At 43.2% G+C, this 261,043-nt stretch overlaps 13 protein-coding genes, 1 long non-coding RNA gene and 2 pseudogenes across 33 annotated transcripts; 13 read left to right on the top strand and 3 right to left on the bottom strand.

The window, feature by feature from the left end:
* The first annotated feature begins 1,543 nt into the window (after positions 1 to 1,543).
* LOC101388711 (protocadherin beta-15-like) lies at positions 1,544 to 11,770 on the top strand. Its single transcript, XM_087429665.1, has one exon. It carries the CDS (start codon positions 1,841 to 1,843, stop codon positions 4,229 to 4,231), a length of 2,391 nt encoding a protein of 796 aa, XP_087285791.1. The 5' UTR covers positions 1,544 to 1,840; the 3' UTR covers positions 4,232 to 11,770.
* A 31,651-nt stretch (positions 11,771 to 43,421) lies between these two features.
* LOC101387504 (mitochondrial ornithine transporter 2) lies at positions 43,422 to 47,698 on the bottom strand. The gene has a single exon (XM_004420065.3). It carries the CDS (start codon positions 47,604 to 47,606, stop codon positions 46,701 to 46,703), a length of 906 nt encoding a protein of 301 aa, XP_004420122.1. The 5' UTR covers positions 47,607 to 47,698; the 3' UTR covers positions 43,422 to 46,700.
* Positions 47,699 to 58,406: 10,708 nt separating this feature from the next.
* TAF7 (TATA-box binding protein associated factor 7) lies at positions 58,407 to 60,639 on the bottom strand. Of its 2 annotated transcripts, none has more exons than XM_087429663.1 (2): positions 60,459 to 60,639; positions 58,407 to 60,335 (listed from the first exon to the last, which is right to left on the bottom strand). In XM_087429663.1, the coding sequence occupies exon 2, from the start codon at positions 59,993 to 59,995 to the stop codon at positions 58,946 to 58,948; it is 1,050 nt and encodes a 349-aa protein (XP_087285789.1). In that variant the 5' UTR covers positions 59,996 to 60,335; positions 60,459 to 60,639; the 3' UTR covers positions 58,407 to 58,945. The 2 variants fall into 2 exon arrangements, with proteins under 2 accessions (XP_087285789.1, XP_087285790.1); XM_087429664.1 differs by having other exon boundaries at positions 58,407 to 60,082.
* Positions 60,640 to 60,770: 131 nt separating this feature from the next.
* Positions 60,771 to 66,855, top strand: LOC147917243 (uncharacterized). The gene is made up of 3 exons (XR_015551941.1): positions 60,771 to 61,100; positions 64,228 to 64,316; positions 66,589 to 66,855. It is a non-coding gene; the product is annotated as an uncharacterized LOC147917243 (long non-coding RNA).
* Positions 66,856 to 67,359: 504 nt separating this feature from the next.
* LOC106803515 (protocadherin gamma-A1-like) lies at positions 67,360 to 75,338 on the top strand. The gene is given in 2 exon segments (XM_014795168.2): positions 67,360 to 72,421; positions 72,423 to 75,338. Coding segments are annotated over 2 exon segments (2,454 nt in total). The 5' UTR covers positions 67,360 to 71,254; the 3' UTR covers positions 73,710 to 75,338.
* A 176-nt stretch (positions 75,339 to 75,514) lies between these two features.
* Positions 75,515 to 77,706, top strand: LOC147917242 (RRP15-like protein pseudogene; annotated as a pseudogene).
* Position 77,707: 1 nt separating this feature from the next.
* On the top strand, positions 77,708 to 82,741 carry LOC101406687 (protocadherin gamma-A2-like). The gene has a single exon (XM_087429662.1). The coding sequence runs from the start codon at positions 79,082 to 79,084 to the stop codon at positions 80,312 to 80,314; it is 1,233 nt and encodes a 410-aa protein (XP_087285788.1). The 5' UTR covers positions 77,708 to 79,081; the 3' UTR covers positions 80,315 to 82,741.
* Positions 80,486 to 81,664, top strand: LOC147917241 (protocadherin gamma-A2 pseudogene; annotated as a pseudogene).
* An 888-nt stretch (positions 82,742 to 83,629) lies between the features above and the next one.
* On the top strand, positions 83,630 to 87,227 carry LOC106803510 (protocadherin gamma-A3-like). Its single transcript, XM_014795151.2, has one exon. The coding sequence runs from the start codon at positions 84,349 to 84,351 to the stop codon at positions 86,839 to 86,841; it is 2,493 nt and encodes an 830-aa protein (XP_014650637.1). The 5' UTR covers positions 83,630 to 84,348; the 3' UTR covers positions 86,842 to 87,227.
* Positions 87,228 to 89,245: 2,018 nt separating this feature from the next.
* On the top strand, positions 89,246 to 234,362 carry LOC101404335 (protocadherin gamma-C3). Of its 19 annotated transcripts, XR_015551939.1 has the most exons (5): positions 93,198 to 96,666; positions 101,126 to 101,240; positions 218,193 to 218,251; positions 227,229 to 227,317; positions 232,342 to 232,488. XR_015551939.1 is itself a non-coding variant. In XM_087429653.1 (4 exons), exons 1-4 carry the CDS (start codon positions 89,418 to 89,420, stop codon positions 232,566 to 232,568), a joined length of 2,790 nt encoding a protein of 929 aa, XP_087285779.1. In that variant the 5' UTR covers positions 89,246 to 89,417; the 3' UTR covers positions 232,569 to 234,362. The 19 variants fall into 19 exon arrangements, 17 of the variants coding, with proteins under 17 accessions (XP_087285779.1, XP_087285775.1, XP_087285776.1 ...); XM_087429653.1 differs by lacking the exons at positions 93,198 to 96,666; positions 101,126 to 101,240 and adding an exon at positions 89,246 to 91,832 and having other exon boundaries at positions 232,342 to 234,362; XM_087429649.1 differs by lacking the exon at positions 101,126 to 101,240 and having other exon boundaries at positions 93,218 to 96,666; positions 232,342 to 234,362.
* LOC106803179 (protocadherin gamma-A5-like) lies at positions 102,218 to 107,019 on the top strand. Its single transcript, XM_014793856.2, has one exon. It carries the CDS (start codon positions 103,339 to 103,341, stop codon positions 105,898 to 105,900), a length of 2,562 nt encoding a protein of 853 aa, XP_014649342.1. The 5' UTR covers positions 102,218 to 103,338; the 3' UTR covers positions 105,901 to 107,019.
* LOC106803513 (protocadherin gamma-B3-like) lies at positions 107,129 to 111,097 on the top strand. The gene is given in 2 exon segments (XM_014795160.2): positions 107,129 to 110,172; positions 110,175 to 111,097. Coding segments are annotated over 2 exon segments (2,139 nt in total). The 5' UTR covers positions 107,129 to 108,650; the 3' UTR covers positions 110,792 to 111,097.
* Positions 121,301 to 127,248, top strand: LOC101409110 (protocadherin gamma-B4). Its single transcript, XM_004420063.3, is given in 2 exon segments — positions 121,301 to 125,192; positions 125,195 to 127,248. Coding segments are annotated over 2 exon segments (2,412 nt in total). The 5' UTR covers positions 121,301 to 123,640; the 3' UTR covers positions 126,055 to 127,248.
* On the top strand, positions 136,842 to 141,688 carry LOC147917240 (protocadherin gamma-A9-like). Its single transcript, XM_087429660.1, is given in 6 exon segments — positions 136,842 to 137,717; positions 137,720 to 138,647; positions 138,649 to 139,031; positions 139,034 to 139,400; positions 139,402 to 139,864; positions 140,363 to 141,688. Coding segments are annotated over 6 exon segments (2,493 nt in total). The 5' UTR covers positions 136,842 to 137,386; the 3' UTR covers positions 140,384 to 141,688.
* On the top strand, positions 212,638 to 215,989 carry LOC147917239 (protocadherin gamma-C5-like). The gene is made up of 2 exons (XM_087430269.1): positions 212,638 to 215,121; positions 215,759 to 215,989. The coding sequence occupies exons 1-2, from the start codon at positions 212,662 to 212,664 to the stop codon at positions 215,987 to 215,989; spliced, it is 2,691 nt and encodes an 896-aa protein (XP_087286395.1). The 5' UTR covers positions 212,638 to 212,661.
* A 2,129-nt stretch (positions 234,363 to 236,491) lies between the features above and the next one.
* Positions 236,492 to 254,993, bottom strand: LOC147917238 (protein diaphanous homolog 1-like). Its single transcript, XM_087429647.1, is given in 11 exon segments — positions 236,492 to 238,520; positions 245,247 to 245,333; positions 247,248 to 247,383; positions 247,506 to 247,670; positions 248,293 to 248,417; positions 249,149 to 249,278; positions 249,412 to 249,651; positions 249,879 to 249,980; positions 250,313 to 250,407; positions 254,835 to 254,939; positions 254,942 to 254,993. Coding segments are annotated over 11 exon segments (1,380 nt in total). The 5' UTR covers positions 254,979 to 254,993; the 3' UTR covers positions 236,492 to 238,362.
* Positions 254,994 to 261,043: the final 6,050 nt, after the last annotated feature.

Genomic DNA, 261,043 nt, shown 5'->3' with positions numbered 1-261,043 from the left:
TATCATCTTGGCTAAATACATAAAAAGAAGCGCAGAAAGTCAATTCACTTCGAGACAAGAAGGAAGGAGATGCCTAAAGAGTAACTTTGTTGTAGATTTTCCAGTCCTTCCCAAGTCTGCTTTCTCCCTTGGGTTTTTGGAAACAAATATGTGCTCTTTTAATAAATTTCCCTCTAATTAAGATAGCTAAGTGGGTTTTTTCTTTTGTCAAAAGTATGTTTAGATATTCTTGCATGGATCGAAACTTAGTGTTAATTTGATATTTTAAAAATCGTGGTTTCCATGTTAATATAATAATATTTGGGATCAAAAGGTTGTGGAATATTAGTAGTCTAAGGGACAAGACTACTGAGGGACAAGCACTGTAAGGCACAAGCACAAGCTTTTGTTAGAATATGTGATTTCAAGAAGAATTGATAGATAGTTCCAAATTGAACAGTTTTTGGAGTGTTTAATAGAAATTCTTAGAAAATTGTACTATATAAGAAAGAATTTTTGATTACCATTAGTGTCATAATAGTATTAGTGTGAAATAACATTGACAATGTGTTCTAAAAGAGATGTATACCTTATTTGTAGGATCATTATAGCCTGGTATCATGTTCTTTCCTTTTTATAATGTATCCCTTTGCTTGAGAGGAGGGTATTTTGCCATTTAATGAAAAAACATTTTAGATCATTCTGAATTATTTCAAATCACTGTTCAAAAGAGCTTAGAAAAGTAGCTACTTTGGAACATGGTGTCTTGTTTATCCAGCTTATAATGAACTGGGATCCCAGCAAAAAAGGGGGCTTCTACGTTAGAAGGAGAATCCATTTGTCAGAATTTTAAAATTAATTGTGATTTATTCCTTGATCTACTCAACAAATATTTGTTGAACATCCACCACGTGTCAGGGACTGTTCTAGGTGTTGGGGGATGTAGAAGTGAACAAAACAAAGTTTTCAAACTCAAGGGTGACACAAAAAAGCAACAATTAAATATGTATATATATGCTGTATCAGATGGTGATCAATGCTAAGGAGAAAAAGCAGAGTAAGAGATATAGGGAGTGCCCTCATATGCATTTTCCCATAGTTTGAAAGTTTCATAAAATCACAACTCCCTGACCTTATGTAGAAAGGGTATTAGAAACTGGAATTAACTGGTAGGTGTTTCCTTGATGTGATCCAACCAATGGGAACCACAATTATGGCACATAGGCTGCCTAGAATTTGAAAAAGAAAAAAAAAACTAAAGAAATTAATCATTTTTGCTTAGAGAATTTTAAGAAATCACACAGGTGTATATTATTACTTTTACAAGATGACTGATCACTATTAAGTCTTCTTTCACTTCTCATTTCTCCTTAGGGCATCCCACCCAGACTACAAGTTCTAGAAGGTAGGGACCATGTCTGGGTTGTTTACTGGTGTATTTTAGGACCTAGTACATAGATATCAATAATACTTATTTGAACGAAGGAATGAATAATTATAATTGCATGGTTTTCTGATTACATCGTCTCCCCCAAATCATTTCCAAACTCCTGTTAGCCCCCTAGATTATTACATAGAGAGAATACAATTGTAGCAATTCTTTTCGAAGACAACGCATGGTGGCGCTGCAGGCTAAGGCGTCAAAAATAAAGCCCAGGAAATGCTACGAACTCTACCTCAGACCTCTAGCGGAAGAGAAAAGCCTGTAAGCAGAGCTCAGGACCAGTAAGTCTCCAGAGAACTCGACTCACCGACATTTCCGGACAGGTTACCAACTGAGACATCCATTACTGTCTGAGTCCCATCGCTCCCTAAAGTAGATCTGGGGCCCTGTTCCTGGAAAGCTTTTGTGAAAGTAAAGATGCAGGCCGGAGGGGCGCGCTTTCCTAAACAAAGGCAAGTCCTGATTCTTTTTCTCTTGCTGGGAGTGGTTCTGGCAGGCTGGGAATCCCGTCGCTATTCTGTGATGGAGGAAACAGAGAGCGGTTCCTTTGTAGCCAACCTGGCCAAGGACTTGGGTCTAGGAGTGGGGGAGCTAGCTGAGCGGGGAGCCCGGGTAGTCTCTGAGGATAACGAACCCCGCTTACAGCTTGATCTGCAGACTGGGGAGTTGATATTAAATGAGAAGCTGGACCGGGAGGAGATGTGCGGCCCCACTGATCCATGTGTAATGCATTTCCAAGTGTTACTGAAAAAACCGTTGGGAGTATTTCGAGCTGAGCTACTGGTGAGAGACATAAACGATCATTCTCCTGAGTTTCCTGAAAGAGAAATGACGCTGAAAATCCCAGAAAGTAGCCCTCCTGGGACCGTGTTTCCTCTGAAAACAGCTCAGGACTTGGACGTGGGCAACAATAACATTCAAAATTACAATATCAGTCCCAACTCTCATTTCCGTGTTTCCACCCGCAACTGGGGGGACGGCAGAAAATATCCAGAGCTGGTGCTGGACAAAGAGCTGGACCGCGAGGAGCAGCCGGAGCTCAGATTAACCCTCACGGCGCTGGACGGCGGCTCTCCACCCCGGTCCGGCACCGCCCAGGTCAGCATCCTGGTCCTGGACGTCAATGACAACGCCCCTGAGTTTGCGCAGACGCTATACCAGGTGCAGGTCCCCGAGAACAGCCCTGTAGGCACCCTAGTTGTCAAGGTCTCTGCTAGAGATTTAGACACCGGGACAAATGGAGAGATATCGTACTCCCTTTTTTATAGTTCTCAGGAGATAAGCACAACTTTTGAGCTAAACAGTCTGTCAGGAGAAGTTCGACTAATCAAAAAACTAGATTTTGAGACAATATCCTCATATGAGCTGTATATAGATGCGTCTGATGGTGGGGGACTTTCTGGAAAATGCTCTGTCTCTATCGAGGTGGTGGATGTTAACGATAACTCCCCAGAACTAACTATTTCATCACTTATCAACCCCATTCCTGAAAATACCCCTGTGACAGAGGTGGCCCTGTTTAGGATTCGAGACCGAGACTCAGGGGACAACGGAAGGATGACTTGCTCCATCCAGGATGATCTCCCCTTCCTCTTGAAACCATCTGCAGAGAATTTCTACACCCTGGTAACAAATGGGGCACTGGACAGAGAGAGCAGAGCTGAGTATAATGTCACCGTTACAGTTACCGACTTGGGGACACCCAGGCTGAAAACCGAGCACAACTTAACCCTGCTGGTCTCCGACGTCAATGACAACGCCCCCGCCTTCACCCAAACCTCCTACACCCTGCGGGTCCGCGAGAACAACAGCCCCGCCCTGCACATCGGCAGCGTCAGCGCCACAGACGCAGACGCAGGCGCCAACGCCCAGGTCACCTACTCGCTGCTGCCGCCCCACGACCCGCACCTGCCCCTCGCCTCCCTCGTGTCCATCAACGCGGACAACGGGCACCTGTTCGCCCTGCGGTCCCTGGACTACGAGGCCCTGCAGGCCTTCGAGTTCGGCGTGGGCGCCACAGACCGAGGCTCGCCGGCGCTGAGCAGCCAGGCGCTGGTGCGCGTGCTGGTGCTGGACGACAACGACAACTCGCCCTTCGTGCTCTACCCGCTGCTGCAGACCGGCTCGGCGCCCTGCACCGAGCTGGTGCCCAGGGCGGCCGAGGCGGGCTACCTGGTGAGCAAGGTGGTGGCGGTGGACGGCGACTCGGGCCAGAACGCCTGGCTGTCGTACCAGCTGCTCAAGGCCACGGAGCCCGGGCTGTTCGGCGTGTGGGCGCACAACGGCGAGGTGCGCACGGCCAGGCCGCCGAGCGAGCGCGACGCGCCCAAGCACAGGCTGCTGGTGCTGGTCAAGGACAACGGCGAGCCGCCGCGCTCGGCCAGCGTCACGCTGCACGTGCTGCTGGTGGACGGCTTCTCGCAGCCCTACCTGCCGCTGCCGGAGGCGGCGGCCGAGCAGGCGCAGGCCGACCCGCTCACCGTCTACTTGGTCATCGCCCTGGCCGCGGTGTCGTCGCTCTTCCTCTTCTCGGTGCTCGCGTTCATCGCGGTGCGGCTGTGCGGGAGGAGCAGGGCCGCCTCGCTGGGTCGCTGCTCGGTGCCTGAGGGCCACTTTCCGGGCCACCTGGTGGACGTCGGCGGTACTGGGACCCTGTCCCAGAGCCACCAGTATGAGGTGTGTCTGATGGGAGACTCTGGGAGTAATGAGTTCAAGTTCTTGAAGCCCATCTTCCCCAACAATCTAGGCCAGGACCTTGGGAGAAAGTCAGAAGGAAATTCAGTCTTCCAGAATAGTTTAGGTATCTGAAACTTCCCTGCTGCCATACGTTAGTTTTGTCTCCTCCACCTTTCCCTTTTCTTTTTTAAATCCAGTAGTAATCTTTAATTCTGCTTGTTTTTCTTCTTTCTTCTACTGTTTTCCTTAGTAAAGTTACTCTTCGTTTTGTTTGCCTGGTTGCCCTATAATTACTTTTTCAGTTATTGTGTTATTAGTAAAAATTTTACATCAGGAAATTTCATTTTTCTGATTAAATTTTTAGTACTCATTCCTAAAGGATAATATGAAAGTTAACCTCTCAGAATAAACGTAATTCTAGTTTTAACATACTTCTCACTATATATGATTCTACATAAGAATGTCAGATTCCTTTTTATCATACTTCATTTTTAAATTATTGGAAGTCGTTTAGTTTGTATTATTTACACAGCTATGACTTTTCTATAACCTTTTCCTGTTTGAAGTGGAATTAATTTGAATTTACCCATGTCCAGTTTCTTCTAAGCTCTGGATTTTCGTTTTACCAATAGCCAGCAACATGTATAATTTCATGCTATCTATTTCAAAATCACACTTGTCATCATTAGACTTTCACTCTAAAATACCTATGTCATCTCATGAAACTTGTTGACTTGAATAAAGAGGTAAACTGAGGCAAGCTCAAAAAGATGAGTTTATTCAGAAATAGCAGAGGAATTGCAATTCAGGACAAGTGAAATGTAGCAAGCTACAGGCTGGTCTGTTGAGGGTTTGGGGTAAGTTACGTTTATGGGCAGGGAATGTGAAAAGGGGAGAGTTCAGTTAGAGTCAGTTAAAATCAAAAACAAATGGAGACCAGTCTTGAAAAGTTCCTGAGCTGACAAAATCAGTCCAGTCACACAAACAAAGCTCAATTCAGCCCACTTTGTGAGACTAACCCAACCTGGGTCATCTCCCATTCATGCCCCTGGCAAAACTTCCCACAGTTGATATGAGACAACCTCTGATCAACCCCCCATCATCCAAGAAAATTTCAACACTATCAGTTTTCTGTAAATCAGGAATTAATAGGAAATCAGTCTCTTAGTCCTTAAGTTTTGTCTTCCTGACAGTACAGCATGAGATTCTCCATTTTATATCTTCGGATTCTATTTTAGATTGAAATTCTTTCACAAACTCTATTGTTATCATCTATTCTTTCTCATCTAAATTAATGTTGAAAAGACTTATGGGTTCTTACTTATATCTAACTGAAGTTAGGATCCTTATTAGAGTCCTGGACAGATTTATGATACCCAAATTGACTGTGTTTAAAGTATTGCAAAAATAGTGTAAAGGTCAATAGATTCTAGGACCAAGTAATGCATTGCCTACAATTGTCCTCTGCTGTTGCAGAGAAATTCTCAAGTGAGCTCCAAATTCTGAGCCTAGAGGAGCTTTTGATGGCACAACATGGCAATATCTACTTGCCTTTGGATGATGACATGTTCAGGTTGATAAGAAATTTGAAAGAAAAAACACATTGTAGAATTAATATTAGTTAACAAAAGAAAGCTTTTTTTAAAAATTTTTTTAAAATTTTTATTCATTTATTTTTCCCCCAAAGCCCCAGTAGATAGCTGTATGTCATAGCTGCACATCCTTCTAGTTGCTGTATGTGGGACGCGGCCTCAGCATGGCCGGAGAAGCAGTGCGTCGGTGCCCGCCCGGGGTTCTGAACCCTGGCCGCCAGTAGCGGAGCGCGCGCACTTAACCGCTAAGCCACGGGGCTGGTCCAAAAGAAAGCTTATTAAAGGATATGTTGGTGAAAACATTGAATGATTTAATGAAATAATCAGCTCTGTTGTCAGGACTCCTCTACCTCCAGGAGCCTCCTAACTTTGCAGATACTATACAATGGTGTGGGAGGCAGAATAATGGCCCCCTAAAGACATCCACATCCTAATCCTTGGAACTCGTGAATATGTTATGTTATATTGCAAAGAGGAATTAAGGTTCAGATGGAATTAGGGCTGCTAATCAGCTAACCTTAAAATAGGGAGAATATCCTAGAGGATCTGGGTGGGCCTGATTCAATCAGTTGAAGGGTCTTAAAAAGCAGAGCAAATCTTCCCTGAGATGCAGAAGAAATTCTGCCTGTGCGTAGCAGCTTCAGCTTATGCCCCCGAGTTCCAGCCTGCCATTTGTGATTGCCTGCTCCACAGATTTTGGACTTGCCTAGCCAGCTCCCACAATTGAATAAGTCACTTCCTTGCAATAAATCTCTTAATATATATCTCCTGCTCGTTGAACCCTGACTGATAGAGATTTTGGTACCTGGAAGTGGAGTGCTGCTGTAACAAGTAACTAAAAATATGGAAGTTACTTTGGAATTGGGCAGTAGGCAGAGGCTGGAAGAATTTTGAAAAGCATGATGGAAAAAGCCTAGATTGCTTTGAACAGACTGTTAGGTGAAATATGAATATTAACAACTCTGCTAGTGAAGACTCAGAAGGAAGTAAGGAGCATGGTGCAGAAAACAAATATTGCTTTGTAGAATACCTAAGTCATTGTAAAGAGACTGCTGGTAGAAATATGGATGTTAAAGTCACTGCTGGTGTGGGCTCAGAAAGAAATGAGGAAAATGTTATTGGAAACTGGAGGAAAGGGAATATTTGTTATATAGTGGCAGAAAACTTAGCTGAATTGTGTCCTGCAGTGGAAATGTGGAAAGAAGGGCCTGTAAGCAATGAACTTGGATATTTAGCTGAGGAGATTTCCAGGCAATGGGTTGAAGTTGCAGCCTGGTTTCTTCTTACTGCTTATAGTAAAACGTGAGAGGAATTAGATAGACTGAGGGAAGGACTGTTAAGCAAAAAGGAACAAAACTGTGATGATTTGGGCAATTCTCAGCCTATTCAGATTGTAAAAGACACTAAAATTGGGAGAGTCACTGTCAGGAAAGCATGTTCTGGAGACAAAGCCACGGGTATCACGGGACAACATTTTGCTAATGCCTTGAAAGGATTAAAAGGTCAGAGTATTCAGTCACACAGAAAGTTCTTTGAAGAGGTTAGACCTGTGATTCATGGATATCCTCAGCCATCTCAGCAGAAGTCAGAAATAGAGATTATATTATCCGGGAAGGAGTCTGTTGTCTGTCTAATGGAGTGAATCCCTGTGACATACCCAAGGGACTCATAAGGTTCTTGAGAATGTTATACCAGCAGAAATATTACCAGCTTCAACTTAAAGGGACAGAGGGAATGAAATAAAAGAAGGCTATTGTACCCCAAAATTCCATAAGCAAGAAACAGACTGACAAAACTATTTAGATATAAAAATATACTACCTCTCATGAAAAAGGAAGGATGGCTCAGAGGACAGAGCCTGGAGCCCAGAGGGTGGAGCTTCAAACCCAGGCCTTGAAAGCAAATAGAGTTTTTCTGGATGGATTTCTACATGTCTTGGGACAAGAGATCCTTTTTACTTTCCATTTTCTCTCTTTTTGAACTGGAATGTCAGTAACTGTCACCCTATGCCTGCCTCTATGGTATGAAGAGCAGATAATTTGTTTAGGTTCACTGGTCCACAGATGGAGATGAATTATTCCCAGGATGGATAATACCCAGAGTCTTATCCATATCTAGTTTAAATGATTTAGATGATGAAGTTTGGGATTTTTGAGTTAATGAGATTTAGATGAAATTATACTGAGTTGATACTGTAATGAGATGAGATTTTTGGGGACCTTGAATATATTTTTTATGTGGGACAGATGTGCATCTTTGGGAGTCAGAGGGTAGACTGTGGTAGGGAAAATAATGGCCCCACAAAGTATCCATGTCCTAATGTCTGGAACCTGTGAGTATCTTATCTTATGTGGCAGAGGGGAATTAAGGTTGCAGATGAAATTAAGGTTGATAATCAGCTGACCTGAAAATAAGGAGATTACCCTAGATTATCCAGGTGGGTCCAGTGTAATCACAAGAGCCCTTAATAAGAAGTGGAAGTGGGAAGCAGAAGAAGAGTCAGTATCAGAGTGATGTTATATGAAAAAAACTGAACCAAACTTTGAAGAGGAAGGAAGCCACTAGTGAAGGAATGCAGGCAGCCTCTAGAAGCTAGAAAAGGCGAGAAAATGTATTGTCCCTTAGAGCCTCCAGAAAGGAATGCAGCCCTACCTTAACTTTAGCCCAGTTTAACTTTTGACTTCCAGAGCTGTAAGATAATAAATTTGTGTTTTTAAGCCACTAAGTTTTTGGTAATTTGTTACAGTAGCAGTAGGAAATGAATACAAATGGCTACTAAAAAAGCCATTTCCAAGCCCATTTTTATTTGCCTTCCCCTACTCTAGGCCAAAATATTCATATTCTGATAATCCTTTGCAGATAGGAGTGTCATATGACTCTGTTATTACTAATGATTTAAAAGTGCATTTGGAGGATTGGACTTAAGGGAAATATTTTTGAAAAGGCTAGCCTGAGGTGGCCTGTTCCTTAGGTCTTTTGCCCATTTTCCTTTTTCTTAACCAGCATGGGTATTGGGGAATAAGCCTTGAGTTGAAGCAGCCAACTTGCAACCATGAGATAAATACCATAAAACAAAAGCCTATGTGCTAAGTATGGCAAGAAGGAAAGCCCCTGAATTTTTTATAGCATTGTTAAGCTGCTGCAACAACTCTATACTATCTTCTCCCAGGCTTTACGTTGCATTTATAAATAAACCCCTATGAGATGGAGCAACTGTAGTCGGGTTTTCTGTTGATTGCAGACAAATGCATTCCAAACTAACACATCTCTCCTTCTCACAGGCAAGGTTGGTTTACACAGTTTTCTGACTAAATTCCCGGTTGTCTATTTAAGATGCTTGTCAGAAAAGTAGTTTTGCTTTCCCTTAGGTGTTATCAAGGGACAGTACTCTGAGCTACTGTGGCCGACTTTTTATTGTTGTTCAGTCATCTCTCAATTTGGCCAATGCAAACATACACAGATAATTGAACTTTCAAAGGACAATTCCTGACTAGCAGCAACCCAGAAAGTTGAATTTTGGAGAATAGAATGAGAAGGTAAACCGATAAGTGCCAGCTATACTTTTAAACATGCATTAGTGGTGTCCTGACAAGATGACTACGATGTTTATGTGGCAATCCAGAACACTGATTTCCCTCTCAGGCAGGGAAGTAGCAGGGCCAAAAATTTTACTTAGTAAAATAAATTGACTAAATGTAAGTCCTGAAAATCTTCATAAGCAGATAAGCAATCTACGTATTTTGGTAGAATATGTCTGGTGGAAGAATCAGAAATTCCTAACAACCTTTTCAATACATGGGGGTGCATGTTTTGAAACAGGCCCAGAGACCCCAGTGTGTCAGTATCCACTATGCCTTTCCTATCTTACTTTACAAATACTTTATTGGTAAAGTGTAGAATTTAAAGGCATCTCCAAAGGATTAATACTTATGTCTTTCTTGGATTTATCTGGAATACCTTGAAAAGAGCATTATCAGATTATCAGCACAGTCATGAAAAATCAATAAAAATCTATCATTATGCATGAATGGTAATGCCTCAAACAATTTTAGAACTCCACAGCTGCACTCAGTGTTTGTGTATTTGTGTGTGTTTGTATATGTGTGCATTTGAATGTGTGTGTGTGTGTGTGTGTGTGTGTATGTGTATGTCTGGAAGAGTATCTTTAGTAGATGAGGGAGATGCACTGCATGCACAGATATATACCAGAGTAACATTGTTTTTCCACATTATAAAGATATTTTTTCCTTTAATGCATAATTATATGTAAAAAATTGGCATTAGGAACATATTCTAGAAGAGATTATGTTTGCAAACTAAAGGAGTTTTCTCTTTGTAAATGTAACAATGCCAGCATTATTGGATCTAGTAGTTTGGTAGCCCTCTTGGCCTTGAAAGAGCAGCCTAGGAGAGGGAACTGTAAAGTAGATATGGTCATTTTTTTCTCCAATGAGATCAGGAAACAGTAAAGTTGACATCAGGATGTGACAGGGCCAGGATTAGGGTGAGGCCAAGTTGTGCAAGTATAGGACTGGATCTTGTCTTTATTTGAAATTTTGATATGTTGCTCATTATGGATTTTTTTCATTAAGCTTGATTTTTTAGAATATTGCATTAAATGGTATCTATCTTTACTACTAAGTTTTTGAGTGACTGACAATTTTGCTTCTGAGGTACTTACCTTACCCTAGTCCTGGTCCTGTTGATTATTTCCAACTTACAAGTTCAAATGGCCATCACAGCAGTCGTGATGGTGGTGACAGCTGGAATCTGAGCAGTGAAATCTGAATCAAGTCGCTCTCCATTCGGAATGTGGGATAGCAGCAGCAACAGTAGAAGAATACAAAGACATCCAAAGAGATCCAACGAACTGGAGTCCTGCAGACTGGGAACAGAAGAGCACCTTTATGGCTGTGATTGACCAGCCCAACAGTTTATCTGTTTTTCTTCCAGGTGGCTTGCAGCAGTGTGAAAAACATTATCTGTTAGGTAGATTCAATTTTCTACTACAGTGTTGAGCACTTTTGCATCTATATTCAAGAGGGATATTGGTTTATATATATATTTTTCATGTTATGCCTTTGTCAGGTTTTAATTTCAAGGTTATATTGGTCTCATAAAATGAGTTGGCAATTGTTTTCTTCTCCTGTCTTTTATGAAAGAGTTTGTGTAAAATATTTATTATTTTTTCTTTATGTGTTTGATAGAATTTACCATGGAAGCCATATGTGGCTAACATTTTCTTTGTGGGAAGATTTTGAGTTGCAAACAATTTTTTAAATAGATATGCTGCAATTCCAATTTTCTATTTCCTCTTGTGTCAGTTGGTAATGTGTGTTTGTTAAACAATTTGTCTATTTTGTCTAAGATGTTATATTTATTGGTATGAGGTTATTGATAATATTCCTTTATCATCTTTTCAATATATTTAGGATCTTTAGTGATGCCCCTTTCATTCCAGATATTGATGAAATATGTTTTCTCTCCTTTTGTCTTTATCAGTACTGCTGTGAGTGTATCTATTTTATTAATCTTTTTTTTTTTAAACCAACCCTTGTGTGTTATTTTCCTATTACTTTCTGTTTCCTATTTTATTAAATTCCACTCTTATGTTTTTCTTTCTTTTCTTTTACCTACTTTGGGTTTAGTTTTATCTTCTTTTTCTAGTTTCTCTGAAAGTTTAGATTGTTGACTCTAAGCCTTTCTTTTCTAATATAAATTAAAATAAATAAAAATATAAATTAAAGCTATAAATGTCTTTCTATGCATTACTTAAGCTGCATTTCATGAATTTTGATATATTGTGGTTTTACTACCATTCAGTTTGAATTTATCTATAATTTCCCTGTTGATTTCTTCTTTGCCTCATTGGTTATCTTGAAGTGTGTTACTTAATTTCCAAATATCCAGGGACATCATTTTTGATATCCAAAATAATTCTGTTTTGGTCTGAGAACATACTCTCTGTGATTTCAATCCTTTGAAATTTATTGAGTTTTGTTGTTGTTATCCAACATAAGCGTTATCCTGATGAGTTTCCCACATGTACTTTCTGAAATAAATGAGTTCTACAGTTGTGTGTAGTGTTCTATAAATATCAATTAAACGAAGTTGCTTAATAATGTTGCTTAAATCTTCTTTATCCTTACCACTTTTTCTTACGTCTCTCAACTGAGAGAAAAATGTTAAATTCTTCAACTATGACTGTGAATTTGTCTATTTCTCCTTTCAGTTCTAGCATTTTTTTAAGCCGCATGTATTTTGAAGCTATGCTATTAGATGTGCACATAGGTAAGATTATTTTATCTTCTTGATGAATTAACATTAATCATTATGAAACATCCCTTTTAGTTTCCAGTAATACTTTTAATCTGATATTAATAGAGTTGTACCATATTTCTTATTCTTAGGGTTTGTATGATATATCTCTTTTCATCCTGTCTTTATATTTTAAGTGCCTCTTTTAAAATTACATAGAGTTGGATCTTGCTTTTTTATCCAGTCTTATCATTTTGGCCTTTTAATTGAAGAGTTCATTTCATTTATACTTAATATAATTATTTATATGATTGTGTCTATTACATTTTTTATTTGTACCCTCTGTTTCATTCCTTTGTTTCTCATTTTCTGTTGGCTCATGTATTTTTTGGTATTCCATTTTATATCCTAAATTGACTTTTTACCTATAACATTTTTGGGAGTATTTCCTGTAAGGATAAGAATACACAGCCTTTACTTATCAGTCTACCTTAAATTGGTATTATACCACTTCATCTGCAATGTGAAAAACTTCCTGTTATGTAATCCTCATCCTTTTTGCCATAGCACATATCAGCACAAGACACAGGAGAGGTATTCATGGTGGAGAATCTCTATGAATATAATAAAATTGGAAAATATTTCAGAAAGACCTTAATATCTACTATGTGGAAGATATTCCATACTGGAGAGAAATATAATCGAGGTAATCAATGTGGAAAAGCCTTCAGCCAGATTCCAAATTTAAATGTGCACAAGAGAACTCATACTGAAGAGAAATTCTATGAATTCAATGGATGTGAGAAAGCCTTTATTAATCATTCAGTTGTTAAGACACACATGGGATCACACACTGGGCACAAACCCTATCAGTGTAAGGAATGTAGAGAACCCTTCAACTGTTCTTTGTACCTTAGGACTCATGTGAAAATTCACACTGGAGAAGAACACCATGACTATACAAAATGTACGAAAGCCTTTATTCATTCTTCATCCATTGCTGTACATATAAGAACTCATGGTAGAGATAAGCCTTATATTCATATAATGTGAAAAAGCCTTCCATTTCCTCTCATCTCTTAGAAAATGTGAAAACTGTCACTAGAGAGAAATCCTATGAATGTGAAAAATGTGGAATAATCTTCAATTGTCACTCATCCTTTGGGCACCATGAGAACTCATATTGGAAATATACCCTATGAATGTAAAAGAATGTGAGAAAGCCTTTATTTCTTCCACATACCTTACTGTACATGTAAGAACTCACATTGGAGAGAAGCCTTAACAATATAAGGAATGTGGGAAAACCTTCACTTATTCCTCAAAGCTTACTCTACAAGTGAGAAGACATACCAGAAAGGAGCTCTATACATGTAATGAATGTGGGAAAGTCTACAGTTTCCCCTCGTCCTTTAATAACCACATGAGTACAAACACTGGAGAGAGGCCCTGTAATTGTAAAAAATGTGAGAAATTCTTTTATTCCTCACATTTTACTGTACACATGATAATGCACATTGGAGAGAAACACTGTGAATATATGAAATGCAGGAGTGCCTTCAGCTGTTCATCATCATTTAGGAAACATGTGAGAACTCACACTGGAGAGAAATTCTATTAATATTTGGAGTGTAGGAAAGTCTTATCTCATATGATTCTTTCAAAGCCATGTGAAAATTCACAATAGAGAGGAACCATATAAGTGTAAGAAATGTGAGAAAGTGTAATTCCTAAGCCTTTAGTGCATATGTGAGAACACACACTAAAGAGAAACCATATAAATGTAAAGAATGTGGGAAAGTCTTCAAGTCATTCTCATTCCGTAGTCAGCAAGTGAGAACTCATACTGGGAGATAAGAATGTAAAGAATGTGGAAAATCCTTTAGTTTCTCCTCATACTTCAAAGACATGTGAAAACTTACATTGGAGAGAAACCCAATGAATGTAATCAATGTGGGAAAGCCTTCAGGTGCATCTCTTCTTTTATTATGCATAAGGAAATTTATGCCAGAGAAGAAATCTTTAAAATGTTGTAAACATGGAATTGCTTTATCAGTGTCTCATCTCTGAAGCAATCCTTAGCTCATAATTTGTAGTTTTCATTTTCTAATATAAACCTCAATGGTGATAACTATTGCTTCCAGTACACTTTCAGCTATATCATACAATTTTTGATATGTATTGTTTTCATTATGGTTCACATATATTTTGTCTTGTTTCCATTGTGAAGTCTAAATTGGACTAAAGTAAAGTGTGTTTTTTAATATACAAGTAAGTGTATTTGAAATTAGTTTTGTTATTGTTTCTAATTAATTTCTACTATACACAATGTATGTGGTCATGGTGATATTGACTTTGGAGCATGTTGGGATTTTCTTTTTGGCCTCTGTAGTAGACACTTGGATTTGCCTACCTGATATCTATTCTTCCCTTCTTCCTTACCAAGAGAACTTAGAAATTGTCAGGATATTGATGTTTACTGGTGAGTGGTATATCTTCAGCATTTTTATAGCTAGTGTAGTGTACAACTAATTGTCTTGGTCAATAAGTAGTTGGTATAAATTTTAAAATGTGTCAAGTTATCAAAAAAGGATGGTCATCAGACTTGGTAATTTTACCTTTTGTACTTTGCTTCTCATTCAAGTTGGACACAACACTTCAAGTTAAAAATAGAGACTTTGCAAGCATAAGGATGAAAGCTGGAATAATAGTGGTTGTGCTGGATTGTGTTGTATGAGGCTTGGAACTACATTTTCTGGGATAGTCTTTGCTGTATGGTTATAAGTTAGAATTGGACAAAAGAGGAAACTGCGTGAGATTTGGAATGCAGAAATGAAGACGAAGTCATTAATCTCAAAAGGATATGGAAGTAGCAGATTGAAAAACAAATCCAGAATTGTTCAGAAGTTCCTAACTTAAAGCTTGTCTTCCTGACTATTGGCTTGGTTGGACAACATCAGTGCTGAGCCAATCACCAAACACTTAACTTCAGTTCCTTCAGAGGTGGCAGTTTCCACAAACATCTCCATGAGCTCACCCTTCATGGTCCCACTTTGGTGGCTAGATATGCACAGCTGTTTGAATTTCCTTGCAAACTCAAACCTGCCTGTTCATACTGCTGTTTCAGGATATTGTGATTAGAGACTTTCTCCAATCCTCTGACTCCCTCTTCTCCACATTTGTGAAAGGTCTAATTTCTTTTTTTAAATAAATAATTTATTTATTCAAAATAGTTTTCTTACCAATGAAAGGTTTAATTGCTACAGTGAGCACATAGTTCTTATAATACTTATAGTGGCTCTGTTTTCCTGAGTCTTACAATGTTGCAGCCATAACAAATAAACAAATGAGTAACTTTGTTCCCCTGTTGCACTGTTGAGTGGTTATACTATCCCTGTACTGCCTGTATACCATGTTCATGGGTTGAATTCTCCCAGGAGAGAAATAAGCACCTTGCTAATTTGTGAGGCATATTATGGGAATTTTATGTTACTCAAAACTGAATGAAATCCCTACATGATAAACATACTATGTGTTAAATTAAACTATTGATCAATGTATTTCACCATATTAACAAAATAGAGGAGAAAATTTATGTGATCATCTCAATAAATGCATAGAAAGTCTTTGAAAAATTCAAAATGCATCTTGTAAAACCTTTCAACACACTAGAGGATGGGAACATTTTCATTGTGGTAGAGATTATCTACAAAAATCCTACAACTAACATCATACTTAATGGTAAAATAGTGAATGCTTCCCCATAATATTAGAGACAAGTCCAGAAAGTTCTCACTGTTCTGTTCAATATTATAATGGAGGATCTAGTCAATGTAAATGGCAGGAAAAATAAATGAAAGGCACAGATATTTAAAAGATGTGTCTTTATTTACAGATGACAAAGTATATGTTGAAAATTCTGAAGAACCTACAAGAAAACTACTGAGACTAATGAGTAGATTTAGCAATGTTGCAGGATATAAGGTCAATATATACAAGTCAATTATATTTCTATATAATTGTAACAAATGGAAAATAAAAGTTAAAAGATACCATTTACAATAGCATCAAAAAGATAAATAATTAGGAATAGATTTAACCAAAGATGTGCAAGACCTCTACACTGAAAATTATAAAACATTGCAAAGAGAAATTGAGAAGATTTAAATAAATAGAGAAATATACCATGTTCATGTATTGGAAGACCATTATTACAAAGGATGTCCATTATTACAAAATCGATCTCTAGAGAGATGCAATCCCAATCAAAATCCAAGCAGGCTGTTTTGTAGAAATTGGCAAGTGCCAAGCAAATATATATATATATTTGCAAGCCATCCTGTATAGTTGCAGTAATCAAGACAGTGAAGTTTGGCAAAAGGATCAATAAATAACCTAAAAACTGAACTAAGTGTAACACTGAGTATTTGAAGAGAAAATAATCAATTATTTTTTCATTTTAGTATCAATATATATTCTTGGCATTTACAAACTTAACTTGTTTTAATCAAGTATACATTTTTGGTCCATTTTACTCATTAAATTATCACAACTTGGCCAGCAGGAGACTCCTTAAATTGACTCTTGTGGGCTTTTGACCCAACTCTTAATTTTGATAGCATCCTTGCTTTCCAGCAATAGCAAGAGGTTACAAAATTATTCTATTTTTGCTGATCCAGACATGTATTCAACTCTCCTTACAAAGAGCCCTGGTTTCTTTTCATTGAATAAAGGTGTTAGAGAACAAAATCTTGGGGTCCTGAAAAGTTGGAATATTGGGTATAAGGAGTTATGAGTTAGACACATGTTGATGGACATATGGGAGTGAAAACAAAGTGTGAAAACCTATGTGTGATAAGTCAATGGCCACCAGAGGACATCCATCAAGTAAGAGTACTAAACATTGAAATAGACAAAATGATTTATCTATTTGACATCAGACAGCCTCCTTCATTAGCCTGGCATGATGAGCACCTGAACAAAGAGGCCAGAGTGGCAAAGATAAAAGCTATGCATGCGTTGTTTCACTGACCAAGGCTGATCCAGCTGCTTCCACAGCAAAATGTCCAAAGTGCCAGCAATAGAGACTAACACTGGACCATTTATACGGCAGGAATAGCCTCAGTTACCATTGCTCCCAATGACCCACTTGGGGAATTTGTGCTTCTCCTTTCTGAAACTCTGGGCTCTTCACAGTTAGAAGCCCTTATCCTTAAAGGGAAACATCTCCACCAGGGGACATGGCAAGATTCCCAATATACTATAAGCTAAAGCAGTAGCCTCAATCCCTTGGGTTCCATGTGACCAGGGTCCAGCAGACAAAAAAAGGAGCCACCAATTTGAAAGGGGGAACCAACCATGCTCATCACTGCTATTACACACTAGGGGCAAGGAAAAATATGTTTGGCACCCAGTTGACCCACTTGGGTGCCCACATACTTGCCCAATTACTTTGGTAAGTGGGTATATGCAACAATCCCAGATTGAGAAAGGCATGGTGACCAGGGCTCAGATCTCTCAGGGATGAAAGTCTGTATTACACCACCAGATAAGCCACTAAGACCAGCAGACATGCTAGTGGAGGGTGAGAAAAAACCTAGAATAGATAATAGAGAAGGGAGACAATGATTATCAGTTGTAACCTTGAAACCAGTGGTAAGGACTATAGGTCATCCCATTATACTTTCTCTTCTAAGTTTCCCCCATGAAGACAGGCCCACCAGAACCGTAAAGGAGCTGCTCACTGAATATATTAGAAGAAGAGGATCTGAGCATAATGGAGAGTGGACTGTAAGGACATGGAGATGCACCACTCAGGTTCCCCTTCAATGAAGGACTTGTTTCTGGGAGGACCAGGAGTTCTATCAATGGGCACCCTTCAGCTGTCACATTGAAGAGCAGGCCACATCCAATGACTCATCAAGGTAAAAATATAAAGACCTGGCCATTTCAGCCTAACACAGCACAACTCTAAAGGGCCATTTTTGCTCCAGAGCTCCCTATTTCTCTCTCTGCTGAATCCTGCCTCCATCACCTCCATTCCACAGATGTTACTCCCAAGGAACTCTCTAACAAACACCTACACTCTATCTCAGAGTCTGCTTCCTAGAGATCCCAACTCCGTAGCACAGCTCCTGGCTTGCTACGGGACCATGGTAGAAAGCGAACCCCTGAGTATGGGACATTAAGTGAACATGAGATCTGAGATGCCTATAATTGACTGGATGTTACCTTATTCACCAAACCATAAAGTTGGTTTCATGTGTAGCAGCACTCCATCTTCAAGTGGAAGTGGTAATACAAGATCATACATGAGCAGGTCTGGAGATCATAAATATGTTTCATGAGTGGATGGTTTACACTGGCAATGCATCTACTGCTCCTGCTTTAACACCTTTCTTTCAACCTACATCCATGGCCTCTTTTGGAGTTCCCTATGATCAGATGACTAAAGAGGGAAAATCTGAGCCTAATTTAGAAATCTGGCACAAGCCATTGGGAGACTGCTAGAGTATTACATCCCATAGGACTGGCTCAGGAGGGCAGAAGGGAAGAAAACTCATCCTGATAGAAGAGAACTTGGAGTGGTACATCTGGTTGTTCACTCTTCCTGGAAAGAAAGATGGCCAGAGATATAGATTTGCATTTGTATTAGTTTTCTAGGGATGCCATAACAAAGTACCACAAACTGGGTGGCTCATATAATAGAAATTTATTGTCTCACAGCTTTGGAGGCTAGAAGTCTGAAATCAAGTTGTCCACAGGGTTGGTTCCTTGTGAAGTCTAGGAGGAAGAATCTATTCCAGGCCTCTTTTCTTGGCTTGTAGGTGACCATCTTCTCCCTGTGTCTCTTCACCTGGTCTTCCCTCTATGCATGTCTGCCTGTGTCCAAATTTCCCCTTTTTATAAGGATATCAGCCTTATTGGATTAGGGCCCATGCTAATGACCTCATTTTAACCTGATTACCTCTGTTAAGACCCTGTCTCCAAATAAAGTTACATTCTGAAGTACTGGGGTTTAGGACACCAATATATCTTTTTTGAGGAGGACACAATTCAACCCATAACAGCGTTTATTCATGAGCAGTGGCTAATGGCTTGGCCTATATGTCATGGAATAAAAGGGAATAAGATTAGAGGTTTGGTTACAGGCAAGTCTAGGTCTCGTCTCTTGTTCTGAGGCTCTTTCAAGGTGTTAATGTAATATGGGATTTCCTTCATCACATAATCCATTTATTCATTCCTTTACCCATAGCTACTATTTTTTCTTCTCTCCATTTAATCTCAAACTTTTCCACCTTTGGAAGGGACATTAGGTTTGGCCACTGTGCTGGTCTAGATTGTTGACAGCAATACTATTCTAGCAAGTACTTCTCCATCAGTCCACTCCTGTTCACACAGTGTAAGGTTACACAGGTGCAGAATTTTGCTAGATGGGGTGAAGGCACATCCTGCCCCATCAGGCCCTTAGGTATTCTGACATAAAGAGTGAAAACATAGCTACAGTTTCTTGCTTAGGAATCATCCCTGCATCCAACCCTTGTAGTTGCAACCCTGGTCCTATGACTACCCATCAAGTAGGAAAAAAAAAATTGAGATGATGTAAGGAAGAAAGCATACCAGCATCTTCCCCACCCCCACTTCCCCAGATCCATCAGGAAAACAAGAGAAATCTAGCCAGTGGGGACACTCCTCTAGCCCACCATCGTATTGAGTGTGAACACACACTTATGAAGGCGTGTAAGCCAGTCCTTCATGCTTTTATCTCCCCCTGTTTTAGACAATCAATGTTTTAATTGCCTGTTCCAATTTTCTATCAAACTCTTACTCTGAGGAGGATATCTCTGTGCCCGTGGTTGGACATTATAGGCTGTAAAGTGAGTTCATTGGTCTGAAGAAATGACAGTCAGCCATCCAAATCCAGGCAATATCTTCTGTTCCAGTTCTTTCATACTACTCTGAGCATTTGCATCTACCACCAGGTAAGCCAAGCCCAGTCCAGAGTCAGTGTCTATACCTGTCAGGATCCATTTGTAGCCCCCCAGGACTACCAGCATCAGCCTGACTTGCCAGCTATGTTCAGGGCCTTCCCACCAGGAAATCTGCCACATAGCCATTTGCAGTCTCTCTCTCTTTTGTTGGCAGACAGAATAGTTCTTACTGGCCTTTTGTGCCTCAGAGGATGCAAGAGGAATATGTCTAGATTCAGCCCATCTCTGCATTGCTGCAGACCCCCAGTGTCCACTTATTTCATGGACCCAGGTAGCCAGCTTAAGCGAGCACACAGGGATATCTGCTTGTCGATTCCAATCACCTCCCAAACCTGGAAGGGAGTTCTTCTGATGGGCACTGATATATCCTACTTTAATGAACCCCTCAAATTTCCATAGGGCTGTGCCCCATATGAGCATCCCTTTAATATGCCAGGTTTCCACTACCCTCTTGCCTGACCATATGGCCAGGCCATTTTTATGACTCATTGCCTATGAGTCATAAAAAGCCAAATATAGAGGCTTTTCCCACTGTTCAATTTTTCCATCACTGTTGGGAAAACAGCATGCAATTCAGCCACCAAGCTGATTTGTTTTTACCCCCTTCCATCAGAGTGGTGGCCTTTCAAATAGGATGTTGTCCATTCACCTTGGAACTGTCACCCATAAACCAAGCAGCTCTTTGTTGGTCAGTCAAGTGCTCTTTATAGGGCACTGCTCATGTGACAAGAGAATCCAGCAGCTCGTCACTCAGTTCCAGAGTCAGTCCTATGGGAAAAGAGGCTTCCTGCTGGGGAGTATCTCCTCCTTGCATTCCCCAGGAAGCATGATCCCGAATAAACCATTTTCATTTTATTATGGAACTCTTCAGGGCACTACCATCACCATTAGAGTTTTTTTCCAGCATCACCATAGACATTAGAGGTATTTCAAGTTTCAAGATCATTTTATGTCCTCCAGTCACCAGGGTAACTTCAATTAACATCTGATAGCAAGGTAGTAAATACCCCTCAAATGGAAATCCTCTTGTCCTAAGTCCCAGTAGTCATTGCTGGGAAGCACTCACAGGCTCTTGCCATAAGCCCCAGTCTACGCCCTACACAGGGCTATGGCACAGAGAATGTGTCCCTACCAGCACTCTAGCTTCCATTTCACACTGTGTGGCTCAGGCAACCTTATTGGTTCCTGATGTCGATACAAAATGACCAATAACCATTCTATAGACAAGAGAGACAGGTGAGTTTTAGTTGAGCCAGAGTGAAGATTATAACCCAGGAAGGCCTTTTCCAGAAAGGAAGAAAGCGTTCTGGAGAGGCACGGTTTTCAGTATAGTCTTATATGTTTTTAGAACAAAGAACACACATTAAACATGCCCAGGACACATATTCATCAAAGTTTCAAAGAGGTATTCAGTTGCAAAATAGCAGGTCAACATGATCCTGATGTTGGGAAAGGGACTGATAATGGCGTTACCAATAGGGCATAGGAGGGGAAGTATGCAGTATTATCTCAAGAGAGTGCAGTCTTTAATGGCTAAAGCAGATGTACAATGTATGTTTGATTGGCCGAAGTCAGGCTTTTTAGTTCAAGCTTAATCAGTTTTGAATCAGAATAGTTACCCCATATACTCCAGTATGTGAAAATCTCTTGTCACTATTTAGTATGTCCAATTAATATTGCTTGAAGGACAAATTTACATGCCTTCTGTTTTACAATACTAGGTAGGGGAAACATTCTCAGATACAATGTCCATCGCCAATATACAATCAGGTAAAAAAGATGCAACCACTTCACATAAAGGCTCTGCAAACATACCAGTTCTCTTACAAATTTTTACCATAATTCCATCAACTCATATGTTCCTAACTGTAGCCTCTATTAGGACTTCATCCACAAGTTTTGATTTTACAATACTAGATAGGGAAACTGTTCCCCAGCCAGACATAATATCCATTCCCATTAAAACATTCAGGTAAAGTTGACACAACTTCCCTACATAATACCCAATTAAACATTCTAACTTTCATAATCCTATTGACCATTATATTTTTAGGTAATCTCAATCTAATTGTAGCCCGAGTCAGGGCTTCACCAATGGGTTTTGGTACCACAGTTTGTGGGACTATCATATCAAGGAGTCCTGGAAACTTCTCTTCTCTACTTCCTGACCACTTTACCCACTCTTGTGCAAAAGGCATTGGGTCCTCAGCGAGGGGTAGAGCCAAGGAACTCTGGCCCTTTGGTCAATCTTTATCTTGATTAATCTGCCTACCCACTGCCCCAGGCGATTGCTGGTTAGGTTTCTCATTGTAATCTCTACCTTCTGACTTTCAAAATTTCTCCAAACAGGGGTAAATGGAGCGAACTTGTTTGGGGCCCTTTAATGTTGGAGGACCAGTAGGAGGTCCCTTTGGCCCATCCAACCTTCAGTAGTGCTGTATTTAAACCTTTGTTTTAACACCATCAGTGTCAGGTTTATTCATCCCATTTTTTTGTTTGTTTTTGTTTTGTGAGGAAGATCAGCCCTGAGCTAACATCTGATGCCAATCCTCCTCTTTTTTTTTTTTGCTGAGGAAGATTGGCCCTGAGCTAACATCCGTGCCCATCTTCCTCTACTTTATAGGGGATGCTGCCACAGCATCACTTGACAAGTGATGCATTGGTGCGCACCCGGGATCCAAACCTGGGAACCCTGGGCCACCGCAGCGGAGCACGAGCACTTAACCTCTTGCGCCACTGGGCCCGCCTCTATTCATCCCATTTTTTAATAACCATCTAAAGATTTCCATCCTGCTGGAACAAGTCCTGTGACTCTCCCCTTTCTGTTTCCTCTTTGTTTCGCTTCTACCAATATTCACTTTATTCCTTAATAACAATACAAAAATTTCCACCTCTTTGGGAAGAGACTATTATCTCTCCCCCGGCTTCTCCTCATTCTCTTGTTAATTAACCTAATGTTTTTATTAGCATCTGTAAGATCCATAAGGGGAAGCTGAGACAGCAAATTTGATAAGTCTTCCCAAACTGTTTTTTGGTTTTGCAACAATAAGTTCTATGGTATGCCCATGTGAAAGGGACCCCCTTAACTACAGAATTTACCATGACCTGGGTAATGGGCATATTCAGTGAGTAAATGTCTTGGTCATCTTAAAGCTAGTCCTACATGGCTTGTGGATGAAGCATATCCAGCTGCTTCACCTGGGGTGTTCCACTTGACATTCACAGAGGGAGACAAACAGTTCCCCTTCTCAGGGTAAACAGATCTTACAGTGGCTTTTATCCAGTCCACCAGGCTGGCTATTCCCTCAAGAATATCCTCCTGTATGTCTGGATCACATATGGCCCCCTGTGATTGTTCCATAGTGAGCTATGGGTCCTGTATCAACCCAAACATGCTCTTCCATTCTGCAGCATTCAAAACCAAAGACATAGCCCCTGAATTAGTTACTCTCACAATCCATTTCAGTAAAGGTTCTTCAGGAAGCTGTGTTAGCGAACCAGGTTCGTTTTTGCCTGTTGCTCAGAAAGCCAAACACTGAGATGATGAGATTGCAGCAGAGAGAGGGTTTTAATCACAAGGCAGCCAAGAGACAAAGCAGGTGAATGAGTCTCAAATCCACCTTCCCAATAATGGGGACTCAGGGATATTTATGGGGTAGTGGGCAAGGTGGTCTGAAGTGTGGAGATAGACGATTGGAGGTGAGGAAAGGTGAGGTAATTGATGATCTGCACAAATGTAGTCAAACTTCATGCCTCTTCATAGGATGCATGTTCACAAAATGGTAGCATTAGCATGATCTGAGGGTGGAGTTTTTAGCCTCTTGACGTGGAATGGTCATTTATTGGGCATCTGCACAGGCCCAGTTGATGGGTTGGTGGTCTAAACCAGCCTGAACTGGACAAGGGGGTCGTAATTCCTGAAAAACAGCTCAAACATCCATTACCATGGTAACCCAGGCACCAGGGAGATGTTATCTATAGGAACCTAGTGGGAGTCAGCTAGCATATTGCCTAAACAGCACAGTTAACAATGGGCGGGTGAACAACTAAAAGCTATAATCAGTAATTGCAAAAAAGAAAAAAACTTTAGTTACTAGCTACCTAATTATCAATGGATAACTGTTTACTGGTTTCAGCTGATGATATCAATCCACAAAATGAAACAATTCCTTCACACTATACCCCCTGGTTTCAATAGTCTCTTGGTTTTGTCCTTCCTCCATGTTGACTACCTTTCTGGTGACCAGAGGTCTTAGAGGTACTTTCTGTTGTCCCTGCACAATTCTTACCTTGAGGAGTGGCTTTGAGGCTAGTGGCCCAAGCTCAGACTCACTGAAATCTGAGGATGGTCCAGCATCAATATCTGATCCAGCATTCTCTTTTACTTTTAGTTTAGCTATTGCAGATAACAATAACCAAGGAATTAAATATTTTGCCTTTTTCTTATTAGTTTGCATTTCCTTATGCATCCAGTGAACCAACTCTCCAGAGTTGGATCCATCTCTAAATTCCAGTGGTAACTTTCACCTTTAGTAATTGATTGCAGCACAGCTGCTGCTCCATGCCATGGATGACCACGTGGTCACCCAGAAATCAAACTTCTTCATCCCCACCCTTTCTTCCTTTCTCTTCCCAAATGACATGTTTCCATGAGCCAGGGCCCATCTAGCAAATCCCACTTCACTGACACCTACTCCTTTTGTGTTCTGAGGGCACAATTTCAATGTGGGTAGGGGTTCCCCACACCTCCAACAAGCAATGCTCCAGTACCAGCTGGGTGTCCTACAATTCAACTCAATTCTAACACTGTCCACCTGGAGATTCCACAGGTTGAGGGCTCAGTCATACAAGATTGCTCCCTCTCCTTCAGATGCTAGTTGCAAACCCAGGTTGTTAACTGTACTTTTGACTGGCTATAAATCAGAGGTTCCCACAACCTCCTCCTTGGGTTTGATCAATTTGTTAGAGTGGCACAGAGAAACATTTTGCTTACTAGACTACCATTTTATTATAAAAGGAAATGACTCAGGAACAGCCAGATGGAAGAGATGCATAGGGCAAGGTATGGGGAAAGGGCTTGGTGCTTCCATGCTCTCTCTGAGTGGGCCACTCTCCCAAATCTCCAAGCATTCACCAATGTGGAAGCTCTCTGAACACCATCATTTTGGGTTTTTATGGATGCTTCATTACATAGGCATGATTGATTAAATTTGGCCACTGGTGATCGAACTCAATCTCCAGCCCCCGGCTCCGCCGCAGAGGTCAGGGTGTGGGACTGAAAGTTTCAACCCTCTAATCACATCGTTGGTTCTCCTGGCAATTAATGCCTCTCCCTCCCACCCCACCCCCCAGCCATCCTTAGGTGCAGTCCAAAAGTCACCTCATTAACATAATAAAAGACATCTTGACTGCTCTTATCGTTTAGGAAATTCCAACGGTTTTAGGAGCTCTGTGCCAGAAACCGTGGACAGGACCAAATATATATTTCTTATTATAAGTAACAATATCACAGTGGGTAAGAGACGTGTTTATGGAACTCTCTCAGAATGGGGCAGAGTATGTGGATATATGTGCCTCATATGAATGCTTACTAAATGTTCAACATTGCAGATGTGGATTTTAATACTGAGATAGAAAAGAAGGTCAATTATGGGGATTTTTATTTTACAAACCCTTACATAATGCTTACTATGTGCCAGGCATAGTTCTTAGCACTTTATAAAAATTAAATCATTTAATCCATAAACTATCAAATAGTCCCTTTCCCAACCATACCAGTATTTGCTGGGCCATTGTTATGAGAGGTTCAGGGATTCGATCAGAGACATAAAAGAAACTTTTCACTCCAAACAAATGGACTGAAGGTATATTTTATTATATAGAGGATAGTAAAGGCGATAGTCCACAAACAGATCCGAATAGGTCAAAAAATAAGAGGGAAAAACACCAGCTCGATCGGAAAGAGAAACACCAGATCGACTGAAGGGAAATGACACAAATCAACCAGAAAGAGAAACACTGGGTTGACCAAAAAGAGAACACATCAGATCGGTTACTCACAACATCCACGCCCCACTGCCAGGAGAGTCCCTTCAGTTGACACGGCTGGGTGGGAATCCAATCATCAGAGGTCCTGGGCAGGGCGTCCCTCCACAGGTGAGACTCTCACCAGGCCTCGGTTTCCAGCAGGTCATATAAGCAGTTACAGATTTTACAGAGCAAGCATTCAATGTTCCCATGCACAAATGGTTATCAGTGGCATACGTGTACTGAGCCTCCTGGCTATCGTCCCAGCCTGGCAGTTGTGTATGTGCATTGTTTTCCCTGGTTATCGTCCTAGCCCAGCACAGATGGCCAGTCTGCCCCAGGCTGTGACACCCAAAGGACCTTGCAATTCTTACAAATTGCAACTATCTCAGTGGGAGAAAGGCCAGTTCCTGGGAAAAAGGCCAGTTCCCACCACACAGAAAGCAGCTTTATATTTCTTTGTGTGCTGGTGGCTATAGGTTAATGGAACGGCCAAACATAGCTGTACTCACGTCAAGACAGCCATGTAGAAAGTGGCCATGGCAGGAGGGAAGGACATTATGCATAGGTTCAACAAAATGAACATTTTTTCATCAAGGCTAATGTGGTTACCACCACCACTGCCGTGTGCCAATCTGTTATCAGCAGAGACCATTGCCAAAATCCACACCTTAGGGAGATAGCCAGCCACTAGACTGGACTCAGATTAATTACACTGGACTCATGGTCGAGGCAGTGATTTGACTTCACAGATGCAGACATTTATTCTGGATATGGATTTGCCTTCGTGCCCTCAGTGCCTCCACCAGCACCACCTATATGAAATTACTGAAAAATAAAATTGTTAGATAAACAGTTTAACTCATAATAGCATCTTAGCTTTAATGCTTATAGAGATTTATCTTTAAATAGATAAATGTATTACATTTTAGTTTCTCATGCAAAAACATGCATTCTTCCAAATAGAAGTTTTAAAATAACTTTCTTTATATCTTTCATGAACACAAGGTTTATTTTTTTAACTAACCATTTAATTTAAAATGGCTTTAATTAGTTGGCTGCTGGAGTGTACCTTTTCCAAACATACTGATGGGGTTCAGGATACATTACCCCAAAATATGGTACCTTGGCATATTGAATACTTTAAACTAAAGGAATTTGAAAAATGGCATGTGCAGGAAGGACTTTCTGGACTTTCCCTGAAGCAGGTCATGAAACACTCTGGTGAGAGGGGATCCCCCTAGACCTGGAGGAAAGGTACATTCTAATCTCTGAAAACAAAGGGACATGGAGAGGAATCAGAATGAACAGGCCTGGCTAAGCTTCCCCCAGTTTACTGCACTTACCTCATACCTTTTGTCCTGTCATATTTTTCCACGACTTTCCATTCTTCATTAAGCCTAATATAAAAACACTCAGGTTTAACTGTTTCCTCGGGGTGTCATTTCCATATGAAGGCTCCTGTGTCACAGAAAACTTATCTTAAATAAATCTGTATACTTTCTTGTTAATATGTCTTTTGTTACAGGGGTCCCAGCTGAGAACTTAGAAGTGTAAAGGAAAAAGAGATTTTTCCTCCCCTACAATACATTCTTTGAGACCAAATTAAACTTCCTTTTAAAACAGAACTCAAACGTCATAGCTTTTTTAGAAGACTCAAATCCTTGTCTGTAAGTATAGATTTATGCATATTCAAATGTTCTATAGTTTAAAATGACAAACAGAACCAACACAGATAAGAAGCTTAAAAGTGTAATTAACTTAATTTTAGGTTCTATAACATCTTCTGCCATCTCTTGATCAGACTCCTAATTTTTTGCTAGATGAGTATGAGTATATAAAAAAGTTCTTTGGAGATAGATTTGGCCACCTTTTTCCCTTAAAAACTTGAACATGTAGTACTTTTTGATTACCTTGAGAGTCCCTAAGACTCTTCAATCAATGTTTCTGCAAGCACGTTCTTATATCTTCAGTCTGATTAAAATTAAAATTTCATGGGGATTGCAGCATCTATCTCCTGTGAGCCTTGAGGATACACAGGATGCAAAATCTTGTCCCAAATTATGCATGATGAATATATTTTCATTAAGAACCTATAGCCTTTACTTTCACATTAAATATGCCAACGTTCAAGGCATTTCCTAGCCTCCACACTTTAATTTAAACATGGATTATTTATACTTTTCAGCCTAGGTTCACCCTGACTGAACTTGGAGTTCACTCAGGAGACCTCTATACACTCAGGGGAAGAAGATAATCAAACCAAGTTCACCTTTCAGTCAGGGCTTCCACCTTACTGAGTCTTTATACGTAAGGATTGGGTCCTCTTCTTATTGGCTTGCAGCTGTCCCCTTGAGTAGAAATTCAGAATTTCTGCTTAAGGCAATGCCCAGATCTGAGCCTATTTCCTCAAAGACTTTACACAGAAATTATCTGGACTTCAATTCACTACAAACAAATTGATAGAATATTTATCCTTAAGTCTAAACAGTCTATTCACCTCTTTCTTATTTCTAACAGTAACTTGATTATATCCCTTAGCAAAAGGCTGAGTGGCATAGTTCTAACTCAGAGCTGGAAAAATAGGTAGGCAGCTCCTCAATGAAAGCCCCCAAAAGAAGTTTCAAAACTCTCTTGACTCCAGGTTTGATTTCAAGAAAATCAATGGTGAGAAGTCAGTTCTATCTATCCTCTGAGATAAAATCAAAGTTACAGAAACAATAACCGACAAAGGAACTAGTCCTCATGTTATCTCTTCATTTAGATCTGACAGATACATTTTATTAGACAATACTCCAGTAATTCTTGGGAAGAATCTGTGAAAGAAAGTTATCTCTGAACTTCAAAACAAGATACAGATTTTTAATAATGAAATAAGTTACATAAAAAGTAGAACTGTGGGGCTAGCCTGGTGGTGTAGTGGTTAAGTGCGTGCACTCCACTTTGGCGGCCTGGGGTTTGGATCCCGGGCGCACACTGATGCACCGCTTGTCAGGCCATGCTGTTGAGGCGTCCCATATAAAGTGGAGGAAGATGGGCATGGATGTTGGCATGGATGTTAGCATGGATGTTAGCCCAGGGCCAGTCTTCCTCAGCAAAGGAAGACTGGCCCTGGGCTAACATCCACGCCCATCTTCTTCAATTTTATACGTGGGATGCTGCCACAGCATGGCTTGATGAGCAGTACATAGGTTCGTGCCTGGGATCTGAAACCACGAACCCTGGGCCGTGGGAGCGAAATGCGCAAACTTAACCACTACATCACCAGGCTGGCCCTGCCAAGTTCTTGATATTGAAGAAAAAGCTCTCTTTTTTTCTGTGTGAGGAAGATCAGCCCTGAGCTAACATCCAATGCCAATCCTCCTCTCTTTTTTTGCTGAGGAAGATCAGCCCTGGGCTAACATCCATGCCCATCTTCCTCCACTTTATATGGGACGCTGCCACAGCATGGTTTGACAAGCAGTGCATCAGTGTATACCCGGGATCCAAACCTGCAAACCCTTGGGCCGCCAAAGCCGAGCACGCGCACTTAACTGCTGCGCAACTGGGCCGGCCAGAAAAAGCTCTCAACCCTCACCATTAGTATGACATTTACTCTAGGTTTTTTATAGTTACCTTTTAGCAAATTATGGAAGTTCTTTTTAAATGCTAGTTTTTACCATGAAAGTACATTGAATTTTAACAAGTGCGTTTTCTGCATCTGTTAAGATGACTTTATGATTTTTCTTCTTTATTCTGATATCTTAATATTCTTTTTTTTTTTTTTTGTGAGGAAGATCAGCCCCGAGCTAACATCCATGCTAATCCCCTTCTTTTTGCTGAGGAAGACCAGCTCTGAGCTAACATCTATTGCAAATCCTCCTCCTTTTTTTCTCCCCAAAGCCCCAGTGGATAGTTGTATGTCATAGTTGCACATCCTTCTAGTTGCTGTATGTGGGACATGGCCTCAGCACGGCCAGAGAAGCGCTGCGTCGGTGCGCGCCCGGGATCTGAACCTGGGCCGCCAGCAGCGGAGCACGCGCACTTAACAGCTAAACCACGGGGCCAGCTCGGTATCTTAATATTCTTAACAGTTAATTGCATTAATTGATTTTTTTTTTTTTTTTTTTTTTTTTTTGTGAGGAGATCAGCCCTGTGCTAACATCCGCCAATTCTCCTCTTTTTGTGCTGAGGAAGACGGGCCTGGGCTAACATCTGTGCCCATCTTCCTCCACTTTATATGAGATGCCGCCACAGCATGGCTTGCCAAGCAGTGCGTCGGTGCGCGCCCGGGATCCGCACCAGCGAACCCCGGGCCGCCGCAGCGGAGCGTGCGCACTTAACCGCTTGCGCCACCGGGCCGGCCCCTGCATTAATTGATTTTTTGAATGATAAACCAATTTTGAAATTCTGAAATAGATTCAAATCAGTCATAACGTATTAATCTTTCTACACATTTCTGAGATTTAGTTGAAACTATGAGACAGACCGTTGAAAATTAGGCCCAAGGTCTAACAGAAAATGTGGCAGAATGGCAAAGGAGACTAAATGCACAGCCTCTACAGGTGTCCTATGTCAAAGTCAAAGTCCAGTTGGGAATACTTAGATAAATGAACATGGGAATCTTAAACCCCTCGATTCTCCTGAATCTTCCAGGCCAACATAAGCAGACTCTTACTACTTGCCAGAGGAAAACAGTATCACCTTTCCTAGAAATCATAAAACAACTTCATAAGGCAAGTGCCTCACAAAATGATACTAGATTTAACTACTGTAGTAGCAGCAAGACCACCATGGCGATCAAGGTATTTTGACACATAGGAATTTGTAACCACACCTAATAAATCATGGTGTTCCTGGGAATAAGAAAGATAGATAGCCAAATAGAAAGTTGCTTGACTTGTTAATAAAAATATTTGGGAGCTGGTATACGGCTGTTGCAATGGACAATTGCAGTCCCTTACCTTGTTTTTAGATATAAATCAGGTCACAGCATCAGAGCCCACTGTTACAAGGGGAAGATGACTCTCTTTAAGGAAGGGCAACGCCACTAAAGACTCTAAGTGTTCCTTCTGTATTTTCCTAAAGAGATCTGCAGCCATTTGCCTGGGTAACTACACTTGGGAAAGTAAATTGTCCAGAATTCTCAAGGAAGGTGAAATATAGTTCCTGAGCTACCTCTGATACGAGGTGGCTTAAAACATCATAGTGGTCCTCCAGTTAGAGTGGAGTCCTATAGAGATCAAGAGATGAATGGAATTTAGGCCTAAATCCATCTCAAAGTGGGTCCAAAGCATCCACAGACTTACCATGTGATTATTTACAAGGTCCCTGGGTATATAATTGGGATAGCTGTACTTATCAGCTGGAAGAGCCCTGTGTAGAAGAGTTAACAAGCAAGCCTATTACTGCCATCCTTACAAAGCCCTGCTTGCAAGGCTGGCCCTTGGCTGTTATCTGAGAACGTGGATTTGGGGAGTGTTCCCACTATCCCTTACCACTGGCTTTCTTGGAATTCTGAATTCACAGATCCTAATTGCCTGGACCTGACTCTAAGCTAAAATCTGACACTATCTTCTATGGACCATTTCAGTCTCAGCATGAGCTGTGCTAAACTGAGAGCGGGCACAGGCTCAATAAAGGGAACACAGATTCTGCAACGGTTGCAGAGTTAGGACACCGCTTTGCGGGGCCCTAAGCAGTGAAAACATCATGGATGCTGGCTTGACCATCTGGGTCATTTACAGATGCCCACAGGAAAGGGCTTATTCTCTGATGGGGCCATCTGAAATCAAGGTACTGCTTGGCTCTATATTTCTGATATAGAGAGATATACAGAGACTGGTCACATTCCTACCTTGTGATTACTGTGGGAATCTGCATGTTGGGGGAAGGCACATTAGAGCAACTGTGGCCCCTCCACCCACTCCTGACAGATCAGACTCTGGACCCCCCACTGGGGGATGTTCCACTGCTGTTGACTTGTGTTCAGATTTCTAGATTGGTTGCAATTTGCATCAGTGGACTGATAGCCTGACTCTATTTCCCTTATCTTTTCCCTGGTACACACATCTTATTAAGGCAATTTGATTGTTAAATGCAACAGTCCTCAGAAAGAGATTGATCTCTGTAAATTCATTTTGAAAATCTTTGAAAATTCAGGATATCATCATGACCAATTCCTTAACGTGCAATGACTTTCTGGTTAAATTGTATAAAAATGTTTTTCTGTGAAAATGCTTTTGTCCCTCTTGCATACAACACTTCCAGACAAAAGATCTGAATAAGAATAGGGAATGATTTAAAAAATATAAAGTTACAATTGCTGAATGGGACACAATGATTTTATAATGATGGAGAAAACATATCCAGTACCTGGGGAGGCACAGGGAGTGGGGAGACATTAATGATCTTTGTTTTTCAGAACTGTTTCTGGAAGCTTCCCTCTTTTCTTGAAGGAGAACTCCCCGTGTTGTCTTCCCAAGCTGCTGTGAGCACTCTGAATTCAAGTGGACAGCTGAGCACACAATCACACCTGACAGTGCTGACTGTGAGACAGCAGAGGATGGCCCCAGCTCCTGCACTTTCCATGCAGAACACTTCCAGATGTCGTCCACACACCTGAGGTGGATGAACTGATATCATGGACAAGCAAAACTGTTTGGAACTGACTGGCTTAGGCAGTCCGTCTTAAACCAAGGACTGAACTAAATTCTTTGCACTGAACTGAGAATCCTGGGGCAGGAGGCCCCATAGTCGGAGGCCATCTTAGAGTCCTTGTTAACCTGTACTGCCTACTAATGTATATCCTGCTTGGGGTGCCCTAATAATTGTAAACTCTTTGTTTCCAGAGGAACCATGTGTGCCCTCTGGCATTATATTTCTTCTGTGTGTACTCTGACTATCATGACACTACCTCAGCCCTACAAGGCATTTGGGTCAGCTTCAACTCACTGGCCAGAGTTGTGCTGTGCCTGAGTTGATGCCTTGGGCCAGATAAGAAGGTTAATACAAAAACTTAAGCAGAAAATCACCTAACTTTCTATGATAGACCGTTTTGGTGGGATTTGTTTTAACTGGCCAGATCTAGGATCCACGAAAAGCATAACCAAGGCTAGTATTGCAAGTTGCTCACCCTGCTGTGTGGGGCCCTACTGATAGTAATCTTGTAAAGACACCTTGGCCAAAGGCCAAGTAGGTGGACTGTGCAGTTACCAGAGCAGGCCTGAGACTACTATCCTTAGAAAGTCCTGGGGGCCGGCCCCATGGCTTAGCAGTTAAGTGCGCGCGCTCTGCTGCTGGCGGCCTGGGTTCGGATCCCGGGTGCGCACCTACGCACCGCTTCTCCGGCCATGCTGAGGCGGTGTCCCACATACAGCAACTAGCAGGATGTGCAACTATAACATACAGCTATCTACTGGGGCTTTGGGGAGAAAGAGGGGAAAAAAAAAGGGGGAGGAGGATTGGCAATAGATGTTAGCTCAGGGCCAGTCTTCCTCACAAAAAAAAAAAAAAGAAAGAAAGAAAGTCCCACCTGCAAGGCCCTTCATTGGTATCTGGGACTTGGATTTGGGGAGTGTTCCCATCATTTCATAACTGATAAGGGTGGTGTACTGCGCCTAAACTGTATATATAAACGACGTGGTTTATGCTGAATACTTGCTTTCCTTCTGGGAGTCTGGAATTTTGCTACATGCTAGGCAGAGGATATCCACATGACCAGCACCCAAGAAAATCCCTAGATTGTTAGGTTTAGGCCAGCTTCCCTGTAGATAACTCTTCATACATGTTGTTACAACTTGACGCTGGAGGAATTAAGCACATTCTATGTGCCTCCAATGGGAGAGGACTTTTGGAAACTTATATCTAGTTTCTTCCAGACTTTGTCCGATGCACCTTTTCCCTTTACTAGTTTTCCTTTGTATCCTTTTACTGCGATAAATCATAGCCACGAGTATGACTATATGCTGAGTCCTGTGAGTCCTTCTAGTGAAGCACCAAACCTGAGGATGGTCTTCGGAAACTGACGTCAGACTCTTTCATTTGTTCCTTGACGGGTAGAGTAAGAGACATTATAGTGGAAACCCCGAAATTTTCCTTGCCTGAGCCAAGATAGTAAATCATAAGTAATACTGCACCCTGAGAGGAATTTTAGAAATTAACACTACCTCCTAAAACTTAAAGTATGCTGAAGTAATAGTACTCATCATATCCCCATTTAATTCACCTGTTCACCCCCTGCAAAAACTAGATGGATCATAGTGATGTCAATGGACTGCAACATACTTAACCAAGTGGTAACCCCACTTGCAGCTGCCGTGCCAGATGTGGTATCTTTACTGGAATAGGTCAATATAACCTTTGGCACTTGGTAGGTGGCTATTTTTCTGGTGAATGCATTCGTCTTAAACTCCATCAGTGAATAAAACCAAAAGCAGCTCATATTCTCATTACAAGGCAGCAGAACACATTCACTGTCTTACCCCAGAGCTATGTTAAATCTTTCGCTTTCTTTTGTAACATACTCCACAAAGACCTCAACGTTGAACATTCTGCAGAACATAACACTAGACCACTGTATTGGTGACATCATGACAATTGGACCTAGTGAACAGTAAAGGGCAAGAATTCTCAATGGCCTGGCAGGACATAGGCATGTCAAAGAGTAAAAGATTAGCCCCAGAAAGATTCAGGGGCCTGCCACACCAGTAATGATTCTAGGGGTCTGAGGAATGCCAGGAAATCCCCTCTGAGGTAAAACACAAGCTATCTCTTACATCTCTTGCCACTAAGAAAGAGGATCTGTCCTTGGGGACCTCTTTGGACTTTAGAGGCAGCACATACCATTTTTGGAACTCAAAATGCTGCCAGGTTTGAGCAGGGCCTGGAGTAAGAGAAAGGTATGCAGCAGGTCCAGGCTATGATACTAGCCAATCTGATGTGATCTAGCCAATCTGATATTGCTAGAAATGCTCATTGTGGATAAGAATGCTGTGTGGAACTTCTGGCAAGCCACAATAGGAGAATTACAGAGCAAATCTTACAATGCAGACCCTTGCCTTCTACAGCAGATAACTTCTCTATGTTTATAAATAGATCCTATTATGCTCCTGAGCCCTAGTGGCTGACTATGGGACACCAAATGATTATGCCACCATCACAAGGCTGGGTAGGTGTAGGAGCAATCCTTTATATAATAGAAATAGTAAAATCAGAATTGGCTCCTAGCAGGTCCAGAAGGAATTTCATGAACAGGTGACCTGGACTCCTATTTCACCTACCTGTATTGCACCAAAGTCTCTCTCAATTCACACCTACGATCTCACAGGAAGACTCCCTATGACCAATTGCAGAGGAGAAAAGATCTTGGCCCAAGTTCACAGATGGTTGGTGCAAGCCAAAAATGCTTAACTCCTGAAGTGCAGGCCTACTCAAGGGTGGCCCTAAAGGACAGCGGTGAAAGGGAATCTTCCACATAAGCAGAGCTGTAAGCAGCACACTTGTCATCCATTTTTAACGGAAAGAGAAGTGGCCTGAAGGATAGACATCCATAGAAAACGGAGCAGGGGCAAATGAATTGTCTGGTTGGTTCAGCACCTGGAAGAATACAATTATTATATTAGAGACAAGAGAACTAACTACTAGATGTATATAGAACATCAAATTCAGCAAATATAGAATGCATATTATTTTCTTCATAATTTATAAAAATTGACCATATTGTGTGTAAAAAAAGTGTCAACAAATAGCTAAAGATAGAAATTATACAGCATATTATCTGACCACAATGAAATTAAGCTAGAAATCAATAACAAAAAAATGATTAGAGTATCCCATATGTTTGGAAATTTAAAAATTCAGTTCTAAATAACCTATGGGTCAAAGAAAGCATCACACTAAAATTAAAAGCTATTTTAAACTAAACTATTTTGGTAGATCATAACAAAACATGTAGGATGCAATTAAGCAGTACTTAGATAAAAGTTAATAGCCTTGAATAAATATGTTAGAAAAAGAGAAAGGCTAAAGATTAATGAGTTAACCATCCTTCTCAAGAATGAGAACAACAAGAGACAATAAATCCAAAAGAGGACAAGGAAGAAAATGATTAAGAGAAGAAATTAAAGAAATAATAAACAAATATCCAAGAGAGACACTCAAAATACCTGAAAGTTGATTCTTTGAAGTATTAATAAAATTGACAAATCTCTGGCAATGTACAAGAAAACTAGAGGGAAGGCACAAATAACCAATACCAGGAATTAAAAGGGGAATAGTGACTCAAATATTGTAGACAGAGACAATAAGAAGGTCATGATAAAATATTATGCACACGTCTGCGCCAAGAAGTAAAAAATTTAATTGGAATAGACAAATTCCTAGAAATATAAATTAAACTGATTCATCAAGATTAGAAAAAACTGAAGGATATGATAACCATTATCTGGTTCAGGACCAGTTGTCCATGGGTAATACCAAAAATTCAAGGAAGAAATAATTCCAATCTTATATAAACACTTCCATAGAACAGAAAAAAAGGCGAAGAAATTGACTTAAATAAAGATACAGTTTACAATTATAAGAAAATCAAGTAGCTGGGAATAAGTCTAACCAACAAAATGTAAGACCTCTATGGGGAAATTATATGACTTTACAAAGAGACATTAAGATGAGTTATAAATGGAGTAATATATGATGTTCATGAATTGGAAGATTCAAAATTTTAAAGCTATCAGTTCTCTTCTAAGACAACGTTACTTTAAAATTACAACATTACTCTAAAATTCAAATTAAATAATAGAATGTCAACGAAAGCTAGGAAATTTCTTAAGAAAAAAGAGCAGAAAGAAAAAACTTGCCCTACTAATTATTAAGACTTGTTATAAAGCTATATTAATCAAGATAGTCTGGTATTGGTGCATAGACAGCAAATTTGACAGATGTAATAGATTAGAGAGCTCAAAAAGAGACTTACATATATATGGAACATTTGAATATTAGAGAGATGGCAAGTCAAACGTTCCACGCTCAGGCTACTCTAACAAAATACCACAGACTGGTGGCTTAAACAACAGACATTTATTTCTCACAATTCTGGAGGCTGGGAAGTCCAAGATCAAGGTGCCAGCAGATTGGGTTCTTGGTGAGGGCCTTCCTCCTGGCTTACAGATTTCAGAGTTCTCACTGTATCCTCACACTGCAGAGGGACGCTCTCGAGTCTCTTCTTTTTATAAAGGCACTAATCTCATCATGGGAGCTCCACCCTCATGACCTCATCTAAACCTAGTTACCTCCCAAAGGCCCCATCTCTTAATGCCATCACATTGAGGGTTAGGGCTTCAATATATGAATTTGGTAGAGGGGCACAAATATTTAGTCCATAACATAGATCAATGGACAAAACATAAAATGTTCAGTTAAAAATGGTTATCCATACAGGAAAAGATTACACTGGGTCTTAATTTAAAAATCAACTCAGACTGGATTTAAGATTTAAAGGTCAAAAAAAACCTTTAAAGCTCTTAGTGGAAAATATAGGTAAATATATTTTGGACTTTGGAGATAGAAATAATTTCTTTAAAAAGACACTGACCATAGAATAAAGAATTAATAAATTTGACTATTAAAATCAAGGACTTTGATTCATCAAAAGACATCTTAAAGATGTGAAAGGGATAAGTCCTGGGCATGTAATGTACAGCCTAGTGACTATAGTTAATAATGCTATATTGTATATTTGAAAGTTGCTAAGAGAGTAGATCATTTTTTGTGTGTGATGAAGACTTTTAAGATTTACTCTCTTAGCAACTTTCAAATACGCAATACAGTATTATGAACTATTGTCATCATGCTGTACTTTACATTCCTATGACTTATTTATTTTATAATGGAAGTTTGTACCTTTTGACCCCCTTCACCCATTTCATCCACCCCCTACCTCTCCCTTCTAGCAACCACCAATGTGTTTTCTATATCTATGAGCTTGGTTGTGTTTTGTTTTGTTTGTTTATTTGTTTTGTTTTTTAGATTCCACGTATAAGTGAGATCATACCTATTTATCTTGCTTTGTCTGACTTATTTCACTTAGCATAACGCCCTCAAAGTCCATCCATGTTGTCACAAATGGTAAGATTCTATTCTTTTTTATGACTGAATAGTATTCCATTGTATATATATACCACATCTTCTTTATCCATTCATCCATTGATGGACACTTGGGTTGTTTCCATGTCTTGGCTATTGTAAATAATACTTCAATGAACATGGGGGTGCAGATATCTTTTCAAATTAGTGTTTTTGTCTTTCTTTGGATAAACACCCAGAAGTGGAATTGCTGGATCACATGGTAGTTCTATTTCTAATTTTTTGAGGAACCTCCATACTGTTTTCCATAGTGGCTGCACCAGTTTACATTTCTACCACCAGTGCACAAGGGTTCCCTTTTCTCTACATCCTCCCCAACACTTGTTATTTCTTGTCTTTCTGAGAATAGCCATTCTAACAGATGTGAGGTGATGTTGAGCATCTTTTCTAAGAGAGTACATCTTAAAAAGTTCTCATCACAAGAAAAAAATTGTAACTATGTGTGGTGATGGATGTTAACCATATTTATTTTGGTTATCATTTCACAATATACACAAATATCAAATAATTATGTTGTACGTCTGAAATTAATGTTATATGTCAATTATACCTCAATTTAAAAAAATGTGAAAAGGTACAAACCAGGAGAATATACTCACAATATACACACTGACAAAGAATTAATATAGAATATATAAATAACTCCTACAAAACCAATGTAAACAAAAAAAATAGAAAAATGGTAAAAGACATGAACAGACATTTCACAGAAGAAACACATAAAACCAGTAGACACATGAAGAGATTTTTTTTTGCTGTAATCAGAGAAATACAGATCAAAAACAGGATAAGGTAGATTTTTTTACCCACAGTTTTTTGACAAAAATTTAAAAGCTTGACAATACCAAATGTTGGAAAGGATGCAGATACAAGAGCTCCAAGGCTTATATATTGCAAGTGAATGTGAAAATCAGTGTAACTACTTTGGAAAATAGTTGGGCACTATCTATTAAATTTAACAATTACTCCTGGATAAATACTTGAGAGTTCCAGAATTTCTATTCCTAGTTATATACCCCGGAGAAACTCTTGCACATTTTCATCAGGAGGTATATATAAGAATATTTATATTGACAGTGTGCACAAGAGCAAAAATCAGGAAACAACGATATGCCCACCAACTGAATGAATAAAGTGTGGTATATTCACAAAATGGAATATTCTATGACAGTCAAAAATAAATGAACTGCAGTAACACAAGGTTATTGGATTTTAACAATAAATATTAAATGGAAAAAATAAGTACCAAAGTATTACATACAGTATTTTACCCTTACTATAAAATTTAAAACAACTAGATGAAAAATATATGGGGCCAGGGGGAGAAGTAGTATATAATACAATAAAAGTATATTCAGAAGAGCAAAGAATGATTCCCATAGAATTCAGGATGATGATCATCTTCATTTGGTGGAGGTGGGGAGAAGTATGTGGGACCATATATATTGTTAGATGGAGACTATTACCAAGGCCCTGGCATTTGGGGGAGGTGCTGTGTTCATGGATTCTTATCACTATGTAGATAGATAAATACCTATATAGATAAATAGATAGATGATATTGGATAGGGAAGTAAAAAAACAAAGCAGGTCAAGTATGGACTGATGATGACAGTTTATCATAAATCAATTCTGTGAACCTGAGGTCCAACAGGATTTAAAAAAAAAAAAAAAAAACCCCAAAACAGCTATGTGATAGAATAAAAGCACACAGAATCACCAATGCGATATTCTTGCCAAAAATGTTTAACCTCACCCAAGCCTTTAGACCTTCTCTCAAGGAGCCAAAGCCCCAAAACCCAGGAGACTTCCCGCCTGGTCCTGCTCCAGCAACGGAACAGAATCAATCTGGAGGAACAATGCTTTGAAGTAGAACAAGGCTCCTGACGCGCATCAGCTATGACTCCAGATGGCAAAGGGAAGTGGCGAGGCAAGCACAAAAACAGAAGCAGAGAACAGGAAAATAAAGAATAGTGTGTGGTAAAATCTCATAATCCACTATAGAAGACACTAATGGTGCCGCGGCTGCCTCCAGAGTCAGAACTGAAGACTACCCCTGCTCTGCGACCTCTTTGTGACCAAATGGGCGCCTGAGTCCGAGAAGATTCCCCTGTCTGATGCCGAGGGGACGGAGAAGGCTTTTTGTGAGCAGTATCTCCAAGAACCTAGATCTAGAACCCCGAGCGCCGGCTAGAGAAGAGCCCTCTGCCATTTCTCCAAAGGCAGAAAGGAGCCTTTCCTGCGAATGCACAGAAGAGCCATTTACATGTAAATCAACGAGCAAAGAAGGTATGTGGAAAGATGCCCTGGTTAATGTGTGGTAAGAGTCCAGGTTGCTGAGGAGGACCCAGTGAAACTTCTTCAGACTGGAGTAGAATACTCACTATATACACAATTATCTGGAGGAAATAATACTCTTTCTGGGGACTTGTTTTTTTCACCCGCAGAACGTGCAGGATTGTTAAGAGACATCAGTTTTCTGATGGAAACTACTTACTTTCCTGGGAAATTTTTCCTCTCAAGGTGCAGACTAAAGCCAGTAATACCAAATGTTCTGAACTGGTTGTGAAAAAGCCATTAAGCCTAATGCAATGAACAGAGCATCAGTACTGACTACCACCACCAACCTTGAAGAGGTCGGCACACAGGAAGATCCTAGGATTCCTTATAAATATCATTGACAAGGAGCCATTATTTAAGTGCTGGCATTAGAAGGGAGCTGAGAACACTGGACAGTGGAGCTCACAAGGCAGGTCACAGACTTGGATGATAGTTCCAACACTGAAATAATTTACTTTCTGAAAAGGTTCTCAGAGAAGACTTCTGGGCCATTCCATGTGAATCTGGAGAGACCAGAGAACCAAAGAGTTACAGACTTTAAAAACAGGGATCTCAAAGCTCAGATGGTGCTCAAATTGTAAATGCAGGTAGGCTCAACAAAATCTTGGCAAACCGAATACAGCAATACATTAAAAAAAATCATACACCACGATCAAGTGGGATTTATACCAGGGACGCAGGGATGGTTCAACATCCGCAAATCAATCAACGTGATACATCACATCAACAAAACAAAGAATAAAAACCACATGGTCTTCTCAACAGACGCAGAGAAGGCATTTGACAAGATACAACATCCATTTATGATAAAAACTCTCAACAAAATGGGAATAGAAGGAAAGTACCTCAACATAATAAAGGCTATTTATGACAAACCCACAGCCAACATCATACTCAACGGGGAAAGACTGAAAGCCATTCCTCTGAGAACAGGAATGAGGCAGGGCTGCCCACTCTCACCACTCCTGTTCAACATAATACTGGAGGTTTTGGCTAGAGCAACTAGGCAAGAAAAAGGAATAAAAGGAATCCAAATAGGTAACGAAGAAGTGAAACTCTCACTATTTGCAGATGACATGATTTTATATATAGAAAACCCTAAAGAATCCATTGGAAAACTATTAGAAATAATCAACAACTACAGCAAAGTTGCAGGGTACAGAATCAATCTACAAAAATCAGTTGCATTTCTGTATGCTAATAATGAACTAACAGAAAGAGAGCTCAAAAAGATAATACCATTTACAATTGCATCAAAAAGAATAAAATACCTAGGAATAAATCTTACCAAGGAGGTGAATGACCTATACAATGAGAACTACAAGACATTATTGAAAGAAATCGATGATGACATAAAGAAAGGGAAAGATATCCCATGCACGTGGACTGGAAGAATAAACATAGTTAAAATGTCTATATTACCTAAAGCAATCTATAGATTCAATGCAATCCCAATCAGAATCCCAATGACATTCTTCATGGAAATAGAAAAAAGAATACTAAAATTCATATGGGGCAACAAAAGACCCTGAATAGCTAAAGCAATCCTAAGAAAAAAGAACAAAGCAGGAGGCATCACAATTCCTAACTTCAAAACATACTACAAAGCAATAGTAATCAAAACAGCATGGTACTGGTACAAAAACAGACACACAGATCAATGGAACAGAATTGAAAGCCCAGAAATAAAACCACACATACGGACAGCTAATTTTTGACAAAGGAGCTAAGAACATACAATGGAGAAAGGAAAGTCTCTTCAACAAATGGTGTTGGGAAAACTGGACAGCCACATGCAAAAGAATGAAAGTAGACCATCTGCTATCGCCATTCACAAAAATTAACTCAAAATGGATCAAAGACCTGAAGGTGAGACCTGAAACTATAAAACTCATAGAAGAAAATATAGGCAACACACTATTTGACATTGGTCATAAAGGAATCTTTTCAGATGACATGCCTACCCAGACTAGGGAAACTAAAGAAAAAATAAACAAGTGGGACTTTATCAAATTAAAGAGCTTCTACAAGACAAAAGAAACCAGAATCAAGATGAACAGACAACCCACCAGCTGGGAGAGAATATTTGCAAAACATACATCTGACAAGGGGTTGATCTCCGTAATATATAAAGAACTCACACAACTGAACAATAAAAAAACAAACAACCTGATCAAAAAATGGGCAGAGGAAATGAACAGACACTTCTCCAAAGAAGATATACAGATGGCCAATAGGCACATGAAAAGATGTTCAACATCATTAATCATCAGAGAAATGCAAATCAAAACAACACTAAAATATCACCTCACGCCTGTTAGAATGGCTATAACCAAGACAAAAAACAACAAATGTTGGAGAGGATGTGGAGAAACAGGAACCCTCATACACAGCTGGTGGGAATGCAAACTGGTGCAGCCTCTGTGGAAAACGGTATGGAGATTCCTCAAAGAATTAAAAATAGAGATGCCCTATGATCCAGCCATCCCACTACTGGGAATCTATCCAACGAACCTGAAATTAACAATCCAAAGAGGCTTAGGCACCCCTATGTTCATTGCAGCATTATCCACCATAGCCAAGAAGTGGAAGCAACCTAAGTGTCCCTCGACTGATGATTGGATCAAGAAGATGTGGTATACATATACAATGGAATACTACTCAGCCATAAAAAAAAGACAAAATCGTCCCATTTGCAACAACATGGATGGGCCTGGAGGGTATTATGTTAAGAGTAGTCAGCCAGAAGGAGAAAGACAAACACTGTATGATCTCACTCATATGTGGAATATAAACCAACTCACGGACAGAGAAAACTGTATTGTGGTTACCAGGGGCAATGGGGGTGGGGGGTGGGCACAAGGGGTGAAGGGAGTCATATATATGGTGATGGACAAACAAAAATGTACAACCCAAAATTTTACAATGTTAAAAACTATTAAAACATCAATAAAAAAAAGATGTAAAAGAAAAAAAAAAAAAAACAGGGATCTTAAAGCTCAGATGGTGCTCAAATTGTAAATGCAAGCTCTAGACAGAGGGATACTTTCTGGCCTTGAGCAAAAAATCTCCTGTGACTCTTTTATGTACATAACAGCTTCCTGGAAATAATTATCACCCCTCCTTAGAGCTTTGGGCCAGAAGAAAAAGAACCTACTTTTCATCCAAGTTCAGCAACTTGGGGACATTTTCTTGTTCAATTCAAGAAAATGGGCAGGTTTGATACTTCATTGCCAGATATGATCCTTATGAGATGTCACATATACATAGCAACTGCAACAGCTTGGTATTCCATGAAAGCTAGGACTGAGACTGAATTTCTAGCTACAATATCACTGTAGCATGCAGACCATCTGGCCCTGACCATAGAGCAAAGGATGTAATAAATATCAGAAAAGATTTTTCAAAGTTGAAGGGTAAATTATGCTACGTGGAAGTGAAATTTAAAATAAGGCTAGGCATCAGAAAAATGGATTTGACCAATTCAAATCTTAGAAATAAATACCATCTCACCACATACACAAAATAAATACACGGTAACTCTGAGGGGATGGATGTGGTAACTCACCTTATTGTGGTAATCATTTCACAATATATATGTATATCAAATTATAACATTTTATGCCTTAAACTTATACAATGTTATTTGTCAATTATATTTCAATAAAGCCGGGGAGGGGGGGGAAGAAAAATACCATGGCACTAATTTAAAGAATACAAAGAAACCACAATACAAAAACAAAAACACAAGGGAAAGAGATAGTTCCTTAAATTCAAAGATTCCACCACTGATTTTATATACACACTCACACACACATACATAATTTGGATTCTACTTTTTTGTTCTAAATTTTATCCTAGAATATCACTCTTCTAACTGTAAAACAAACATCTAGACCATCAGATCCTTGAGAAGAGAAGCCAAATATTAATGTCTGAGCACCCAGAGCTCAATACAGTACATTGTAAATGGTGTGAGTTAAATATTTTTATTTAGGTAAATAATTTAATGATAGAACACTCAAATTTCTTTAAACACAATATTTCAAGATCTATATTTTTGTCCGGAGTACAGATCTGAAATAGTACAAATTGTTCCCAAATATCTAACCATGAATTAAGCAAATAGAGTGGGAAAAAATTCTCCTGAGTTAGGTTCCCATTTCTCACACCCACTCACTCTTACTTGACTCAAACTATTTCCATTAAAAATATTTAGTTAAACCTTTAATGGACAACATGTGAAAAGGTCTGCTGACAACAGGGCTGAGATGAGCACAGGGGCTGGGCAGGGGGCGCGTGGACTCTGAAGTGGTCCACTTCCTGCTGGAAGCCAGTCCTGTCCTCTCTTTGCTGTAATCAAGGCCTGCTTGGATGACACCCCAATAAGTAGCTTCTGACCATTTCAGTATGGGATATATAACTTAAATATATAAATAACTTAAAAGTAAAGTAGGAAAATGGTTTTCTTTTAAAGAAACAGCAAATGGAAGACCAGCCCTGGCTCTTGAGTACACCAAGCACAACACTGAGCATCCCCTCCCCAAATGTCTACCGTAGCCCCCACTTGTCAACATCTTGTTTCCCTGACCCTATGCTTCTGGCACGATGGCTGAAGTTGCAACTGAGGCTTCACAGATAGAAGAAAGCTAAAGAGATTCCACACAAGATTTACATTTTGCGGACAGCAATAGATAAACATGGTGTGGACTATTATTAATACTGGTAGCCTGCTTGCTTTCCGCTTTACAGGCTGCTTAAGAACAATTCTTATTGAGAGAGACTCTGCTGGTCTTGGAGCAGCAAGAAACGATGAGGCTTACTTTGGCAGTGACAAGAACGACCCTCTAACACCATAGGCTATAGGTGCTCATCACCAAGTCTGTGGGGATCAGATGAACTTTAGTTTTTTGTTTTTGTTTTTTGGCCGTTCGTATATACATACATATGGTATAATTTAATAAAATTGTTTTTCTTAACGTTTCATTGCTTTATAAAGTCACACCACATATGTAGTCATCATTAAAATTCACTGATGGCCAGTACAAAAATTAGAAAGTTCCAACACTGTTAAAGCATGGCAAGGAGTTATGGACCCCAAGGTAAACTTCAGGATGGGTCAGCCCTATCATTACTCACTGTGGAGTGCAAGCACTAACTTCTGTCTAGTTCTGTCTGAGAGGAAAGGACTTCATCCATGAGTACTGTCACTTGATCACCAAACAGGGAACAAAAGCTTCTCTTGGCTTTGGCACTCTCTGTTTCCTGGAAGGGTTTCTGACCGAGGGAGGCAGAGAGGACAGTGAATGATCCAAAGTGGATCAACAACCCCTAATTGAGCCAACAGAACTCCCTGGAAGACTGGAAGCCAAGAACTGTTGTCAGCTACATGGATCTTCACCAAAGCACAGCAGCATAGCCCCCTCCCCTCACCCCATTCCTCAACCTAAAGCCCAGCAGAAGGGAAGCTCTTGGGGAGAGGAAAAGAAGGGAAGTTGGTACAGATGAAGGCCATACTACTTCCCAAAGGTCTGAAGCTCTAGACCACACCTAATGAAGATAGCAGAATATGATCCCATTTTGAAAATAAATGGCACCATTTTAACAGCAGAGCATGTTGGTAAAATCCAGGATGCCTACTTTGAAACTTAAACTCAAGAATGTGGAAGCCACACCAGTAAGCAGGTATATTCTCCTTTTAAAAATCTAGATGGGTATTCTGGTTTTCAAGCACTACACGAAAACTTTTAAAAACACTTTAATTGCCTGGTACAGTACACACGTTAGGCAGAGTTTTAAAGAGGCCCTACATCTTGAATGGGTTAAGCAATCATTCATAACCATCTTCATGAATCATGGTTAACTCTGTTTTTCTGGTGATCTGAGATTAACCATGGAACCAAACTGTGTTTCACGCATAACACATAACCAACCAAACTGCATGTACAAGTACAGGTTTATGCAAAAGCCATGATATAACTATCTCTAGCCTTTCAGATTAGGCACATAGGGCCACCTGCTCACTCTGTATGTCCCACCAAACACAAGAGCAGCAACTTTTCTATGTCAATACCACTACCGGCAGAAATTATATGATATGAAATAGAGGTTCTTCTGTAAAGTTTAAGATTTAGGGTAGAAGAAGGGAAGACAAAAACAAAATTCCCATGAAGTAAAAAATAATTCCACCTTGGTCCAGTACTCCATGAAACCCTGAGATAAACTATAGTCCTCAAATGCAAGTACTTGAACCCAGGTTCACCAAGACACTTCAGTATGCTTCAAACTGGCTCATCATCATCTTCCTGCTGTATTCATAAGCCAAAAACAGTGCCGCATTGGCAGGGAATGCTCGAATCATAGTAGCTTTCAGTCCAGAATATAAGGCTGCTATTCCTTCATTTTTCACAACACTTAAAAGAGTTCCGATAAATCCTGCCTGTTTTCCAGACATGGAAAGAACCTGAATTCTGGATTTGATACAGTCCACTGGGTATATGACAACCCAAAGGCAAATTCCAGCAATTCCACCACTTAGCATCAAAGGGACAGGGCCTAGTTCGTCTTTTGATCTCCCTGAGGCAAAAAACGATCGGCTCAGTTCATAGCCACCGAAGAAGAAGAAATAGCCCGGTACTTCTTGAAGTAGAGTGCTCGAGAGTCCGTGGTAGAAGCCCAAGAGGCCATCCTTTCTAAGGATACTCTTCACGACGGACCAAACTGTATTATGGCTTTTCGCTATCTTCCCTGACATCTCCATTTCGTGCATGGCCTGTAGCCGGCATTTCACAAGCTCAGTGGGGCACAGGGCCAGCGCAGCAAACGCAGAGGCGAAGGAACCGGCGGCTGCAGTCTGCAGATCACTCAGTTTTTCCTGCTTGTCCAATCCAACCACTTTCCTAACAAACTGTTGGCAGAAGCCGTAGCACATGAAGAGGACAGAGTTCTGGGCGACAAAGGCAATCAGTGCTGGGCCGGTCCCCTTGTAGAAGCCCCGAAAACCCACTTGGGAGTACGTCTTCAGGCAGCAGTCGGTGAGGCCCTTGTACAGCGCGGGGAACGTCTGCATCTTCACTTTCAGGGTGTCGAAGGGCTGCCCGGTCAGGACACACACTGTGCCCCCGAGGGCCCCCGCTGTGAGGTCGATGGCGGCTTGGATGGCGGGATTGGACTTCATGTTCGCCCACTCTCCGGCTGGTCTCGGTGGAAGACAGCTCTCTGGAGCTTAGGGCGGGCTTCTCAAGTCCCGCCTCCTGCTCTTGGCTCTCACTCCCTGGCGGAAGAAGCCGCTTAACCTCACGTCGGGCCGCGGCCGCCGCCCCCCCCCCCCCGCGCACTGAAATAACCCCCGGCCGGCGGCCTCGCGCCGGCCCACCAGCCCCTCTGCGGCCGGCCGCGCCCAGCCCCGGGCCCCGGAACTGCGCTCAGCCGCCGCCCGCCCGGCCTGGCCCGCGATCCCAGCGCCCGCACACTAAACACTTTTAATGAATTATATATACAGCAATTGAAAGCTATTCGATAAATTCTTGCAATTACGGCCAGAGACTCTAAGCGCCGCTATTCACTTGGCGGAGAAAGAAATGCTTTTCTATTCGGTCAGACCCTCCTACCTGCCCCATTTCTTACTGGGCAAAACAAAATGGGAAATGCTCCCAGTTGAACGACCCTGGAGTCAAAAGGTCAATCTACAGAAACAGAGGTATAAAACAGGGAAGACAAACAGACTACTTGGGGGTTTTTACATGACAATGGTGGCTGCTTTTGATCAGAAAACCCTTAATCGTCTCTGGGACAGGAATGGCGGCTCTGCCAAGGCGCCTCTCTGCACCCTGCTCTTCACTCGCCTGGAGACGCGGGGGAGGCCTGAGGCCGGCAGATCCACTACTACGTGCCTGCGGAGCTGGAGAAAGGCTATTACGTGGCGAATCGCCAAGGATCTGGGGCTGGAGCCCTCGGAGCTGGTGGGACGCAGAGTCCTCATCATTTCTAGAAGTAGGACACGGCATTTTACAATAGACTTGGAAAACAGATATTTATATATTGCTAAGAAACTTGATAGAAAAAGCTGTGTGGCTCCCTCTTTCTAGGTATTCTAAGTTTCGAGGGTCTTATTGAGGACACATAGAGCTTTATGCAGTAGCAGCAGCAGGTTGGGAAATAATTGATAACGCCTAGCTTTCAAGGCAAGATGCAGTTTTGGACCTTAGTGAGGGTACTGCTGTCAGGACACTTTTTCCTTCCAGATGCTCATAATCCCAGCGTTGGAACGAATTCTCTTAAGGCGTACATTCTAAGGCCTAGTTGGTATTTTACTTTGGGGGTAAAAACAAAATGGAGGAAGGGCCAGAAAGTACGCTGAAATGATTCTCTCCTTCATTTAGAAAGCTTTCCTTGTCTATCTTTGGCTGTCAATTAATATTTAAAAGTGAGGCACTGAACAGCAGATTGTGAATGGATAGAGTTGTCAACAGGTAGACTTCATTGTAGTAGACAGTGACCTGGCCTTTTCTTGGGAGAATGCCCAAATGTCAGTTTTTGGATTTCTTTTCTCTGGAACCACATGGTTTCTTCAAATAATCTTCCAATCTTGACTGTGTGTACGATGTCTGTGGAGGACATGTAGGCCTTGGATACTGAGATGAGGGGAGAGGGTGAAATTCCTGCAGTAAAGGATACAGACTTTCGCATAATTCCCTTGTTTGATGCAGTACATCCCAGCCTTCATCTGTGCCTTTCTCGGAGTTTGAGACTTCTTTGGTTCAGTTTACCCAGAAAATAAACTTTCTATCTGTGGGACGAGGAAGGAAGAGTCATCTGGCTTCCCAGGGTGCGATAGGGATCCTGAACATCCAATAGCTCTGAACACAGACTTTAATGAATCCCATGTTTCCAGCCCCACACTGTCCTCCCTTCCTTGGAACTTTCTTTCTGCAAAAATTGAGCCTCTTGGAGCCAGCCCGGTGGCGCATGCAGTTAAGTGCATGCTCCGCTGCAGCTACCTGGGGTTCACCACTTCCGATCCCCCAGCGGGCACTGATGCACTGCTTGGCAGGCCTTGCTGTGGCAGCGTCCCATGTAAAGTGGAGGAAGATGGGCACGGATGTTATCCCAGGGCCAGTCTTCCTCAGCAAAAAAAAAAAAAAAAAAAGAGGAGGATTGGCAGATGTTAACACAGGGCTGATCTTCCTCACAAAAAAAACTGAAAAAAAAAATTGAGCCTCTCACAGGTTCTTTATCAAGCAGGTTTGTCTCTCTTTACTATACTCCCTTGCAGACAGTTAGCATGTAATTTTCTCTGATCTGTGAATTAATTTATCATTTCTTCATCTGGTTGGCCTTCTGAAAACAGGTGACATCTCTCATTCACTGTAGTCTCATCTCCTATTCTCTTTGTCCTTGGTAGTTACTGTTATTTGGGCAGGATTTTTGATAGAGAAAAGAGATACGTGAGATATGTGAGAACAATCTGCCATTTTAAACTAGAAGAAGATTTTTAAATCCTTCATATCATATTTGAGGGATTTGTCTTTTTATGTTTCGATATCACTCTCAGGAAAGTCAGAGAAAAAAAGCATATTTTAATACTTATTGCAGATAACTTATCAAGTTATCTAGACTGCATTCAACATTTTAATGACCACTGATTGTCAATTAATTACATATGGTTCATTGTTTATTTTTTAAAAACACATACTCAGTTTTTACAAACACACCGAGAAGCAGGATAGTGTAATATATTATCAACTGCTTTTGCATTAAGTTCCTATATATGTCTTGGAGAAACCAAATTAGTAATCATCGCAGGAATTAGACTTGAAGCATTAAGTTTTCCTATCAGAACAATTCAAATATTTGTACTGTGTAATAGTAACTACACTTGTATTAGCCATTTTAAAGAGTGATAGAGATAATCTTACTTTTGGTTGTATATGCATTTAAACCATGAAAAACATGCATAAAACTTAGTTATTGAGTGATGGCTATGTTCATGGCATTGTGTTAGCACTATGTTGCTGCACTAGTACTAAACTGTAGCAGAAATTATTTAAACGATAATATATTACGTAGACTTTACAAAGACATCTAATACAAATTAGAAAGCCACCTTTGCAGCCTCCTAAAGAATAAAAGTCTACAAATAAACATTGAAAGCCAAATGAAATGGACAATTATACATTCATCCTAGTAAATCAGAAATGGTTTTGGCCATTAGGTGCACTCCTTAAGGGAGCCCATTATCATAGCTGTAATAAATATAAGAAAGTGCAAGACATTCCAAGACCAGTGACATAGCATATACTGTTAGCATTACCATCTCACTATGGAGAGCTAAAACATATAACTGAAGTTAGTTACTGTAAATGTGTTAGTTACCTCAGGGGCATTTAAAAAATATTTTACATCTTTTATCTTCCTTGTAAATAAATAAGTACTACATTGCTGTTTTATCTACTTTGGCTGTATGAACAGCCATATTAAGCTATCCTCTAGCGTGGATTTCTTTGGGCTACAGTTCCTGATGCACATACACTGTTGAGTCTTTAAGCACTGTTTTCTTCACTTTGTCCCTCTGATCAAGAACACATAGCACCCCCATGTTCACTGCAGCATTATATACAATATTCAAGATATGAAAACAACCTAAGTGTCCACTGATGGATAAATGGATAAAGAAAATGTGGTGTGTGTATGTGTGTGTGTGTATATATATATATACACACACATACACATACAATGGAATATTATTCAGCCATAAAAAAAGAAGGAAATCTTGTCATTTGCGGACAACATGGATGGACCTTGAGGCCATATGCCAAGTGAAATAAGTCAGACAGAGAAAGACAAATACTAGATGAACTCACTTATATGTGGAACCTAAAAAAAAAAAACAAACCCTGAACTCATGGATACAGAGAACAGATTGGTGGTGGCCAGAGTAAGGGGGTGGGCGAAACGGATGAAGGTGGTCAAAAGGTACAAACTTCCATTTATAAAATAAATAAGTCCTGTGGATGTAATGTACAGCATGATGACTATAGTTAATAATACTGTATTATATTGAAAGTTGCTAAGGAGTAGATCTTAAAAGTTCTCATCACAAGAAAAAAAAATTGTAACTATGTGTGGTGATGGATACTTACTGTGGTGATCATTTCGCAATATATACAAATATCGAATCATTATGTTGTATACTTGAAACTAATATAATGTTATATGCCAATTATATCTCAGTTTAAAAAAAGATACATACATGCTTCCAATTGATACCAAAGTCAAATGTCAGATCTTGAACTTAAGAGTTGAAGGCTCTCCATCTATCCACTCTTCCACTTTAACTCTGCTTATTTTTATCACAGTTTCTGTGGGTCCAGAATTCCAAAGTAGTTTCTCTCAATCCGAAGACCTGATTTCTAAGCCACATTTTAGATTTTTACAGCAGCACCCCACTTCTAGGTACCAAAAATCTGTATTGGTTATCTATTGCTGCATAAAAAAATTTCCCCAAAATGAAATGATGGAAAATAATAATAAACATTTATATCTCACACAGTTTCTGTGGGTCAGGAATTCAGGAGTGGCTTAGCTGGAGATTTCTGGCTTGGTGGTCTCTTGTGAGGTTGCAGTCAAGATATTAGTTGGGCTGGAGTGAGGCTGCCAGGGCTGGAGAATGATTCCAAGATGGCTCACTTACAAGACTGGCAAGTTCTGCTGGCTGTTGGCAGGAGGCCTCAGTTCATCACCACTTGGACTTCTCCATAGGGCTGCTGGAGTGTCCCCATGATATTGTGATTGATTTCCCCCAGAGTGAGTGATCCAAGATAGAGCAAGGCAGAAGTCAGATGCCTTTTATGACCTAGACTTGGAAGTCACACATTATTTCTGTAACATCTTATTGGTTACTCAGGAGATTCCTATTCAATGTAGGAGGGGACTACACAAGAACAGTGACACTAGGAGGCAAGAATCAATGGGAGCCATCTTGGAGGCTAGCTACCACAGTACCTGTGAGAATTAAACAGAAAAAAAGATGTAAGAGAAGACTGTGGAGAGAATGTGGGAGAGAAGAATTTCCACAGGAGTGTCAATCTCAGGCTTCAGGTGAATAGGAAGGGTAGGCATTGAGGACATGTAGGAAACTGAAGTAAATCCAGGAAATGTCCCAGTTGTATGGACAACCATGAAAAGATATTTTTTCTGGTTAGGAATATGGTTTCCTAGATGCATTAAAAAAAAGTACAGTAAAATAGTATAAAAAGATTTTGTAAATGCAGATAGGAATGATACGAGTTTCCCCAATGATGAAAAAAAGATGGGGCCAGGTGAATCAATTTTGTGAGAACAGAGAAGAATAGGAAGTACGAGAGGAGCACTTACCTAGTAGAACAATATACTGTAGAAGTGCACACCTTCCAAATCAATACTGAACTGTGATTGTTTTGTTTTCAATTTTCTCTCAAATTACTGCCATAATTTACTTTGTACTCTGAATTTAGCTGTTTATCCATCAAGGAGATAAAAGAGAGACATCTAATCTTTCTCCTTTGGCTGTTCCACAAGGAGATACAATATAGATACTGCTAACATACTGGGCAAGGGAAGAACAGGATTTTTTGATAAATATGCTACATTAACCATATACTTGCTAATAATGGAAGTCAAGATACAGGCTATTATAGGAAAAAGAACTTGAAGCAGAGATATTAGAGAAATTTGAGGAAGCTTTAAAAAAATCTGAAAATGGCCGAGTTGTGATAGTACCCCTGCAGTGGGCTTGCTTGTTCTGCTGAGCATTCTTCCTGGGACCTTGTGTGCACCTGAAATGAGACAAGTCTTTCTCATGAGAAACAGCTAAGGACTTCAGAATAGAGCTGTCTCAGGACAGAGTCTGCATCGTCTCTGAAGGTAGAATACATTTCATGTAAAGGTTAGAGAATGGGGTCACATGCTTCGATGGTATCACAAATTATGAAAAGATATATGGTGGAAAAAGCCAAGGCCTTTTAAATTTTGAATAATAGTTCAAAACCCATTGAAATTTTACCAAGCAGATATTGAAATTCTAGATATCAGTGACAGTTCACAGGTTTTCTTAGACATCCCTTAAAATTAGCATAAGACTATTACTTGGCATGAGTTTCCAATTCTTCCAGTACTTTAAACTCCAGCATGGAAATACATCCTCTGCAAACTATAACCTGGAAAGCAATGCTTATTTCTATGAAAATTAAGATAAAAAGAGAGAACATTGTAGAACTGATCTTACAAAACAATTAAGACAAGGAAGAACAATTCTTTCATCATCTCATGTGACCACCAGATATGAAAAAGTGAAACATTCAGATCTGGAGGAGCTCACATACCCATAACTAAAGAAAACTGTAAATGACAATAGCCCAGTATGTCCCAGTTCCTTTAAATAAAACTATTTTGAAAGAAAATATTACATTGGAAACCATGCTCCTTAACACCAAGGCCAGGGATCACAAGGGCATTAACAGGGAAATGATATTTACCTTCACTGAATTGTCAGACGGTGGCACAAATAGTAGAGAAAGAGATTAAGTTCCATGAAATATATTTAACTAAACAGCTGGACTCGAAGAGAACAGATCCCAGCATACAGTGTAACACTGCCCAAGACAATACACAGTCTTAAGCAACTGAAACCACTTTTCCTTGATTCTAACTGAAATGATGCCTCTGTTTCAAATTTAAGCACATGTCCTCCCAAGCATACATACCCGAAAATAATGGCAAAGGAACTTCCAACTTCTCACCGAAGACCACCACTCTCGACCAAGATGAGAACACCCAAATCACTTGCTCCCCAACAATTAGATTGAGTGGCCAGATAGGATTACCTGAGAAAGTGAGGTTTGAGCAGAGGCCTGAATGATAAAAAGCTAGTCATCAGAGTATCTGGAGACTGCTCCAAGAAGAGGGAACCATAAGTGCTAAATAAAGCTCTCTGGTGGGAGAGAGCTTGGCATCTGAAGTACAGAAAGAAGGCCAGGGGCTGGCCCGGTGACACAGTGGTTAAAGTTCGGCGCACTCAGATTCAGTGGCCTGGGTTCATGGATTCATATCCCGGGCGCAGACCTGCACCACTCATCAGCCATGCTCTGGCGGTGACCTACATACAAAATAGAGGAAGACTGGCACAGATGTTAGCTCAGGGCTAATCTTAAAAAAAAAAAAAAAAAAGAGGAAGATTGGCAACAGATGTTAGCTCAGGCAGAATCTTCCTCAGCAAAGAAAAAAGAAAAGAAGGCCAGTATGGCTGCTGTGTGGTGAGCAGCCTTCCTAGTCTATGTTTTCACATAGAATTCTTACTGGAAAATAAAAAAATAAAAACCAGAGTTCAAAACACAGTCTTTCAGAGACATGAATTGTCACGGTTTGCCCAAATTTTTCATCTCAAATAAACATTTGATCTCCAAATTCAAAATGTCAGGCTTTATGACATTTAAAACTGAATATAAAGATCTCATTGGCCTCATATATAGACATAATGCAAAATGGAGGCCATATGGACATGAATGTTTATTGCAGCATTCTGTATAATAGCAAATTTAAAATGGAACAACCTAAGTGAACAACAATAGGGGAGTGCATAAAATGAAGAAAAGTTCTGTATCATGAAAAAAAGCAGTAAATCTATATATGCCGATAAGAAAGGACACTCATAATACATTTTCGAGTGATAAAGTTTTAGAATAGTGTCTATAACAAAATCCTGTTTTTTGCTTTACAAAACTATGTATATGTATAGAACTAATTGTACCCCAAATAAAGGTCTGGAATGATACATATCAAAATGTTAACAGTAGTTTACCCTAGAAAGTTGGTGTGAAAGGGAGGGTTTTTTTTTTGTGAAATCTCTGCATTCAAGTTTTTCAGTGAGTCTTTATTTCTATATTTTAAAACACTAATTTAAAAACATTTCTTCAAAACTTCTGTTCATGAACCCAGAAATACTGAAAACTATAGCCTAACTGCACACCACACTTATTAGCCCAGGGAGCTGTGAGGAAAGAGAGTCTTTTTTGTAACTGCATTTACTTGAAGGAAAATGGATCCCAATCTTCTTCAGTTATGTCTTTCTCTTTTGTAGTTTATATAACAGAGAACTACTCTTTGTTATGGAGTTTTTAATATTAATGCAAGGCCAAGCCATAAATAAATCAAATAAAAAACAATAAAGCTACAGTAGTAAGCTGAGTCAATTTGTGCTGCAGATATACTGTAAGCAAACTTTGTTTCTGCTATAATTTATAAATTTGATTTAGAAAGATTCTTTACTTTGAAATCAGTCAACCACATTTAAAATAGCCATTTCTTTATATACTTTTCTACCATTTCCATCACTCTTTAATTCAAATAATTATTTAATCTGTTATGTTCAGACCCTAGTAAATAGGCAATAATAGTTTGCTTTCATTGTTAATCTACTATATTCCAGGCATTGTTCTAAGTCCTTTATATGTAGCAACTCAACAGCCCTATGAGGTAGGTAATATTATCACCTCCACTTTAGAGATGAGAAAATTGAGGCAAAAAGATTAAGTTACTTGCCCAAGATCATAAAATAGGTCACTGAGCTAGGATACAAACTCAGGCACTACATCTCTTGACCTTGATATTTTAATCTCTTTACTATTTTTTAGTAAGTTTACAGTGACTAACAACCAAAGCGCATACTCTGTGAATTTACAGCATAGGGGTATACGAACAACAGGTAATTTAGACTTTAGTACGGTAAATGCTTAACAGGGTATTTATCCCAGTAGACTATTACAGAGTGTATGAGATTGCAGACACTCAGTGTCTAGTTCAGTACTTCATATCCAGTGTCTGCTACTGTTTGGCACAATAAATATTTGTTGAATGAGAGGGAAATACAGAGTACAGGGAAAGTCATAACAGACTTAACCTAGATGGAGGAGATCAAGAAAGCCTTGCTGGAGTTAGTGTTATTTAGGTTGAGAACTAGGGGTTAAGCAGGACTTGGCCTTACGTAAAGGAGAGTCTTCTAGGTGGAGTGAATAGCTTGTTAAAAGGTTCTAAGGCCCAGGAGAGAAAGAGGAGTAATTAAACTCCTTGAAAAAATGTAAATGCAGTATGGATTGAAAATAGTGAGAGGATGTAGTGAGATGAGGCTGAAAAGTAATTGGAGCACTCAAAATCTTGTGTGTCCTTTTAAGAAATACAAACTTAGTCCTGAAAGCAATCATGTGCCACTGAAGGATTTTAAGCATGGGATTGACAAAATCAAATGTATCTTAGAAAGATCACTTTGGTGGCCGGGTCAAAAAACCAAACTGGACGGTAAAGAAAACGTTTGCACACACACACACAGTTAGGAAGCTATTGCCATTTGCTAGGCAAGAGGTAATGGCTTGAACTACGACAGTGGGGATGAAGTATTGTGACTGAAGAGCTTTTTAGGAAGTAAAACCAGGAGTAAGGGGGCGTTGTCAAAGGTTATGGGTTAAGTTTCTAGTTTTAGCAACTGGGATTTGTGTTAGTGCCATTTATTTTCACTGAGTCATCAAACACAAGAGGAAGAGCAGGCTTTCAAGGAAAGGAAGAAATTATGAGTTCCAATTTGGAAGAGTTGAGTTGCCTGAGGGATACTTACAAGTGAGTGTTTACAATACACAGCTAAATACACCAAATCTGAAGCTCAAAAGAGATCAGGCTTAGAAATATGGATTTGAGAATCAGCATAGAGCTAATAACGGAAATCAGAATAATGATATCTGCTAGACCATTTTGTGACTAGAGGCAGCATCTCTCCCCATTATTGATGGAACTCAGCCATCATTGGTGTTGAGATCTTTATAAGAATAATTATTTTGATAAATGATCCACTGTAAAGCCAAACATGGTGGGAGCTCTTCAGGTGTCAATCTTCTAAGTGCAGTAAAATACCAAACATATTAAAACAGAATTTGTAACCTAATACTCTAACATATTAAGAAAATCTACCCCTTACTTGCAAACCTCAAGAAATAATCCGAAGCCTAGATATTGAGAGAAACCCTGCTTAAGCCTCCATACTCTGTATTGAAATCTTAAAATTATGAAAACATTTTGATAAAAGAAAAATGATGGTCAGATAATGCAAGAGAAAAATTAGTTTTGTGAGGTCTCCCAATGTCAGCATGTATGATTGTAGACTTGAGAAGTCTGGAAAATTGATTTTGTTTAACATTTCACCACTGCTTCTTGTCAAATACAAAATTAAAATGGGCTTTTTAAATATTTGCTTCATGAGGCTAATACTTTCAAACCAAAGCTTTTCTTTATAAACCAATCTGTCAGAAAAGAATTGCACACAGCTCTGCATTATGTAAATTTTAACATTAATTTTTCAAAAACAGTTCAAGTGTGAGGCATTAGAATCTTGAGAGCCTGGAAAGTTTAAGAACATGAAAATTATGTTTAAGAAATTCTGAAATATCAGACTACAGTACTGACTTCCTTTATGAGCAATTTTGACCAACTGACATGGACAAATCACTTCAGTTCTCAGAATATTAAATAATTGCAGAAATTAAGTTGAAAATATTTAGAAATACAATCTTAATCCAAACCAATGGAATGATTCAATGAACAGTACTTGATAGCCCTTACTTTGTTTTGTTTCTAATATTTTAAGCAGATGTGTAGTACTTAAAAAAAAAAAAGATAAAAATAGACCTACATGTACAAAAATTAGGGTAGTTTAGGAAGGTTCTGTACCTAGCGTTTCCTAACTTCCAAATGGAGCAGGTGGATTGGAAACTTAATATAATGCAAAGATGACATTTCCCAATTTCTTTGCCCCCGCTGCTGGGTTTTCCCTAAAACCCAACATAACTGTTTCTTTCCCTACAAAACATGATCAAATTGCTCAGTCATTAAATCCCACCAAGAAACCACCTTACAAGAGGATCTGACACACCCACTACCCCTAAAAAAGGAAGACACATTATGAGGTGAAAATTAGTTGCTTTTATTTATTGTGTTAAAACAACTTTAAGAAACTATTTGCAACTCTACATGTGGAAAATTGCTTTGAATAGCTAGGAAAATAGCTACTGCATAGGAAAACATATGCAAACTAGCTTCACTGCTTCCAGACTAGACTCTTCTTATTGATCTCAGATGTCACCACAAAGCAGCAACACCAGCTTTTGGCAAATGGAGAAACAGCAGCAAAGTCCTGCAGTGAGACTGTGATTACTAAGGTTGAACTGTTCATTCCACTAATCCTACAACTTTCCTACAATCACTTATCTGTCTATACATTCCTACTTTCTACAGGACAAACACCTAGCAAAGTGGTTCTGAGAGACAAATGAAATAGAAATTCACATTTATATTTGTTTATAAAACAAACACAATAGAAGGCAGTGGAGGAAACCAGAACTATTGCAAAATTATAATATCTAGTCCAGGTGATGAAGCCAAGAACTTTCCTTTAATGTTGACTAGTCTAAGGAATGAAATTCAGTATCAAAGCTCTTCTCACTTCTCTAGGAGTGATTCTAGCTCTTCCTGCAAAGAGCTGAGCTGCTCCTTTTCTCGGTCTTCCTTTTGTTTGAGTTCATCCAGCACAGCCTGAAATCTGTTCTTGAGAGCCAGGTTTTCTACTTTCATGATGAGATCTTCCTGTCGCTTTGCCCTGTCCTGTGTCTCCTGGAGCTTGCCTTTCATGTTATCAATCTGTTTCTGAATTCCCATAACCAGTGGATTAGTTCCCTCATTTTCTTGGTGCTGTTCATCTGATTCATTTAGCTTGTCCTGTAGCTGTCTTTCCAGATCTTCCTCAGTGTCAATGATGTTTATATCTTCTTCATCCTGATGCTGTGTCTCATCTTCGTCTTCACTGCTGCTGCTGAGATCATTGAATATCTCCCGAAGCTCATCGTGTTCTAGTGAGTCATGGCCCTGCCTGTGACCAGACATTCCTGGAGAAGAGATATCAAGGCCTTGATTTTCTGTTTCTTTTGTTTCATCTTCAGCAATTATTTCCCAACGAGTACTGACAGCTTCAGCATCTGTACTCAGCAACCGCTTCACTTCTTTTTCCACATCTGGAGATTCAATATACTTCTTCTTTGCTGTCTTCCGGAACCTTCTCTTTCTGACATTTTTTAGAGGCAGAGTAATTCCATGGTTCCATATAAACTTTTTCTCTTTGTCCTTATCCTTTTTCTTGCTTGCTTTGGGATCAGCAGTAGCAACTGGTTCCTCCACAGGAGGGCACAGATCACCATCAACTGTGGAGACAAGCATCTGACAGATATCAGCTGTCTTGTAAAAAGTTTTTTTATCAATGGTTTTCAGACTTTCCATAACACACGGCAGATCTACCAATTTTGAGGCCAGTGGGACCCGGTCCACTCTGACGATTCCATGACGCCCATCAGGGTGTAGCTCAATTGTCAGTCTGTCCTTCAGGTTGACATGACCAGACTGTACTGCCCGCCTCACAGTAGAGGCATATTCTGGAGGTAGCCGTAAGATAAACTGGCTTTCTAGTTCGTGAGGAGCATCATCTTTGCTCTTACTCATCTTTATTTCTTTCAGACTCACTTCTCCAATAACCACTTGTTGCACTAAAAAGTTCCAGCTATTGCAGCAGTTAGAAAGACCTGTTTGCTATGAATGGAAATCTTTAATTACAAATAGTTCTCGGTAGTACAGCAGCTAAGCATCTATTTTCTCTTAATTTTCAATTAAGCCCCAAGTCTTTCTAAATATTCTGTGCCTGAATACCAGTGGTTACTGACACCATGACTTATTCAGTTCGGTCCATTTAGATCTACTAGCTGCAATGCCAAGTTCCAACCTCTAGATGCCGCTGCCGAACAACGCAGAGAAAGCAAGCTAGCAAGAAAGCAAATGGCGGCTCCTGCAGAAAGATTTTCGGCACAGAAAGTAAGGCCCAGCAGACACTCCCAATCCACAAAAGGTCCCGGAACAAAGATATTCAAAAAGCGGAGCGCAGTGAGCTCTCTTCGCCTCGGGTACTTACAATCCAGTGACGACTATAAACCCAGCTTATCCGGACAGGAGCCAGCGGAAGCAGCAGCAACTCGGCGCGAGGCGGCCGGGCCGAGCGTCTCCTTCCTGATTCCTTTGTTCTTCCCGGCTCGTGGCAAAGCGATCCGCTACTGCTTATCAATGAAATGGCCCAGGATGGGCAGCCCGAAAGCGCACCGGGACGCGCAGCGCCCAGCGCCAAGCTGCAGCTCCGCAGCGAGACAAACCTCTGGGCGGAGCTGCAGACGTAGCGGAGGAGAAAGCACTACGTCACTGCGCGAGGCGGCTGGCGGCTGTGAGTGACAGCACGCCTCACGCGGAAGTACGGACTGCCCCAGCGCGCGCAGGCGCAACGCACAATTACGCTATCCGGCGTGATTTGGATTCTCGCGAGAAGTTGGCTTTACGCGTTAAAAGTGACAGTGTTTCATAAACAGTTATTGGTTTGAGAAAATTTAGAGAAAACTGTTCCAAGAAAGACGTAGGTCCTGCCGCCACCCCCGTCGCTGAGCCAGAACTTTCACCGGATCGCCGTGGGGCGGGACAGCGTCTAGGCTTCCGGGTGATTTCCGGAAATAGGGCGTCCGTGCGCAAAGCGTCTTTGCTTCTGGAAACGGCTCGGATGCTCCCCCGGGTATATCCAATATGGAGCCGATACAACAATTTATAGTTAACCATACAGTGGATTTTAAAGTACCCAAGTTAGTCGAGTGAGGAGGACATGCTGCTCACTATATAATTCTATTTTTTGTTGTTGATTATGAAAATGCCCAAAGGGGACTCATGCCTCAGGGTCTGTTACCGTTTTGACGGACCCCAAGGGAACAAGGGTGGTTTCTCTTTTTAATATGTTTAGTTTAGATATAAATGTAAACAGAGAAGTAAGTGTTCTTCTGGAGGCACGTATTTGTTTAGATCAGAGTTGTCTGGTAGACAAATAGTCTGATCGAAGTAGAATATAACTGAAGTGTTACTACCTGCCACTCACTTGCCAGTAATTTTTAAATAGTTCGGAATGTTTTTCATTCCACCCTTGCTGTTTTGATAACTGTTTTCTGCTTGTCTCTTCTCTGGGTATTCAGGTATTCATCAACACGTATTTATAGTAGTTTGGCCTAACTATGTAACAGTTTCCACTTATTTATTTCCATTTATTTTTTAGTAGGATCAGCTTGGTAGAGCATCAAGGTCATTAAAAATTTAATTTCTGTCCTCTAAAATATTAACAACTGCATCTAAATTTGAGAGACCGCTCTTAAAATGGGACTAACATTTTCAAAATTCACTTTATTTCTTTATGTACTTATTGTCTCCCTCACCCCAGATTGGAAGCTCCATGATAATCAGGAGTCTTCTATCTAGTTCATCATGGCCCAATGCCTAGGATCAAAACGTGAGAGATATACAAAAAATATTTGCTAATTGAATGAAACAATTGATCCATCTAGAAAGAACATATAGTCTAACTTCCACAATAATTTGCGAGAGAAAATACATTCTATGTGACCTTAAAATGAGATAGAGCCACTTCATAAACATTTACTCTTTAGTCAAGGACAGTGCCAATTGTTATGAGCAGAGAGTTTTGCTAATAGTGTGTGTGAATGTGTCCTCTTTGGTTTAGGTAGACTGTCATACTGTGTATCATAGGAGGAAATTAAAGTGGTATGACACCAGTTTGGTTTTTTTATATTAAGTTTGAAGGAGATGTTATGCTCTTCAGATAACTGTACATGAGTTCTCTCTGTTCTATAATGTGTTGAAAAATCTTAGCTGATTTATCTGTAAGTTCCAGGATGATGTATTTCCTCTTTTTGAAGATGAAATTTTTTTTACTGTGCTTGTCCTTTAATTATACCTGATTTTACTTATTTTATAGATATGAGTTTAACAGCTAGCCTCTGCATAATGTTTTATTTAACCATATAAAATGTGAGTCCATGCTTATACATGAAAATAATGCAAATATTGCTTTGCATTTTATTGCCTGTGAGTTTTATGATGCTCAAATAATCCTTGTCAGAGAAGTAACTTGAGATAAATTCTATGCAATACTGATTTGCCAAAATTATGATGTATTTTAGTTAGTAAGCCTTTAAATGGAAGATTATCGGATATAATTAAAAAGGTTAACTGAAGTTTCCCCTAAAGTATCTACCTCTTTCAATCCCGAAACATATTTTCTGCTTTTGAAATGAATGCATTTTCTGAGTGCTGTTTTTTGTTTTTTGGGGTTTTTTGTAGGGGAATATTCACCCTATTCTATTGCCAATCTTCCTCCTTTTTTCTTCTCCCCACCCCCCAAACCCCAGTACATAGTTGTGTATAGTTGTAAGTTCTTCTGATTCTTCTATGTGAGCCACTGCCACAGCATGGCTACTGACAGACGAATGGTGTGGTTCTGCGCCCAGGAACCGAACCCCAGCCACGGAATTGGAGCATGCTGAACTTGAACTGCTAGGCCATGAGGGCTGGCTCTGAATGCTGGTTTTTTTGGAGGGGAAATTGCATTGATCCTAAAGCTAAGGGCTCTATCACATCATCATTACCTGAATGTCTATTGATAAATCCAGTTGTTTTTATTTATCAAAATCATTAGACATACAGAAACATTCTGAATTGATGAAAGAATTACACTCCGGTGGTTGTTCCACGGAATATCTGTGAGACAAGTGAACCAAAAGATTTGGGGAGAGCAATAAATTCCCCAGTGTGGTAACAAGTTCTCCAAAAACTTCCTTTCTATAATAAAGGAGTATCACAATCAGGCTAATGCTGTATGTTTGAAAATTTTCTGTAATAAACTTTTGATAAACTTTCAAGTTCCTTATACTGTGGAAGTTAAAAATTATGGGTGATGGGAGAAGCCTTGCTTATATTTTTGAGATAGAAAATTATAGGGGTGAGGAAATAGCAAACACCCCAAAAAAGTACACTTACATACTGCAATATCAGTATATAAACAGTAAAAAGCAGGTTAACTAAAATTTAGCAGTCTCCTGTATCAAATAGGATGCTTTCCATAGAAAAAAGACCAACCTAAGAAAAGACCAACAGTGGTTTAAATAATCAGAAAATCTGTTATCTCAAAAAAACAGGTAGTTGAGGGCCGGCCCCGTGGCTTAGTGGTTAAGTGCTCGAGCTCTACTACTGGCGGCCTGGGTTGGGATCACGTGCGCACACCGACGCACTGCTTGTCCGGCCATGCTGAGGCGGCATCCCACATACAGCAATTAGCAGGATGTGCAACTACGACATACAACTATCTACTGATGCTTTGGGGAGAAAAAGGGAAGAAGAAAAAAAAAAAGGTAGTTTAGGGCAGCTCTGTCCAATAGAAATATAAGAGCCACAAATGAAAGCCAAATATGTGATATTAAATTATCTGGTAGCCACATTAAAATGGCAAAAAGAAACGAATTAATTTCAATAACATTTTATTTAACCTAATAGTCCAAAATATTATCATTTCAACATATAATCAATGTAGAAATTATTAATAATGTATTTTATTCTTATTTTGTACTAAATCTTTGAAATCTTGCGTGTATTTTACACTTAACAGTACATCTCAGTTTGGACTAGCCACATTTCGAGTGCTCAAGGCCACATGTGGCTGGTGGTTACCATATCGGACAGTGCAGTTCTAGAAGTATGGCTGCCTCTAGGCATGATAGAATCATTGGCTGGCATAAATTGTTTTTTTCTTCCTAATTTTGGAGAATGGGCATTTATTTTTACTTTTTCTATTATTCTTTCAGCTTTGCCCTCATCTCCTTGTAAGCTTACAAAGTCTGTGGTCACAAGAAACCTGCCAACAGTAACTGGGGAACTTCCTTCCTTGTCTATGGTAAGTTTAGAGAGTGGCTCCCCCCAACCTAAGTCTGTCTTTCAATCTGATTGGACCAACTTAAGCCATGTACCTATCCCTCAATATGTACCTGTGGCTCAATAATAGTCACCAGGGGAATACCCTAAGCCTGTGATTTTCAAAATGGTAGGGAGGAGGTGATATTTGGTAATGTCTGGAGACATTTTTGATTGTCACAACTGTGGGGGTGGGGTCTACTGGCATCTAGTGGGTAGAGGCCAGGGATGCTGCTACATATCCTACAATGCCCAGAACAGTCCCCCCACAGCAAAGAGTTATCTGGCTCAAAATAGTTCCAAGCTTGGGAAATCTTGCCCTAAGTTTATTATTTTAAGTCTGTATTCCTAACTAAACACTGACAAGAGGACCCCATTATTGGGTTTAGATCTATCAGAACCTACTACAGCTCTGAATACATTCAGCTTCCCCTTAGGTACAGGGAGGGTGGACACCTAAACTAAAAGAGAAGTGTTAGAAGAGAGGAAAGGGCTTGGGCAACTGTCTCAGTCCTGTCAGGCTGCTATAACAAAATACCATAAACTGAGGGGATTGTAAACAAGAGAAATTTATTTCTCAGTTCTGGAGGCTGAGAAGTCTGAGATAAAGGTGCTGGCAGATTTGGTGTCTGGTGAGGGCAGGCTTCCTGGTTCATAGATGGCAGTCTTTTTGCTGTGACCTCACGTGGTAGAAGGGGTAAGGGAGCTCTCTGCAACCTGTTTTACAAGGGCACTAATGCCATTCATGAAGATTTCACCCTCATGACCTAATCACCTCCCAAAAGCCCTACCTCCAAATATCATCACACTGGGGGTTAGGTTTCAACATATGAATTTGGGGGGGGACACAAACATTCAGTCCATAGAGGCAACTAATAGTATCCGTGAAAGAGCTGATTATTTGGGGGATTATAATAATATATATGTAATTCCAAAAAACATACAAATGGCCAGTGAGCACATGAAAAAATGCTCAACTTCACTAACTGTTAGGGAAATGCAAATCAAAACAAAAATGAGATAACAGGTCACACCCATTAGGATGGCTACTATCAAAAAAACAGAAAATAACAAATATTGGCAAGGATGTGGAATAACTGAAGTTAGTTCTGTTGGTGGGAATGCAAAATGGTACAGCCACTGTGGAAAACAGTGTGGTGGTTCCTCAAAATATTAAAAATAGAATTACTATATGATCCAGCAATTCCACTTCTGGGTATATACCCAAAAGAATTGAAAGCAGGGTCTGGAAGAGATATTTGTACACCCCTTGTTCATAGCAGCATATTCACAAAAGCTAAAAGTTAGAAGCAACCCAAATGTCCATTAGCAAATGAATGGATAAGCAAAATGTGGTACATACATACAATGGAATATTATTTAGCATTGAAAAGTAAGGAAATTATGACATATGCTACAACATGGAAGAACCTTAACGATTTCATGCTATGTAAAATAAGCCAGTTACAAAAAGACAAATCCTGTATGATTCCATTTATATGAGATATTTAGGGTAGTCAAAATCATAGAGACAGAAAGTAGAATGGTGTTTGCCAGGGGCTGGAGAGAGGAGAGAATGAAGAGTTATCATTTAATGAGTATAGGTTTCAGTTTTACAAGATGAAAAGAGTTCATGGTAGTGATGGTTGTACAACATTATGAATGTATTTAACACCTCTGAACTGTACACTTAAAAATGGTTAAGATGGTAAATTTTATGTTATGCGTATTTTACCACAATAAAAAAAGAAAAAAGACCTACCAGCTGGGAGAAATATTTGCAAATCATATATCTGACAAGGGGTTAATCTCCATAATATATAAAGAACTCACACAACTGAACCACAAAAAACAAACAACCTGATCAAAAAATGGGCAGAGGATATGAACAGACATTTTCCCAAGGAAGATATACAGATGGCCAATAGGCACATGAAAAGATGTTTGACATCACTAATCATCAGGGAAATGCAAATCAAAACTACGGTGACATATCACCTTACAGCCATTATAATGGCTATAATCACCAAGACAAAAAAATAAATGTTGGAGAGGTTGTGGAGAAAAGGGAACCCTCATTCACTGCTGGTGCAAATGCAAACTGGTGCAGCCTCTACAGAAAACAGTATGGAGATTCCTCATAAAGTTAAAAATAGAAATACCTTATGAGCCAGCTATCCCACTACTGGGTATTTATCCAAAGAACTTGATATCAACAATCCAAAGAGGCTTACGCACCCCTATGTTCATTGCAGCATTATTCACTATAGCCAAGAAGTGGAAGCAACCCAAGTGTCCCTCGACTGATGATTAGATAAAGAAGATGTGGTATATATATACAATGGAATACTACTCAGCCATAAAAAAGACAAAATTGTCCCATTTGCAACAACATGGAGGGACTTGGAGGGTATTATGTTAAGCGAAATAAGCCAGACAGAGAAAGACAAACATTGTATGATTTCACTCATATGTGGAAGATAAACTAACACATGGACAGAGAGAACAGTTTGGTGGTTACCAGGGGGAAGGGTGTTGGGGGGTGGGCACAAGGGGTGATGGGGTGCATTTATATGGTGACTGACAAATAATAATGCACAACTGAAATTTCACAATGTTATAAACTATTATGACATCAATAAAAAAAGAAAAAAGTATCTATGTACTTAAAAAGTATGGATAGGCATCAAATATAAATTCTCTATATCAGTAATTATATAATGCGATTACTGGTGATTTTAAAATTTTATCAGTATTTTCTATCTTTTTATAATGAAAATTTATTTTGTAGAATTTACAGTGAGAATTTCTTTTTGTAATGTAAAATTCTTTTTACAATGGATAATTTCTTGAGTAAAAAATTTTTAAGAAAAAGAAGCTTCAATAGTGTGTCATCTTCAAAAGGAAATGTCAAGAGGGAAAATTCTGTAAGAATTCTTATTTTAAGTCAATGTGATTTTTAATAAATTAAGATGTTTGATTTAAATTTTCTGGAAAGACCATTGTATTAGTATTTTGTCAAAAGGAAATAATGACTTGCAGTCTTTGTACTAAACCAGCTGGTTTTCTAAGATGAGTCCCGGAAATAAAGCCAATACATACATACAGTCTCCGGTGAGGACTTTCAGAAATAACATGCGGTAGATATGTACCGGGCCTCTGGGTGCCGCTGTCGGCCAGTCCGTGGCTAGAGTGAAACAAAGCAATCCTCCGACGATTCTGACGCAGCGATCCCCGCAGACTTTGGAGAAACACATCAGGAGCGGACTCTGCTCGCCATCTCTCCCGCCATCTGGTCCAAATAACGGGGGCAGGAACGCCAGGATGTTTAATGACCCCAAATGAGGCGCTGCCTTTTTTTTCCAGAGCACCTTTGTAATCCGGGAGCAACCGCAGCGAGGTGTATCCGGATCTGAGAAGCAGCAACAAGAAGAAACAGGAAGAAGTCTCCTACAGGGAAGGTGCGCAGAGCGCAGGAAGCGCTGTTTCCCCTCCTGCTGTCTTTGTTCAGCCTAATGAACTACGTAGCAGACGCGCTACTTCCGGAAGAGACAGCGGGCTTTAAAAGGGGGAAATCTCGCCAAAGATCTGCGTCTCCGTGAAAAGAACCATGAGTGAGCGCTGAGAAGCCTGTCTTTACCGCCAGCTAAGAGAGCAGGGACGAACTGAGAATGACAGGATAGATCTAGCGGATATGCCAGCGGAAGTCCCTAGGCCCCTTGAATCTGACATGTTCACTGAAAATCCTATAAATACTTCTAATATAAAGGTATTCATCCTAGATAGAAATAACATATGGCTTTTACTGCAGACATTTTGTTTTGAAAATTCTGGAAAACATCTTAATAGGAACAAAGTTTACTCCTAAACCCTGCAAGTAATTCTGTACAAATTTATCAGATTAGTTTCAGTAACCATCTCTCTTGCTCCCAGAAGTAAGAGAGCACTAGGCCAGTAAATATTCTGGTTGCTACTGGAGAAATCTGGACCAGAGGAGCAGAGCTGCCACCACTTAATGGTGCGGAGGGGGCAGAACAGCTCAGGGAGAGATTTGGGTCGTGGATGCCAAAGCCAGTCCTCCCAAACTGAGCCACAGGAGTACAGCAGAGTCCGCCTGCAGGAGAACCTGCCCTCCACCTCCTTGTCTGCATTCTTCAGGTGATCCGCACTGACCTAGATGACACCCTTTAAGGTGGAGTTCTACACTTTCTACACAATCTCACAGGGCGTACAGAATATATCTACTGGCCAATAACGACAGCACCATCTTTGCTTTTGAAGAATGAATTACATCATGTGGTAGAAGAGAAGACTGGAGGCAGTTTAAGGGCCTGTTTCCGAGTCCTGGTTGAAACGGAGGTTGAGAACTATAATGCTATATAGGCAGGTGACTTCCAGCTGGGTGTCTAGTCTGACCTGGACTTGGTGCCCTCCGTGCCTCCTGTTTCTTGCTGACCAGTGACCCAGCGCTGTGGGTGCTGTCATTGCATGTGTCGATGAGCACAGAGCACAGTGGTGTTCACTGCACCCTACCTTTGAGCTGGCTCTACGGGTCCGTGGCCAGAGTCCGACTGGGCTCAGTGTCGTCCTGAGCCTGCCTGTAATGGTGGACTACCACCTTGAAAACACACAGAGGATGCTATGCCAGGAACTGCAGCGGGAAGTCGCAGCCCTCTTTGATGCAGCACCACGCATTGTACAGCCCTGCTACCTGGTCACCAAGGTGGATGCTGACTGGAGTGCAATGCCTGGCTGGCCTATCACATGCTTCAGGCCACCTAATCCGACTCTTCAACCTGGGGATGCACAAAAGCAAGATGTGCGCTGTGGTGCTGCGGGTGACAGAGATGCTGCTCTCCAGGGCTTGCAGGTCACTGTATGCATGACAGTCGTCATGCTGTACCTGGTCTTTGCCTACAGTTTGCAGGAGTTGCTGCTGGACCTCAGTGACCACCTGGCACCTGCCGCCAGGCAAGGAGAGCTACAGTTTTACCTGGTCGTGCCCTTGGCCTTGATCTCTGTGCTCTTCCTCCTCACAGTGACTCTGGCCATCCCCTTGCATCTTTTACGTTCCTCCAGCCCTGCTTTCAGCCTGGTCTCTGGTCCAAGCCTGGATTTGGAGTTGCTGCCACTTCAGGGAGAGAGATTTGCCCTATTCCTACGATCCTTGTGTGGCTTCAGATATTTCAAAATCTTAATTTAATTTCTTCAAGTTAACTCAAGAAACATCTTTCAACTGGATATTCTCTGTAGTGCCAGCAATGAAGACTTAAGTATTACATTGGATTCAAATGTATACATGTGAGTTTTAACACTTTTATTTCATAGATATCATCCTGTTGTAAATCAATCCTGCTTGTTTTTTATTGTTGGCTGTGGGAATTGGGGCTGTGAGCTCTACAAGTTTACTTGCTAGTTTCTATATATATTTTCATTTGTCTCATTAGCCTGGAGGATTCCTCTGGGGAAAGATTTGTACCTATTAATTTATGTTCTGAAAAATTATGTTTCCTGCTAAAGAATCCTTTGCTTGCAATATTGAACTCTTTAAGTTTCTGCCCTTCTGATTCTACAGAGACAAAAATTCTCTTTCCAAGAACTATTCTTGTGGTCTTTGATTGTTTCCTTTCTTTCCTCATTTTCCAGACCCTTCTCAGTCATGGTATCCATAGGTTGGCTGCCAATATCTGGCCCAATTTGTTCCTGGAAAATGTCAACCTGTGGAATGCAGAGAACATTCTTCCCTAACTTTTCGGTAAAAATAAATAAATCACTCTAAGCCTGAGACATTTTGTTTAGGAACCTTCCCTAATTTTGCAATGAGTAAAAGAAGGAAGGCAACCTAGTTTAAAAATCCTTCTTTTTAATAAAACCAACTTCTTTTAGGGAAAATATTGTGTGATTGTAGGAGAATACATATTATCCTAATAAGGCTTTTGGAAAATAAAGATGTGGCCTTTTTCTTTTTAGTTTTGAAGAATAATGTCACTACCTCTTTTGTCTTGTAAATTTGAAATCTAAATTAGATGTTCATGTGACATTTTTCCAGTAAAATTCCAAGAGCTCAATGTAATTTTATTTAAAATATATTACCTTTGGGTGAAGTAAAAGGTCTTTGAAAAACCCAAATTAAAGGTCTATTAAAATCCATGTAATATATAGACACTTCAGAAAAAGAGGAAACGTAAGGATAGGGATAAAACATGTCCTTCAAAATATCAAGGTTTCTGATAAATATTCAAAGCACAATGGAAAGGAAATGGGCAGTCCAATTTTTTAAAGTCTAGCTTACATTCTAAAAGTTTATTTTTCCCTTCAATTTTTTTCATCCTCTTCTATGTGGCTTGGGAAATTATCAGGTGGTCAAGATATACTACAGAAGAAGTGGAAGGATGATTTTGTCCTTTTTTGTGATATTCCCTGAATAGCAAACAGGGAAAGCAGATACCCTGGGAATACTGGGATTCTACAGTATATTGCAATTTAGCAACATTTAGATATGATTAATTAAGTGAACATAGTAGTTTCTCCTTTTCATACATGTATTGTAGAATGCTTAACTATTTCCTTGACAATAAACTAAAACTGAAGGAAAGATAAATCACCTTAATGAGAAGAGAAAATTTAAGTATTATCTAGGAGTGCAGTAACTGGTTAGGACTCTGGGCGCCGCTGTTCACCAGTCTGGAAGATGCAGGCAGCATACACACACAAGCCCAGAGAAGAAAAAAAAATAATAACTTTTTAGAACCTCCATCACTGCCAGTTTGAAAACAGTCTCCCTGAGGCTGCCCAGATCCTGCTTCTGGACCACTTTCCGCTCTGAATTCTCTTGAAAATGGGTTTAATTTAGGCTCAGAAGAGCAGAGAAACGGTACCCTTTGTACCAGAGCTAGGAGAAAACTACGAAGCAAGAGAGCAATGGCGATTCCCGTGAAGCTGCTCGGCGGCAGCAGGCTGGTCCTGCTGTCCTTTATTCTGGGGCTGTTGTTGGAAGCCCGGGCCGGGAAGATCCGCTACTCGGTGCCAGAAGAGACAGATGAAGTTTTCTTCGTGGGCAACATCGCCAAAGACCTGGGGCTACAACCCCAGGAGCTGGATGAGCGGAGAGTCCGCATCGTCTCCAGAGGTAGGACGCAGCTCTTTGCTCTGAATGCGCGAAGCGGCAGCTTGGTCACTGTGGGCAGGATAGACCGGGAGGAGCTCTGCGCTCAGAGCGCGCGGTGTCTGGTGAGTTTTAACATCTTGGTAGAGGATAAAATGAAGCTTTTCCCTGTTGAAGTGGAAATAATTGATATTAATGACAACACTCCCCAATTCCAGTTGGAGGAAGTAGAATTTAAAATGAACGAAATAACCACTCCAGGCACCAGGATCCCTCTGCCTTTTGGGCAAGACCTTGATGTGGGTATGAATTCACTCCAGAGCTACCAGCTCAGCTCCAATCCTCATTTCTTTCTGGATGTGCAACAGGGAGCTAATGGGTCCCAACACCCAGAGATGGTGCTACAGAGACCCCTGGATAGGGAAGAAGAAGCTGTCCACCACCTCCTCCCGACTGCCTCTGATGGGGGCAACCCAGTTCGTTCAGGAACTCTCCGAATTTGCATTCAGGTGGTGGATGCAAATGACAACCCTCCGGTGTTTACTCAAGAACAGTACCACGTGAGTGTCCCAGAGAATGTGCCGCTGGGCACTCGGCTGCTCATAGTAAAAGCCACCGACCCAGATGAAGGAGTCAATGGGGAAGTAACGTACTACTTTCATAATATAGACCACAAAGTGGCCCAGATATTTCAGTTGGATTCTTACACAGGAGAAATATCAAATAAAGAACCCCTGGATTTTGAAGAATACAAAATGTATCCAATGGAAATTCAGGCTCAGGATGGTGCAGGCCTCATGGCCAGAGCTAAGGTGGTGGTCAAAGTTCTGGATATAGATGATAATGCCCCAGAGCTGACCATCACCTCTGTCACTACTGCAGTCCCAGAAAACTTTCCTCCTGGGGCCATAATTGCTGTTATCAGTGTGCAAGACCAGGACTCTGGAGACAACAGTCACACTATATGTTACATTCCTGAAAAATCTACCCTTTAAATTAGAAAAGTTAGTTGATAATTATTACCGTTTAGTGACAGAAAGACCACTGGACAGAGAACTTACCTCCAGGTACAACATCACAGTAACAGCAACAGATCAGGGAACTCCAACTCTATCTACTGAAACGCACATTTCATTGCAAGTGACAGATAACAACGACAACCCCCCAGCCTTCCCCCAGGATTCCTACTCCGCCTTCATTCCGGAAAACAACCCCAGAGGAGCCTCTGTCTTCTCCGTGACAGCCCACGATGCCGACAGCAATGAGAATGCACAAGTCACTTACTCCCTGGCCGAGGACACCATCCAGGAGGCGCCTTTATCCTCCTACATCTCCATCAACTCAGACACAGGTGTCCTGTATGCGCTGCGATCCTTCGACTACGAGCAGTTCCGGGAACTGCAGCTGAGGGTGATGGCGTGTGACAGTGGGGACCCACCACTTAGCAGCAATGTATCATTGAGTGTATTTGTGCTGGACCAGAATGACAACGCACCCGAGATCCTGTACCCCATCCTCCCTACCGATGGCTCCACAGGTGTGGAACTGGCACCCCGCTCTGCAGAGCCTGGCTACCTGGTGACCAAGGTGGTGGCAGTGGACAGAGACTCGGGCCAGAACGCCTAGCTGTCCTACTGCCTGCTCAAGGCCAGCGAGCCAGGGCTCTTCACGGTGGGGCTGCACACGGGCAAGGTGTGCACAGCGCAGGCCCTGCTGGACAGAGACACGCTCAAACAGAGCCTGGTGGTGGCCGTCCAGGACCATGGCCAGCCCCCTCTCTCAACCACCATCATGCTCACAGTGGCTGTGGCTGACAGCATCCCAGATGTCCTGGCGGACCTGGGCAGCCTCGAACCCTCTGCCAACCCTAACGACTCCAGCCTCACTCTCTACTTACTGGTCGCTGTGACCGCGGTCTCCTGCATTTTCCTCGCCTTTGTGATCCTGCTGCTGGCGCTCAGACTGCGGCGCTGGCACATGTCGTGCCTGCACCAGGCTTCAGGAGGTGTATTGGCTGGCATGCCTGCCTCACACTTTGTGGGCATGGATGGGGTGCAGGCTTTCCTACAGACCTATTCCCACGAGGTCTCCCTCACCGCAGACTCGAGAAAGAGTCACCTGATCTTCCCCCAGCCCAACTATGCAGACACGCTCATCAGCTGGGAGAGCTGTGAGAAAAAGGATTTTCTATCAGCACCTCAGTCTTTACTTGAAGACAAAAAAAAAAACATTTTCTCAGGTAAACTTTTTGTAGTAAATCTATCTGGATAAAAGTAATTCCTGAGTTTACTTACTTAATTTCCCTCTTTACTACTAACAGTTCTTATATTTACCATATATCTATGTAGATTTCTATTTACAAATCCTGGGAAATCATTTTTAAGTGTTTATATCCAGCTATACTTATAATGGTTCTTTCATTGAAAAGGAGACTATAATTAATCATAATGTAGGTGGCTGGGATGAAGAATGTGTGTGAGGTGCCATCTCGGTTGTGGAAAGAGCACTGCATCAGAAACAAGGAGGTCTGGCTTCTAACATTTTCTTGCCTGCCTCTGGCTGAATAATTTTATTTTGCTGGGTTTACCATTTCTTATCTGGCAAGGACAGGGTTTGACTAGAAAAGGTCCACCAATATTTATGTGACTAATACTGTTTTAAAATTTCCTTAAGTTATAAATACCTCCTAATTTATCCCTAAATTTAATGTAGATGCCATCTGTCAGGGTGCTATTGGGGGATATTTGAAAAGGTAAAGATTGTCTAAGGTAGTATTTTTAGTTGTGATAATATAAAAATATGGAAATCTTTGTAAGCTGCAAATTTCAATTATTGTTAAATATCTTAGCCCTTTATTTTGAGATATTTTATGTGTGCTGAAGAACATCAAATGTTTAAGTAACATATGAAATGAAGTAATAAAATGAATGACAGAAAATTTACTATGCAACTTGAGAAATAGTTTTGAAGCCTCTTGACTTCTATATTATGTCTGTAATGGAAATGACTAACAAAAATCAAGTATATGTTCCATTTTAATGTGCATCTTAACTCTTCACAAGAAATGCATCATAGGGGAGTAAGCCCATGCTTTGAAATAGTTACTCTGCTCCAATAAATTAAAGAGATAAATAAAATATAAAAAGAGGAAAGCAAAAGCATAATAAGCCACAAATAAAAGATAAATATATAAATGGAACAAGGATGGAACAGAAAGTGGTGAGCCAGGCTAAAGCTGTGGAGTTCTAGTCTTGGCTAGATGCAGGCATTGAAGGTCAGGAGAGTGTTCCAGCAGTGTAATTGGAACAAAGTGCTTCAAGCTAAACAAGGGACCTGAGCCAGGCTTACTACTTGAATCCAAAGTAAGCAATTAGGCCCCTCAGCTAGTTAAAAGGGGAAATCGCATAAAAATGCTGCCTACCAATTCCTGCGGTCATAACTTGTTGCAAGCTGCAGACCAAGGGAGAGAAGTGGGTACAGATTCTGGCTTCAGAAAATGAGCACAAGTCTCAGACGTGAGCTGTGATATTCAGAATTCCGCTGCTGCACACCTTGAAAGCGCCATTAAAAGACCTAGTTATGGCCTGGGACCTGGGGTCAGGAAGAAACAATTTCAAAACCATTAGAGACAGAGCACTGAACTGAGGAGGGAAGAAAAGAGGGGGAGAAAGTAGAAGAGAGAGCAAATTAAAAAAAAAAAAGCTCTTCCACTTAAAATAAAGGTACAAACCAAAATTTTGAAACACATTGTCTTTTGGATTTATTATTGCTAATGAGAAATTTTCTGTCAACAAATTGTCATTATTTTGTAGGTAATCTCTGTTTTTTCTCTGGTGGCATTTAAAAAATTTCTCTCATTCTTGCTGTATGTCTTAAGCATGGATTTTTATTTTTATCTTCTGTTTGGTACCAAGAGTACACTTTGAATTAATAATGTAAGTTATTTCAGTTTTCTTAGCTCTTATAATTTAAAATTTTGCTTCTGCGTATGTATAAATGAGCTAAGTTTACCTATTAAAACACTGAGATTACCAAATTGGATGATTTTTAAAATGCATCTATATTCTGCTGACAAGATATAAGCTTAAAACAAAATTACACTGGAATATTGAAAATAAAGATATATACACACACACAAGAAAACAGTCATGTCAATATAACAGCAAAGTAGTGTTTAAAGCAACAAACATTAATGGTGGTTTTTAAAAATGAACTGATCATAACTATTTAAAAAACCATACAATCAAAAGGATATAAAAATTATGTGCTCCCATCACCAAACAATATAGCTTTAAAAATAATATCAGGAGATTTTAACACAATTCCATAAGAAATAATATACCCCAGAGGCAAAAAATTACTAAGCTTACAAAAAAATTGAACAACAGAAACTATAAGTTTGATCTAATAGATCTGAGTAGAATCCTATACACAACAAATATAGAATAGCCATTCTTTACACGAGCACATGGAAAATCTATGACAATTTACTACATAGTCATCACAAAAAAGGCAGAGCAAATTTCAAAGTACCAATAATATACATGCCTTATAGCATGTACTTAAATCACAAAGCTGGGGAGTGGGGGAAATAGGGAGAGATTGGTAAAAGGGTACAAACTTTCAGTTATAAGATGAACAAAGTCTGAGGATCTAATGTATAACATGGAGACTGCAGTTGATAACACTGTATTGTATAATTGAAATTTGCTAAGAGAATAGAACGTAAATGTTCTGACACACAAAAAAAGATAAATATATGAGGTGACATATGCGTTAATTAACTTGATGGGGAAAATCCTTTCACAGTGTATACATATATCATATCATCACGTTGTACACTTTAAATGTCTTACAGTTTTGTCAATTATACTTAAATAAGCTGGAAAAAATCACAGAACAAACATTTAAAAATAGTAAAAGGAAACAAAAAATTTTGGACATTTAAATCTACACCCCTAGGGCCGGCCCCGTGGCTTAGCAGTTAAGTGCGAGCGCTCCGCTGCTGGCGGCCCGGGTTCGGATCCCAGGCGCGCACCGACGCACCGCTTCTCCGGCCATGCTGAGGCCGAGTCCCACATACAGCAACTAGAAGGATGTGCAACTATGACATACAACTATCTACTAGGGCTTTGGGGGAAAAAAAAAAAAGGAGGAGGATTGGCAATAGATGTTAGCTCAGAGCCGGTCTTCCTCAGCAAAAAGAGGAGGATTAGCATGGATGTTAGCTCAGGGCTGATCTTCCTCAAAAAAATAAAATCAAATCAATCAATCAATCAATCAATCAATCAATCTACACCCCTGAATTACTCTTGGATTTAAAAAATAACAATGGAAATAAAAACTATTTAGAAATGAACAAAAATTAAAATATTATGTATTAAAAGTTGTGGAATTCAGCTGAAAGAGTATTTGGTGATAAATTTATAAACAAATAATAGAAAAACAAATGATTTCAAAAAAAGTGAATTTAGCTTGTCACTCAAGAAACAAGGCAGAAAACATCAGCATAAACTTAAAGAAAATAATAGGAAAAATAACAAAGATAAGAATACAAATTATTGAAATGCAAATAAGGAGGAATTGTGATGATGAAGCAATAGAAGCAGGCAATAAAGGTCATACTGAAACCAGTGGGAAGAAAATGAAAATTCTGTAAAGTCCAATCCTGGGACCAACATAGGCTAGGCAGATAGCATGACTAAAATTCTTTTTAAAGATCCTAAAGGGAAACTCAAAATTCTGATCAAAGGCAAAGACCTGGGAAAGGAGAAAGAGAAAGAAAAGCAAGAGAGACTGGGAAAAAATAAAACAAAACTTGATATGAAACAAGAAGCATGAGTGGGAAATAACATACAGGGTAAAACCAGATATTGTCAAAGAAAAGAAACAGAGATAAATCTTTAGAGAACTACAATAAGGGATGTTGAACAGTTATTTAATGAGACTCAAAAGCATCAAAACAACGTTGAAGAAAGGTTTTAAAAACAAACTAGAGGCTCTACTAGAAAATATGCTGAGTTGATATCAATTGTTTCCGAAAAATATTTCATCAGTGTTTTCAGAAGAGCGGATAAAAGTGAAAATGAAAAAAGTTCAACAGGGAAAAAGCCAAAAAGGGCAAACACACTGAAGTGAAACCAGAAGTGGGGAATCTCACTTAAGAATGTTGATTCAAAATACTATTTAAGATATTCAAATCCTAGCTACTATATATTTTAAAAATAATATTTATAGCTTATGACTATGTAGAGCTTATTTCAGAGATGCAAGGATATTTCAATATAAGAAAATCCAATAATGTAAAACTCTATATTAAGAGATTAAAGATAAAAAGCCATATGTTCATTTCAATACAGGCATAGTAAAGCTCTTGAGAACATTCAACACATGATTAAAATCTTTTAAAAAATCTTTAAGAAATCTTCTCAGCAAACTGGGAATTGAAGGAAACTTCCTTAACCTGATAAAGAGTATCTATCAAAAACTTATGCAACTACCCAAAACAATCTATAGGTTCAATGCAATCTCTATTAAAATCCCAATGACTTTGTTTTTGCAGAAGTATAAAAAAAATCCATCCTAAAATTTATATGGAGTATAAAGGGACCTCAAATAGCCAAAACAATATTGAAAAAGAAGGAAAACAAACCACCCTCACTTTGCTTAATGTTCCATCCTGTCTCTCCCCTCCAAGCACTGGTACTGAGGTTCTAGAACACTACTCCAGCCTCTTTCCTGATCCAATCCTATCCTTTAGGATTCAGCCTCAATCATGTCCTGGAAAAGTCTTGCCTGACCCCCAGATCTAGGCCGAAGGCCTTTCTTATGCATTCCCCCATTGCCCAATGTTTCCCACCATTGTAGCAGTTTTCATATTCTATTAAAATATTCTGTTTACTTTCCTGTGTCCTCCCCTATCCTGTAAGCTTCCTGAGATCCTGTGATCAACAGGTCCACCATTTCCATCTCCAGCATCGGTCAGGCAAAGTGTCAGGCACCTCATAGTCACTAACTTAAGTGTCTGATAATTCAATAATTTAAATACAGGTTTCAAAGTTAAGTTCTAAGCCATCAAGCACAGAAATTAAAACTATATAACCTTAGAAGATAATGTATCTCATGTTTTAAAATTTATATTATTGTTTCTGAATATAAAATAGATTGAAGATGTTGGGAGCAAGGGCAGTGGCAGCCTTGATTGAGTGTTCAATAATACTTTCCTAGCAACTACTGTCAAAGTCACATTCGTTTACACTATTCTTATTAATTCGGAGAAAAAGACTTTTTACTTGAAAGAGCTACTTCTAAGGTATCTTAGAACTGTAAGATTCTTCAAAGCAACTTGAAAGGCACAAGGCTAACAAACAAAAATAACTTGGTTTAGGCTGAGAGGGTGCAGAAATTGCTTAGGCCTCTGAGCGTCGCTGTTGACCACCTAAGAAGTAAAAGCCTATGAGAGACCCAGTCCAACATTACGGCTCCCACAACACAAACGACTGGGAATTTGGCCCGCAAGCTTCGGGGGCGGCAGCAAAGAAATTCAGTCCACCAGCCCACTAATTCTCTCCACAGTGACCTGGGTCCTGTGAATGCTGATCACCTGAGATCCTGAGGAATAAAGATTGGGAATCCCGCACTGGATGCTGAAAGTTGCCTCGGGAGAAAAGACTGCAGCAGAAGAAATGGCAGCTCTGCAAAACTGGCCACACGGCAGAAAGCTGGTCCTGCTGTGCATTCTTTTGGCGGCCCTGTGGGAGGCCGGAGCTGGACAAATGCGCTATTCTGTGCCAGAAGAGATCGAAAAAGGCTCCTTCGTGGGCAACATCGCCAAGGACTTGGGTTTGGAGGCCCTGACATTGGCAGAGCGCGGAGTCCGCATCGTCTCCAGAGGTAGGACGCAGCTCTTTGCTCTGAACTCTCGAAGTGGCAGCTTGGTCGCCGCGGGCAGAGTAGACCGGGAGGAGCTCTGCGCTCAGAGCTCGCCGTGTCTGGTGAATTTTAACCTACTCCTGGAAGATACATTGAATATTTATTCAGTAGAGGTAGAAATAACAGATATTAACGATAATGCCCCTCGCTTTGGAGTAGAGGAACTGGAGCTAAAAATCAGTGAAGCTACTACGCCAGGATTCCGGATTCCTCTTAAGAGTGCGCATGATGTGGACGTAGGAGAGAACACCCTTCAGAAGTACGAACTCAACCCAAATAACCGCTTCTCCCTGGACGTGCGAAGCGGAGCGGATGGTAACAAGTACCCAGAGATGGTGCTGGAGCGCGCCCTGGACCGCGAGGAAGAGGCGGTTCACCACCTCGTTCTCCTGGCTTTTGATGGGGGCGCCCCAATGCGATCTGGCACCTCCCGCATCCGCGTAGTGGTCCAGGATGTAAACGACAACGCGCCTGCTTTTACACAGTCCGAGTACCGTGTAAGTGTTCTGGAGAATATGCCCGTAGGCACGCGGATACTCACAGTGACTGCCACTGATGCAGATGAGGGATACAACGCTCAAGTGGCATATTTTCAAGAGAAAAACCCTGGAGGATCTTCAGAGATATTTGAGCTTAAGGCGACATCAGGAGACATAACAATCACAAAAAGTCTAGATTATGAGGATGCCAAATTCCATGAAATTGATATTGAAGCTCAGGATGGTCCGGGCCTTCTGACCAGAACGAAGGTTATTGTCACAGTTCTGGACGTGAATGACAATGCCCCAGAATTTTACATGACATCTGCTACTAGCTCTGTTCCTGAAGATTCTCCTCCAGGAACCATAATTGCACTTTTCAATGTACATGACACAGACTCTGGGCAGAATGCATTTATCACATGTTCTCTCTCGGGAAACCTTCCTTTCAAGTTAGAAAGGTGAGTGGACAATTACTACCGACTGGTTACAGCCAGAGCCCTTGACAGGGAACAGTTTTCCTCTTACAACGTCACTGTGACTGCTAAAGATGGAGGGAACCCCTCTCTGTCCACGAATGCTTACGTTTTGCTGCAGGTGGCAGACATCAGCGACAACCCACCCACCTTCCCCCACATGTCCTACTCTGCCTACATTCCTGAAAACAACCCCAGAGGCACCCCCATCATTTCCATGAAGGCCCATGACCCTGACAGCGACGACAATGCCCATGTAACTTATTTCTTGACCGAGGGCACCCTTCAGGGGGCGCCTCTATCCTCCTACATCTCCATTAACTCGGACACGGGTGTCCTCTACGCACTGTGCTCCTTTGACTATGAGCAATTCCATGACCTGCAGCTATGGGTTCTGGCGAGGGACAGCGGGAAGCCACCGCTCAGCAGCAACGTGTCGCTGAGCCTGTTTGTACTGGACCAGAATGACAATGCGCCGGAGATCCTGTACCCCACCCTCCCCACCGATGGTTCCACGGGCGTGGAGCTGGCGCCCCGCTCCGCGGATCCCGGCTACCTGGTGACCAAGGTGGTGGCAGTGGACAGAGACTCAGGCCAGAACGCCTGGCTGTCCTACCGCCTACTCAAGGCCAGCGAGCCAGGGCTCTTCGAAGTGGGGCTGCACACGGGCGAGGTGCGCACAGCGCGGGCCCTGCTGGACAGAGACACGCTCAAACAGAACCTGGTGGTGGCGGTCCAGGACCACGGCCAGCCCCCTCTCTCAACCACCCTCACGCTCACCGTGGCGGTGGCTGACAGGATCCCAGACGTCTTGGCCGACCTGGGCAGCCTCGATCCCTCCGCCGACCCGGATGATTCAGACCTCACTCTGTACTTGGTGGTGGCGGTGGCCGCGGTCTCCTGCGTCTTCCTCGCCGACCCGGATGATTCAGACCTCACTCTGTACTTGGTGGTGGCGGTGGCCGCGGTCTCCTGCGTCTTCCTCGCTTTTGTCATCATGTTGCTGGCGCTCAGACTGCGGCGCTGGCATACATCGCGCCTGCTCCAGGCTCCAGGAGGCGGGTTGGCGGGCGTGCGCGCCTCGCACTTCCTAGGCGTGGACGGGGTGCGAGCTTTCCTGCAGACCTATTCCCACGAAGTCTCCCTCACAGCGGACTCGCAAAAGAGTCGCGTGATCTTCCCCCAGCCCAACTACGCGGAGACGCTCGTCAGCCAGGAAAGCTGTGAGAAAAAGGATTTTCTATCAGTACCTCAGCCTTTACTTGAAGATAAAGGAGAAGAAACATTTTCTCAGGTAAACTCTCTTCGCAATATACTCAATGAGCGATTGCTAAAATAAGTAAAATTACCTTTTTACTTAGCTGCCTCCACTGTTTACAATCTCTCTTCTATTTCGCATATTTCCTTGTGAATATATTCAATTTTTAGAAAGTGAGTCCTGATGAATTATTTCTCAGTACTTCTAAGTGTTCACACCCTGTAAGGGAGAAGAGGAGCTAGAATCATTGTGTCATAAGTATAAATCAGGAATTAGTAGGTGAAGATGATATTTAGGTTATTAAAAGAGCACCGCCTTAGGAACTGCAGTATCTGGTTTCTCATTCTGTCTTTCCCATCCCTAGGCAAATCATGTCATCTACCTGGGTCAACAATCCCTTCTTAAAAATATGAAGGTTGAATCTTATGTTTACTCAAGTGCTTTAAAATTTAAGGCTTTTATGTTATACATTTCAGTTGATTATGAATAATGAAACACTTCAGGTGGTTAGTTCCTTCTCACTCAATCTTAATATTTTCCCTTCAGTTTGGCAGTAATTTTCATTTTTCTTGATTTGCATGACCTTCCCTATTTAAAAGATGGAAATTTAGAAATATATATGCTTAACCATATTTCAGGAAGGTATGTCAAGGTATGTCTGCTGAGTTAAAAATCTCATTTGCCTCTAAAGTAGCTGTGTGTTCCTTGAAGAAGTGATTGAGTTATCATTTGCTCTATAATAAATGAGTAGTTTTATAGTAAACACATTTCTCTTTGATGTTTTTATTTTTCTTATATCTGGAAACCATATTGTCTTTTTATCCTTAAAAATAATATATATCCTCAAGGGATTCCGAGACCATATCAAATAATTGCTCCCTGAAGATCCTCCTTATACATCTCTCTTCTCAAGGTTTTTTACTCACAGAAGCTGTTAAAAACATTTCCAATCCCTCTGCCAACCTCAGTCCCCCTCACAACCAGTTTTCCTTCTCCATTCCTCTTCCCATGTTGGCTTTTAGCATGTTAGTCATATATTTAATGACAGAGGACAAAGAATACACTAATATTCTATGTACCTGGGATCATTTTTTATTTTTATTTGGAAGTAATCACATACTTAGTGAGTCTTGTATTTAATGGTATCATCATCTTTCAAGGTGCTGTGATTCTTTATTATATTTAAGGGCATCTGAGGGAAAATTGATCTGAGATAATGTATTTCATTGTGTTTATTACTATTACATAATTCTCTATGAAGTAAAATTGGAACTCACTGTGGAATAATATGTCATAACATCTTTACTTGTAAGTATGAACTGAGGAAAATTAAAGGCAGAGTTCCTTTTAGTGTGTATAGTAACTCTTCACAAGAATAAATGCCTTATGCATAGATATATAATGCATCATGATTGAAATGACAAATATATTGTATTTCTATTTCTGTGCTTATAGAGGAAAACAAATACAGGAAAAGAGTTTCTGGAACATGAAAGTTTATCTCTACTAGTTTCACTTTTGGTCTTTAAGAAAGATCCTCACACTATAGATTTAGGCAAAGTGAACTACTTGTAGTACCCTGAAGTTCTGTGATTTTTCTCTCACATCTAGGCATTGCCATGCTGTTCTCTCTTACATCCAGGCCTTTTCCCCGATCCATTCCTCTCATATTTCTTGGGAAAGCCTTTGCTAACCTCCAAGGCCGGATTGGAGGCCCTCTCATTTCTCCGCTCTTGGCTTCTCCAATTATGGGCCAATTATGGTAGTTATCTCAACACACTGTAATTCCTTGTTTGCTTTTGTGTGTGTGTGTGTGTGTGAGAGGAAGATCAGCCTTGAGCTACAGCCCTGAGCTAACATCCATGCCAATCCTCCTCTTTTTGCTGAGGAAGACTAGCCCTGGGCTAACATCTGTGCTCATCTTCCTCCCTTTATATGGGACACCGCCACAGCATGGCCTGACTAGCCCTGCATCGGTGCGCGCCCGAGATCTGAACCTGTGCTGCCAGCAGCGGAGCGCGCGCATTTAACGGCTATGCCACAGGGCTGGCTCCTCCTTCTTTGCTTTTATATCTTCATAAACTATGAAGGAAGTGGCTGTGTCCATATTGTTCACTTAAATCCTCAGGTATTGTCTGACACCCAATTATATGTTTGTGTAATGAATGGGTTAAATAACAAATATTGAAACTAAGATGTCAGGCTATCAAGAACAAAGTTCAAGAGGTATAACCTATAAATGCTGATATTCTGTGTGGTTCTTAAACTTTTGTGTGAACATTTCAAAACAGTAGCTCCAGCATGTTTGAAGCAATATTGGTGGCATTAAGGTTAGTGCATGGCTTCCTGAGGAAGATAACTTGAAGTCACATCCTTTAACATATAGCAATTCAATTATGTGAAATAAACACCAGTCCCATTACTTCTGATAAAAAGGATTTCAGGCGTTGGGAAACAAAAAATGCTAACTTGGGTTTGTCTGAGAGGGTGCAGTAAACGGTTGGGCCTCTGGGCGTCGCTGTTGACCACTCAAGGAGGAAAATGCAGCTGGAGAGCTAGTCGATTTCCTGGTTCCCAAAGAACGAAGAACCAGCAAATCAGACTCAGAAGATCCGGGACTGCTACAAAGCTCAGCCTCTCAGTCAGCCAGCTCTGTGACCTATGAATTAGGCCTATGAAATGTTCGTTCCTTGAGAAAATAAGATTGGAGTCCGTCGTGGGAAACTGGAACCGAATTCGGAGAAAATAATTCACCAAAAAAGGATATGACCAGTTACCTGAGATTCAGAAACGGCGGTGGACTGGCCCTGCTGTGCGCGCTTCTAGGGACGCTGTGCAAGACCGGATCTGGGCAGATCCGCTACTCGGTCCCGGAGGAGCTGGACAATGGCTCCTTCGTGGGCAACATCGCCAAGGACTTAGGGCTGGAGCCCCGGGAGCTGGCGGAGCGCGGAGTTCGCATCGTCTCCAGAGGTAGGACGCAGCTCTTTGCTCTGAATCCGAGGAGCGGCAGCTTGGTCACCGCCGGCAAGGTAGACCGAGAGGAGCTCTGCGCTCAGAGCGCGCGGTGTCTAGTAAAATTTAACATCCTGGTTGAAGACAAATTGAAAATTTTTGAAGTAGAAATAGAAATTAAAGACATTAATGATAATGTTCCTGATTTTCTAACAGAGGATTTGGAAATAAAAATTAGTGAACTAACGGCTCCTGGAACTCGATTTCCACTTAAGACTGCATTCGACCTGGATGTGGGCTTGAACTCTCTGCAGAACTACGAGCTCAGCTCCAGTGATTACTTCTCCCTGGCTGTGAATAGCATCACTGATGGGGCCAAGTACCCAGAGCTGGTGCTGGAGCGGGCTCTGGACCGTGAGGAAAAGAAATTTCACCAGCTTATCCTTGTTGCTTCTGATGGCGGTGACCCTGCCCACTCTGGCAGCTTGTGCATCCAAGTGATAGTTCTGGATGCAAATGACAACCCACCAGTATTTACTCAGCCCGAGTATCGATTAAGTGTTCAGGAGAACTTGCCAGTGGGCACCTGGCTGCTCACGGTGAATGCCACCGACCCTGACGAGGGATTCAATGCTCAAGTGTCCTATATGCTAGATAAAATGCCTGGGAAAATTGGTCAGATTTTTTATCTCAACTCAGTGACTGGAGATATATCAATTTTAAAAAGTCTAGATTATGAGGATACTATGTTCTATGAAATTAAAATTGACGCACAAGATGGACCAGGTCTCCTTTCAAGAGCTAAGATTCTAGTCACAGTTCTGGATGTGAATGACAATGCCCCAGAAGTTATAATCACTTCTCTCACAAGGTCAGTCCCAGAAGAGGCTACTGCTGGGAGAGAAATTGCTCTTATCAATGTCCATGACCGTGATTCTGGGCAAAATGGGCAAGTCACAGTTTTCATCCTTGAAAGTATGCCATTTAATTTAGAAAAAGCAATAGACCAATATTACCGCTTAGTGACAGCTAGATCCCTGGACCGTGAACAGGTGTCTGAATATAACATCACTCTGAGAGCAACAGATGGGGGAAGTCCACCACTGTCCACGGACACTCACATCACCCTGCACGTGGCAGACATCAATGACAACCCACCTGCCTTCACTCATGACTCCTACTCTGCCTACATTTCTGAAAACAACCCCAGGGGAGCCTTCATCTTTTCTGTTACGGCCTGGGACCCTGACAGCATTGAGAACGCCCACATCACTTACGCACTGACTGAGGGCACGCTCCAGGGGGTGCCTCTCTCCACCTATGTTTCCATCAACTCCGACACTGGCGTCCTGTATGCACTGTGCTCCTTCGACTATGAGCAAGTTAGAGACCTGCAGCTACTACTGACAGCCAGTGACAGTGGGAACCCTCCACTCAGCAGCAACGTGTCTGTGAGCCTGTTTGTGCTGGACCAGAATGACAACATGCCCGAAATCCTGTACCCTGCCCCCCCTACTGACGGTTCCACTGGCATGGAGCTGGTGCCCCCCTCTGCAGAGCCTGGCTACCTGGTGACCAAGGTGGTGGCAGTGGACAGAGACTCGGGCCAGAACGCCTGGCTGTCCTACCGCCTGCTCAAGGCCAGTGAGCCAGGGCTCTTCACAGTGGGGCTGCACACCGGTGAGGTGCGCACAGCGCGGGCCCTGTTGGACAGAGACGCGCTCAAGCAGAGCCTGGTGGTGGCGGTCCAGGACCACGGCCAGCCCCCTCTCTCAGCCACCGTCACGCTCGCCGTGGCCATGGCTGACAGCATCCCAGATGTCCTGGCCAACCTGGGCAGCTTCGACCCCTCTGCCAACCCGGATGATTCAGACCTCACCCCGTACCTGGTGGTGGCGGTGGCTGCGGTCTCCTTCGTCTTCCTCGCCTTTGTCATCATGCTATTGGCGCTCAGACTGCGGCGGTGCCACAGGTCTCGCCTGCTCCAGGCTTCAGAAGGTGTATTGCCAGGCATGCCGGTCTCGCACTTTGTGGGCGTGGACAGAGTGCAGACTTTCCTGCAGACCTATTCCCATGAGGTCTCCCTCACTTCAGACACAAGGGAGACTCATCTGATTTTCCCCCAGCCCAACTACTCGGACAAGCTCATCAGCCAGGAGAGCTGTGAGAAAAGCGAGCCTCTCCTGGTATCTCAAGATTTACTTGAAACAAAAGGAGACCCCAAGCTACTTCAGGTGAGTTTATGTCTTTCTTTGAATGTTATAAAGAAAAATTATGCCAGTGTGGTTATTATAAAGCTTTAATACACCATATTTATTTGAAAATAAAGCAGTATGGTAGTCATTAGTCCTGTTTAAATATTCATCTCTCCTCTGGGCCTATGGTAGGGCTGCACTTCCTGGCATAGTATGGCTGAGTGGGCTTAGGTAGCTAGTTCTGGCCAATACATAGTAAATGGAAGTAAGTGTGTCTCTTCCTGGAGGAAGTTCTTGTTGCCATTGTGAGAATTTCCAGATCTCTAAGTTACTCTTTGGAATTGTGACTGCTCTTTCTACCTGGGTCCTTGAATAATTACGATGAGAGAAGAGCCCTGTGGTTGACCCAACATTGATCTGTATACCTGTGATAAATAGACCTTTTTCATTTTAAATCCGTCTGATTTGAAGTTTGTTCGTCACTGCAGCCTAGCTAGCCTATCCTGACTGATACAAACAAGTAAAAAGATATATAAATACTAGGTATTTTAGGATCCCATAAAATGATGCTTAACTCCTTCCAAGCTAGACCTCTCTTTTCATCTCAGTGACATAAAAATTGTAGGGTAAAAAATATAGAAGTTGGTCAAATGGTTTTACCTGGCCTGTAGTCCCTATTATGTATACCTAAAGTGTGTGTGTGTGTTCATATTGATTTCAGCCTTTTGACTGAAGGTGGGAAGTTCAATTGCCTAAACTGTTATGATCCTTGGAGTGCCATTTCTTGTTTTTTGAGAAGGACAAAAAAAACGTAAGGAAATATGTCTCAGCCTCTGCAGGAGATTTCTAGACCATCCAATCCAACAATGGAATAGGAGTCCTACAACTTTCTTAGGCCAGAAATTGTTGGCCCATTTTGAAATTTATAAAATTATTTTCACCCATGAAGTTGCTTCAGAGAGTCATCCAAAATTAGAGCAAATGTTTTTCATTATATCTCAAACAGAGGAACGATCTCTCCCTCAATATATTAGGCAAGGTACATTCAAAAGTGTGAGAAAACAGAGCCTGAACAAAATAACTGAAAGCAGAAAAGGGTGTATTCTCACTCAAAAATGCAAATACATCACAGAAAAGAAAGGCACATAATCTTTGGAATATCTTTTTTTAGGAAAATTCTTTATAATATTAATATCGCTTTCGTCATAGGGAGAAAAAAATACTAAATGGTGAGTGCCAGGGGAACTTGAGATTCTCAAAGAGAATTTTCTAAGAATCTCATATAAAACATAGCCTACATATATGTTATGAAAATGCACAGAGAATACAAAGGTAGTACAATTTCCATCTACTTGTATAGATAATGAAAGGTCTCAGACATCCCATTTTCACAAAAAGCATTTTCTTTAAGGATGGGCAAGAATTCATTACAATAGAAAGGGAGGAATGTTTATAATAAGAGGAACAGAAAATATAAAAGCATGAAGTAGTGAAAACAAGAGAAAGGATGTCTTAGGAAGACAGATAATAGTCTGTTTTGACTAGAGTGTAAGATGAGTATTGGGTTACTACTACAAAATAGTAGAATACATTGTTGAGTTGGCATCTAATTGGGTGGTGCATTTGACATAAAGGTATTTGTTTTAGTTACCCAAGACCAGCTCAAGGATTACAGAGTAAATTCCAAAATGTGGTGTCTAAGGACTCTCAATACCTCTTCAAGATTTACCAGTGTTCAAGTCAGACTCATTTCACTTATTAGTGATATAAATTGACTGGAGCTGAGAATTGGCATTATGGAGTTTTGCATATACATTCATATACTAAAGAAGCGCTGGTTTCACAAAATGAATATGCTTACACTTGGTTGAGCTTTATAAAAGCATGTGGTGTGCCCAAATACTAAATTGGTCCCTTTAATAAAATATCAGGCTCTGCTGTTCTTGATGGGATTATCTATGTTTTAAAAAGATGAGCAATACATTAAAATAAATCTAGGACCTTGACTCACTCGTTTTTTACAGACTATATCTTTGAAAAGTATTGCTGAATTGATAAAGTACAATAGAGTTAAAATACTGAATAAGGGAAGTTATGGATTTACAGAAATGTAAGGATCATAGTCCACTACAATGTGGATAAAAAGTCAGTAACCTGTTTGGTTACATCCATGCTAGTCATGCCAGTGTTTATAAATACAGTGAAATCGTTGAAGATATTTTTGCCCCCAAAAGTGAAAAAATGGCTGTATGCCTTATGAAAAAATTTTAATGAAACAAGAAGAATGTAAAATGATGGCAACACTGATGAGATGATGAAAAACTAGAAAATACCAAATTTAAAGGGAAAATTTGAATATTTGGTTCTTTTCAACAAATAAAAAGACAAGGTACATAGATTCAAGAGCTTACATTTTAAATAGCTGGGCAATATGCAGTTTTCCCAGACAACCTCCGGGCGCCGCTGTTGACCAAAGGGAAGAAAAGGGCTCTCAGTTCTGCAGGAGCCTGGAGCAGAATGCTCTCCTGCTTTGTCCTGCGCATCGGCACGCGGACGCGGCGCTTGTGCACTCTCGAGTGCCTAATAAACAAGTCTTACCTTCAAATCACAAAAGTCCAGGGTGCATTGATTTTTTAAATATCCCAGAGACATCTTGAAAAGAAGTTTGCCAGAGAGTTCAAGAAATGCAAAGGAGCTCCAGAAAAGCTGAAACGATGAAAAATCAGGTACTGTTTCTCTTCCTGCTGTCTTTCTTGGGCGGAGGCATCTCCCAGCAGATCCAGTACGCGATTCCCGAGGAGCTGGCCAAGGGCTCGAGGGTGGGGAACCTCGCCAACGATCTGAGGCTCAGTGTCCAGGAATTTCTAGCTCGAAAACTGCGGGTTAGTGCAGAGGACTTTTTCAGCGTGAGTGCGGAGAGTGGGGATTTGTTAGTGAGCGGTAGGATAGATCGAGAGAAGATTTGCGGGAGGAAATCTGAGTGTGCGCTCGAATTTGAAATGGTCGCTGAAAACCCAATGAATGTTTTCCACGTGATTGTTGCAATCCAAGATATTAACGATAATGCACCACGTTTCATTGCAAAAGCCATTGACTTAGAAATCTGCGAGTCAGCCTTACCAGGGGTAAAATTCCCTCTGGATTCTGCACAAGATGCAGATGTGGAAAGTAACTCCCTGAAGATGTATACTATCAACCCCAATGAACACTTCTCTCTGTCAACAAAGGAAAGTCCTGATGGAAGTAAATACCCCGAATTGCTGCTGGAAAAACCTCTGGACAGAGAACAGCAGAGGTCCCACCAGTTAATCCTGACTGCCATGGACGGCGGGGACCCTCCTCTAAGCGGCACCACGCAGATCCGGATCCGGGTCACGGATGCCAATGATAATGCTCCAGTGTTCAGCCAGGACGCTTACAGAGTTAGCCTCCAAGAAAACGTGCCCCGGGGAACCTCCGTGCTGCGGGTGATGGCCACTGACCAGGACGAGGGCGTTAATGCAGAGGTCACCTATGCCTTCCTGAATGCCCCAACAAGTACCAGCCTCCTCTTCAATCTCAATCCAAATACTGGCGACGTCACAACCAATGGTACATTGGACTTTGAAGAGACAAGTAGATATATGTTGGGTATAGAAGCTAAGGATGGAGGAGTGCACACGGCACACTGTAATGTTCAGATTGATATTGTTGATGAGAATGACAATGCCCCAGAGGTGACCTTCATGTCCTTTTCTAACCAGATTCCCGAGGACTCAGACCTTGGAACCATAATAGCCCTCATTAAAGTGCAAGACCAGGATTCTGGGCAAAATGGTCTGGTGACGTGCTATATTCAGGAAGAAGTTCCCTTCAAATTAGAATCCACCTCCAAGAATTATTACAAGCTGGTGATTGACAGGGCTCTAGACCGGGAGCAGATGGCAGAGTACGATGTCACCATCACAGCCACAGACAAGGGCAAGCCATCCCTATCCTCCAGTACAAGCGTCACACTGCACATCGGCGACGTCAACGACAATGCTCCGGTTTTCCACCAGGCCTCCTACGTGGTCCACGTGGCGGAGAACAAGCCTGCCGGCGCCTCCATCGCTCAAGTCAGCGCCTCTGACCCCGACCTGGGACCCAACGGCCTCGTCTCTTACTCCATCGTGGCCAGCGACCTGGAGCCGCGGGCGCTGTCGTCCTACGTGTCGGTGAGCGCGCAGAGCGGAGTGGTGTTCGCGCAGCGCGCCTTCGACCACGAGCAGCTGCGCGCCTTCGAGCTGACGCTGCAGGCCCGCGACCAGGGCTCGCCCGCGCTCAGCGCCAACGTGAGCCTGCGCGTGTTGGTGGGCGACCGCAACGACAACGCGCCCAGGGTGCTGTACCCGGCGCTGGGGCCCGACGGCTCGGCGCTCTTCGACACGGTGCCGCGCGCCGCGCAGCCTGGCTACCTAGTCACCAAGGTGGTGGCGGTGGACGCCGACTCGGGACACAACGCCTGGCTGTCCTACCACGTGCTGCAGGCCAGCGAGCCAGGACTCTTCAGCCTGGGGCTGCGCACGGGCGAGGTGCGCACGGCGCGTGCTTTGGGCGACAGGGACGCGGCCCGTCAGCGCTTGCTGGTCGCCGTGCGGGATGGGGGGCAGCCACCCCTTTCGGCCACCGCCACGCTGTACCTGATTTTCGCTGACAGCCTCCAAAAGGCGCTGCCGGATCTCAGCGACCATCCTACACCCTCTGACCCCCAGGCTGAGCTGCAGTTTTACCTGGTGGTGGCCTTGGCCTTCATCTCAGTACTCTTCCTCCTCGCGGTGATTCTGGCAATCGCCCTGCGCCTGCGACACTCCTCCAGCCCCGCCGCCTGGGGCTGCTTTCAGCCTGGTCTCTGCTCCAAGTCTGGACCGAGGGTTCCCCTCAACTACAACGAAGGGACTTTGCCCTATTCCTACAATCTGTGTGTTGCCTCGCATTTAGCAAAGACCAAATTTAATTTTCCCAACCTGACACCGGAAATGGCTCCCCCTCGGGACCTCCTGTGTGAAGATCCTTCTGTGGATATATGTGCCAGCGGTGAAGACCCCCAAATCGCTAAAGACTCCTCTTTTTCCTCTCACGTGAGTTTCTGGAAACCTGCTTAAATTTTATGTATTGTGTTTTATTCTCAATCGTGCATAATTATTTTTGGTCGTTGTTCATTGTTCTAATGATGGTAGTGGGAGAGGAGATCTGTTGGAAGGGTGGAGATTCATTCCTTGATTGCTCAGTAGTCTTGGCAGTTACCTAATTACCACTTCTTAATCTGTTCTGTTGGCATTTCTGTATAGTAAGCAAATCTTGCTAAGGAGAGCTTTTTCTTGAATGTCACCTTTAGTAATAGCACTGCCCTTTCTTAGTTGATGCATGATACTATTTTTTTCCAGCTTTACTCATATTGACAATTCTTTCTGTGTAAGTTAAAGTTTATGTTGATCTTCATCAAATACATTCTACTTTGTTTATCTTTTTGCTGCAACGTGCTTGTGTGTGTGTGTGAGAGGAAGATTAGCCCTGAGCTAACATCTGTTACCAATCCTCCTCTTTTTGCTGAGGAAGATTGGCCCTGAGCTAACATCAGTGCCCATCTTCCTCTTTTGTATATATGGGACACCTGCCACAGCATGGCTTGATAATCAGTGCTAGGTCCGCACCCAGGATCCGAACCCACGAACCCCGGGGCCACCGAAGCAGAATGCTCGAACTTAATCACTACGCCACCTGCAGGCCCAGGTGCATTTTAAATATAGCCGTCCAATAATTGAGTCTCTTAGCACTTCTTTGCCTTATCACAAGTAGCAAAGACTGTCAGATTTTACGTTTGAATCACTAGTTAGTTTTGGGTCAATTTTATGCCCGCTCCATAATCTTATTCAAGAATAATTTTCTTAACTGTTCTTTAATAATTTATTTTTATATCCTTTCTACTTTGTCACTATTATAATAAGGAATGTAATGAACATTTTTGTATATAAAGCCTTTTCCATATTTCTTTTTCTTAATATAGGTTTCTGAGAAGTGAGTTAAATTTTTTCATGACATTTCATTTTACTTCCCAATCCACAGCAATTTGTGAGTCCTTTGAGGAGTGTGAAAAATACCCTTAATCTGCTCTCTGAAGTCTGAAGATTTAAAAACTCTGACTAGTTAATGGACTTTTGTGTCTAGTTAAAATTTATAAGTAATTTCTAGAAGCTAATTATTATGTGAACTGGCTAAAGAACTGGCTACTTGCTGCTTTCTTAAGTTTTCTCAGATTAGTGAATTACTCTAAGTATTTATGAATAAGAAAACCATGCAACATGCACTGCTAGTATATATGCAACTACTAAAATATTTCCTCTTACTGTTTATTTCTAAAATCAAAGCTAAAGTAAACTTATAAATGATAGTAAAATAATACTTTCAGTATGTGTCCTTATGTGAAAAAAGATCACTGAAATATTGTCTGCTTTTCAGAGTGCTTCAGTTTAACTTTTCTGTCTTTATTACTTATTTTTAAGATCAGAGTTGTTTACCCATTGTTTTAGGCTTTGCAGTTGCATTAGTGACTCGTTCATTAAACACTGAAAAACGATTTGACTGTATATTCTATGAAAGGTGCTGTTCTAAAGTTTGAGGACACACTGTGAACATGACAGTTACAGACATAGCTTGTGGCCTAGAATGTTCTATATACAAAATTAATGAGAAAATTCTCTTCCCAAACCTATTAACATATTTGCCAAGCCCATTTGCACAGGGTAGGGGGTTAAGACTAGCTTTTGAACAGTAGATATTTTCTTACAAGGGAATTGAAAAGTTACCCCAGATTCTAAAGGGTCAGCTCACGTGATGAGGAAACTTGTTTCTGCATGGGTTGGGACTAGAACCCAGACCTCCAACTCCCCGGACACTGTCTTCACCTATCTGTTCTTCCATTCTTCAAGTCTATCCTTGTTCCTGGGAGGGATAAATGTGTCCCTCACGCAATACACTGTACTGAGAATGGGCTATGAGAATAAATATGTAAAAACTTAAAAAGAGGTAGAAAAAATTCTTAGCAAAAAAAAAAAATCACCATATTTTCTCTGAAAAAATATATCACTTTATAAGGCTTATTGTACAGAAAGCTTTGGATCACTCCTAGATTTTCGTTGCAAATCAAACAACAAGAGTTTGAATTGCATTCTTTTGGGAGAAATAGGACACCGAAAAGAAATGGTGTACACAAGAGATACTTTATTTACCAAGAATAGATTGCAGTATCAGGTTAGGACTCTGAGTGTCGCTGTTCACCAATCGGGGAAAAAAAGACAACCAGGAATTCAATCCGAACCACAAGATTTCTGCATCAAAAAGCACTGGCCCTGAAAGCTTCAAACTGGACCCGCAAGAGCTCCAGCATCCAACGGTGAAAGCATATTATCTTGGACCCGGAAGATCCTGGGGCTCCTCAGGCCCCCACCGAGGGAACACCCCTTGCGCAAGCTATTCCGCAGCGGGGCTGTAATGGCGGCTCCTCCTTATCGCCCAGACTGCAGCCGACTGGTCTGGATCTGCATTCTTTTGGGGGCCCTGTGGGGAATAGGGGCCGAACAGATCCGCTACTCTGTGCCTGAGGAGCTGGAGAAAGGCTCTTTCGTGGGCAACATCGCCAAGGACCTGGGGTTGGACGCCCGGGAGCTGGCGGAGCGCGGGGTCCGCATCGTCTCCAGAGGTAGGACGCAGCTATTCGCTCTAAACTCGCAAAGCGGCAGTTTGGTCACTGCGGGCAGGATAGACCGGGAAGAGCTCTGTGACAGATCTCCAAAGTGTGTAGTAAACCTAGAGATTCTCCTAGAGGACAAAGTGAAGATTTTTGGAGTAGAAGTGGAAATACTCGATGTTAATGATAACGCGCCCAACTTTGGGACAGAGCAAAGGGAAATAAAAGTCGCTGAAAATGAAAATCCTGGGACAAGATTTCCTCTTCCAGAAGCTTTTGATCCGGATGTAGGGGTAAACTCCCTGCAGGGTTACCAGCTCAGCTCGAATATTCACTTCTCTCTGGACGTGCAAAGCGGAGCCGATGGAATTAAGTACCCCGAGCTGGTGCTGGAGCGCGCCCTGGACCGCGAGGAAGAGGCGCTTCACCACCTCGTTCTCACCGCCTTCGATGGAGGCGACCGGGTTCACTCTGGCACTGCTAGGGTTCACATCACACTTGTGGATACCAACGACAATGCCCCCGTATTCACTCAGCCCGAGTACCACGTGAGTGTTCGGGAGAACCTGCCAGTTGGTTCCCCGGTACTCACCGTAAAAGCCACTGATCCAGATGAAGGAGCCAATGGAGAAGTGACATATTCTTTCCGGAAAGTAAGAGATAAAGTATCCCAGCTATTCCAGTTGAATTCTCTGACTGGGGACATAACAATATTGGGGAATCTAGATTATGAGTACTCTGGATTCTATGATATAGATGTAGAAGCCCACGATGGGCCTGGTCTCCGAGCCAGAAGTAAGGTTCTGGTGACAGTTCTGGATGTAAATGACAATGCTCCAGAAGTGACAGTTACGTTTCTCACCAGCTCTATCCAAGAAACTTCTTCCCCAGGCACAGTAATTGCACTTTTCAATGTGCATGACAATGATTCAGGAGAGAATGGCATTGTCACATGTTCTATTCCAGGTAATCTGCCACTCAAGCTTGTAAAGACCTATGGAAATTATCATCAGTTGTTGACACACAGAACTCTAGATAGGGAAGAAGTCTCAGAATATAACATCACAGTAACTGCCACTGACCACGGAACTCCACCACTGTCTACAGAAACTCACATCTCACTGCAGGTGGCAGACATCAATGACAACCCACCTGCCTTCTCTCATGCTTCCTATTCTGCCTACATTCCTGAAAACAACCCCAGAGGTGCCTCCATTTTATCCATGACTGCCCAGGACCCTGACAGCGTTGAGAACGCCAGAGTCACTTACTCCCTAGCTGAGGACACGCTCCAGGGTGTGCCTCTCTCCACCTACGTCTCCATCAACTCTGACACTGGCGTCCTGTATGCGCTGTGCTCCTTCGACTATGAGCAGGTTAGAGATCTGCAGCTACTGGTGACAGCCAGTGACAGTGGGGATCCTCCACTCAGCAGCAACGTGTCTCTGAGCCTGTTCATTTTGGACCAGAATGACAACGCACCCGAAATCCTGTACCCCACCCTCCCCAATGATGGTTCCACCGGTGTGGAGCTGGCGCCCCGCTCTGCAGAGCCTGGCTACCTGGTGACCAAGGTGGTGGCAGTGGACAGAGACTCAGGTCAGAACTCCTGGCTGTCCTACCACCTGCTCAAGGCCAGCGAGCCAGGGCTCTTCACAGTGGGGCTGCACACAGGCGAGGTGCGCACTGCGCGGGCCCTGATGGACAGAGACGCGCTCAAGCAGAGCCTGGTGGTGGGTGTCCAGGACCATGGCCAGCGCCCTCTCTCAGCCACCCTCACGCTCACCGTGGCCGTGGCTGACAGCATCCCAGACATCCTGACCGACTTGGGCAGCCTCAAGCCTTCAGCCGATCCTGACGACTCAGACCTCACCCTGTACCTGGTGGTGGCGGTGGCTGTGGTCTCCTGTGTCTTCCTCGTCTTTGTCATCGTGCTGCTGGCACTCAGACTGCGGCGCTGGCACACTTCGCGCTGGTTGCAGGCTACTGGAGGCAGGTTGGCTGGCATGCCTGCCTCTCACTTCCTGGGTGTGGACAGGGTGCAGGCTTTCCTGCAGACCTATTCCCACGAGGTCTCCCTCACAGCTGACTCTCGGAAGAGCCACCTGGTCTTCCCCCAGCCCAACTACGCAGACACGCTCATCAGCCAGGAGAGCTGTGAGAAAAGCAAGCCTCTTCTGATAACTCAGGATTTACTTGAAACAAAAGGAGACCCCAATCTTCATCAGGTGAGTCAATCTTGCCACGCTGAAACATAGGCAGAGAGCTGTTTAATTGTCTCCAATTGTATAAGATACATAATATATCAAATAAAGTCACTTGTTTTTAGTGCTCTTGTTGCTTTAAAGGGGAGGGGCAGATGATCCTTCAATAATGATCAATAATAGCTACTGCACCTAAAATTATTTGTTTATTAGTTATCCTTTTTAATCTTCGTTCAGGTGTAGTTTCAGCAACAATTTCTTAATCTTTATACTTCTAATCACCTCTTTTCTTTAAATGCCATTTTCCTTTAGGCATTACTGAAAAGATAGATTAGAACTGTGAAATTGAAGGCAATTGTGTAAATTCATTTTAAAGTATTCTCTCTTATGAAGCTATTGTTGAATCTGGACTGAGTATTTTTAAATTTCTTCTTTTTACACCGTAACATACTTTGCTTGAAGTTTACTTGTCTTTCGTTGAAAGGGTGTTTTCCATTATAATTAAACAATGGCAATTTATAAATACTGGGGAAAATCTTTAACTTTTAGGTATAATTTTAACAGACTAGACCAGTCTGTTTCAAATATTTTGTTGTCGCAGTTTGTGAGAAGCACCAGCAGTGACTGTGTGTGATTTCTTCGGTGCGCTTCTGTGATTACCAACAATATTGCCCATTTTATTTCACTCATATTTAAGTAGGTTGGAGGAGTAATTTTAATAATTTCAAAAATAACCTATTATGGCTTCATTATGAGACCCTTCTCGATTTCTAAGGAAAATACAACTTTTAAAAATCTTTCTTTTTTCATCATGGGAGCCACTTATAAAGGTTGGGTAACTTGGATTCTGAAGTGATATGATTTATGCTACTTAGTAAGTAGGCCTCATCCTTGTTCCTGCAAATTACTCTCAGGTTGCTTTATCACTGTGTGGCTCTGAGGTGCTCTGAATATGGGGGAAATATTTTGTGTGCAAGGGACATGCAACACTTTTGTTCCTTGTCCCTTCACTTATTTCTGTGACTTAATTCAGAATTCATGAATGTCTAGGGCTACACAAATTAGTGACCTTTAGATACCTGGAAAGTGTAGCAATAGATTGTGGATAATGCCTCGATTCAACTTAAGAAGGAGAGTTTTAGTTTCTAAATGCTTTTGTCTTCATGGGAAACTGTGGTGCAAATACATAAACAAGAATGTGATCTGATACAGTTAGCTGCCATGGAGACAGTAACGAGGAAATAACAAATGAATACTGAGAGAAAAATCATATCTGAGGAGAAATTATTTAAAATTCTGAAGCCTTAAAATATAATTTGGAAATATCAATTAGCCTGAAACTGTGTTGAACATATTTGGATGGTGGCATTAGGAATACATTCCAGAATCAGAGTGAAACATATTTTAAATGCCTGGGAGAGCAATAGATAATTTATAACCTAATACCACATGGAAAATATATTTTTGTTTGAATGAGCACTGGGTTTCTTTTAGAAAATAATATTTCTGGTTAAATAAATTATTGTACAACCATATGATGGACTACTGCATGGCTATAAGGAATAAATGGGAAACCTCTTTAGGTACTGATATTAAATGATCTTCAAGATATAATAAGTAAAAAAAGCAAGATGCAGAACATGGTATATTGTATACTTCCATCTGTGTATAAAAGGGGGGGAACATTTATAAAAATCTGTTGCACTATACAAAATATATCTCTGGAATGATACACAAAAAATCTAACAATCATTTCTCCTGGGAGAGATGTGTTGTTGAAAGCAGAGAGGGAGAGCCTATAGAATATGCCATATCATCCTTTTGAATTTGGAATTGAATGAATGTATACCTATTGAAAAACAAATACCCTTTATAAATCCAAAAAAGAAAAGAGAAACAATAGTTCTTTGCAAAACATTTACAAGCCATTGGTGCAGTTTCACGGGAAAACCTCTGGGCGTCGCTGTAGGTCAAAAGAAGAGAAAAGATATCAGCGACGCGTTTGGGAGCCTCTTAGAGAGTAACTTCCTGCTCAAACCAACTACACAGAGGAGGCCAGTGCAGTTTCGGATACAAAAAACAAAAGCAAGAAAAGGGACCCTACCCCGGATTTTGCCATCCACCGAGGGCTTATTCCTCCTCCCGGCCAAAGAGCCATCAGTGGAGGGAGACACAGGATGAGGCTGAGCGCAGAGAGGAGCAGCCCGGCGCGGTGGCGGCAGGTATTGTTGCCCTTCCTACTGTCTTTGTTCCGCGGGGCTCTCCCAGACCAAATCCGCTATTCAATTCCTGAGGAGCTGGCCAAGAACTCGGTGGTAGGAAACCTCGCCAAGGATCTGGGGCTCGGTGTCCGGGACTTGCCAGCACGGAAGCTACGGGTTAGCGCGGAGAAGGAATATTTCACTGTAAACCCTGAGAGCGGGGACTTACTTGTGAGTGACAGAATAGACCGAGAGCAGATTTGCGGGAAGAAGCCTCTGTGTATTCTGGGTTTCGATACTGTCGCTGAAAACCCACTAAATATTTTCCATGTAGCAGTAATAGTGCAGGATATAAATGACAACACTCCACTATTCAAACAGAGAAAAATTGATTTAAAAATTGGAGAATCCACTAAGCCAGGTAAAACATTTCCAGTAGACCCGGCCCTGGATTCCGATGTTGGTCCTAATTCACTGCAAAGATACCACCTTAATGACAATGAGTACTTTGATCTCTCAGAGAAACAGACTCCAGATGGAGGTAAATATCCTGAGTTGCTTCTGAAACATTCTCTGGACAGAGAAGAGCAGAATTTCCATCAGTTAGTCCTCACAGCTGTGGACGGTGGGGACCCACCGCAAAGCGGCACCACCCAGATCCAAATCCAAGTCACCGACGCCAACGATAACCCCCCGGTGTTCAGCCAGGACGTGTACAGGGTCAGCCTGCAGGAGGGCGTGCCCCCAGGCTTCTCCGTGCTTCGAGTGACGGCCACCGACCAGGACGAGGGTGTCAACGCGGAGATCACCTACTCCTTTCATAATGTGGACGAACAAGTGGAACAATTTTTTAACTTAGATAAAAAAACTGGAGAAATCACGACAAAGGATGGTTTTGATTTCGAAATTGCTAATAGTTATACTCTCGGTATAGAAGCAAAAGATCCTGGCGATCTAGCAGCCCATTGCAGTATCCAAGTCGAAATTCTCGATGAGAATGATTGTGCACCTGAAGTGATTGTGACTTCAGTATTTACTCCCCTACCAGAGAATTCACCACCAGGAACAGTGATCGCCTTGATAAAAACAAGAGACAGAGACTCTGGAGAAAAGGGAGAAGTTTACTGCCGCATCTTGGGAAAGGCCGAGTTCATACTGAAATCTTACTCGAAGAACTATTACAAGCTAGTGACAGATGGGGCCCTGGACCGGGAGGAGATCCCGGAATACAACGTCACTATAATGGCCACCGACAGAGGTAGGCCGCCCCTCTCCTCTAGTATAAGCGTCACTCTGCACATCGCAGATGTCAACGACAACGCCCCGGTTTTCCATCAGGCCTCCTACGTGGTCCATGTGGCGGAGAACAACCCTGCCGGCGCCTCCATCGCTCAAGTCAGCGCCTCCGACCCCGACCTGGGACCCAACGGCCGCGTCTCCTACTCCATCGTGGCCAGCGACCTGGAGCCGCGGGCGCTGTCGTCCTACGTGTCGGTGAGCGCGCAGAGCGGCGTGGTGTTCGCGCAGCGCGCCTTCGACCACGAGCAGCTGCGCGCCTTCGAGCTGACGCTGCAGGCCCGCGACCAGGGCTCGCCCGCGCTCAGCGCCAACGTGAGCCTGCGCGTGTTGGTGGGCGACCGCAACGACAACGCGCCCAGGGTGCTGTACCCGGCGCTGGGGCCCGACGGCTCGGCGCTCTTCGACACGGTGCCGCGCGCCGCGCAGCCTGGCTACCTGGTCACCAAGGTGGTGGCGGTGGACGCCGACTCGGGACACAACGCCTGGCTGTCCTACCACGTGCTGCAGGCCAGCGAGGCCGGGCTCTTCAGCCTGGGGCTGCGCACGGGCGAGGTGCGCACGGCGCGTGCTTTGGGCGACAGGGACTCGGCGAGACAGCGCCTGCTGGTCGCTGTGCGTGACGGGGGACAGCCGCCTCTTTCGGCCACCGCCACGCTGCACCTGGTTTTCGCTGATAGTCTACAAGAGGTCCTGCCTGACCTCAGTGACCGCCCCGCGCCCTCTGACCCTCAGGCTGAGCTGCAGTTTTACCTGGTGGTGGCCTTGGCCTTGATCTCTGTGCTCTTCTTCCTGGCGGTGATGCTGGCCATCGCCCTGCGCCTGCGACGCTCATCTAGCCCCGCTGCCTGGGGCTGCTTTCAGCCTGGTCTGAGTTCCAAGTCTGGACCAGGGGTTCCCCCCAATCACAGTGAGGGAACATTGCCCTATTCCTACAATCTATGTCTTGCCTCACAGTCAGCTAAGACAGAGTTTAATTTTCTCAGTGTGACCCCAGAAGTGGCTCCCCCTCGGGATCTCCTCTGCGAAGATGCCCTTTGGGTACCGAGTACAAATCATGGAGATGCTGGTGTCCCATTTGCCTCAGATACTATTTTAAAGGTGAGTTTAATTTAATTATTTTCACTTTGGGTTTTAATGTTTCTTTACAGTTCACTTAACTGAGGTAGGAGTCTCCATTTCATATTTTGTTGCCTTGTGGGTCCAATTAGGCAGTTTTCTGCCATGATCATCTTAATCTTATATAACTAAATTGTTGACATAGGTTTTCTATCTGATGTGTGAGATTTACTTGTTCATAATTACAAGGCTTTCCTACATGAGATGCTTCTTTTTCTTCCTCATCTTTATCTTCCTTCCCTATGAAGGTTTTATTACTATTGGGACCTTAAGCTGTTCCTTTTACCTTCAAGGTCTTTATTACTCAAATTTTAGTTTTACTTTCTCTTATAATTATGGTACTTCAGAGTAAAGAGAGCTCCTCATCTTACTAGTTTGGGGAAACTGGAAACCAAAGAAAGGAAAACTTACCTAATGTCATGGCTTGTCAACAGCAGAGCATGGGTAGGACTGACTTGAACACCAGCACTCTAGATGTCTTTACAAGCTAAGTATCTTGGGATCCCAGATCTACTTTTAAAAGATGGTCAAAGTTTGAGATCCTTATTGTGTGTCTGCTATTAAGAGTGCATTTACTAGGGGCTGGCCCGGTGGCGTAGCGGTTAAGGGCGAGTGCTCTGCTGCGGTGGCCTGGGGCTGGGATCCTGGTCGCGCACTGATGCACTGCTTGTCAAGCAATGCTGTGCCATATAAAGTGGAGGAAGATGGGCACCGATGTTAGCCCAGGGCCAATCTTCCTCAGCAAAAAGAGAAGGGTTGGTGACAGACGTTAGCTCAGGGCTAATCTTCCTCACACACAAAAAAAACGAGTGCATTTAATAAATGGGTTAAATCTGTCTTTCATGCATAGTAACAAATTGCTCTTGTGAAAATTGTACATTGAGAAAAATTTTGGAACCTACATTCACGTTATTTACTTAAAATATTATCTTTTGAATTTTTTAATTATAGATCTAGAATATCTTCATTTTCTTCATTTTTCTATGAAGGTGTCGTTGAGTAAAAATTGTTTCTCTCATTTAATGGACTCTCTGAAGTGTCCATTTTTTTCAGTCATGAGGTTTTTCTTTTTCTGCTACCATATAAAAGTGACAACATTAAATATCTGTCTCACCATGGAAAGGCCACTCTCTGCCTTCTAGCTGGCAAGTATCTGGACATGTTTTTCTGCATGGGTGATGAACTAAAGCCCTTTCCTGCACAGTCACTGTACTGATTTTCCCCAAAAGTCTGTCACTGTAAAGCGTTTAACTCCAACTTAGACATGGTAATAGGAAAATATAAATAATGCATAATTAACCCAATTCAGACTCTCAGTCTGATATAATTTAGCTGCCATATTCTTAGTGTGAAAATCTTGAAACTTTCTCAAAGACCTCACAAGTAACAAAATGGCCCCCTTATTTTTTCTGCATATGACAGCTAATACAATTTGCATGAATCAGTAGGCCTTATTGCAAAGGTGTACTAAGAGCTAGGTTTGTTTCCTTGGTATTCTTATGTACACATAAGCATGTTTTCATAAATATATCCTATTAAAAAGATGAAATCTTAAAACCTACAAAAGTAAGAATTCCAATGTCCTAAATTAATGGACTCAATATAGGTAAGAGGCAAATAAAGGACATAGACTCAACAGCACCTTAAATAAAACTTTTCTGAAGAAGTAAAAAAGAATCTAATATATTGATCTCAGGAGTTTGTGGAAGTCTTCTGCTATTTCACAATTAAATATTAAATATAAACAATGTCTCCAGTAATAGATTAAAGATACAGCAAAATTGTTAGAAATAAAATATAATTAAACATTTATGAATAAACATAAAAAAGGGTGTAGCAACTGGTTAGGACTCTGAGCGTCGCTGTTCACCAAAGTGGAAAAGAAGCTACTGCTGATGCACGGGACTCTCTACTCCTTCCGCGCTAAACACACAGACCAGACAAGCTTCTGGGAAAATCCACCCATCCGCGGGGCCCCTCTCCCATTTCAACCAGGGAATGTGTTCCCCTTGGCTTTAAAGAAATAAGCAAACAGCAGGCTGGAACCAGGACTAAGAGAAAACTGGTCAGAGAGAAGGCAATGGCGGATCCACTGAGGGGTTGGGGCTGCAGAGAGCTGCTCCTGCTCTTCATGCTCCTGGGGACTCTGTTGGGAGCCGGGGCCGGGCAGATCCGTTACCCAGTGCCAGAGGAGCTGGACAAAGGCTCTTTCGTGGGCAACATCGCCAAGGATCTCGGGCTGGAGCCCCGCGAGTTGGCGGAGCGCGGAGTCCGCATCGTCTCCAGAGGAAAGACGAAGCTTTTCGCTCTGAACCCTGGAAGCGGCAGCTTGGTCACCGCGGACAGGATAGACCGGGAGGAGCTCTGCGGTCAGAGCGCGCGGTGTCTGGTGAGTTTTAACATCTTGGTTGAGAATAAAATGAAAATTTATGAAGTAGAAGTAGAAATAATCGATATTAATGATAACTTCCCGCGTTTCCGGGATGAGGAAGTAAAAGTAAAAGTTAATGAAAATGCGGCTGCGGGAACGCGGTTAGGGCTTCCCTTCGCTCGAGATGCGGATGTGGGTGTGAACTCCCTGCAGAGTTATCAGCTCAGCTCCAATATGCACTTCTCTCTGGAGGAGAAAAGCGGAACTGATGGACAAAAATACCCGGAGCTGGTACTGGAACGGCCTTTGGACCGCGAGAAAGTGGCTGTTCACGACCTCCTCCTCACAGCTTTAGACGGCGGAGACCCGGTGCTCTCTGCAACTACGCACATCCGCGTGATGGTCCTCGACGCAAACGATAACGCTCCCCTGTTCACTCAATCCGAGTACAGAGTGAGTGTTCCAGAGAACATACCTGTGGGCACTCGGCTGCTCACACTAACCGCCACGGATCCAGATGAGGGAATAAACGGGAAATTGACGTACTCTTTTCGCAATGAAGACGACAAAATTTCAGAGACTTTCCAACTTAATTCCAACCTGGGTGAAATCTCAACTGTGCAATCCCTGGATTATGAAGAATTCAGATTCTATGTCATGGAGGTGGTAGCTCAGGATGGAGGTGCTCTTCTTGCCAGCGCTAAGGTGCTGGTCACAGTACAGGACGTGAATGACAATGTCCCTGAAGTGATCCTCACCTCTCTCACCAGTTCCGTCTCTGAAGACTGTCTTCCTGGAACCGTAATTGCGCTGTTTAGCCTACACGATGGCGATTCTGGAGAGAATGGCGAGATTGCATGTTCTATTCCCAGGAACTTGCCCTTTAAATTGAAAAAGTCGGTTGGTAATTACTATCACTTATTGACAACGAGATCCCTGGACAGAGAAGAGATCTCAGATTATAACATCACAGTAACTGTCATTGACCATGGAAACCCACCACTGTCTACAGAAAACCACATCTCCCTCAAAGTGGCAGACATCAATGACAACCCTCCCATCTTCCCTCACACCTCATACTCCACCTACATCCCAGAAAACAACCCCAGAGGTGTCTCTATCTTCTCTGTAACCGCCCATGACCCCGACAGTGGCAACAATGCCCAGATCACTTACTCTCTGGCCAAGGACACGTTTCAAGAAATGCCTCTATCCTCTTATGTCTCCATCAACTCTGACACTGGTGTCCTGTATGCACTGGGCTCTTTCGACTATGAACAGGTTAGGGACCTGCAGCTATGGGTGATAGCCAGTGACAGTGGAGACCCTCCACTCAGCAGCAACGTGTCGCTGAGCATATTTGTGCTAGACCAGAATGACAATGCACCCGAGATCCTGTACCCCACCCTCCCCACCGATGGTTCCACAGGTGTCGAGCTGGCACCCCGCTCTGCAGAGCCTGGCTACCTGGTGACCAAGGTGGTGGCAGTGGACAGAGACTCAGGCCAGAATGCCTGGTTGTCCTACCGCCTGCTCAAGGCCAGTGAGACAGGGCTCTTCACAGTGGGGCTGCACACCGGTGAGGTGCGCACTGCGCGGGCCCTGCTGGACAGAGACGCGCTCAAACAGAACCTGGTGGTGGCTGTCCAGGACCATGGCCAGCCCCCTCTCTCGGCCACCGTCACACTTACTGTGGCTGTGGCTCACAGCATCCCAGATATCCTGGCTGACCTGGGTAGCCTGGAGCCCTCAGCTGACCCTGATGACTCCAGCCTCACCCTGTACCTGGTGGTGGCGGTGGCTGCAGTCTCCTGTGTCTTCCTTGCCTTTGTCATCGTGCTGCTGGCACTCAGACTGGGGCGCTGGCACAGGTCGCGACTGCTCCAGGCTTCAAGAGGAGGATTGATGGGAGCGCCGGCCTCTCACTTTGTGGGTGTGGACGGGGTGCAGGCTTTCCTGCAGACCTATTCCCACGAGGTCTCCCTCACCGTGGACTCAGACTCACGGAAGAGCCACCTGATCTTCCCCCAGCCCAACTATGCAGACATGCTTGTCAGCCAAGAGAGCTGTGAGAAAAGTGAGCCTCTTCTGATATCTGAGAAGATAAATGTAAACGAAGAAGAACTAGGAGTTGTTCAGGTGGGTTTTTTTTTTTCAGTAGGGATACTTGGAGCTTTTTCTTCATTTGTTTCCTCAATCATTTTTCTGCCACATTCAAAATCAATTAATTATGTAAATAGTGAATCATTATTTGCTTCATTTAGAGATTAACTTGATTTAATATGATAATCGATGCTTTCTCTGTTTTCAAATTATGTTTTGGGTTTAATGTCTTCTATTTTCAATACGTGGATATTTTAGAAAATCTAGCTGTTATCCATAGACTTAAGTGAAACAAGTACTTTAAAAGAAAGTGGTTAAACATAATCACTTTACTCAAAGACTTTCTTATACTAGAAAAGTTACTATGTTAATAGAAGAGTTGTTTGATTAGTCCAAATCATTAGATGTGATGTTCTCTTTTGAATATTTGCCTAAACGCCAATGGCAAATATGTTTTGGAAAGAATGTTGTGCAGCATTGATATTTTAGTATACCTGCTATTTGCACTAGGAAATAATTTACAGTATTTGCATAAATCAGTGGAATAATACAGAAAACTTCTACATGATAAATGTCAGAAAAACACATTAAGCTTATAGTGATGATAATGTCTGTGACATTCTGAAATCTGGAAAGTTTGGGTTGAACCATGTAATTATTGGACATGAGTATTTGTTGAGAGAAGAAATCAGTGAGAAGGAGCCTTGGAATTGTGGTTTATTCTGTGATGCAATTAAAAATCTCCAAAGAATTAAATACTGCTACATTCATTAAATACAAATATGCCATACACCTGGCATCTTCTGTTTACAGGTAGCCCCTTCACTTTTCAGAATCAATATTTCCCTAAATGCTTGCATTTTTGCAAGTGTAGGCACAATTATGCTTTATTACAAGAGTCTAAGATTTGCAATTGGAAAATCAACTCAACTTAAAAGCGGTTTGAAATTTTAAAATTCATTTCTCAGGGACGTGCTTATCTTAAATTAATAGATTTTTCTTAATGAAATGCTGGTCTATGGGTCTCAAATTTCATGAGTATGTGTTGTGTAATGGAAGAACTACTCTATTCATTTTTGGCATCTAATTTGATGAAGATGATTTTCAGATGCTTCTTTTAAAAAGATTTTTTCAATTTTGTACCTTCAACAACTTGCACATCAGCTGCAAAGTATGAATAAATGGGGGAGGGCCAGCCCCATGGCTTAGCGGTTAGGTTCGCACGCTCCGCTGCTGGCAGCCCGGGTTCAGATCCCGGGCGCACACCGACGCACCGCTTCTCCGACCATGCTGGGGCCGCGTCCCACATGCAGCAACTGGAAGGATGTGCAGCTATGACATACAGCTATCTACTGGGGCTTTGGGGAAAATAAATAAATATTTTTTAAAAAAATTTGTTTATGAAGAGTTCTAGTTTGGAAATGGAATTAAAGCTCTAAGACACCTATCAGAAACATGGAAATTGGCATGCTTATTGACAAGGGAAGAGTGTCAGTAACAAAGAGTTGGGATGATAAGGTAGTAACCTGGAGACCAAGGAAAAGTGGACACAGAGATTGCTTTCTTTGCAATATATAGTTATAAGGACTCATACTTCACCCCCCAAATCAAAATAACTCACCACTGTTAAGCTACTTGAGAAGAAATAGTACAATTAAAGACGATGGTAATGTAGTGTGGAAAATAAAATTAGTGGAATAATTTTTTAGTCATAGTCACTCAATTAAAAGTAGACACTTGGAAACTAAGGAGAAGAGAGTCTTGCTTCTTACCATACTTCTATTTTATAAGGACAACCAGTCTCCTTGCTACCTATCAATTATTTTTGGGAGAAGATGATAAAGATAAGAGAAGAAAGTTAAACATACAATAAAACTAAAAGCTATGAGATTTATAAGTTTGAAGAAAAGGAAATAGAGTGGAATAACAATGCATATCAAGGTGATATTTGAAGAATTTTCTTATCACTTTCTGCCACCACAAACACTATCTTTCATTTGTATCATTTTCTATATATATTTTATTTAGTCCTCAATTCTACTAAGGTATGCAGGAAAGATGTCATTATGACCATTTTATGAAAATGGAAACTACAAGGCCTACCATGTCAAGAAACATCTTCAGCAAGGTACTTCTGCACTTTGACGAGTAAAAATGACTTGATTTGGATGGATAAAGTTCAAGTTCAAAGAAATGACAGCCAGAAAGAAGATATAGTAAGTATTTAAAATGTTAAAATACTTGTAAAATTGGAAGAATGAGTATTTATATCAGGACACAGTAGAATTGTGTTCTAGCCAGCTCCGTATTTGGAGCTATTTAGTGCCCACTACTGCAGTTCTGCAGCCGAGGCGCGGGGTGCCGCTGTTGGCTAGTGCTAGCCAAGCATCAGCTCCTCCCGACGCAAAGGACTCCCCAGCAGACCGCGGAATTCGGAGAACTGTGCACTCTCTCTCCGGCTTTCTGCTGCGGAGAAATCTGTCAGAGAATCTGCCCTGCAAGACAAATCAAGGAGTCGCTCCTGCTCAGAGAATTCTTGGGATCATTTAGCGATCGTAGCTCTTTGGAATCAGAAAGGCAAAGGCGCAGAGAGCGGGATGGGAAACCGCTTGGGAGTGAGGGGCCCAGCTAGGCGGAAGCGAATGTCATTTCTCTTCCTGCTGTCTTTGTTCTGCCGGGCGCTCTCGGAGCAAATCCGCTACACTATTCCGGAGGAGCTGGCCAGGGGCTCGGTGGTGGGGAACCTCGCCAATGATCTGGGGCTTGGCGTACGAGATTTGCCTACTGGGAACCTGCGGGTTAGTGCAGAGAAGAAATTCTTTACAGTGAGCACCGAGAATGGGGACTGACTTGTGAGCGATCGTATAGACCGAGAGCAGATTTGTGGCAAGAAGTCGACATGTGTTCTGGAATTCGAAATGGTCTCTGAAAAGCCTTTGAACTTTTTTCATATAACTGTGGAGATTCAGGATGTAAACGACAACCCACCGACCTTTAGCAGAAATATGACTGAGCTGGAAATCAGTGAACTAGCCATAACTGGAGCCACGTTTGCCCTGGAATCCGCACAAGATTCAGATGTAGGTGTCAATTCCCTGCAGCAGTACTACCTCAGCCCCGACCCGCACTTCTCTTTGATCCAGAAGGAGAACCCAGACGGCAGTAGGTACCCAGAACTGGTAGTGAAGACTCCCCTGGACAGGGAAGAGCAGTCCTGCCACCACCTGGTCCTCACGGCTGTGGATGGGGGCAAGCCAGCCAGAAGCTGTACTACCCAGATCAGGGTAATTGTGGCAGATGCAAATGATAACCCCCCCGTGTTCACCCAGGACATGTACAGGGTCAGTGTTCCAGAGAACTTGCCAGTGGGCTCCTCTGTGCTAAGAGTGATGGCCACTGACTCTGATGAGGGCGTCAATGCAGAGATCACTTACACTTTCATCAACATTGGTAAGACAGTGAGACAACTGTTCAAGCTGGGCAATAAAACAGGGGAACTCACCACTAACAGAGAACTGGACTTTGAAGAGAGAGAGAGCTACACAATTGGCGTGGAGGCAAAGGATGGTGGCCGTCACACTGCACATTGTAAAATACAAATATATATTTTGGATGAAAACGACAATGCTCCTGAGATAACCCTGGATTCTGAATCTAAACATATACAAGAAGATGCTGAGCCGGGGACTGTTGTTGCCCTGATCAAAACACATGATTTAGATTCTGGATTTAATGGGGAAATCCTATGCCAACTAAACGGAAAGTTCCCATTTAAAATAGTTCAAGACAAAAAAAATACATACAAGTTGGTGACAGATGGAGGCCTAGATCGAGAGAAGATTCCAGAGTATAATGTCACCATCACAGCCACGGACTGGGGCAAGCCTCCCCTCTCCTCCAACAGAAGTGTCACCTTGAACATCGCTGATGTCAACGACAACGTGCCAGTTTTCCACCAGGCCCCTTATGTGGTCCACGTGGCAGAAAATAACCCGGCCGGAGCTTCTATCGTCCAAGTCAGCGCCTCAGATCCTGACTTGGGACCCAACGGCCGCGTCTCCTACTCCATCGTGGCCAGCGACCTGGAGCCGAGGGCGCTGTCGTCCTACGTGTCGGCGACCGCGCAGAGCGGAGTGGTGTTCGCGCAGCGCGCCTTCGACCACGAGCAGCTGCCCGCCTTCGAGCTGACTCTGCAGGCCCGCGACCAGGGCTCGCCTGCGCTCAGCGCCAACGTGAGCCTGCGCGTGTTGGTGGGCGACCGCAACGACAACGCGCCCAGGGTGCTGTACCCGGCGCTGGGGCCCGACGGCTCGGCGCTCTTCGACACGGTGCCGCGCGCCGCGCAGCCTGGCTACCTGGTCACCAAGGTGGTGGCGGTGGACGCCGACTCGGGACACAACGCCTGGCTGTCGTATCACGTGCTGCAGGCCAGCGAGCCGGGCTCTTCAGCCTGGGGCTGCGCACGGGCGAGGTGCGCACGGCGCGTGCATTGGGCGACCGGGACTCGGCGAGACAGCGCCTGCTGGTCGCTGTGCGTGACGGGGGACAGCCGTCTCTTTCCGCCACCGCCACGCTGCACCTGGTTTTCGCTGATAGTCTACAAGAGGTCCTGCCAGATCTCAGCGACCAACCCGTGCCCTCTGACCCCCAGGCTGAGCTGCAGTTTTATCTGGTGGTGGCCTTGGCCTTGATCTCCATGCTCTTCCTCCTGGCAGTGGTTCTGGCAGTCGCCCTGAGCCTGCGACGCTCCTTTAGCCCCAACTCCTGGAGTTGCTTTCAGACTGTTGTCTGCTCCAAGACTAAACCCGGGATTCTCCCCAACTTTAGCCAAGGGACTTTGCCCTATTGCTACAATCTATGTGCTGCCTCACACTCCTCTAAGACTGAGATTAAATTTCTCAATATAAAGCCTGAAAATGCTCCAACACAAGATCTTCTATGTAATGAAACCTCCTGGTTTGAAAGTACCATTAACGACAATCCCCAAATGACTTCTAATTCAGTTAATTTGCAACAGGTGAGTTACTTCAAAACCCTTTCCTCCCATAAGTATAAGTAGGTTTCAATTCATTATTTTAGAGGTAAAAAGGATACAGGCTAAATATGCCCTGATTTTATTGTTTTTTATTGATTTTTCTAGGTGTAGAGTGGAGGGGTGTTAGAAATTCTTTGTTCGCTTACCTGTGTTGCAATTGTTCTTTCATAGCAAGTTGCCTTGTGATACTCTTGAAATTTTTGTTAATCCTAAAAACAATATATCCTGAAACATTTTTAATACATTAGATCTCACACTCTCATTGTGAGGCATATTATCTATGTATAGTTAAACACAAATCTAGACAATTAAGTGGTTTACTTAATTTCCATGCAGTCAATCCTAAAGTATTATATATAATATAAATATAAAAATATTTTTTCATTGTAGCCTATATATTTTCAATTCCTTTGCATGTTTTTCAAAGTATACACAAATACTGGCTAAATTATGGCAGTGTTTAATCTATTTGTTAATAAAAATATCATCTAAAAATGGCAACATTTGTAACTGGCACTAGGTGGACTGGTTCAAATATGTGTGTGGTTGTTGGTGCCCTTATTGAAAACAGGACAAATATAAATGATGGTGAAGTGTGATAATTCAAGATTTAGAGAAAAGTGTAATATTATTTCTGTTATCCATGGCCCTAAGAGATATTGTCACAGAAATGAGTGGTAAATTTCAGGGAACATATAAAATTATTCAAAACAGGCTCTTTTATTCTTCCAAATGCTTCTCATTCTTGGAGAGAGACATATTATGAGTGTTATCTATACAGATTTAGCAGAAATAAGATCCTATGTATGATAGTTTCACAAAACGGTGCAATATTAAGTTAGGACTCTAAGCGTCGCTGTTCACTAACCCGGGTAAGGAAAGCAGTGAGAACTCGAGTTATATCCTCCAAGCACAAAGCAGACCAGACAGGAAAGCTCTCCAGCTGCGCAGATATTCTGACCTAAAATGCTTCGCATCTGATCTCTGCTTGTTTATGGACCTTGACTTCTAATTCTGAGAAGCCCAAAAGTAATGCGAACTTGTTCCCCCTACTGAGAATCCAGGTAAGTCAGTAACGAGCCAGTAATGGCGGCTCTGCACTGGCGCCAGCACCGCCGCGGGTTAGTCGTGCTTTTCCTGCTCCTGGGGACGCTGTGGGGGGCCCGGGCCGGACCGATCCGTTACTCTATTCCTGAGGAGCTGGACAAAGGCTCCTTCGTGGGCAACATTGCCAAGGATCTCGGGCTGAGGCCCCAGGAGCTGGCGGAGCGCGGAGTCCGCATCGTCTCCAGAGGTAGGACGCAGCTTTTCGCTCTGAACCCGCGAAGCGGCAGCTTGGTCACTGTGGGCAGGATAGACCGGGAGGAGCTCTGCGCTCAGAGCGCGCGGTGTCTGGTGAGTTTTAACATCCTCGTTGAGGACAAACTGAATCTTTATCCCATAGAAGTGGAAATAATGGACATTAATGACAATACACCCCGATTCTTAAGGGAAGAATTGGAAGTGAAAATTTCCGAAAACGCACCCCCATCCTCTCGTTTTCCACTAATGGAGGTCTATGACCCGGATGTGGGAATGAACTCTCTTCAGGGCTTCAAGCTCAGCGAGAATAGTCACTTCTCAGTGAACGTGCTGAGCGAAGCCATTGGGCCCAGATACCCGGAGCTGGTGCTGGAGCGCGTCCTGGATCGGGAAGAAGAGGCCATTCACCGCCTGGTCCTTACTGCCATGGATGGCGGTGACCCTGTCCGCTCAGGCGTGGCGCGAATTCTGGTAACTGTCCTAGATGCGAATGACAATGCTCCGGTGTTTACGCAGCCTATCTACCGTGTGAGTGTTCCTGAAAATCTGCCTGTAGGTTCGCCAGTGTTGTCGGTAAATGCCACCGACCAGGATGAAGGAGTCCACGCGGAAGTAACATATTCCTTCGTGAGGATAACAGCAAAGATCGCCAAGATTTTCTGCTTGAATGTTTTGACTGGAGAAATATCAACTTCTGCAAATCTAGACTATGAGGACTCGAGCTTTTATGAGCTGGATATTGAAGCCCGGGATCGGCCAGGTCTACAAGACAGAGCGAAAGTCTTAATAACTATCTTGGATGTGAATGATAATGTACCAGAAGTGGTAGTAACGTCTGGAAGCAGATCAATTGCTGAAAGTATGCCTCCAGGAACAGTAGTTGCTCTTTTTCAAGTATATGATAGAGATTCCGGACTGAATGGCCTGGTAACGTGTTCCATCTCGAGAAATCTGCCATTTGAACTGGAAAAATCAGTAGACAATTATTATCGATTAGTGACCAATAGAATTCTAGATCGAGAACAAGTATCTTTGTACAACATCACTGTGACAGCCACAGACAAAGGAATGCCGCCTCTGTCTACAGAAACACTCATCTCCCTAAATGTGGCAGACACCAACGACAACCCGCCTGCCTTTCCCCACTCCTCCTACTCTGTCTACGTCCCTGAGAACAACCCTAGAGGCGCCTCCATCTTCTCCGTGACTGCACACGACCCCGACAGCCACGAGAATGCACGGGTCACCTACTCCCTGCCTGAAGACATCATCCAGGGGGCGCCTCTATCCTCCTATGTTTCCATCAACTCTGACACTGGCGTGCTGTATGCATTGCACTCCTTCGACTATGAACAGTTGCGTGATTTGCAATTGAGGGTGACCGCGTGTGACAGCGGGGACCCACCCGTCTGCAGCAACGTGTCACTGAGCATATTCGTGCTGGACCAGAATGACAACCCACCAGAGATCCTGTATCCCTCACTCCCCACTGACGGTTCCACTGGCGTTGAGCTGGCCCCCCGTTCTGCAGAGCCTGGCTACCTGGTGACCAAAGTGGTGGCAGTGGACAGAGACTCAGGCCAGAATGCCTGGCTGTCCTACCGCCTGCTCAAGGCCAGCGAGCCAGGGCTTTTCAAGGTGGGGCTGCACACGGGCGAGGTGCGCACTGCGCGGGCTCTGCTGGACAGAGACACACTCAAGCAGAGCCTGGTGGTGGTGGTTCAGGACCATGGCCAGCCCCCTCTCTCGGCCACCGTCACACTCACGGTGGCCGTGGCTGACAGCATCCCAGACATCTTGGCTGACCTGGGCAGCCTGGAGGTCCAGCCCAACTCTGACGCCTCAGACTTCACGCTGTACTTGGTGGTGGCGGTGGCTGTGGTCTCCTGTGTCTTCCTCGCCTTTGTCATCGTGCTGCTGGCACTCAGACTGCGGCACTGGCACATGTCGCGCCTGCTCCAGGCTTCAGGAGGTGGGTTGGCAGGCCTGCCCACCTCTCACTTTGTGGGTGTGGACGGGGTGCAGGCTTTCCTGCAGACCTATTCCCACGAGGTCTCCCTCACCACGGACTCTCGGAAGAGCCACCTGATCTTCCCCCAGCCCAACTACGCAGACACGCTCATCAGCCACGAGAGCTGTGACAAAAGCGAGCCTCTTTTGATTCAGCAAGATTCAGGTTTTTGTAAAGAGGAAAACTCCCTTGTTCAGGTGAGGTTTCATGCTTTTATTGGTTTTATTCGGACAGGAAAATTTAAAGTTCTCTTTGATCAATGCTTTCTCAGTCTTTTTCAGTGAATCATATAATTTTGAGAAGGTTTTTCTTTTATATCAATAGAACTTTATTAAAGCTTAGTTTTCTCAAATTTCATGAAAAAAAATGTTGATAATGTATGCCCTAGATTTTCTTTACTTTTCTCCTCTTGACAAGCTCTTTGTGCCTTGGGTGACATACATCTCATTTCTTAGGTTTTTTGTTTTTTCTATTATGTGACATTTCTGAAATTCTTTCTTTTTCTAATGTGGAAAAAAAAACCTGAATTGCAGCCTCTGTTAAAAAAGATCAAGATCTTATTATTTTCCCCAATGTTAATTACTAGCAAGTGTTTTCTAAAATGGTGGAGATCTTTGAGAGAGATTTCCCCCATTCTTACTTAGGAATCATAAATTACTTTTATGAAAGATAAGAGTAATTGATGTTTGTACCAGGGAAGACAGGATATTTGGTGTTAGAAGACCTGAATAATATTCCTGGAATTATCTGGTATTCATGTCGAGCCAGTCACAATATCTATAGTCTTCAAATTTAAATTTAAATTAAAAAGACTTGTCTTGGGCCAGCCCCCGTGGCCTAGTGGTTAAGTTCAGCACACTCTGCTTCGATGGCCTGGGTTCAGTTCCCAGGTGCAGACCTTCACCACTCGTCTGTCAGTGGCCATGCTATGGTGATGGCTCACGTACATAATAGAGGAAGATTGGCAGTGGATGTTAGCTCAGGGTGAATCTTCTTCAAACAAAAGAAGGAAAAAAAAGAATTATCTACCTCGCACTAATTCTGGGAAAATAAAATAAAATAATTTTATAAAAATTTTTTCAAACTATAAAGCAGTATAGTGAACAAGTATTTGTTGACATAACCATTAATTATGTTATAATTATTGGATTGTTAACAAATAAATGTAAGCATATTTAACCCAGATGAAATAAGGTTTCTGTCATGTAGGAACTCTATTCCAATATTTATGAAAAGAGGTTTGTCATTTAGAAGAATGATTAGCCAAATTCATCCTGGCCCAAAAGTGTGAATGAAACTATGGCTTGGTGAGTAGAAAAAAGCAAAGTTTTGAGTTGTCAAAGTTGTTCCAACAGAAAATGGATTCCTAAGGAGGTAGGAGATTCTATTATTGGCACTCTTTGAAAGTAAGTTGATGGCCCTGGAATACAGAGGATAATATAATGTGATGAGTTGTTGAACTACATGGTAGCCAAGGTCTTTCCCAATCCTGAGCTGGAGAATTCTATGACCTGATAATACAATGGATTGGCTACTTGTGCATCTAAATTTAGTGTGCACGTGTAAAATAAACAATTGAGAAGATATCTTGAAAATGAATGAGAACCTCCTCTGTAACCTGAAATGGTGAGTCTTCATAAAGATAATATTGAGTTGATGTCTTTACATTAGCATCTAAGGGTAATACATGTTTTTCTAAATCAATAGTGTGGTGCTTACATTTCAGCAATTATTACAGAATTATTTATTTCCAGATTCCAAATGTATATGACTAACCAAGAGATTCTAATCATACACATTTTCAAATCTGATTTGTTTTGACATTTTTATATAATTCTTTGATGGTTATAATCAGAATTTAATAATAAATAACAATTTTAAAGAACTTGAATCTTAGGTATTGGTCATGGGAGTCAAATGACCTTTTATACAAATATTACTTGATTCATATACTCTGAGAGTGTGAGTGTTATTTTATTATATCACCAATTCTGGATGATTTAAACTACATCTTGAGCCCCTATTGTTATAAGCAAAGCTGACTAACTGGGTGTCATGGATAGTAGACTGGTTTATTTTATTCTCTTATCTGCTCACTAAGTGGGATAGTAGGCTGGTTTATTTTATTCTCTAATCTGGTTACCTATGACCATTTCATTTAAACAAATAAAATATTTCACTGACAGAAAAGATATCAGATTCTACTAGCACAGTAGTCCTTCATTCATGTGAGCTGACCAAGTGTTAAATCCTGGCAGTCGTGGAAATTTGCTAAGTTCTGACTAAATGAGGCTCTTTAATCTACGTAACATACAGATCGTTGTTAATAAGATAGGCAGTCTGAGATTTTGAGCATATAGTGAATTTTGGAGCATCAGGGAATAATCTACCAAATTATTGGGCTACTTTATCATCTGTGAAAACCACCCCTTTCTGATCAAGCTTCTGTTGAGGTGGCAGTTGTCAAAGGGGAAGGAGTAAAATCTCAGAGAGAATCATTGAAAAATACCTACATCTTTGCCTGGGAATGAAAACCTAAACAGAACTCCAAACAAATGTTCTTCAGTAGAAAAAAAGTTCCGTAAAGAAAGGAGGGAAGATAACTCAATGCCTGGGACGTCAAGTAGACTTTACATAGAATTTTTTTTATGCAAGTAAACAAATGAAGGTCAGATTCTTCCAAGTAATTCAATCAATAATAACGTACTCCCTTTAAAACTATAAAATTATTTCAATTTTATATAATGGGCTTATGTTATATTTAAACATACCTTGGTGGTCTAGTAGAGTTCTTTAATATTTAATTTTATGTTGTAGAATAACTTAGAAAACTCAATTACCAGAGATATCGCAGTCATTTACTCCCTAAAGTATGCTTTATGTTCAGAGTATGTCTATAATCTCATTTATCTAGATCTTATTTATTTAGCTCCAAAGAAGTTACTCAGAAGTAATAAGTTAATTGAGACTTTTTGAAAATAGTAGAATAAGAAACAAATATGAGATGACACGATGAACTTTGAAGTATCATATGGGAAAAGATCGCGACATTGGGAGCCGTAATACCAAGACATGCAAGTTTTGTTTGAAAATGTCTGGAAGTACTCATGATCTTTAATGACAATACACTTTGCTTACATTAACAAGAAGTTCAAAATTCCTACTAAACAAATAGTATTTAGCTCATGTTTATGGAATTAATCTGTAATACTCATATTGGTTCCTTTGAAAAAAACTTCTTTTATCTACTTGGTGAAACCAAACATGGCTATGAATTATTTTGACAGATTGAAATAGCATTGCATTCGAAGTATTCCCTATGTTTTGGAGAAGTGCCATCAGAGAGCAGAAATAGATTCCTTAGGAACTTCTCACCATCTAAACTGAGCATTTTCAGTGTTACTTCTGGCTCCTTTTCTGCTAGCTCCTCCCCTAGGACTTAATTTACAAAGCAAGGATATTTCTTGCCAAGTCTTCATTTCAGAACAGGTCACTCTCTTTTCTCCTGCAACTATGTAGAAGGAACTTTGTTTTATTTCTGCTGGCTGAGGGTAACCTGAGATCCACCAACAATTGAGTTTTACTTCATCAACATCAGCAGAGAAATAAATACATCTAAGGTGCTCTAAGGACAGTCCTGCATGTATGCTCAAAGGCTGTCTAGAGACTCACATTTTCTGTTATTCTGGAATAGGGTAGGATGATTATTTGAATTGCGTAATGAAGAGAAGCAGTCTAGCCAACATCCATTTTCTTATGAAGCCACAGCCAGAATCTCTGCAAATTTCTGCGTTCTGTACAAAATGAGTTGCTTCTGTAGCTGATTGTTGCTGCTTGGCTTCTCACCTCATCTCTAATGGCACAGAAAGCATCAGCCAAGGCCAATAATGATTTCCTTTTTTCTTCTCAGAAGACTAGAGTGAGGATATTTGTATTCCAACATTGGCTACACTGCTGTTTGGTCAAGGACAAGGCAGTTCCTCCTCATTTTTTAAATCATTAAAATGAAGGTATTGGATAAACCATCTCTAAGGTTTCATCCAATCAAAAACTTTATTAAATTACCTCTCTATATTTTAAAGAAAACTTTGACTCTCTGAGTCTTACATGGTGGTGTGTAGAACATAGTACGTGTTCAATATTCTTGAATCAATTTAAATTTATTATACGCTGATGTAATCAGTTTCTTATCTTGTAACATCTTTCTTATATATACACACACCTTTTTAAAATAAATAATACTTTTTAACCTGCAATGGCTGATTTTTCTCCATGTGCAATAAAGTGCGAGGCAATGCCCAAGAGTCATTTCAAAGTTGTGATGCAAAGCAGAGAATTAAAAAAAAAAAAATTATCTGGGATTAATAAACACCCATCCATGAACATTGTTGCATTAATTCACAGTTTTCTAAAATGTATTTTTAAATTATATCAGAGATATATGGATTGAAGAAATATAAACGGGAGAATTTTGAAGGATAAAACTTTCTGAAAAATCAGTTATTTTGCTTCAATACGGTGCAGTAACTTAGTAAGGACTCTGAGCGCCGCTGTTCACCAACCAGGGGAAAAATAGTGCAAAAGATCCGCCAGAACCACCGAGCTTTTACAGCACAAAGAAACGCCAGATTGAGACAAACTCTCTTCCAAGCTGCATCAAACTCAGGCCTCTATTCTACTGGATTCTGGGCTCCTTTTCCGAATACAGAGGGCTTCACGTGGACACACTGGCATCCAGAAGCACAAGGGGAGATTGCCCACTGTCTAAACAAGATCAGCAGGACAACAATGGCGGCTCGGCAGAGGGGCGGGGACTACAGAGGATTCCTCCTGCTCTCCATCCTCCTGGGGATCTGGAGAGGCGCTTGGGCAGGACATATTCTCTACTCTGTGCTGGAGGAGACAGACAAAGGGTCTTTCGTGGGTAATATCGCCAAGGATCTGGGGTTGGAGCCCCAAGAACTGGCGGAGCGCGGAGTCCGCATCGTCTCCAGAGGTAGGACGCAGCTCTTTGCTCTGAACCCGCGAAGCGGCAGCTTGTTCACCGCGGACAGGATAGACCGGGAGGAGCTCTGCGCTCAGAGCGTGCGGTGTCTGGTGAACTTGAACATTCTGATGGAAGATAAAATGAATCTTTACCCTATAGAGGTGGAAATAATGGATGTTAATGACAACGCTCCTAGATTCTTGACAGAAGAAATGAATGTAAAAATAATGGAGAATACAGCTCCTGGGATGAGGTTTCCCTTAAATGAGGCTAGGGACCCGGATGTGGGCACGAACTCCCTCCAGAGCTACCAGCTCAACCCCAATCGCCACTTCTCCCTGGTTGTGCAAACTGGAGACGATGGAACTAAATATCCGGAATTAGTGCTGGAGCGGGTGCTGGACCGGGAGGAAGAGGCGGTTCACCACCTCCTCCTCACAGCCTCTGACGGCGGCAGCCCTCCCCGATCCGGCACCGCCCACATCCAAGTAACAGTGGTGGACGTTAATGATCACGCGCCAGTCTTCTCTTTGCCTCAGTACCGAGTAACTGTCCCTGAAAACGTGCCAGTGGGCGCAAGATTGCTAGCAGTAAATGCTACTGACCTGGACGAGGGAGTCAATGGGGAAGTGACATATTCTTTTCGGAAAATAACCCAGAAAATTCTACAGATATTCCAACTGAATTCCCATACAGGAGAATTATCAACTTTAGAAGGCCTAGATTATGAAGAATCGAGCTACTATGAAATGGAAATTCAGGCTCAGGACGGTGCTGGTAGTATGACAAGGGCTAAAGTACTGATCACAGTTTTAGATGTGAATGACAATGCTCCTGAAGTGACTGTAACATCTGTAAGCAGCTCAATCCCTGAAGACACTCCTGCTGGAACTGTAATTGCTCTTTTCTACCTTCAGGACCGAGATTCCGGGAAGAACGGCGAGGTGACCTGCACTATTTCAGAAAATCTGCCTTTTAAATTAGAAAGATCAATAGACAATTATTATAGATTGGTGACAGCGAAAAACCTAGACCGGGAAAAACTCTCTGTGTATAACATCACACTGAGAGCCACAGATGGTGGGATCCCACCCTTGTCCACGGAAACTCACATCTTGATGAATGTGGCAGACACCAACGACAACCCGCCTGCCTTTCCCCACTCCTCCTACTCTGTCTACGTCCCTGAGAACAACCCCAGAGGTGCCTCCATCTTCTCCGTGACTGCACACGACCCCGATGGCGATGAGAACGCCCGTGTCACTTACTCCCTATCAGAAGACACTCTCCAGGGGGCGTCTATATCCTCCTATGTCTCCATCAATTCTGACACTGGTGTCCTGTATGCGTTGCATTCCTTTGACTATGAGCAGTTCCGTGACCTGCAATTGAGGGTGACTGCCCGTGACAGTGGGGACCCACCACTCAGCAGCAACATGTCACTGAGCATATTCGTGCTGGACCAGAATGACAACACACCAGAGATCCTGTACCCCTCGCTTCCCACTGACGGTTCCATGGGTGTGGAGCTGGCACCTCGCTCTGCAGAGCCTGGCTACCTGGTGACCAAAGTGGTGGCAGTGGACAGAGACTCAGGCCAGAACGCCTGGTTGTCCTACCGCCTGCTCAAGGCCAGTGAGCCAGGGCTTTTCAAGGTGGGGCTGCACACGGGCGAGGTGCGCACAGCGAGGGCCCTTCTGGACAGAGATGCCCTCAAGCAAAGCCTGGTGGTGGCAGTCCAGGACCATGGCCAGCCCCCTCTCTCGGCCACTGTGACTCTCACCGTGGCGGTGGCTGACAGCATCCCTGATGTGCTGGCTGACCTGAGCAGCATCAGGACCCCTGCCAACTCTGATGATTCGGATCTCACGTTGTACCTGGTGGTGGCAGTGGCCGCGGTCTCCTGCGTCTTCCTCACCTTTGTCATCGTGCTCCTGGCGCTCAGACTGCGGCGCTGGCACAGGTCTCACCTGCTCCAGACTTCAGGAGGCGGGTTGGCGGGCGTGCCCGCCTCACACTTTGTGGGCATGGACGGGGTGCGGGCTGTCCTGCAGACCTATTCCCACGAGGTCTCTCTCACCGCGGACTCACGGAAGAGTCACCTGATCTTCCCGCAGCCCAACTACGTGGACACACTCATCAGCCAGGAGAGCTGTGAGAAAAAGGATCCCTTGTTAACATCCCTAGATTTTCATGAATGTAAGGATGAAGCCCAAAGTATTCAGGTGAGTTCAGTCATTCATTTATCTTTATATTGTTGAGGATTTATATCTTGTGTAAATTTCTTTATCATTTTGCGAAACAAGTGTTTCGAAGATGGGGTGAAAAAAACTTTAAAGAGGTAAAGCAAGTTTAACAGTTTATTTCAGTGGTGATACTTTAACACAGAACACTTATTGACATAGATTTTGGTATCATTTCCATAGTGAAAGCCTATGGGCAAGATTGTGAATAAGTCAACTATCACATTTTGATACCTTCCACCTATTTTCCACTTGGTGTTCTTAATTTGTGTATTTTATAAATGAGAATGAATTGTTATGTCCTTCTCATTGCACTAAGTTAACAAGAGGAAAATACACTTCAGCCTACTTCTCAGGATTCTCTTTAGATCAGATTTTACAAGGTTCTTAAAGATTTTGTTCAGTTTGAAGACTTTTTCCATGTCCTGCTTCTGCCTCTATGTACCTCAACTTGGTGGCCTTGAAAATCTCAGTGGCTTCCAGACCTATTTAAAGCATAATCATATATTAAAGTCAGGTCCTGGTGGAAGGTTAGGTTGATGTCTGAAGAATGAAATATGTGCATCAAACGTTACTAAGATCTATATCAATGACAGACATGGAGTCTAATGTCACACTATAGGTTATTGTCCAAAACCAATAAAATATGACATCAAATAAAATGTCATTTCAAGTGTTATAAGTGGCATTTGTGAACTAGGCAGTTACATGTTTTAACACAAAATTCCAATGTGCTGTTTTAGTGGTGCAGCCATGTGAAGTGTGTCTGTGGGCTCTCCAAGTGGGATACTGGGGATGCTGGCATTATGAAACAATCATTCTGTATTCTCAAGTCCTAGACCAGTAGTTCACTCTACTTATTGGGTCTGCAGAAAAATTCAGTTAGAAATAATCTAATCTGGTATTAACTACTTCTCTTCCCTTGGTGTAACATTTCAGTAAAGCCCAATATATCAATTGATTACCATCAGGAAGGGGATGATGACAAGGTAATCTTGTTTACTGGGACCTTTGGAGAGTTAATTAAAACAGCATTTTTTCTAGCATAGCGTTGTGTTTGGTGGTATTTTGCCTATAAAGGGCTGTGCAATAGTGTGGGAGTATATTTCATATATTCTGCAATGTTCAGATGTACAATCACTTGGGGAGAAGACAATGTTATTGACACTTTGTGAAACAGAAATGTGATTATCAGGTATTTCAAAAAAGAAAATCTCCCAACCAAATTTATTAGATGCTTTAAAGTATTTTTAAACAAAAGGGAGAAATCATTACTAAACTCAGCAAGCTATTATGGATAAACTTTTGTAGGGTCTATTTCCTTCAATTGAGGTCTTCGTGGAATGTTACATAAGTGCAGAAGTGAGAACCATTGCAGTAGACTGCACTTAGTGACTTTGTGTTGCAAGGCAAAATATTATTCCCCTGGTAACTTTGAAGACTGATGCTACCTTTTGTAACCAGGAAACTAATTGTGCGATGAGGAAGAGAGGGATAGGCTAACTCGTTTCTGGCTACGTCACTTCCTTAACTGAGATTGCGTAAGTGAAAATCAGGTAATATTACCATAAAGAAATCACTGAAACTATTTTGGAAGAAGAGTAGAGTTTGGATATAAGTATAAATTGTGCCCTTTTTAAGACATAATTTCAGCATTACAGGTGCTTTCTGAAAAAATAGAAATGAATCAGCATAAAGTTACCCAAAAATTAAAGAAAAACAAGAAGAAAAGTAACAAAGAGGGATAAAACTTTATCCAATGTATTGCTAATTAATAAGTGTTCAAAATTACTTTACTCTGAGATCGTTTAGGCCACATTTGTGTTATAGTCATCTTTCTATTACGAGTGTGGATTTGAAGATTGGAAATGATTATGTCAACATATAGATGTTTATGTATTAAATATACGTGATTTCTCTAAAAACCTGGAAAGTTGGGATATGGACGTTTCTAATAGTAGAAATTAAACGTTATTAAATATATAGACGTATAAAAATAGTTTGTTCAGTTAGGCACACGATTATAATTATCCTAGCTGGTTCCACTGCAGCAGCAGAGGCTGCAGTGTCCTAGTGCGGACTCTGGGCGCCACTGTTGGCCAAAGTGGAGAGCTTGGAGCTACTGATCTCCTTGCGCAGCCGCAGCGTACTTGCCCCAGCTCAGACTCGCTAGTGCGAGCCTTTACACCGCTTCTTCCTCTGGAAAAGGAGAAACTCTGACCACTACGAAGGAAATAAATCCTGTTCGGAGCTCCGGACATCTGCAACGCCGAGATTATTTGTAATCTGGCGTCTCCAGGCCGGTGAGCAAACTAAGGGGAGCAAGAAGTATGGGGAGCGGCGCTGGGGAGAAAGGCTGGGCTGAGAGGCGATCGGTGCTCTTTCCCTTCCTGCTGCCTTTGTTCTGCCCGGCGGCGCTCTCTGAGCAGATCCGCTACAGGATTCCCGAGGAAATGCCCAAGGGCTCGGTGGTGGGGAACCTCACCAAGGACGTGGGACTGAGTGTCCTGGAGTTACCAACTCGAAAACTGCGCGTCAGTTCGGAGAAGCCTTACTTCACTGTGAGCGCAGAGAGCGGGGAGTTACTTGTGAGCAGCAGGCTAGACCGGGAGCAGATATGCGGGAAGAAGCCAGCTTGTGCTCTGGAGTTTGAGGCTGTTGCTGAAAACCCATTGAACTTTCATCACGTGAATGTGGAGATCGAGGATATTAATGACCACACGCCAAAATTCACGCAAAATTCCTTTGAGCTGCAAATAAGTGAGTCCACAAAGCCTGGGGCACGATTTATCTTAGGATCTGCCCATGATGCAGATATTGGTACCAACTCACTACAGAATTACCAGCTCAGTCCTACTGATCATTTCTTACTCGTGAATAAAGAGAAATTAGATGGCAGTAAATACCCGGAGCTGGTACTGAAGATGCCTTTAGACCGGGAAGAGAAGAGGTCCTACCACTTAATCTTGACTGCCTTGGACTTCGGGGATCCACCCCTAAGCAGCACTGTACAGATACAGGTCCTAGTGACTGATGCCAATGATAACCCTCCAGTGTTCAGCCAGGAACTATACAGGGTGGGCCTTCCAGAAAATGTGTTCCCGGGCACCACTGTGCTTCGAGTGTCGGCCACCGACCAGGATGAGGGTGTCAATGCCGAGATCACTTTCTCTTTCACTGAAGCAGGCCATATCACCGAGTTTGACCTGAATTCTAATACTGGGGAAATTACTATTCTAAATACATTAGATTTTGAGGAAGTCAAAGAATATTCCATAGTTTTGGAAGCAAGGGATGGTGGAGGAATGATTGCGCAATGTACCGTGGAGATAGAAGTCCTAGACGTAAATGACCATGTCCCAGAAGTAATATTCCAGTCTCTGCCAGATCTTATTATGGAGGACACCAGTTTGGGAACACACATAGCTTTGCTCAAAATCCGTGACAAGGATTCTGGACACAATGGAGAAGTTATTTGTAAATTAGAAGGTGTAGTTCCATTTAAACTACTCACTTCTTCAAGAAACACGTATAAGTTAGTGACAGATGGAGTTCTAGACCGCGAGCTGACCCCTGAGTACAATGTGACCATCACAGCCACTGACAGGGGCAAGCCGTCCCTCTCCTCCAGCACTACCATCACCCTGCACATCGGAGATGTAAACGACAACGCGCCGATTTTCGAACAGGCCTCCTACCTGGTCCACGTGGCGGAGAACAACCCTCCTGGAGCTTCCATCGCGCAAGTCAGCGCCACCGACCCCGACCTGGGACCCAACGGCCGCGTCTCCTACTCCATCTTGGCCAGCGACCTGGAGCCGAGGGCGCTGTCGTCCTACGTGTCGGTGAGCGCGCAGAGCGGAGTGGTGTTCGCGCAGCGCGCCTTGACCACGAGCAGCTGCGCGCCTTCGAGCTGACTCTGCAGGCCCGCGACCAGGGCTCGCCCGCGCTCAGCGCCAACGTGAGCCTGCGCGTGTTGGTGGGCGACCGCAACGACAACGCGCCCAGAGTGCTGTACCCGGCGCTGGGGCCCGACGGCTCACCGCTCTTCGACACGGTGCCGCGCGCCGCGCAGCCTGGCTACCTGGTCACCAAGGTGGTGGCGGTGGACGCCGATTCGGGACACAACGCCTGGCTGTCCTACCATGTGCTGCAGGCCAGCGAGGCCGGGCTCTTCAGCCTGGGGCTGCGCACGGGCGAGGTGCGCACGGCGCGTGCATTGGGCGACAGGGACTCAGCGAGACAGCGCCTGCTGGTCGCTGTGCGTGACGGGGGACAGCCGCCTCTTTCGGCCACCGCCACGCTGCACCTGGTTTTCGCTGATAGTCTACAAGAGGTCCTGCCAGACCTCAGCGACCGCCCGGTGCACTCTGACCCCCAGGCTGAGCTGCAGTTTTACCTGGTGGTGGCTTTGGCCTTGATCTCCGTGCTCTTTCTCCTGGCAGTTATTCTGGCCATTGCCCTGCGCCTGCGACGCTCCTCCAGCCCCGCTGCCTGGGGCTGCTTTCAGCCTGGTCTCTGTATCAAGTCCGGACCTGTGGTTCCCCCCAACTACAGCGAAGGGACTTTACCTTATTCCTACAATTTGTGCATTGCCCATACTGGAAAGACAGAGTTCAATTTTCTAAACTGTAATGAGCAGTTGAGTTCAGGACGAGACATACTTGGCAGTGATTTATCTGGGGCCTTATTTCCGCTTTGTAATTCCAGTGAGTCAGCCTTCCATCAGGTGAGTTTCCTTTAAGCATCACCTGCTTCTTATGGTCTACCCAGTTCTCCATATTCACATGAAAACATACAATTTTTAGATTCAAAAGTTGTTTTTAAGAAAGCTGTAGCCAGTCAAAGAGCTGTTATACCATTCTTCAAGGGAGGTTGAAGTAGGAGCAATTATGTGTCTTTAGGGGTGTTTTACCAGACTCAGCTTTACAAAGCAGTGAGGGTGTGGTTTTATCTACAAAGGGAAACGGACAATATTAAAGGCTCTCGCATAAAAGCTAATGAGATTTTTCCCTAAAATTTTCTTCCTATTGCTTAATATATGATGATTTTTTTTTTCAGTTTGGACATGCTGTAAATGTAAAAGTAGGCAGTCATTTAAATGAACCTTTAAAGCAAAAAATTTTAAACTAAATCTTAACTGATTTAACTGTTATGGTTTCCATACTAATCTGATGTTTCATTTCTTATATTTACCTCCCTTTTGTTTCAAAGCTCCTAGAATAAGGTATTTTAACCTGGATTTTTATGTAGATGGATTCATTGTAATTGTGTGCAACGGACTGTGTGTGTGTGTAAAATCACTTGAATGAGCAGTAGGTCCCTCATCAGAAGATAAAAGTGTATTCTCCTTACTTGCTGCATAGGATTCCAGGGTTAATCTGTATTCAAGCACATTCTGTAGGCTCCTCCATCAAAGAAAAGACGTTTTTGCCTCTGTTGCTCCTCTCACACACCTTGTATATAATTTTTGAACTGTCTTTTTTTGCAGCCCTAAACTAATAAAGCTAGAGGTCTTCTAGTCATTCTACTATCTCTGGGAGAAAAATAGAGCCTTGAATTCTTCAAATTTTAGACAAAATTGCCAGTCTGATGTGCATACAAGTATATACACAAAATGATAATACACTGTATTAGCTTTTGCTAGATTTCCTGTTAGTAACTGCTTCCTTACGTGTTCCTTACTTTTTTGTGGTTCTTTTGGTCAAAGTACTAACTAAGGTAAAAATAACTTTAGAATGTATGTCTATCTTAAGAAGTTAATTAAGTCTACTTTAAAATGTAATCATCTCATTGGTGGAAGAATGGGATGGAGATTTGCTTTTCATTTTATATTCATTTGTACTTTTCAAGTATTTTCTATTCAAATAGAAAAAATATAAATAATTTAAATAAAACAGCAAAATAGTATAATCTCTGATAAAACTTGAAAATAAAAGCACTTATCCTGTTAAAATTTCACAATATCAATGTGAAAACATTATCAATGTATAATTGACATTTTATAAAGAAAATTAAAAAGTAACAACTCTATAGAAAGCTTACTATAATGATTAATTGGTTTAAACCAAATAAAAACTTCTTGTGTCAGTCATCTCCAATAGGTCTATTTTAGTCTAAAAATGAATTAATTTCCAGTGACAACTGGAGTTCTTACTTGTTTGATAATAGATATTGAAGACATTTATAATAAAGCTTAGACCATAATAAGAAATAAAATTTTAATACTTTATTTTTTAAAAAAGTAAATGTATTCCATAAACTTGAGTAATTTAATGATGCTAACCCATAAATCTGATTATTTAATACTACTTTGTAAGGGTTTAACCCTACTTCATCCCACGCTTCTTGGCAATTACTTTTAAAATATTAATTTAGGGACAAATTAAATAAATTCAAAACAAAGTATAAAAAGCAAGTTGTGTTTTTTTCCTCAGTAATCTAGCATACAGTATTACATATCTAAGTGGGTGCAGTAACTGCTTGGGACTCTAAGCGCCGCTGTTCACCTACTTGGAGATAAATGTAACCAAACGCCGTCCGGATACTCAGGGCTACAGCTCACAAAGACCGGCAGATCCCACAAACCAACTGCAGGACTGCAGCGAAACTCTGTCCCTAAATTTTCGACAATCCAGCTTTCGATAAGATCATCTCCATAGCTGCAGCAAAAAGGTAAACAAGACACAAATGCCCAATGAAGATTCTGAGTGGATTCCTTAGCGAAAGAACTATGGCTGCTCCAGGGAATTACCGAGGACTTGGCGAGCTGGTCCTGCTGTGCGCGCTCCTGGGCACGCTGGGGGGGATCGGGAGAGGACAGATCCACTACTCGGTGCCAGAAGAGAGCGACAAAGAATCCTTCGTGGGTAACATCTCCAAGGACCTGGGGCTGGAGCCCCAGGAACTGGCGGAGCGCGGAGTCCACATCGTCTCTAGAGGTAGGGCGCAGCTCTTTGCTCTGAACCCGCGAAGCGGCAGCTTGGTCACCTCAGGCAGGGTAGACCGGGAGGAGCTCTGCGCTCAGAGCGCGCGGTGTTTTGTAAATATCAACATCCTGGTAGAGGATGGAGGAAAACTTTTTGGGATAGAAATAGAAATCACTGATATAAATGATAACAACCCGAAATTCCAGGTCGAAAATCTGGAAGTAAAAATTAACGAAATCGCTGCGCCTGGAACACGTTATCCACTCCCAGAGGCTGTTGACCCGGATGTGGGCTTGAATTCCCTACAGAGCTACCAGCTCAGCCCCAATCACCACTTCTCCCTGGACGTGCAAACTGGAGACGACGGAACTATAAACCCAGAGTTGGTGCTGGAGCGCGCCCTGGACCGCGAGCAAGAGGCTGCTCACCACCTGGTCCTCATCGCCTCCGACGGCGGCGAACCGCCTCGCTCCAGCACAGTGCACATCCAGGTGACAGTGTTGGATACAAACGACAATGCCCCTGTTTTTGCTCAACCGATTTACCGAGTGAAAGTCCCAGAGAACGTGCCCCCGGGCACTCAGCTGCTTACTGTAAGAGCTAGCGACCCGGATGAGGGAGCCAACGGAGAAGTGGCGTATAAATTCTGGAAAATTAGTGAAAAACAATCTCCGTTATTCCAGCTTAATGAAAATACCGGGGAAATATCAACAGCAAAGAGTCTAGATTATGAAGAGTGTGCATTTTATGAAATGGAAATACAAGCTGAAGATGTGGGGGCCCTTCTTGGGAGGACCAAAGTGCTTATTTCTGTGGAAGATGTAAATGACAATAGACCCGAAGTGATCATTACATCTCTGTTTAGCCCAGTCTTGGAAAACACTCTTCCTGGGACAGTAATTGCCTTCTTGAATGTGCATGACCTAGACTCTGGGAAGAATGGTCAAGTTGTCTGTTACACACGTGATAATTTGCCTTTTCAATTAGAAAAATCAATAGATAATTATTATAGATTGGTAACATGGAAATATTTGGACCGAGAAAAGATCTCTATGTACAATATCACAGTGATAGCCTCAGATCTAGGAACCCCGCCTCTATCTACTGAAACTCATATTGCCTTACATGTGGCAGACACCAACGACAATCCACCCACTTTCTCTCATGCCTCCTACTCAGCCTACATCCCGGAGAACAACCCCAGAGGAGCCTCCATCTTCTCTGTGACAGCGCATGATCCTGACAGCGATGAAAATGCACGAGTCACTTACTTTCTGATGGAGGACACCATCATGGGGGCACCTCTCTCCTCCTATGTCTCCATCAACTCTGACACTGGTGTCCTGTATGCGCTGAGCTCTTTCGATTATGAGCAGATCCGAGACTTGCAGCTACTGGTGATTGCCAGCGACAATGGGGACTCTCCACTCAGCAGCAACGTGTCACTGAGCCTGTACGTGTTGGACCAGAATGACAATGCACCAGAGACCTTGTACCCCGTGCTCCCCAGTGATGGTTCCACAGGCATCGAGCTGGTGCCACGCTCTGCAGAGCCTGGCTACCTGGTGACCAAGGTGGTGGCAGTGGACAGAGACTCAGGACAGAACGCCTGGCTATCCTACCGCCTGCTGAAGGCCAGCGAGCCAGGGCTCTTCACAGTGGGGCTGCACACGGGTGAGGTGCGCACTGCGCGGGCCCTGCTGGACAGAGATGCCCTCAAACAGAGCCTGGTGGTGGCTGTCCAGGACCATGGCCAGCCCCCACTTTCAGCCACTGTGACTCTCACCGTGGCGGTGGCTGACAGCATCCCTGATGTGCTGGCTGACCTGAGCAGCATCAGGACCCCTGCCAACTCTGATGATTCGGATCTCACGTTGTACCTGGTGGTGGCAGTGGCCGCGGTCTCCTGTGTCTTCCTTGCCTTTGTCATCGTGCTGCTGGCACTCAGACTGCGGTGCTGGCACAGGTCTCGCCTGCTCCAGATTTCAGGAGGCAGGTTGGTGGGAGTGCCCACCTCACACTTTGTGGGCGTGGATGGGGTGCGGGCTTTCCTGCAGACCTATTCCCACGAGGTCTCCCTCACTGGGGGCTCGAGGAAGAGCCACCTGATCTTCCCGAAGCCCAACTACTCGGACACACTCATCAGCCAGGAAAGCTGTGAGAAAAAGGATCCCTTGTTAACATCCATAGATTTTCAGGAATGTACAGATAAAGCTGCTGCTGTTCAGGTGAGTTCAGTTCTTTGTTTACGTTTCTCAGAGGAATTATACTGGATATAAATTTAATTTGTGTCATTTGAAACACATATTGTGAAGAAAGTTTAAAATATTTTTAAAGGTGTACCACAAAGTTTTGGGTTTATTTTAGTGGTGATACCATGAAATTGAGCTCTAATTATCATAGTTTGTTGTTTCATTTGCTTTTCAAAGGCTTGGACAAGATTGTTTAAATGTGAACTCTCAATCTTTTAAACCTTCCATATTTTACCATAATTATCACTTATGACTCATTCACTTAAGAAGTAGTTACCCAACCACACACGGTAAGTTATATATATATATATGGTGGTGGACAGAGAATACCATAATTTATATGTACTTATATTTATTTATATATATTCCTATATTAGAACTGAGGAAAAATTATTGAGACTTCTAATTCCCTGTATTAGCTTAATAAAAGTAAAATATATCTCAGAATTTTTAGGATTATGTTTAGGATTTGGATCTAAAACTAGGTTCTTGAAGATTTCTTCACTTTAAACCTCTTTCCTGATCCCAGTGTCTGCATCAGTATCTTTCAAAACTTCAATACATCTTATCATATTTCAAAACAGAAAAACACATTTTAAAGGGTGGATCCTGGTGGTAGGTAAGACTGGTCCCTAAAGGTTGAGTTTGTGTATCAGTGGTCACCAAGGGCTTGTTGCCATGGAGACGTGGAATCTAAAATAAAATTGCCGTTGCCACCACAAAAAACAAAAACAATAAAATCAGATTTGAAAAGGAATGTCATTTTAAACTGTTGAAAGTGACTTTTGTAAAATACAGAACATGTTTCAATACAGTTCCAATGAGCTGTTTTGATGGTGCAGCCATATGAAATGTGCTGTTCTTATGGTGAGAGGGTTTGAAAGTGTTGATTTTAGAAACAGAAGTTTCATATACACGAATTCTAAACAAGCTGATAAATTCAATTTAAAATGATTCTGTCTGGACCTTATGTCTTCGGTATTCCTTCTTATAGCATTTTAATAAAGTTAATCCCTGGTTTGTCATGAGATAAGAGTGGAAAATACAAGAAATCGTTTGTTAGCAAAAAAAAAAAAAGACATTTCCCAAAGATTTCACAGTGTTCCCTCCTATTTTGCATATACAGTGGGTTGGAATTAACTTTATATTTTCTGTAGTGTTTGGGTGCACAGTCATTTGAGGGGATAACTATATTATTGACACTTTACAATTTTAAATAGTGTGTGGAAGGTTCCCCCAAAAAGAAAATTCTTACTCTTGTTCAAACTGTTCACTAATTGTCAAAAAACTTTTAAAAAGTGGAGTAAAACAATTAGAACAATGTCACTATATTCAGTAAATTTATGTAAATAAACTTACCATGAGCTCAATTCCTCCAATTCCAAAGTCATTACTTCAGTATAACCTAAGTACATAGATAAGGAATATCCTTTTGTGACTTTGTGTTGAAGAATAGATGAACATTTCCCCAGTGACTTTTAAGAATGAATTTATGTATTATATGGGGTATTACACAAGCCAAGTAATTTTGAGATATGGAGAAGAGGGTAGAGTAAATCATCTCTTGGCTACAATAGGAACAGTTATTTTTAATGAATACTTCTTGAGGTAGTCAGAAGAGTAAAAAGAAATTATTTTTTAAAGAGAGTGTTGATATCAGGAGGAGGAGATGTCTGAGGATTAGTACAAAATTGCACAACTTTACAAAATAATTTTCAACAGTATTGATGTTCTCTAATACGTGTGATATAAAACAGCATTAATTACTTAGAAATGTTGGGGGAAAAACAGGAATCAATGAAAGAAGGTTAAACATTGTTTCACATATTATAGCTAATAAAGAGAAATGAATTTGTGAAATCAGTAGGGGACGGACTCTCTGAGGGAAAGACCTGTGTCTTATTCATTGTTATATCGCCACTGACAAGGGCAGCACTGAGCAGAAGACAAGAGTTCAATGTAGGTTTGTAGAATGCTGAAATGAATGAACCAATATATGTAGGTTTGTATAAAAATCCAACATGATATTTCTAATAATTTGGAAACAAGAGAAGAGATACCTTAAGGAATGCTTTATAATTTAAGACATTAAATATATTAACGTAAAAACGGCTTGTTCAGTTAGACACACGGTTATAATTATCTTAGTTCAACTGCAGCAGCAGAGGCTGCAGTGTCCTAGTGCGGACTCTGGGCGCCGCTGTTGGCCAAAGTGGAGAGCTTGGAGCTACTGATCTCCTTGCGCAGCCGCAGCGTACTTGCCCCAGCTCAGACTCGCTAGTGCGAGCCTTTACACCGCTTCTTCCTCTGGAAAAGGAGAAACTCTGACCACTACGAAGGAAATAAATCCTGTTCGGAGCTCCGGACATCTGCAACGCCGAGATTATTTGTAATCTGGCGTCTCCAGGCCGGTGAGCAAACTAAGGGGAGCAAGAAGGATGGGGAGCGGCGCTGGGGAGAAAGGCTGGGCTGAGAGGCGATCGGTGCTCTTTCCCTTCCTGCTGCCTTTGTTCTGCCCGGCGGCGCTCTCTGAGCAGATCCGCTACAGGATTCCCGAGGAAATGCCCAAGGGCTCGGTGGTGGGGAACCTCGCCAAGGACGTGGGACTGAGTGTCCTGGAGTTGCCAACTCGAAAACTGCGCGTCAGTTCGGAGAAGCCTTACTTCACTGTGAGCGCAGAGAGCGGGGAGTTACTTGTGAGCAGCAGGCTAGATCGGGAGCAGATATGCGGGAAGAAGCCAGCTTGTGCTCTGGAGTTTGAGGCTGTTGCTGAAAACCCATTGAACTTTTATCACGTGAATGTGGAGATCGAGGATATTAATGACCACACGCCAAAATTCATGCAAAATTCCTTTGAGCTGCAAATAAGTGAGTCTACACTGCCGGGCGCGCGATTTATATTAGAAGTAGCGGAAGATGTAGATATTGGCTTAAACTCTCTGCAGAATTATAAACTCTCTCTTAGCCCTAGCTTTTCATTGATAAATAAGGAGAAACAAGATGGTAGTAGATACCCGGAACTGGCATTGGAGAAACCCTTAGACCGGGAACAACAGAGTTATCATCGTTTAGTCCTGACTGCCTTGGACGGCGGAGATCCACCCCTAAGCGGCACAATTGAGCTCCGCATCCAGGTCACTGATGCCAATGATAACCCTCCTGTATTCAACCAGGACGTATACAGAGTCAGCCTTCGAGAAAACGTGCCCCCTGGCACCGCTGTGCTGCAGGTGTCAGCCACTGACCAGGACGAGGGTGTTAACTCAGAAATCACTTATTCCTTCTACAGGACCGGGCAAGTCTTCGGTCTGAATTCAAAGAGCGGAGAAATTACAACTCTAAGGACACTGGATTTCGAAGAAACCAAGGAATATTCTCTAGTGGTGGAAGGGAGGGATGGCGGAGGACTGGTTGCACAATGTACGGTTGAAATTAACATTCAAGATGAAAATGACAACAGCCCAGAAGTTACATTCCATTCTCTAGTGGAAATGATTCTGGAAAACGCAGTGCCTGAAACGCTAATTGCTTTGATCAAAATACATGACCAAGATTCCGGGGAGAACGGGGAGGTTAATTGCCGATTAGAGGGTGAAGTCCCTTTTCAGATAATCTCTTCGTCCAAAAACTCATATAAGTTGGTAACAGACGGGACCCTGGACCGAGAGCAGACTCCAGAGTACAACGTCACCATCACAGCCACAGATAGGGGCAAGCCGCCCCGCTCCGCCAGCCTAAGTGTCACCTTGCATATCACTGACGTCAACGACAACGCTCCGGTTTTCCACCAGGCCTCCTACGTGGTCCACGTGGTGGAGAACAATCCTCCCGGCGCCTCCATCGCTCAAGTCAGTGCCTCCGACCCCGACCTGGGACCCAACGGCCGCGTCTCCTACTCCATCTTGGCCAGCGACCTGGAGCCGAGGGCGCTGTCGTCCTACGTGTCGGTGAGCGCGCAGAGCGGGGTGGTGTTCGCGCAGCGCGCCTTCGACCACGAGCAGCTGCGCGCCTTCGAGCTGACTCTGCAGGCCCGCGACCAGGGCTCGCCCGCGCTCAGCGCCAACGTGAGCCTGCGCGTGTTGGTGGGCGACCGCAACGACAACGCGCCCAGGGTGCTGTACCCGGCGCTGGGGCCCGACGGCTCGGCGCTCTTCGACACGGTGCCGCGCGCCGCGCAGCCTGGCTACCTGGTCACCAAGGTGGTGGCGGTGGACGCCGATTCGGGACACAACGCCTGGCTGTCCTACCACGTCCTGCAGGCCAGCGAGCCAGGACTCTTCAGCCTGGGGCTGCGCACGGGCGAGGTGCGCACGGCGCGTGCATTGGGCGACCGGGACTCGGCGAGACAGCGCCTGCTGGTCGCTGTGCGTGACGGGGGACAGCCGCCTCTTTCGGCCACCGCCACGCTGCACCTGGTTTTCGCTGATAGTCTACAAGAGGTCCTGCCAGACCTCAGCGACCAACCCGTGCCCTCTGACCCCCAGGCTGAGCTGCAGTTTTATCTGGTGGTGGCCTTGGCCTTGATCTCCATGCTCTTTCTCCTGGCAGTGATTCTGGCCATTGCCCTGCGCCTACGACGCTCCTCCAGCCCCGCTGCCTGGGGCTGCTTTCAGCCTGGTTTCTGTGTCAAGTCCGGACCTGTGGTTCCCCCCAACTACAGCGAAGGGACTTTACCTTATTCCTACAATTTGTGCGTTACGCATACTGGAAAGACAGAGTTTAATTTTCTAAACTGTAATGAGCAGTTGAGTTCAGGACGAGACATACTTTGTGGTGATTCATCTGGGGCCTTATTTCCGCTTTGTAATTCCAATGAGTCGACTTCACATCCTGAAACTCTATCCGTGGTGAGTTCCATTTAAGTTCTACTCCTTTTCATCATCTACCTAGTTGTCCACATTTATATGAAAATATATTACATTTCCAAGTCTAGTAAGTTGTCTTAGGAATATTATAGTCCATCAGAAAGCTGTACTTCCATTCTTCAAGGGGAGTAGTGAATGGGAGTAGTTATGTGACAAAAAATAGTTATCTTACTGAGTTTGGATTTGGAAAGTAGTGAGAGTGTGCTCTTTGCTTCAGAACAAAAGTATTGTACCATTTTCTTATCTCTTTTTCAAAGCTCATGAAATTTACCCATTGATTGTCTCATTCTTTAGTAACATACTTAAATTTTTATCATATGGACATAGACATTAAATTTAAAGCAAGCAATCATTTAATTCATCTTTTAAAACAAAGACACTACTACTAGGTATTTCCTGCACTGATTTCACAGTACAGTTTCCTTCCCTTTCTTAGGTTTATTCCTCGTGTCTAGTTCCTTATATCTACCTATTCGTGATTCTTTGAATCTCTTAAAATTATAAGAAAAATACTTTGTGTGTAAGAGAGACTCAATGAATTCATCAGCAGGTCGAAATCATTATCTAAGTTCCTTCAAGTTTTCTTGAATGCAAAATCCTCCTCTTCCTCTTTGTAGCTACCAGAATAAGAGACTTGAGAAAAGAAAATGAAATGCCTCTATCACCTGCTGTCATTCCTCACCTATGTTTTTTGAAGAAGGAAGGGGGAAAAGTCACTGGATTTGTCTTATTTGGAGCCCTAAACATTAGTGACTAGAGGTTTTCTCATCATCCTTGTATCTGTAGAAGCGAAGGAGAATCCTGAATTCTCCATTTCTAAGGCAAAAACTAATTTTATGCACATACAAAGTTGCCACTACATAAGTATCAGTCTTTTGCTTGGTTTCCCTTCTTTACAAACAGCTGAAAGAAATTTCTTATAACGGCATGCACTTTTGAGTTTCATGGTGATAGTTTGTTCTACATCTTGTGTTCTTTTCCCCAAATTATTACATAAGTTTGTGACCCTTAGAATAAGAAGTTTAAGACTACTTTAAAATTGCACAATTTCCTAATGGAAGGATTGACATGGAAACTTGTTTTGCAATGTATGTTCATTTGAATCTTCCAAATGCCATAGCCTGAGCATGCATTATGTATTCACGTAGGAAAAAAAAAAAGTTTTGAAATAGCATAGAAGTTTAGTAATCACAAATGTGTAAATTTTAAAAACCAATCCTTTGAAAATTTAGTAATATTAGATGAGAATAATATATTATGATTGCCTAATTAAAATTGTTTTTGTAAACAAAATTTTGAGGAAACCTTACTCCAGGAATTTTACTATCAAACTAAATTAACCTTATAAAATAACTTCAAAGTGAATACTCTATCCATATATATTCATTCACTATAATTATGTAATATACACATATAAGTATATGTGTATAAAATTAAGAAAAATATGAATGTATTTCCTAAGAGGATTGCACATTGTAATTGCTTCAAAAAACAGATAACGACATATAGAAAAATTTGAAACATTATAAAAAGGAAATGAGAATAATTTACATATGTAGAGAGAGAGAGAGAGAGAGAGAGAGAGCGCAAAATTCTACCAAGAATAAGGGTAAGTTAATTTGCTATTAAGAAAAAAAGGCGATTTAATAATACACTTAGAAATTTCATTCCACTTCATTTCCAATTAAGATATCCACAAATGGTAATTGCTTTTGAAATATGAAGAAGCAAGGAACAATTAGAGAAATCTAAAATCATAATTAGAAGAGAGTAGTGTTTTCTTTTTCAGTAATCTATAATCAAGCGTATATTGCTTATCTCAGTGGGTGTAGTAAAGGCTTAGGACTCTGAGCGCGGCTGTTCACCAACTCTAAGAAAAGCTCAGTCAGCGCTCTATCAGGATGGCAGGATCTGCAACTACACAAAGCCCCGCAGATACCACAAACCAACTCTGGGGCGGTAACAGAACTTAGCCTCTTAACTTGGGGCACGACAGATTTCTCCTGAGGAAAAAGATCTCCATAATTTGCATGAGGAAAAGGGAACCTAAGGAGTCAGCGTGCAGAGAAAGCATTCTGGAAAAAATCGGTAGTGAAGCAACAATGGCCGCTCCAAGGAATTCGCCGCACCACAGAGGACTGGTCCTGCTGTGCCTTTTCCTGGGGAGACTGTGGGAGACCAGGGCCAGTCAGATCCGCTAGTCAGTGCCTGAAGAGACAGAAAGAGGCTATATCGTGGGGAATATCTCCAAGGAGCTGGGGCTGGAGCCCCGGGAGCTGGCGGAGAGCAGAGTCCGCATCTTCTCCAGAGGTGGGTCGCAGCTCTTTGCTCTGAACCCGCGAAGCGGCAGCTTGGTCACCGCGGACAGGAGGAGCTCTGCGCTCAGAGCCCGAGGTGTCTGGTGAACTTTAAAGTCCTGGTTGAAGACAGAGTGCAGCTTTACGGAATGGACATAGAAGTAACTGATATCAACGACAATGCCCCAAAATTCCAGGCCGAAAATCTGGAAGTAAAAATTAACGAAATCCCTGCGCCTGGAACACGTTATCCACTCCCAGAGGCTGTTGACCCGGATGTGGGCTTGACTTCCCTACAGAGCTACCAGCTCAGTCCCAATCACCACTTCTCCCTGGACGTGCAAACTGGAGACCACGGAACTATAAACCCAGAGCTGGTGCTGGAGCGCGCCCTGGACCGCGAGCAAGAGGCTGCTCACCACCTGGTCCTCATCGCCTCCGACGGCGGCGAACCGCCTCGCTCCAGCACAGTGCACATCCAGGTGACAGTGTTGGATACAAACGACAATGCCCCTGTTTTTGCTCAACCGATTTACCGAGTGAAAGTCCCAGAGAACGTGCCCCCGGGCACTCAGCTGCTTACTGTAAGAGCTAGCGACCCGGATGAGGGAGCCAACGGAGAAGTGGCGTATAAATTCTGGAAAATTAGTGAAAAACAATCTCCGTTATTCCAGCTTAATGAAAATACCGGGGAAATATCAACAGCAAAGAGTCTAGATTATGAAGAGTGTGCGTTTTATGAAATGGAAATACAAGCTGAAGATGTTGGGGGATTGAAGGGACGGACTAAAGTGCTTATTTCTGTGGAAGATGTAAATGACAATAGACCTGAAGTGATCATTACACCTCTGTTTAGCCCAGTGAGGGAAGATGCTCCTCAAGGAACAGTAATCTTTCTTTTCAATGCTCATGACCGAGACTCTGTGAAGAACGGTCAAGTTGTCTGTTCCATCCAGGAGATTCTACCTTTTCAATTAAAGTCAATTGAAGATTATTAGATTGTTGACAGCTCGAATTCTTGACCGAGAAAAAAACTCTGAATATAACATCACAGTGACTGCCACAGACAAAGGAATGCCGCCCCTGTCCACAGAAATTCACATCACCCTGCACGTGGTCGACATGAACGACAATCCACCCTCTTTCTCTCAAACCTCCTACTCAGTCTACCTCCGCGAGAACAACCTTAGAGGCACCTCCATCTTCTCAGTGACAGCTCATGATCCCCATAGCAAGGAGAACGCAGGGATTATTTACTCCTTGGCGGAGGACACCATCCAAGGGGTGCCCCTCTCATCCTACGTCTCCATCAACTCTGACACTGGTGAGTTATATGCCCTGCGCTCCTTCGACTATGACCAATTTCGCAATCTTCAATGCAGGTGAGGGCAAGCGACAGCGGGGACCCGCCGCTCAGCAGCAACGTGTCACTGAGCTTGTTCGTGCTGGATCAGAATGACAACACGCCTGAGATCCTGTACCCCACCCTCCTCACCGACGGTTCCACGGGCGTGGAACTGGCAGCCCGCTCCGCAGAGCCTGGCTACCTGGTGACCAAGGTGGTGGCTGTGGACAGAGACCCAGGACAGAACGCCTGGCTATCCTACCGCCTGCTCAAGGCCAGCGAGCCAGGGCTCTTCACGGTGGGGCTGCACACGGGTGAGGTGCGCACTGCCCGGGCTCTGCTGGACAGAGACGCGCTCAAACAGAGCCTGGTGGTGGCGGTCCAGGATGATGGCCAGCCCCCTCTCAGCCACCATCACACTCACCGTGGCTGTAGCTGACAGCATCCCTGATGTGCTGGCTGACCTGGACAGTCTGGAGGTCCCCGCGCACCAAGAAGCCTCGGACCTCGTGTTGTACCTGGTGGTGGCAGTGGCCGTGGTCTCCTGCGTCTTCCTGGCTTTTGTCATAGTGCTCCTGGCGCTGAGGCTGCGGCGCTGGCACACCTCAAGTCAGCTCCAGGCTGAGAGAGTCGGATTGGCTGGCATGCCTGCTTCTCACTTTGTGGGCGTGGACGGGGTTCGGGCTTTCCTTCAGACTTATTCCCGGGAAATCTCCCTCACCGCGGACTAGCGGAAGAGCCACGTGATCTTCCCCCAGCCCAACTATGCGGACACGCTCATTAGCCAGGAGAGCTGTGAGAAAAATGAGGCCCTGTGCGTTTCAGATGGTTCTAGGTTTCCTATTGAAGACACTCCTTTGGTTCCAGTGAGTTCAATTTTTCCTTTGCTTTCTATTACAATTGGTTTTCTCTTTGAGTGCGCTTCAAGTAGGATGAGTTGATATTAATATATTTCTTACCATTTAAGTTTTCACTGGGCCTAATTTTTGCTTTAACATCTATAGGAGGCATTTATTGGTTATATCGCTGATATAATTTTCACTTTCTAATAATAATTAACCTGTGGTCAACGGAAACCTTCCTCATGGGGCTGCTCTCATTCTCCGGCATTGAGGAGGGCTCTTTGGGTGGGTTGCTTGATTGGTTACCGCCGTTCACTACCAGTTCTTAGGGCTGGTTTTCCATTCCTTAAATGTATTACTATTATCTCCAATGGCCCCATTGTGAAATTCTTACCCTAAAAATATTCCTACAGCCAATACTATTTTTGTAGGGGTAAATTAATGAGAAAGCAAATGCATTCTTCTTTGAGAAACAGCTGAAAGCCTGGATTCACTGGTTCTGCTCTTCTGTTTCTATGACAGGAGAATACGCCTTCAAGTTGATGTTTTTCAGACCACCTGTTTGTAGAGATTGTTTGCTTTTAAAGATTATTTCTGAGGAAGATTCGAACTTTAGTTATCATCCGTTTCCAAACCCTAGTAAAGTGTTTTTTATTCTTTCAATGGTAAAAATTTTAACATCCCTTGTTCTCATATCCTCAAACATTTTAATTTCCTAATGCTATAATGTCAAATTATGAATAGTTTGAAACTCTTTCTTTCCTATAGTTTATGATTGCTCAAGAGGGGCTTCTGAGACTGAACACTGTGAGAGGACAAAACAAGGGAAATAAAAATTATTCTTCAACTGTCTATTACTTATGGCTCAATTTTCCAACTTTGAGGCTAGAAATAAATCTGGATATGGGAGATGATTTAGGAAAATATTCTTGAGAACCACTAGGGAGCTTCTAAGAACATTTTACTGGCTTTGGGCTATAAGGAAAAGAATAATGTATTATTTAATTTGATTTTAAATATAGTGTTGTTTTAAGTAATAAATGACATTCCAGGAGACTTTGAAAATAAGCTTGAAGTTGACTCAAAAGTCTATTCTAAATATGGGATCCATGATCATTGATGACTGCTGGCATTTCTGTGGAAATAGAGAATAACTTTATTTTACTTGTCTTTATAATTATTTTTGGAATTTATATTGTTTTGCTTATAAGAATACAAGTGTTAACATGTCTGGAAATCCACTGACATGCATACATTATAATTGTTTCAAACACTCTTTCTTTCTTAAGCAAGTAGGAAAAAAGTAAAGGATCCTTCAGGGTCATACTTTTAGCCATGAAATAGGAAAACTCATTTAAAACTTCTGTCCTGTTGAGTAACCTCTAGTACTTAGTATTCATGAACATTAAAATATGTGTTAATTTGGAAAACACCTAATAACATGTATATTGATGAAGGCCTGTATGTCATGGTAGGTAACTACTATTCTCTACCATAAAAATGTCACCTGCCTTTAAAAACAGAACACAAGGCCCACTGGATGGATGACTTGGCAGAGTGTGGAAAATGCTGGATTCTGGTTTTCTTAAACTATGTAGGACTTGTACATTTGTAACAGATTACATAACATAATAGGCTTAAAGATAAAATTCTTGCTCATCTTGAGGGCTCATCTTAAAATTAGAGTTAATTAAACTATCTCAGATTTTCTTCAAAATAATGGTGGAGTGCGATATATATTAAACAAAGATGACCTTCTGTTGATGATTGTTGCAGTTGGGTGATGGGTATATGGAGATTCAATAATAATACTCCCTAGTTTTGTATGTTTGAAATTTTCCATAGTAAATTTCTTGAAAACACTAAGTATATAGGCATTCGCTGTAATACTATGGTAAAACTCAAATTTGGGGCTATTATATAACTGCATTTTCGAAGAGCAATATATATATTCTGTATATATATTCTGGAGATAAATTGGATTCAAGACGAAAATGTCAGACTGCAGTTCCACACGGGGCCTCCGGGCGCCGCTGTCGGCCAGTGCAGGGCAAGCCCTGACGCCCGGGATTCCTCAGCCTCTAGCCTCAGATTTCCTGCGCAGCCACCAGCACAGAGAGAAGGAAACGCGCTCACACACTGAGGCTCCCGGCTGCGCAGACTGCCCAGAATACAAGGATTTCCAGCTCCGCCTGTCCTGGGCTGAATGCTCTTCCATTGAGGCCGTGGATTGCAGTTTCTTCAGCTTTCCAGAAAGACGGGGGCCGAGCGAGAACTAAAGCACGCAATGAGAGGGAGCTGCGCGCAGAGGCGCCCGGCCGGCCGGCGGCAGGTACTATTTCCCTTCCTGCTGCCTTTGTTCTACCCCGCGCTTTGCGAACCGATCCGCTACTCGATTCCCGAGGAGCTGGCCAAGGGCTCGGTGGTGGGGAACCTCGCCAAGGATCTAGGGCTCAGTGTCCTGGATGTGTCGGCTCGGAAGCTGCGAGTTAGCGCAGAGAAGCTGCTTTTCAACGTAGACGCGGAGAGCGGGGACTTACTTGTGAAGGACCGAATAGACCGTGAGCAGATATGCAAAGAGAGAAGAATATGTGAGCTGAAGTTGGAAGCCGTGGTGGAAAATCCTTTAAATATTTTTCATATCATTGTGGTTGTTGAGGATATTAATGACCACGCCCCTCAATTCGATAAAAAGGAAGTACATTTAGAAATTTTTGAATCTGTATCCGCAGGTGCACGAATATCCCTTGACCCTGCCACTGACCCTGATATAAACATGAACTCAATTAAAGATTATGAGATAAATCCTAACCCTTATTTCTCATTAAAGGTTAGAGTTAATTCCGATGGTGGCAAATACCCGGAGTTATCTTTGGAGAAACCCTTAGACCGGGAAAAGCAGCGATCTCATCGCTTGATATTGACTGCTTTGGACGGAGGGGACCCGCCACGAAGTGCTACCGTTCGAATAGAAATCTTTGTCAGGGACACCAACGATAACCCCCCCGTGTTCAGCAAAGACGAATATAGAATCACTGTTAGTGAAAATCTGCCCCCCGGGTCCTCCGTGTTGCAGGTGACAGCCACTGACCAGGACGAGGGGGTCAATGCCGAAATAAACTACTACTTCAGGAGCACGGCTCAGAGTACAAGACACATGTTCTCATTGGATGAGAAAACAGGTATGATTAAGAATAACCAGTCATTGGATTTTGAGGATACAGAAAGATACACCATGGAAGTAGAAGCAAAGGATGGAGGTGGTCTCTCTACCCAATGCAAAGTAATCATAGAAATCTTAGACGAAAACGACAACAGCCCAGAAATAATCATCACTTCTCTCTCTGATGAGATTTTGGAGGATTCTCTTCCAGGAATGGTTGTTGCTCTCTTCAAAACAAGGGACCGAGATTTCGGAGGAAATGGAGAAGTCACGTGTAATTTAGGAAAAGATGTTCCTTTCAAAATTTCTTCTTCTAATAATAATTACTACAGGCTGGTTACAGATGGGGCCTTGGACCGAGAGCAGACTCCGGAATACAACGTGACCATCACAGCCACTGACAGGGGGAAGCCGCCCCTATCCTCCAGCACTACCATCACTCTGCACATCACCGACATTAACGACAATGCTCCGGTTTTCCACCAGGCCTCCTACGTGGTCCACGTGGCGGAGAACAACCCTCCCGGCGCCTCCATAGCGCAAGTCAGCGCCTCCGACCCCGACCTGGGACCCAATGGCCGTGTCTCCTACTCCATTTTGGCCAGCGACCTGGAGCCGAGGGCGCTGTCGTCCTACGTGTCGGTGAGCGCGCAGAGCGGGGTGGTGTTCGCGCAGCGCGCCTTCGACCACGAGCAGCTGCGCGCCTTCGAGCTGACGCTGCAGGCCCGCGACCAGGGCTCGCCCGCGCTCAGCGCCAACGTGAGCCTGCGCGTGTTGGTGGGCGACCGCAACGACAACGCGCCCAGGGTGCTGTACCCGGCGCTGGGGCCCGACGGCTCGGCGCTCTTCGACACGGTGCCGCGCGCCGCGCAGCCTGGCTACCTGGTCACCAAGGTGGTGGCGGTGGACGCCGATTCAGGACACAACGCCTGGCTGTCCTACCACGTGCTGCAGGCCAGCGAGCCTGGACTCTTCAGCCTGGGGCTGCGCACGGGCGAGGTGCGCACGGCGCGTGCTTTGGGCGACAAGGACTCGGCCAGACAGCGCCTGCTGGTCGCCGTGCGTGACGGAGGACAGCCGCCACTTTCGGCCACCGCCACGCTGCACCTAGTTTTCGCTGACAGCCTACAAGAGGTACTGCCAGACCTCAGGGACCATCCTACACCCTCTGACCCCCAGGCTGAGCTGCAGTTTTATCTGGTGGTGGCCTTGGCTTTGATCTCCGTGCTCTTTCTTCTGGCGGTGATTCTGGCCATTACGCTGCACCTTCGTCGCTCCTCCAGCCCCGCTGCCTGGGGCTGCTTTCAGCCTGGTCTCTGTGTCAAGTCTGGACCTGTGGTTCCCCCCAACTACAGTGAAGGGACTTTACCTTATTCCTACAATTTGTGCGTTGCCCATACTGGAAAGACAGAGTTTAATTTCTTAAAATGCAATGAGCCCTTGCATTCTACTCAAGACATAGTTTCCGGTGATTCTCCTGCGGCCTTAATTCCACTTCAGAGTGGGAATGATTTGACTTCACATCCTGAGACTATAACACCGGTGAGTTTCATTTTTGTGTCTTCTGTAATACTCTACTAGTTTCTCATATTTCAGGCAAACTACATTTTTATATTTAGAATCATATTTAGAAAATCCAGAACCACCATCTTTTCTGCTCAGTGTTCACTTTTTGCTGGTTATATTTTTCAAGACTTACTTGGTTCATAGGTTGCTCTATAGTTCAGAAAAAATGTCACTAAATTGGAGATATCTTGTCAAGCTCAAATTAGCAAAACAGAGGCCAGGGTCTTGGCTACTTACCAAATACATAAATAAATAATAACCTATCTACTCAAATCTGCTAAGATTTAAAATGAATTTTCCATATCCTATTTATACATATTTTTAAGTATAATAATATTCAGGCACTCATTAAATATCAAAGCAAGTGCTCCTTTCAAAGAAATATTTATTGCAAATAACCTTTTAGGTGCATTTAGGTATCTTTCTTTATTTAATAATTTTTTAAACCGTAAGCATTTGAGGGGGGATGGTGAGCAGATCCATGAATTCCTGAAATTGTATGCGAAGTTATAGATATTTGCATTTTTCTTGGGAGAGGAGTCAAAACTTTGTTTCCATTGCCAAGTTTTCTATGGTCCCCAAAACTTAATACTAACTACTCTAGAGGGATTTTTTTCTCTCCAACTTTTGGTTCTTTTGGCTTGCTTCTATATTTACAGTACTTACCTTTTCTTGGTGCTCAGATTGTACTCCTTCCCAATCTTTTTTCCTCTACATTGCAAGATAAAGAATTTCCAAGAAAGTAAATGAAATGCTATTGCCTTTTTCTCTCAGTCTCTGATTCTCTGATGTAAAATCTTTGAAGACAAAAAGATAAAATCTTTGAAGAATTCCATACTTGGGGGTATAGAGACATAAACCCTTATGAACCACCTGCTCTCTGTATGAAAGAAGTGACTCTCTTAAACCCTTCACCTTTGAGGAGAGAACTGCTGCTGGGTTGATAGGCACATGCAATTGAAGATGTGTGAACCACTGTACCTTGAGCTTCCACACAAACGTCTAAGAGAAGAGATTATTTATATTGGCATCAATGCCCTGATTAAAAAAGGTCATTTGACATAAACACTTATTTTTTAAAAACCTACATCATTATATCTAACTTCATTTTTAAAAATTGTAGCACTTGAAATTCTTGCATATATTTCCCTTCCCATTACAACACAGACATGTTTCTTTTAGTTTGTGATTACCTGTTCAATTCATTTAAATAGGTCAAATTAACTTCAAATAATATATGCCTATAATAAAAAATACATTTTTCAAAAAAAGATTCATTGATGCTCCATAAAATTATTTTAGAAAAGAATATTTTGAAAACCTTTTACACAATTTTAATGCTAAACAAAGTAATTAGTTAATTAAATCTAAAAAGGATTCTAAATGAATTATAAGGGGTATATCTCATATAGTCTTCTTATGAATGTCTACTAAATGTAATTGGACCATTTAAATCACAATTTCAGATAAAATTGTAAGACTTTTATGAATATAGCTAGAAGCTCATAGGAAATAAAATAAGCATTACTTACCTTTTAAAGTGGGCACATTTCTATTGGGAAAATAAATGTTGCAAATATATATTTAAACGACTATTTTCATTTAATATTTTATAGTACTTTCATTCCACTTTATCCCATCTAGTAAGAAACCTACAAATAGTAATTGATTTAAGGATATCAGTCGAGAAACCAAAGGAGTAATGTAAAATAAAATAAAATATCCAACAAAGAGTAGCGTTTGATTTCTATTGCATACATAGTGGATGCAGTAACTTCTTAGGACTCTGAGCGCCGCTGTTCACCTACTAGGAAAAAAGGCAGCCCCCGCTCAATCCAGATTCTCAGGGCTCCAACTACACAAAGCTCCACAGTTCCTACAAACCGGCTCCTGGGCTGCAGCGACACTCACTCCAGAATTTAAGGTGCCCAGGCTACCGAGACTCCCTGCAGCCTGAGAAAGAAAAAGGAACCGGTCAAAACACACAAGGTGCCCAGTGAGGACCGCGAGAATTCCGTGACCAGACAACAATGGCCGCTCAAAGGAATCGCTCCGACCGAAGCGCGCTGGTCCTGCTCTGCCTTTTCCTCGGTATGCCATGGGAGGCTGAAGCCCGGCAGATCCGCTACTCCGTTCCTGAGGAGTTAGAGAAAGGCTCTTTTGTGGGCAACATCTCCAAGGACCTGGGTCTGGAGCCCCGGGAGCTGGCGGAGCGCGGAGTCCGCATCGTCTCCAGAGGTAGGACGCAGCTATTCGCTCTGAACTCGCGAAGTGGCAGCTTGGTCACCGCGGGCAGGATAGACCGGGAGGAGCTGTGCGCTCAGAGCGCGCGGTGTCTGGTGAATTTTAACATTCTTGTGGAAGATAGGGTGAAACTTTTCGGGATAGACGTAGAAGTAACTGATATCAATGATAATGCCCCAAAATTCCAAGCAGAAAATCTAGACGTAAAAATTAATGAAAATGTCGCCCCAGGAATGCGGTTTCCTCTCCCGGAAGCTGTTGATCCGGATGTGGGCGTGAACTCCTTACAGAGCTACCAGCTCAGCCCCAATAAGCACTTCACCCTAGCAATTCAGAGTCGTGCCAATGGCGTCAAGTACCCGGAGTTGGTGCTGGAGCGCGCCCTGGATCGTGAGGAAGAGGCACTGCACCACCTGGTACTCACTGCCTCCGACGGGGGTGACCCTCTCCGATCTGGCACTGTTCTCATCAGTGTGACTGTCTTCGATGCAAATGACAACGCACCGGTCTTCACTTTGCCCGAATACCGAGTGAGTGTTCTGGAGAACTTGCCTGTGGGCACACAGCTGCTGACTGTGACTGCCACCGACAGGGATGAAGGAGCCAATGGAGAAGTAACATATTCATTCCGAAAATTACCTGACGCACAACTGTTGAAATTCCAACTAAACAAAAATACTGGGGAAATAAAAATATCAGAAAATCTAGATTATGAAGAAACAGGTTTCTATGAAATAGAAATACAAGCGGAAGATGGAGGAGCATATCTTGCAACCGCAAAAGTGTTGATTACAGTAGAAGATGTAAATGACAACAGTCCAGAGGTGACCATCACATCTCTGTTTAGTCCCCTGACAGAAGATTCACCTTTGGGCACTGTTACAGCCCTTTTAAACGTGCATGATCTAGACTCTGGGCAGAATGGACAGGTCACCTGTTTCGTATCAGAGAATCTACCATTTAAGTTAGAAAAGTCCATTGACAGTTATTATAGACTGGTGACACACAGAGCCCTTGACAGGGAACAGGTATCCTCTTACAATATAACAGTAACAGCCACAGATGGAGGAAGTCCACCTCTATCAACGGAAACTCACTTCACCCTGCAAGTGGCAGATATCAATGACAACCCACCCACCTTCTCTCACATCTCCTACTTTACCTATATCCCAGAGAACAACCCCAGAGGTGCCTCCATCTTCTCGGTGACTGCACTTGACCCAGACAGCAAAGAGAATGCTCGAGTTATTTACTCCCTTGCTGAAGACACCATCCAGGGGGCACCTCTATCCTCGTACATCTCCATCAACTCTGAAACAGGAGTTCTGTATGCGCTGCAATCCTTCGACTATGAGCAATTTCGTGATCTGCAGTTGCAGGTGACTGCCACCGACAGTGGGGACCCACCACTCAGTAGCAACATGTCATTGAGCGTGTTCATACTGGACCAAAACGACAATGCACCGGAGATCCTGTATCCCTCGCTCCCCACCGACGGTTCCACTGGCATTGAGCTGGCACCCCGCTCTGCAGAGCCCGGCTCTCTAGTGACCAAAGTGGTGGCAGTGGACCGAGACTCAGGCCAGAATGCCTGGCTGTCCTACAGCCTGCTCAAGGCCAGCGAGCCAGGGCTCTTCACTGTGGGGCTGCACACAGGCGAGGTTCGCACAGCGCGGGTACTGCTGGACAGAGACGCACTCAAGCAGAGCCTGGTCGTGGCTGTCCAGGACCATGGCCAGCCCCCTCTGTCGGCGACCGTCACGCTTACTGTGGCCGTGGCCGACAGCATCCCAGACATCTTGGCTGACCTGGGCAGTCTAGAGGTCCCAAACGACTCTGACACTTCAGAACTCACCCTTTACCTGGTGGTGGCAGTGGCCGCGGTCTCCTGCGTCTTCTTCGCCTTTGTCATTGTGCTGCTAGCACTCAGACTGCGGCGCTGGCACATGTTGCGCTTGCTCCAGGCTCCAGAAGGTGGGTTGGCGGGCGTGCCCGCCTCACACTTCAGGGGCATGGACGGGGCGCGGGCTTTCCTGCACACCTATTCCCATGAGGTCTCCCTCGCCGAGGACTCGAGGAAGAGTCACCTGATCTTCCCCCAGCCCAACTACACAGACACGCTCATCAGCCAGGAAAGCTGTGAGAAAAAGGATCCTTTGTCTTTGTTAGATGATTCAAAGTTTCCTATAGAAGATACCCCTTTGGTTCCAGTGAGTTCTATTTTTACTCTTTTACTTTCCTTTAAAAAATTATCATTGGTTTTACTTTTAGGTTTGCAGCATTATGATGGAAAATTTCAATCTTTATTTTTTCACTTTTCTCTGTGTTTCCGTGACATTAGCTTCTTGCTAAAACATTGAAGAGTAGAACTTGATGGTTATTAAGCTTGATATGTTTTTTCTTTCTGGTAAATATTCACCTAATCCCAGTGAAGGCCTATTGTCATAAGGCTGTTATGATTAGCTTTGCGGAGCCTTATATTTTATAGTTGTTGAATACACTACTGACAATTTGTAAGAGATGTCTTCCATACAGAAGTGTCTATTAATATGTGTGCTCTCCTATTGGCCACATGCTGAAATCCTAGTCCCTCAGACAACCCTAGCTCTTGTTTTGAAGGCAGGTCTGGTAGGAATAGGTAAATGTCAGAAACAAATGAATTAGCCTCACTGAAAACACAACCCAAACACAAAGCCAGTGTTCAGTGTTGTTCTTCCCAAGGAGAAGGACAGTACACCCTGTGGTTATATTTTTCAAACTAGACCTTGGAGTGACAGTTACAGTTGAATATACTTCCTAGAGAAATTTAAATTTTCTGTTAATATTCTATTAATAATTCAAAACAGTGTGTGCTTAGTTTTTCCAAGGGCAATCAGGCCTGGTAACACTGTAGCATTCTTTCTGCCAGTGATTCTAATCTCATACTGTTATGTGGAAGACATAGCATTTTAATTTGACTTTCCTTGCTCAGTAGGGATCTACAGAGCCTATAGAAGGTTAAATTAATCAAATTTTGGGTTCTGCTCTCTGTATTTTTTGTTAAATTCTCCAATCTTTAAGGCTGAAAAAAATATAGACTGTGGAGACAGATAGATTTGAACATGTTCCCAAGAACAGGAGCAAGGGTTGTGGCCAAGGGTATTTTCAGTGCCTCCTTAATGTAGAGGAAGGAAGACCCACCTGAAACTCTGAAAACTCTGAAATTGAGTCAAAATAAACTTAAAGTCAAGAAAGAAATGTCATTTCTGCAGGAGATCTGAATGTAAGAAGAGAAGTACACGAAATTATTCTAAACAATGATCAGTGGAGTTACTGATGAGCCCATTTAGTTTAGTGAAGATAGCGATGTATTTGGTTTGATCTTTTAATTTATTACTACTGTTCTTCTAAACTAATATGGTAGCATAAAGTCAAAGAGTGAGGGCCGGCCCCGTGGCTTAGCAGTTAAGTGCGCGCGCTCTGCTGCTGGCAGCCCGGGTTCAGATCCCGGGCGCGCACCAACGCACCACTTCTCCGGCCATGCTGAGGCCGCGTCCCACATACAGCAACTAGAGGGATGTGCATCTATGACATACAACTATCTACTGGGGCTTTGGGGAAAAAAATAAAATTAAATTTTAAAAAAATAAATAAAAATAAAGTCAAAGAGTGTCCTAATGTGTCTCAAAAATACTTATGAGACCATGACTATGTTCATGTCATTCAACATTTGTTCAATGATAGGTCTGTGGAAGGAGTGCACACCCTTTAGGGTGATAGTTATTAACTTTTAAATCATTGAAACTGTCATTTTAAATTCCTGTGCATGAGAGTCAAAATTATTATGCATCCATCTTAATTATGTCCATTATTTTGAAAAATACAGGTTTTAAAAAACTACTCTTTTGACATGGTAGCTATTGTAAGCAAATGTTTTTAAATATAATTATTTAAAAGCAGTACAGGACGCCCTGGATGATTGTAGTGAACATGGCAATGGTTGCATTCTAGTACCTAAATATGGGGGATGAATCCATCTAGCCAAATATAAGCTAGGATTGAAGACAAAAAAGTTTTTTGCTTATCTTCAGTACTTCCCTTTGTGGATAACTACTCTTAAAAGGAACAACAGTGATTGCCTCTGGATGGAAGAAGTGGATAGCAGTGGGCCATGGGATAGCCCACCTACTTTTCACTCTATATTCTTATGTGTCTTTTTGAATTTAAAGAAGTACTTTTATCTATTCAAAATATATATAAATGTTTAACATATAAAAACATATGATAGTTTTCACCATTTGAAAACTATGTTTCATGATGAAAACGAAATCACTGAGGAATGAGATTCAAATATTTTAGCTATCTTCCATTTAAAGAAAAAGATGTCCTGCAATAGAAAAACCAGGTTGCGGTTCCACAAGAGGCCTCTGGGCGCCGCTGTCGGCCAGTGCAGGGCAGGCGCTGACGCCCGGGCTTCCTCAGCCTCCAGCCTGAGATTTCTAGCGCAGCCACGAACATAGGGAACGAAACCCGCTTACAAAGTGCAGCTCCTCGCCGCCCAGACTCTCCCCAGCACACACGGATTCCCAGCCCCAAGACTGGGGCTCTGCCTCTCCTGGGCCGAATGCTTCCAGTGCAATAGTTTGCACTTTCTCCAGCTGGAAAGACTGGGACCCAGCGAGAACTAGAGCGCGCAATGGGAGGGAGCTGCGCGCAGAGGCGCCCGGTCGGCCGGCGGCAGGTACTATTTCCCTTCCTGCTACCTTTGTTCTACCCCGCGCTTTGCGAACCGATCCGCTACTCGATTCCCGAGGAGCTGGGCAAGGGCTCGGTGGTGGGGAACCTCGCCAAGGGTCTAGGGCTCAGTGTCCTGGATGTGTCGGCTCGGAAGCTGCGAGTTAGCGCAGAGAAGCTGCTTTTCAACGTAGACGCGGAGAGCGGGGACTTACTTGTGAAGGACCGAATAGACCGTGAGCAGATATGCAAAGAGAGAAGAATATGTGAGCTGAAGTTGGAAGCCGTGGTGGAAAATCCTTTAAATATTTTTCATATCATTGTGGTTGTTGAGGATATTAATGACCACGCCCCTCAATTCCATAAAGATGAAATAAACTTAGAAATCAGTGAATCTGTCAGCCCAGGGATGGGAACAATTCTTGAATCGGCAAAAGATCCCGATATTAGTATGAATTCACTGAGCAAATACCAACTAAGTCCTAACGAGTATTTCTCGTTGGTGGTGAAAGACAATCCCGATGGTGGCAAATATCCAGAATTAGTATTGAAGAAGACCCTGGATCGAGAAACGCAGAGCGCTCATCACTTGGTGCTGACAGCCTTAGACAACGGGGACCCGCCGCGAAGCGGCACCGCTCAAATCCGTATCCTGGTGGTGGATGCCAACGATAACCCCCCGGTGTTCACCCAAGACGTGTACAGGGTCAGCCTTCCGGAAGACGTGCCCCCAGGCACCTCCGTGCTGAAGGTGAGCGCCACTGACCAAGACGAAGGCTTCAACGCGGAGATCATCTACTCATTCCTTGGTGTGAATGATAAAGCCCAGCACGTGTTCTCTCTGGATTCCGCTACAGGAAATATTATAACTCATCAACCCTTGGATTTTGAAGAAGTAGAAAGATATACTATGGATGTAGAAGCAAAGGACCGAGGATCCCTCTCTACACAGTGTAAAGTAATTATAGAAGTGCTAGACGAAAACGACAACAGCCCAGAAATAATCATCACTTCTCTCTCTGATAAGATTTTGGAGGATTCTGGTCCCGGAATGGTTGTGGCTCTCTTCAAAACACGGGACCAGGATTCCAGGGAAAATGGAGAAGTCACATGTAATTTAAGTAGAGACGTTCCATTTAAGATTCATTCTTCTAATAATAATTACTACAAGTTAGTAACAGATGGGGCCTTGGACCGGGAACAGACGCCGGAATACAACGTTACAATCACAGCCACCGACAGGGGCAAGCCGCCCCTCTCCTCCAGCACTACCATCACCCTGCACATCACCGACGTCAACGACAACGCGCCGGTTTTCCGACAGTCAGCCTACTTGGTCCATGTGCCAGAAAACAACCCTCCTGGCGCCTCCATAGCGCAGGTCGGCGCCTCCGACCCCGACCTGGGACCCAACGGCCGCGTCTCCTACTCCATCGTGGCCAGCGACCTGGAGCCGCGGGCGCTGTCGTCCTACGTGTCGGTGAGCGCGCAGAGCGGGGTGGTGTTCGCGCAGCGCGCCTTCGACCACGAGCAGCTGCGCGCCTTCGAGCTGACGCTGCAGGCCCGCGACCAGGGCTCGCCCGCGCTCAGCGCCAACGTGAGCCTGCGCGTGTTGGTGGGCGACCGCAACGACAACCCGCCCAGGGTGCTGTACCCGGCGCTGGGGCCCGACGGCTCGGCGCTCTTCGACACGGTGCCGCGCGCCGCGCAGCCTGGCTACCTGGTCACCAAGGTGGTGGCGGTGGACGCCGACTCGGGACACAACGCCTGGCTGTCCTACCACGTGCTGCAGGCCAGCGAGCCAGGACTCTTCAGCCTGGGGCTGCGCACGGGCGAGGTGCGCACGGCGCGTGCTTTGGGCGACAGAGACTCGGCCCGTCAGCGCCTGCTGGTCGCTGTGCGGGATGGGGGACAGCCACCCCTCTCGGCCACCGCCACGCTGTACCTGGTTTTCGCAGACAACCTACAAGAGGCGCTGCCAGATCTCAGCGACCACCGTGCACCCTCTGACCCCCAGGCTGAGCTGCAGTTTTATCTGGTGGTGGCCCTGGTCTTGATCTCTGTGCTCTTCCTCCTTGTGGTGATTCTGGCCATCGCCCTGCGCCTGCGACACTCCTCCAGCCCCGCCACTGGGGGCTGCTTTGGGTCTGTTCTCTGCTCCAAGTCTGGACCAGAGATTCCCCCCAACTACAGTGAGGGAACGTTACCCTATGCCTATAATTTGTGTATGCTTGGGGATCAAACTAATCTGGAATTTAATTTTCTCACATCTGTTGATCATTGTCCAGCCACTCAAGATATTCTCAACAAAGATAGCTCTTCAGTGCTATTGGCTAGCATTTTAACTCCTAGTGTTGAAGCAGATGAGAAGACTTTTAAACAGGTAAGTATTTAAAATAATATTCTTTATATTTCAATATGCCGATATATCCCAATATAGTGCTGTTATTTCAAGAATCTAGAATATCTAGATTCAATCTCTTGATAAAGTTCCTAAAATATATCTAGGTCAAAGCTATGGGTATCACTTTTAAGACTAAAGTTTACAATGCTGCAATCCTTCTACTATTCAAATGCATTTTAACCTAAAATATATAGAGAAATCTCAGGCGAAATTTTCATGAAATAGAATACCTTTTAATAAGGATATAGAATACAGTTATATTTTTATACCATGAGATTTTAAATGACAACCCTAATGCCATCCAAATTTTCTCAAACATTTCGTCTTTATTTTACTCAATGAAGAAACATTGGCAAGAATTATAGTCATGCATCCTATCTGATGATTTTGTTGGGACCGTGCTAGTTCCACATCCACAAATGCTGTTCCCTTCAGTCGGTAAATATCAATAGGAACCAAATCTAACCTGTAAGTTTTTAGTTCCAGTAGTATTTGAAAACTTCTTTAAAAATTAAGCAAGCTCTTTTAATGACTACTCCTTCCATAAATGCTCTTGGTAAACCTTTAACATCACATTATATAACTCTATTATATGCAATTTTAAGCTTTACAAATACGTGTGATTCTCGAAGAGGTGAGTGTAATCATTTCTGAAACAGGCACGTTAGTCGCGTTTTTCTTACTCGTTGCAATAATAAGGTTGGACTCTAGGCGCCGCTGTTCACCAATCAGGGAATGGGAAGCTGCGAGCTACAGAGTCCCTCCTCCCCCACCTCTACAACACAAAGCGGAGATGGATACTCACAGATCCTCCTGATGCTGGAAACTTAACGTACCTCTCTTCGCTCTCTAATATATTTTGGATGCAGTCGGCTCGGTACTTCGTAGATACATAAGCTGATTCAGAACAAAACGGCTCAAGAAATCAGAATATAGGCTCAGCCACTGCCATGGCGAATCGGCTACTGCGCCTGGACCGCAGGGGTCTGGTCCTACTGTACATTTTCCTTGGGACGCTGCGGGAGTCTGTGGCCAGGCAGATCCGATACTCGGTGCCCGAAGAGACAGACAAAGGCTTCTTCGTGGGCAATATTTCCAAGGATCTGGGGCTGGAGCCCTGGGAACTGACGGAGCGCCGAGTCCGCATTGTCTCCAGAGGAAAGACGCAGCTTTTCGCTCTGAATCCGCGAAGTGGCAGCTTGATCACCGCGGGTAGGATAGACCGGGAGGAGCTCTGTGAGACAGTGTCTTCCTGTTTATTAAATATGGAGATACTTGTGGAAGATACTCTGAGGATTTACGGAGTGGAGGTGGAAATAATGGATATTAATGATAACGCCCCTAGCTTCCGGGAGGAGGAAGTAGAGATAAAAGTCAGTGAGCATGCAACTCTGGGATCACGATTTCCCCTGCCTAACGCCAGGGATCCAGATGTCGGAGTAAACTCCCTCCAGCGCTACCAGCTCAGCTCTAATAGTTACTTTTCCTTGCAAGTGCGAGGCGGAACGGATGGGACCAAGAATCCCGAGCTAGTGCTGGAGGGGAGCCTGGACCGGGAGAAAGAGGCTGCTCACCAACTCCTCCTCACAGCCTTAGATGGAGGAGATCCCATCCGCCAGGGTGCTGTTCCCATTCGTGTGGTGGTCCTCGATGTAAATGACCATATCCCAAAGTTTACACAGTCTGTATATGGAGTGAGTGTTCCCGAGAACCTCAGCTCTGGAACTCGGGTGCTCATGGTAAACGCAACTGATCCAGATGAAGGAATCAACGGGGAAGTGGTGTATTCATTCCGAAATATGGAAAGCAAAGCTTCTGAAATTTTCCAGTTGGATTCTCAAACTGGAGAGGTCTTAATACGGGGGTCTCTGGATTTTGAGAAATATAGATTCTATGAGATGGAAATTCAAGGCCAAGATGGTGGAGGTCTCTCCACCACTGCTAAGATGTTGATCACAGTCATGGATGTGAATGATAATGCTCCAGAAATAACTATCACATCTTCTACTAATTCAGTGCTGGAAAACTCTCCTCCAGGTACAGTAATTGCTCTTCTAAATGTGCAAGATCAAGACTCCGGAGAAAATGGTCACGTCTCCTGTTTCATTCCCAACAATCTGCCTTTTAAATTAGAAAAGACTTACGGAAATTATTACAAGCTGATAACAAACGGGGCACTGGACAGGGAGCAGGTCCAGAGCTACAATATAACGTTGACAGCCACAGATCAGGGAAGTCCACCCTTGTCTACTGAAACTCACATTTTACTGAATGTAGCAGATGACAATGATAACCCGCCCACTTTTGCTTACTCCTCTTACTCCGCCTACATTCTGGAAAACAACCCCAGAGGAGCCTCCTTCTTTTCAGTGACTGCTCTCGACAGGGACAGTAAAGAGAACGCCCAGGTCACTTACTCTCTGGTTGAGGATACCCTCCAGGGAGCACCTCTATCTTCCTACATCTCCATCAACTCTGAAACAGGAGTCCTGTATGCACTACGTTCCTTCGACTATGAACAGTTCCGTGACCTGAAGCTGTGGGTGACAGCACTGGACAGAGGGAACCCGCCACTCAGCAGCAACATGTCTCTGAGCCTGTTTGTACTGGACCAGAATGACAATGCACCAGAGATCCTGTACCCCACCCGCCCCACCGATGGCTCCACAGGCGTGGAGCTGGCACCCCGCTCTGCAGAGCCCGGCTACCTGGTGACCAAAGTGGTGGCAGTAGACAGAGACTCGGGCCAGAACGCCTGGCTGTCCTACCGCCTGCTCAAGGCCAGTGAGCCAGGGCTCTTCACAGTAGGGCTGCACACCGGTGAGGTGCGCACAGCAAGGGCCCTGCTGGACAGAGACGCGCTCAAGCAGAGCCTGGTCGTGGCTGTCCAGGACCATGGCCAGCCCCCTCTCTCGGCGACTGTCACGCTTACTGTGGCCGTGGCCGACAGCATCCCAGATGTCCTGGCTGACCTGAGCAGCCTCGAGTCTCCCACCAACCCTGACGACTCTGGCCTTACACTCTACCTGGTGGTGGCAGTGGCCGCTGTCTCCTGCGTCTTCCTCGCTTTTGTCATCGTGCTGCTGGCGCTCAGACTGCAGCGCTGGCACAGGTCTCGCCTGCTCCAGGCTTCAGGAGGCGGGTTGGTGGGCGTGTCCTCCTCGCACTTTGTGGGCGTGGACGGGGTGCGGGCTTTCCTGCAGACCTATTCCCACGAGGTCTCCCTCACCGCGGACTCGCGGAAGAGTCACCTGATCTTCCCCCAGCCCAACTACGCGGACACACTCATCAGCCAGGAGAGCTGTGAGAAAAGCGAGCCACTCTTGATAGCTGAAGATTCAGCTACCGGGTTAGGGAAATGTGACCCTACGAGTAATCAGGTGAGATTTATTTCCTGCCTCCCAATTGCTGGTGTCTCTGCAGAAGTCTTTTAAGTGGCTTTTTTTTTTTTTTTCTGAGCCTATTATAAAAACTGTTTTGGGGAGAGGGAGACATATTTGGTTCATACATAGAGCAATACATGTGAGTTTCTGTACTTTACCTTTCATCAAATTTCCATCATTTTTCAGAAAGCTTTTGTGAAAGTCATTTTTCCTTAGTCCTGGAATATTTCCTTTTGATTTCTAAGGTCCAGTTCGGTTATCATGGCTTGCTTTATAGTAAGTTGAATTTTAGTAATATTTTTCTATCATCAGTGTCTGTGACTTTCAGTGTCAACTGGATATGATTCAAATTAATGATTCACAAACACTTTTTATTTCCGTGTTTCAACTTCACATTGCCTCTGCTGATCTATAATTATATTCTACTGTTATTTGCTCTACTTATAATGTTCAAATTTGACCCTGTTGATTCAACAGCATCCTCTCCCTAGCCCTTTTCCTTATCTATCTATATACACATATACACACACACACACATTTACACATGTAAGCTTTTCTCTGAGCAGGAAACAATTCTATTTTGATTTCTGATGGCCGGTAATATGTTTAGATCCTGTTGATTATTTCAACTTTGTCTCATTTATTTATTCCACCAAAGTGGACATACTGACTGCTTTTTAATTACTAGACTCTCTTGGGAGAGGAAATGTAGAACACACTTTTTTTCTTAAGTTCTAGACATCTTTTTAATTTCTACAGTGAAGTCATTAGATTGTTCTGAAGAAATCCTTGAATTGTTGAACTGGTATTATTTCTTTTTGTTCCTTTATTTGTACTTTAGTGTCTGTGTTAAAGGTTTTTTTTTAATGTAGTAAATTCACTTACAGAAATAATTTTGATCCGGAGCTCCTTAAAACGTTATTTTCAAGTCTGCTAAACATGCTTACATTTTTTCAGACTTATTCATATAGAATAGTTTGTGAATATAAGAGATGGAGTGGGTATTTTGACTTGATGAGATTGATTTAGCTGGTGCTCTTCTGGATATTTTTTTTGTTTTGTTTTCAATATGCCTACAAGTCATGGATTCCTTAATTTCCTTCGTAAACTCATTTGGTATTGTATATAAGTATATTTAATTCTTATATTCAGAACCAACTTGTTATTGAAGCCCTGAGAGTTACCTAATAACACACGTGATGTCTAGGAAAGGCATGTGAGGAAAGGAGACTTATCTAGGGTATCTGATCCATAGTCAATTCAGCTCAGCACTCTCAGACCACTTCTAGATATTTGGCCCAAATTACTTTCCTATTCATGTTCCCTTTCAAGTTTTCCTTTCTCATTTAGGAATTGACCATGTAATTAACCATAAATTGAGTGTCTAATGTTTGGGTGAAAAGAATTTCAACTGTAGGAGAGGGAAGTCCTGCAACAGATGCCTAAATTTGTCTTGAAGTCAAGAAAAATGTTAGAGTGTGTGAGCATCTAGGGATAGAATTTATGCTTATGGAATTCCGAACTGAGAAAAAAGATTTAAGGTATTTTACTTAAATAGAAATTAGATGAATAAAAAGGATATGAGGTATTTTCAGGGAGAATGAAGTTGTTCCAAAAAATTTTTTTAACGTAGCCTGAACTAGTTAGGAGCTGACAACCAAGATCTTGGGGAATAAAAAGGAAAGATTGGCATTGAAACTTGTGATTAAGGAGGTTATTTTGACTCAGAGGTAGTGATCAAGTTCTGTTAAGGTGCAACATACGGTCCAGTTAAATAAAAAGATAAAAATAAAACTCCCTCACATTTCATGTCATTAAATTCCCATGGTAATTTACTAGGGTATGCTTTTATATTCTGTTTATGATGAAAGTGTAAAACACTTAACAATCCTTTTCATAAATATCTTTCATAAGTAACAAGGAGAACTTTATGGCATTGGCCATCCTTATCCTGAGGATATCCTATATAGCTTTGAGCTCTCCTCTAGTCTCCTCTGATAAAAGGAGGAGGAAAATTATCTGCACATCCGATTGAAGATAATACTGGATGTCATTTCACGGCTGTCAAAATTTCCCCATACCACTTGGTGGGGCTGTTTTCTCACGTGGTCTTTGTTCTAAGTCTGAAGAGAAGACTTTGCCTCATTCTTTCAATATGTGCACTGCCTCTGATTAGAAAAAGATAAACTTTTCTCACTACTGGGTTAATGGTTTTTCTATAGGATCCCATCTCTAAAGAATCTGCTTTGGTAGTAAACGCTGGAAAATAGACACATCCAAAACTAGTAAACTGCCTCCTTCCCTATACATCAGTCCAACATATCTGTCGGCATACCGAATCTCAATACATAGTTGCAAGGCTTCTGACTGCAGTTTTCTAAATAGACTCTGAGCGCCGCTGTTGGCCAGTGCGCTGCAAGAATTGGAGTCCAGGATCCACCCGGGTGATTTTCTGCACAGTCACAGAAGCAAGTCAGAAGGAGAGTAGCCCGGTCTCCAGCTCTCTGCTTGGCAAATCTGATTCCGGAATAGGGATTGGGATGCCTTTAAACTGGGAGCGTTAAGTTTTCTATGAGGTGGAATAGATATTTTAAACTCAATTTGTAAAGCATTTTCTCTTAACATCGGAGCTGCAACAACGCAGAGAAGGATGGGAAATAGGGTGAAGCAGAGGAGCAGTACCCGGCGGCGGCAAGTACTCTTTCCCTTCCTCCTGCCTTTGTTCTGTGGGGCACTCTCCGAGCAGATTCTCTACTCTATTCCAGAAGAAATGGCAAGGGGGTCTGTGGTGGGGAACCTCGCTGAGGACCTGGAGCTGCATGTACGGGATTTAGTGACCCGCAACCTCAGAGTTAGTGCAGAGAAACAATACTTTACCATAAACACAGAGAACGGCAACTTACTTGTGAGTGACAGAATAGATCGGGAGTCGCTCTGCTCCCAAAACCCTCTGTGTGTCCTGCCTGTAGAGGTTGTAGCAGAGAATCCTCTAAATGTTTTTCACGTAAATGTGATGATAGATGATATAAATGACAATCCACCTCATTTCCCCCAAAATAGCATTGTTTTACACATCAATGAACTTGTAATTCCAGGAACTCAGTTTGGCCTGGAATCTGCTGTAGATGCAGATGTAGGGCCTAACTCTCTCCAGAGTTACCAGCTGAGCTATAATGAACATTTCTCTCTGAGAGTGAAGGATAAGACTGAAGGCAAGAATGCCCCTGAATTAGTGTTGGAGAAGCCCCTGGACCGGGAACAACAGAGCTCCCATCTTCTGGTCCTGACAGCAGTGGATGGGGGCAACCCAGTCCGAACTGGCACCACTCAAATCAGGATCAAGGTCACAGACGCCAACGATAACCCCCCAGTGTTCAGTCAGAATGTGTACAAAGTTAGCCTGCGGGAGAACTTGCCCCCAGGCACCTCTGTGCTAAAGGTGACAGCCACTGATCAGGATGAGGGAATCAATGCAGAGATCACCTACTCCTTCAAAAAACTACAAGATATTGGAAATATGTTTATGCTAGACCATCAAAGTGGAGAAATTAAATCCAAAGATCCTATAGACTTCGAGATCAGTAGCAGTTATACCATGAGCATAGAGGCCAAGGACGGTGGAGGCATGGCCACCGAATGTAAAATTATGCTAGAAATTGTAGATGAGAACGACAACACCCCAGAGGTGGTTTTCACTTCAGTGTCTAGTTCCATAACCGAGGACGCAGAACCCGGGGCGGTGATTGCTCTGTTCAAAACACTTGATAAAGATTCGGGAGAAAACGGGGAGGTCACATGCCTCATAAAAGAAAAAGTTCCTTTCAGAATTGTATCTTCCGCCAGTAATTATTACAAGCTTGTAACAGACGGGGCCCTGGACCGAGAGCAGACCCCAGAGTATAATGTCACCATCACAGCCACTGACAGGGGCAAGCCGCCCCTCTCCTCCAGCAGAAGCGTCACACTGCACGTCGGCGACGTTAACGACAATGCTCCAGTTTTCCACCAGGCCTCCTACGTGGTCCACGTGGCGGAAAACAACCCTCCCGGCGCCTCCATAGCGCAAGTCAGCGCCTCCGACCCCGACCTGGGACCCAACGGCCGCGTCTCCTACTCCATCGTGGCCAGCGACCTGGAGCCGCGGGCGCTGTCGTCCTACGTGTCGGTGAGCGCGCAGAGCGGCGTGGTGTTCGCGCAGCGCGCCTTCGACCACGAGCAGCTGCGCGCCTTCGAGCTGACTCTGCAGGCCCGCGACCAGGGCTCGCCCGCGCTCAGCGCCAACGTGAGCCTGCGCGTGTTGGTGGGCGACCGCAACGACAACGCGCCCAGGGTGCTGTACCCGGCGCTGGGGCCCGACGGCTCGGCGCTCTTCGACACGGTGCCGCGCGCCGCGCAGCCTGGCTACCTGGTCACCAAGGTGGTGGCGGTGGACGCCGACTCGGGACACAACGCCTGGCTGTCCTACCACGTGCTGCAGGCCAGCGAGCCTGGACTCTTCAGCCTGGGGCTGCGCACGGGCGAGGTGCGCACGGCGCGTGCTTTGGGCGACAAGGATGCAGCTAGACAGCGCCTGCTGGTCGCCGTGCGAGACGGAGGTCAGCCACCCCTTTCGGCTACCGCCACGCTGTACCTGGTTTTCGCTGACAGCCTACAAGAGGCGCTGCCAGATCTCAGCGACCATCCTACACCTTCTGACCCCCAGGCTGACCTGCAGTTTTATCTGGTGGTGGCCTTGGCCTTGATCTCCGTGCTCTTCCTTCTCGTGGTGATTCTGGCCATCGCCCTGCGCCTGCGACGCTCATCTAGCCCCGCCTCCTGGGGCTGCTTTCAGTCTGGTCTCTGTTCTAAGACTGGACGAGGGGTTCTCCCCAATTACAACGAGGGAACTTTGCCTTATTCCTACAATCTGTATGTTGCCTCCGCTTCTCAGAAAACAAGGTTTAATTTTCTCACTATGACGCCAGAAGTGGTCCCCCCACAAGATCTTTCCAGTGAAGCTTCTTTGGTAGTAAGTGTCACAGAGGAGAATAACAAGTTAAGCTCTAACTGTTGCCTCTACTCACGTGAGTTTCAATGAATACCTTTCATATGCAAATGGGTATTTCAGTATATTAATTTTCAATATAATTTCAAAATATTAATTTTGAATTTCAAATATTTTGAAATTTTTGAAAGAATTTCAAAATGTTAATTTTAAAATCAATATTTTGGCAAGAAAATCTTAAACAGATTATATCTACTATCACTTCAAGTTTGTCCACTCTCAATATTTTCCGTTCCTTTCTGTGTGAGCCAGTAACTTCATTATGAGTCCTCAAGTGTTTTGAAATATTTTGACAATTTCACCGGAGATACTCTTTATCCACACACACACAATCTCCTTTGTTGTGAGAAGTGGGTATTATGATGCTGCTGCCAGTCAAATATTTTTAATTGAAGCATAAATGTTTTCTTTTTGTGGGTGTTTCTTTTTCCTAGAACATCAATATCTTGAGTATGTAAGGTTTTTTCTTTACTCTGTTAACTACAAAGTGAGAGGAAAATGCATGAGAAAAAAATATTGAAAGAAAATAAGGACATAGTAATGATTTGATAATATTCAGGTACATTTGCTAGGGATTCTTTGAGTCCCACTGAAGAGGTCAATTTTATGCCCAATCTTTTCTCAGAACTACCTGTAGATTTCCTCCAAGTTTTAAAGATATTATTTTATAGTATACCTGCCACACATGCTTATCCTCAGAATCTAAATATTTACATTCATGAAAGCACAATAGCAAGAATTTTCTTCCTATATTTTGATTGGCTTCCAAATGTATTACCAGTAATACTCAGTAATTAGAATTAGGTTTGTTACCCAGAAAAAGGTAAGTTTATAATATTCTTTGGGTTACTAATTTTCCTAAACATTCTTTTGAAATATATTATAGAGTTGTGGAGTACTACCCTTATTTCACTTCCATTTTGTTCTAAAAATGTTAGTGTCTTCCTCACTTGACTTCCTGCCAGGTGTGATTCTGATGATGTGTACAATCATGTTTCTTATTTTTAGGTTTCCATATTATTGTGAAAATTTGATTTTTAAATGTTAAATGTCAACAGCCTATTAAAGTAGTTCTTCCATTTGGGGAAATTTAAGAATCTATCAAAAAATTTTGCCCCAAGTTATAGCTGAGTGATAAAGCTTGAATGATTCTATTAAATGATTTCTCAAAACAGGAAACTCCTAGGGAGGTGTCCCATAATAGGTGTGTTGGGGGGAGGGTGATATCAAGGCAGGTGCACTAAAATTATAAGGTGAAAATTACTGTGTATAGAAACTTCGAATTCATTTAAAAGCTCATTGGAAAATCAGAATATGCCTACGGCTACAGAAAATCTCAAGAAAATGGCTCTGTATGAAACATTTTAGAGAAATAAAAAGAAGCTCACTGAAGTTTCAATTAAAATGAATACTGTAGTTTTAGTCAGTTCCACTTCTATCCCTATTTGAAGAACAGTAGGTGGAGCTATTTAAGGTCTAAAAACCAAAAGTCCTTTCCCGGAGTTCACGATTGTGCAGTAATTGGTTAGGACTCTGAGCGCCGCTGTTCACCAATCAGGGAGAGAAAAGCAGAGATCCTGCTTGCCGTGCACGCGCCTGAAGCACAAAGCACAGCTAGATAGGAACTAACCATCTCCGAGACTGTGAGGAAACTGGGCAGAGGAGCTCTGATCCCCAACTGTCAGATTCTAAGGACAGAAGAACTGATCCTGATTGGGTGGTCAAGGGAAGAATCGGAAATTATCTTCGAGGAAGGTGACAATGATACCTGCGCGACTGCACCAGGACTACAAAGGGCTTGTCCTGCTGGGAGTTCTCCTGGGGATTCTGTGGGAAACTGAATGCACCCAAATCCACTATTCAGTTCTTGAAGAGCTGGAGAAAGGCTCTAGGGTGGGCAACATCGCCAAGGATCTGGGGCTGGAGCCCCGGGAACTGGAGGAGCGCGGAGTCCGCATCGTCTCCAGGGGTAGGACTCAACTTTTCGCTCTGAACCCGCGAAGCGGCAGCTTGATCTCCGCAGGCAGGATAGACCGCGAGGAGCTCTGTATGGGGGCCATGAAGTGTCAACTAAATCTGGAGATTCTGATGGAGGATAAAGTGAAAATATACGGAGTGGTGGTAGAAGTGAGGGACATTAATGATAATGCTCCCTACTTCCCGGAAGGTGAATTAGAAATAAAAATGAGTGAAAACGCAGCCGCTGGGATGCGGTTCCCCCTTCCCCACGCTTGGGATCCGGATATCGGGAAGAACTCTCTCCAGAGCTACGAGCTCAGCAGTAATACTCACTTCTCCCTGGACGTGCAAAGCGGAGCGGATGGTAACAAGTACCCGGAATTGGTGCTAGAGCGCGCCCTGGACCGTGAGGAAAAGGCCATTCACCAGCTGGTCCTCACGGCCTCGGACGGGGGCGACCCAGTGCGCACCGGCACCGCGCGTATCCGCGTGATGGTTGTTGATGTGAACGACAACGCCCCAGCGTTTGCTCAGTCCGAGTACCGCGTGAGCGTTCCGGAGAATGTGGCCGTGGGCACTAAGCTGCTTCTGGTAAACGCCACGGACCCTGACGAAGGAGCCAATGCGGAAGTGACGTATTCCTTCCGGTATGTGGACAACAAGGCAGCCCAAGTTTTCAAGCTAGATTGTAATTTAGGGACAATTTCAACAATAGGGGAGCTGAACCACGAGGAATCGGGATTCTACGAGATGGAGGTGCAAGCAATGGATAACGCAGGATATTCTGCACGAGCCAAAGTCCTGATCACAGTTTTGGACATGAATGACAACGCCCCTGAAGTAGTTGTCACGTCTCTCTCCAGCTCCATTCTGGAAAACTCTCCCAGAGGGACATTAATTGCCCTTTTAAATGTAAATGATCAGGACTCTGGGGAAAACGGACAAGTAATCTGTTTCATCCAAGGGAATCTGCCCTTTAAATTAGAAAAGTCTTATGGAAATTACTACAGTTTAGTGACAGACGAACTCCTAGACAGAGAACTGGTTCCTAGTTACAACATCACAGTGACTGCTACTGACCGAGGAAGTCCGCCCCTGTCCATGGACACTCACATTTCTCTGAATGTGGCAGACACTAACGACAACCCGCCCACCTTCTCTCATGCCTCTTATTCCGCCTATATCTCGGAGAACAACCCTAGAGGAGCCTCCATAGTCTCCGTGACCGCCCAAGACCCTGACTATGGAGAGAACGCCCAAGTGACTTACTCCCTAGCAGAGGACACCCTCCAGGGAGCACCCTTGTCCTCCTACGTCTCCATTAACTCTGACACCGGCGTCCTGTATGCACTGCGCTCCTTTGATTATGAGCAGTTCAGAGACCTGCAACTACAAGTGATGGCACATGACAGTGGGGACCCTCCACTCAGCAGCAATGTGTCCCTGAGCCTGTTTGTACTGGACCAGAATGACAATGCACCAGAGATCCTGTACCCCACCCTCCCCACCGATGGCTCCACAGGTGTGGAGCTGGCACCCCGCTCTGCAGAGCCTGGCTACCTGGTGACCAAGGTGGTGGCGGTGGACAGAGACTCAGGACAGAACGCCTGGCTGTCCTACCGCCTGCTCAAGGCCAGCGAGCCAGGGCTCTTCACTGTGGGGCTGCACACGGGCGAGGTGCGCACTGCGCGGGCCCTGCTGGACAGAGACGCCCTCAAGCAGAGCTTGGTGGTGGCAGTCCAAGACCACGGCCAGCCACGCCTCTCAGCCACCGTCACACTCACTGTGGCCGTTGCCGACAGCATCCCAGACGTCCTGGCCGACCTGAGCAGCCTCGAATCTCCCGCCAACCCCGACGACTCTGGCCTCACGCTCTACCTGGTGGTGGCGGTGGCCGCGGTCTCCTGCGTCTTCCTTGCCTTTGTCATCGTGTTGCTGGCGCTCAGACTGCAGCGCTGGCACAAGTCACGCCTGCTCCAGGCTTCAGAAGGCGGGTTGGTGGGCGTGCCCACCTCGCACTTTGTGGGCGTGGACGGGGTGCGGGCTTTCCTGCAGACCTATTCCCATGAGGTCTCCCTCACCGCGGACTCGCGGAGGAGTCACCTGATCATCCCCCAGCCCAACTACGCGGACACGCTCCTCAGCCAGGAGAGCTGTGAGAAAAGCGAGCCTCCTTTGCTGTCAGGTGATTCGGTGTTTTCTAAAGATAATCATGCATTAATTCAGGTGAGTCCATATCAAATATTCTCTGAGCTTTAAGCAAAATATCTCTTATATAGGTAATTAGTATATGTTCGGAATTTATAAAGCAGACATTAAATTTATATATACATGGCAGATACAGATGACAACCTGGCCGCCTTCCCTCAAGCCTTCCCTGATGTCTTATTTGTAACAATTTTTTATATATTTATATATGTTATATATAAAAATTTATATCCTCTTTATAAAGTACTTGTTAATACTCCATATGATGTTTCTAATTTAATTTACCAACTATATAACTCTTCCTGCTTTTAATTGGTCTTTTTATTTCCCATTGGCTGTGCAACAGTTTTATGTTGATGCCAATTTATCTATTAAGAATACAAATTGTTCTAGAGGGGATAAATCTAATTCAATGAAAAGTACAAATTATATTTTCAATAAACTTTTATAAATAGAGCGACTTCTAACTACACATGAAATTGCTAAAAAATTCATAAAGTGCATTTAGTTTCTTTTCAAGTTGCAGTAATTGTTTCTGGTCATTAGGAATGCATGCATTTATACTTTCTCAGTGTACTAAGTCATTTTGTGGTTTCAAATCATTCATGAACTTCCAAATATGGTGAGTTTATTTCTTACACATTTAAAATGTTCTCACTGAAATATGCAAACTGTGTAAGTGTCATCATGTGGAAAAACTGAAGAGATTGTTTCTTTTTCTTTTTTTTTTATTGAGGTAACATTAGTTTATAACATTATGTAAATTTCAGGTGTACACCATTATATTTCGATTTCTGTGTAGAATACATCATGTTCACCCCCCAGAGACTGATTACCATCTATCACCATACACATGTGCCCTTTTATTTGGTTCACCTTCCCCTCCGCCTTCACCAATCTAATCTCTATATCTATGTGTTTGTTTGTTGTTGTTGTTGTTGTTATCTTCCACTTATGAGTAAAATCATGTTATTTGACTTTCTCCACTTGACTTATTTCGCTTCACATAATATCCTCAAGATCCATCCATGTTGTTGCAGATGGCAAGATTTCATCTTTTTTATGGCAGAGTAGTATTCTGTTGAGGATATATACCACATCTTCTTTATCTCTTCATCCATTGATGGGTACTTAGGTTGCTTCCAAGTCTTGGCTATTGTAAATAATGGTGCAAAGAACATAGGGGTGTCTATATCTTTTTGAATTAGTGTTTTCTTGTTCTTTGGATAAATACCCAGAAGTGCAATGGCTGGATCATTAGGGTAGTTCTAGTCTTAATTTTTTGAGAAATCTCCATACTGTTTTCCATAGTGGATGCACCAGTTTGCATTCCCTCCGGCACTGTATGAGGGTTCCTTTTTCTCCACATCCTCTCCAACACTTGTTATTTCTTGTCTTGTTAATTATAGCCATTCTGGTGGGGTGTGAGGTGATATCTCATTGTAGTTTTGATTTGCATTTCCCTAATAATTAGTAATGTTGAACATCTTTTCATGTGCCTTTTGGTCATCTGTGTATCTTCTTTGGAAAAATGTCTGCTCAGATTCTTTGCCCATTTTTTAATTGGGTTGTTGGTTTTTTTGTTGTTGAGATTGTTTATTTTTCACCCCCATTATAGATTTTGGGAATACAATGTCTGTATGTATTAGATATTTCTTTTGCCCATTTTACCCACACTGATGATCTTAATGATGACTTTGTGTTAACAAATTGTGTTTTGGGTGCATTTTTGGTACTGTGGTGAGTTTGCAGTAATTCTCTCTTCTTCTTAGGTTAAATTCCCCATGACTTTCACAAACATGGAAAATTTTCTGCAAAGTGCTCAGATTCTAAGTGTTTTCTGAGAACCTTATGCTTATTGTAGAATGTGGAACAGAAATTGAATGCTACAGTATAATATTCTTGGGAAAGCATTGCTGGAACCTGGAAAAGCCTGGTTTCTTTTGTTGAATTCTGTAAAGGGGTAGGGAATCATAACATCCTAATTATTTTCTCTTTCTTTATTTTTTTGCCTATGTACTTTCAAAAGTACAACAGTTAATTAAAACCTAGACTCATATAAGAGATTGGAAACCATTTAGACAATGAAAGATAATCAACTGGCCCTAAAATGAGACAGTTACTGCTACTGAGATTCACATGTCACTTTATGCTTCTTGACAACCAAGACAAAAAAAGGAAATATAGTATGATTCTATTTGTCTGATTTTTTTAAAAGGAAGTTTTTGTGCTTATCTAAAAAATGCAAACTTTGTATTGACATTAAGTTCAAAATGGAATTTAATAAGTAGAGCTTTCTAAATAATATTGAGGGGAATAGAGGGCAATGTACTTCCTGTTGTTTTGTAAAAGCTATAAAAAGGTTTATCACATAGCCAGTTCTCATATGGTTATCAATTCAAAATGAAAGACATAGCACACAACAGAAATTATTTGAGAAGCTAACCTAGTATAGTTCCAAATCTGCTGACTTCTTTTCACTTAACTTGATTTAGGGACAAATCATTAAGAGGTAGGGCAATGAATAGTCATGACTCTTTGGCTATATCTCAAATATCAGTGATCTCAACTATGTTTCCAGTTTAAGCTAAATAAGTTTCATTAAATAGTTGTTGAGTGATTGAATAAACAAATATATGAGCTCTGGGGATTACCTGATATCAGTATTCTAAGGTGTAGTATGATAGAAAAACAGCAGCTTTGCAATGAGGTAACTCCTAACTCTGTGACCTTTAACAAGCTATTTAATTTCTTTCAGCCTCAGCAAAATAGGGATAATGATACTATATAGTTTGAAAGATTGTGGTAAGGACTAGTGGTAATATATAAACCATCTGGTTCATAATATGTACTTAATTACAGTAGCCATTTTTTACATTGCTGATAGAAAAAGGCGTTGTGCTTTCAATGTTAGCACACTTGACATTCTGTTGGGAAAAGTAATAATGATTTTTGTGCTTCTCCAGGTGGTACAATGGGATGACCTTTGGGTGGTAGCAAAACTGTTCTAAAATTTTTATGAAAGCTAATTTTAAAATCTTTAGTGCCTAGGCACATTCTTGATTAGGAAGCCCCTATTCAGGGTCATAAAAAATGGGGGAAAGATTATTTTGGATGAAACAAGTTTATGAGTGTTCATTTTTCTCTGTCTGAACCTAATGTAACCTAAACAGGACCTTAACCAAGGGTTCTATGAAACTTCTTATTTAAAGGACCAGTTTACTCCAATAGGATTGCTAGGATGATTTAATTGGAAAATGGATCACCAAAACCTGAAAGTTGGAGTTACTTGTTTTTGGCCACATGAGAGCTTAAGGTAACGACTGTGCAAAATATCAATCTTAGCTTTAGGATATTTGTTGGTAATTTAGGGTTGATAATTAGGATATTTGTTGATTGTTTTCTTAGAGTAACTGGGCAGTGGGTTTGGATGTTTATATTTCTTTTTTTTTTTTTTTTAAGATTTTATTTATTTATTTTTTCCCTCCAAAGCCCCAGTAGATTGTTGTATGTCATAGCTGCACATCCTTCTAGTTGCTGTATGTGGGATGCGGCCTCAGCATGGCCGGAGAAGCGGTGCGTCCGTGCACGCCCGGGATCCGAACCCGGGCCGCCAGCAGCGGAGCCCGTGCACTTAACCACTAAGCCACGGGGCCGGCCCATGGATGTTTATATTTCTTGGTTCCAGTAATGAAATTATGTCAAGGACATTGCTTATCTTCCTGTCTGTTGTGGAAGGTGGGTATGCATTCACTTAATCTAACAAGTTAATCAGTGTTCAGCTATAACTTAAAAGTTGTAGCTCCAATATTTTATAGCACCTAAAATTGGAATGTAATCTGTCAGCAGACATTCTTTCCCCACTTCCATTCTAGAAGAAATATTATACTCCTCAAAGCAGCAGTAGCCTAAGATCCTTGCTGAGACTGTACAACTTGTTGAGACTATGCAACCCATAGATCATTTTAGACTGAATTAGAAGGCTAATGATAAATGAGTGGACTGTATCACAGTTTTCTCAGTTACATGTAATAGAGTATAGCTGTCATCATGAATTGAATAGTTCTGGTGAAAGATCTGCTTTTTTCTCACACCACACGTCAAGTTCAAAAAAGTACACACCTCTACATTAAATATGTGCAGTTTTCTATATATCAATTATACCTCAATAAAGCTATTTAAAAATTTTTTTAAAGCAAACACATAGTTGTGAAGGGATGTTGATCAAACTAATAAGTGTATATATTAGGAAAGAGACAGATTTACTCTCAAATGTTACCCTCAGAGTTCATTTTTAGGAAACCATACCTAATGAAAAGTTGTCAATAACAGAGCACACTGTTCAGGACACATTCTTAAAATACTGATAGGAAAAGATAGCCTATGGCAAAGGTAATTGAAAAAAATCTTTGATAGAGAATGAGTTTTCTCGATATCAAGTGAGAAGAGCGCTGGTTCAGGAAAATGTGAAGAAATTGTCATCAGATGGACCATAGAGTCAAATAAAATAATTTATTAATATGCAGAAGAAATCAGCACCTCCAGAATTTCTCTTAGAGAAGCCATAAAAAGATCTACTAGGTATAGTATTATTGAGGACAAGTATAATTTCTTAGTTTATCTTTAAGTCTCTGAAGCATTTCACACAGTGGCTTGTATACATTCTAAATTCTCAGTAAAAGGCTTGAGTTCAATGATTAGAAAGTGGTCTCTTAGGAAAAAAAATCACATGCAAAACCAATTATTTTTTGCGTGCTTTCCCTCTATATCAAACTCCTAGTAATAGCCGACTCTCTGACCTATCTATACAAAGCTAAGGAACTGGAGATTTGTCAAATTTTTAAAATAGATGCCTCAATCCTTAAGATTTCCATATTGTGAAACTTCTTAGAAGCTTTCTATATATTTGCAGCTGGAGATTCAGCCAATAGTTCATCCTGAGACTGTGTTATATGAAAAAAGTAAAGTCTTCCCTCCTACAAAAAGTAAAAATAAAAAGAGAGACTCAGCCTTAAAATACTCTTAAACATCAAGAAGAAATAAAAAGAAGTCATCATTTTGACATCATATGCTGGAGTCACTGAGGATATAAATTCCCAGGAATATTTAATTGCATGAATCAGACTGTACTACTGCCTTTCAACTTGCAAATTCCAGTAAGAAATCTTTCTCTTTGCTCTCAATTCTTCAGAACTTTGACCTCTGATTTCTTCAGGCTGCAGTTCTAGAGTAGGGACTCTGAGCACTGTTATCAGAGATAAAGGAGGCGATCTCATATGTTTCCACTGACTAACTTTCCTAATTGGACCTTGCAAAATATCTGGGGCTAGTTGTCTAGGACTTACCCACTCTGAAGCTGCCGGTTAATGCGGAAAAAGAATGAGAAAGTGGAGACTTACTTGTGAGTAACAGAATGGACTGGAGCAGATATGCCCACATAGTATAGTTTGTGTCATATATTTAGAAACAGATCCCTTAAGTGTTTTAGACCTTAAAACCCTTGATGTAAATGATAATTCCCCCAGTTCAACAGGAATGTTATTGAGTTAAGTCTGAGTTGACCCAGTCTGGAGCAAAATTTGCAATAGAACCTACAGAAGATCCTGATGTTGGAAGCAATTCCTTTACAAAATTACCACCTTAGCAGCAACTCTATATTTGTCTTCAAAGTAAAAGAGACCTACAGTGGAAAAAAATATGTTGAACTTGTGTTAGAGAAGCCACTAGACTGGGAAAAGCAAAGCTCACATCACTTAGTCCTGACAGCCGTAGATGGCAGGGACCACCAGGAAGCAGCACTGCTCAGATCCTGACCCTGGTGATAGAGGCAATTACAACTCCCCCCACCACACACACACCTGATTTTAGCCAGAATGTTTACAGGATCAGCCTTGAAGAAGACATGCCCTTGGGAACCTTCACAGTGAGGATGAGAGCCACTGACCCAGATGAGGGCATCAAAGCAGAGATCAGGTATGCCTTTGCAGTCCAGAGTACCCAGACCCAGTTTGGCTTTGACCACAATAGTGGAGAAATGAAAACTTTAAGTACATTGGACAACGAAGAGATGAAAAAATATTACATGGTTTTGGAAGCAAGGAACGGGGGATACTGGTTGCCCAGTGTAGTTGAGAGCGAAATTCTAGACGATAATGACAAAGTCCCAGAGGTGATTTTTACTTCTATTTCCACAGTGATTCCCAGAGATTCTGCACCTCGGACAGTAATTGCTCTGTTTAAAACACAGGATATAGATTTGGGAGAAAATGGGGAGGTCATGTGTCTGGTACAAGAAAATGCACCTTTCAGAATTGAATCGTCTGCCAATTATTACTACAAGCTTGTAATAGATGGGGCCCAGAACTGGGAGCAAACCCTGGAGTACAATGTCACCATCGCCACCACTGACAGAAGCAAGCCACCCCTCCCCTCCAGCAGAAGCCTCACCCTACACATTGGTGACGTCAACAACAATGCACCAGTTTTCCACCAGACCTCCTACATAGTCCACGTGGCAGAGAACAGTCACCCCCTCCAAACCCCATGCCTCTACTGCCCAAGTCTGCACCTCAGATCCTGACCTGGGACCCTGCAGCCATATCTCCTACTCCGTTGTGGCCAAGTCAAATGCCGTAAGTGAATTTGAACTAGCACAGAATGCTGAATAAGGACTGTTCCTTGTAATCAGGTGATTGTACAAATGGATCCAAATAATTTTAGCATAGCATTTCACTGAACTTGCAGTTTACAAACACTTCAAAAATTATAGAATAACATTTGCATATAAAATTCCCCATTATATACCGTCAGTGATTTGGAAGCTTGCAGTCTAAAATATAACAAAAAAAAAGAAAAAGAAAGAAAAGGAAACAGTTACCTTTGGAAAGTGAAATCAGGTAAAGTGAGTAATACAGAAACTGAAAGGAGTGAAAGGAGAATTACTGGTAACTCAAAAGAAAGAGAATATTAATAGGAAGATGCATAAAAGTGTGTCTGATTGATTAGTCACAGTAGGGTTCCTTATTGACGTGGCTTCTGTTGTCTATCTAAGCTATGTAAATTTTATTATAAATTCTACCTGGCTGTTGGTCTCTAAAAGGAATTCAGAAAATCAGATAATTTGGCATCTTCAACCTGGATTCTAATGCTCACCTGAAGAGTTTGCTAAAGCTTGGAAACCAAGAAAAGGCAAGCATCTCAACAAAATGTGTCACTTTCATATACTGGCTTTACCTTGTGTAATAACTGCTCTAGCAGTATATTAGGGGAGGCAGTGAATATTCCTGGTGAGCAAAAGGCACTTATGTGACACCTATTGACTCTTCTATTACCTGATTTAAAATTGATTTTTGCATGGGGTATGAGGTAGGAATTCAGTGAGGTAGGACTCAAGTTTATATTTTCCCCTACATATGCCCAGTTTTTCCAGCATCCTCTGTCAAAAAGATTTTCCTTTCCCTATTGAATTGCTTTGGCACCCTTGTTGAGAATCATTTGATTGATATATGTAGGTCTATTTCTAGACTCCCTATCGTGTGCCATTGATCTATTTGTCTTTCCTTCTGCCAATACCATACTGTCTTGATTATTGTAGCTTTATAGTAAGTCTTAGGTAGGTAAGTCTTCCAATGTTTTTCTTCTTTTTCAACAGTGTTTTGACAATTCTTGGTCCTTTGTCTTTCCAAATAATCTTGTCACTTTCCCAAGGGGAAAAGCCTGTTTTGAATGGGATTGCATTGAGTCTATAAATCTATTGGAAGAGGGATCATCTTAACAATATTGAGACTTGAAATCCATGAGAATGGTATATATTTCCGTTTAGGTCTTCTTTAACTTCTCTTAGCAATGTTTTAAAGTTTTCAGTGTAGAGGTCTTGTATATCTTTCATTAAATTATTCCTGCATATTTGATGGTTTTGGATGTTATTGTAAATCATATTTTTTATTGCATGTTCTGAGTGCTCATTGCTGGTTTGCAGAAAAACTATTGATTTTTATATATTCCATATGTTTTTGAAAAACATGAGGCGCAGGGTGCTCTATTCTCATATTGTGAGAGAGTATAGTATAAGCTTAAACCACCTCTGCATAAGTTCAGGCTTTCATTCTCTGCAGGGTATAGGTTGGAAGAGCCCACCCCAAAACAGAGTAAACGCTAGTGTCTGCCCCAAGTCTAGTAGTGTGTGGATCATTCATTAATTTATATAAGCAATATTTATTAACTGCCTACTATATGAAAGGCACTGTCCTAGGTGCCAAGGATGTAGCAATGAACAAGGCAGATGTGATTCCTGCCTTAATGGGCCCCCACTCTAAGATAAGGTCTTTTACAAGTCTGATAAATGCCACCAAGGAGAAAAACAAGGGTGCTAAGAGAGCTTGTAATGGGGATGCCTACCCTAGTCTGAAGGGTTAGGGAAGGCTTCTTTCAGGAAGTGATATTTAGCATGAGATCTGAAGGATGAGTAGAAGTTAGCTAGGTAAGAAAGAGATTAAAGAACAAATTGTCAGGTAGAGGGAATAGCATGTGTAAAGTTCCTAAAAACAGAAAAGGTGAGCACTTGAAAAGGGCTAGGGAGGGTAGCAATGGAAAGTAAGTAGATAAGGTACATCTATTACAAGTCAGAGCCTTGTAAACCACATTAAAGATTCTGGATTTTATTCTAAGTACCCTTGTACTGAGGAGCTATTGAAAGGTTTTGAACAAGGCAGTGACAAGATATGATTTTAATTTGAAAGATTATTCCGGCTGCTCTGTAGTGAATTGATTTATGAGGGTTATAAATGGAAGTAGGGAGAACAGATGGGAGACTATGGCAATGTTCCTGGTAAGAAATGGTGCTGGATTGGATTAAAGGGAAGGTAGTGGATATAGAAATAAGTGGATAGATTGGAGATATATTTAGGAAATAGATTCAATAAGACAATAATAGAATGAGTGGAATGTAAACTCCTGAGGGCAGGGACTATTTTGTTTATTATTGTGTCTGGCAAGATGGTTGCCCGGCAAGTGGTAGATCCTCAATAAAATATTGTTGACTGAATAAATAAATGGATGAAAGAGAGAGGGGATTAAGAATCATTTCTAGGTGTCTGAATTAAAGAACTGGATGGACAAGAGTACCATTTAGTGAGATGTGGAAGACTAGAGAAGGGTAGACTTCAGAGAAATCAAGAGTTGAGTTGTAAACATGTTAAGTTTGAGGTTCTGAGAAACATCCAAGTGCATATATTGAGCGTGGTTGGACATATGGTCAACGTTCTTTTACTCTGGTTTCTTCCATTGTGGTAATCCATTCAGATGGGTAGATCCTTACTAGGCTGAGCGTGATAAGCTTCCTGATAGCTCTACACTGGTATGTTTTCGGGTTCCTGGCAGAGCTACCCCTGTGTTTTATTTTTATTTTATCTCTTTTTCACTATTAGGAATATCCGGCACCCGGAGACCTTTAGTGTGTCTAATTCATACTCACCCCACTGTTCAGACTAGTCCTGGTGCCCAGTTCTTTTCTGCCTCTGGAATTCTGTTTGGATTATAACTTATCAGGCTGTTTTAATTTGTTGTTGTTTAATTTTCTTTCACTTGATTGTATGTTTTCCATGGAAATTTTTAAGCTGTTTTTCCTCACCATCTGTTTTTGGTTTACAAACAGTAAAATTTCAGATAAGGAATGTTTAGGATAAAAGATGCATAGCAACAATAATAAAATTGTTGGATTTTAATATTATGAATACACTTGGAAGATTGTATGCCCACACATACCTTAAACATCCTATAGAGTCCTCAGTAACCATGTTAAAAATATAGTACTTTTTGTTCTGTGACTTTCATCTGATACATATTTGCTTCTTAGCAACATCAGGGGGGAACATCAGATTCCCCCCTCCACCCTCACCTTGTCTCCCAACTTACCCTCAAGAGGTCACTGCTGTTAATACCTGTTTATGTATACTTCCAAGCGTTTTTCTTGGTATATGTAAATGTGTGTGTGCTTTTTTTTGCACAACAGGGATCATTTTACATTATATATACTGTTCTGCAACTTGCTTTTCCTAGTTAAGGGATACCTTTCCATTTGAGTCCTTATGGGTCTGCTATCTACCTCAATCTTAGTAATTTTCTTTGATTTATTTTATTTTGGGGGAGGAGACACATTTACATGGTTCAAAAGTCAAGATGATATAATAGGTATATAGTATCTCAGTCTCATTCCTGTCCTACTCCTGTTCCACCCTTGTTTCCTTCTGCCCCCACAGGTAAACATTTTATTAGTTTCTCAAGTATCCTTTCAGCATTTCTTTATGCAAATATGGGCAAATATGAATATATGTTTTTAATTTCCCACTTTTCTTACAAAAAAGATAACATACTAGACATTGTTCTATATCTTGCTTTCTTCACTCCACAATGTATCCTTTAAAAATCTTTCCATATTAATACATAAGAAAGCTTTTTTTTAACAGCTGCTTATTATTCCATTGTGCTATTAATCAGTCTCCTGGTTAATAAGTTGATAATTGAGTTGTTTCCAATCTTCGACTATTACAAACAACTGCACTGAATAGCCTTGTACCTACATTATTTTGTACATATGCTGTCTATCTGTGGGATGAATTCCCAGAAGTGGAATTGCTGGGTCAAAGAGAAAATAGGTTTGTAATTTTGATAGGTACCTTCACAGTAAGTTTTCTTTTTAACTCTCTATTTTGAAATGATTTCTAGTTTACAGAACAGTTGCAAGAATTGTACAAAGAATTATATATCCTTCATCAAGATTCACCTATTGTTAATATTTTGTATTTTGCTATATTTCCTTTTATCATTTCTCTCTTTCATTCTCTCTTTATCATTCTCATATATATGTGTGTGTGTACACATGTGTATATGTATATGTATTTATGTGTGTGTATACACGTTATTGTCTTTTATGAACCATTTGAGAGTAAGTTGTAGACATGTCTCTTTATTCCTAAACACTTCATTGTGTATTTCCTAAGAACAAGGACATTCTTTTATATAACCAATTTCAATAATGAAAATCAGAAAGTTTAACATTGATACAATATGATTATCTATAGTCTATATTCAAACTTTACCAATACTTTACAGTAATTTTTTCAAGTCCAGGATCACACATTGCATTTAGTTGTCATGTCTCTTTAGCTTACTTAAATCTGAAACAGTTCCTCAGCCTTGCTTTGTCTTTTATAACACTGATATTTTTAAAAGACTATAAGCCATTTATTTTGTAGAATTCTCTTAATTTTGGTTTGTTTTATGCTTCCTCATGATTACATTTAAACTAGGCATTTTTGGTAGTATATTAGTTATCCATTGCTGTGTAACAAATTACCCCAAAACTTAGTGGTTTACAACAACTGACATTTGTTATCTCATACATTTTGTGGATTAAGAATCTGGGTATAGCCTTGCTGGGTGCCTTTGCCTCAGAGTTTCTCACAAGGCTGCAATCAAGGTGTCAGCTAGGCTGTTATCTTATCTAAAGGCTCGATTGAGGGAGGATCCACTTCTAATCTCTCTTACATAGTTATTGATGAGATTCAGTTCCTCATGGGTTGTTGTAATGAGGGCCCCAGTTTCTTGCTGGCTGTTAGCTGGAGGCCTACCTCAGTTCTTTGCCATGTGGACCTCTCCATAGGGCAGCTCAAAATGTAACATCTGGCTTCCTTCACAGCAAGTAAAGGAGAGAGCCAAAGAGGGCAAACAAGATGGACGGAGGCCACAATCTGTTTGTAAACCTAATTTTTAGAGTGACATACCATCACTTTTGCTGTATTAAGTTCATTAGAAGCAATTCACCTGATCCAGCCCTCACTTGAGGAGAGATGATTTTTAACTCCGTTTATAATCATTCCTTCTACATTTATTAGTTGGCATTATACTGTAAGGAAGAGCTTTCCCTTCTTTTTTATTTATTCATTTATGGCTCATGTGTTTTTTTCTATGAATTATATTCCATTATTTCTTTTGATGCCAAATTGTTCCAGATTTATTTTATTTTAGATTTAGATTTATTTATTTATTTATTTACTGTGAGGAAGATCAGCCCTGAGCTAACGTGCATGCCAATCCTCGTCTTTTTGCTGAGGAAGACTGACCCTGGGCTAACATCTGTGCCCATCTTCCTCCACTTTATATGGGATGCCGCCACAGCATGGCCTGACAAGCGGTGCGTCGGTGCACGCCCGGGATCTGAACCCCCGGCAGCCAGCAGCAGAGCACGCACACTTAACCGCTATACCATGGGGCCGGCCCCAGGATTTATTTTGATCCCAAATTGTTCTGCATGTGAGAACCTCTTCAAGCTGGTTCCTGTGTCCTTTCGCCATACCCCTATCATTTTCTTGAGCACTTTCTTACTTTCTGAAGCAAGATGTTACAGAATTATCTTATACTTTCCCTACTTCAGTCATGAGATGAGTTATTTATCCAAAAAGCCCTGCTTCTTTTTAGTAGGGAATAGTATTTAGAAACTAAGATATGGGAGCTAGGAGTACTCGTTGCTAATGGGCTGTTACTGTTTCTAGGCCTTTTCGGCAAACAGAGCTAGGAACACACGCACACAAACACACACATCTATATCTATACACACAGACCTTCGAAATCTTGAGTTCATATTCACACCTCCAATTCAGGTTCTTCCTAGCCTTCCCTCTTACCATCTTTGTATTTTCTTTTCCAAAAGTGAGAACTCTGGCTCCCAACATTATGAATATATTTATTCAGTCCTTAAATACAAAGAAAGTAGTTTCAGAATTGCTATCCCCATACCAAAGAGAAAAACAAACCTACATAGTTCAAGATTTGCTTGCAATTGTTTGTCTTTACACGGAGGGTATATAGTCAAAGTACTGTGTTCAAAGTTACTTGTAGTATGGTTATGTTATTCATTTGAAATAAAGTTAAGTTTATTCATTTCTATTTATGCCATTTTAGAGTTTTTCCACAGTCTAAACTTGATTAGAGCATTGATTAGTATTCTTTTTTGAATATGTAAAACATTAACACAATTAAAATCAAACTATTATTTAAAAAAGCATATTCAGAAAATTATCACTCCTCCCCTGTCTCTTCTGCCTCATTCATATCACCCACTGTAAATAATCAATTTCATTAGTTTCTGGTTTATCCTCTCTGTTTCTTTTTGCAAAAAATAACCACATATATTTATGTTTTCTTATTTCTTCTTTCTTGCACAAAAGGTAACATACTATGCAGGCAGTCCTGGCTTTGAACAGTTACAATATACACAAATTTCAGTTACCAGAGTTTAAATAACACCAGTCTCCTAAAAACAGTTCAAACTTAAGTTACCATGGTATATTAAATGAGTAATTGCATAAAGTACAAATTTCACTGTTAGCCCTTCAGACCACAAATTACTTTGCAAATAGCAGATGTGCACCATGATCAGTGACCAATCACATGGCTTCTTTCAGTCTGTTAGTGACTGGTTACTATGCATCTGTTATTTAGTTCAGATGCTCTGTTCAGACAGCAGAGCATGTAGTTGTGTTGCCTTCTTCTCTCCCAGTGATAAACACACATGACATTTTACAAAAAATGTATAGAGGGAATTGACCAACAAAGATGAAAGTGAAGCCAAGAAACAAGAGTAATAATGCTGTCAATGAAGTTTGAATTGAACATAACTGGAGTTACAGAAGAAATAGTTGACCATGGGAATGTTGACACTGCTGCCTTAGAGTCTCTAGATGCGTAGACAAAGGAGCTTAGTGAAGGTGAACTTAATGACGTGAGTGAGGAAAGTGGCTGTGAACAAAAGGAGGAAGATGTCCCAGAAGAAAATGACACCAGCAAAAACCTTCATATTAGAGGAACTCTCAGAGATATTTCATGATATTGAAAGCTCAAAGGATATATAAAATGTTGGAAGTTGATCCAAACTTAGAAAGGAGTATGACAATTTTCCAAGGCATAGAAAAGATGCTTGTTGTAAATTATAGGACAAGAAGCCAAACTCTCTTCGAACTCTTCTTGATACGTTTTTTACAAAGAAATAAAACCCTTTAATTCTTAGTGGTTCTAATGTTTTAGATGACAATGTACTAAATAAATATGGTTCACTATTTTTTACTTCCCCATAAGAGAGTTTTTAATGTTTTCATAAAATTTTTTAAAGGTCAGAGAACAATCATAATTTTTCCCATTGATTATTAAAATCACTTTACAGATTTCAGCTTGCATGGTCATTTTCACAGTCCTGCACTACCATGCAAAGTGAGGACTGCCTGAACATACTCTTTTGCACTTTGCTTTTTAAAAATTTTTAATCAATTTTATTGCAGCATAATTTACATGTAATAAAATGTCCCTTTTAAAATTATACAGCTCAATGAATTTTGACCAATGTTTATACCTGTGTAACCACCACTATAATCAAAATATAGAACGTTTCTGTAACTTTCATAAGTTCCTTCCTGCTCCTTCCCAATCGATTCCCCACATCCCCAGCTCCAGGCAACCACCGATCTGCTTCCTGTCACTAAAAATTAGTTTTGCTTCCTCCAGAATTTCATCTAAATGAAATCCTACAACATGCACTCTTTTGTGTCTCCTTCTTTTGCTCAACATATTTTTGAAATTCATTCACATAGTTGCATGTGTCAGTAGCTTGTTTCTTTTTATTGTTGAGTGGTATTGCATTGTATAGATATATCACAAATTGTTTATCCATTCACCTGTTGATAGACATTTGAGTTTTTCTCAATTTGGTGTTATTCTGAATTAAGGTAATATGAACATTTATGTACAAGTCTTTTTGTGGGCATATGCTTTTTATTTCTTGGATAAATACCTAGAAGCACAATTGCTGAGTCATACAATATGGGAAGTATATATTTACCTTCATAAGAAGCTGAAAAACTATTTTTCAAAGTGGTAATATCACTTTACATTCCCATCAGCAGTGTATGAGAGTTCCACTTGCTCCACATCTTCACCAATGCTTCCTATTGCCAAACCTTTTAATTTTAGCCATTCTAGTGGGTGGGTAGTACTATCTCATTGTGGTTTTAATTTGTGTTTTCCTGTTGACTAAAGATATTGAACATCTTTTCATATGTTTATTGGCTATTTGTATATCTTCTTTTAGAAGCCTGTTCAAATATTTTGTTCATCTTTGAGTTATTTTTCTTCTTAAAATTGAGTTATGAGAGTTTTAAAAAATATATTCTGGATGTGAGTTCCTTGTCACCTACATGTTTGTGGATATTGTGACTTGTCTTAAAGACTGACTTGAGTTTTCTTAGTAGTGTCTTTTGAAGTGCAGAAGTTATAATTTTGATAAAGCCCAATTTATTCATTTTTTTCTATAAGTTTGTGTTTCTTATGTCCTATTTAAGAAGTCTTTGTCTATTGCAAAGTTCTGATGATTTTCTCCTATATTTTCTTCTATAAGTTTTATAGTTTCACTATATAATTCATTTTGAGTTGATGCTTGTGTATGGTGTGATGTAAGGGTGAGAGTTCATATTTTCACAAAGGGATATCCAGTTGACCCTTTGGAAAACTTTGCTGAGAGGACTATCCTTTCCCCATTAAATAATCTTGGCACCTTCCTCAAAATTCATTTGATCATATATATGTAAGTCTTTTTCTGGGATCTCTGTTCTAATACATAGTCTGTAGCATTGTAATAAAGTCTTGAAATCAGATAGTGTTAGTTCTCCAACTTTGTTTTCCTGTTCCAAAATTGTTTTTGCTATTCTAGATCCTTTAATTTTCATATAAATTTTGGTATTATCCTGTCACTTTCTTTAAAAACAAAAAAGACTTCTGAATGTTGATTAGGGTTACATTGAATCTATAGCTTCAATTTGGGAAAAATTAACAACATTATTGAATTTTTCAATCCATGAACATGGTATATCTCTTCATTTATTTAAATATTCTTTAATTTCTCTAAGCAAAGTTTTGTGTTTTTCAATGTGAAGATCTTCTGTATGTTTTGATAAATTCATTCTTTAGTATTTAAAGTTTTCTACAATTCTAAATGGCATTTTAAAAATTTCATTTTCTAATTGATCATTGCCAGTGTATAGAAACACAATTAATTTTCATATATTGACCTTCTATCCTGGGACCTTAACAAATTAACTTATCAGTTATAGTAGAGTTTGTGTTTTTTTGTAGATTCTTTAGGATTCTTTACATACACAAACATGTTTTCTGCAAATAAAGACAGTTTTATTTTTTCCTTTCCAATATGTATGCCTTTTCTTTCTTTTACTTGCCCTATTGCCTTGGTTAGCACTTCCGGGGCAAACCTGAATAGAAATGATGAGAGTGGACATATTTGCATTGTTTCTGATCTTTCCTGAGGAAAAGCATTTAGTCTTCCACCGTTAAGTTTCCATAGATACGTTTTAGCAGATTGAGGAAGTTCCCTCTATTTCTAGTTTGCTGAGAGGTTTTATCATGAGTATTAAATTTTGTCAAATGCCTTTTTACATCTATTGAAGTGATAACTTTTCTATTTTACTCTGTTAATATGGTAAATTACACAGGTTGATCTTTGAATGTTTAATCAACTTTGCATTTTTATAATATACTAAACTTGGTCATCATATTCCAGCCTTTTCTATATTGCTGGATTGAATATGCTAATATTATGTAAAATATTTTTGTATGTATGTTTATGAAGGATATTGGTCTGTAGTTTACTTTTCTTATAATTTCTTTGTCTTGTTTTGTTATTAGGGTAACAGCTTTTGGTTTGATTGATTTTTCTCTATTATTTATCCATTTCATTAATTTCCACTCTCATCTTTATTATTTCCTTCCTTCTACCTATTTTGGGTTTAATTTACTCTTCTTTTTCTAACTTCTTAAGATTGTAGCTTAGGGCCGGCCCTGTGGCTTAGCGGTTAAGTGCGCATGCTCTGCTAGTGGCGGCCAGGGTTCGGATCCCGGGCGTGCACCGACGCGCCGCTTCTCCAGCCGTGCTGAGGCCGCGTCCCACATACAGCAACTAGAAGGATGTGCAACTATGACATTCAACTATCTACTGGGGCTTTGCGGGGGGAAAAAAGGAGGAGGATTGGCAATAGATGTTAGCTCAGAACCGGTCTTCCTCAGCAAAAAGAGGAGGATTAGCACAGATGTTAGCTCAGGGCTGATCTTCCTCACACACACACACACACAAAAAGATTGTAGCTTAGATAATTGACTTCACATCTTTTTTTTCTAATTTAAGTATTTAAATAAGTAAATTTTTTTTTTTTTTTTTTTTTTTGTGAGGAGATCAGCCCTGTGCTAACAACTGCCAATCCTCCTCTTTTTTTGCTGAGGAAGACTGGCCCTGGGCTAACATCCATGCCCATCTTCCTCCACTTTATATGGGACGCCGCCACAGCACGGCTTGCCAAGCAGTGTGTCGGTGCGCGCCCGGGATCTGAACTGGCGAACCCCGGGCTGCCGCAGTGGAGTGCGTGCACTTAACTGCTTGCACCACCCAGCTGGCCCCTAAATAAGCAAATCTTGCTGAGCTTTAGCTGCACCCAACTAATTTTGGATGTTATGTTTCCATTAAAGTTCAGTTCAAAATGTTTTCTAAAACATCTTGCAATTTCTTCTTTGACCCATGAATTATTTAAAAGTATGTTAATTTCCAAATATTTGAGGATTACTCAAATATCTTTTGGTCATCAATTTCTAATTTAATTTTATTATGATCCAAGAACATATGTATAGTTTCTATTTTTTTTTTATTTGTTAAAATTTGTTTTAGGGCCGGCCCCGTGGCTTAGCGGTTAAGTGCGCGTGCTCCACTGCTGGCGGCCCGGGTTCGGATGCTGGGTGTGCACCGACGCACCGCCTCTCTGGCCATGCTGAGGCCGCGTCCCACATACAGCAACTAGAAGGATGTGCAGCTATGACATACAACTATCTACTGGGGCTTTGGAGAAAAAATAAATAAAATTATATAAAAATATTATTAAAAAAAATTGTTTTATAGTACAGGATATAGTCCATCTTGGTGGCTGTTCCTTGCACACCTGAAAACAATGTGTATTCTGCTGTTAGTGTTTGTTGTGTCTTATAATTGTCAACTAGATCAAGTTGGTTGATAGTGTTGTTCAGGTCTGCTGTGTCCTCACTGATTCTTTGTCTACTCATTCTATCAATCACTGACAGAGGAGAGTTAACATTTCTAACTACAAATATGGATTTTTCTTTCTCCTTTCAGGTGTATCAGTTTTGTATCATATATTGTTTCATATATTAAGCTGTATTATTAACCACATACACTTTTTTTTTTACTTTTTATTTTAAAATCATTATTGATTCACAGGAAGTTGCAAAAATAGTACAGAGAGGTCTCATGTATCCATCACCCAGCTTACTCAAATAGTAACATCTTACATTACTATAATATATAATATCAAAACCAGGAAATTAACATTGCTACAATCTACAGACCTTATTCAAATTTCAACAGTTTTTACATGCACTTATTTAGTGTGTGTGTGTATGAATAATTCTATGCAACTTATCATCTGCATAGATTTGTGTAACCACCATCACAATCAAATACAGAACTATTCCATCACCACAAAGAACTCCCTCATATTGCCCTAACCCTTGGCAGCCACTCATCTGTTCACCACTTCTATAAATTAGTCATTTTGAAAATGTTATATAAGTGGTACCATAGAGTTTGTAACGTTTTGAGGTTGGCTTTTTTTTCCACTCATAATAATGCCCTTGAAATCCATCAAGGTTGTTGCAGGTATCAAGAGTTTGTTTCTTTTTATTACTGAGTAGTGTTCCATTATATGGATATACTACAATTAGTTTATCCATTCACTTCTTGGAAGACATTTGGGTTGTTTCCAGTTTGGGGCTATTACAAATAAAGCTGCTATGAACATTGTGTAAATGTTTTTGTGACACAAGTTTACATCTCTCTGGCATATATGCTCAGGAGTGCAATTACTGTATCAGGTGGTAAGTGTGTGTTTAGCTTTATAAGAAGCTACCAAACTGTTTTCCAGGGGACTATACCATTTTGCATTCCCACCCGCAATTTATGAGAGATCCAGTTTTTCCATATTCTCACCAGCATTTGGTATTGTCACTATTTTTTATTTTAGCTGTTCTAATAGGTGTATGATACCTCATTGTAGTTTTAATTTGCATTTCTATAATGGCTAATGATGTTGAACATCTTTTCACGTGCTTATTTGCCATCACTTCTTCAGTGAGAAGTCTGGTTTTGTGTTTTGCCTATTTTCTAATTGGATTTTTTTTATTACTGTTAAATTTTGAGAGTTCTTTATATATTCTAAATATGAGTCCTTTGTCAGATAGTTGGTTTGGAAATATTGTCTTCCAGTCTATAGCTTGTCTGTTCATCCTCTTAACAGGATCTGCCTAAAGCAAAAGTTTTAAATTTCAATGAAGTACAATTTATTAATTTCTTTTATGGATCATGCTTTTGGTATCACATCTAAGAACTGTTAACACGTTTTAAGTCCTGAAGATTTTTCTCCTATGTTTTCTTCTAAAAGTTTCATAGTTTTAAGTTTATGTTGGCACCTATGATCCATTTTGAGTTAATTTTTGTATAAAGTATGAGGTTTAGGTCGACAGTCAATTTTTTATCCATGGGTGACCAATGGTTTCATTAGCATTTGTTGAAAAGACTACCCTTCCTCCATTGAATCACTTTTGCACTTTGTCAAAAATCACTTGGCCAAACAAAGCTGGAGGGAGGGATATGCTGAGGATTTGAGGACGATGCTTTTGTATTCCTCAGGAAATGGAAGTGTGCAGAAACTGGTGGCAGCCATGTTAAGACTATAAGAGGAGGCAGACAGCCTTAGCATGAAGCTATACCATGAAGAATACCATTGTATGTTAAATAGAAGGAAAGAAATCAGGTCCTTGGTGACATACTTGTGCCCCTGGATCAAAGTAATCATAACAACTACTTACTTCTGGACTTTAGTTGTGTGAGCCAATAAATCTCCTTTATGGCTTAAAAAAAAGCCAAGTTGGCCATACGTGTGTGGGTCTATTTCTGGGTCCTCTATTCTGTTTCATTGAACTATGTGTGTATCTTTCTTCCAATATCACACTGTCTTGATTACTATAACTATATTATAAGTCTTAAAATTGGTTACAGTAATTCCTCCCACTTTATTTTTCTTTTTCAAGATTGTTTTAGCTATTCTAGGGCCTGTGCCTTTAAATATAAATTTTAGAGTAAGCTTGTCTAAATAAAAAACATCTTGCTCTTATTTTGATAGGAAGCATGTAGGGGGAAATAAGGGAAATGACATCTTTACTATGTTGAGTTTTCCAATCCATGAATATTGTATGTCTCCCTCTCCATTTATTTAGATATTCTTTGATTTCTTTCATCAGCATTTTGTAAGTTTCAGCCTACAAGTTCGATGCATATTTTGTTAGAATTATACCTAAGAATTTCATTTTTTGAGCAATTGTAAATGGTATTGGGTTTTCATTTCAATTTCCACATGTTCATTGATAGTATGTAGAAATACAATTGATTTTCATATGTTGATCTTGTGACCTTGCTGAAGTCACTTATTAGTTTTAGCAGTTTTCTTGTAGATTCCTTGGGATTTTCTATGTAGACAATCGTGTCTTCTGCAAATAGACAGTATTACTTCTTCCTTTCAATCTGCACATCTTTTCTTCCTTTTTCTAGCCCCATTGTACTTGCTAGAGCTTCTAGTAATACGTTGAATGAGAATAGTGAGAGTGGACATCTGCTTTGTTCTTGATTTTAGGGGGAAAAATTTAGTCTTTCACTGTTAAGTATAATGTTTACTGTTGGTTTGTGTGGATACTCTTTATTGAGGAAGATCTCTATTTCTGAGGAGAGGTTTTCTGAGGGGTCTTTTTTTATATATATTGTGTGAATGGGTACTGAATTTTGTCACAAGCTTTTTCTTCATCAGTGGATATGATCATGTGATTTTTCTTCTTTAGCCTGTTGATATGGTGAATTACATTAACTAATTTTCAAATATTGAACCAGCCTTGCATCCCTGGAATAAACTCCACTTGGTGATGGTGTATAATTCTTTTTACATATTGCTGAATTCTACTTGCTAATATTTTGTTAAGGACTTTTTTATCACTATTCATGAGGGATATTGGTTTGTAGTTTGTGTGTGTGTGTGTGTGTGTGCTGTCTTTGTCTGGCTTTGATATCAGGGTAATACTTGCTTCATAAAATAAATTGGAAAGTGTTTTCTCCTCTTCTATTTTCTGGAAGAGATTGTGTGGAATTGGTGCTAATTCTTTAAAAATTTGGTAGAATTCTCCAGTGCAACCCTCTGGGCCTGGAAATGTTGGGGGAAAATTTTAAACTATTAATTCAATTTCTCTATTAGCATAGAACTATTTAAATTATCCAGTTTATATTGTGTGAGTTGTGGTAGCTTTTGTTTTTGAGAAATTGGTCCATTTCATCTAAATTGTTGAGTTTATGTGCATAAAGTTGTTGATAATATTCCCTTATATTCCTTTTAATGTCTGTGTGGTCTGTAGTGATATCCCTTGTTTCATTGTAGATATTGGTTTGCCAGTCTTGCTGGAGTTTATTGATTTATTGATTTACCAATTATTTGCTTTCAAAGAAGGAGTTTTTTGTGCTATTGATTTTCTTTATTGTTTTTCTGTTTTCAATTTTATTGATTTCTATTTTTCTTTTTAAATAGCTTTATTGAGATATAATTTACAAATCATAAACCTCACTCATTTTAAGGGTATAGTTAAATTTTTACAGTTGTGTAGCCATCCACACTGTCCAGTTTTAGAACATTTCCTTCACCCCAAAGATTTTGTTTGTACCAGTTTGCAGTCAATTCCCACTCCCACCCCCAGCCCAGGAAATCAGAGAGACTGATCTGCTTTCAGTCTGTATAGTTTTTCCTTTTCTAGAAATTTCATGTAAATATAATCATACAATACGTAGTTTTTTTGTGTATTGGCATCTTTCACTTGGCATATTTTTGAGGTCCATCCATATTGTAGCATGTATCAGCACTTCATTCCTTTTATTGTTGAATAGTATTTCATTGTATGGATATACCACATTTTGTTTCCATTCATTTATTGATGGACATTGATGGAGTTTATTCCAGTTTTTGGCTATTATGAAAAATGTTGATATGAACATTTGCTATAAGTCTTTGTATGAACATATGTTTTAATTCCTCTTGGGTATATACCTAGGAGCTCAATTTCATTGATTTCTGCTCTTGTATTTATTATTTCTTTGCTTCTGCTTGCTTTGTGTTTATTTTGCTCTTCTTTTTCTAGTTTCTTGGAGTAGGATCACAGTTTATTGATTTGAGACCTTTTATCTTTAGTGCTATACATTTCCCTCTCAGTACTGCTTTAGTTGCAACCCGTAAATTTTGATATGTTAAATTTTCCATTTCCATTCAGTTCAATATATTTTTAAATTCCCTTTGAGAGTTACTCTTTGACCCATGGATTATTTAGAACTGTGTTTTATTTCCAAGTATTTGGAGATTTTCCTGTTATCTTTCTGTTACTGATTTTTGGTTTAACTCCAGGATAATCAAAGCATATATTCTATGTGCTTTCCATTCTTTAAATTTGTTGAGCTTTGTTTTCTGACCCTGGATATGATCAGAATGTTCCATGGGTAATTGAAAAGAATATGTATTCTGTTGTTGGGTGGTATGTTCTCTAAGTGTCAATTAGTTAATGATGCTGTTCTTCTGTATCCTTGTTAGTAATTCTATCAATTGTTGAAAAGGAGTTTTATCCATTATTGTTCACTTTTTCTACATCCTTGTTAGTAGTTCTGTCAATTGTCGTCAAATTGTTGAAGTCTCTAACTATAATGGTGGATTTGTCTGTTTTCCCTTTCAATTAATTCAGTTTAGCTTCATATATTTTGAAGTTTTGTTGTTTGGTACATACACATTTAAGATGGCTATGTCTTCCTGGTAGGTTGACCCTTTTATCGTTATATAACGTCCCTGATAATTTCTTTGGATAAATAGACGTTTCATATTGTTAAATCTTCTTGATATTTGATAAATTGACCTTTTTGTCATTTTGAAATGTCTCTATCTCTGCTAATATGTCTTATCTTAAGGCCGACTTTTTTCTGATATTAATATAGCCACTCCAGCTTTCTTATAATTAGTATCTGCATGGTACATCTTTTTCCATTCTTTACCTACCAAATGCATTTTCTATAGACAGAATAGATGTAGTTGGGTCTTGCTTTTTTATCCATCTCTGACTTTTAATTGCAATGTTCATACCACTTACATTTAATATAATACTGATATGATTATGTCTACCATCTTGCTCTTTGGTTTTTTTCTTATCCCATCAGTTGTTTATTGCTTCTTGCATCTTTTCCTGCCTTCTTTTAGATTGAGTATTGTTCAGTATTCCATTTTGTTTCTGATATTAGTTTATTATTTATAATATGTACCTTTAACTTACCATAAATAGAATATAATTCTAATAATATTATACAATTTAACATATAATGTAAGTACTCTTTAATAATATACTTACATTTCCCTCCTCTGGTTTTTTGAGCTATTTTTGTCACACATTTTACTTCTGCATATATTTTAAGCCCCACAATATGTTATTATTTTTGCTTTAAATAATTTAAATTATTTCTTAAAGAAATTAAAAAGTGAGAAGAAAAGTCTTTAATATGTAATCCACATTTTTATCATTTGTGTCACTAATTTCTTTACATGGATCCAAGTTTCCATCTGATGTAATTTTCCTTCAGATTAAAGAACTTCCTTTAATGTTTCTTGCAGTATAGATCTGCTGGTTGCAAATTTTCTCAGTTTTTGTTTGTCTAAAAAAAGTCTTTATTTCACCTTCATTTTTGAAAGATACTTTTGCTGGTTATAGAATTCTAGGCTAACAACTTTTTTTCTTTCAGCACTTTAAAGATATTGTTCTTCTCTCTCCTGCCTTGCATTGTTTCTGGTGAGAAGTCTACAATCTTTCTTATCTTTGTTCCCTGTATTTAATCTTTCTTCTCTTCTGACTGCTTCTAAATTTTTCTCTTTATCAATGGTTTTCAGAAATTTGATTATGATGCTTTGGTGTGTTTTTCTTTATGTTTATCATACTTGTGGTTCATTGAAATTTTTGATTCTGTAGGTCTATAATTTTCTTTAAGTTTTGGAATTTTTAGTCTATATTTATTCACATATTATTTATCACACACACACACAATTATGGAACTCCAATTTCACTTATGTTAGACCACTTGGTATTGCTGAAGCTCTGTTCATTTTTTTTCTCAATCTGTTTCCTCTGTGTGTTTCAGTTTGGATAGTTTCCATTGTTATGTCTTCAAGTTAGGTGATCTTTTCTTTTTTTTTTTTTTTAATTAGTAGATGAGATTTTTTTATTTTATGTGGGAATTTTTACATAGGAATTTTATAAGGTCCAAAGTCCCTGTAATAGTGTCTTATGGAAACCTTTACATTTAAACTGTTTCTTTACATTAAAATCTGTTTTAATTTATGGAAGTTTCTAAAATGTGCTAAGCATGTTTTAATGGAAATAGTATTAGATTCATTGGATCATCCTGGCTCTGCTACTTGATGTATTTTGGGCAAATCATTTAATAGGCCTCAATTTCTTCAACTGTCTAAGGGTGGAATTAGATTATCTCTAAGATCTTGAACATTTCTAGCCCTTAAGTTCTTCAGTTTTAAGTGGAATTTGGTTGTAATGTCTAAACCAAATGAGAATATGGGCTTTTTATTAGCCCTTAAAATAAGTCATGTGTGAGGAGTTATATTTATGCTATAAATGCTTATCGTGTCATCTGTAGAGTTTTCCTGTAAACACACATAGGTTAAATCTGCCACATTCTGATTATGTGGGTAAGTTAAGATAAAATTATCCTAAGTTAGCAATTTACGTGAAATTTTGTCAATACAAAAACGTAGCAGTTAAACTCTGGATGTAGTAGTATATTATTTCAAAGGAATAAAACTGTTAGCTCGAATAGAAAAAGTTTATATAAAATTACAAAATTGAATTTCAAAATATTAAATAAATTTTTAGTTTTATAGCAAAATAAATTGTAGACTCGATTTTACAACGTTTATGGGTGAGACCATAGCGATGGTCTGGGAAATGACTCCAACAACTGTGATATACCACATTACAACTGCTAGTCTTTCCAACACAACTCAGGTTTAAGTGTCATTGGAAAAGCCTTTTGTTGATATTTGTAGAGAAAAATACTATGAGCTAGTTTTGCTTATCTGGGCCAAACCAGTGGGTAAGGAAGAGGCTTTTGTTTCCTGTTGGTATTTTTTTTTTATTGCAGTAACATTGGTTTATAACATTGTATAAATTTCAGGTGTACATCATTATACTTCTATTTCTGCATAGATTACATCATGTTCACCACCCAAATACCAATCACAATCCATCACCACACACATGTGCCCAATTATCCCTTTCGCCCTCACCCTCCCCCCTTCCTCTCTGGTAACCACCAATCCAATCTCTGTCTCTATGTGTTTGTTTATTGTTGTTATTATCTACTACTTAATGAAGGAAATCATACGGTATTTGACCTTCTCGCTCTGACTTATTTCGTTTTGCATAATACCCGAAATGTCCATCCATGTTGTCACAAATGGCTGGATTTCATTGTTTCTTATGGCTGAGTAGTATTCCAGTGTGTATATATACCACATCCTCTTTATCCATTCGTCCCTTGATGGGCACTTAGGTTGCTTCCAAGTCTTGGCTATTGTGAATAATGCTGCAATGAACACAGGGGTGCATGTATCTTTATGCAATGGTGTTTTCAAGTTCTTTGGATAAATACCCAGCAGTGGAATAGCTGGATCATATGGTAGTTCTATCCTTGATTTTTTGAGGAATCTCCATACTGTTTTCCATAGTGGCTGCACCAGTTTGCACTCCCACCTGCAGTGTATGAGAGTTCCCTTCTCTCCACATCCTCTCCAACGCATGTTGTTTCCCATCTTGTTAATTATAGCCATTCTGACGGGCGTGAGGTGATATCTCATTGTAGTTTTGATTTGCATTTCCCTGATAGTTAATGATTTTGAACATCTTTTCATGTGTCTGTTGGCCATCTGTATATCTTCTTTGGAGAAATGTCTGTTCAGGTCTTTTGCCCATTTTTTAATTGGGTTTTTAGTTTTTTTGTTGTTGAGATGCATGAGTTCTTTATATATTTTGGAAATTAAGCCCTTATCAGATGTATGGTTTGCAAATATCTTCTCCCAATTGTTAGGTTGTCTTTTCGTTTTGTTGATGGTTTCCTAGGTGATCTTTTCTTCATTAGTATCTAGTCTGATGCGAATCCCATCTAGTTAAGTTGTCATTTCATATATTATATCTTTCACCTCTGGAAGTTCCATTTCATTCTTTCATTTCTCTCCCTTTCTCTCATTATCTTCATGCTTTCCTTTAAATTCTTGAGAACATTTACAATAGCTATTTTAACTCCTTGTCTGCTAATTTCATCACCTCTGTCATTTCTAGTGATGATTTTCTTCCTGGTTTTGGATCACAACTTGCTGCTAATTTGCATGTCTAGTAATGCTTTTATTGGATGGCAGACATTGTAAATGCTACCTTGTTGAGTGTTTGGATTTTGTTGTCTTTCTTTAAGAAGTACAGATGGTCTCTAACTTATGATGGTTTGAATTATGATTTTTCAAATTTACAATGGTGTGAAAGTGATATGCATTCAGTAGAAACTGTACTTTGAATTTTGATCTTTTCCTGGGCTAGCAATATGTGGTACAGTACTCTCTTATGATGCTGGGCAGTGGCAGTGAGCCACAGCTCCCAGTCAGCCATATGATCACAAGGGTAAACAACCAATACACTTATAACCATTCTGTACCCATACAACTATTCTGTTTTTTCACTTTCAGTACAGTATTCAATAAATTACATGAGATATTCAACACTTTATTATAAAATAGGTTTCTGTTAGATGATTTTGCCCAATTGTAGGCTAATGTAATGTTCCAAGCACATTTAAGATAAGCTAGGCTAAGCTATGATGTTCAGTAGGTTAGGTGTATTAAATGCATTTTCGACTTAATGATATTTTCAACTTACCATGGGTTTATTGGGACATAACCTCATCATAAGTCAAGGAAGATCTGTATTGAAGTTTGTTTTGGAAGTCAATTAAGTTATTTGCAGATCAGGTTGATCTTTTCAAGGCTTATTTTTTTAAGCTTTGTTAGGGCAGATCTATAGAAGCCTTTGCCTTGTGCTAGTTTAGCCCTACTACTAAGTTGTGACCTTTTTTTTTTTTTTTTTTTTTTGCTCTGAGTGTTCAGTGGGGACTCTGATTCTAGCTGAATGGAATTCAAATATTTCCTATCCCTGTGTGAGCTCCGGGAATTCTTCAGCTAATACCTCCCTTGACAGTTACTCTTTGCCCAGCTTCAGAAGAGTGTCAGTCTATGCACACTTAGATTATTATCCAGCCAAAGTCTCAGAAAGTCTCAGTAGATCTTTATCCAGATTTCTGGAGTTCTTTGTGTAGCTCCATTCTCTCTAATATTCCATTCCACAAATTCTAGCTGCTTTAGTCTCTCCAAATTCTAATTTCTACCCCTCAACTCAGCAAGGCCATTGTGTTCCCCTTTCCTGCCCCATGGTCTGAAAATTGCCTCCAGGCAAAATACTAGAGATCCTAGAACTCACCTTATTTGCTTTCCTTCTCTTGGTCTTGCTCTCCTTTTGAGCCAATGTGTAAAGGCATTTTCCACATATTTTCATCAATTTTCTAGTTGTTTATAGTGGTATGGCTAGTTCCACATAGGGAAAAGCAAAAGTTTTCACTTTGCTTTTTGCACTAACAATATACCCTGGAAATCTTCTATATCAATTTATAGAGATCTTTGTGGGTTTTTTTTAATATCGCTTCATAAAACTTCACTGTATGTGTACATATCGTAGTCTATTCAACCAATCTATAGTTTATCATTTAGGTAGTTTCCAATCATTTTTGCAATTACAAATAATGCTGTAATGAATAACCTGGTGCATATGTATTTTAATAATTTTTGATGTGTATATTCAGGGCAAATTCCTAAAAGTGTGATTGCTAGGCCATAGGGTATGCATATGTAGTTTTGTTAGATATAATTATTTCCCTCCATATAGACCATTTTGCATTCCTACCAATAGATGAGAATGTTTACTTTCCCATAGCCTCATCTCCAGAGTATGTTGTCAATCTTTTAAATTTTTACCAATCTGGGCCGGCCCCGTGGCTTAGCAGTTAAATGCGTGCGCTCCGATGCTGGCAGCCCGGGTTCGGATCCCAGGCTCGCCCCGACGCACCGCTTCTCTGGCCATGCTGAGGCCGCGTCCCACATACAGCAACTAGAAGGATGTGCAACTATGACATACAACTATCTACTGGGGTTTTGGGGGAAAAATAAATAAATAAATAAAATTAAATTTTTACCAATCTGATCAGTAAAAACAATCTCAAAATAGTGTTGATTAGAATTTTCTCTCATTATGATTGAAGTTAAATATCTTTTCATAGTTTGAGAGCTAGTTTATCTCTTTTTAAAAATTGTCTATTTGTGTCTTGTCTTCATTTTTCTATTAGATTTTTTGAGTGTTTTGTCCTAAAATTTAAAAAAGTTATTTATACATTTAGAGATATTAGCCTTTTGTCCAAGATATAAGTTGTAAATATTTTCTTCCAGTGTGTCATTTGCCTTTCAACTTTGCTTATAGTATTTTTTTTTGCAATGCAACCATTTTTCTCCTTTATTTTTATGTAATCAAATGAGTCAGTTTTGTATTGCATTTAGGTTTTGAGTTACAGTTAGAAAGCCTTGCTCCACACTCGGGTTATAGAAAAATTCATCAGTTTTCTTCTAGTACTTGTATGGTTTTTTGGTTTTTACATTTAGATATCTGATCTATATGGACTTTATTCTCGTGTGTGCTGAGGTATGGAACTAATTTTATCTTTTTTTCTATGTGGCTCTCCAGTTGTCCCAATACCATTTATTAAACTTCATCTTTGTCCCAGTGATTTGAGGTAGCATCTTTATCATGTACTAAACTTCTGTATTGCCAAAAGATTTTTATGATCAGAAGGCCACACTTCTTTTCACTCAGTGTTACCATCATATGTTGAAGTGAATTACTTCATTTAGAAAAAATAAACAACTCAGCCATATAAGATTACCCATTTGGTGAGAATGGATAATAATTTAGATAAAATAATAACAGCATGCTGGAGAAAAGTTGAACAAATTCTGTTTCTCTAAGGAGAATTTAGGTCTTTGGGGAGATTTTCATGTGGACAAATTTAGTAATTTTTTTGCAGGTAGTTTCCTGGCATATTTAAGCTTTGTGATACAATAAACAGTAAGAGAGTACTAATGTGATTAAGACTAGAAGAGAATAGCACTCAAATGGAAGAAGAGGTAAACATCTTTTTTTCCCTTAAACTTTTGACCCCTAAAATCACTGGTTGTAGTTCCAAAATATTTTGATGAGATAATTTCTTCTTGTTCTAAGGGTAGATAGAATGGAGGTCTTATAAAACTTATTCTTAAGATTCATAGATCATCTTTTCAAATCAAAGTATACCAAACATTTTTTAGTATAAATAAACTTCAGGGAAACTTCAGATAAAAATTAAGGCTAAAACATTCAGCTTCTTCACTGAATCCTTGAATCTCCCGCCTGTCTAAATTGTGATACATGTTTGAATGATTTATTGGTTATCTGTTTTTACACCATTTCTCCTCAAGTGATCCCTTAATTTGACCTTAGGATGTTTCTCAAATAGGTAAATTAGATTGAATTGAAAGATTACTAGATGATATTTAGGATTTTAAGAGGATAACACATATACGTTTTTCCTTGAATGCAGTAATGTAATGGTGTCATGAGTAGGCTTTTCTGATATTACTGACCCTCTGGGAATAAATAATATTAGGTAATATTTATGGAGAGCTTCCTCTGTGCCAGGCAAAGCCGCCGTCATGGGCATGTGACCTGTGCAGTCACACCGGCCCCCATTCTTAGAAGGGCCCTGCATTTGGATTAATGCTCTGCTGTCACCATCTTGAAATTCTTAATAATTTTTAAACAAGGAGCCCCCTATGTTCATTTTGCATTGTCCCCACAAATTATGTAGCCAGTCCTAGTACCAAGCATTATGTTTATCAAGGAGAGTATATAATTTAATTTATATTTTTGAAAGATCCCTCAAGTTTCTGCATGTGAAATGGAGTTTAAGGAGAGCCAGAAAGGAAATAAAAAGACCAGAGAGGAAGCTATGACAGTATTTAAGGTGGCTTTGACTCGTGTGGTGGCAGTAAAGAGGGAAAGTAATTGAAAGATTCAGAATATATTTTGGAGGTAGTAAGCATTGGCATGAACTGGTAATGAACCGAATGTAGGGATGTAGAAAAAGATGTTAAGAATGACTTGGAAATTTTTGACTGGACTAGAAGTGCCCCTTATTAGATGAGGAAGGTTGGAAAAACAACAGATTTGAGGGTGTAATTAAGAGTTGGGTTTGATATTACACTAAGTGAAAGAAGCCAGATACAAAAGGCTATATATTTTATAATTCAATTTTTATGAAATTTCAAAAAGGCAAAACAACCTAGAGAGTAGACCAGTAGTTGCCTGAGGCTGGGGGTAGGAGCAAGGATTGAGTACAGACAGGCATGGGGGAACTTTTGGGGGGTGATGGGAGTATTCTAAAACTGGATTGTGGTGTTGGTTGCATAACTGTATAAATTTACTAAAAATCATTGACTGTCTAGGTGAACTCTATGGTAAGTATAAAGCTGTGAAAAGATTAAAATAAGAGATTGAGATGCCTGTGGTTATGTCAACGATTACTATTATTATTCCTATTTTACACATAAAGAAAATAAAAGAGAAGTTAAAAATGAAAGCTTCATGGTTACATAGCTAGTAAATGTAATATCCGCTATTGGAACTTGAGTCTTTTAGACACTAGGCCTCTCACTCTTGACCACTATAATATATTTACTTTCTATTTTAAAATTATATTTGCTGCATCTCATTGATCAGAAGTTCTCTTGAAATTATAAAACAGAGAAAAGAAGATAGAGACTAGAAAATTGTATTGATGCTGTACACCGGTGCTTCTATTTCCCCTGGATATGGGTGACACGGGAAGTTATGCCATCTGTGTTTTTTCTCCAGTGTGAGTTGTGTTACCACACCTTACTTGGCTCTTTGGCAAACTGTGTTTTCTCTCTCAAATCATTAGGTTAAGAACTAGTTTCATTAGGTCCACTGGTAGCTTGAAAGAGTTACTGTATCTTCCAAAAATGCTTACCTCTAGGGAAAATGGATGCACACAAATGAATATATATAGTCTTTAGTGCATTTTATGCTTACTATGCCATCAGCATGACGACTGCTGTATTAAGAAGTGTTAAATACAGGAAGATGTTGGTCAAAGGGTACAAACTTTCAGTTATAAGATGAATAAGTTCTGGGACTCTGATGTACAGCATGGTGACTATAGTTAACAGTACTGTAGTGTATACTTGAAATTTGCTAAGACAGTAGATCTTAAATGTTCTCACCACAAAAAAAAAAAAGTTGGTGAAGTGATGGATGTCTTAAGTATATTGTGGTAATCGTTTCACAATATATACATATATTAAATCATCACATTGTACACCTTAAATTTATACAATTTTATTTGTCAAGTATACTTCAATAAAGCTGGGAGGAAAAAAAGCATTAAGTGCCTACTGTACTAGACTCCGAGATTACAAGTCATCATCAAAACAGGCACGGTCTCTGCCCTCCTGCAGCTTTTTTTTAGGGGGAGAGACAGATACTATGCTTAAGCAAAAATGTAATTATAAAATTTTAAATAGTGCTGGGTTCAACAAAGGAAAATATAAGGTGCCCTGAGAGAGCATAACAAGGATCCTGGTTTTAACTGGGCCCTAATGGAAGACTCCTATTAGGAAGTAACATTTAAATTGAGACCAGAAAGATTTGTAGAAATTAGCAAGGCAAAGGGAGGGAAGGGAAAGAAGCCTTCCTAGGAGAGGAGCAGCCTGCATGAAGGCCCTGAGGCACAAAAGATCTTGGCTGATGACCACACTGAACGCAGTATAAATGGAATATCGAGTGAGGGAGAAGGCATGAGAACTTGGATACTATGCAAAGGAGTTAGAATTTTATTTCAAAAGCAGTAAGATGTTACTGAGGAGTTTTGAGCTGGAGAATCATATGATCAAATTAAAATTTTAAGATCCCTCTGGCTACTGTGGACAGTGGATCCAAGAGGGTTCTGCTGGCTTATGAAGAGGCCTTAGGAAAACTATGGGCTCTATTACTAATGGGAAAACTACTTCAACTTCTAAAAGCTAGTTTTCAAAAACCAGGTTGTCAATTAAGTGATGGTAAATGGAGAAAAAATGATTGATAAATCAGTATATCTCTGAATAACCCACTGGATCAATGCTTCTCAAATTTTAATGTACATTCAGATCACCAGGTATTTTGTTAAAATGCAAATTCTGGTTCGGTAGGTCTGGATTGGCGTGTTTCTGCATTTCTAATAAGTTCCCAGGTGCTACCTATGCCATTGGTGCTTGGCTCATACTTTGAGTAACAAGTAACTGGGCTATATTCTATTCTCTAAATTCTACATATATTCTATAGAATGTATTCTATCTTCTAATACCTATCAGCCTTCTTGGTGGTCTGGCCAATTGTTAAACTTGAGTATTTTTAAACGGGGGGTTTTAAGAGATGAATTAAAGTATTGAGGACATGGGAAGACAGACCAAATATGGCTTTTCATCTTTTCAATAAATATCCTATATATACTTACTTCCTATCTTCCTAACTAACCTAGCTGCCTACCTCCTTGCCGCAAGATTCAGTTACACTTCAGAAAGGACTATACGCAATCAAATTGATGCCCAAGACAAATACACAGAAATAGTATGAGGCTCTAAAATTTTATATCTAGTATCTAATGGTGTGATTTGCATAATTAACTGAGGCTTACTCTGTGCCAGGTCTTTGACCTGCCTTATTCATTTAGTAGGATAGGAACCCAGGAACCCTCAGAGGGTAGTTTCTTGTCCAAGGATGTACAACTCAGCTCTGACTTATTTCATAGCAGACTCTCTTATTCGTTATCCTAATCAATGCTGTTTTGTTTGGTGACTACAATCCTAAATGCAGAAAACTCAAGGCTCTTTATTCTATGGCTAAAGGCTTTGTATTTCTGCCATATCTCAATCATTTTATAAAGGTCCCAGGTGGTAAATAGGCCTGTTTTGTTTTTTCTTTTTCTTTTCCTTTCTTTTGTGGAGGGAGGAAGGGGGATGTTATCCCCCTTATTAGCGATGCAACTTCTCTTTGTGGCATATGAATCCAAGATCTTGGGAAATGATTGATTAAATAAAAGGAAACAGATGAGATTATGCTTTATGATTTGAGATCATGCTCTCTGGGAAAGACAGGGTAGGAAAATTTAACATTGCCCCTGGTTCTTAAGCAATGAGAGCTAAAAACAACATCCAGTTGTAAAAGAAACATGAATTGTATTTTTAATTTCATAAAACAGAATTAAACCAAAGAGCTCCTGTTGATTTTCACTACTGATGAAGTGATAGGGAATTCTACATCCTCATTTGGTAAGGGATAAAACTGAAATTATTAACATCTCCACAGAAATGCTAAATGCCTCCTTATAAGTAGAGCCCGGCTAGGTAGGTTTTACCCAGTCCTCCAACAAATCAAGGATGTTAGTGTTTCTCGAGACAACGTCGTGTCGTTTTCAGTTTGGTCTGATCCCCTTTCTTGCGATTGAAGAAAGCCATTCAAGTGTTTAATAGACCTTGGCTTGGCTTGAAGACTCGCAGAACCGTCAGCTTCTATCGCCCTGCTTTCCAGGCTTTCCAGGCTAAGGTGGGTTTCCGATCTAGGGATACTGCCAAGGCGCTTCGGCCGGCCTTAAACTCTGGAAGGAAGCCAAAGGAAAGTGAAGTTCCTGGCGCTAGCGCTTGTCCCGCTCAGAGAGCCCGGCGCTAGCGCATTCTTCGTGCAGTTATTGGCTGGGACTCTGCGTGCCGCTGTCGGCCAATGAAGACGCTGGAGATCTGGCCCCGGCCCGTCCCCTCTCGGCGCCCCGGGATGAGGCAGAGACCGAACAGCCGGCGAGCAAATCAACGGCATCCAGAAAGCCATGTCCGACTCGGCGCCCAGCGCCCAAGCGCTAACCCGCTGAAAGTTTCTCAGCGAAAAAGCCGGGACGATCTGGACCCCGCTACGAGAAACTGCGTTTGAGTGAGATGGTCCCAGAGGCCTGGAGGAGCGGACTGGTAAGCACCGGGAGAGTGGTGGGAGTTTTGCTTCTGCTTAGTGCCTTGCACAAGGCTGCCGCCGTCATTCGCTATGAGATCCTGGAGGAAAGAGAGAAGGGTTCCACGGTGGGCAACGTGGTCACGGACCTTGGCTTGGACCTCGGAAGCCTGTCAGCCCGCAGGCTCCGGGTGGTGTCCGGAGCTAGCCGAAGATTCTTTGAGGTGAACCGGGAGACCGGAGAGATGTTCGTGAACGACCGTCTGGATCGAGAGGAGCTTTGTGGGACACTGCCCTCCTGCACGGTAACTCTGGAGTTGGTAGTGGAGAGCCCGCTAGAGCTGTTCAGCGCGGAAGTGGTGATCCAGGATATCAACGACAACAATCCCGCTTTCCCTACCCGGGAAATGAAATTGGAGATTAGCGAGGCCGTGGCGCCGGGCACGCGCTTTCCGCTCGAGAGCGCGCACGATCCGGATGTGGGAAGCAACTCTTTACAAACCTACGAGCTGAGCCGAAACGAGTACTTTGCGCTTCGCGTGCAGACGCGGGAGGACAGCACCAAGTACGCGGAGCTGGTGCTGGAGCGCGCCCTGGACCGGGAGCGAGAGCCAAGTCTCCAGTTGGTGCTGGCGGCGCTGGACGGAGGAACCCCGGCTCGCTCCGCCAGGCTTCCTATTCGCATCACTGTGCTGGACGCGAATGACAATGCGCCCGCCTTCAACCAGTCCTTGTACCGGGCGCGCGTCCTGGAGGATGCACCCCCCGGCACTCGCGTGGTGCAAGTCCGCGCAATGGATCTGGATGAAGGCCCCAACGGTGAAATCATTTATTCCTTCGGTAGCCACAACCGCGCCGGGGTGCGGGAACTATTCTCCTTAGACCTTGTAACCGGAGTGCTGACGATCAAGGGTCGACTGGATTTCGAAGACACGAAACTCCACGAGATTTATATACAGGCCAAAGACAAGGGCGCCAATCCCGAAGGAGCACATTGCAAAGTTTTGGTAGAGGTTGTGGACGTGAATGACAATGCCCCAGAGATCACAGTCACCTCCGTGTACAGCCCAGTCCCCGAGGATGCCCCTCTAGGAACTGTCATCGCTTTGCTCAGTGTGACCGATCTGGATGCTGGGGAGAACGGGCTGGTGACTTGCGAGGTTCCACCAGGTCTCCCCTTCAGCCTTACTTCTTCTCTCAAGAATTACTTTACTTTGAAAACCAGCGCAGCCCTGGATCGGGAGACTGTGCCAGAATACAACCTCAGCATCACGGCTCGAGACTCGGGAGCCCCTTCCCTCTCAGCCCTAACGACAGTGCGGGTGCAAGTGTCCGACATCAACGACAACCCTCCGCAGTCTTCCCAATCTTCCTATGACGTTTACGTTGAGGAAAATAATCTCCCCGGGGTTCCAATACTAAATCTAAGTGTCTGGGATCCCGACGCCCCGCAGAATGCTCGCCTTGCCTTCTTTCTCTTGGAGCAAGGAGCTGAAACCGGGCTAGTGGGTCGCTACTTCACGATAAATCGTGACAGTGGCGTCGTGTCGTCCTTAGTGCCCCTGGACTATGAGGATCGGCGGGAGTTCGAATTAACAGCTCATATCAGCGATGGGGGCACTCCGGTCTTGACCACCAACATCAGTGTAAACATATTTGTCACTGATCGCAATGACAACGCCCCCCAGGTCCTATATCCCCGGCCTGGCGGGAGCTCGGTGGAGATGCTGCCTCGAGGTACGGCTGCTGGCCACGTGGTCACGCGGGTCGTAGGCTGGGACCCAGATGCGGGGCACAACGCCTGGCTCTCCTACAGCCTCTTGGGAGCCCCCAACCAGAGCCTTTTTGCCGTGGGGCTTCACACGGGTCAAGTCAGCACTGCCCGCCCAGTCCAGGACACAGATTCGCCCAGGCAGACTCTCACGGTCTTGATCAAAGACAATGGGGAGCCTTCGCTGTCCACCACCGCGACCCTGACTGTTTCAGTAACCGAGGAAACTCCTGAAGCCCGGGCCGAGTTCCCCTCCGGCCGTGCCCCTCTCGAGCAAAATAAAAATCTCACCTTTTATCTACTTCTCTCTCTAATCCTGGTCTCGGTGGGGTTCGCAGTCACAGTATTGGGAGTGATCATATTCAAAGTTTACAAGTGGAAACAGTCCAGAGACCTGTACCGAGCTCCTGTGAGCTCCTTGTACCGAACACCAGGGCCCTCTCTGCACGCAGACGCTGTGCGGGGCGGCCTGATGTCGCCGCACCTGTACCACCAGGTGTACCTCACCACTGACTCGCGCCGCAGCGACCCGCTGCTGAAGAAACCTGGTGCCGCCAGCCCACTGGCCAGCCGCCAGAACACGCTGCGGAGCTGCGATCCGGTGTTCTATAGGCAAGTGTTGGGTGCAGAGAGCTCCCCTCCCGGACAGGTAAGGGTTAGCAAGTCATCCCATAATGATATTAATGCTTTTTGATTCCTGCACCATGTTCTGGGAGGTATGAGCCGTTTTTTAGTGATGAAAATGTTTCTCTAATGATGCATCTACATTGTCACCTGGCCCTTCCTAGAACAAACATTGTGCCTTTGTGAGGGAGAAGGCCCGGCTAGAGTGTGGTTTGTAGTTCCACACAGTGTGGAGTTAATTGACTCATCTGTGGATGCAATTCACACCCTCAGCAGTCGCCATCACAACTAACCAATCTTGCTAAAGGGCCTTTAAGCTTAAGATCCTAGCACTCAGAGCTTAGCTTGGTGTCATTTGCATTGGGAACAAACTGCTGGATACCTCTAACCAGTGGCAGCCGCTAGGAATATAAAAACTGCCTCATTTGTCCATCTTGCAAACGATTGCTACATCTGCATTAAAACTAATGGTTTGCTGATAATTTTCCTTTGCCTACACAAATCCTGTACCTCATTCTCAGATGATTTTCTATGAAAGAAATAAAATTTTAGGTGTCCTTTAAATTTTATTTCAAGCACACTACTGGGAATGATGTGCACACTACTTACAAAATATTTTTATAACAGTAATGCATGTGTATTATAGAAAATTTTTTAAATGCATAAAAGTATAAAGAAAAAATTAAAACTATAATCCCCAAATCCAAAGATAACCACCATTAATTATAAAAGTAATCACTTATTTTGAAAATAAATTCAGACAATCTAAAAAGAACATAAAATACAAAATGAAAGTTCTTTTGTACCCCCAGTTTTATTCCCTATCCTTCCAGCATTATTTTTCTTAGGTATACACTAATGTGAAATGTAGGTAAATTCATATCTTGAGAAAGGTAAAGCTTTCACTCATTCAGGATGGTGTGCAAGTGACTGCAATGCCTTTGTCTTGGAGTGAAACTTACAAACACTTCCAATTATGGGAGAACCATCGTTATTTTGTTATTAATAAGTGTATTATTGCTACCAACCCTTAGATTCGACAGTTAGACAAATGAGGCTCCACCACTTACCAACTCTTTGGCCAAATTAGTCTCCTTTCTAAGCCCATTTCTCAGATGCAAAAAGGGAATGAAAAATGTTTTATAAGATTAGTGCATGATATAATGTATGCACAGTGCCTGGTGTATCATAAGTGTTAAATTCTTACTATTATTATTTTTATTAGTCTTTACCCACCCCAAATCTTAAATACACCTTGGAAATGAGCAAATCTGGAGACACCAAAGATGACAAAGTAGAGGCATTATATGGAAAGGCTAAGGAAGGATGAAAGCCAGAGAGAAGCAGCTGCTGCTCTCTGGTCAGACTGGAAAACAACTGGCATTTTCTCTAGACCAATGCTCTCAAACTTGGTTACACACTAGAATTACCTGGGGACCTTTTAGAAATTCTGAAGCCCAGGCCACATACCAGACCAATTAGAGCATAATCTCTGGGGGTGGGACACAGGCATCAGTATTTTTTGAAGGTCCCCAAGTGATTCCAATGTGCAGACAAGTTTGAAAACCACTGCCCTAGAACCTACCAGTCTAACAATTAGCATATTTATGAAGTAAAGTATTATTCTGGTGTTCACAGAACCAGGAGCCAGCATTATTGGGCCAGGCTGAACTTAAAAAAATTCTGTGATGTTATTTCCCAACCTTAAAACATTACATAGAATAGATCTAGAAGAGCATTGTAGGGGAGACATAAGATAATATTTCAATCATTTAAAGAGAAAATCTTCCTAAACTACTAGCACTTGGGCAGCTGTTCTTTAAAAATCTAGAGCTGGGCAATGGGTATGGGATTTCTTTAGAGGGGGAGTGACAACAACTTTCTATAATTAGATTGTGGTGATGGTTGCATCATTTTAGTATATACTAATATACTAAAAACGATTGAATTGTATACTTTATTTTTTTTTTAAAGATTTTATTTATTTATTTTTCCCCCCAAAGCCCCAGTAGATAGTTGTATGTCATAGCTGCACATCCTTCTAGTTGCTGTATGTGGGACTCGGCCTCAGGATGGACGGAGAAGTGGTGCCTCGGTGCGCACCTGGGATCCGAACCCGGGCCACCAGCATCGGAGCGCGCGCACTTAACCACCAAGCCACGGGGCCGGCCCTACTTTATTTTTTTTAATAATTTTATTTATTTATTTTTCCCCCAAAGCCCCAGTAGATAGTTGTATGTCATAGCTGCACATCCTTCTAGTTGCTGTATGTGGGACGCGGCCTCAGCATGGCGGGAGAAGCGGTGTGTCAGTGCGCGTCCGGGATCCGAACCCGGGCTGCCAGCAGGGGAGCGCGCGCACCTAACCACTAAGCCACGGGGCCGGCCCCTGAATTGTATACTTTAAATGGATGAATTGTATGGTGTGTAATTTACATCTCAGTAAAGCTGTTTAAAAAATCTAGAGATGGGAGAATCACCTTCCTGGCATAAAAAGGTCAAGTCAAGGATATGTAAGATTAAGGCTTTATGATGCTCCAATTCTAGAAATACAGACTGTGCCTGTTTGTTTTGGTGTGAACTTACAAATATAAGGAATTGAGACCTATAGGATGTCTAATTCCTGGCATTAGTAAAGGGCAAGTTTATGGTTATAGGGATAACAAACGGGTAGAAAGAGCATTTAAGATGTTACAGAAAGTGGCTTTGTTTCTTTCCAGACAGATCAGGGGTTGAGTGGGGTGGTTCTAGTACTGCACAGACTAGTTGTTTAGCTTTAGACAAGCCTCTTAACCTCTTTGAACTCCAGTTTCCTCATCTATAAAATAAAGATAATACCTCCTTTCAAAATTGTCGTGAGAGTGAAAAGTAATGCATATAAAGTGTTTGTACTCAATATAAAGTACTCTTATAAAGTACAAGTATTCAGTAAATATTTGTTGAACTAATAAATAATAATATCAATAATTCATCATTTATTGGGCATCCCTATGTGCCAGACATTTTAAAAGATGAAAAGACACAGTCCCTGCCATTATGGTACACAAAGTACCATAGGAGACAGACATGCAAAAAAAAATGATAATGGAGATTTGCATAATACAAGAAGCAATGGGAGCAAAGGGAACGAAACACCTAAGCCAGCCTGGGGAAATCAGGAAGACTTCATAGAGGTGGTGATGCTTAAGCTGAGAACTAAAGGTTGAGTAGTAGTTTGTCAAATAGTAAAGCGGAAAGGGGGGCAGGGAGGGGCCCTTGGAGGAAATTCCATGCAGAGGGATAAGGATAGTTCATTATTGCTGAACCTTAAAGTATGTTTGTAAAACAGACAGTCTTTGCAAGACAGAAAGCGAAGCCAGTAGGCAGGAATTAGATCTTGAGTTTAGGCCAGGCCAAGGACTTTTTATTTTATTGTGTACAGATGATAGTCATTGCAGAATTTTGAACTGACATACATATGATGTTATCAGGGTTTTTTTGTTTGTTTTAGAGAGATTATTCTGGCAGCCATAAGTGAAATGGATTGGGGATATTGGGACTGGAGACAAAGAGAACAGTTGAAGACTATTACAATATTTGAGGAGAAGATTGATAAATGCTTGAACCACCACAGTGGCAGTATAGATGGAGGGAGATGACTATAGGAAAATCATCAGGACTTGTTGATTACATGATATAGGGCATCAGGAGAGGAATGAGTCAAGGATGGCCCTTCTCGCCCCTCCCTCATTCTGACTGAGGCAGCCCGGTGGATGATGGTGTCATTCACTGAGATAGTGAATCCTGGCATAAGAACACAGAAAGCCACATCCCTCCCCTTGAGACCAGAATATTGGTTGCTGGCCTCACCACAGTCAAAAAGATATTCCTAAAGATGAAGGGTTTGGAAAAAATCTGGGGAACATAAGAACCCCAAGTTTTGCCACTGGTTTTGGCAGCCAGTGGTAATCTAGGTGAGGATTCAGATGAGCTAAGAAATCTCATGTCCAGAACAGGCTGGATTTTCCTCTTTGCATTCCGGTGTGTTTGCCACTTGGATTAGAGTTTGCTGTGTTTCTGCGTTTGTGCAAGGTGGTATCCAGGCTCCTGGGAAGATCTGGATCGGGGTGAGGGTGGAGTGAGATCAAGTCTTCAGCTCCAAGAGGTTCCCTGGGGCTAAGTGAAAAGCTTGCTCTTTTGAAACAGTCTCTGTTGGTAATTAACAACATATCAAGCATACCATGGTGTCAAATAAAGGGGATTTGTCGGCACAATGCTGTTGGTAGCTGATCTCAATCATTCAAGGAAGCTATTAAATCTGTGAACATTAGCATTCTGCCAGGTAATGAGATCTAGTCTTTAGCGCCTCCCAGACACACTGATTCTTTCCTGATTTGGAACATCTCCCTCTCCTGGCTTCCTCTACCTTGCTTCATCTCCTTCCATACTGTCCTTGAAATCAGTGAATGATAATTTAGTATATCACTAGCAAGTGTCTGAATAAGAGGGGTTTGGTTTCTGCTGCACCTCCTGTTACACCAAAAATGTGTACTGCATAAATTTAATTGTCTACATTAATGGGTAAGCCTTATCTGCAAAGAGATGGATACATTTCAGAACAATCTGCAGAGGGGCAGAGTTTTGAGTATATGGCAATGCTTCTAATTAGCTGTTACTCTAATACAATCAGACTGAGACAGAAGCTACTCATTTAGAATATTGCTGAATGACAACACTGGCTTGAACAAAGTGACCAGTGTCAAATGGCTACTGGCTCTCTGGGCTGCAGGTTGCTAGGGCTCTGGCTGTCGCTGTTTTCCCCGCCGAAAAGGGGCAGGGGAAGTTGGTGTATTAGGGAAAAAGAAAAAATCTACATATATGTTGTCTGCCTCTCTGTAGAGGTACTAACCCATGGAAACAAATGCTGTTAGGCAGGAGGAAGGTGAAAAAATAGGTGGGTTTCTTGTTTTTTTGATGTGTGTGTGTGTTTTTTCCTCCAATGCTGCGACACATTAACCCTGCTGCTATTGGGATGTTCTCTGCTCAGCCTATTGGCTGAGCCCAGGAGCCACTGTCTGCCAATCGGGTGGTGGAAGGCAGACAAATCTACCCCGCCACCAGCAAAAAACGGCGCGTAACCCTTGCAGCGCCAGCCCAGCCGCGCCAGAGCTGGCGCGGGGAAAGGGAGATAGGTGTTTCCAGCTGCTGTGGCCGTTTGGGGCGGGTCGGCTTCTTCCACTTCTCAGGACCAGGTAGAGAACTAGCAGGCGGCAGCAATGCTCCGCAAGGTGAGAGGCTGGGTAGAAATCTGCAGGGGGGCTACCCTTTTGTTCCTCTTTTGCCACCTGGGTTACGTTTTTGGGCAGATCCGCTACCCGGTCCCAGAGGAGTCACAGGAAGGGACTTTTGTAGGGAATGTCGCCCAAGATTTCCTGCTGGATACAGAGAGTCTGTCAGCTCGCAGGCTGCAGGTCGCTGGAGAGGTGAACCAAAGACACTTCCGCGTGGATTTGGACAGCGGAGCCCTGCTCATCAAGAGTCCAATCGATCGAGAGGCACTGTGTGGGCTCAGTGCCAGCTGCATCGTCCCCCTGGAGTTTGTAACCGAAGGGCCTTTGGAAATGTACCGAGCAGAGGTAGAAATCGTAGATGTGAATGATCACGCCCCCCGATTTCCTCGGCAGCAGCTAGACTTGGAAATTGGAGAGGCAGCTCCTCCAGGACAGCGTTTCCCCTTGGAAAAGGCTCAGGATGCAGATGTGGGGAGCAACTCCATCAGCAGCTATAGACTAAGCTCCAATGAACACTTTGCACTGGATGTCAAGAAGCGCAGCGATGGCAGCCTGGTCCCAGAGCTGCTCCTGGAAAAGCCTTTGGATCGGGAGAAGCAATCAGATTACCGCCTGGTGCTGACTGCCATGGATGGAGGGAACCCCCCGAGGTCTGGCACGGCAGAACTCCGAGTATCAGTGCTGGATGTGAACGACAACGCCCCAGCCTTCCAGCAATCCAGCTACAGGATTAGTGTGTTGGAGAGCGCGCCGGCCGGCATGCTGCTTATCCAGCTCAATGCCTCTGACCCGGACCTGGGTCCCAGTGGTAATGTCACTTTTTCTTTCAGTGGTCACACCCCTGATCATGTGAGAAACCTCTTTAGCCTGCACCCCACTACTGGAAAGCTTACGCTTCAGGGGCCCCTAGACTTTGAGAGTGAGAATTACTATGAATTTGATGTTCGGGCTCGTGATGGAGGCTCTCCAGCTATGGAGCAACATTGCAGCCTTCGGGTGGATCTCCTGGATGTAAATGACAATGCCCCCCACATCACGGTGACCTCGGAGCTTGGGACTCTCCCAGAGAGTGCAGAACCTGGCACCGTGGTGGCGCTCATCAGTGTGCAGGACCCTGACTCAGGGTCAAATGGAGATGTGAGCCTCCGTATTCCTGACCACTTGCCATTTGCCCTCAAGTCTGCCTTCAGGAACCAGTTCTCCCTGGTGACTGCTGGGCCCTTGGACCGAGAGGTCAAATCCAGCTATGACATCATGGTCACTGCTTCTGATGCTGGGAACCCTCCTCTGAGTACCCAGAGGACTATTTTCCTCAATATTTCAGATGTGAATGATAACCCACCCTCTTTCTTCCAGAGGTCACATGAGGTGTTTGTTCCTGAGAACAATCGCCCAGGGGACCTGCTTTGCTCCCTTGCAGCTTCAGATCCAGACTCTGGTTTGAATGCGCTTATCTCCTACTCTCTCCTAGAGCCCAGAAACCGAGATGTGTCAGCTTCCTCCTTCATCTCTCTGAACCCGCAGACAGGAGCTGTTCATGCTACTCGATCCTTTGACTATGAGCAAACACAGACGCTGCAGTTTGAGGTGCAAGCCCGGGATCGGGGCAACCCGCCCCTTAGTAGCACTGTGACAGTTCGTCTATTCGTGCTGGACCTCAACGACAATGCCCCAGCTGTGCTCCGCCCTAGGGCCCGGCCTGGTTCCTTATGTCCCCAAGCACTGCCTCCATCAGTTGGTGCTGGCCACCTAGTCACAAAGGTGACCGCTGTGGACTTGGATTCAGGTTACAACGCTTGGGTTTCATATCAGCTCCTGGAGGCCCCAGATCCCAGCCTGTTTGCAGTCTCTCGCTATGCTGGGGAGGTGCGGACGGCTGTTCCCATCCCAGCTGATCTCCCGCCACAGAAGCTGGTCATTGTGGTAAAGGATAGTGGTAGCCCACCACTCTCTACCTCCGTTACTCTTCTAGTGTCCTTGGAGGAAGACACTCATCCAGTTGTCCCTGATCTTCGAGAATCTTCAGCTCCAAGGGAAGGAGAATCCCGCCTGACCCTCTACTTGGCTGTATCACTAGTGGCGATTTGCTTTGTCTCCTTTGGCTCATTCGTGGCACTACTCTCTAAGTGTCTGCGTGGGGCTGCCTGTGGAGTGACCTGCTTTCCTGCTGGCACCTGTGCCTGTCTCACCCGATCTCGAAGGAGGGAGGGGCTTCCTCCTTCCAATGGGATCCTCCGAATCCAGCTAGGGTCAGATGATCCTATCAAGTTTGTTGATGTGGGTGGCCACTCTCATGGCTGTACACCCTTGGCTTCTGCACCCACTCGGAGCGATAGCTTCATGATGGTGAAGTCACCCAGTGCACCTATGGCAGGGGAGCCTGTTCGCCCAAGCTGCCCACCCTCTGATCTTCTCTATGGGCTGGAGGTGAGACCTTTACAGGCTCAGCCAATGCTTGAGGGTTATTCTGATCCAGGCATATGGCTGGGCCATGTCCCAGAGAGTATTGGCCTCTCTTTAAGAGCCCATAGTGATGTCACCATTTTTGTGAGTGGTAACTATATGGTAGATGCTGTGCTTTAGAAGTATTTTGTGAGTTAACTGGGGAGTTGTCACAGATTAGTACTTGGGGATGGGTTATGCCCTTATCTGAGAGTAAGAAATGAAAGTAAGTGATCAAGGGCCAGAGTATTGTGGAAGCATGCTGGCAGAATGTGGGAGCACACAAGGCTATAGTGCACAAGGGTAGGATGCACCAGGCAGTCACCTAAACCCAGGTGGCTCTTTCTCTGCTCTTCCTGAATGAGGGGGCCAGGTTCTGGACTACCTTAACTCTAAGTTACCATTTCCCAGTGGATTGAGGGGAACTAATGTCTTTGCCCCGCAGAATCAAGTACTCCCCAATCCATTGTAAAGGCAACTCTGCTTGAAACACAGCAGAGAGCACAAAGAGGAGAGAGCCAAGGGAGTGGAGAGGCATCAAGGTGGAAGCAGAGATCTTTAGTCCAGGTCTTTAGGACTCTCAGTCAAGTCCCCACTGGGATTTGAGCTAGACGCAGTAGATTGAGGGCAGGGGAGTATTACCTCTTTGGGAAAAAAAGCACTAAGTGAAATCACTTAATGTTAGAAAACTGGTTTACAGCCGAAGAATTCATAGAGACAGCCACTCTGGGAGTCTTTAAGTAGAGTTCTTCTGCATTGGTGAAACCGTAAATCCTAGAGGCCATGCCTAGCCTCTAGTCACCCTCCTTGGTGACCTGGATCAGTCCCAGAAATGTTGCCCCTACCTCAAGCTGTGATGGTCATTCCATAGCTCAAGTCTGGGATCTCAGAAAAGCTGAGTCCTGTAGCCATCAGCTGACGTGGAGATTCCTCAAAGCACTGCTGGAGAGTCAGAGCAAGACTCTACAGGGTCCTAACAAAACTTTTCTCTCACCTTAGCAGCATTAGCAGGATGGGGGAGGGAGGGGGAAAGCATGGGCTTTGCCTCCCCCAGAAGGACAAAATTTTTTTGGTTCAAGCAAAGTAGTGGAAGCTTCTGAAGTCATTCAGGAAGTTGTTGGGACAGAACACTGAGAAGTTTTGTACCACTTTGTCTTCCTGTTGAGCGCCATCTGAGCCGTCAAACTTTGCTGCCAAGGGGGCTGAATCAACCTGCAGCACGAAATGAGTGGGGAGGTAGAAGGCTCCTGTGACACAGATTTGCAGTGCCTGTTCCTAAGGTTTCCAGGACTGAGGAGACTTGATAATTGGTTGAGAGCAGACAGACTTTTTGGCCAATCAGACTCAGAGCCGAGGTGGGGGATCTGCTCTTCCTGCCCGCCTCTCCTCCCCCAGCTCCCCAGCTCCACTCAGATTTAATTCCCCTCCCCCCTACCCACCCCCGCCATTTGGTGACTAAGAAGAACTGCTGCAGGCAGACAAACCTCGGAGCAGTTTTTAAGAGGCTGGAAGGAGACATAAGAGATTTCAGCTGCTACATTCCAAGCCCTGGGTCTACCTTGGAGACAGGACAGCACAGAGTCAGTGTCCAGGAAGGGACTTCTGGGTCATGGGGCCCAAGACACCCCCACAGCTCGCTGGGAAATGGCAAGTGCTGTGCATGTTGTCCTTGTGCTGCTGGGGCTGGGTGTCTGGGCAGCTTCGTTACTCAGTAGTGGAGGAGTCTGAGCCGGGGACGCTGGTGGGGAATGTTGCTCAGGATCTAGGCTTAAAGGTGACAGATCTGCTGAGCCGCCGACTGCGGCTGGGCTTAGAGGAGAATGGGCACTATTTTTCCCTGAGCTTGATGAGTGGTGCTCTGGCAGTGAATCAAAAGATTGACCGAGAGAGCCTGTGTGGAGCCAGCACCAGCTGCCTGCTGCCAGTGCAGGTGGTGACTGAACACCCCCTGGAACTAATCCGTGTAGAGGTAGAGATCTTGGATCTCAATGACAACTCTCCTAGCTTTGCCACCCCTGAGCGAGAGATACGCATCTCGGAATCAGCTGCACTTGGGGCACGATTTCCACTGGATAGTGCCCAGGATCCAGACGTGGGGACCAATGCTGTGAGCTTCTACACTCTAAGCCCCAGCAGCCACTTCTCTCTGAATGTGAAGACCCTAAAAGATGGGAAGCTGTTCCCAGAGCTGGTGCTAGAGCAGCAGCTGGACCGTGAAGCCCAGGCAAGACATCAGCTGGTGCTCACTGCTGTGGATGGGGGTATCCCAGCCCGCTCAGGGACCACCCTCATCTCTGTCACTGTGCTGGACATCAATGATAATGCTCCAACCTTCCAGTCCTCAGTTCTACGTGTGGGACTGCCAGAGAATGCACCCATGGGTACACTGCTGCTCCGCCTTAATGCCACTGATCCAGATGAGGGCACCAATGGCCAACTAGACTACTCTTTTGGAGACCATACATCTGAGGCAGTGCGGAATCTCTTTGGCCTAAACCCTAGCAGTGGAGCAATCCATGTATTGGGTCCCATAGACTTTGAGGAGTCAAGTTTCTATGAAATTCATGCAAGAGCCCGCGACCAGGGACAGCCAGCCATGGAAGGCCACTGTGTGATTCAAGTGGATGTAGGAGATGACAATGACAATGCCCCAGAGGTACTACTGGCCTCTTTGGTCAACCCTGTCCTGGAGAACACACCAGTGGGCACAGTAGTGGGATTGTTTAACGTGCGGGACCGAGACTCAGGGAGAAATGGTGAAGTGAGCCTTGATATCTCTCCGGACCTGCCATTTCAGATTAAGCCTTCTGAAAACCACTACTCACTGCTAACCAGCCAGCCCTTGGACCGTGAGGCCACATCCCACTATATCATTGAGCTGATGGCCAGTGATGCGGGCTCACCTCCCCTGCACGCACATCTCACCATCAGGCTCAACATTTCAGATGTTAATGACAATGCACCTTTCTTCACCCAGCCGCTCTATACTGCTTACATCCCAGAAAACCGGCCTCCAGGCTCCCTTCTCTGCACTGTGGCTGCCTCTGATCCAGACACTGGGGATAATGCCCACCTCACCTACTCCATTGTAGGGAATCAGATTCAGGGAGCCCCAGCCGCCTCCTTTGTGTATGTCAACCCTGAAGATGGGCGGGTCTTTGCCCAGCGTACCTTTGACTACGAATTGCTGCAGGTGCTGCAGATCGTGGTTGGGGTTCAAGACTCTGGCTCTCCCTCATTGCATGCCAACACATCTCTGCATGTGTTTGTCCTGGACCAGAATGATAATGCTCCAACTGTGCTGCACCCAAGACCAGGCTGGGAACTCTCAGTCCCCCAGCGTCTCCCTCGCTCTGCTCCTCCTGGTTCCTTGGTCACCAAGGTGACAGCAGTGGATGCTGATGCAGGCCACAATGCATGGCTCTCCTATTCACTGTTGCCACAGTCCACAGCCCCAGGACTGTTCCTGGTGTCTGCACACACTGGTGAGGTGCGCACAGCCCGGGCCTTACTGGAGGATGATGCTAACACCCAGCAGGTGGTGGTCCTGGTGAGGGACAATGGTGACCCTTCACTCTCCTCTACAGCCACAGTGCTGCTGGTTCTGGAGGATGAGGACCCTGAAGAAATGCCCAAATCCAGGGACTTCCTCACACACCCTCCTGAGCGTTCAGACCTTACCCTTTACCTCATTGTGGCTCTTGCAGCCATTAGTCTCTTATCCTTAGTCACCTTCACCTTTCTGTCAGCTAAGTGCCTTCGGGGGCACGCAGATGGGGATGGGGGTGGGGGCCGGTGCTGCAGGCGCCAGTACTCACCCTCTCGGGACTTCTATAAGCAGTCCAGCCCCAACCTACAGGTGAGCTCAGACGGCACGCTCAAGTACATGGAGGTGACGCTGCGGCCCACAGACTCGCAGAGCCATTGCTACAGGACGTGCTTTTCACCAGCCTCGGACGGCAGTGACTTCACTTTTCTAAGGCCCCTCAGCGTCCAGCAGCCCTCAGCTCTGGCGCTGGAGCCTGACACCTTCCGGTCCCGCTCTAACACGCTGCGGGAGCGGAGCCAGGTGAGGGGCTGGGTGCAACCCCCGAGGGCGGCAATGGAGAAGCTGCCCATCCTCATAAGGGACTTTGAACTTGCATCCACAACTCTTGGGCGGGCTCGGCGGCTCGCTGCGCTCCACCCGATTGTCGGGACCGTTTGGACTGATTGCATGGAACTAGAGGTGTGGCCGAGGCAGGGATGGGGCTCTGAGTCCCAGGAGGTGGTGGTGGTTGTGGGCGAGAGGGGATAGGACCGACCCCCGCCCCTACATTCAGAAATGGCTGGGGCCTGGCGATCTTTCTGGCGATTTCCGCCGGGGTCGGGGGTCCCGGGTGGAGGCAGATCCACGCCTGCAGCAGCCTCCTAGGCTCCGCGCTGGCACGCTCCGCCGGTCGTTAGGTTTGCTTTTACATTTCTCCCCATTCCCCCGATCTGTGACTTCGCTGTTATTCTCACCCTCCTTATTCTCACATCAAACAAACCCATCTGTGGACAGGACACAGGTGCGCAGGCAGGGCTCACGCGTGTCCTCCCCGCAGAACACACCCCCGGGCCCCACTCAGCGCCCGGGCCCGCCACGCCTCACCTGCACACACGCGCGCCCCTCGCACTTGACCTTACACGCACACCACCTGTCACTGCCGGCCACTCGCTGCCAGGTTCCCACGCACGGGCTGCCCCGGCCCCTCACAGCCTCCCTCCACCCCGCTGCCGGCCTCAGAGGTACTCAGTACTCACCGCCGACCGAGCGCGCCCTCGTGAGGATCCCAGGTCGTGGCCGCGCCGCGCCCGCGAGGACTCAGAAGCCTCCTCCCACCCCACCAACCCCGAGGCTGGACGGCTCGACTGGGTCGCCTCCGGGCGGGCCTGAGCTCGGCTGCGGCGCCTGAAGCGCGGGAGCCACTCTGGGCGCTCTAGGCGCGGGGCGGGCGGGACTCTATGACCCGCGGGCCGGCCCATCCTGCTGGGCCTGGGGCTCCCAACGGAGGACGGCGGCGCCTCCTGTCCGGCACCTCGGGCGGGCGGGCCAAGCTGCCCTGTGGCCCGAGGGGCGGCAGGGCCCAACCTTGGGCCAGCAAGCAGGCCTATAGGACAGGCAGCCTGGGACCTCAGTGGCACCAGCGGCCCCGTCCTCTCGCGGGAAGTGGGACCCTGGAGCACCCGGGCTCTGGACGCTCAGAGGTAGGCTTTTGGCTCCGTCGTGACCACAATGTGCCCAGCGATCTAGGCTCAGGGTTTTGGGGTTGACCAAAGTATCTGAGACTCTGGCAAGTCCTTCCTTCTCTGGCTGATGGAGAGCCACAGCCTCTGCCAGATGCCAGGGTGCCCTCATGTATGGGACAACTAAGCACAAGTTTCCACAACCCTGGGAGCTTTTGTCAAAATATATCTATTTTTGCCCTTACCGAATCGGAATTATATTTTGAAACAACACCCGTATGTGATCCTGATAGCTGACTGAGAGAGCCTTACTACACACCTCCTCTGAGAACCACATCTCATTTGCTGTTTCCAACGCTTTAGTTGGATAATTACTGGCATCTCGACCTTATAACTGAGTTTCACAGAGGTCAAGTGACTTTGCTCAAGTTGCCAGGATAAGTGATAAAGATCTAACCCAGGTCTGTCTAACTCCAAAATTTGTGCTTTCAATCACTGGGCACTTGTAAAGCTGGAGGACAGGAGGGATGGTTTGCATCTGCTGGAAGGGGGCAAAGGTGGGGATCTTTTTCTCTTAGGGCCTTCCATATGGAGAAAAGTCATCTGGGGCTCCTTATCCCTGAGCAGCCCTAACTGAACAAACTTGGACCCGCCGTCCTTATGTAGGTTGTGAGTTTTGCCCAGCTCCTCTCCGCCAATGTGTCAGGGTTCCTGCATCTCTGTGTAGATTCTGCGGTGCCTAAGAATGCAGTGGCTGACTGGACATCCCTGAGCCCTTCCCCGCAGCAGCCCTAGAATGGTGCTGGTGACTCCTGTTGCACCTGCAATACCAATTTTCTGTGTTCTGCTCACGTCCCTGCCACCTGTGAACCTCAGAGTGAGTCATTTGGCTGCCGTGGGTCTTTCTTCTCCCCAGTGTTATCGGAGATGCTCACACCTCCCTCTCTGCTCCTGGGAGTGAGTGTGAGAATTAATTACCAGCACATCCCAGAAACAGAGAGGAAATGGCTCTAGGAGTGCTCCTTGTGAGTGTGTGATGGGATAACACACCTTCTCGAGAGGCTGGGAGGGAATAGGGAGTGAAGTGGCTCGCCAGAGTCCCACACCTTCATTCAGATGGGAGATGGCTACAAATCAGCCCCTTGGGAGCCCTGGAGACTTAGTTGGCTTTGCTTGGAGGCTGTGGGAGCTTGATCTCTGCTGGGCTGCATCCCAGCAGTTTTCTCTATCCCAGACAGAGAGGCCTTGTTCTCTCCTCCTTAGTCACAGCCGTTGTCTGGCATGGAGTTCTGGGGGTGAGAGGTGTCTTGGGGCTTGGATGCCCTGCAAAGGCCCAATCTGGCATAACTCCTAAATTAATAATGTATTTAGCTGTGGGAAGGGATCCTTGAGAACCAAGGGTCTGGAGGAGGTGTCCCTGTGACTGTGCTATAGCGTAACCTGGCATGAAAAGGGTTACCCGGAGCAGCAGCCATCTTGCTGCAGAGGGTGCTTTGTTCCCAGCTGAGGAGCTGAATAAATTCTTTCTAGGGTGGATGGGATTCTCATCTAAAAGCCTCTTCTGCCACTTTTGGGGGCCTTCTCTGCACCCCTCCCCCTAGGTCCACAGAAGACACTTTCAGCCCTTGAATCTCGGCTCAGAAGTTTCAAGTCTGGGGGCAGGGAGGAAGGGGCCATTTCTTTAGCAAAGGAATCTGGGTTTGCTCACTGTGGTCGGATAAATGTTATTTTATCTCTTTGTCTCCAGTACCTCAGACCTCTGAGACCTGAGGTATATTTTGTCTTGGAAGATGAGTCTACCCCTCCCTCATCTTATCCCATTTTCTTTTCTGTGTCCACTCCCCTCTTTCCCTCCCGGCCCATCCCCAGGGTCTTGGGTGACATTCTGACTTCTCTGGGTACTCAGCCCCTTTCCCTCTGTTTTCTCCACAGCAAGCCCCGCCCAACACGGACTGGCGTTTCTCTCAGGCCCAGAGACCCGGCACCAGCGGGTAGGTGACTGCCTCTCCAGCCCACCCTCTTCTCTGCGGCATTTTCTCAGTAATGACGTGGGAGGAGATGAGGGGAGGGCTCAGCATTTGCTACAAATAGCTTCTTCCCTCTGTTCCAGATTTCAGGGAGGTTTTGGTGTATTGGGGGCCAGAAGGAAGAGGCACCTACTCTGGCTATTTTGGAAGCTCAACTCACACACTCATCCTCTCCCTTCTCCCCACCATACAAACCTTTTCCTATCTTCTGGGGGCTCTGTGGGACCAAAGGATAATCTTGAGGTGCTCTCTGGGTGAAGAGGAAGCTTTTTATACTCATCTACTGCCTGCGTCCCCCTGCTGCAGGTTGGGCTGGGCTCCATCCTGACCTGGAGTTCAGGTAGAGAAATCTGGGACAGGAGGAGGCGAGGAGGAGCTGTCTTAAGTCAGAGCCTCCTCCAGAGCCTGCAGGAAAGAGCAGAGGCAGGGGAAGGAGGTCAGGCAGCTGTGGGGAAAGCGGAGACAGCACAGCCGGAGGTGGGGCTGAGGAGGGAGAGCAGCCAGTGAGCTCAAGGGGCAGGTCTCCCTCATCCTGCCCCTCCTCCAGGCCACCCTCTGGTCCCCCTCGCTGGTCCTGCCTTCTCTATCTGCAGGCCTTCTGTCTCCGTCACTCTCTCTTATCTCTGCATCCTTACCTCAGTCTCTATCTCAGTTTGCAGTCTCTGCCTCTCCCTCTCTTTCAGGGTCTCTGTCTCAGTTTCTTTATTACTGTGTCTCGGTCCCTACCATTTGTGTCTACTTGCATGATCTGCGCCTTACACCGCGCCTGCCACGCCGAGGTGCTCAATAAATGTGGAATCAACGAACACATGTGACTCTTCCTTAGTCCCAGTCTCTGTTTCTCCTTTTCTCTCTGTCTCTGCCTCCCTGTCTGTGTCCTTGACCCCTATTCTGTCTCTCCTTTCATCATTTCCTCGTGTCCTTGTGTTCCTCTGTCTCCAGACTTCGTTTCTCAGTCTCTCACTATTTCTGCTCTCCTCTGTGTTCTCAGCCTCTCTGTGTCTCTTTCCTTGTCTCTGTCTCTCTCTCTCTCTCTCTCTCTAAGTCTGTAGTTTGTCTCTTCCTGCCTCGCTGAGTCTCTTTCTCTGTTACTCTTTCTTTATCTCTCTCTTTTATCCTGTCTTTACTCTGTGACCCTGTCTCTGTCTCTCATTTCTCTGTACTTATAGGCAAGCCAGCACACGCATGCCCCCCTCCCCAATGCTCTCCACCCCCCCTGCGCCTCACACACAGAGCCTTTGATCTCCACTCTCCACCACACACCCTCCCATCCAGGCTGCCCCAGCTGCTCGTTTTCAATCTGGTTTGAATTCCTGCTGAGATAGGAACCCCTGTGAGTAGGGTGAGAGAAACTTCAGCGGAAAGACCTTCAGTTGGTCTGAGGGAGTGTGGTGGGCTCTGGGCCAGGCCTCCCTGTTAGAAGTCAGGAGCCTGGAGGAGTCGAAGGAGCCCAGGAGAGAGAGGGAGGACAGACCTTGGGCTGCCTTCCCCGCCTCCTCACTGGTCAGGCACTTGCTGCCCACATTCTTCCAGATGCTGAGCCTTTGCTGTCACTAGAACCCAGGAGACCTTGGTGTATGGTGCCTGCCACTGCTATTAGGATCTCAAGGCACTTCCTGGAAGGCCCCTAGAAGGCAGCAAACCAGATGGCTTGGACTGCCCTTCCCCCTCCCTTAACCCCATCTATCTCCTTTCTCCCCACTGGCTTGACCAGCCTTCCCATAGGTTATCCATTAGGTCATTCATGTATTCATGTATTCATTCATGTAGTCATTCGTTCAACAAATATTTATGGAGCATCTACTATGAGCCAGACCCTGTGCTCACCACAGGCCTATGAGAGTAAACAAGCAGACAGGATCCTTGAACTCATAGACTTCCAGGCTAGCAGGTGGGACAGAAAATTGACAACAAATCTCATTAAAAAAATGTCTAGTCACAAATCACCAGTTCTGAGAAGAAGAGGGTAATGTGAGTGTAATGGGGGAGGGGGATAGAGAAGGCCTCCAGGAGGAGGTGACATTGAGCTGAGGTGATGAGATATACTGGGCAGTTTGTGTGCCCTTTACCCACCCCTACCCCAGGCCATATACTGGCCCTGAAACAGAATCCAGTGCTGAGCCTGGAAGCCCCACCAGTTCCTCTGATGTACCCTCTGGGTTGAAGGTCTTACTTCTGCCTCAAGTCCCCTTTCATCATATGAGAGACTTGGTGGCCTGAAATTTATGCGGGAGCTCTTGGCAGATGGAGAAGGCTCAGTAACTCTCCCTTCTTTGGTTAACTTGAGGGGCATGAGACAAACATTTTCTGATTCAGCTCCAAATGCCCGGATGAAATAAATGTTCAGGGCCCAGACCAGCAACTGCAACCTCCCTCCTTCACTCATTCAATAAATAGTTAGTAAGCCCCTACTGTCGGCCAGGTAGTGTTCTAGGTGTACGAGATGTAAAATAGACGTAGTTCCTGCCCTCAAGGAGTTTTCAGTGTGTTGAGGCAGACAAATGTTAACCAAATCATCACAAAAGGTAGATGTAAGATGGCAGGTATAAGTGATATGTAGAGCAGTGCCTGGAGGTGAGAGCATAAAATAGGGATTTGACCTGGTCAGGGAGCAGGAGGACATCCAGGAGGAAATGAGGTTGTGCTGAGATCTGAAGGATGAATACGAATTAACCAGCTGAAGGAAAGAGGCAAGAGCATTCCAGGTGGAGGGAAAAGCATACGTAAAGGCCCTGTGGTGAGGTCCCTCAGGATCAACAGAATGATGGAGTTTTTTCTTTGCTGCCATTCTGATGAGTAAATTGGAGTGAGAAGATGAAGAGGGGAGATTACTCTTATTCAATCAAACCCTGGTTCCAGCCCTCCACTGCTTCTCTGCCCCACTCCCTCCCCACCATCTTGGCTAGTGGCATACCAGGTTCAGAGCCGAGCTAGTGTTGAGTTCTTTAGTAAACCTGGTTCAAGTTCAAGTCAGCACTGGGTCACATTGCCTAGACAAAAGGGAAAAAGACTCACGTTCTTAAGTCCCTGTCTGCCAGGTGCTCCACCTCCCCACCACTATCCCTTCTCTGGTCATCCTTTTCACTTCTTAGCCCAGCAGCTGTTGTCTCAAGCTCTGAACCCAGCAAGCCAGTTCTCCCTTCTCAGGCTGTAACCCATGCCCCACCCTGCAGGTGTTTCCCGCCTCTGGTCCCCACTCTGTTCTCCTTTGATGGCTCCACACTACCCTTCCCCAACTCTGGACCTCCTTCCATTCTCCCCGCCCCTGAGACACACTCTTCCTCAGTTTGGGCAATCATTCAACAAACAAACAAATAGCAACTTGAGTTTTTTCAGCTTTTAGAATAATACATGCTCATTATAGAAACATGAGAAATAGAGAAAAACAATTAAAAGAAAAAGCATTCGTTTCACAGCTCAGGGAAACTACCACTAACATTTTTTTAATATGGAAAATTTCAAATCTGTATAAATGTAGAGAGAATGGTATAATGAACCTCTATGGTCCCACTATCTGGCTTTGTCTAATGCCTTACCTTGTTTCACTTCTATCTCCACCCCCATGCTCCCTTGAATTATTTTGAAGCAAGTCTCAGCCATCATATAATTTCATCTGAGACTTCACTATCTTTAACAGATGATTCTATTTGTGTGTTTGTTTATTTATTTATTTATTTTTGGTGAGGAAGATTGGCCCTGAGCTAACATCTATTGCCCATCTTCCTCTATTTTGTATGTGGGACACTGCCACAGCATGGCTTGATGAGCAGTGTGTAGGTCCGTGCCCAGGATTCGCATGTGTGAACCCAGGCCACTGAAGTGGAGCACGTGAACTTAACCGCTATGCCACTGGGCCGGCACCAACAGATGATTCTTTTTAGACACATACAAACTAAAAATAATATTAACAAACTAATAATATATTAATAATAAATAATATAATATTAATAAACTAATGTCTTCAAATATCCAGTCTGTATTCACATTTCCCCAATTGTATCTCTCTCTTTTTTTGTTAATTTGTTTGCATGCTTATCCAAGTGAAGGTCCACATTTTGCATTTTTTTGAGTACCTGAAATCTCTTAAGCTCTTTTAATATTTTCATATATATTTCTAAACTTTTTTCTTTGTGTAGTCAACGTGCACAGGCTTCTTTTTTTTAAATCTGATTCACCTAAATAAATTGTTCACAAACTTGTTCACAGAATATCAAGAACTTTTATTCTCAATCAAAGCTGGTATATTTCTCACCAGTTTGATTTAAAAAAATTTGTTTTTGTAACTGAGGTCATACTTTCCATCAGTATTATAGCCTGTTTTTTTCTCTTGGTGATATATCACTAGAATTTCCCCATGTCAGTAAAAAATTCTTCAGAAGTCATTTAACTGTTGCATAATAGCCCCTCATATGGGCATATTTGTATATTTTAAAATGCCAGGCCGGCCCCGTGGCTTGGTGGTTGAGTGAGCGCGCTCCACTGCTGGCGACCTGGGTTCGGATCCCGGGCTCGCACCGGCGCGCTGCTTCTCCGGCCATGCTGAGGCCGCGTCCCACATACAGCAACTAGAAGGATGTGCAGCTATGACACACAACTATCTACTGGGGCTTTGGGGGGAAAAATAAATAAATAAAATCTTTAAAATGCCAATAGGCTTTTACTACGTTAAAAAAATACAGAGGCATTTATATATATATATTTTTTTTAGAATTTTATTTATTTTTTTTTAATTTTATTTATTCATTTTTTCCCCCAAAGCCCCAGTAGATAGTTGCATGTCATAGTTGCACAGCCTTCTAGTTGCTGTATGTGGGACGTGGCCTCAGCATGGCCGGAGAAGCAGTGCGTCGGTGCGCGCCCGGGATCCGAACCCGGGCCGCCAGCAGCGGAGCGCGTGCACTCAACCGCCAAGCCACGGGGCCGGCCCCAGAGGCATTTATATTTTAACACAGTTAAATTCAGGCTGTTGTCAATGGTAACTTTTCCACATTTCTCCCTTTTTTGAGCATGATGTAGGGAGTATTTGACCATAGCCCAGCCTCTGGGACGCTCCTTCACACACATACCCTGCACACACTCCTTAGGGTAAGAACTGTATCTGTGTCTGTAAATCCTAGGGCCTGTCACAGGCACTAGCACCTCGTGGGTGCTTGGAAAATGGTCCTTAGATGTAGGCTGTCTCCTCCTCTGTTGTTTTTCACTGTTCCTCAAATCCTAGAAGAGTCCCCCATCCCTGCTGAAGCCTAGGATGTTGTCTATAACATCATGGGCTTTGGAGTCCCTTAGGCCTATTTCATGTTGCAGCTCTGCCAGTTACCAGCTTGTGACTTTGGGACAGTCTCTCAACCTCTCTGAGCCCCGGCTTCATCTGCTGGCAAATAGGAATAATCATAACACTTATCTGCAGGTGGTTCTGAGGCTGAAATAGACGGTATATAAATAATTTAGTCAGCCCAGAACCCAGAGAATAGGAAGTGCTCAGTAAATGGTTCAAAAAGAAGTTTCTCACCCTCCACTCGTCTCTTGCCCAGCTTCAAAGAGCTGGCAGCCTGCCCGTGTGCGTGGCTTCCAGCCTTCAACCATTTCCCAAGAATCCTCCTTACAGCCCAGCCCGTGGTTCCAGGCCCACCCTTCCACTCACCTTTATTCTCTCAACACCACTACCGGCCCCCCCACAGGACAGGGCGTCCTCCTAACCTGGTATCTGACCCTGTTGTCAACCCCACAGCCCCAAAGCTCTTCTCCTGGCTGCCCCTCCCTCGCCTCCTCTCCCTACTCTGTCCCCACCTGGGCCTGAGCCCACCTGCCTCAGCCCTGCACCCTCAGGCAGGCCCAGAGAGAGCTCAGTCGGGCTGCAAGTAAGGACCCCTGGATTTTCATGGAGACGGAGGTGGCTGAGGCCCCATCACTGGACTCTTGTCCTCCCAGAGGTAGCCCCAACCCTCAGTCCTCTCCCAGGAGCAAGGGTGATCTTTAAATATTTAAATCCTATCATGACAACCCCCTGCCCCCTTTAAACACCTCAGTGGCTTCCCAGAGCTCTTGGGATGAGACCAAAATGTTTAGTGTCCACTCTGCAGCCCCAGCCCCTGACGCGACCTCCCCTGTGGCAGCCACACTGGCTTTCCCTTTGAACTCGCCAAGCTCCTCCCAGCCTCTGAGGCTCAGGGCATGTTACTCCCCCTGCCTGGAGAGCTCTCTCCCACAACACTGCACCTTCTAGATCACTTCATTTTACCCCTCAATTTTTTACTTTGAAATGTTTCAAACCTACTGAAAAGTTGAAAGAATAGTATGATGAACATCTGAATACTCTTTTTACCTAGATTTATCATTTGTTAGTATTTTGCACATTTGTTTTCTCTCTTTCTCTCCACACACACACACCATTTTTTCTGAACCATCTGAGAGTTGCAAATGTCATAACATTTGAAATACTTCACTATATATTTCCTAATAACAATAATATTCTCATACATAACCACAAAAGAATGATCACATTTGAGGAATTTAACATTAATGCAATAATATACAGTCAACTAGCAGATTTTCATAAATGTTCCCCAAATGTCCTTTTAGCCTGTTTTTTTCAACTCCAGGATTCAGTCAAGGAGCATGAATTGCATTTGCCATGTTTCTTTCATCTCCTTTAATCTAGAACAGCCTCCTTACCTTTTTTTGTTTCCTTTTTATAACATAGACATTTTGTAAAGAGTCCAGGCCAGTTGTCTTTTAAAATGTCCCACAGTCTGGATTAGCTGATCATTTTCTCACGGTGAGATTCAGGTTAAACAGTCTTGGTAAGAAGACTGCACAGGTGACATCGCGCACTCCCACTGCGTCACATCGGGAATCTTTCGTGTCACTTTCTCCCGTTATCAGTGATGTTCAGTTTGTTTACTCAAAGTGGTGTCCCCAGATCTCTGCATTATAAATATATTTTAAGATATTTGTGATTAATAAGTAATCTGTGGGTGATATTTGAGACTGTGCAGCAGCCTTTCACCCACTTAGTATTTTAGTATTCACTCATGATCCTTGCCTGAGTCTGCGTTTATATATTGGTGGTTACAAAGCGATGATTTTCTGTCATTCCTCCTACGTTTGTTTAGCTGGTATTCTCTTGCAAATCACCTAGATAATTTCTTCAGATTTGAATTCCCTGTCTTTTCCTCAGGGAAGCCTGGACTGACTGAGCTCCCTAACCCCAACTGAGTCAGGACTCCCCTGTAACCCCTGCCCTTTGCCTCCATGGCACTTGTCACAATTGCAATTAAATAATTGTGTAATTATTTAATATCAGCCCCTCAGAATAGACCGTGAGCACCATAGAGATGGACTACTTCAGTCATGTTCACGGCTGTAACCCCAGCACCTAGCCCAGTGTCTAGTGCACAGTAATTGCTCAATAAATATTGGTTGAGTAAGTGGACACAGAATTCCAGCTTTTCCCACTCTGGGGAGTGAGAAATGAGACTCCTGCTTCTCCCTCCAACCCTAACTCTATGTTGCTGTGATGGTGTAGAGGGCACACACAGCAGCTGTGTGCTCTGACGTGAGCCTTAGAGTGAGCTCACCTACCTGGGGGTGGGGAATCCCGGGTCGGGGGAACCGTAAGCGGGGATAGACCTGGGGAAAACTGTAAAGCAGTTCTTGGCTGTGCTCATCCACCATGACAAAATGCACTCACCCACGCGCGCGCGCGCGCGCGCACACACACACACACACACACTTTCATGCCTTCAAGCCCTGCCCTGCAGCCCCTCCTTGGTGCCAAATCCTTCTTACCTCATAGTGACCTAAGTCTCTCTGGGCCTTTTCCCCTTCATTCAACAGCAAATATTTATTGAGGAACTTCAGTGTGCCAGACGGTGCCAAGGGTCACCTGATAGCCTGTGTGCGTGTCGGAGTGCTTCCCTCTCCCCTCAAAAACGGAAATAATTTGATCCTTGAAAATTCCAAAAAAACATGGGAATGTTTTTTTTGAGAAAAATCCAAGTTGGGTTGGAATTCCTTAGAGTTCTTTTATGGGTTAGCATTTTTAACAATTATGAATCACTTCAGGTTTTTCTCAATGCTTAGAGCGTCTAAAGGTCTTAATTAGGTGCTTCAGTAGGAAGCAGGCAGACACAGTCCCACCACACGGAGCTCAACCTGGTGGCAGAGCAGACAGGGACAACAGCAGTAATGGTGGGACCAAAGCTGCCACTGGGAGGCACGTGACCCAGCCAGGGTGGGCTTAGGGATGCCATCTGACAAATTTTATTCATGTTACCAAGGCAGAGGTTGGGAACTGGCATTCTGGCGAACAGTATCTGCCCAGGATTCGCTATAAGAGAGAGCTTGAGGAACTGGGGAAGTGCCTCAGAAAGATGTGATGGTAGAATGTTTGGGAACGGAGCTGGGGGTGTTCTTGTAAAATAAGAAGGGTGGGTTCTTATGTGCCCTGAGGGCTTAGCAAATGATCAGATTTGAGTTTTAGAATTCTCTCTCCCTGCTCCAGGGTCTCTGGGACCTCCCCCCCCCCATCCCCCTGGTTCTCTCTAGATTCTCACCCCGGTCTCAAGCTCTGACACATTCTCTCCCATTTCCCACCTTCACTGCCTTGGGGGAGGGTCTGATCTCCCTCGCTATGAGGCTGTGACGGTGAGCTACTGCTCTCTCATGGGGGGCAGGCTGCAGTTTATCCTGCTCTATCCCTCCAAGGGCCATGGTGTCTGAGACATGCATCTGAGACAGTACAGAGATGGTTTGGGGACTGACAAATGGGGATCTGGCTTCTGAAGGATTGTATAAGCTATGTCCTATCTTGTTGAAAGGGAGCAGATCTTGGGCTTGGGGTGGGATAGGGTACTAGATCTGGGAGCCCTGGGAGAGGACGGGAGGGACATGAGCTGGGCTGGCCTGGGAGACTGTGCTCACCATCCCACTCTCTCCCCAGCTCCCAAAATGGTGATGAAACCGGTACCTGGCCCAACAACCAGTTTGACACAGAGATGCTGCAAGCCATGATCTTGGCCTCTGCCAGCGGTAAGTTGTGCCAGTGTGTGTTGGGATGGAAGACCTGGGGTTCTGGGGACCCCCCACAGACACCATGCCCTGAGACTGGCCATCAACCTGCATGGTTTCTCTTGTTTTTCAGCTGCTCTGAGAGGACCTGTAATTCCAGGTCATAAAGCCAGGTCAAGGAGCAGCTGAGGGACTGGGGGTCCTGGGATACCCAGAGGAGAGTGAACAAGGAAAGATCCATCAAGAAGATGTGGGGAGTAGTGTTTATGAGTCTAGCTCTAGAAGCGGGACAGCATAGAGTGGGTCCTAGCTCTGCCACTTACTATCATATTGAATTTGATCAATTTGCTTAATCTCGCTAAACCTCAGTTTCCTCAGCCAAGAAGACGAGTTGTTGTGAGGATGAAATTAGATGATCCCATAAAGCACAACAGACTGGGCCTGACACACAAAAGTCCTCCATCCGTGGAAGTAGGGGTGGATACTCCCAGCAGAGAGAACACTCTGGATATGTGAGACCCCCTTTCTTTTTGGTAGCCCCCACCTCCAGAGCAGGATTTTGGTTTTCCCACAGGGCTAACAAAGAACTTTACATGCAATAGAGATTCAGCCGCTGGTGGATGTCCCTGAAGAGTCACAAGGGTCCTGAGCAGGGGAAGCAGAATACTATCGTTAGTACTTAAGAGCACAGGCTTTGGAGGCAGGCCAACCTGGACTCAAATCCTGGTACCCCCGCTTAGCTGTGAGTCCTCAGGCAACTTACTGAGCCCCTCTGGGCCTCAGTTCCACTGACTATAAAATGGGTACAATAACAACAGCTCTCATTGTGGTGCTGTGAGGGCCAAATGTAAGGCCTCAGCACAGCTACAGCAGAAAGTAAGGGCACTATATGTAGTGGCTAAAATTGATTACTTATTATCTTTTTGGACCCATCGATGGCATAATTAGAATAATACCTATTAATAAGGACTGGTTTCTGGAGCAGCAAATCCTGGGCTTATATGGCGGCTGGCAGAGGATTAAGGCACTGGCCTTACACAGTGAACTGAGAGCCCTGCCCTCCAGCACGCCTGGAGGACTGCTGGGTAGAGAATCAGGTAGAATCAGAACCATACTCACTGTAATCACGCCTGTGCATAGTCCTGGGCACGTGCTAGACAAACTTTATGGGCCTCCCATCAATTAATCCTCTCCCCCGCTCTGCCAGGCGAGTCTGATTACTTACACTTGACAGATGAGAGCACTGAGAGATCACTTGCTCTGAGGCCCCATTTTGAGCTGCAGACTGGCGGTTCTAACCCAGCCCAACCAACCCCCAACTTCATGCCCTTTCTCTTACAGTGATCATGTCTGCCTTTGGATCCAGCCTCAGTTTCCCTTCTAGTGGAATATGTCTGGAGGCTGAACTCCTCTCACTGCCTTGCATTATTCTCCCAGCTTAGGGTTACCAGATAAAATACAGTATGCTCGGTTAAATTTTCCCTTCAGATAAACAACAAATAATGTTTTAGCAGAAGTAGGTTCCAAACATTAATGTTGGGACATACCATACTAAAAAATTCTCGTTGTTTACCTGAAATGCAAATTTAACTGGGTGCCCTGCACTCTCATTTGTTAAATCTGGCAAGCTTCTCCCAGATGTCTGTGAGGCTGAGTGGGGCCAGCCTGTGGTTGGTGAAGGGGCAGAGAGAGAAGTGGCAGCGGGGGCCAGCCTTCTGGGACACAGCTGGCCCAAGTCTGGGGCCTGTAACTCTAGAGGCCAGATACTGAGTATGGAAGAGGCAGGCGGCCAGGTCTGGGGAGACGCTAAGCTGGGTTCTTGAGGGAAGTAAACAGACGGTCAGGTATATTTAGCTCTTGTGGCCTTGAGTCCTAAGGCCAGGAAGCAGGCTTTTTAGCCTAAATCCAGATTTGAAAAACAGAAATGGAATCAGTATTTATGGCCCAAAACCCTCCTTGGCCACCGAAGGCTGGCTCCCCTGTCAGGGCTCCACCCCTCTGGCCCACACAGGGCCTGACACAAGTGTAAGCCTGGGCCTTGGGGAATGGCCCCTAAGGGTTGAGGTGGCAGGGTCAGGCCCTACTCTCACTTTCACACTCGCTTCCTGGCCCTGGAGCCAAAGATGTTCCTGGAGTCCAGCCCAGCCAGGCCTGTGGAGCTGCTGAGGGGGAGTCAGTAAGAGGGAGAGTAAGTACACTTGGGAAGCTTTTTAAATAAACATCTGGGGGAGGTGTGCTCTCAAGGAGGCTGTGGTTTGCAGTTCAGCTGGCTCTGGTCTAGCTTGACCAGACCTCCGTAGGCCGCTCTGGAGTTGCTGCCTCAGCCCTGGGCTGCGGTGGGGAGGGAAAGATGGGGGGTGGGGGGAGGTTATGGTGCTCTGGTGCTCCTTTTCCTGAGGGGACTCTGGCACGGGAGAGGAGGCCAGCACCGCCCCACCTTCTCCAAGCCAGAGGATGCCCGAATTCTTTCTTGTTGCTCTTCAAAGTCTGTTCTCCTGGGACTAAGGGAAGATCCTGGTCCCTGCGGATGTGGGTCTTGCGGGCGTAGAAGGAGGGGCTGCTGGAGAATTGATTCTACGGAAGGTCAGAGCCTGCAATCCAACTTCTCCCCCTCAGATTTACATATAGGGAAACTGAGGCCTGAGTCATGCAGGGCCTCAGCCAAGGTCACACAGCTCCTTAGTGGCAGGGCTGACCAGATGGAACACAAGTGTCAGCCTTTTTCAGTTACACTCTGGATTTCCACATCTTCTCTCTCCTGGTCCAGCCCTACTTCACAGCCAACATCAGGCCCGTGCTTCTGGGGAAGAGGTGGCAAGGGCTGGCTTTGTCATTTTCACCGACTCTGGGTGCTCCTCAGATCTGAGTGGGCCTGGCTTCCAGTTACCCAGTCAAGCCCTCCTCTCTTTCCCTTTCTGCTTCCCTTCTGTGTGTGTGTGTGTGTGTGTGTGTGTGTGTGTGTCCTCCTCTCTTTCCCTTTCTGCTTCGTGTGTGTGTGTGTGTGTGTGTGTGTGTGTGTGTCTGGCACCTCTGAGGTCTCCCCTTTAGCTCCTAAATCTGTCTGGAGTCCTTGCTCTTTGAAGCTGGAGCTGGGCCCCTCCCCCAACCCCTCCATTCCTAGGCTGGAAGAGAGAATGCTGGATGGGAGGGGGCGGGCAGTCGAGGACCCAGCTCCCTCCTGGAGTTAATTAGGGAAAACAGAGAAATGTCAGTGGAATGAAGGGGTGGGGGAGGGGACCAGCCTGAGGGAGGAGAGAAGGAAGTGGGCAACTGCTCCCTCCCACCCAACTCCTCTTCCCCGCCCCCTGAAGGCTCTCAGATCCTGGGATTTGGGGCTTGAAATGGAGGCTTTAGAAACCTGAGCGCTGGAGGGAGGAGGCGGAAAGATGGAGGCTCATCTCTCCTTTCCTTCCCTTATGTCCCTCCCCAATCTTGTGCTGTTCTTTGAAAATATTTCCTGTCTCTCTATTTCTCAACCCCTGGTTGATGTCCCAGGATTACTCAGCCTCTCCAGCGTTAGTCACCCTCTCTGCCCACTCCCAGGGTCTAAGGTGGGGGTAGAAGGAGGCGGGGAGGAGAGCTCTTCTGCCAGCTGGGCTGGGCATTCCTGGGGCTTTAACCCTCCTGCTGCCAGAGGACTCCAGCAGGAGCCCTTGTGATCTGAGCCAGAGTTGTCAGAACTCCTGGTCCCCCACCACTACCCCAGTCAGGGAGCACATAGGGTAAAAGTAATGACACTGTATGGCGATGATGATGGTGAGGAGGAAGAGGAGGATGATAACAGCTGCAGCTAACATTTCGTGGGCACTTAGCAAGTGCCTGGGCACTGGGTGAAGCACTGTCTCATTTAAGCCTCACAAAACCCAATGAGGTAGGTACTTCTGTGCTTCTCCACCTTTAATACGCATACACATCACCTGGAGATCTTGCTAAAAGGCAGATTCTGAGCCTGCATTTCTAACAAGCTCCCAGGTGATGCTGAGCTACGGCCAGAATTTGTACTTCTCTGGACCCCAGTTTCTTCCTGTGTACAGTGGGACGTTGGGCTGGAGGCGCTGTCTGATGTCGCCTCGCTCTGACACTGGGAGCCTGTGTCTGCATTGTACCTAAGATATCTGGCCCCAGGACCATCATCTTCTCAGACTCATAGAACACCACTCATCAGCTCATCACCATCTTTTCCCACCTGCTTTACCCTCAGAGCAGTGAGGCAGGTCCAAGCTGTGGGTGGTGGCAGTGACTACACCCTACAGCATACACTTGGGTACACTTAGGCCTCACCCCTGCTCCAATCTGCACTGGCTGCTATAGGCTTGGGCTAGTCTTTTACCTTCTCTGAGCCTTGCTTTCCTCATCTGTAAAGTGATGATAATACCACATACCTCACTGGGTGGTTGTGTTGAGGTTGAAGGCCATCATGCATGTGCGTGATGCCAGCCAAGTGCATGGCACAGAGTAGGCACCAATTGCTGTGTGAAATGAAGGCCTGGGAGAGCGCCCCCTCCTGACTGACAGGATTACGAAATACCTGCTCTGTGCTCAGCACCGATTGAGAAGGGTAGGCGGGTGCACAAACCGTGGTCGCCGCCCGCTGGGAGTCGTGGGCTAGTGTGGAAACCAGAGAGGCTCCCTTGAGAAGGGCTGGGATTTGAGAGCCACGTCTCAGCCCTGCGAGAAATAACAGCTAGCATGTGTCAAGCCCTTACCATCTAGCAGCTCCATTCCAGGTGCTTTACATACATAATCTTGGTGAGATACTATTATTATCCCCATTTCACAGATCAGAGAACTGAGGAGACAGAGAGAGGTGAGGTAGACTTGCCCCGGGTCACGGTTAGTAGGTAAAAGAGCTAGGAATGAAACCTAGGCCATCTCAGCCTGGAGCCTCTTATCTCTGCCCTTTGTGGATGGAGACCATATTTCCAGTGCTCAGCACCAGCGCTGTCAGGGCGGGGTGCTTTGTAGGCATTCATTAACTGCTTGTGCTATGAGAGTGACGGTTGGGGCCCCAAAGTTTAGCCCCTGACCTTTCTGTGTCTCTGCAGAAGCCGCTGATGGGAGCTCCACCCTGGGAGGGGGCGCCGGCACCATGGGCTTGAGTGCCCGCTACGGGCCGCAGTTCACCCTGCAGCACGTACCTGACTACCGCCAGAACGTCTACATCCCCGGCAGCAACGCCACACTGACCAACGCAGCTGGCAAGCGGGATGGCAAGGCCCCGGCAGGTGGCAATGGCAACAAGAAGAAATCGGGCAAGAAGGAGAAGAAATAACGTGGAGGCCAGGCCCGGAGCCACAGGGCAGCCTCCCTCCCCAACCAGCCCAGCCTCTCCCTACCTGTACCCAGGCCTCGGATTTTCAGGGCTCACCCCCAGGATACTGGTAGGGGCCCAGGCCATGCTCCCCTTGGGAAACAGAAACAAGTGCCCAGTCAACACCCCCCTCTCTGCCCCCAGGGGATTGAATATGCAAAGGGAGTTCTGCTGGGAACCCCCATCCAATCAATTGCTGTGCCCATAGGGGTAGCAGGGTTAGTGTAGACACCATTTATCACATCCCCTTTAGTTACAGCTGAACTCCTCCATCTTCCAAATTCAATCAGGCCCATCCATCCCCTGCCTCGCTCCTACCCATCCCCACCCACCTCACTCCTTCAACAGCTCTTCTTTCTTGAGTAAGGTGGTTGGGGTGTTGAGGTACCAGGTGACCTAAAAAGGCCCATAGTTCTGAAGAGTTGGAAGGGTATCATGACCTCCTGGCCTCTCCTTCAATTCTTAAATTCCCCCAAAGCATGGTTTGGTGCCAGTCCCTTCACCTCCTTCCAGAGCCTGAGACTAAGCTCAAGTTTTGGGAGACACGGTCACCATTCCCATGGTACTGATGCTTGCTGGATTTAGGGAGGGCATTTTGCTACCATGCCTCTTCCCAATGCCCTGGGAACGAGTCTTTTGTTTTGTTTTGTTTTTCATTGATGTTCCCACTGCATGCTGTGACTTCCCTCTCCCCAAACAAGAGACTCCATTGCATGTTCCAAGACAGTATGAGGTGGTAAGATAAAGAAGGGAAGGGTGTGTATGTGGATGGGGGGGATGGATGAAGCTTGACCCATCAGTTACTGGGTCTTGCAGGAGGCTCTGTACGCCCCCAGGGTACTGACCAGATCCCCAAATTCCAGCCATAAACCAAGCACCAGGCTGGACCCTTGTCTACCACATACAGGGCTCAGCCCAGGCAGCCAGCTTTGGGCTGAGCTACCAGGACCAATGGATTTAAACTGGCATTACAGTCCAAGGAAGCTCTGAGCAGGTTTGGGACCAGGTCCCCTGGAGAGGTCAGAGGGGCCTCTGTGGGTGCTGGGTACTCCAGAGGTGCCGCTGGTGGAAGGATCAGTGTGGCCCCAGCAGGAAGAGAGGGCCTACTACGCCATTCTTGGTCCCTGGGTTGGGGAGGCAAGGAGCTAGAGCAGGGACCAAGTGGACAGAAAGTCTCAGCCCAGGATCAAGGCTTCTCCACAGGGCCCCTGCACTCCCCAAGCCTCCCTCCTTACCTTGCCAGGTGCCATTTCTTCTCTGTGAAGGCCACTGCCCAGGCCTCCAGTTCACCCCCTAGTGGCCAGAGCCTGGTTAAAGTCCCCCAGTGCCTCCTTGTGCATAGACCTTCCTCTACCCACCCTCTTCTGCCCCGGAGTCGCGCTGATCCTGCGGGGCTGCGCGAGAACCCCACCCCAGCCCTTACAGTAGTGTAGAGCCCCTTCCCTCTTTCGGCTGGTGTAGAATAGCCAATTGTGTAGTGCGGTGTGCTTTTCCGTGATGGCGAGTGGGCAGCGGCCGGCGTCCGCGCAGCCGTCTGTCCTTCAATCTGCCTGCGGCGGCCTGTGCTGTGTTTTGTGCTGTGTCCACGCGCCGCGGTGGCCCCCTCCCGTGTACTGACTCCTGTAAGCGCTTTTCTTCGCATAGCCACGTAGCTTCCCACCCCACTCCTTTCCTGTGTCTCACGCAAGTTTTATACTCTAATATTTATATGGCTTTTTTTCTTTGAAAAAAAAAAATAAAAAGTTTCTTCTGAAAGGTTGAACGTTTCTGTGTAAGAGATGTAGGCTCCTGGCCTGTGTGGATGAAGTGATGAGCTGAGAAGTGTATGCTGGAAAAGCGGGATGGGGAGGGACGATTGTGTTTGCGTCCTGGTTTTGTGTCATTGCCCGGAGTCTGTGTATGACTGTCAAATGTGGCTGTGCATGCTTGGAACACCGCTGTGCATATGTAATAGTGTGCGATTGACTGTAATTGTGCTTGTGGATCTGTATACCGTTGTGTGTTAATCGGCTTGCGGGACCGTTGTGGGCGAGGGGATCTCTGAGCGCGGCGTGTCAGTGTGCAATTGAGTGCGCAGTTGTATGCTTGCGGCTGTCTCCGTTCCGGTTGGAAGCGCCAGTCTCCAGGCAGAAGATACCGGGGCGCGGGGGCGGGAGGGGGTTGGCGCGCGGCAAACAGAGCTGGAGAGGGGGCGGTGGACATTTCCTTAGTTCCCGCCCCTTCCCCGCTAAAATACCCCCCCCCCCCCCCCCCCCCGCGAGAGGAGGATGGCTTCTCCTCTGCCTGCCCCCCTCCACCTCTGCTGCGTAGGGGGTTTGGGAACACCGCGGGAGTGGGAGGGAATGTCGGAGGCGATTCTCCGAAAGCCGAGTGGATAGCTTGGGCCTCAGTTTCCGGATCTGGAATTCACCTTCCCGCTCGCCTCTGCGCAGCAAAGCCAAGGAAATGGAAGGTCTCGTCGTTTTCTTGCGGGGGGGGGGGGGGGAGTGTCAAAGGGACTGAAAGGGCATGCAGGACATGAGACTGCCCGAAGACCCACATCGCCCTCCCTCCTTCCTCTCTCCCCGCTTCGCCCTCCCTCCTTCCTCTCTCCCCACTCCGTGCTTTTCCACTCCTGGGCTAGCCCATCTCCCCGCCTCCTGCCTGCTTCCTCGAACCACAGTGGGATTCTGAGGTTGCTGCAGCCAGAGAAGCTGCAGGAAACAGAGGGGGAGGCAAGACCGAGAGGGGCGGAAGGACAGAGAGACCCACTGGGGTTATCGGGAGGGTCAGCGAGGGTAAGCCCAACCGCAGGGCGGGAGGAGGCTGTCTCTGGGCTTCCTCTCTGCAGAGTCTCTCAGAGCCGGGTCATGCAGTCTGCCAGCTCCTGAAGTCTGTTGTCATGGAAACCAAACCTTCCAACTAAGCATCTGGGGGGCGACTTTCTTGCGTGGGAGGAAGGGTGGTGTGCACGGTTGCTGAGATGGAAACAGGGTTTTGCTTCTGAGAGCCAGGCTGTAAAGGGCAGGGTGCCCGGGCACCTGGGTTCTATTCCAGGCGCAGCAACAGACTGGCAGAGCGCATGAGCAGCTGTGGTTGGTCCCCTAATTGGTATGTGTGCCCATAAAGCTCTGAGCCAGAAATGCGTGGCCTCTGGGGCTAGGGAGGGAGGAGGTAGGCAGCCCACCCCCACATCCCCAGCCATACTGGGGAGGCAGCTGCCCAGGCTCCAGGCCTATTTAAAAGGTTTTTATTTTCAGTTCCAGAGCCTGCCCAAATGAGTTTGTGGTCCTCTCCAGACCCCTCCCTGGCTATTCTGGGCCTGCTCATAGCTTGTAAGGTTTCTTTGTGCAGGTCACAACGTGCTCAAACAAGTATGGCTCTGAGCAGCAAGTCATCTGGAGCATGGCCTCTGGCTTCTGACCTCTGCTGGGCAAGATCAGGTTTCCACCCCAGTGCAAGGCCCTCTAGTCTGGAATGTGGTCTGTGGCCACCATAAGGTGGAGTGGAGTGAGAGAATGGAAGTCAGATGCTTCCCGCAGCAAAAGAGGCACAGGTGCTGCCAGGAAACTATGAGTGACATCTGGGGGCATGGGGAGGCGGGGAGCTAGAACTGAGTTCAAGACAAGGGTTCCAAGCCAAGAGGCAGCAATGCGGAAAGCAGGGAGGATGAGTCGGGGCCCTACTCCTTTATGGAGGGCCAGTGGGGGCACAGAAGCCACCATGTGTTAATCATCTCCAGCCCTGCACGCAACCAAATTGTCTGGCACATAACGGGCACCTTAAACTTTTGGACAATGATTGTCCAGGTCAACCAGGGATCTGAGGCAGGACAAGAGTGGAGGAGCCTGGACAAGAGTGAAAGGAAAATAGCTGAGAAATTCATAAAGGAGGCTGTAAGGCCGTTCTGTTTCAATGCTTTATTAACAGTTGGAAACAAACCCAACAAACGGAGGTGATGACATCCCAGAAGCCCAAGAGGCGAGGGAAATAGGTTTGCATTTTGTCCCTTTTTAAAATTTTTTATTAAATGCATCTTAGCAAAAGTAGATTAAAAAAGAAAGGGTCAAAGCCCTAGATGTCAGCAGGGAGGAGGAGGGGATCTAGGGGAGCAGCAGGCCCCCTGCAACCACAGTCTTCCTGGGAATAGCTCAAAGGAGCTGCTATTGCCCCTTCACACACAGGCTCTGGCAACAGGACCCTCCTTCCTGGTCTCAAGGCCTCCCTATAGCCGCCCTTAGATCTCCCAAGTTCCCCCTTGCTTTAACAACTATAATTCCGGGCCAAGCCCTAAAAGTGCCATTCTCTCTTCCTACCTGGGGGTGGGGGGCGGACAGGCTCAAAGGAGCACAAGGAGGGCAAAGTGTCACCGTGAGCCAGAGAATCCCAGCTTCCTATGGCTGGGACCACCGAACAGTTTGGCCTGCCCCCTGTTCAGAAGGGAGCAGGGGTAGGATGTGTAGGGTTACTCCCTATGCCCACTTCCCCAGAATGTCCAGTTAGCATTTGCACATTTGGCTTGATAAATATATTACATTTATAAAAACTCGGTGGTCTCAGAGCTCCCACTACTCTTAGGCCTGGTCTAGCTCAACCAGAGAAGAGCTTCCTCCTGCCCTAGAAATGGATGCTGGGAGAGAGAATCTGCATTGGCCTCAAAGGCCCAGAAGGCTTGAGGGCTGAGGTGAGGTCCAGGGGCTTACTCAGGATTGGGGCCTATGGGGAGAAATCCCAGGGACTCTGGAACCTGCCATCAAACCCTCTCACATTATGGAGGGGAAAGGGGGAAGGAAGAGTTATTTTCCTTTAAAAAAAAAAAAAATCTCATACAAAAATAGATCCATTTGCAAAACAATTTCTCAGCCAGGAGGCTCCACCTCCCATTTCCTTGGAGACAGAGGGTGAGGTGTTGAGATGGTCACCATACAGCCCATAGTCCAGATAAGATGCACCAAAGCTCTGGGGAGGGCGTGGGGAGGGCGTGAGGAGGGACCGTGGCTCAGAAGCCTGGGGCTGGTGCAGAGGGTCCAGAGAGGCAAGGGCATAAAGCATGGCAGCAGGCTGGGGCCGGGTCCCATGATGTCTCTATGCTCTGCCCGCCCGCCCACAGGCTCTGGCCTAGGCCACTGTGGAACGGATAAAGTGGTCCAGGTCCTTTTTGTTTGGGGAGGCCTTTCCCAGGAAGGTGGGGTGAGGGTGGGTGGGATTTGCTCCCCACTTCCTTAGAAGCAACTCCCAGTGCCACACCACTAGTAATAAATAACAACAGCCAGGAGAGGAAAGAGCAGAGCAGAGGTGACAGCAGTGAAAGGAGGGATGTAGCCCAGAGGTTCATAAGCCCCATGCTGTTCTCAGGGCCAGAGAAACCACAAAGGAGAAGCACAAATCCAGCAAGATTGACTGAGGGGGAAGCCCACTGGAGAGGCAGGGGCTGAGAAAGCAGGCGGAGCCTTGTCTGAGATGAGGCCTCAGAGTAACCGAGAGGAGACACTTAGGGTTAAGGCAGCAAACACGGAGCCTGCTTTGGTAAGACAGCAGCCAGGGCTGGCTGGGTTGGGCTCAGGCCTCCCCCACACTGCCCTTTCCTTCTGGCCTCCAGGCAGCTGAAGCTGTGTGTGATGTACAGAGAGCAGCAGGCCAGAGAGAAACACAGGGTCAGGGTGGTGGGAGTGGCCACCCCAGAGGAACATCTCCGCGACCCTTTAGGCACACGCTGCAGGGCAGGACGGTCTGGGGCTCCACTGAGGAGCTGCCGTGGCCACAGGACCTAGCTTATTTAGCTTGCACGGCCAACCAACTCCTTGGTTTCCTCAAGGATTGTGGGGACGCCCTCACTGTTCTTGGGCACCTTGGTAGGAGGAGCAGTCAGGGCATCGTCCTTGGTCAGCTCCGAAGCTAGCAGAGATGTGACTGCACACCCGGGTTTCCTGTTGGCTGCAAGAGAAGACAGGAGAAATCTTGTCCACAGAAGGTCCAGTTTCTAATCCCTTTCAAATTCTATGGCAGACATTCAGCTAGAAGCCATGCAAACGTGGCTGCCCTGTCCAGTTCACAGAGGCCCTTATTCTGAAGAAGTCAGTGCAGAGATCCAAGAACATGTGATATATACCTTTGAGGGGGCAGAAAATATAAGAGAGTACAGTGCAGGCAGGAGTACAAGCCTTGCTCTTGCTTTCCTGTGTGAAAATAGTACAAAGGTTGGAATACAGCTAGACAGACAGAATGGGGTTCAAGTGTTAGCTATGTAACTTTAAGAGACATGAAATACTCAACATGTTTTCTCATCATAGGGTCGTTGGAATTAAATAGGCTCAGGCATAGTAAACAGTATTATTTTTGTCTTCTTGGTATTTCCCAGGAAGCTCCTAGGCCAAAACCACTTTCGGTCAGCCCGGGGAGGGTTGTCCCAAGCAGAGGAAGGCCTTCCGCAGGCTGCCAGGGGGACTCCTGCAAAGAGGAGCGGCAGCCACGCAGTGACATCACATGCATGCCACACTCCCACGTGTTCCACCAATCCTCCCTCCCTCTCCCCAGAGGCCCACATGCCCAGCTCCTGCCCACCTTGTCAAGGGTAGCAGCTGTGATACAATGCCAAGAGCCCTACAAGGTGTGTAGTGTGTGTATGTGCGTGGGGCCGGGGCAATGAAAGGTCTGTTGGGGAAGGCAGAGCTGGGGTCCAGGATGGCCAGGAGGGCCTCTACAAAGAAATCTAGCCCAGTGGGCTAAGGAGTTGTGAAGCTCCAGCTGCCATCCTAAACTGGAAGAGAAGAGCCAATCCATCCATGAGTTTCTGTTCTAACTGCTGGGAGCCGTCCCCAAGACTCTCATAATCATTTATGGAATCCAGATTTATGGCCCCAGTATCCTCAACAAGAAGGCAGTCCCTTGGGACCATGCCCATCTCACACTGTCTGCCTCTCCCCATGCCCTAGAAGCAGCACAGATGGACCACATGCACACAAAGAGCTGTCTGCCTGGGGTGAAAGAAGCCAGACACAAAAGGCCACATATGCTATAATTCCATTTCTATGAAATGTCTAGAATGGCCAAATCCACAGAGACAGAAAGTAGATTAGTAGTTGCCATGGGCTGGAGGAGGGGAGAATGGGGAGTGACTGTTAATGGGTATGGGGTTTCTTTTTGGGATAATTAAAACGTTCGGGAATTAGAGAGTGGTGATGGTTGCACAACCGTGTAAATATACCAAAAAACACTGAATCGTATACTTTAAAAGGGTGAATTTTAAGCATGTGATTTATGTCTCTGTTAAAAAAAAAACAGCTTGCTGGGTCATGGGAAAGCTGAGTGGGGAAAGCAGTGCCTAAGCCTTAATGAAGCAGGAGTAATGAAGGAAGCCCAGTGCTCCTACTGAAGCCTGCAGGGCGGGCCAGCTGCCGGACATGAGCAGGAAGAAGAGTCCAGAGGAGCCAGAGAACAAAGCGCTCAGAACACCTTTGCCTTCTTTAGACCAGCAAAAAGCCTTAGGGAGGGCAAAAGCCAAACAGGGTCAGAGGGCCCAGGTCTTCACCAGGGCTGTCAGCCTCTCTGCAGAAACGTGACCCAGAGCCCCTGTGTTCACACGGCAGACGCTACCCACAGGTCAGCAGGGAGAACACAGCATGCCCACAGGTTACCAATGTATAGGACTCCTTCTCCTCCTCCTCCTCCTCCTCCCAGGGGCACAAGGGATTGTCTAACAAGAGGAGAAAGAATAGTGAAGACCCTGGCTGACAGGCACCGGGCTCATCTGGTTACAGGCAGAAGGTGTGTGGCCTAGACCCTGGGGTTTCACACAAACCACTCCTTGGATTATGAACACATACTACTGCCTCAGTGACTGACAGGGAGGAAAAGGAGCCCATGGAAGTGTGACTAGGATGGTCTACATGTATACGCTTCTCCTATTTTCCTTCTTAGTCTCTCTAGCAAAATATTCCTGAGACCGGCTTAGCTTCTACTCTTTTCTGAAATATTCCCTTCTCTAAGACCCTGCTTCTCATGTCTGGAAAGGCAGTGGCTTCATATCACTGTACTGCTCTTTCGAATTCAGTCTCCAGCAGTTGAGAAAATACTGCCACTATTTGTGTGTGTGTGCGCACACACGCGCGCGCACACGCACGCGCACACCTCAAGGGATGCATATGTGTTGAAATAATTTCTGACTCCAGACCCCAGGAAAAAGAACACTGGGTCTTCAGGGACGCTTATCCTGGGCATCATGGGAAAAATCAGAGTTCAAGTGTGGTGTGACTTAAGCTGCTTCTCTCTTTGGTTTCTTCCTCCAAACTAAGAAGATACCAGTTGTACCTAATCAAGCAGTGTTTCTAGATTTTTCTAGATTCAAAAAGCTTCTGATGCATTAGAGATTTCATAAAAACTAATAGTGGATGGCAGGTGGGGAGAAAACCGAAACTTCCTTTTTAAGCCTAGGAAGTAGGTACACTAGGGTTGGACATGATGTGGCCAAAGGTCAGAATCAGAAACGAGAAAGCTCTTGTTAGAACTGGGAACAGATGAACAAAATCAAGGAATCCCAGCTCCCACTCTGTCTTCAGGGCCACCATTATACTGAACAGCTTGAACAATCCGGACAAAGTGACCTCTCCCCTCCTTTCCCTGACTTGGGGACTTATTAAGACTATGGGAAAGTAGCCGCAGAAGCAGATACATATTTTGACTTTATGGTATCAGGGAGGATTATTAACTCATATGAGAACAATCCCACAGATTGTGGGGAGAAGGGAACAATCTTGAGACATTGGTCAAAGCTCTCTGAAACCAGATTCCTAGAAGTTATGGGTGGGCTAGGATAAAAACACCAGCAACATCAACCATATAACACTAGTAGAGATGAATTAGAAAAAGGTTAGTGATTTGGAAAAAGACGTTTATAAAACACAGGCTAGGAACTACTATTACAGAGGAAGTGCTCTTGTTAATAAGCTTCCTTAGGGAAGAGGAAACTAGGACAGATGGGGCAATCATTACCATCCTGAAGAACTCATTATTGTCTAAAACTCTCCTAATTATAATTCCTGTCCTACTTTTACAAAAGTGGAGGGAGAATAAGTGGTGGTATGGGAAATACTCTTAACCTTCTCTAGACAGGTGGTCACCAGAAAACCCCTAAAGCAATTTCTCCATGTCCACGGCTCTCCTTGCTGGAAGGTATGAAAGAATATTTCTGGCCGACACAGAGGAGTCACTGTCATCTCCTGTCCACACAGGCTTAGTGGAAATAGCCCTGGACTTGGATTCACAAAAGTGGCCTACAGCTCTGGCTTTATCATTGGCCAGCTCTGTAGACCTGGGCAAGGCCTTATCTGGGTCTTAATTCCTGTTACCTATGAGGAGGTTATTCTGTAGAGTCTTTCCCAGCTCTGAGGTTCTATTAGTGGAGGTGGAGCTTACAGAGAAGCTGGGAAGTGGCAGAGGGAGGGAAAGCAAGAAGGAGATGAATTTCTTTCTTCCCTTGACTTTTATCCCATTGATCAGATGGGCTGTATATAAGAGGCCACAATTCAGACATGGAGATAAAGTTGAGTCATTAAAACCACAAGCTGACTCAAGCATCAGCCTGAAATAGTAGCTGTAATACAATCACATGGATTCTTCCCCCTGACACTCAAACCATTGTTCTCCTACACCCTGTGGATCACAGCAGTTTACATGTCACTTTTAATGAACCAGCCCTGATAGTAACTCTCCTCTTCCAACTCCTCAATGGGTCTTTGTTTACTGGTCACTCCCTCAGGTCTCCAGAGACCAGAAGATTTTTTTTAACATTCCTTTAATTCCTAGGGAAAAGGCTAGTGTCTTTGAACAGGGACAGCTGCCTCTGGGACTGAGGAGGGCTGTGAGGCAGGTCTAACTGATAGTGCTTTGGTTTTTTGGCTCAAAGCAATTAGCTAGGAGGAACAGTCAGAAGCAGCCAAACAAGGGGTGGACTAGCTAAGTCAGTAGCCACTGAGGGAAACCCACATTATCAGAGCCTTTATAGTTTGAGATAGTTTGAGAATGAGGCCTTCTGGGTCCAGCCTCTTTCTCTTCTTCTCCTCTTAATCCTATTGTTGCTGTACAAAAAAAATATTAAAGCTGTAAAGGACCCTGGAGACCATTCTAGCCCAACTCTGACCTTATACATGAAGAAACTGAGTCCCAGAGACTTGTCTAAGGTAACCTAGACAGCATCAGCGTTAGATTTGACTTTGGGTTTTTTGATCCCCACCTAGTCCTATGCTCTTTGCACTCTGATGCCTAGCCTTCTGTTTACATTTAATGTAAGGCCACATGACTTTATAGGATGTGACTGCACCAAGGTCTAAAAAGCTTAACAGAGTAACTAGAAATGTCTACCCTGAGAGATTCTCCCAGATATGTTCAGGTGTGTTTAGTGAACCCAAAGCCCAGAAATATAAGACTACAGAATGGAGCCAATTAAAAAAGAATGTAGTTCTCATTTTCATCTTCTTTTCACTTCAATATCCCCTAGCATAAGTCTTCTCCTATTCCTTCTTGCACTGCGAAACAGTACTTTGACTAATTCAGCTGAATTAGTAATAACCTCTGCTGGAAGGCTAGGTTCTACCCAAATCCCTGCTTCCTCTGCCTGTGAGTCCTGGTTTCCCACTTGGGAAGAGGTGGAATAGGGGCCTCCCCAGCAGAGGGAAGCCACTGATGTCTGGCTGCCTGTGTATAGGAAGCATCTGGGATTCCAGCATAGTTCCACAGGAAGAGTCTTAAAAGGGAATTCCCCACCAAAAGTCTGATGCAGGTTGGCACTTAGCTGAGAGGACAGAGGAAAACAGGGAGACGCAACATACTTTTGTTTGGCTAGAAAGGCTTATTGTAAGGCCACATCACCTAATATGGTGGGTAGGAAACAATGTTGCAAAACCTCTAAAGACTAAACACAAAAGAAATACTACTAGCTGCATGCTCTACCCAAACACTGATCTATGACTAAACGCTCTGTCCTGGGAAGTTTTAAGGCCATCATACTCACGTCTCCTCCCCTCTAGAGAGCTTGTACTCAGAGGATGCTAGAAAATGGGTAAGAGTTCTAACTAGGGATTCTTCTGTTTAGGGAAGGTTCTGAAGCCATACACAAGAGCCCTCGAAAGGGCATTTCCCTCTAGATATTCAGAGTATTGGAAGAAAGAGGCAGTCGACCATTACAGATGAAACTCACAGTGATCTACAACATTTGGGCTAGGGCACTGAGATTATGTGGGCTAGCATGCTCTATACCCTTGATCCTAAGGTCCCCTTTCCAAGCTGTGACAGGTACTATAGGCCCTACAGATACCACTGTGTTAATGGCTAAGCACTGACTAAAGCAAGCCACATAACTCCTATTTACCATAACCTTAAAGTGAAGCTCACTTCAAACAAGTCTAGAGAATGCACCAACCAGGAGGGAACATAGCTTTAACTCCCTCAGAAGTAGAAATTCTTGGGGCTGGCCCCGTGGCTCAGCGGTTAAGTGCGCGCGCTCCGCTACTGGTGACCCGGGTTCAGATCCCGGGCGCGCACCGACGCACTGCTTCTCTGGCCATCCTGAGGCCGCATCCCACATACAGCAACTAGAAGGATGTGCAACTATGACATACAACTATCTACTGGGGCTTTGGGGGGGAAAAAAAGAGGGGGATTGGCAATAGATGCTAGCTCAGAGCCGGTCTTCCTCAGCAAAAAGAGGAGGATTAGCATGGATGTTAGCTCAGGGTTGATCTTCCTCACAAAAAAAAAAAAAGTAGAAATCCTTAATGCCACCTATTCTATAATTCCCACCCTTCACCCTAGAAAAGAAGCCATCACTCCTAGCCCCAAAGGGCCTTTACCAGACACAAGGGTCCAGGTCAACCCTACAGGAGGGGCAGCTTTGGCTATACCTTCTTCTGGACTAGTCTCTTGGCCACTGTCCACTTCCCTCAAAGGAAACTTATCCACTGATCCTTCCCCATACAAATGCCTGGATCATTTGTCCTCCTATCCCCATAATTCTTCTTAGAGGCTCTGGCTCAGTATAACCCACTTAAATCTTCTGAAGGTCGGGAGAGGAGGTTGTGGGGCAGTAAATGGGGAAGGCAAGAACAGCTGAGGCTAACTGCACTCAAGGAAAAGGTAGTTCTCATACACAGCACAATCCTTCCATTGAGATATTCCTCCATATTCTTACATCTGGGGATCTCTCTATAGGACATGATACTTTCTAGCATTCTTTCTATATCTCTTCTGCTTGTGAAGTTGAGATTAAGGACTCTTGACTTATTTTTTTCTTTGTATTTTCTACATCTAATGTACAATATTGTATTTAGGTCAATTTTTGTTCATACACTCAAATGTCTACCCAAATCTCTGTCCTGCACGATGGTTCCCTTGTTCCAGGTTTCTGCTTCAAGAATGGGGGAAAATGCAAGAAGAATCAAATGTAACTGATCTGTTGTCAGTCCATCAAGCCCTAGTTCTCCAAGTCAGAACTTTCTAACATGGGAAGAAGAGGAGTAGATAATCCACTCTAGATGCAAGGACTATTGTGGGGAAGTTTCTAAACCCTCAGAACATCATTACCTGCTCTTCAGCCCAAGACAAGCAGGACCAGGAGCAGAGAGGCTTCACCCCTTCAACACCCAGGCTGGGCTCTATTTGCTTACTTACCTTGACGGGGTCCTCTCTTCCGTCGGAATGCTGCACCCGACTGCAAGGCTTCTAGAAGACTGTCCATCACACCTGTCTCATCGCCCTCTGTCATGAACAAAGATGGAGATGTAAGCTCTTCAGTCCAAGCGGAATGCATGTGTTGAGCCCCATACAAAACGCATGGCTATTGCTTGGCTTCCCCTTGCCCACAGTGGCTGGGGGCTCAGAGCAGACAGGGCTCAACGTCAAGCTTCACAGCCCACGTTTACGTGTGTCTGTTTTAAAATGGTTAAAACAAAAAGGTTTCATTGCCTACTACCCCTGCAAACCTTGGGATATTTTCCTGCAGTACCCTCCTTCCCTCCCATCCCAAGTGGGACTAGCACAGAGAATTGCAGAACTGCCCAACTCCAAGACCAGGATAAGTAGAGAGACTGGGATTATGAAATTAATAAGGAACTATATCACTCTCTCTTTACCCTAAAGTGTTTCACTTCAATTTACATAAACCTCTCGTGGAGAGCCTGGTTCCGGTTTCAGAAAAGGGCTGAGGAAAGATGAGAGACCACTCGTCAAGAGTGCATTTTACTTAAGTACTGCCGCCAGTGGCTGCATCTTCCCAAAGCCAGCTCTGCATCTAAGAGGAGCATCCTGGCTGGAATACGAAGAGTTAATGTAGAATCCTTATTCCAGCCTGGCTCTGTTTCCATGGCAACAGCTCAGGGTGGTGAAATCTGAAACTGTGAAATCCCAAGGAGCCAGTAGGCTGCCAGCTACAAGGCTGGGCTCACTGCTCCCAGCGCCATCTGCTGGCTGAACATCACCAGTGCAGCTGACCTACATTCTAACCTCATTTGCTTGCCCTGGAGACCTGGGCCAGGGCAAGATGGGCTGGGCCACCTGATGACTGGGTGCAGCCCTCATCCTGCATATCAGCTGGAATGTACCTTTCCCCATTGCATCCTGGACAGTACCTGGGGACAAACCCTAGAGGCCTGGGGAGAGTTGGGAGGAGGTGAAGGATACTTGGTGTGGGCTTTAATAGAACAGTTTGTGGCTTATAGACAACTGGAGTAAGGGCAGGGGAATTGCTTCCCAGAAAAGTATAAAGAAAAATAGAAATGTAGGCTATTCCTGCTGTTTCAGGTCCCTGATCATACCACAACAGGAGCTGCCAAAGAAAAGTTCCCAGGAGCAAGAGGTGTTAGAGCAGCCCTTGCCTCTTGAGCTCACTCAGTAAAACACTTTGATTCTTGCCAGATCCGGCAGCCCTGAGAACCCCTTCACTTGGAAGCCCCTCAAGTTCAAGAAGGGTGGCATCAGCTCAGTGCCATGCACAATGTATGCTGTATTTCCGCTGCCCATGGAGAGAGCAGCCAGAGGGGGCAGGGAATCAGCAGCAGGAAAGAAGCAGAGACAGGAAACAGAGAGCCAGTAATTGAGGCCATATGTTTCAACAAAGACATGCTTCTGGTAGTGAAAAAGAGATTCTGCTAAAGAAAGAAGCTGGCCAGCTCCCCTGCCCCTTTTCCAGAACTTCAATCCATTTACAATCTGATAGGTATGTACAACTGTGCTGAGGTACTGGGGACAGTACTCCATGAAATAAGCAGAAAGGGAGGGCAAGTCACCATTAAAAGATATAAAATGCCATTAAAATATTTTGGGGGAAAGAATAAAAGATTAAATAGAGGATATGAAAACAGGCCAGAGGATCTTTTGGATAGACAAGAAAAGAGTAAGTGTTACAGCAATACTAAAATCACTAAGGAGATGAGACATAATGCAGGAACCAGCACAGGAGGGGAAAAGACTGAGCGTGGAGAACTGGAATGTGCATGTAACTGAGGTGGGGTTAAAGTCCAGCATCAGGATCTTGGAGGTAGGAGGCTGCCAACAATCATTTGCCAGGAGTCGAGCTCCGACATGAGCTGTTCTCTCTGGCCTCTAGATTTCAGACAGAGAAGCCTTCCAAATGCTCCTGTCTCAACCCACCAGCCCTTTGCCTTCACTTCTTACCTGCATTCATGTCTATGAGTTGCTCTCTCTTCTGCTGCTTCTCCAGCCGCTCCTTCTCTGCCTTCTCCTTGGCTAGTTTTGCTCGCCGCATCTTTTCCTCTGTCTCCCGCCGTTTCTGGTTCTCCTTGACTGCTTGCTGTGGGGAAAAAAGATGAACACGTATGCACTCACACGTATGCATACCCAGCAGCAACATGAGCCCAGTGGAAAATGAGAAACGTCCACAAAAGATTCAGTCAGCAGGTATCTCTTGCTCACCACAAACATATTCTTAAAGTTGTGCAGATCCATGAAGAATTCTTCCACAGGCAGCTTCTTGGGGTCAAAGAGGAAGTACTCGCCCAGCTCCTTATAGAGGGTCTCCATGTTAGAGTGCATCATCCGCAGCTTGTTATACTGCTCCTGCGCATCCTTCACAAAGCTGTGCAGCCAAAGAGTAAAGGACACCAGGAAGCAGACCCACTTTTCTAGCCCAGAGGAATACTCAAAGATGCATACTGGCATGCACACGAATGTTTAGTACAGCACTGTTTATAACAGCAAAAACCAGAAACAATCTAACAATTCAAAATAGGGGAATGGTAAACTATAAACCATGGTACTTCTATAGAATAAGAGGTGGCAATTAAAAAAGAGGCTGTTCTGCATATACTGCTATGGAAACAAGGCTAAGAGATATTATGTGCAAAAAGCAATACAATGCAATTTTTGTTTAAAATAAATTCATAAGGGTGCAAATCAGAAAGAAGTCCAGTGGCAGTGGTTACCTTTGGGAAGAGGAGGGAAAAGGGAATATGTGCATGGTGTGTGTAGTGGAGACAGGGCAGAGCAGTGGGCAAGGGATCAAGGGGGACTTTTAGTTTATCTGCATGGTTTGCTTCCCTTGCCACAACAATGAGAATGCTTTTAAGAACTATGTGTTTAATGAAAAAAAATTTTTTGAAGAGGGAAAAATTGTATATCACCTAGATCTGTCCTATCGTCCCCCCACGGGAAGTTCTTTCCCTTCCAAGGGAGCAATTACCCTCCTCTCAAGAAAGGATATAGTCATTTTTTCAACAAACTTGTCCTTCTCATCTATGGCAGCTGGGAAATTCTGAACATCACGTTCCACATCAGAAATTTGTTTCTTCATCTGATCTAGGTTCTTCTGCATGTTTTCAGCAGAAACTAAAGAAAACACAACAACAGACAGCAAGAGCTTACTAAACCCAATCTCCAGAGCCTTAGCTTCTGCCCTGCAGGGCACAGCTCAGCCTGTACCTACAGCTGGTACTTAACTATCTGAGTTCTCTCATGGACTCTCTAGTTGCTTCACACATCTTTCCCGTGAAACCATAAATTACTTGATGATTGAACCTCCAACCTCCACAAGCTGTACAGTACTAAGAAAAGAAGAGAGGCTTCATTTAATTTAACAAGAATTTATGAAATTCCCAGGGATCTTGGTCTCATTCATTTTAGAGAACAGGGTTTGGGAGGAAGGAGATATACAAAGAAATATAGAGGTAGGCAGAAATCTGTTCCCATTTCTACTCAGTGCTGCTTTTTCTTTGTCTAGTTCCAGGATGGTGAGGCCTGGTTTCTGTTAATCCAGTGTATGCTTTCTGAACGAGAAAAACTGTTAACCTAGACTAAAAACACCTGTCTTTCTTCCAGTTGTTTTTTGGTGTTTCCCTAGGAAGGGAAAGAGTGCTTCCCACTTCTCTACATGGAGACCTCTCTTCTGTCTGATACTACTCCCTTATAGCTTAGACATCATGCCTATAGCCTCTCCCATTTCTATTTAAAATAGTCTGAACTGAAAATGATCAAAATCTAGACCATGTCTTATTTTCCTCTGCATGCAGAGATTTTGGGGCCTTGGAACCACCTTCTAGCTTCACCCCAACCTGGCCCACCTCGGCTGGCTTTCTCCACATGGGCAAGCTCATCTGGAAACTTGAGGACATCAGGATATTTAGTCTCACACAACTCAGCCAAGAAGTGCAATAAAGTCATCTTCTGATCTGTGGACTTGGTGTCTCGGAGCTTGGGGAAAGAGAAGAAGTTGTTAGTCCTGACACACCCGAGATCACTTCAGGCTGACGGCAGTTTGTCACACTGGGCTCACAGAGGCCAGCAGCCTTCCCTTCTGTCATCCTGCTCCCACCCCCTAGCTCACCTTACAGAGAAAGCTGATACTGAAGCCAAAAGCACCAGCATTCCTGGAGCCGGCATTCATATAGTTTCCGACAAGCAAGGTAAGCTCCAGGAGGCTAGAGAAGTTCTCGCTCTTTCGCAACTCCTCACATGCGGCAGTCACGGAAACAATCTCTGGCTTGATATTCTCCACTTGCTCACTGAACTGTAGCTTGAAGAGGATGGCATTGAGGCGAGGCCGCAGGCGGGGCACAGTGCCCATCTGGTGGGGAAGACAAGCAGTTCCGTTACAGTCAACGGAGAGGGAGGTAAGAAGAAGGTACAGGCTTGAGCCTCCTCTGGGAGGATCTGAGTTCCAGAGTAGGGAGAAGAGAGAGATAAAGACAAGTTCAGAATAGACAAGAGGCAAGGATCAAGTGCTCTGGCTGCTCTCAAGGAGGGGGGTGCAAGGGGGTTGGAGAAGGGCCTATTGCCACAGGCCTCACTCACCACCACACCAAACTGCTCTGACTCAGCCAGATCATCGTATTCGTCTTTCAGTTCGGAAAGTGTTTTTAACTGCTCTGGCTCTGGCATCTGCTTAATGAGGTTCTGAAAGAGAGAAGAGACTATCTCAGTTTGAGGGGGACGAGCTGACACCTTGAGCCTAAACAGCTCTTCTACTCTCCTGTCAGTCCCTCACTGTGCCCAAGGACCACTAAGAAGGAAACATGGGCTGGGGAGGTAGCTAGTGAGATGGCAGGACTTTTAAAGAATATACCAGAAACAACCTGCCCACCAGAGAGATGGAAGCTTACCCAAAGCTAGCACTCTTTAAGTCAACAATGCTAGAGGAGGAGCCGCTTCCTCTAAGCAGAGAGGAGATGAGGCTGGTGCACAGCGATGCAAAGAGCCAGCTCCAGCAGAACGACCTTGCTGCTTACCTGGATCATAGACTCTGTCAGAACAGCCTCATTCACCTCCAGGATGACATTCTTAATCTCTTGATAGGGCATGCGGAAGGAACCCAAAAAGATTGCTGCCAGAAAATGAGATATAAAGACATGTTCTTCTCAGACTCTTCCCCCTTCTAATCCATCCTACAAACCTATGCTGGACAACTTTCCTAAGAGTGCTCTTTTCAAGTCACTATCAGAAACCTCCACCAGCTCCTCACTGCCTATATAGTTACAACTCAACTTCCTGGGTCCAGTGTTTAAGGTTCCCACCTACCACCTTTCTCTCTCATTAATCCCCACATTTGTCTCACACTACCCACATTGTTCCAAGCACCACATTCTACAACCTCTGTGACTCCTTGCCTTCATTCACACAGGAAGTCTTTGATCTTCTCTATCTATGTACATCAAAGACGTTCACCCCACTCTATTTTAGTTCCCCATTCCCATGACTCCATCCTCAAAGCTGCCACTGCTTTGAAATGCTCTGATTCTTAAACTGCAATAGCCCATTCACTAACAAACACTTCCTAGCTTTCCATCTCTCTCTCACTCATCTCTAAATTGACCCTTCAACCTCATCAGGGTGCTCTCTCTCTCTGGCAAGAGAGCTGACCATTCCATTTTTTCCCAATGGATCAGTTCTACTTTGCCTTCTCTATTTAACCCTGACCCAACAGTCTATCACCTCACTCACTCCCTGCCATTACTCCCATTTCTATTACTACTATTCCTATTCTCTTTCTCCTTCTCCTTCCAGTCCCTGGTTAGTCCAGCCATCTCGTTTCTCTTCTCTTACACCTGGGCTGATGAACACTGCAGATCAGAATCTACAAATCTGTAGTGGCACCAACAATAGCTGTGGCTATGGCGCTGCCTAGCAATCCTTCTGTGTGTCCCTAGCCCACACTCTTCTGACTCTCTTGGCAGCTTCTCCAAAATATCCCCATTCTCCCAACTGTCCCACCACTTCCCCATTTGTTCTAAGATCTTGCTCATCTTCACTGAGAAAAACTGAAGCTATTGGTCAAATTACTTGCTAAGCTTTCTCTTATGCCACTAACAAGCTGAGCATTGGGGGCCCTCAGCTGGAGCCAGACTAGAAAAGGCTTGGGTAAGGACTATTTTGGAATTATCTAGAAGAAAACTTGTGCCAACACTTCTGTAAGCTTACTAGCAACTATACCCATGCGCTCATCCTTTCCTCACGTTTCAACAGAACAGGTGGCCCTATGGACCTTTTCCTTCAGCATATATATATAATCAAGTTTCTCCTATCTTAAAATAAAACCCTCCTTGACCCAATAGTCCTCTAACTACCAACTTACTTCTTCTTCTTCTTTTTTTTTTTTTGTGAGGAAGATCAGCCCTGAGCTAACATCCACGCCAATCCTCCTCTTTTTGCTGAGGAAGACCGGCCCTGAGCTAACATCTATTGCCAATTCTCCTCCTTTTTTTCCCCCTTTTTCTCCCCAAAGCCCCGGTAGATAGTTGTATGTCATAGTTGCACATCCTTCTAGTTGCTGTATGTAGGACGCCACCTCAGCATGGCCGGACAAGCGGTGTGTTGGTGCACGCCCAGGATCCGAACCCGGGCTGCCAGCGGCAGAGCGTGCGCACTTAACCGCTAAGTCAGGGGGCCGGCCCCCCAACTTACTTCTTTCCTTCACTTTATAACGTTCTAAAAATACAAGTCTACTCTTTCTCACTTTCCACAGCTCTCATTTATTCTTCTGTCCCCACAAAGTCAATGAAAAGATAGCAACTATTTATTGAGTGTATACTTCATGTAAGACATAGCACCTTAAACACAATCTACATACATGATCTCATTTAACCCTATTCCTAATATCCCTATAAGTTTGTATTATTAGTCCCATTTGATAGAAAAGGAAACTAATACTTAAAGAAGTTAAGCTAACAATCCAAAGTCACACTGCAAGCAGGGCTGGAGTCAGGATTTAAATACAAATGGATTCCAGAGCTTCTGTTCTTAACCTCTATGCTGTACTGACATTATTCTCGCTTAGGCTACTCACTTTCCTAATGCCAGATCCGAAGGATAGCTGTCTTGTCTTGATTTGACTTTACCCCTGTCTACATGTGACACTGCTGACTACTCCCACTTCTTAGGACTATGTCATACTATTTTTCTTGCTGCTCCTTTCCAGCCTCCTTTGAGGTCTCCCTTTCTTTTTACTTGCCCCTGAAATATCAGTGGCCTTCAAAGCAAACTCAGGGCTTCAACTATGACTCAAATGCTATCCCCTAAATTCCTTTCTCCAGCCAAATCTTCCTCCTGATTTCTACACCCAAATGCCTAATACACCCATCCTTTTGGTCGAGTCCCACAGGCATCTTAAATTCTATTCTAAAATTAATTATTTCTACCCACCTTGCCACCTCTCATTCATGTCCACTACTTACCACTTCTCCCCCAAAAGACAGAGAATGTGCTCCTGCTGGATATTCCTATTTCAGTAGATGGTATCACTCTCTATAGAGTGATCTAAACCCAAGAAAACACCTTCTTTATCCCCTCAGTCAATCACTAAGTTCCAGTAATTCTATCTTCTTATATCTTCTGCCTTCCTATTCATTCTTACTACTTTAGTTTCAGGTCCTGATCACCTCTCACCTAGATTAAAGGAATAACATAAATGATATCTCTGCCTAGTCTTCTCCTACCCTCTGCCTAGTCTTCCCCTACCCTAGCAATTCAGCCTCAAAATCACTGCTGAAGTAGCCTTCCCCCAAATTACATAGGGTTGTATCACCTTCCTGATTAAAATCCCTTCAATAACTTCCACAGCCTAAGCCTGCCAGAATTCTTTATGATGTAGCCTCTATCTATTTGTTGAAAGCTTCTTCTCTCACCGCTCCCCCACATATGGCCTTTACTCAGCTGTACTCAACTACTTACAGTTCCCAAACTGCACAATGTTGTCTCATGCTTCTGTGCACTCATACATGCTGATCCCTCTCCTGAAACAAGCCAGCCCTCACCCTTCACTTACTTCATTGTCAATAGTTCTTTCAACTCAGTTTAAGCAGTATCTCCTTTAAATGACATCTAGGATGTGCTCCCTTCAATCCTCCCCCCACTTGATTTAGATGCTCCCTTTCCTAGTGCTCTCATTAGCATCCTAGCACACCTCCATCACAGCACTTATCAATCCATGCTATTACCAATATGTACTTTTCTGTCTATACCAGACATACCGTTCATGAGGATAAGGACTATGCCTTACTCAGCTTTGTATCTCCAGCACATAAGAGGCACTTAGTAATTTTTGAATCACTAAATTTTGAATCACTAGACCATCCTACCCTAAACTAATCTCAATTCTCTTTCTGAATTCTGTTTTCCATATGGATATCACTCAATTGGAAATAACAATGTACTATCCCACAGTCTTGTAACATTTTCTCATGTTTTATGCTCCTAGACACAATCTTGAGAAGAGGAACTATCTCACCTTACTTTAGTCTCCATAAAAGGACTCACCCACAGACACTATTTAGTAATATTTGTTGTCAATGATCTACGATTACATCACCAAGAACAATGTAAGGCTTACTGTTCTCACTGTATCACTGACTTCACTTATGGGTATGTACACTCACTACCTGTGTGACCTTGGGCAAGTCACAAAGTCTGAACTTCCGTTTTCTCATTTGGAAAAATGGGGACAACAGCCACATCACAAGATTGTGAGTGGGTTTTATGAAATACATACCCTTTCCTCTCTGGAACACATGCCTAGTATGTGCCTAATAGAGCCTGCAACACGGCAGACCCTCAAACATTTGTTGAACAAGTATTTACATCTATATTATTCAGCATAAAGTAGGGAGATCAACAGTCAAAATGAACAAAAAATGAACACCCATCCTGATCATCAAATAAGTACTACCTATATCAACTTTGCAGAGGAATTTCTGATCTGAAATTTTGCCACCAATCTGAGTTATGAGTAGGGGTAGCAAGTTCAGAACAGAACTCTTTGGAGTTACTGATCCTGCTCTGAGAAGTACAGGATTTACATTATTTATTCTAAACCACAAAGTTATTTTAGATTTAATTGAAGTCAAGCCAGTGCCTGCATTTAAAGGAAATACTTAAAAGAAAGTAAGAAAGAAGAAAATGTACAGTGCCTAGAACATTTGTGGTAGATTTTCTGTGGATGCAATGAAAATAATAAGGGCTTTGAAAAAAGAAAACCTGAGGTTCAAATGCCAGACCTGTCTCTTACTAGCTGTATGACTAGGCAAATTCCTAAAAGCCTTAGCCTCCATTTCCTTGACATTAAGCCAGACAGTAACAACCTTGCAGTGCTATTGAAGGGATTCAACAAGATATCGGAAATTCACTATGCAATGCCTGGCATACAGCAGGAACTCAACAAATGCAAGTTTCATATCAAGGGACCTTGGATCCACCAGAACTAAGTTCTTAGAAGAACTCCTTCACGTTTCAAATAGTTGGGATCACAGAGTTACTCACAGAGATTCTGGGCCGTCTTTGAATCCAATACCTTTAACTCTTTTACTTTTTTCTTTTGCACAGATTTCTTTTCTTCTCCACCTTCCTGATCCTTCTTGGCTAACGAGGAAAAATTAGAAAAGCATGATTAAGGACAAGCCACATTTGTGTCTTATTGAACTACTGTTCCAGCCTTGAATGGCCCCTCACTTCCTCTCTATTAATAATGGTCTCCCTATTATATTCCTTCAAGGCTAACCTCCTCTTTAACCCTTCTATGACTGACCCCCCCAAACTATAATAAATATCTCATTTTCATTTCTTTAATAGTTATCAATAATGCTTTCCCACCTATATCTTATCTACTTGTAGGGAGCAGCAAACTTTCTGTAAAGGACCAGATAGTAAATATTTTAGGGTTTGCAGACCATATGGTCTGTCTCAACTGCTCAACTTCGCCACTACAGCATGAAAGCAGTCATAGACAGTACATAAACGAATGGGCACGACTGTATTCCAATAAATTTATTCACAAAAACAGGTGGTCAGCACGAGGGCTTAGTCTGCCAATCCCTGTACTAGATTCTTACACCGTGTTATCCTTTTGTGCCTATTAAAAATCCTATTTACCTTTCAAGCTCCATCTTGAACATGAGTTCCCTATGAAAATTTTCTTTATTTCCCCAAATGCCTCTGATCTCTCTCTATATCCCTATTGAATTTGAAACTTCTTTATAGCAAGTGCTCTCACTGACTTTGTTATAAGTATATATAGTCTCTCCTCAACAAGATAAGGATTTCGTTATTCCTCTTTGCAAATCTCATGGCATAAAAATATATTCCTAGTAGGATCTTATTGCTTAAATATCACATTAGTGCAAACACAGAAGATATAATATACTCCTTTCCTTCTACACTCTTCTCAGACTATCCAAAGCCAAGGTATTCTTCCTTTTCTGTGAAGGTTTCCCTGATAAATATACTCGTTTTCTGCTTTGATGAACTACTTTTCATGGTATTTATCACTTATACCTCATTTGACAATTAATTATTCAACATTTCGTGATATTTCATGTGTATCATCTTGATCTTTTTAAACTCTGTGTTACTTTGTAAGTGTGGATACTTTCCCATCCCACCTAGGTTTTGACCTTCAAGAGCAAGGGCTAAATAATATTTCGTTATATCACCCCCTCAGCAGCTAGCATGATAGTAACATTCACTAAAAAATGGTTGACACTGGCTAGTGAGGATTGTGTAGCAGATAGAAAGTGAAACAGGAACTGTTCTGGACAGACATAATAGTAAAGTCTTTTTTTCTAGAAACTTTCTAGAAAGCGATATGGGAATGTCTCTGCAGGAAGTGTGAAGAAACTGACAAAGCTAGTTGCTTCTGAAGAGGGGAATAGGTGCTTGAGTATGGAGGTGGGAGGAATACTTCTCAACCAAACCCTTTTATACTGTTTGAACTTTAAACCATATGAAAAGCAGTACCTGGTACAAATAAGTAAGAAATAAAGCAAACAAAAAAGAAAGTTATATGACAAAGGTATAAAGAACTACAAAAAAATTCACCTTTGGCCTCACAGTCCTAACTTGAAGAAGGAAAATGCTACATACATGAAGATTAAATTATTTAAATAAATACTTATTGAGTACCTACATGTGCCAGGCTCTGTTCTGGGCACTGGGAATAAAACAGTGAACAAAACAGAGAAAGATTCCTGCCTTCATGGAACTTATATTCTAATAAAGAAAAATAGACAATAAACCAGTTAATAGATAAAATAGTATATCACATGGTCATAAGTGCTATGAAAAGAAAATCCACTAGGGAAGAGAATAGGCGGATTTGGTGGGTGATGGATTACAACCTTAGGAGTGGTCAGAGAAGGTCCTGGCAAGAATGTGACATTTGAGTAAAGATCTTTTGAAAGGTGAGAGAGAAAGCCATGAATATCTGGGGGAAAACATTTCAGGCAGAGGGAACATCAAATGCAAAGACCTGAGACAGAAGCATGCCTGGTGTGCTAAAGGAGAAGCAAAAAGGTCAGAGGAGATCCAGTAAGGGCAAGAGCAGGAGATGAAGTCAGAGAGGTAGGTCAAGACAGAGCACATAAAAAAATGAAAATTACATGTAGTCAGATAAAAATGGAGACTTAAAACATCCAGACTGTATCACAAAAACTTAAAAGCAGGGAAGGAGAAAAGTAAAAGTAAATCTCTCATTTTATACAGGCAGAGTGAAATGATACACAGTCAATGTTAATGTTGAAAAACAGAAAAAATAGACAATTTTTTTGCTTGGCAATAAGATAAAAATAAATAAAAGGTATAGATACAAGAAAGAAAGGAATGAAAATGTCATTTCTGTGGATGATATAACTATATGTAGCAATTCAAGACAACTACTGGAAGTAATTAAGAACTACTAGAACTAATAATTTAGTAAGGATGACAGATAAAAGACAAGCACACGGACTTCCAGTTCTACGAAGATGAAATAGCCCCATGTAGAGGAAATACAATTATATTTAAAAACTGAGGAGGGTAAAGGAACATAAATGGAAATAAACTTTCTACACTTCACTCGAATTGGTAAAACATCAATATCGTTAGACTGGGATAAGTTATGTATGCATAATGTAATACCTAGAGGAACACCTAAGCAAACTGTACGAAGCGATATACTCAGGCGTTAGTAAATAAATTAAAATAGAATCTTAAAAAAATGTTCAAAGAAACCAGAGGAAAGTAAGAAAAGAGAAACACAGAAAAACAGAAAACAATTCACCGGCAGACTTGGCCTAACATATCAATAACCACCTTTAATCTAAATGGTCTAAATATACCAATTAACAGAGACTGGCTGTAGTGTAACTGCCTGACAATTAGCTTTTTTGAGTGTAATGTAAGTGCCTGACATTAAGCTTTTGATTGCCAAGTCATCCATTTCAAAAACATCCATCTTGAATAAACATATTGCCAGCTACACAACTAGATAAAGAGTCAGGCCGGCCCACACAATAAGTTCCCCTTTAGAAAGCCCTGGGTGACCTAGATAACTGACTGTTTGAGTGAACCTCCTTTTTCCTTCCCACGCTTTAATTCGTGCTCTTATGTTTTAAATTCACCAATAAAGAACAAACCCTCAAAACCCTACACACCCCATCCTGGAATCCAATAAAGGCAGAACCCCAGGTCCATCCTCTCTCTACCTGCGACTTCGTTGTGTGGCCCCAGGTGTGCCATGTATCATCTAGAACCTGTGAGTAATAAACCTTTTTTCAAAGTTCCTTGATGGCTGTTGCTGAAGTGTGTCTTGCAATCATAATAAGAATCACAAGGGCCAGTCCAGCCACAACATTGGTTCTGGATGAGAAAATGTCTGTGGGGGCTTGCCAAAAGTAGTACAGGGACCAGGTGAGTGACCCTAGCCATTCCCAGCCAATAGCATCACTACATATAGGCTGAGACTGACACAAAAAACTGGCAGAGGGGATTAACAGAAGACCCAACAACACGCTGTCTATAAGAAACTTAGTTCAAATACAAAGACATAAGTAAGTTGAAAGTAAAAGGCTGAAAAAAGATATACCATGCAAACGTTAATTTAAAAAAACCAGCAGAGTGGCTATATTACTAGTAGGTAAGTAGACTTCAGATCAAAGAAAATAACTAGAGACAAAGAGAGACATTACATAATGATTAAAGGATCAATCTACCAGGAAGACATAACAATTCTAAGTGTGTATGCACCAAACAACAGAGCCTTGAATATAAGAAACAAAACTAATATAAATGAAATGAGAAACCCACATAGGCAAGCCACAACTTGGAGACATAAGCCCTACTCTCAGTAATGGGTACAACTACTAGATAGAAAATCAGCAAGGATATAGAAGAAATGAACAGTACAATCAACCAACGGGGTCTAATTGATAGATACAGAACACTTCACCCAACAGCAGCAGGATAAATGTTGTTTTCAAGTGTGTATTGATCATTCACCAAGAAAGACCATATCCTGGGCCATAAAATAAACCTCAAAAATTTTAAAGGACTGAAATCATAGAGCATGTTCTCTGAGCAGAATGGAATCAAACTACAAATCAGTAACAGAAAGACAACAGGAAAATATCCACACACTTGGAAACCAAAGAACCACTTCTAAATCATCTGTGGGTCAAAGAGGAAGTCTCAAAAGAAATTTTAAAAATACATAGAACTGAATGAAAATGAAATCCAACATATCAAAACAGATGGAGCACAGCTAAAGCAATGCTGAGAGGGAAATTTACAGTACTAAGTTTACATTAGAAAAGAAGAAAGATCTCAAATCAGTAATCTAGTTTACTATGTCAAAAAACTAGCAAAAGAAGAGAAAAATAAACCCAAAACAAGCAGAAGAGAAGGAAATAAAAAAGAACAGAAATCAATAACAATGAAAACAACAGAGAAAAATCAATGATTCAAAAAGCTGCTTTAAAAAAAATAATCAATAAAACCTCTAGAACGATTGACAAACATAAAAAGAAAGAAAACATATATTACCAATATCGAGAATGAAACAGAATATCACCACAGGTCCTGCAGCCATTAAAAGGATAATAAGGAAATACTACAAACAACTTTGTACTCATAAACTGGACAACTTATAAGATAAAGGACCAATTCGTCAAAAACCACAAACTACTAAAACTCAACAAAGATAAAATAACTCGAATACTACTGAAGCCAATTTAAAAACTGAATCCCTAATTAAAAGGCTCCTGAAAAGGAAATCTCCTGGCCCAGAAGGTTTCACTAGAGAATTCTACCAAATATTTAAAGAAAAATTAATGCCAATTTTACACAATATCTTCCAGAAAATAGAAGAGGAGGAAACACTTTCCACTTCATTTTGTGAATGCCACTGAATTGTTCACTTTATTTTATTTTATTCTTTTTTATGTGAGGAGGCTCGGCCCTGAGCTAACATCTGCCAATCCTCCTCTTTTTGCTGAGGAAGACTGGCCCTGGGCTAACATCCATGCCCATCTTCCTCCACTTTTTTATATGGGACGCCGCCACAGCATGGCTTGACAAGTGGTGTGTCGGTGCACGCCCGGGATCCGAACCAGCGAACCCTGGGCCGCCGCAGCGGAGCGTCCGCACTTAACCATTTGCGCCACCGGGCCGGCCCCATGAATTGTTCACTTTAAGTGGTTAATTTTATGTTATGTGAATTTCACCTCAATAAAAAAATTAGTAATTGTTTAAGATGTTTAAAATCATTAATTAAATCAGGGGCCAGCCCAGTGGCACAGTGGTTAAGTTCATGTGCTCCGCTTCAGTGGCCTGGGGTTCATGGGTTGGATCCCAGGCGCGGACCTACACACCACTCCTCCAGCCAGCTGTGGCAGCGTCCCACATACAACATAGAGGAAGACTGGCACAGATGTTACCTCAGAGCCACTCTTCTTCAAGCAAAAGGAGGAGGACTGGCGACGGATGTTAGCTCAGGGCCGATCTTCCTCATCAAAAAAAAATCACTAATTAAATCAGTGAAATTTGAACAAGGAGTGTATATTACAGCATTATATCAATGATAAATTTCCTAAATGTGATAACTGCACTGTGGTTATGGAAAAGAATGTCTTTGTACTTAGGAGAGGCGTGCTGAAGAATTTAGTAGTAAAGGGCCCTGATGTCACTACTTTATCTCAAACAGTTCAGTTAAAAAAAAAAGGAAAACTTTCATAGCAGCACTATAGCATTACTCAAAGCGGCCAAAAAGCGGAAACAACCCAATGTCCACCAATTAATGAATGGAAAAACAAAATGTGATGTATCTATTAGATACACCATAAAAAGGAATGAAGTGCTGATACACGCTACAACGTGGATGAACCTTGCAAACATCATGATTAGTGAAAAAGCAAGACACGAAAAGGCACATATTGTATGATTACATTGATAACAAAATGTCCAGGACAGGCAAACCCATAGAGACAGAAAGTAGATTACCAGTTGCCAAATTGGGGGAAGAGGAAGCAGGGAGTGACTGCTAATGCAACTAAGGGTTTCTTTTGTGTGTGATGAGAATGTTGCAGAATTAAATAGTGGCAGTGGTTGAACCACTTTGTGATATACAAAAAACCATGGAATTGTATACTTTAAGGGTGAATTTCATGGTATGTGAATTATATCTCAAAACAATAAATAAATAAATGCATATATACAATGGA

This window comes from Ceratotherium simum, chromosome 4 (genome assembly GCF_057802395.1).
Source record: "Ceratotherium simum simum isolate JZ-2026a chromosome 4, ASM5780239v1, whole genome shotgun sequence".
NCBI classification, from domain to species: domain Eukaryota; kingdom Metazoa; phylum Chordata; class Mammalia; order Perissodactyla; family Rhinocerotidae; genus Ceratotherium; species Ceratotherium simum.
This window is presented reverse-complemented; position numbering and strand designations above follow the sequence as displayed.

What these genes read in the sequence shown, in the direction of transcription:
- LOC101406687 (XM_087429662.1), top strand. Translation starts at nt 79,082, where the DNA reads ATGCTGAAAGTTGCCTCGGGAGAAAAGACTGCAGCAGAAGAAATGGCA.
- LOC106803510 (XM_014795151.2), top strand. Translation starts at nt 84,349, where the DNA reads ATGACCAGTTACCTGAGATTCAGAAACGGCGGTGGACTGGCCCTGCTG.
- LOC101388711 (XM_087429665.1), top strand. Translation starts at nt 1,841, where the DNA reads ATGCAGGCCGGAGGGGCGCGCTTTCCTAAACAAAGGCAAGTCCTGATT.
- LOC101404335 (XM_014795130.2), top strand. Translation starts at nt 128,008, where the DNA reads ATGAAGATTCTGAGTGGATTCCTTAGCGAAAGAACTATGGCTGCTCCA. An exon ending in ATAAAGCTGCTGCTGTTCAG is followed by an intron (nt 130,468 to 218,192) that starts GTGAGTTCAGTT and finishes TTTTCTCCACAG; the next exon opens with CAAGCCCCGCCCAACACGGA. An exon ending in CAGAGACCCGGCACCAGCGG is followed by an intron (nt 218,252 to 227,228) that starts GTAGGTGACTGC and finishes CTCTCTCCCCAG; the next exon opens with CTCCCAAAATGGTGATGAAA.
- LOC106803179 (XM_014793856.2), top strand. Translation starts at nt 103,339, where the DNA reads ATGGCGGATCCACTGAGGGGTTGGGGCTGCAGAGAGCTGCTCCTGCTC.
- LOC101387504 (XM_004420065.3), bottom strand. Translation starts at nt 47,606, where the DNA reads ATGAAGTCCAATCCCGCCATCCAAGCCGCCATCGACCTCACAGCGGGG.
- LOC147917239 (XM_087430269.1), top strand. Translation starts at nt 212,662, where the DNA reads ATGGGGCCCAAGACACCCCCACAGCTCGCTGGGAAATGGCAAGTGCTG. An exon ending in CGCTGCGGGAGCGGAGCCAG is followed by an intron (nt 215,122 to 215,758) that starts GTGAGGGGCTGG and finishes ACTCGCTGCCAG; the next exon opens with GTTCCCACGCACGGGCTGCC.
- TAF7 (XM_087429663.1), bottom strand. Translation starts at nt 59,995, where the DNA reads ATGAGTAAGAGCAAAGATGATGCTCCTCACGAACTAGAAAGCCAGTTT.